The sequence below is a fragment of the Catharus ustulatus genome, chromosome 20 (genome assembly GCF_009819885.2).
Source record: "Catharus ustulatus isolate bCatUst1 chromosome 20, bCatUst1.pri.v2, whole genome shotgun sequence".
Classification (NCBI taxonomy): Eukaryota; Metazoa; Chordata; class Aves; order Passeriformes; family Turdidae; genus Catharus; species Catharus ustulatus.
In genome coordinates, this window is record NC_046240.1 from 7455041 (window position 1) to 7743398 (window position 288358).

General features: G+C 41.9%; 4 protein-coding genes across 9 annotated transcripts; 3 read left to right on the forward strand and 1 right to left on the reverse strand.

Annotated features, from left to right (window-relative positions):
• Positions 1–36558: 36558 nt before the first annotated feature.
• On the reverse strand, positions 36559–44537 carry TMEM100 (transmembrane protein 100). 3 transcript variants are annotated; one of them, XM_033077095.1, is made up of 3 exons: positions 44385–44537; positions 40957–41126; positions 36559–37778 (listed from the first exon to the last, which is right to left on the reverse strand). In XM_033077095.1, exon 3 carries the CDS (start codon positions 37720–37722, stop codon positions 37318–37320), a length of 405 nt encoding a protein of 134 aa, XP_032932986.1. In that variant the 5' UTR covers positions 37723–37778; positions 40957–41126; positions 44385–44537; the 3' UTR covers positions 36559–37317. The 3 variants fall into 3 exon arrangements, with proteins under 3 accessions (XP_032932986.1, XP_032932984.1, XP_032932985.1); XM_033077093.2 differs by having other exon boundaries at positions 36559–37783; XM_033077094.1 differs by lacking the exon at positions 44385–44537 and adding an exon at positions 43088–43107 and having other exon boundaries at positions 36559–37783.
• An 8539-nt stretch (positions 44538–53076) lies between these two features.
• On the forward strand, positions 53077–64618 carry LOC117005360 (phosphatidylcholine transfer protein). 2 transcript variants are annotated; one of them, XM_033076934.2, is made up of 7 exons: positions 53077–53277; positions 55777–55894; positions 59366–59445; positions 59779–59950; positions 60600–60667; positions 61148–61213; positions 62421–64618. In XM_033076934.2, the coding sequence occupies exons 1-6, from the start codon at positions 53077–53079 to the stop codon at positions 61211–61213; spliced, it is 705 nt and encodes a 234-aa protein (XP_032932825.1). In that variant the 3' UTR covers positions 62421–64618. The 2 variants fall into 2 exon arrangements, with proteins under 2 accessions (XP_032932825.1, XP_032932824.1); XM_033076933.1 differs by lacking the exon at positions 62421–64618 and adding an exon at positions 61616–62394.
• Positions 64619–121155: 56537 nt separating this feature from the next.
• Positions 121156–220527, forward strand: ANKFN1 (ankyrin repeat and fibronectin type III domain containing 1). 3 transcript variants are annotated; one of them, XM_033076813.1, is made up of 20 exons: positions 121156–121180; positions 150368–150451; positions 150601–150735; positions 155740–155941; positions 163344–163554; positions 166737–166931; positions 168919–169032; positions 182535–182632; positions 183226–183316; positions 186534–186641; positions 192313–192412; positions 193549–193681; positions 194216–194332; positions 197492–197707; positions 199769–199935; positions 201302–201452; positions 203238–203406; positions 206805–206971; positions 210167–210386; positions 212524–220527. In XM_033076813.1, exons 4-20 carry the CDS (start codon positions 155756–155758, stop codon positions 213318–213320), a joined length of 3240 nt encoding a protein of 1079 aa, XP_032932704.1. In that variant the 5' UTR covers positions 121156–121180; positions 150368–150451; positions 150601–150735; positions 155740–155755; the 3' UTR covers positions 213321–220527. The 3 variants fall into 3 exon arrangements, with proteins under 3 accessions (XP_032932704.1, XP_032932705.1, XP_032932703.1); XM_033076814.1 differs by lacking the exons at positions 121156–121180; positions 150368–150451 and adding an exon at positions 141415–141473; XM_033076812.1 differs by lacking the exon at positions 121156–121180 and having other exon boundaries at positions 150123–150451.
• Positions 220528–239131: 18604 nt separating this feature from the next.
• Positions 239132–241074, forward strand: NOG (noggin). Its single transcript, XM_033076741.2, has one exon. It carries the CDS (start codon positions 239787–239789, stop codon positions 240456–240458), a length of 672 nt encoding a protein of 223 aa, XP_032932632.1. The 5' UTR covers positions 239132–239786; the 3' UTR covers positions 240459–241074.
• The last annotated feature ends 47284 nt before the right edge of the window (positions 241075–288358 follow it).

Genomic DNA, 288358 nt, shown 5'->3' on the forward strand with positions numbered 1-288358 from the left:
TTGTTTTCTTTCTTATTCTGACAAATCAGCTAATTAGAGTACAAAATAATATTCTCAGGCTTGGCAAATCCTTTTGACTTTGAAAGATTTTAAAATTTATTTTGGTTCTTCTTGCTCAGACAACATGGAGACTCAGTGCTAAACTACACAAAACAAATTAAATATCCAGTTACAAACAGTTGGCTCTGGTCTGGAAGCACTTCAGTTGACTGCCATGATTATAAGGAGAAAAATTATTTCATTTTGAATACCGTAATGCTTTTTAAACACAGCACATTGGCTGACCCATCCTGGATCACGACCTCAAGGACTTCACATACTTGTTTTTAAAAATGAGGTTTGTGCCTTGTCCTGCCAAATGGATGTTCAAGCTGCAGTGAGGGGAAAGGAGCTGCCCATCTGCTCTTGATGTCTCAAGGGAGACACACAAAGTGACCCACCTGTGTTATCCCAGACCTAACACCAGTCCTGGCTCCCTGCCCTGGACCACAAAGGTGTGCACCAGAAACCCCAGAGCACACACAGGCAGCCCCTCACCTGTGTGAGTGTGCCTGGCAGTGCAAGGATTTAAAGGGTGCTGCTCCCTGAGTCTTCCATGGCAATATTCACAGGTCTGCCACCAGGGATTGACAGAACAAAGCCATCCTTTTGGGCTGGAACCACACCAAAGTGTGTTTTTCAGAGCCAACCCTGACATTTCCTAAGAAAACACCAATTCTTATGGCTCAGGTAGACACTGGCACTCATCCTCCAGTACTTGTCCTTCAGCTTCACCAAGGGCAGAGTTTTAAAGCAATACTACATGGCTTTAAAAAATCTGGGAGTGTAACAGGAGGTAAATGAGGTGCTTGATCCTGCAGAGAATATATTTGTGCTTAGAGGTGTGTTAAGCTTCACAAGACTCAGTGCAATCCCCAAGTTCCTTGTGGACCACCCAGCTGCATGGCAAGAAACCCTTTTTTTCCTCATAGTTTTGTCCATACTGTAGCTGTTTTGCAGCTCTTACAGCTCTTTTGTTTTCCCAGCTGGTTTGCCTGAGATCAGGTCACAGAAAGCAAAGGGCTTGGTCAGAAATTAAACAAAAGCTCTTTCAAGTTTGAAAAGAAGAAAGAAGAAAAAAAAACCCACTTGCAGGGAGACCCTTTCTCCAATGAGGAAGAGTTTGGTTTGGAGGCTTTTCTGCAAGAAATTCAGGGCTAACTTGACCCATGACTAGCACTGCCAAGGTGTGTGAGATTTGACTATCTCTGTAAGGAAAGAGAATTTCAGGAAATGTGAATATTTTAGGTCATAGTTGGACTAGATGATCTTGAAGGTCTTTTCCAACCTAGTTAATTCTGTGATACTGTGAAAAGACTTCAGCAACAGAAATCCATACCCAGGATTTAAGGGACAAATTCTCCTTCCTGATAGAAAAACCAAGGAAGATATAAGGGACTGGCTAGAAAAAGATCAAAAACATGGAATGGATGGATGGATGGATGGATGGATGGATGGATGGATGGATGGATGGATGGATGGAGGATGGATGATGGATGGATGATGGATGGATGGATGGATGGATGGATGGATGGATGGATGATGGATGGATGGATGATGGATGGATGGATGGATGATGGATGGATGCATGGATGGATGGATGGATGATGGATGATGGATGATGGATGGATGGATGGATGGATGGATGATGGATGGATGATGGATGATGGATGATGGATGATGGATGGATGGATGGATGGATGGATGGATGATGGATGGATGGATGGATGGATGGATGGGTGCAGCAGAGCCATGAACTGATGGGTGATTGAACACAGTCCCTGTGAGGGTGCAATCCCAGCCTGGCTGCAGGGTACCAACACAGCCCAAAACACAGCACAGCAGGGCTGCAGGGCAGTGCTGAGGAGCTGACAGGGGCAGCTTTCCCTGGGCACAAATGCTGCCACTTTTACCCTTGGTAAGATTTCGAAGAACTGTCATAAAATAATTCCATGGCAACTTCTTTTTGTTATTGGAGAACAGAGATCAAGATTTCTACTTGCCTGGCAGGAACTGAACAGGCTTTGAATGAACCAGAATTACTGGAGAAAAACATGAACTCTTTCATTTTATTAACATAGACCCCACAACTCCAAGTGTCCTGTGGGCACATTGGGGTGTCATACATCAATCCCTGACATTTTATGCCCATGCAGACAGAGTATCCTGCCTTTTAAAAACTACAAGAACAGAAATTTTGTTCCCATGGAAGCTATTTTTTTATTACACTCCTAAACCTCATCTTAATACTTCCAAGTGTACTTTGGGCAGTGGCCAAGCTGTGCACATGTGGTAGGAAGCTGCCTTGCACAGCTCCATCCAGACAAGGGACAGTGGCTGCACAGGCTCCTGTGACATCTGAGCCCAGGACAAGCAGGAGGCAGCAGCAGCAGCTTGGCTGGTGAGGAGATGGTGAATGTCACCCCACAGGGGCCAGGCAAGAGGCTGCTCTTACTGTAACAGGGTGGAAAAGCAACATGTAGAGATTAAAAATAAAAAAGGGAGAGTGAGCTCCTTTGATAGCCTCAATATCACAATCAGGAGAGACTTCCTGGCCTCATATTTTCCATATAAACACTCTCACTGGATAAAGTTAATGGTTCCCTAACTGCAAGGCAGAAGGGCTTGATCAGTTGAATTGACGTCACAGATTGGGTATTTTAATGAAATGTGCTGTGCTTCCCCCATTTATATGTTTGACCCTAACCTTTCCCAGATGTTCAATTCCTGCTCCCTCGCAGACACTGCAGCTCTGTGTTTGGGAGGCTCTCAGAAAGCTGAAATAAAATCCTCTGACACGAACCCTTTTGTGTGAGCTGCTCCCAGCCACGGTCAGGGGCTGCACGGAGGGCTCTGTTCAGCAGGAGTGTGCCCAGGAGAGAACAGGGACAGCAGCCAGCAGGATCACACTGTGCTCTATAGCCTGTGTGGGAGGGTAAAGGAATCAGTGCTGCTCCCCTGCCACTGGACAGGGATGAAATCACAGCCTTCCCTTCCAGCCCTGAGACAAAAAAAAAGAGCCAGAAAGGCTGAACTGGAGATTTGGCTCTGCCATGTCCCCTTGGGCACTCTGTTCCTGCCTCTCAGCCTCGTTTCCCAGGCATAAAACAGGACAATGTCCCTTTGGCCAATTACATCCTGTGTTTATCAGGGTTGGGCTGGGCTGGGGAGAGGCTGCAGGGCTTGGATTAGGAGGGCTTGGATTAGGAGAGTCCCTCCTGTCCCCTGGCACAGCCCAGGCTCTTCCTTGGGCAAGAAAACAACAGTACCAGCACCCTGTGCTCCTCTGGATGCAAATCTGCTCCAGGCTGAGACTCCTCAGAAGTTTTAACTCCCTGAGCTCTGCAAGAGTGAAGCCAGCTGGAAATAAATCATCAGGAAAAGGGCATGTCATCAAAAAAGGTGCCATCAAAAGTTTTCTGGTCAATTAGAATGTCTCCTGCTTATTCTTTTTTCAAAGAGAAGATAAAATGATGGAGCAAGAGAGGGTTAAAAGAAGATCCACGTTCCCAAACCTCAGCTTTGGTTTTCAGTCATTTCAGATAAATTACAAGCTGGAGCCCAGCCACCCTTTAGTTCTGGGTTTGGATTAGCAAATTGGAAGTCACAGATGAGGTTTTGCAAAACCAAACCATATACTCCTTGGCCTGCTCCTGGCTGAAACTGAGCTTGCCCTGAGCAAAAATGAGTGACTCACTCTTTAAAACATATACACCAAAAATGCTGAACTCAACAACCACAAACTGAGTGAGGGAGAGTGTGAATGGCTGTGCAAGGCACTCATTCCTTTTAACCCCAGAGAGACCAAAATTACAGCACCAGCACTTTGCAGCAAATTAGACAGCAAGACTTTTGGAAATCTCAAAAAAAACCCAGAAAAATTGATGGTTTTGATTTTGGTAATTCCATGCACACATAAAAACTATATATTCTGTGGCCACACATTTGTTCCTGAGCAGATGACAGTGGCTGTTAGCATGGCAACCTCAGACCTGCTCGTGCTTCACTTTGACATCGATCCTGCAACAAGGTTCAGTGGATTTAATGGAAGTGGGTCCAGGGTTCTCCTGAGCCCAGGATAAAATCCAGCCCAGCTGCCCTGCCTCAAGCACACACCTCTAACCCCAAACAATACCCATGTGCAGGCTGATCTAAAGTGTTGGTTATGTTCTTGAGAGTCACATCTGCTTCTCAGCCCATCTCCCTGCAAAGGATATTTTCCTCCTGCCTGGTGTAGCCAGAGGATGAAGAGATGTTCATGAAGTTCAAGCCCTTCAAGGAGCACAGGACAAAGCATGATGTCCCTGCAGCACTGCCCCTGTCAGCAGTGACTGCCCCACAGCACCACCAGCCTGGGGCTGTGTGCCCAGAACAGGCAAAAGAGCTGGGAAATACACAGTAAATCAGATCCCATCTCCTGATCACCAACCCATTAACATCACCACACTTCTATTAGCAGGAAATCCTAAATCCAGCCAGCAAGACGTTCATGTAATTGCAATCTGACAAAAACAGCAGCCCCAAGGTGGGTGGAGGGGCTCTGGGAATTCCCAGACTCACACAGAAAATAGAGCCTGAGCACCAGCAGTATTGTATTGTACCAGTGGCAACGAGAGGGATTCCAGCAGACTAGAAAATAACATCATTTTCTTTTTAATCAGGGCTGAGAATGAGAGCAGGCTGTCTTCCCTGCCATAATTTACACATCCCCACAGACAGACATTTTGGGAGTGACTTTTCCAGCCAGCCTGGAGACAGCCACACAGCCCACACCAGCTCTGGCAGGACTCACATGCCAGTGTCCTACAATGTGTCTGTCTCTCTGCAAGAAGCATGTGGAGAGTTGTTTTTCTGCTTAAGCCCATTTGATTTTATTTTCCTTCACTTACTGGCAGTGAAATGTTCCACTTTTCTTGCTCACCAAAGACTTTATGTTGTGGGGTTTTTTGTTTGCTCATTTGTTGCAGTAGTAGTGGCAAAAGATTATCTGGGCTCTCAAAGCTGACAGGGAGCAAGCAGCTTCTCTAGAGACACTTCTTAAACCCCACATTCCAGATGGTGCAAAATAAACCATCACCCAAACCAAAGAATCACCGAGTCAAGAGTCTGAGAGGGAAGGAGTGCAGGTTCTTCTCAATGAAACTAATAATTGATAATTCAATATCCAAAAGAACAATGTTCTTTTAATCTCACTGAGAGTGTCACTCCCTGTTTTCATTCATGAGTGCATTCATTCAATAGCATGGATAAAAGCAGGGGACAGGGCCAGGCTGGCAGGGAGGTGCCACCAGCACCAGCATGGCAGTGACAGTGCAGCAAATTTGGTGGCTCTGTCTCCCTGGCTCACATAGGAGGGGAAGGAAGAGCAGGAATTTGAAGATGGCTGTTGACTTGGACGTGCTGAAATCGCTGTTGATTTTAGGCCAGGGAAGGATGATCTGATCTGCTGTGTTCCCTCCTTGTCTTGGCTCCCACTCATAAAGGCACTTAACGAGCTGTCTAGCTTCAAGTATGAGCTTAAGTGCTGAATTAGTGAATTAGCATATTTACTTGTCTGCAATCCCTTCAAAAGCCAATTGGAAGCCCTGGGGCTTTGATGAATGCCTTCAGTGGTCCCTGGGACAGAGCACAGCTCCCAATTCCCCTCCCTGAGCACACCTCTGTGACTGTGGCAGCCCTGTCCTGAGGAGCAGCTGAGCTTGGATGCTCCTCTGTGCTCATCTCTAGGCCATACTGATGTCATTTTAGGGATCATTTCCTCCTGTCACTTGCCACACTCAGTGCCATTTGGGAACTCCTGGTTGCATGGAGCAGAGCTCACTGTCCCCCTCCAGTTGGCATTCTTATGCTCAGTCTGCTTTTCCTGCTGATGGAGGCTGTGAAGTGCAGTGATGCCTTTCCTTTGGTTTAATTAGGGGAAGCTGTTTCCAAGGGATCACACAGAGCTCACATCAAAGGCTGCTCGGGCAGGGGTGCACCCCGAGATGCAGCGGATGTGACTCACGGTGACTCACAGCCAATGAGTCAGCACTCACAGCAACCTCATCCCAGGCCTGAGCCTGTGGTGCCCTGTCCATGCCAGGTGGTGGGAGATGAGCCCCACACATCCCCTTGCTCCTCAGACCATCCCCATCCCCACGGGACCTACAAAAAACTCCCAACAGGGAACTTAAACTCTTGCCTTGTTCACGTATTTCATTTATTTGTGGATGCTTACAGCAAGTATGAGCTGTGCTTCTGGTGAATATCAAGCCTGGGTGCAGAAGACTTCAAGTCTTTTCAGATCATTAAAAGCCAGAGAAGCCAATTTCAAAGGAACTTACAGCTAAATGAAGTGTTGAAACCAGCCATTTCTTTTAAAACTTCTGCAGGAGCAAATCCTTGCTGCTGCAGCCCCAGGGGAAGATCACAGCCCTGGCCCGGGTACCCCTTCCTCTCTCACTTTTGCCAAACTGCAGCAAATAATGGATTTTTTTCCCCTTCTGTGGAAAGTCTAAGCTAAACCCTTGATGATTCTTGTAAAATCTGGAAGCTGGACAAGCCTGAGTTCCCCACTCACACCCCTGTAATTTGTGTGGCTCTGCAGGCGCAGGGGAGGACTGTGACCATCTGTTTGTCTGCATGGGAGAGGGAAGGAGCTGCAAGGAAAGTTCTGGTGGGGCAGCTCAGCTCTGGGCTGTGATTTATAACTGTAAACACAACAAATCCTCTCCAACTGCCCTGGTTGCTCAGGAGCAGAGTCCAGCTCACAGAGCAGGCTCAGGTCACTCGGGTTTAATGACCACTGGTTTGGGAAGGTGTGGAAAGGCAGATGAATTGCTGCCCTTGTGTCTTGGTTTGAAAGACAGGTTCCTGTCCTGCCCCATCCCAACCATCACCTCCAAAGTGGGAGCCCCCAGATCCCCTCATGCACAGCTCTGCTGCAGCACCAGAGCCAAAGGGATGAGTTAGGGGATCAGCAAGGAGCTAAACTGCCCAGAGTCTCACCAGCTGCTCTCTCTGAGGACCACACTGGCTCACAGCAGAGCACATCCTTGAAACCACTGCTGGAAGCAGCCAGCAGGAGGAAAACCATCCTGTCTTTGATGAATTCCATGTCCAAAACAACTGGGTGTGTTATTTATGTTAAACGATACATTAAATATTCTGGGTTTTATCAAATCCAGCAAAGCAGACTAGGTAAGTCAGAGTTATTCACAAGTCAGTTCCATTGGAATAAGCAGTTTTTCCCACAGCATTTTCCAGTTTGCACCAGAACACAGGGAGACCCTGGGGTTCCTGGCTGCTGCAGCTGGGTGCTTCCCTGTGGCTGTGTCCCCACAGGAGACATGGGGATGAACACTGACATTGAAACCTCCTTGCACACACACATGGCACTCTGTAGGGAGAGGGATAATGGGCACACTGATAACAACCCAGCCAGAGGAGGCTTGCTCACTTCACTGCAGATAAATCACTGCTTTTACAAGGCACTGCTGAATTCTTTCCAGGCTGTCCATCCAGCCCCTCCACTGCCATGGAGCAGACTGGCACAGGGCTGTCCAGACAGGATATCCTCCAGGGAACAGCCTCTGCACAGCACAGAACAATAGAGCCCTGCCTGTGGGGCTGTGGATACACAACGTGCCCAGCCCCTTGTCCCCCAGCCCTCAGCTATCTGCTCCCAGCACAGCACCAGCTATCAGATCTGCATCAGCATCTCTTTCCTGTTTGTCAGAGTCCCCCAGTGCTGAGGGAGCACAGCAGGCTCTGTCCTGCACCTCTCCCACCCTCTGGTGCTGCAGGTTTTGAGAGTTTGGGTGTCCCCACGTTTGCACTCCGAGTTCCCAGTGCTGAATGTCCCAGCAAAGCCACCAGCCAGCCCTACCCATGGCTACAGGGCCCTCTGCAGCTTCCACAGGTTCCCATCCCTGTTTTGGGATCAAGGACACGTAGATACCATCATAGCAAAGTCCAAAGTCTGCCATGAGGGCTTTGAAGAAACCACAGGACTGAAGCATCTTCCAGTCACCTTGTGGAGAGATGTGCAGCGATGGTGAAACACCCAGCCAGTCACTCACAGTGTCCTTGGTTAACATGCACTGAGACAATGCTGCCAGCCAAGCTGCCAGCCCTACTCTGCTCCCAATTACATCAATTTGGCAAATTTGGAACAACTATACTTTCACAGCATAACCTGATTTAATGGAGAGCAGCATCTGGTGTGCTTTCTAGGTTCTGCTCTGTAATAGGGAACAGACCTGAACCTCTGACTTATTAGCAAGGGAACATATATTGAAATTAAGCTCCCAACAGGTAAACATCTCTTGAGCACAGTTTTTTCTTGCCCTGGTTGTGGAAACAGTGTGACTTAGCACTGAACTGCAGCCTGATACCCACTGTGTGCAAAGGGCAATTCTGTAGCACTGAAAAGTTTGTCTTCTGCTTGAAAGTGAAATAGAGAAAGTCTTTAAAAGCCGTTTCAGACTTAATGCAAAGCCCTGAGATCCTGCCCCTGGAAGCAGGAGCACCCTGATGGGCCCAAAGAGATGGCACAGCACTTCTACTGCTCTTTATGTCCAATCTTTTAAAAAATATCTGAGTTTTGAAAATGATTCTTCTCCTACAAACTGATTTTTTTCCACGTGCTGAGTACCCAGGGTATCACAAATAAGAAGCAGATCACAAAAAGAACCTTAAACCCCCCATAACAGTCCCTGGTGTCACTCCATGACAAACAGACTCCCAGCTTGTGCTGCTGGGCACGTTTCACTGCAAGAAGAGCATTTTGCTTCGCTCCAAGAAGGAAACACCCATTCCAACATTTGCTTTCTTTTCTGGGTACTTGTCTTTCATTCTGCATCCCTGAGCTAGTGCAGGACTTGCAAACATTTTGTAATTCCAAGAACAAGCACATTAAAGGCTCAGAGAAAGGGGAAAGCCCTTTTCCTGCCAACGAGGCACGTTATTGTCAATACCCCATTGTTGTACTCGAACTCACCACCCCTTAAAGCAATTAATGGATAAATCAGGGATTTTTCTGTGGCATTTCTGTGGGTGGAGTTTATTCCCATCCTTATCTGAGCAGTGGATCTTTCTCACCACTAACCTGGTGCCAGGGTGTCCCACAGCCCGTGACGCCAGTGTGGGCTGCAGAACAAACAAACTGGATGAGGGGAGGATATTTACAACTGCTGACCAAACTCTCGATTTCCTTGGTAAGCTCCTGCAGACAATGTGCTCCAGCCCCCAATTGTACTGTCAGAAATTCATACGGGCTCAAGAATGAGAAAATATTGTGTTTAGATTTGTGATAGGCGAAGCAAAACAAGGGAGAGATGTTTTTGGAGGGTTCTCCCCCAAGCCCATGTGTTTGTTTATTGTTACAGGCACAGAATGGAGCAGGATGAGTGCAGATCCCCCCTTGCCCACTGTCCTGCTCCCACCCAGAGCCAGCCCTCAGTGCTGGCAGCAGCAGGGCAAATTCTGGGAGAGCAGAGCTGCACCCTGTGCATGAGGCTTGGTGTGGCCCCAGACCCTACACTGGGCTCATTAAAGCATCTTCTGCCAGATCTGCCAGGATTCAAACAGGAAAATGTGGTGCCAACACGCTGGCATTTGCAATGGAGGGTAAAAGAAACCTTCTCCTCTTATCACAGATAATTCCTGCTCTTTCAAGGGGTGCCTGCAGGCTGCAGCTCCCAGCCCCATCCCACACAGCACTTACAAGCTGAGATAAATTAAAATAAATTAAAATAATCCCCATTTACAGGGAATTTTCCCTCCTCTGGGAAGCCAGGCTTTGCTCCTTTTTAGCCTTGGTTTGTGGCAGGACACGCTCACCTCAGCTGCTCTCAGGTGTCACACTCCTAAATCCCCTGAACTGAGAAGTCCCTCCTGAGTCTGAGCTGTCCTGGGAAAGCAAAGTGTCCCTCCTGGAGAGGTGTGAGAGGTGCAGAGCCTGGCCCTGAGCTGCTGCTGGCACTCAGCCCTGCAGAGGATGATGCATCCCTGGTTTATTCCTGGGCTGGAGCTGTGCTTCCCACAGGATGCTCAAAGCTCCCACATCAGGGGCAACATCTTTGGAGTTTTTGACACAGAGGAGATCATGTTCAGCCCTTGGTTTTGCCCCAAGCAAAAATCAGGCTTATACCTTCATTAATACAGACTAAAAGCAGAGCTTAACTCTGTGTGGGCTGATGGTTTAATGTTGGAACCGATTCTGTTTCTTGTTACATAAATCCTGAGTGATGGCACTGCAAGCACTGTTTTCCATATTTTCACCAGTTTCATGAAAACCACAATTTGGCTCTACATCTTAAGAGATAACACTCTCTGTACTCCTGGCCAATATATTAATGTCTTCCAGAATTGTGTGTCTCCCTCCAAAACCCCTGTAAGCCTTCCTTTATGGGTTAGCCAGGGATCAAGGTCTGAAAATCCATAAAATACACGGGCTGTGCAAGATTTGCATTTAATTTAACATGCCTTTTCTTATCACTAGGCAGTCTTGTTTCACTGAAAACCTCCATTTGTTATTTAGGGGATTAGGAACATTCAACAAGAGAGGAGGAGAAGGGGCTGAGGGACTTGAATCCAGCAAAACACAGAATTATAGTTGTTCCTCCAGATTTACAGCAGACTAACATCAACCTCTGGTTCAGAGAAGGAATATAAATTAGTTGGTTAATAAGAACTAGATTCCAACCAGCTGGATTAGGATCCTGTGACACTCATGCATTCCACTTCTCTCCCCTTGCCCTGTTAGCTGACTGCAGGCCACCCAGGGTAACAAAGACATATGACAGAAATATAGTGTATATTTATGTTGGCTCATCTTGCTGTAATCTCCTTCAGGGTATGACCTGATTTTAATAACTCAGACTTACTCTATCACTTTCTGGCTCATTTCCTTATGTGCTTATAGGTTATATAGTGCTTTTTGGTTTATTCTTTTAGTACATTTGGAAAAAAAAATTAAAAAGACACAAGAAAGTAAAAGGACAGAGGAAGAGGGAACCTGGCTACAAAAATTCATTAAAATCCATCTCCATCCTAAAAAAAAATTATTAGCACAGATTACCTCCTGACAATGTTCCCCACAGCCAGCAAGAGCATTTTCAGAACAACTGGAAGATGTGAGTGCTGCCATCTGTTCCACCCTCAGTGAACTGAGAACTATAAACATGTCCAAGGCTGGGTCATTTATCATTACAGGAAAGTACACAAAGAGGCAGGAGCTGAAGTAAAATCAGATCCATCGTGGGAAGAAATCTGATTGTAAAGGCACACCAAAATATCTTCCAATGTATCAGCCTTCCTAAAAGCTTGCAATGGCTTGTACATTCAGTTCTCTGGAGCAGGGACTGCTTAAATGAATTTAAACGTGCCTGTTTACAATCTTTGTGTACTTCTGATATTATTAGTTTAGATTAATATGTGGCATTGATATAGTTATGCTGCCAGAGACATTCAGAGAAATTATGAGCTTTAATGGGAATTTCAAATATGTTACTGAGATAAAGAGGAAGAAAACTCACTGAGCCTCAGTTGTTTAGGATGGAGCAGAGAGGAATTTGGGGTGGAAGTCTGCAATCAGTGATTTTACCTCAAGATCTTTTTGTTTCCACATCCTCTGTTTCACACTACTTGTTCTTAAAGCAGGTACTTCCTAAAGATGAGATTAGAAGAATGAGAGTATGAAGAAAATTTCAGACAAAGGGAAGCTCATCCCAATAAGAGGAATGAGAAAGAGAAAAAGCAGCTGGGAGAAGATTGAAGGAGATCCTCAGGCACAGTTGTGCCTCCACGATGCAACAAAGGCTTCAAAGGAGCCAAACATCTTGAGGAAAGAAAACAAAAGAACTGGCCTCACGTGAACTTTAATTTTGTCCAGAAATTCCACTCTGAATCAAAGAGCTGCAGTGAAAGTTAGTTGGAACCAGCACTTTCCTGCACAGAAGTTCAGCCTCAGCAAGTGGAAAACTTCTCCCCTCCTCGTGAAAAGCTGGTTTTGTCAAAGTCCCAGCTTGTTCTAGCCTCAGTCCAAAGGCATCTTTTGAGGAAAAAACAAGTGCAAGCCATGTTTGGACTGTTGTCTGGGCAGGCAGGGAAGGCACAGAGGGGACAATGGGAGAACCTTTCAGCAACTGCTCTGCCCAAGGTCTGCAAGCCAACTGTGGGCTGCAAAGAGCTGGGAAAGAAAGTGGCCACAGGGAGATGTGGATGAGTCCCTGGGGCTCAACTGGGAGGTTGTGAAGCACAAGGGCACCTAGAGACAGAGCAATGAACTTCTGAGATGTGTCTACTGAGTTTGGTGCTGTTCCTGTGAGGAAAGGAGCTCCTGGATGATGCTGAGGGAAGAGGTTCTGCAAACACTGAGAGCAGCAAGCAGAGACAGCTGTCCCTTGTGTGCCTCCTGTTGAGTCATTCCAGTACAACAGGAGCACCTGGACACACCTGGGAGTTGTGTCCTGTTGTGGGAAGAAATCTCACATTTCAAACAGCAAGAGCCATACCAGCACTGAGTGTTAACCACCCATGCTGCCCTCTGATGAGGATTTAATAATTTGGTTTATGAAGATGAGACAGGATAGATTTATTACCTTCTCCCCACAGTTTATTATCTATTGGCATGTTTTTCTTTGTAAATTTGAGTTTCCAATGACTTGCTAGTGTTAGCCCTGGAAAAGCAAAGTGCTTTTGGGATGATGTCAGTGAGCTCTGCTCGATGTGCTGTGCATCACTCTCTGGCTGCTGCTCTCACTTCTTCTGAAGAGACTCAAAAAGTTATTGGAAATCTAAAGACTTTTGTCCAAAACTGGAATCACTATCACTTGGGTTTTCAAGGAGCTGCACAGGGGGCTCTTTACAAAAATGAACTGACAAAAATCTGCCTTTATACTTTGAAATAGGACACAGAGCCCAGGACACAGCACAGCTCAGGAAGGGACCCTCAGCACTGCAGGCATGTAATTGTTCATATGCACCTACTAAACTTCATCTTAGGGGGCAAAAACCCAACCAACAGCTTATTTCCCACATCCCTTGAATGAAAGAAATACTCTCTGATGGCTAGAGAGACCTTCTTCCAAGAACATTCCACCAAGAATGCTTAAGGCCAGTCTGCACTTATTTGTTCTTGTGCCAGTGTTGTCCTTTTAAATAGCTCTTTGTCCCTGGTGCTTTACCCCTCCAAAGCATTTATTACCTTCCTGATAGAACCCAGCAAGGATGGTTTGTACTCAGAAAGCTTTTACATCTTTCCCATTGGTTTCTCTCCTGGTGTCAGAGACTGTGAGTGCCTGTCCCAGGGGTCACTGCTCCTGCTGGCTCACCCCAAGGTGACAGCTGGCAACAACTGGATCAACTCACAGATTACAGAGTCATTGAACATCTTCCTATAACATCCGTTGGTTCACTGTTAACTGGATACAGGAAGAGGAATCTGACTTTTAATCACAAGGTTAATCATTTAGTGACACCTCAGCTGCTGCAAGTCAGAGCAGTGAGACAAGCACAGAAAGAGTCCATGGAGATATAAACACACATTTTAATCCAAACATCATTAAAAGTTAATTTATACCTTCACAACAGTGACCAAGACTAGAAACAGGACCTGATGGATCCCCAAGGTGCTGCAGGAACTCAGTGCTCAGACAGCTCAGGGCTCTGGCAGATGTGCCATGGCACTCCAGGATCCCAGAAAGTCATCCTTGCAAAAATTAGGTTACAAACATAAAGAAACACCAAAAAAAAGTCACACCACACAGATCTGAATACTGGTTCTGCCCACCTCAGGATCTGTGGATGTTTGCTCCTGGATGTTTTTGCTCAAGCTGAGGTTGGAAAGGAATCAGCTTGGCACGTTCACACTTGGTGTCTTTCTTTTGCAGTGATCCCATTGTTCTGAAACATAATGGGGCAGAGTTTTCTATAGTCCCACTGGGACTGTATCAAAATTGAAATCAGCACTGAAAAGTGTGCTGTGTAATGCTGCTGCCTGCTCTTAACACCATGATTTCAGCCAAGACACAGTAAGTTATTCACATTTACACCCAGGGAACTGGAAGGTCTTTTATCCAGGCTCCACATTAAATTTCAGCTGCCAAAAATGGTCTCATTCTTATTCAGGTCAATACTTTTGACTTCTTAGGCTTGTACAGTTCCCAGGGCAGCTCAGGCCTGCAGCAGCTCTGAGGAGCTCTGTTCTCATGGTTGTTACTTGACAGCATGTTGATTTTAGGGTACTGCTTTCCTTCAGACTCCTTCAATCAATACTCAGCAAAGAAGTATGGAAAACAAGCTAGTCAGAGGCATTGTATTCTCCCCAAAATTCTGAATTCTTTTCACCTCTAACATTAAATCTTGAGGTCTGAGGCTAGACCTGATGTCCAAGTATTCTGAACTTTTTTTCCTTACCCCAAACCCCTGTGTACAGCTGAGGTGAAACCTCAGCAAGTCAGACATTAACAGCCAGTCTTTAGTACCACATGTTGAGCATAAACCCTCTATTAGCATCCTCACAGAGCCTCCTTTTACAGATTGCACCTCTTTAGAAAAGCCACTGAGGAACCTTTTCCCTGCCATTTAACTAGTGACATTCCCTCAGGGACTGAATTCATGCCAGGTGCTGAGGGACAGAAGAGCACCAGGGGAGGATGCTGGGGAAAAGATGCCATTCAGGGCTCCTACCCTGATGAGAAAGGATTCACAAACCAGAAGAGGCTGAAGGTGCTCTGGATCTATAGGGACTTAGAATTAAAAAAAAGAGGGTACATGGCAACCATGATAAAAGACAAAAAATATCAGACTGCTGTGATTTGAGATGAAGTTCAGGGATATCCAAGAAGCCCAACTGGCTCTTCTCTAAGCTGGTAGGTACTGAAAGCACTGGCATAGAATTAGTGGGGAAAAAACCCTAAGTTAAACTGTGACCATGCAGTAAATGCTGTCAGATCCCATCAGCAGTGATGCTGATGCTGTGAGCAGCATGGGACAGCACTGTGGTCTGCACAAAGCCCTATGAAAAGAAGCTCTGTTTGGTTTTCATTTTCCCTTTCCACAGAAGTTGTGCCAGCACAAAGCTGGGGAAATAGAGTATTTTCTTTGGAAATGACTCAGAGATAACCAGAAAGGGCTGCAGATGTGGCATCTTCCACACATACACCTCAGATGGCAAAATCCATTTCACCACACCAAGCTTCCCCCCAGCTTACCCAGGCTGTATCAAGGGTCATTTTCTCTGTGGCCAGCACAATTCCCTGCTGGGCCAAGCCTAGGGTACATTTGGACCTTGACATAAAGCACCAGGCCAAAACTGAGCAAAACCCACAGCTCACACCAGCTAAGGGCAGAAGGTGCTTTGCTTCCTTCTAAAGGCCAGCCAAGGTACATTTAAAACCACAGCAGATGATATGTGATGGAACACCAACACACCTGAGCTCACTGCTCTGCCCTCCACAGGTTTGGGTGCTGGCAACCCCAAAGGTGCACACTGAGGAATTTTGGGACCTGTGGATGGTTCTGCACCTGTTTGTAAATGCAGCTAACCCAAAATTAGCCAGGAGGAGTGGAAGAATCATTTGTCAGCTCCTGGTCTCCTCAGCCATCTTGAAAAAAATGTCACAGCTACATTGACACTTCTGCTGCTGATTTAAATAGCAGCCACGGGCCAGGATCCGCTGCTGGGCGAGGGGCAATGAGGAGCTGTGTCTCAGGCTCCTCCTGTATCAGATGACTCAACATGCCTGAGAACCTCCCTTGGACCACAGACTCCAGTAGCAACCCCACAACAAACACTGTCCAGGGCTTGCAGCCACCCCTCAGGGTTCAGGACAGGTCCTGGCAGCGCTCAGGAGCAGAAGGGAGGTGGCAGAGCTTTGCTGCCTCCTGGTCACGGTGCTGGCACTCAGGTGACATGGAAACCACCACTTTGTCACCTCTAGCAAGTTGTTTGGTCTCTCAGTCCTGTTTTTCCATGAGTGACAGTAAAATCTCCTCCCCAGCCTTTCCAGCCTTTGCTCTGAGCTCCTGGAACAAAAGGAGGCTGATGCTCACATTATTGCTCACTGCGGTGGCTGGACCCTCGTGCTGCCCCATCTCTGGGTTGTGGCTGATTTTGGGGGGCTCCACTGAAGTGTCCTGATGCCCAAAAGCATCCTCAGAGCGCTGGGTTTGTGAAGCACAAAAAGTCACACCCCAGAGCAGCTCCTGCAGCCACCCAGTCCCCCTGTGTGCCAAGCAGGCTGAGGAGGGGTTTCTGCTCCAGCCCACGCTCTGGCAGCTCTGCCAAGCCTGCTTTTCTCACATGGAAACACAGAGTGACTTGGAAAATCATTTCCCCTCCGCCTCTCCTATCGTGCTGAGGGCAGGAGTCCTGATTGCAGTGCTCCCAGCCCTACCCCAGGAGAGCTGCAGCTCTGCCTCCAAAATGCAAGTTAAGCGTTCTGCTCCCACAGCTCCCCAGCCCTGGGAGGACACTCCTAAAAAAACACTTCTCATGTGCACCAGGAGAAACCACAGAGCTTCCTATTAGCTCATTGTGATCCACACCATGACCCTCTGCAGCTGCAGCAGGCACACCTTCAGCCTCCTCTGAAAGCAGCTCCTGTGCCCAGCTCCAGATTCACTCTCAGGAGTAATTTCTGCTCATTCTGTTGCTCCAGAATTATTGGGGCTGCACCCAGGGAAGGGCAGACCTTTAATATGGGTTAACAGCAACAGGAACTTCGTGGTTTAAGCTATCCCAGCAAGATCTTAGCCAAATATTTTCTCTTCATCTGTCAAGAGAACTTGACCAATATCCAGGGATTTCCCCAGAAACACTTGGAAAAAAACCCTGGAATACAGATGATGTATAATTTTCAATACAAGAGTGAAACTATTACATAAAACACTTCAGAGCCAATACAAGTCAACATCCTATAACATTCTCATATATCTTCCAAATTATACTCTGCTCTGGCCACACCGGTTCCAGTTTTGGGTTTTTTTGGTTTAAATGTTGGGATTTTTTTTTCCTTTTAAGTTACTAGCTAAAGTAAGGGATTACCTACATTTTAAAGAGAAACAAATAATTTTGGTAGAAAAGCAGTTGCTGAAATAAACATCTTCTAGTCCTAGAACATAACCACTAAACTAAGTACGATGATCCTTCTTAACAAGACAAAAAAGGGCAATCTTTTGTTGAAAACATTATATGCAATTTTAATATTGAACTTTTCCTGTTGTGCAACTTGTGCCATCTTGCCTCCACTGATTATTAATTCTCTAAACACACACAGTAACTCAAGCTATTAGAGTGAGAAATTTACTTTGTGGGAGCTTTTAATGCTCTGAAGATAAAGCGTGTTTATATGTGAAATCATGTCTTTATTTGGAACTCAACTCTTCAAGCACATAATTATGGAAATAGTTCTTGGCCAGGAGAAAAAAAAAAAATAAAAATAAAAAAAACCCTTGTCTTCAGGGTTTGTCAGCTGCCAGTGAAGATCCCCAGTCTGCTGTGGCTGTGTGAGAGGAGCCTGCACAGGCAGCAGGGCAAGAAACACACACCCAGCTTGGGCTGGGGGTCAATATTTGGCTGTATTTATTCCACTTCAATGCCCTTTTTCCACACAGTTAGTGAGTCTGGGGGACAGCCAGCCCCAGCATCACTGAGTGCCTCCCCTGCCACCCCTGCTGCCCCAGGTCACAGGTCCTGCCAGCCCAGAACCCATCCCCAGCTGGTACCAGTGCTGGGGATTTGATGTCAGCAGCCCAGCAGCCAGCCCTGGAGCATGTGATGTATATAATTCATTGTTCTCACAGACCCAGGAGAGGCCCAGGGCTGTGTGTACATCCAGATGGAACCACAACCCTTCCCCACTGCTATCTACTGCACAACGTTTATCAGGGCTTACAGACCACTTCCTTTGCAAAACCCTTATTGAAATTTGCACAATAAACAATTTGCCCCATTTGGTTTAGGAAGCCCTCAGCCCTTTTCCTTTTGAGGCAAAAGAAAAGAGATTTATTTATTATATAGAAGCAGGCTGGACTCTGGAGGGGCTGGGGGGAGTCAGGCAAGAAGGTTTGAGGCTCTAATGTGAGCACAGACTTTAAGAGGGGACATTCCTGCCCCAGGAGATTTCAGACCTCAAGAGACAAGAATATACAGTACCTGCCCCAATCTAGACAGTAAAAGTCACCCAGATCTCAGGTTAAATCCATGCTGCTGAAGTGTGGCAGCAGCACATGTTTCCTGCAGTCAGGAGTCACTCACAGTGTGGCCTCAGCCACTCCCTTCCCACAGGAGCCTGCCCAGCAGGAAAATCTGAGCTCCTGGGAACCCCATGGCCCATGTTTGCTGCAGCCAGACACAGCTCTGACCTCAGTTTGGGTTTTGGTCCCTGGGTTTTAATTTTGTTCCCAAGGAAGCTGTGGAAGGCATCCCCAGGGACACAGGAACTGCTGAGAAATCATCTCTTACCACGTGTAGGTGGCACAGCAAGGAGCACAGACACTTTCCCCCTACTGGGTTTGACTTTCAAGTGTCCTCCACATCTTCCAGGTGCAAAACTTAGTGTGGATGCTGCATCCCACAAGAGTTTGACTGCCCAGTGCATTAAGGATTTGAAGCCCAGGCACTGCATGCCAAGCACACTGCTGCATTCAGGGCATCACAGGAGAGGCTGAGAAAGGAAGGAAGAAGGAAAAGTTTTCCTGAACAGAAAAGGTGCATTTTTAACACCATTCCTCCAAGGAGAGGGGCCAAGAGAAGCAAGGCAGTGCTTGCTCCTTGGGAGAAGATGCCCATTCAAATTAAGTTTTCTGAAAGCCACAGATATGAGGAGGACTGAGGGAATCTGCTCCCAGCTGAGAGCTGCTGAGACCAAACTCCTGCCCGAGGGGAGCTGTTATGGGCAGTGATGCAAACGCAGGAGCAGGGGAAGCTTTGAGCCTGCAGCAATTCCCAGGTACAGAGGACTCTCAAAGGGGAGCAACAGCTTCTCTTATTCTTTTGATAAACAAAGGATTTATACCAGCCTGAAGCCTGGAGCTGCCTCTCCATTTTCTAACATGAAAACCCCTCTGAAAATCCTCTGTTGGATTTTGGGTGGGATTTTTAGATTTCCTATCTGAAACTGCTTGTATTACAGTGTACAAGACACAGTTATCACCTGGGAACAGTAGCTATGATTCCAAATAGAAATAATTAATTTTCCTCTTTGAACTGTCATCATCTGCAAGGGGCAGAAGAGCCAGGATGCCCTTCCCACCCTGGGGAGGGCAGGCAGCTGGTTTGGGCAGGAGCTCCCACCCTGCCTGGAGATTTTGAGTCTTTGCCCAGCCAAGCAGGGGAATACTTGTGCTGGGGAAATGCTGACCTTTCTGCAGGGCAGGAATTCAAGGCAATGCTGTGAATATGAGAAGTGCAGCAGCACTTGGTATGAGATGCCACATTAATGATCCACATAACCCCGACAGAGGGGCTTCCATGTTAAAGAGCTCCACACTTCTTTTAATGAACTTTACACCACTGGCAGATCTGGCAGGAAAGGCAGCCACACCTGGAGGGGAAGGAGTTAACCAGCCAGCATCACTCTGCAGACAGAAAGAAGTCAGGGGTGGGCACAGTGGCACCAGGCTTGCATCAAGTGCAAAATCATTAGTGCTTCCAAAAAAGAAAAAAAAATAATAAGAGAGGGTAGAGCACAGATTTCTGCTGGAGTCTGGGTAGGAAGTATCACAGCTGGAGCTGGGATAGTCCAGTCTTGCAAAATTCTGTTTGTATTCTCTCAATGCAATGAATACTCACTGGGCAAGCCAAATGCAATTAATTCATGGTAAGAGCTGGCAAGTACAATTCCAGGACCAGATTTCCACCCTTCCCCTGCATCCTGACACACACATTCTGCCTCCAAGAAATATACTCTGATCAGGAAAGAAAGTGAGGAGGAGTTCTGTGTCCTGGGCTCCAGCTCTGCCTCCCAGCACTGAGCTCCAATATCCCAGGGCCATCATTTTGTCTCTCTGCTCTGGCTGTGGTTAGCTTCCTTTGGGGAGGGGACAGCAATTAAATTCACAATTAATCACAATTTTAAAGCACTTCTCTACTTTTCAGAAGAGAGATGGTGCAGATGGGGCAGTGTTAGAAGGCAGCAGTGAAAGGCTGTGATTGAGCACCTGGAGGTCAGGGATGGCCTCAGCACGGAGGAGGAAAACTTCCTCCCACTACCCCCATCCCTTCTTGATAGCACAAATTAAAAACAAAGACAGCTGTTCAGTGGGGAGTGACTTTAGTTTAAATCTTTCTGTTTCTTGCTCAACAACTCTTTCATTATAAGCTTCCTGCTGGGGAAGTTTGTGAGCCAAGGCTTGCTACTGAACACACAGCACTCCAGGGCTGCAGAGCACAAATGGCCAGTGCCTCCCTGTCCTCACCTTTCTCTGGGTCTGATGGGGCAAATCCACTATTAAAAAATAAAACTATTTGGATACAAGCTGTTCTCTGAGCAGCTAATCCCACGCTGGAAAGTTCTCTAGCAGCTTGAGTCAAGAAAACAGAAGTGGCCCAGGGATTTGTGTACAGCAAGTTGTTCCTAGCCCTGCACGGATTACATTCATAAAATAACTTTTCTAATTGAAACAGTTTGATCATTTATGAGCTAATTCCAAAGTCCTTTGAATTTTGTAGGAAATTCCCAGGATCTTGGATGGGCTTTTGCTCAAGTTCTCCATTGTTTGCATGAAAATATTAATATTGATGTAAGCTTGGAGGCCTTGCTAACAAACACTGGATCTGAACAAGGGAGGATGAAGACAAATTAAACACAGAAAACTGACTTGCCCCATCAACAGAATGTTTAGAGCTGCTGTTAATGGCTTTGGAACACTTAAACCATTTATATTTGGTATGCAGATGCAAATCAAAGAGCATCCCACAGTGCCTCCAAAAAGCTCTCTCTGAAGCACTGCCCTCAGTGACTTTATCGAGATCCCCCCTGAGTGTTTGGGTGCTGTCACTGTGAGCTCACTGAGCAATGCTATTTTCTGTTACCTGCCCACAGAGCTGCAGGGCAGTGCCCAGAGCTCAGCCCCTCGGTGTGGGCTGGGACCTGATGGACCCTGCAGGCAGGGAAAGCTGCTCTGAAACCCCACAGAGCCCAAATATCCCCCCAGGCTGGGAGCATCAGCTGTCAACTTTGTGAGCACCCCCAGCTCCGATTTTTCTTCTGCTGAACCATAATTAAAGTCAATGACCTCTTGTAAGCTTCAGACCTGTCCACACAAACTTTGTTTATTCAGACTTGTCAGCAGTTTTAGCAAACCACACTTAACTGGGCTGCCTGCATTCCCACAAGAACACTGTGGTCATTCTTTTCTCTTCAAACACCTCTCAGGCTGCACATTTGTGACACAGAGAGCCCCCACCAGCCCTCCTCCCCCAGCACTGCAGTGTGTGTTCCATTCCAGCAGGTTCACCACCTCCATCCCCAAAGCTGCCACTTTCTCTCCCTGGGTTATTCATTTGGGGTATATTTATTTGCCCAAGGCTGGAGTATCCCGTGGCTGCTGACATAAGTGATTGCACAGCAGCAGGGGCTCCTTTCCCACACACAGAGTGTGCTCAGGCTCTTTTGGGGTTTGCTCAGACCTCACAGGCAGCTGGGTCTGTGAGACATCCATCAATCTTTCAGAGCAGTGGCTGACAAATTTGTTTTAATACAAGCTTCAAAACAAAAAATCCTACTGCAAAAGTTAAAGGGGAGAAAAAAAATCTTCCCCCCCAACCCTGTCTACAGTGAAACCTGAATACCAGGCCTGTTTCAAGTGATAGAAAACATGAATGTTATGATTACAGAATTTAGCATGCACTACCTTCTACCTCAGAGTGAGATTCCACTGTGCAGCTACAAAAACACCCAGGAGAAGGTAAAGGCAGTGCCAAACCCTAATGAGCTGCAGTAGCCCTGCAGTAGAGGCAGATTGTTATTCCTACAGCAATGATCCCCTGGGAGGGTAACACACCCCCTAAACTGGGCCTGAGCACAGCACCATTCCCAGGGATTCATCCTCTAATTTCTTCCATTTTCCAAAGGCCAGAATGTAACTTTGAAGAGAATCAAACCTATAAAAGTTTCAGAGCAACAGCCCAGTCAGTTTAATCTCTCATCTGAGAGCAGAACATTCATTAAATGAGCTCGTAATGTGCTAATTCAGGGAATATCTTTTTTCCGAAAGGCTAGCGTTACAAAATAGTGTCACTAGGCACTACCAGGAAAACAATCCAGTCCTCTCTAAAGTTCAGCAGCGCTCATGACGACATTCCTGTCCCCAGACTGCCACCAAGATGTTCTCAGACAGCCCAGGCATATGGAAATCATAGCTCCCACAGAACAGCTGTGTTTTTTGGAAGTGACTTCGTGTTTTTGGATTTTGTCTGCCACATGGAATCTAACATCTTCTACAGCAAATAAAGCTCTTCCTTTCATCCCCTGCCATGTTTCCTTCATGTATTAAAGGTGGTAGATGATTTTTTAACTCCACAATCACTTTATTTCCCAGCCTTTCCTTAGAGCACAGGAACTGAATCACTCTAAGTGCCTTTGCAAGTTTTTGGTATTTCTAACAGGAATTGCATGATGAAGTTTTACCCAAGACTGGAAGGGTTCTTCTTCCCACTGGCCTCATATCTGGGCTGATCTACTGACTCACCCCCAAACAGTCACTCTGGCTAGTAAGTTCCTTTCCCAAAACTGTGTTTCATAATGACAGTTCCACCACACGTTCCTGGCAAGCCCCACACATTGTTTGCTACCATCTTCAGGAGAGCTCCAGACTCTGTGGGACATGCTGAACCCCCCCTGGGCCCTGCCATGCAAACCTGCAGCTCAGAAGGCTCAGGGGGTGCTGTTGGCCAACACTTCTGGTGGTTAAAGGGGTGGTCACAGGTCCTGGAGGAAGGGCAGTGAGAGAAGATGCCAGGCTGCAGCAACAGGAAGGGATGAAGGGATGAAGGGATGAAGGGATGAAGAGATGAAGGGATGAAGAGATGAAGGGATGAAGGGATAAAGGGCTGGGTTAATTTTCTTTATGGGTGGAAAATAGGAAAAAACTTTCACTTTTGCTTGGCATCTGCCCTTCCCCAGCCCTGCAGGTACCATCCTTGTAAGAGGAGGCAAAGCATCCTGGAGATGACATTTGTCCCCCCACACTGGGGCAGACAAGCACAGGTACCACAGCAGCCTGTGGGTCACACAACAGCCCCCACAACCATCAGCCAAAACAAAACACTCTGCCCATCCCTCCTACCCTGCTTTGAGTGATAACCAAGCCCCTCCTCAGCCTTCCCTTCTCCAGTAAACAGTGCTCAAGCCTCACTACAAACAACGAGAGCTTTCCTTTTGTCTGCTCAGGAACACACCAGATAAATAAACCCCAAACATTTCCAGTTGCAGTAAGAACCATCTGCACACGCTGCTGCAGTGGGTCTGCCATTCCATCTCACCAGGCAGCTGCTTGCCCCTGGAAAGCAGCTGGAGCTCCTCAGGAGCCAAATGGACGAGCACCAAAGGCAGCTAATGAAGCACAGGGAATGCAGCTCTTCAGAGTTGAGAAGCTATGCCAGTGACTCCCAGATCCATTGGCATACCACTCCTATTAATTCAGTTCCTGTAGGTGACCATATTTACTCCCTGGTGTGCCAGGAATTGATAAAAAAGCATCTGGCTTAAGCATTTTGGAAAAAAACTCCAGGCATACATCAGGATGTTCAGCTGTTCAGGCTCAGCTCATTTTTCCACTTCACCCAGATCCCTCAGGCAAACTGCAAATTGCAGATTTCACAGAAGGGTTTGAGGATCCAGATGCTCAAAACAGCACCAGGTTCCTAAGGGGCTTTAGCAAAAAAATCTTTTAATTTTTAAATCCTTAAAGGCCTTATATGTACTTTAAAGTACCTTTGAAAGTGGGAGATATGTTGGTGTAAGCAATTAACACACTAAAGGCCTTCAATTCAAATGGACAGACCTAATTAACATTTTCCCTCAAGATCTCTGCTAGCTGACTCTGCTTTCCAGTTTCCTTACACTGAGAGCACTGCTCACAAACTGGTTAATAAATCTAGGTTTACAGTGAAGTTCTGTATATAATGCTGGAAAGGCCCAAAAGTGATTATATATATGTATATTTAAAAAAAAATACATATAAAACATGTTTTCTATCTAGCTTAAAATTAAAGGTAGCAAGAGAGTGTCTTACCAAAAGATAATAACTCAGGTAAATAAAAGTATCTAACAGAGCCCAGGTGAGGAGTCTCAGCCAGGGATTTGGAAGAGCTACAGACTGGTTTGTTTTCTTGGGTAAGCTCTGTCTGGCACTGAATATTTGCACATATATATCAATATATATGCAGGCTGCTGCTAGCCAGGAGGGAAACAAACAAGGAAGTAGTCAGGAATTGGGAATAGCAGGGTGTCTTTTAGTTATTTAAGGTATTAGTTGAACCAATGGCACGCTTTTCCTGTTTTAAATAGACACAATAAGATAAAGGTCAGCAGGGGAATTGGTTACATTTCTCTTTCCCACGTATAGGTATGGCTGTGGAGGATATAATCCTACCAGAACACTTTAAAGATATAAAATAATTTGGAGATTTCGGAAGCATCACATTGATACTGAGCTCAGCCAGAGCACAGGTACCAATTCCCTGGGAAAGCCGGAATAATTTGGGCTTTCTGATACTAAACAGCAAAACTAAATCCTGTTATACAGATAAGGGATCCCATAGGAAAAATGACTTAGCATTAAAACTAAATACCCTGTATACTTATCTTTATAAAAGAAAACATCACCTTATAGGTAAAGAATATTTTCTAATCAGCTTTTCTGTGCTTCAGTAGATAATTGAAACAGAAATCAAGCTCCATGTGCAATGAAGAGGCTTAATAAATACCAACAAAACAATAATTGCTTAGGCCAGGCAACAAGATACTCAGAGACATTCTTCCAGATCTATGAACATGCAAACTTGGTACAGACACCACCCAGCCACAGAACCCACCTTCATTTTGGTGACTTGCCTTCTCAATCTCTAATGAAACCTGTATTTCTTTTCAGTTCAATGAACAATTATAGAAACAGCTCTTTCAGACAATGAGAAATAAAAGATATCACAGTCCTACAAATCTGCATATCCCTCTGGGATTAGTAAGAGCCTGCAGCTTATTAGGAGTTCAGGCTGACTTGAAATTATGTTTATAATGCACTTGGGTTCATTAGAAACCAATTAAGGACCCTGGCAGCTCAAAGCAAGTCAGCTAATCACTAAGGTGCAAAAAAAGTAATGCTTCTTATTACAAATTACTTCTAAAGATTGTATTACTTCTTAAAGGAAGAATATGAAAGGTTGAGATTTGTGTATAGGAAACACACACACAGGTACACATTAACAATGTGTGCAAATAAAACCCCAAGAGAATTTGTCCCCTGGTGAATTGGGCACAATGGGCATTCTTAGTGCTGCTTCTGTAGACTTCAACATGAAATCTAAGACAAATATCTGGCTGAGGTCTCAAGCATGCTGTGTCTTGTACCCAGGTTCCCTTTTACAGATTCCTTGCAGCCTCCAGAATCAATACCCTAAAGAACTCGTTGTTAACTCAGCAAAAGTCAGAGCTCTGCTGTCAGGAGCTCAGAGAAAAGCTATTACAGAAGCCAAACATAAGGTGGGATGTTATTGGAATGTTCCTGAATAAGCAGTTTTAAGCAATCAATTTGTTCCACTTTTGTTTTGGAAAGAGAATAATGAAATATTACTCTTAGGGCCCAAAATGAACAAGAGATCCATTCCCTCCTGTTGTTGTAAAAAGCCCTGCCTCTTGCAAGATCTGCTTCAATGGCTTAATTCTGGTCCAGGGATTTCAAAATGCACATGGCTTTCCTCCAAACCTTCCTTGAAATAAGAGTGTATTTTGGTTTAACTTAGAAAAAATATTCTCATTGTGTGCAAATCCCTTCCCCAGCCTGCAGCAAAAATACGTCAAGAGAGACCAAGAGCTGTGAAACCCTCATTGCACAAACCACAGTGGTTGGGAAGACACCTCACTGCATTTTTACTGCTTGTCCCCTGGAGCTGGCCCTGAAGGGCACAGGAATCTGCACAGGGATCAGGAACCAGCATTAGCTCAACTTTGGTCCAGCAGAGCATCAGCACCCCAGTTCAGCCTCACCCATCTCTGGATTCCTTGCTAATCCACAACAACAGCACAAAGGCCCCAAGTGCAGCCCTTTCTGTGAACAAATCAAATACATAAGGCAGGGAATAAGGGGATTTGATACTGAGCTTAACTGCTGTTCTTTGGATGCACTCAGATTCTAGTTTTTGGAAAGGCAGCTTTTGCAGTTCATTGTGATGCTACCAAGAACCTCTGGCATGGGAACAAACAGAAGGGCTGTGGAAGGCTGGCTCTGTGAGAGGGCAGTTTAAAGAATAATGGACCTCCAGTGACAAAGTCTCCATGCTGTGCTTTTCTGCTGGCAAATATTGAGGAAGTTTGTTTAGGATTTAGGCCCAAGATCCCCTAAGAGAGGCTTGTAAACAGCATGGAAGTTTCCTGCTGGTGATAGGAAGATTGACAGCTCACAGCAACCTTTTGTGTGGCAATGACAACTGTGATTACTGTGCAGTTCCCTGCAATGTGATTAGATTGCAATCAGACTGGGGCTCTGCTGGATTTTTTGATGCCTTAATTGATGCCCCCAAACCAAATGATTTTCACCAGAAAGAAGAAACCCTGAAACTTGAATTCCTTGACACTGGGTAGGTTTAACACACCCCAGTGCCATTTCATGCTTGTGGTAAATGAGCCTTTTCTCTTATGTACTTTGTGTGAAACTTCTAGAAAACATGGAAAGATCCAGTGACAGATTCTGTTTTCTATTTTGATTTTGAGAATAGGTATAAATTTCTTTTCTCAGTTCTGTATAGTTGTTATGAAGATGAAACTCCTTTTAGAATTGAAAAGCAGTTGGGCACTTTTTTTGAAAACTGTGGGTACAGTGTTGGATTTATGGAAATCTGAAGGTTGGGTTATTATCACCAGTGAGACAAAGATATCATTTGGTGCATTAAGAATAAACTAAGCACTGTAGTTTCTTTATATTATATAATTTTATAGGTGTGTTGCTCAGAGCACATTTTTAAATTTGGAGAATTAATGTTTACAGATCATCTACTTTAGTGAAGAGTAAGGCATAACAGGATAATTGGTTATATGCACAAAGATAATATGTTTAATTAAACAGATGTGAAAGAAAAACAATAAAACAAATATTGTCTGTAAAAATAACTCTGACAAAACTAAATTAGAATTAATTTAATCAATTAGGAAAAAAGTATCTCATGGAAAGTGTAGCTAATAAGCCCATCTTGAAAATGTTTAAATTATCCAGAAACTTGAGCCACAAACTTGTATTTGGCAAGAATGTTCCAACATCATATGGTAACACTGTGTTATATAAACACAGCCCATGCATGAGAAAGTTGCCTATTTATGCTTCATAGATCAAAAAAGATGATGGAAATACTCCACTATTTAAGAGATGCTATTAAAACATAAAGACTTTTTCTACAATTCTCCACAAGAAAGAGCAAACGCAGAGATGGGAGCTGGGTCCCTTCCTGGGCCCATAATCACAATTTCCCTTCAAAAGAAAACAACACAACTTTTTTTTTTTTTCCCTTTGTGGCATCAAGGCTGCTCAGTGATCACAGGGGAGGAGGCCACTATGTGGCTGTACATGTTCATTTACAAATAGAAGTATAAACCCTCTAAATGAGCTGATTTTTTAGCACGTGTCCCTCCTCTGTGGGGAGCCTGAGGTGTCTCTCTGCACTTCAAGCCTTCCTTCAGCAGCTGCCAGCTCTGCTACAGGCCCCTCTCTAATTCCCTAATCTCTCATTCCATCATCACTTCAGGACATTTGTAATGCTTGATGGGACTTTAATATAAAACTTCCCAAGGCAGTTGTCAGATGGCCGTGGGTCCTGACTGTGACATAATTCACATGTTCAGCAGTGGAATGTCATGCTATGTGTGCAGCTGAGCTGCAAGCTTTTGGTTCTGACTTCACGGTGCTTAATCACTTCCATGCCAAAAAATTGCTTAATAGCATCTCTTATGTTCAGCTGAACACTAGCCCAAAGGGAAAACTTCGTTACAAGGTGGATTTAAACTTAGCTGGAAAAAAAAGAAAAAGACAAATTAATTAGACTGCTTAATATAGTATACACTCTTGTTCCTTGTGGCAGTGATGTGCAGGAGATGCAGAAGGGCTGTGCCCAGGGCTCACCAGCAAGGCAGATCAAAAATCCCCATCTGGGCTGTGCTCCACACACCCTGCAAAGACTGGAAGATCTAGAAACTAAATACAAATCCCCAAGCACTGCCATACCCCAGAACAACCCTTCCACTGCCACTTTGGAGCACAAAGCCCATCCAGAAGCAGTTATAAAGTGTGGTGAATGAGCTGGAAACAGCAGCCATCCCCCCCAGGTGGTGTGCCAGCATCGGGGCTGGAGGCTGAAGAGCAGCTCCAGCTCCTGGGCAAAACTGGCCCCTGTTTGTGAGTTATTTGGAGAGCAAGCTGTGAGTGCAGCTCCTCCCCAAGCACCTCTCTGCTTCAGGCTCCCCAAATCATTCCCCAGCCCAGCTGGATGTCTGCTGCCCTGTGACCACACTGCAGCCTTCTGCAGCAGAGGCTGGCTCCCCAAAACCTGGCGCTCACTGAGGACACAGAGCTGGGGAGCATTTCCTTCTTTCAAAGACAAATCTACACAGATGAGAACTCTCCCAGCACTCTGCAAAGCTGATGCCAGTCGCATTTTCAGAGTTCCAGCCTTTAACAAAGACTTCACTCTGGGGATAAGAGCATTGTGCAGCAGAGGAGGCGACAGAGACGTCAAATCTATCTGCCAGATGTCGGTGTTGTAACTTGTACCGAGCTCCTCTCTCTTTGTACACTTGGCCCTGCCGCCTGCAACGTGCATTTCCCAGCTGGAAAGGCCTCGCACACTCCTGTTACTGGGAAAAAAAGAGAACTGCCCAAAGGGAGAAAGTACAAAAGGTTTGCCTCTGCTACAGGAAACTGGAACTGCCAACAGTCTTGCTGAACTGAGTGCGTCGGCAGAATTAGGGTTTAGCGAGGTATCAGCAGTGGGACAGAAATGGAGAGAAAGAATTTCCCAAGTCAGGCTATTTTCTCTCAAAACAAAGCAGAGTAGAGAAATAAAATTCAGGGATCAGAGCTCTTCACAGTCTGGAATTTCATTGCATGAAAAACTTCAGGTTTGTTCTCATTTTGTTACCTTCCCAAATAAGGATGCAAATCTCAGCCTTGGGAGTTTATCTGTGCATGGATTTAGTTACAGAGCTTTCATACTTGTGCATATTTCAGCCAGATGAAAATATTTTGTGTTATCCTGCTCTTTCTGATTTTTTAAAATACAATGCAGCTGAAAATTAAATGTGGTAATCCGATGATTACAACTTCCTGTAAAAATGAATAAACAATAAAATTTACATTTCTGTGAAGTGTTTTGACTTTGTGAGATGGTAGTTTTCCAGTGGAAGACTATTCCCTTGGGAGTTTCTGACCAGCTGTAACTGCAACATTTAGAATACATCTGTCACCTTAGGAAATTAAGGATTATTAGAACCATAGGAGCACAGCTAAGTGCTTGTTGTGAGGGATGCTCTCAGTGGTGGGTGCTGAAATAATCCTTTCTCATTCTTCACAATTTTAAATCCTTCCTACATCTAAACACCGAGTATGGAATTATTGAATGGACGTGTGAACACTAAAACTGTGTAATTAGAAAACAGGTAAAACTCCAGTAGATGGCGCTCAGAAATATCCCAAATTTGTGCTCGGCTGTCAGGACCTCGGTGCTGTGCAGAGGGCTTGGGGAGCAGCTCTGCCAGCCCTGAGCAGCCCCAGCACCATCACTCTGAGACAGGGGATGCTCGGAGCTGCGGTGCCTGGAGCAAAGGTGGGCTCAGCAGCGGCTGGGAACACAGAACATGCACCAAAAACAAGTGGAGTAAGAGATCTGGGTCCTGTGAAAACACAGCAAAGCTTTGCAGAAGTGCTGGGAGCCAGGGCAGTTGTAGAACATGAATCTCCAGGCAGAGGAATGTCTGTCTGTCAGTTCCTCTGCAGTCCTGCTGCTCAGTAATGACCAGTTCTGGGGTCACTTTTAAAGTTTTTAACACTGACTGGGAGGAACCCGTTGTATTTCAAAGACTGTTGAGTAGTAATTCTTCCACAGAAGCACAGTTGGTTTTATCACCACCAGGGCAATGGTTTGTATTGACCATTCTGACCAAAGACCAGAGTGAAAGTTGATACCAGCTGATGGAGTCCTGGTTGGTGGCCATGGAAGTGATCCGATGGCAGCACAAGTGCAGCAGCCCCTGCACGCTGTGATGCTCTGGGCTGTGTGGACACACTGGGTGCAGAACCCAGAGCTCCTGCCTGTCCTCTGCCTTGTGCAGAGGAAAACAAAGCCCTTCACACAGCCAGGGAAGAGAAACCTCCCCAGGCTGGTTACCAACACACTACAGTCCTCCTCTGCAGTACCTGCCTCTGCTTTAGCATTAGTGGGAGCAAAGCACACATGGACACATGGATACTCCCTGAATTTTCTGTGCCAGCCTGAGCTCCTGGCATTATGCTTTCCCTTCTGGTCACTTTACAGACCAACTGCACTTTTCTGTGTCTGTAGCTCTAGTCCTGCTGGGCATGGAGCAGCCCAGGTTGCAGTGAGGAGGAGGCAGCTGCTCAGAAAAGCCACATTAGCCCCACTGATGTCAGCACACAGAGGGGCAGGACACAGCAAAGCAGGGACTGTGATGTGAGTGCTTCTGACTGTGATGGTTCATGTCTGACTGTGATGGTTCATGTCTTTCACAATACTTGGAGCTGGTGGCAGTTGAGGCTGCAGCACCTATCATGGCCCAGCTGCTGTGATGGAGGAGCTGAATGGTTTTGCTAAGGGAGGAACAGCTTGTTCTCTAAGTTGTTGGTGCTTTTCTTAGAAAAGACTAATGAGGTGTTGGTCCTATACACATTTACTCTCTCATTTTTAAGAGGTTAAACATCAGCAATAACTTTACCATCTTTATGATCTTTCACATGAGTAATATTATTCCCAGCAGCAGTTTGCCTTTAGGGAAAAAAAAGGGAAAGGGGTGACAGGATGCTTTGCTTCAAGCCAGCAATTCATTAAACTTCTGCTGTACTTTTGCTCCAGATTGGGAAACTATTTTCTTCCAGACCCAGCCATTAGACTTTCTTGAGAAAACTGTTTATAGAGAAATGGTTAAGAGATCAGGATGTTTCTTTACAAGTTCATTTTGCAATCCAGTGTGAAAAGTCCTTTGCTTGTATGCTAGCAGAGGTCGTTCTTTGAAGCCTCATCAGTTGATAAACAAAGAATGAAATTATCTAGATAGAAGCAAGGCAGAAGTGGCAACAGATATAATCATATAATGACATACCCCATGAATTCCAGGGAAATAAGACTGTTCATGGGAATCTCAGCTAATTCACATGGAGCTAATTCACAAAGCTTTGTGCTTTTTTGCTGTGTGAAGCAGCAGATTCCCCTCTGCAGCGCAGCGAGGGCACAGGGGAGAGAACAAAGAGCAGCAGGCAGTGAGAATGTGACACCATCCCTTCCCACAGCCCTCTGGGCTGCAGCTCTGCTGGCTGGATGTTATTTTAGTGGCTGTGCCTCCCACCCATGCATGTCCCAGGGCCCAGGAGCTGTGTGGTTCTGACGCCTGGTGAGCCTGAGGCTTATTCATGCTCAGGAATGGGAGGGTCAGGGCCATCGACACACACCAGCATCCTGCTGCCTATTATTTCCTGCCAGCCCTGGCGTTGCACCAAGCCCTAACATGACAGGTGGATGGAGTTCACAAGGAAATAAAGTCATGGGCCAGTTTTCCAGGAAAGCTGTTAACTCTATTCACAAACTTGGGCCTTTGGATGGAAAGGGAACGTGGCTCAGAAGAGGCAGTGAAAGGCTGCTCTGCTGTTATTTAGGTTTTTGTCACAGATTATTCACTGACACCTCTTGCTGCAGCAAGAAAAGGTAAATAAATCTTTACCTCTGCACAGAGCAGACTGTGGCTGAATGCCTTTTAACTTAGAAAGCCATGGGGGCAGTGCCTCTGCAAATCCCATGTGGCCATTTGATGTCAGTCAGGCTGCAAAAGATGGGAAAAGAATCTGAATTTTGCTGAGCTAAATGGTTCCTGGGAAACAGAAAATAAATATGAGGTGAGGATCTAAGATCAGTGTTAACCTGGGGACTTCAGGCATTTTGTAAGAATGAAACTCAGGATAAAGTCCAGCATGTATCAGAAACAAAACATATTTTTAAAAGTCTCCATCAACAAGGCACATTTATTATCCTTCCATTACTCTATGCAGTGTGCAACATCTGCAGTTGTATGTTCTTCTCTTTCTTTCCTCTTCTTCTGTTTTTGAAAGTTTAATAATTTTTCTATTAGTATAGAAAGCACAGAAGAAGAGTTAAGAGGAAAAGCAGTCAATCCAAAAGAAGTGTTTTTCAAAATTGCCATGTTTGTTACAAATGCAAATTTTAGGATGCACAGAGTCAGGACAAAAGGACTCCAACTGGCTGCTCACAAGAGGAAGGATTAGGTCCTGTGTCATGTTAATAGTGACATCATCAGCCTGAATAACAGCCAAAAATTCAAGTTGATTTTGCAGTTTAAGACCATTGTTCTCCCACATGGTTTAGCCTGTAAGAATTCTGCCAGAATTTATATTTTTCACATCATAAAGTGCAATTCTTGATATGTAACATACTTCAATATATAAAAGCCCTTCATGACTGGCAAATATTTATATTGCTATAGCTAAAATGTCATACAAACTACAGGCATCAAAACAATTAGAAATACAAAAGCAAAATGATTGTCAATGCTCAGAGGTACTGGTAATATCTGTGCAAAATGATGGCTGCCAATATTGTTCTGCTTTTCTTATTTTGCAGACCATTGTAAAAACAAATTAGGTGAAACCTGCTAACAATATGCAACAACTTCCATCTCAGATATCAAAGGAGCAGTAACCCTGGGTTTGACTCTGGATAAGCAAAGCTGAGGCAGGAACAGGGGATATTCCAGAGGGCTTGTTCCTGGCCTGACTCTTCCGGATGCTGATGAGACTCTCAGGCCTCTCCTCGTTCCACTCTGAGCTGGTTCCTGTTCCGTGGAGCTGCAGTAATACTGTACATTTGGTGTTGGGTAACAGGAGCTCTCCCAAGTGTCCATGGCAGAGAAACTTAATTCTTGACACAAGTCCATGAAACTAACCTTTCTCTCTTTCTCTCTCTCTTTTTTTTTTTTTTCTTTTTTAAACCTGGAAAATCATGGTGTTAGAGCCAGAGTCACGTACAAAACACAACACGTGAAATGACTGGGGAATTGTAAATTGGGCGTTTTGACTTCAACAAAATCTAAGCATTGTCATACCAATCTGATTATTATTTTAGAATGCTGTCCCAGGCTATAACTGTCCTTGTGTACAATAGCAATGCAGGGTGTAGTTACAGACACAATTTCCTGTGCTTAGGTTTTGAAATTATTATTTAAGATCGCTGTAACATTTGCCCAGAGCACCAGCGCAATTCCTCCATTAGATAATTTTCTATCCTTGTGAGGGCAGTTTTGCTTGTGCAGTGCTGCCAGGGCTTTCAGGAAGGGACAGACAAGCAATTGTGACAATAAAATTTGCATCAGCTCCCACCCAGCCTCTCCCAGAACTGAAACACCATTTGTGGCATTCAAAGCCTTTTCACACCAGAAGGGAAGGTCACTTTGATCTCCACAGGGTTGCATCCTTCTGCTTCTCAGATTCCCATGGGAAACACCAAACAGCAATCATGGAGTTCCAGATGGCTTTGTATCAAAGACTTGGTGCACTGCAGCACCCAGCACTCAGGCATGAAACTCCAAATCGATCCAGATTAGATCATGGGGTTCAGAATTTGAAGCAGAAATTTTGGTTGGGCTTTAAGGGCTGAAAAGGATGAGTTGTTCCTGGGCGTGCAGAGAGAGAGAAAGGATAATGATGAAAATATCTGAAATATATGGATTTGCAAGAAGAAAAAAGCGTAGACATGGGGCAGATGCCATTGCTGGTCAGTCAGAAAAGATGCTTCAGACTGGCCCAAAATCAATGCAAACAAATCATGGGGGAAAGTCAGTTTCTAAGGCCATGTCACCACTAGTGATGAAACCTTTGAAAACATCTTCAACAGCACAAAATCTCTGCCTGAACTGCTCACAACCTCTGCTTTGCTGCTGCAGTACACCAGGATCAGGTGCTGGGATTCTCCCCCATAAAATTACCATTTTGCTCCTCTGAATAAAGGACAAATAAGCCTGATTTCCTGCACAGCCTTTGGTGTGAAGATGCTTGTGCACGTACCTCACCTCTAAAGGAGACCAACGATGCTGCTGAGCTCAGCAGCCCCTCTCACCCAGAGCCTGTCCAGTCGGGTGGTGCTGCAGGGACCACGGTGTGCCTGAAGCTTTGCTGTGCCAGGGCATCACATCCAGGGTCACTGCACTGTGCCTGTCACTGCTCACAGGCTGGGGAATGCCCAGCTAGCAAGGCAGAGAGTGCTCCAGGAGCTCTGCTGTGTCCTTGTCTATGCACTGCAAAAGTCAAAGAGAGCAGCAATAAGGAAAAAGAAATCATCTCTAGTAGCAGAGCAATTCTTACTCGCCCTTACTTACCCTCCCTGAAGAAAAACTGCTGCAAAATCCCCATTGTCTCCATTCCAGTGAGTCTGGCTTTTCTGTTTTGACTTTGAGCTGAGCCTCAGCTTGCACCTCCCACAGCAAGCTCAGCTGTATCAGTGATGGCCAAAGGAGGACCCATGTGTGGGAAAGAAAGACTTCTGGAGAGGGCAGTGGGCAGGTCCTGCTCTGGGCTCAGCCTAGGAACCATGGACCAAACTGCCACACACGCAGTGAAAATCACTGCATCTCTACAGCCCCTGCAGTTCTCTCCTCAGCAGCCCCCAAAATTCCACTGATGAAAGAAGAAATGGGGAGGGTGAAGAAGGAGTCAGAAAAACTATTGTGCTCCCAGGGAGGGAAAAAGATGAACAGCTCTATTTAGCTTATCCAGCTTTGCTGATGTCAATCACTTTTCTCATTTTAAACAGGAAAGACACCACTTTAGTCCACCTGTTCCATTATTTATCATGCTATGCATTTCCCATGAATTGTCACTCATGCAAAACCTGTACATCGTAAGGGGACACCCTAATATTTTTAATGACCTTAAGCAAAGTGATTGACACTAGACACCGGTGTCAGATGTTCTGGTGACGCAACATGTTCTCCTAGCAGCAGGAAAGCTTCCTGCCGTGATTAAGTGAGGGCTATGGAAGTGCTAAAATGTGTTGTCAGCTTTCCTCTGATGCAAGTGATTTTATTATAGCGTCTGGTAACCACGGAGTGTGGCAACGCAAATACTGACCCCAAACATCCCCTCCTGCACATATAGCTCACTCTATTTAAAACACGAGGTGCAGCTTGCAAATCCAGGGATAAGTTATGGATGTAACAAGCTTAAACCATGGAGGGCAGAGGAAATGGTGGCAAGCCAGAATTGCTGGGTGGTTTCAGCAGGAGAAGGGTGGGGATCCAGGATGAGCTGCAGAAGGAAGCCCCTGCAGCGCCTCTTTGGAAGGTGGACTCTGCAGCAGCATCTCCAAAACTGTCCTGGCTGCCAGAGGCTCTGAGGGCAGAGAGAACACACAGGCCTGTCTCATCTTGGTAGCGGAAAGCAAAAATCTCACCCAGCCCTTTCGAGTCTGGAGAAAGTAAGGGGGAAATGAAAGAGAGGGAAAATAGAAAGAGGGCTCCATGCAGCCTCTCTGCCTTGTCATACACACCAGGGTGCAAACCTGTGACTCAGCTCAGCACCACTTGTCCTTCAAGGAGAAATCATGTTCTGGCTTGCTTCAATCTGGGACAAGCCCCCCAATAATCCATTAAGTGAGAAAAGCTGGAAGACCTCTACAACACAAGAGTTACAGAATCAACACCTCAGCCACAAGTGGGGGACACCTGGCACCTGCTTTTCATGAAGATTTGTAATCCCAAAGCTCAGTCAGCAAACACTACACATAGCTTTGCTTCCACAGGTTATTATTAATAGTTATGTCTCAAACTGCCTGGGACAGTGAGTGTCTGCAGGGCTGTCTGCTATGAATTTTCAATAACAGAGCTGTTAATCGAGCTGCAGAGGGCTGGGCTATCAAACCCAAGTCCACAGGCTGCAGAGGTTTTTGTAAGAGATCAGCAGTACATGTGATCACAGTTATTGTCACAGGGGTTGTTCTACAAAAATAGAAATATAATGCAGTCAGAGTTGAAGATACAAGCTATCTTGATTGCAATAAAGAAATATTTTCTAAAGGTCTAGCAGCACTGGATATTATTTTAATGAAATTTATTTTTTAGTTTTATAGCAAAATAATCAAAAGTGCTAAACCTGACCACTTTAATTTACAAAAAAGTCTCATATTTTTAGCTATGATCATACCTCATTATTTAGGTTAAACAACATAATTACACATTTTTACTGATTTCTATTCAATAGTGAAACAAAATCAATATTAGTTGGTTTAAAAAAGGGAGACAGTACCACAGATATTGAGAGGGGGAAGTTACATAAAATATAAGAATCAGCTTATTGAGCTATTTGCAATGTGTTCATACTGCTTTTTTTTTTTTTTGCTTTTTTTTTTTTTAAACTACAGTTTAAGTCTCAAATACTCTGGCCATAAGCCTGTAGTCACTTCAAATGCTATGACTTCTCCCTTGGTCAAATGTCAGTGTTTTAAGGAGACCTCTTGCACTTCAAGACAGTTCAAATTATTTTCTCAGTTCCCACAAGTTCCCTTTCCAACACGATCAGCATGTTGGAGAATGCACTTAGGATGGCTGCAGTTATGTGACACAGTTTTCTGTGAAGGAAAAATGAGTTTTCCTCTGTCTTGGAAAGAGTCACTACCAAGTCTGCAGTAAGAAATACATTGAGAGCACTTGCAGAGTTTTACAAGTATTTCTTAATCCATTCCATTTTCACTTCAGTTCGTTTCCACAGTTAAATTAAAATCTGCAATGTCTCCAATAAATATCCAAGTTGACTTACAAAGGTTCTGCCTTCTGTCCAGCCTTCTCTGGGCTGCCTTTAGCCAAACAAGGTTCTCTGGTTTGCCACCAGCGCCGTCTGGCTCTCCCTCCTCTTTGCCTTCTTCCTCTGCTGCCTGATCTTCCAGCACACAACGCTGGAAGCCAGCAGGACGAGTCCTGAGGACAAGAGGACCAGCCCAAAGACGGAGATGATGGATCCATGGGAGTTGAAGCTGTAGGCCACGGCAGTGACCACGACGCCGGCGATCAGGATGACCACGCCGAAGGGGACGGTGCAGCGGTAGCAGGAGAGCTCAGCTCCCCCCGTGGCTGCTGTCAGCTGGCACTCGCTGACCAGAGGGACTGTGGTTATCACACAGTCATTGTTGTTGCTCTTCTCTGTGCCTGCAGAGTCAGGGTGCTTCGGGGTGCCCAGGATCTCTTTGATAGGATCGTTTGTCATCTTGGTTGTCTTGGCTCGCCCGTCCTTAGGCTAGAGCAGGCTCTGCTGAGCACATGCTGCACTGGGGAGACAAGAGCATGAATTATCACCTATTATTTATAAGACAAATGGGGACACAGGAGTATCCCCTTGTGATCACAAACAACCAGGCATTCAGACCCCACAGGGATTTATGCACAAGATCAAGAGTGACACGACTGATTGTGAAGGATCTGGATCACTCCTTATAGTAGTCAACAATATGTTATGGAAATGCCAGAAAGAGCAGAGTCACAGACCAAGACACACACCAACAGTAAAGTGTTGTGGGCCAAATCCTACATTAAGTTACATCCTAAAGTCAATATTTCTGGGCATAATTTAGATTTCAATGGCATTACATTTTCTCACAAAGAGGTGAAGTTCACACACGGTTTTGATTTTTGTTCATACTTTTTCCACACAGTTTGTTTATACACCTACACACAATACATTACTCAGATTTTCTCCACTGCACATCACAATAGCATGGTCTAGCCCAGAAAAAACTAGGATGACCAGCGAACCTCTCTCAGTGCAAGTGCTACTAGGGAAAAATTCAAATGGTCATGAGAAGGTGTAGATGTGGGGGGAGTGGGGATGCAGATTCCTGCACTCAGCTCAGCTCAAGGCTGGTGAAACTCCAGTTACAGCAACATCAGTGCCAGACTGACAGCTTGCCATTCACACTGGCTTCATGCAAAAAGCAATGGGTCTCTTGTAAATCCATGAAATTATATCCATGGAATTACTGTGTGGGAGGGAGATTTACCATCATATTCACTCATCTCAGATACAGCAGGTTGTTTTTCTCCTGTCTCCAGACTGTAAACACACTCTCAGTCCTGACAGCATGCACAGTTTGAGTGCATCTGCACAGGAGGCAAATGCCTTTTGGCTCTGGGAACCCAGGGAATAATCAGAGTCCACCTGATCAGGGCAAGAGGAGCCCATGGCCCTCCAGCATTCCAGGCTGCCATGGCAGGGCTCAGCCTTGTCTCCAGGGCTCTGCTGATGTGGGCTCACTCTGGGCCTGCTGTGAGCTCTGCCAACCCCCAGGCTGTCACAGATGTGCTGTCCTGGACCCAGCTCAGTGCACCCCAACACAGGCTCCAGAGACTGGGACACTGGGGAGACACTGGGGATCCACTGGGGAACCATTGGGGAACCACTGGGGATCCACTGGGGATCCACCAGGGAACCATTGGGGAAACACTGGGGAACCATTGGGGATCCACTGGGGAACCATTGGGGAAACACTGGGGATCCACTGGGGATCCACCAGGGAACCATTGGGGATCCACTGGGGATCCACTGGGGAACCATTGGGGATCCACTGGGGATCCACTGGGGAGCCACTGGAGGATCACTGGGGATCCACTGGGAAGCCACTGTTTTTCCTGCTGTGAGCAGCTCCCAGGACTCCTCCACCACTCCAGCGTGGGCTGTGCCACTTTTGCTTTTGTGAGCAGCATGATAATGCAGCTCACAGAACAAGGAAGAGTGTTGGCAATGCAGTAATGCTTTTATCACTTTTATCACCTTCACATCTGTGAGTAGGAAGTTAATTGCCAGATACTTGTATTCTCCTTTTCCTTTCCCACCACTCCACCCTTGTTGCTAAGATATATTTGCACATTGTGGAGAGCCTTTGGTTTTATATCTCAGTACCTCCTATAACTGACTGTGGGTTTTCCAAGAAAGAGGATTTCACTCTTTTTAAAAAAACACAGGCACAAACAGGCTAAATGCTGGATATGGAGTGTTTGTATACAAAATCTTCTTGAACCCTTGAGAAGGAAAGCCCAGATCAGGTTTGCCAAAGCTTTTTTCTGCTGCTCTGGAGAAGAGTGCTCACTCCCTGTTGTACCTGCTGTGCAGAGCTGCCTGTGGCTCAGCCCTGCCAGAGCAGCCTGTCCCTGCTGAGAACACACAACACAGCCAAGCACTCACACTGACAGCCCAAGAGACAGCAGGCACACACTGAAACACTCTGATCATCAGGGAAAACTGTTTACTGTGGGGGTAACAGCACTGGAACCTAGTGAAGTTTTGGAGTGCCTACCCTCAGAGACAATCAAAAGCCATCTGCACAGTAGCTTTATTCTTTGGATCATAATGCATGATTAAATGCCTTTTAAATCAGACAGAAAGAGCCCAGGAAAGCCATGGCTTTGCTCTTGGGTGTCATTGATCTGTTCCCATGTGAACTGAGCCCAAGTTCTGTATTTTCAGTAATGACTGACACAGCAGAGACACTGGTGCCATTTTGTTGTTGCATTACTTACCCATAAAATGTTACAGAAGTTCAGTACAACGTAGCAATGTGGCCCCCAAATGTCACCTTTTTTTGATCTTACCATCCAATTAGTACAACATTTTATTATCAAATTTGAGGGAGAAAAAAAATTAACTATTTTGCACATAAAAGGTCTCTTGGCTCAAATACGCTGTAATAACTATTCAAAAATCCAAGTACTCCAACAGTCACTGAAATAGGGAAACTTCCAAATAACATGCAAAAGCCCATAATAGCATTATTATTCCGAAAAAAAACCCCCAACTTTTAATCAAAATGTATTTCCTCCTGTCTCTAAAGTCCTTGTCCCTCTGCTTCAGATACATCTTCAATGAGCATTAAAACCTCCTAGACCTCTTGTACAGAGATTTATGAAGAAAGGAGACATATTTATACAGTCAAACCTAATAGGAATAAAAAAAAAATAAATTCCAATCTCTAATAATTAAGTCATTGTCAAAATACCCACTGATTTCTGAGGAGCACAGTTTTTGTCTGGAATAGGATGTAAGAAGGCAGGCATTCATATAAAACAAATAAACAACCCTCTATTGAAATGCTATTAAATAAAATAAACAACAGAACCTATCTGAAGTGTGAGCAAAGGTATCCAGCCCTAGAAAAAAGGGCGCTGGATCCTCATTGCCAGCAAAGTCATTTTTGACTTAAGCCAACAGGTGATTTGGTTCAAATTTCAGGGTAAGAAATTTAGGCAAAGATACCCAGCAACACCAGCATCCTCTCTGATCACACCACAAGGACTATCTTAAGGAGCTACTTTGAGTTGGAGGAAGAATGTGCTTCTGTGGCAATCTGTGGCCAACCCTGGATAAAGGGGAGCGAAAAATTTTAGCCACTAATAAAGGTAAGTTTAGATTTATCAAAAAGACATGAAATCCATCAGCATGCATACCTACCAGATCCAGGAGAAACCCATGGTAACAGATCCTTGACTCAGAAAGCAGAGGGAGAGTTCTGAAGATGTCTTGTATGAAATTCAAGGCACAAGGAGCTGCTCGAGTCTTTGAAGTGCCAGATGTTGCTGGATGATGAACTGGAGGTGACAATATTCTAGCATGGAAGATTCCTACAAGAAAAGTTGTTGGATATTTATCAGCTTCTAAAGAATAAAAGTCATGAGTGTAAAGCTCCTGCTGTGGGTTGACTCCTGGTCCTAACCTAACCAAAGCAGGAGATGTTCTCCCTCTGGCTCTCCTGGTGGCTTCTGCCTCTTCTTGGAAGCAGCCACCCATTTCTGGTCCAATGTAATATTCTCATTTGATGATGTGACGTCTCAGTAGTGAGTATCACAACCTAGTCAAGTCCCTCAGAAAGAGCCAGGCAGGAAAAGGCAATTCACAAGAAATACTGCTGATAAAAATCTTATTTAACTTAATTTCTATTGTTCATTTCACCTGTATGAATAATGATTCAGAATATATGGGAGTTTTTTCTCTTCTATTTGTCCAATTTCTTTAAGCAAATCACTCCATCTCCCTGTTCCCAGATTTCCTAGCTGTGAACTGTGGCAACACACTTACCAGTAAAAAAACCTGTTAAATCTCTTCCACTATAAGAAAACCCAAGTAATATAATCCCAAAAGCTCTTCTCAGAATAAAAAAAAAGGCAGATTTACACAGTCCAAGAACTCTCTGTAATAAACACAAGTCCATTATATTTACTGTTGTTCATTTCTGTTACTGGATTTTTAAAACAAAGATTTGTAACTCCAAGAGGGACGAGGCAGACCCTGCAGCAGGGCAGTGATGACTGCAGAAAGCAGAGTGATGGAAATTGTTATCAACTGCAGAAACAGCTGTGAAATCACCAAGCAGCTGGGTAAAACTCATGAAGCAGCAGAGATTTATGTTGCTAATCTTATTTGACAATCCCTTTCTAGAAGTGCATGATCATGGAAGTTCATTTCAGCACAGAAGCAGGAGTCCTAAGAGGGGATGAGAGTAAATTCATGAGGGTAAGTTTGTATAATGATAAACTTCAAGGGTTTTTCTGTTTTTAAGTTATTTAGACCCTGCTAACACCTCACAGACACAAATATTTGCATGCACAAACTGCTGCTGTTCTCCAGAAGATCCTTGGAATAAGCCTGTGACATTGCCAAAGTATATTTAGCTGATTATTGAAGTTAGCTAATAATAAGGAAGTCTACTTGCTTATCTCCTTGACTATATTCTTTTCCACAAGAGTTAGCAATTAGTTCAACTTTTTGAAAAGTTTGGAGGGAAATGCAGGGGAAAAAATCCTGACTTCAGATAAATAACCTAGATTTCATTAAAACAAACACAGACCTCTGAAATGTGTTCTCAGTCAACTTCACTTGGATTTCAGCAAGGTTACATTTGTTTGAAAGCTCTTCCCAGCACAACTGTGCCCCCTAAGCCACTCTGCCAGCATCTTGCTTGGAAAAGATTAATTGCTCTGTCAGTTATTTATTTGTATTTATCCCTGGCTGCACACAGTTTAGGTATTTTTATTTTAAATCAACGTCTTCATCAAAAATTCTGGCAGAGCAACTTTGTAGAGGTGGAATTTCTTCCCTTCTCCTTCCCTCCCTCGCTACAAAACTGAGAAGCAGAAACACATGAAATCTGTACATGAAGCTTCCAGCATTTTAACTCGGAATCATTTCAATGTGGTGCTCTCTCAGGAGGCTTCCCACATATGGAATATCTCTGTGCAAGGGCAAAGAGCCACTACAGCCCTTTCCTCTTTTCACGTTTTACTCACAACCAGTGGGACACATTTGAGTTTTCCACTTTCAAGCTCTGGATTCTCTCTATTTTACACAATATTTCAGGCACCCTTTTTTGCTTAGGTAAAATCCCAAAAAATCATAATGCTCACACTTTCACACTATGGCTATGCATTAAAGTGACTATGGAAAATACCCTAAGGAGTCCTCCTGTCCCGAGAGGAGAGCCTGAGTTCATTCAGAATTCAACCGACTATAGTAATCCTCAACACAATCCCGCAGCTCTGCCCCAGGTGAACACTGCTGGAAATACAAAACCAGAATTTGTACTTACAAGATTTACCATGCCCTGAGCTACAGAGGCAGGAGAAGAACACATTGCCTCCATACCAGCTGCCTCAGGATGCAGTAAGTTTCTCTCACCAAGTTTTTAAGTAAAATCAAGAACAGATTTAAACTCCCGCACCTTTTTCGTTTTCCCGACATTAGCCGGGCTGTAGGATGGGAGCCAACCCAGCCCCTCCACGAGCCAACTCCGTTATGTGCCAACTGCAAAACTTCCAAACGCGACCGCTACACTCCACAAACACACCTGGGCTAAAACTCTCCTTGCCACGCCTGTCCCCGAGCAGCTCTGCAGGAGAGCAGAGAAGGGAAAGCCTTGCACAGCCCTTCGGTACCGGAGAGCAGAGAGGGGAAAGCCTTGTACACCTCCGGTACCGGGGAGCAGAGAGGGGAAAGCCTTGCACACCTCCGGTACCGGAGAGCAGAGAGGGGAAAGCCTTGCACACCTCCGGTACCGGAGAGCAGAGAGGGGAAAGCCTTGCACACCTCCGGTACCGGGGAGCAGAGAGGGGAAAGCCTTGTACACCTCCGGTACCGGAGAGCAGAGAGGGGAAAGCCTTGTACAGCCCTCCGGTACCGGGGAGCAGAGAGGGGAAAGCCTTGTACACCTCCGGTACCGGGGAGCAGAGAGGGGAAAGCCTTGCACAGCCCTCCGGTACCGGAGAGCAGACAAGGGAAAGCCTTGTACAGCCCCTCCGGTACCGGGGAGCAGAGAGGGGAAAGCCTTGCACAGCCCTCCGGTACCGGGGAGCAGAGAGGGGAAAGCCTTGTACACCTCCGGTACCGGAGAGCAGAGAGGGGAAAGCCTTGTGCACCCCCGGTACCGGGGAGCAGAGAGGGAAAAGCCTTGTGCACCTTCGGTACCGGGGAGCAGAGAGGGAAAAGCCTTGCACAGCCCTCCGGTACCGGAGAGCAGAGAGGGGAAAGCCTTGCACAGCTCCGGTACCGGAGAGCGCTCCGCGGGACACCCGACCTGCCCTGGGGGAGCGACTCCGGCGATTGCTGTGAGCGGGGAGAGAGATCCCTGTGCCGGGCAGGAGGGAGCAGCGATCCCCGGTGTGCCGAGCAGCCCCGGGGAGCTGGGCACCGGGCACCGGGCACCGGGAGCCGGAGCTCTGCAGGCACCGGGATCCGGCGGAGGCGCGGCCGCGGGGCGTGCGGCACCGGGGCTGCCAGCGAGCGGAGCCGTGCCGAGCTGAGCCGTGCTAGTCCATGCCACAGCATGGGCTAGTGTGAGGTAGCGAGCCGTGCCTAGCGAAGCCGAGCCGAGCCGAGCCGTGCCTTACCTCCCGGCCGCCGGGCGGGACTGCGGCGGCCACCAGCCCGCAGCCAGCATAAGAGGGGATGCAGCTCGCCCGCACAAGGGACTGTAAACAAAGTTCTCGGTGAGAGCGAAACAATTAAGGGACCGGAGCAAATTCAGCGGCGGGCGGGGCGGCGGCGGGACGGTCCCGCTGGGCGGGGGGGCCGGGGAGGGTGTCCGGGACTGCCGGGCTGGGCTGGGCTGGGCTGGCCACGGGGCCGGGCTCTGCCTCCGCCCCGCACTGCCGCAGCCCGGCAAGGGACACTGCCACAGCCCGGCAAGGGACACTGCCCACTGCCCACTGCCACAGCCCGGCAAGGGACACTGCCCACTGCCCACTGCCACAGCCCGGCAAGGGACACTGCCCACTGACCACTGCCACAGCCCGGCAAGGGACACTGCCCACTGCCCACAGCCCGGCAAGGGACACTGCCACAGCCCGGCAAGGGACACTGCCCACTGACCACTGCCACAGCCCGGCAAGGGACACTGCCCACTGACCACTGCCACAGCCCGGCAAGGGACACTGCCACAGCCCGGCAAGGGACACTGCCCACTGACCACTGCCACAGCCCGGCAAGGGACACTGCCCACTGACCACTGCCACAGCCCGGCAAGGGACACTGCCACAGCCCGGCAAGGGACACTGCCCACAGCCCACAGCCCGGCAAGGGACACTGCCCACTGTCCGGCACAGGGATGCGCACGGCGGGGACAGCAAGAGGGGAGGCTCCGCATCGCATCCTGCCCACGGCAGTCACACACACGGGGTGGGGGCACGTCCGCAGCCCCCTCTGCCCTGCTACTGCCGCCTCTGCCCTGCTACAGCCCCTTTTGCGTCAGGCGTGCTGGGGTCATTGAAATCACAGTCCCTGTCAAAATCCAGATGAACCCCTAGCTCAACTGCTCAGATATTAAAAGAGGAACATAGCTTCAGTTGGCATTCTTAGAGGATAAAGTTTTATAAATCATTTAGAAATATTTTAACTGGCTTTTCTAAGCTTTAATTGCACATTTCTGCAGCACATCAAATACTACAGGGGTTTGGAGTGGATGGGTGTGGGTGTGTGTTAATTTTTTAACATGATTTCTGTTATTTCAGACAAAAAGCAGACAAATTATGCTTTTAAGTCTTGTAAAAGGACATGTTTGAATTTTGTGGTTAAGCTCACCCAAAGTTTATATTTAAAAGACACAATTTTATCAATGATTGATAAAAGAGCAGTGCACCAGATGTATTTAATCAGCCACTCTGTCTCCGAAAGCATGCATGTACTTTTGCCTCCCTTTCCAGGGTGAAATCCTGGCCTTACAGAAATTAATGGCAAAACTTCCATCAGCTCCACAGGGGCCAGGATTTCATCCTGTGCATCATTAAGAACTGCCCAGTGATGGACACCCTGCCAAGGGTTCATCTCCTCCAGACCAATCAGCCAGGTTCTGAAAAAGCTCCACAGCTTTATGCAAGAAACTGTCAATTTTTCCCCCCCACTCGCTGGTGCTCCCATCAAATACATCAGCATTTGAGCAAAAATGACAAACAAACTGGATCAGAGGGGAATTTCATTAGGCAGGATCTCTTGGACATTGTCTGGTCCTTCCCAAGGCAGGCAGCTGTGTCTGTAATATCTTTATTAGACTTGACAAGTTCCATCTCAAAAAAATCAGGTTTCCTACTCCTCCTGTTGGAGACTACAAGCCTTATTCTGTTGATATCTAGGAACCTTGTTTTTAGCTGCATGGATTCATAACAATTACACATGGACGAGTAACTATTTGGCTGAAGCAGCTATTCTTTCTTTTGGCAATTAACCCTCTAATGCCCTAAGAGGGGAAATTAAACTCTCTCAGGTTTATTTTCAATCATTGTTTTCAATGTCTTACCAGCTTCTTCCATGGAAGTGCAAGCATTTTCCTGGACTACTAGAAATACTAACATTTCATCATTTTCTTCTGATTGTTCAGGATGTCTGGCTTTTTCTCCAGTATCAGTTTCATTTTTCACTTTATATCAGAAATTCTTGCTGTTAGCACATGTGTGCATGACCTAAACTTCACCCCATTCCTATTACATCAGTTCCTCTCTAGTCCTTCCAGTCTAGTGTTTGGTCCTCCTATGTTGACAGAGAACCTCCCTCCCAGGCTTACACCATCCACAGCTCCACATTCTTATTTTTCCATGCCAACTTCATTGCTGAATTACATAAAATACTGAAAGTTTTACATAAGATATCTCATGAAACTGACTTTTCAGGAGCTATTCTAATACACATAAACAGTCACCAAAGCTGGGCTTAAAATTCATGTTTCTATACAAATAAATGCTCTAACAACAGGCTAAAAGAAGTCACTCTCCTAGACCTCATCCAATTCTTATTTCTTGCTGTGAAGCATAAAAGCTGCAATGAAAAGTGATGGGAATGACATCTTCTTGCTGTGAAGCACAAAAGCTGCAATGAGAAGTGATGGGAATGACATCTCTAGTGCTGAGAGATCAGTGGGCTCTCCCCTACAAGGATGGGTTTGTAGCACTTGGGCAATGAAGGGTTTAAAACACCTTGGACACCATCCCTCTGGCCTTTTAAAAAAAGGGATGACTGATTACTTCTGCTTTTTCAGGTCCTGCTGTGCTCTGACCACAGCTCTCCGAGGATGTAGAAAAGAAGGAGCAGACACACCCGGAGCAGCACGTTCAGCACCTGTAGAAATTCAGTGCAGACAGCTGAGGAAACTTCAGGGCTGAGCAACAGCTGCAGTGAGGGGTTACAGGTTCACAGCTTCGGACTGCCAGGCTTCAGTGATGCATAGCTCCCCTTTAGGACTTGCCCTGGATGACAAAACCTCCTCCCTGGGGTCTAAACACAGCTGCTTAGAGGGAAGTGCAGCCCCAAAGCTGGGCTGATAAGCAAGAGGCGTGTGTGATTCTGGAACCCACGGCGCCTACTGAGAGAGCAGTTTGCTCCTAAATTGAGCAATAACTGTTGCTCTGCCGACTGAAACGCACTTGCAATACCTCATGGCTTCCTTTGAGTTTCTAACAGTCTCCTGGGCCTTAGCACAGCAAACAGTGACTCACTAATCTGGCAAAGTACAGCCATTGTAGGCTCCCTATTCAATTAGGTTTTCTTGCCTTTTCCTTAACCCTCCATTGACTTTTCCTTTTATTTTATCCCCAAGCCCACACACGGACACAACACGTCAGTTTACTGCACTTTGTGAAATTTGCAGAAAGCACCCTTTCAATGTGTTTAATATGTTATAAATTTTCCTTACCATGCCATGCAGTGTATGTGTTTTGTGATGAGGAATGGAGTCCAAAAGGAGCCCAAAGCCAGTCAAGCCAGAGAAGCAAACAATTTCACATAAATGCTGTAGCTCCCCTCTCATTAACACAGTTTACAGCCCAGTTGGTTGACAGCCATGCAAACCTGCCACTCTGTGGGCAGTCAGGCTCATGAAATGGATGTGCTTATAACGACTGTGAGAAACCTCTTTGGGGGCTGAGAATATGGAAAGGAATTTTCTTTGAACTCCATTAGATCCTACCAGTACTTTGGTCAACATCAGTTATCCTGCTGTGCATGTGAACTTTGTTATTGCCTTCCTTGACTTTCACTTAATCTTCCTGCAGTGCTGAAGAAGACAGGATATCTGGAACTGAAAACAATTATTCTTATCTCCTACTGCTTTCATAATTACATGAAATTCCCATTTGAAGAGCTGCATTCCTTCTGTGGACATGTGCTTTTAATTAGCAGAAGGATGCATCACACCACAAGAAGCCAATTCCTCAACCTTGCATAAGTTGCTTACAGAATCTCTGAATCTTTGGCCACCGTGGCAGCTTTCTGGCCAAGCTGGGGGAAGCCTGGGAACAAACTCCAGTCACAGTAATTTCACCATAACCAGGACTTTTGTTAGAGACTATTACAGTAGGATGCAGCAGATTCAGATGAGATTTACCTTCAAAATAGGAATGATGTATTTTCTTGGTTTTTCACCTGCACTGGGCAACCCAAAGAATTTGCAGGGCTCAGAGACATGAAGGGAAATGCAGACAAAAAGCTGGAAAAGTGACTTGTCCAAGCTAATGGATAGTGTCAAAGAGACATTTTAATTTCATTTGCTTCCCTTCTCAGTGGGTAGGGTATAAAGAGCATACACTGCTCCCTCTGCCAATGGTCTGTCTAATAAACATGGAGCATTTCAGCCAGGTGTTATTGACTCTCCAACAGTAGAAAGAAAATGATGAGTTTTAAACTAAGCCATTGGCTGAATTACTTCCTGTCTGATGAGTCTTTCTTTGTCCTACTTCTCTACAATCCTTACAGCTAAATTTGTACACAAGATCTATCTAAAATACTGCACAAGGTTAAAATACACAGCTTTTCTCCCACATAATAGATGGCTTCTGTGAAATTCATTGTAAATCAGGAATCTGATCTAAAGGGTAGTTAAAAAAATAAATTATTGTGGTAAGACCAGTTCTTACTGTTCCCACAAAAGACAGCTTTTCATATATATCATCTACTCTAGCATCAGCTGCTAAAGGAAATGTTCAGAAATATTCCTACATCCATGTAAACAAGTTAAGAAAGTAGAGGGTGTGGTTGTGATAACCATTTACCAAACCAAGCCAAGATCTAAAGGCTGTCTCAGCTTTTGATTGAGGCATTTTGGGTCATGCAGGTAGTGGTGAAATCCCTTCTTTCCTACAGTGAAGTTTAAAATTACCCCTCTTTCCTAGGGGCCAGGTAGAAGGATTGCACCCCTTTATCTCCAGTTTATTTCCACTGGGAGTGTGCTACTTCCAGAAAAACTGTAGCTAAAAGACGTAAATCAAAAGTAAACATGGCAAAATGAAACAGACGGGTTCTGACACCAGGAGTCCAGCATCATAAACTATGTACCAAAGGTAGAGAATACTTAGTATCAGAAGGCAGAAAAACAGCAGAACTCCAGCTACTCTGAATCCTCTCCTGTTTGGGTAAACTCTGTTGCAACTAGATACTCGTTACAGTAACATGGTTTGTGGTTAAATTCAGCTTTGTGAAGAAGGCAACTATAAACAGTATTTAATGCCCACCTGACAGTTAGTTCTTTGCAAAAATCACCCTAGGTGACCCTTCCTGCCTAAATAGTTAGGAATATAAATATATTTTATATATAAAATATGTAAAGGTTTTGATATAGCAGACAGGCTATATTTTCTGTGTATTCTAAAAATGTTGGAAAAACAGATTTCCCTTTGACTCATACAAGAGAGGAGAATATAGACTGCCTTACACATGCAGGGCTGTGATGGGAGATGCTGTTTTTATTTCTCAACTTTTTGGATGAAGAAGCTTCTTGCAAACTGCAAAAGTCATGGAACAATTTGTGAGAAAGGCTTTTACATGATGTAGTCAATAAAGCAACAGCAGCAGAAGCTTATAATTGCTTTGGCTGTGTATACTAGAAATAAAAATGTACATATTGTAGAAATGGTAGGTCAAGACTGTTCAGCAGTTTTGCAACGTTTTTGGAACGCACTGAGTAAAATAGAATTACAATAGTTTATAAATGTCTGCACAGCAGTTGAATCCATCAAAATTCCACATCTTTAGTTCATCTTCAAGAATTTCTCAAAGTGCACCAGTGCCACACAGAGACAGACAGAGGAAAACACAATATAGCTGGGAACAGTCTCCCACATATGGATGCCCATATCCAAAACAAACACTGAAAATCACCTGGGGCCTGGAAACATCAATGTAATATTTATTACTGGTTTCACTTCTGGCCACATACAATTTTCTGATGCAGGAATTGTCCAGTTTCCTGGTTTTCTGCCACAGAATTCATTGGATTACCAGTGACAGTGATTTCAGTGACAGAAGGGTTAGGTGTTAGGTGGGAATTCATGCAGATTATTCCCCTTCTAAAAAACAGGTGGAAGATTCAGGTATGTTATTGCCACTGATAGCCCAAATCAGCAAGTTGCTTTGAGGTATATTTCCCACTCAGAGCAGCAGCAGCTGAAAGGAATCATAAAATCACAGAATGGTTTGGATTGGAAGGATCCTTAAAGACCATCCCATCTCATTCCAATCCTCTGCCATGGGCAGGGACACCTTCCACTAGACCAGATGCTCAGAGCCCAGTTCAACCTGTCCTTAAACACCAGTATGGATAAAAGCTGAACCCTCCCACACCAGAAATCTGGCTGAAACCAGGTATCCAACTGCTACACTATAGGGTAACTAACCTGAAGCCTGAGATCCACTGTGACTCAAGTCATGGGTCCTTTTGAAACTCCCCCTCACTGCCCCAGAATAGTAACCTTCTGTTTTCACTCAGATGTTATTCAGGTCCCTGATTCCTGTGTGGGACTGGATTTTGCTGGATCCAGGCTGCCTTTGGGTTCTTGTTCCCAGACCCAGCTGCCCCAGTGCTGTTGCTGTCCCACAGTGTTGGGGCAGAGCAGTAGAAAATCAATTCTGAATTCATCCCAGCCCACAGCCACTACCCAGCAGGGAAGATTCTAAAGGACTTGGGTTCAAACTTCAGATGCTATCCCTAAGCTAAAGGCAATACATGGAAATACAAGTGATAAATAGTAACACTTGCATAAACACACACGAAAACAGAAAATAAACTCTAAGAACAACTTGTGCTTTCTTAGTAATCACCACTCCTTATTTACCAAGAAAAAAGGTCACACAGCAATGTCTTTTTTGAAAGCTTTTGTCCCTAGAGTGGCCTTGTGAGATAAATCCATTAAAGTACAGGGAAAGAGGGAGTGGTCAGGCAGCTGAAGCCAATTTACTGATGCCATGTAGACAATCACATAATCCAAAACATTGACCCTAAAATAATAGCCAACATGGAGCTGTGATCACTTCAGTCCTTTTGCATAAACAAGGAGACCATGTAATCTCACAGGCATGTGTCCTTGCTGCATGTTTAAAAATCAGTTCTTGACTCACCACTCCTCCTTTTTCATACTGGGTCAAAGTCACCTTTGTGCAAACAAGAGCCACAAGCTCTTTCAGTTTCACTGAGCCCTAATTCAGTGAAAGAATGGGACTTAAAAGTGAGACAGCAATCTGATAAAATCTTTGCAAAAATAAAGAAATATTTCTGCAAAAAAACCCTAAATTAGTCTCACCTCCAGGCCATTGCCTCATATTCCATTTTAAAGACCAGTTCCTCAGCTGGGTGGGCAGCACTGCTTCACTCAAGGAAACTTAGCCAAGAAATTACTCATAGAGGATCAGCCATAAGAAATGTATTGCCTTGATATTTGGAGAACCAACTGGGTTGAGAGCATGCTATTTTAAATAATGTTAAAAGAAAGAACAAAAGTAGCCCAAAATATTTATACCTATTGTATAAATATTAGTAATAGTAATGATGATGATAATAATACACTCAAGATTACTACCAAAAAAAAAAAAAAAAAAAGCACCAACAAAAACAAAAAACCACCAAAACCCTGAAATGTTTGCCTAGCAGTCTCAGTGGGGAGGTGAGAGCTGGTAAGATATGAGCAGATATTTATTATCATTACTGACATTATTTTATGAAGATGGTAAAGGTCAAATTCTGGCATCAAATTTACATACTGGGAGGAAGTCTGTGAGATACAATCTTGCCCTCTGCCAAAATGCTCTCCCCAGAAGTTTTCTGGACTGTGCAAGGATGAGGGTCAGCCTGTATGTCCAACCCAGTCAGCCAGAAATCCTCATGCTCTGCTTGCAAACCAATTGACTGGAACTGGAAAGGACAGCTGACATAAGTGAACTCTTTGTCAAAGAGCTCAGCCACTTGGCAGGGAAGCTGGAAACACTACATTATTCCAGCCTTGCACAGAGGTTACCACCAAATACATTGGGTGGTGCTGCCAGTCAGTAGGTTTGATGATGTCCCACTGCTCAGAGCCGCTTGTTTCATTCTGAAGACACAGTGTTCAGCAGGAAAATCTCACAGGAATTAGAAGACTAAAGCTGTGATGAAAACAGATTTACAGCTCTAGGGAGAGAACCTGCTGTATCACATTTTGAAGGCCTTAATGCTTAGGCTGAGTGTGATAGGTGATGTCACTGCAGAGCCTGAGGAGGATGCAAAATGTCCTTGCCACTGGATTTCTCTTGCCAGTGGATTTCTCCTGCCACTGGATTCTTCCTACCACTGGATTCTTCCTGCCACTGGATTCTTCCTTCCAGGGAGCTCATCCCAGTGAAAGTTTTACCGTCCCCTTCCATCCTGTCCACCCCGGTGCCAGGGCCACACTCACCTGCCAGCTGTGTAGCAGTTATGGGTTCTTTATATAATACTATCATACGTACAGTCCCTAAGGAAAACTGCCTTTCTGAACGTGCAGACATACAAAAATACACGAAAATACACAAAAATACACAAAAATACACAAAAATACATATGTTCAACCTGTGTTCTTGGGGCACACCCCATAGGGAAGGCCCTGACCATCGCACCACCAGGCTGTCCCCGTTCTGGCAGTAGTCTGATGTCACACACACCGAGCCCCGGGGTTGCACCTGCAGGGCAGGGATGTGCCGTGCCCCGCTGCCAGCCCCAGCCCCAGCCCCGGCCCGCAGGCTCGGCAGGGCCCGGCCACGGGGCGGAGCGGGGCGGGCCGGGCCGAACGGGGCTGAGCCCGGCCCGGGCCGGGCATGGCGGAGCCGCCGCGGCTGCAGGGAGCGCCGGGGATGGCCGGGCCCCCGGGGCTGGAGGAGTGCTCATCGCGGGGATTCTCGGAGGAGCAGTTCCGGGCCGCCTGCCGGGAGCTGGACCAGCCGGCGCCGGCCGCGGAGTGCCCCTGGCAGCTCCTGGTGGAGACCATGGGAGTGCGGATCTACCGGCTGTACCACGAGGTGGGCGGGCTGGGGGCGGCGGTGGCGGGGATGGGGGCGATGGTGACAGGGTTGCTGCCGGGGATGGGGGTTATAGAGGCTCTGGTGTTCGGGTTGGTGCCGGGGATGGGGGTGATAGAGGCTCTGGTGTTCGGGCTGGTGCCTCCCGGCCCTGCCCGCAGCCGCCGGTTCCCCGCACAGCCTGGGCTCGGTGTCCCCGGGCTCGCAGAAAGCCGCTTTCCTGCTAATGCCATTAAGTGCTGATGGGAAAGCTGCTGTGCCGCAGTGACCCTGCTCCGTGCCGGGGGTGCAGCTGGATGGGAATTCCGGGGTGTTCCGTGTGTCACCCTCCTGAGCCTCGGGAATTCCCGGGTGTTCCCTGTATCACCCCCTCAGCCTTGCAGGGGATTTGTGCTGAAGGCAACGTGTCCCTAAACATCTGCTCCCTTGCACTCTGTGTCACAGCATCCTGCTCTCCTGGAGTCCTCCCCCCTTCCTGCCACTCTCCAGAACCCCTTTCACTTTTATTTTCCACCGTTCGCCCTCTAAAATCCGGAGGTGGTTCAGAAAGGGTTGGGATGAAATTTTCTCCCTTTTTGCAGGGACTAACTTCTTCAAAGAACTTCAGTAGTTTAGGAACTGACTTGTGATTGACAGTGTTTCTATCCTGACATAGATTTGTTATTCAGTACTGACTTCTAAATCCGTACATAAATAAATATATATTTTTACATATATATATAAATATCCATCATAGTTTCCTCTCAACTCCTTCTGGACCTCATGCTGTTCTTTGCATGACAATTTTGTATTTGTATTCTGAAAAATCATTTCAGACACGGTTAGTTGGAAAAACCAGCCAGCATACAGGGCTGTGCTAGAGGCACAACGGGGTGGAGAAAGCCTCTTTAAAAAAATCATCATTTCATATACCTTGGAATTTTCTTCAGTGATAAATAGTCCCTGTTTACAGTGTGGTGCACACAGCAGAGACTGGGGTGCTGCCATGCAGGAATTGGTGTGGTGATGGAGTACAGGGTGCTCGGGGTGTTCCTGCTGCATCATCTTCTCATGCTTTTGTACAGAAGGACTGTAGAGCTAAAAGGACTGCTGGAAACTAAAAAAGCCCATTTATAGGTGTCTGTCTTTTTTTAAATGCTCCTAGTTTAGGCAGGATGGACAGACTGCATAGGATGCAAGGGACCTTTTCGAGTCCAATCCTCTGGTTCTCCTGGGAAATAAATCTCCTGTTTTGTCTTTCATTTGCGTCAGAATACTACAAGAGAAGATGAATGAAGTCTAGAAGGAGGGTCTTAGATTAAAGTTTTACTGAAAAATTAGCTTTTAGCACTTACTGAACTGCAATTCCCCTGTAGCAACAGTAGTCCAGGAAGCTGAAAGCAGCAATTATTCTTCCTGTTGTCTTCTCTTTTGTCTTTCCACCTTCTCTTCAGGCTGCAGAAACAGATCTGGGCCTTCCTGCTCAGTGCTATATTCCAGCCAAGCTGATTGACTCTCCTGATGATAGGCCTCAGAAAAACTGAAACATTTCACTCTTGTTTTAACTTTCTTACTGTAAATTGCTGTTTTTCTTGTGAGAATAAAAATGTTGATGTCTCTTACAAAGATGATAAGTGCCTGAGGTTACACAGGTGTTGAATAGTTCAGGTTTGAAGCTGGTGAATGGTGCACAGTGAAGATGAGTAGCTCAAGCTTCTTGCTCACATTATTATTTTCTGGTACTTCAAATCTTCATCTTCTAAAGTTAATTTGTGAAGGTGAGGAAAAGAAGAAAATTCATCTATTCACTAACAGGATGTTATAACCCTTCTCTTCCTTTCCTTGGGAATGCTTACATTTGATTTCTGTATATTTGAAATGCTCTCACTAAATGCAATTTAGTCTTGAACTCGTGCTAACAATGGTACAAACATTGCTCTATAGGCACAGATGGAATTACCATATGTTGAAAGTGAAACAGGAGATATCCTGCACCCCACCCCTTCAGTGCATACAGCTTTCTGAAAGAAAATAGCTGATAAGTATTCAAGGCAGATACAAGAGTGTGTTGTATGTGAGCATGGACATTGTAAAGCATTCTTGTATCCCAGCCTGATGTATAAACATAACTAACTTGCCACAAGAATTTAATGCTTCTGGTAAACCTCAGTGTGGGCAGGATTTAGTCCACACTGACCACTGGAGATGAAATGGGGACTGTGTTTGTGAAGAAACATGTTCCCTCTGGAACTCCTGATGAAGTAAAAGGGTCCTGGTGTAAGGGAAGGAACAGCCATTGTGCAGGGCAGGTCAGCCTGGCTGGATTGAAACTTTCATGTATAGATCAAAAAGTCGAGAGGTTAAAGACTGAGTCTTGCATTGTTTTTTGAACACTTGCTTTCGCAGCTCTTGAGCATATTTGTAATTTGTGCCCCACCTAACTTCCTTCAGCTGTTCTCCCTAATGTGGAGTACTTCCCTTTCCTGTGTGACTTTTCCTCTCTTCATTCCGTTTCCACAGCAATCAGGACTTTATGAATATAAAATCTTTGGTGGTCTTGCTGACATTCCCCCAAAATTGTGTGCAGATGTCTACATGGACTTGGATTTCAGAAAAAAGTGGGATCAGTATGTTAAAGGTAAGCTCATCTAGGCACTGTAAAAGCAAACTGGAGTCCACATTGATTGTTCCTACTAAAACTTTCCTCAAAAATATTTTGAAGTAACTGCCTCCAAAGACTTTGGGTCAGACTTAAATATCTTTTGGGGTAAGGTTGCACTCTGCAAACACACAAGTAAACACTGATTTGAATCACTGATGTCTCAACAGCATTTATCTTTCCTCTGGAATGAATTCTTTCCATGTTGGCTAAAGCACATGATTAGCATCACTGGTTATGCTGGAGCACCTTGTAACTTCTGGCTGTAATGCTTATGTTAAATTTTAGTAGATGTCTTGGGAAGAAATTGAGGTGCATCTCTGCATATGGCAGTGGAGCAGTGCTTCCTAGAATAGCAGGTTGGAAGGGACTTCTAGGATCTTCTGGTCCAGACTTCCTTGGTGAGAGCACAGTCAAGACAACATAGCCCAGCACCCTGTTCAGCTGAATCTTAAAATTTGTCCTTGAGAAGATTATTTCTAAGGCTGATTGTTCTCATTGTGAAAATTTTTCCTCAGGTTTCCACCAGTTTGATGCATGATGGAATATCTTTTCCTGAAAACAAGGTTGTTCTTGGCACCTTTTACAGTCAGGAATGGGTGTATTGAGAGAATACACGGTAACTTCAGGCTTTTACAGAGAAAGGAATAACTAATTTAGTTAAGTTTATTTAATGTGGGCTTTGTAAAAGGGCGTGGAACCTGGATATCCATATGGTTTTAAAATCTCTTAAGTCAGCAGTAACAAGGTAAGGGTTCAGCTGATGTAGATATCCAGTAATCCATTTATTTTAAAGATGGAGAGCCTTTTCTTTTTAAGCCTGTGCTTGAAGTCAGAGCAGGCTAGTAAAACTGAAAAGGGTCAAAGTGTTTTGCTGAGCAAAGAGCAGTGTTAAAAACCAAAGAATTGTTAAATGTTGTGCTTGTTAGGTTTAGGACAGCTCCACGGTGAATGACTGCTGATAATTTCAGTGGCTGTGTTGATACAGAAACCCATAAATTTAACTCATGCCAGTCTTGGTCAAATTTAAGGAGTAGTGTCTTCATTAAGAAGTGCAAATTGTCCAAATGGTCAGTAACTTTCTTGTGACAAGAGCCATTTATGCCAGAGTGGGACTCAGCATTATCGTATTGGATGTAAAAATATTCTCTTGAGTTACTTCAGTAGTCTTTAAGTGCATTTAGGACAAATGAATGCTTCTTAAATAAACACTTTTTTTTTTTTTTAATTCCTTCATAGAGAAAAGAAAGGAAGCTGCTGGGGGAAGCTACACCCTTAAACTAAAAACTAGATAATGTTGCAGAGCTGACATTTATATCCTTGCTGACCATGGTTTGTTAGTCTGTTAATTTATATTTGTGCTGGTGCTTTAAGTCCAGCATTTTAGAGAAATTAACTCTTGAAGGGCATAAATACAATGAAATGCTTTCCCTCCTACTTAAAAATTGACATAAGCCCACCCATTTTTTAGGACAGTACATATGATGAAATAGTGCTAGCAGTGTTTTAAATGTAACCCCAGTTCAGCCTGGGCTTTTCCTTTCACATTTAGGAAGAAACCTTCTATACTGAGAGCCTTCTTGCTCTTGGAGCTGCTGTTTCTATTCCTTGGTGCTCCTACAGCCATGCAAGTGGCAGTGCAAAGGAGAGTTCTCTGCTGAACTGCTGGCTGGCATTGAAATAAAAACCTGACCAGAAGTAGCTGCTGCCTTTTTATCTGAAAAGGCAACTGCTCCTGAATATTTCTGAATATCCATGAGATGTGGACATCCTGAGGCCTGGACTGTGCTGCAGCTGCCAATTCAGCAGGGAAGTTGTGACTAAACTGTGGAGTAGTGGCTGAGGTACCTCATGCTTCTGTGGCACAATGCAAAGGGTTGGGCTGAGCAGTACTGAAATTGCCACTCCTGACTGCAGCACCTTCCTGACTGAGATCAGACTTCCCAACAATTTAACAGGAATAACTGACTGTTGAAGCAGTAAGTACTGCTATGCCTATTATGGATGGAATGGACTTGTGATCTCTTCTAGTGATGCTAAATGAAATCAGATTATTGATTAAAATGCACTTTATTCTGGTTTGAAATGAATGCAGCTGGGATGTGGTTTATCTATTGTGTGTTTCTCCTGTGTTTGCAAAGACAGGTAAATGAGGTAGCTAATAACAGTTGTGTCATGCTGCCTTTGAAAAAGGAAATCTCTGTGGTTAGAAGCGAAAGTAAAGTGAATAATCCAATGCTCCAGTGACCTCTGGTGGAAAACATAAATGTTGTGGGTTATTACAACACCAGGTGCATCCAGTACTGCTCAGCTGGAGAAGAGGAGAAGCTGTTTCTGTGGGTGACAGCTGATCTGCAGGGCATACTAACAGCAGCCTGGTTTGGAATATATTAAATATATTATATAGGGAAAGAATCTCCCATCTGAGGCACTGTTCTTGCTTTGTCAATGAGATTATCAGTTTATTCTGGCCTCGCTTTCAAAAACCTGCCTCTGGAGGAAACAGAGCACCTCAGGCACAATCTGCTCTAAAGGGAGACCCCTCTCACTGTTAAGGTGAGCCTTTCTGGATCACTCTTCTTTACTCCAGGCCCTGAGCAGGAGCTCACCCTGGCTCACCCCATGGCTTGGCAGGTCCATTGCCCTCATAGTGGCACTTGCTGCCTCAGGGAAAGAAGCTGGACTGTAGATAGGTTTTCAAACTCAATTATGTGGATTGATTAGAACTAATTTTTCTCCTTCATGCCAGACTACTCTCTGACTGAGTCACTGCCATGTTTTAGGCACTATTCTTAGGTTATTTTTTTTCCACGTTCTGCTGCCTTCGATTTGAGTTTCCAGGCAGACTGAAGGTGGTGCAATGAAGGCTCATAAACTGCTCAAGATTCTAGTTTGGTGTTGCATGTATATACTGTGAAAATCCTGACAGCTTTTCCAAAATTCATTAATCCCTCATGTAAGAGGTCTTCAGGTGTTAAAAAGCTGCACTCATCCTAGTTCCATGCCTTGACATGCCTGTGTAAAAGCATATTGTACTTGTGACTTAGAATTGTGCAGAACATGCACAGGGGAGGAAAAAGCTTTGAGATGGAAAGGCTTTGAATGAGCAAACTGTTGGAATGGCAAGGAATTTGACTCTGCTTCCCCCAGAATTGTTCTGATTTTATGTTCTGGGTTTTTGGGGGGATTTTCTGGGGTTTTTTTTCCTCTCAGTTAATTTAATAACCACAGAAAACCAGGCCACTTATTTATGTCTATTTGATTCCTGAACAGTCTTGGTAACTTCATAATGTCTCTTACTGCTACAATTCTACATACTTATTAATTTTGACATCAGGGTTGCATGTAAACTGTGTTCATGTCAGAAATCTGAGCAGTTCTTGATGCCATCTAGATTTCTGTTGCAGTAGAAATTAAAAATATCTAACAGTCTTCTTCCTTCAACTGTAGAACTGTATGAGAAAACATATGATGGTGAAAAAGTAATCTACTGGGAAGTGAAGTACCCTTTTCCTCTCTCAAACAGAGATGTATCCTTTCAAGCTTTTGCTCCTCTTGCAGTTTTTGCCAGCTGGTCATCCAGGAATCCCAACAATGATCTGATTCCATCACTCTACTGCTCTGATCTAAGATTTTGCAGTCCTCCTGTTCCATGAATATACACAGCCTGAGGAGGAGTGTGTGTGCCTCTTCCCACACAGAGCTAGAGCTCACATAGCTGAATTACTGCTCTGCAGCACTGAATCCTGTAGGGACATGAGAAATAACTTGAAGGAGCTGCTGTTTGTGATGGAGTTCACTTGTCAACTGCTCATCCTTCAAGCTGACATTGTTTTGACATGCCTCCTCAACTCGCCATGCAGTATGTCTATATTCGGGAACGCCGGGAGATGGATGTGGATGGGAGGAAGATCTGGGTTGTGTTAGCAAAAAGTGTGGCTGTTCCTCAGTGCCCTGAAAAGCCTGGTATTATCAGAGTTAAAAGCTATAAACAAAGCCTGGTAATTGAAAGTGATGGCAAGGCTGGATGTAAAGGTAAGAGGTCAAGAAAACGTGACACGTCATGCAGCCAGGGAATGCATGGATTGGCAAAACACACAAAGGGGGGGGCTGGAAGTTTTAAACCAGGGGTTACTTTAAAATGAATGAAACCTTTGGAAGTGTCTGGTGCAGTGCGCTGCTGTGAAGAATCTTTTTATTTAGCAGTTGGGCTGGTGGTTAGGAATAGTTATTGACCACTTTCTTCTGCCCTCCCATCCCACACCCAGTCTGTAATTTCTTTTCCTGCCAGACAGTTCAGCTGGGGAGGCTCTGCTGCAATTTTCTTAACTCAGCAAAGATTCTAGTATTGTGTTTGACAGATGTATAGATTAAAGGGTTTGCCTAGAGCTTGACTTCTGTCTGAGATTAGTCTGTTAAAGACAGTCTTACTTTATAAGACAGGGTGCCAAAAACGGTTTGCAATAATCTAAATTTCTGTTGTGGCTCTGTCAGCTTCCTAGAGGTTAACAGGGAATGCCTTTATTTACTTCACATTTCACTTCAGGACAAGTTGACTTTTTTGTGCAGAATTTAGAGTAGAACTGTTGTAGTTGGTGCTTCAGTGATGCACATGGACAGTTTCTGTCACAGTGTGTTAGAGTGAATCTGCAGTAACTGTCTGTAACTTCTCTCTCCTCTCTAGTCTATATGTACTATTTTGATAATCCTGGTGGCATGATTCCATCCTGGCTGGTCAACTGGGCTGCCAAGGTAAGGAAAGGTTACAGGCAATGATCTTTGGTTAATCTGTTTCAAACAACAAATTCACTGCAGTCATACCCATCTTCTGTGTGTTGGGCAGAATTAATTTTTTCTGAAACAGATATATTTGCCTTCCTAGATTTTACACAGTCTTATATTTACAGTCTCACTGTTGTATGCTCTCATGACAATTGTCTTAATTAATTCACTTATTTTAACTCCTGTCAAATTCCTTTGGTTTATCAACTAGGCAGGTAAACTTCTGCAGCAAACCCCAAATAATCTGTTTCAGAGCATATATGATGAATAACCTCAAGACAAGCAAACTTCAATAATGCAGTTTGTTCCTGAAGTGTTCAAGGAGTATATTAGATCTTAGAATTGTATCTGTTTGAAGGCCCTGATCTATGTAATGGGAATTCTCATCTTGCTTATAGTTTTTATTGATTTCATCATGCAGGAATAACTTTTCTGCCTTTCTCTTTACAGAGTGGTGTGCCTGCTTTCTTGAAGGATATACAAAAAGCTTGCCTTAATTACTCTAAGAGCACATAGGTATTGAAATTGATCTTAATTATTTAATTCCTAGATCCCTGCTCTTACGGGAGCAGCTGTTATGTATTACACTGGATAAAATCTACCTCTAATATTGGAAAAAAATTTATTTTAGTTGAGTTATGCATTGAGTTTTATTAGATTTTTTTTCCATCTCCAACTGAAGAGCTGGCCACTGGCAAGGTAATACCTACATCAGCTGCAGCTTTTGAAAGTATTCAAGTTTAGCCTTGCTCCCCATGCTTTGCTAATGCTGGTTGTCAGGTGTCAAATAGAGGAGTTTTGTGATGGATGTGTTACATCCTTGCACAAGAGACAACAATCTTACTAGGAAAATGTCTGAACTTGGACTGCAAATTGTCTGCATGTGTAATGCCTGGATCTGCCTTTGTTACCTTGCAGAGTGGCTTCCTCCTGTAACCCAGTAATGGAAGAGGAAATTGCAGAAGAGGAAATGCTTTTGCTGCCCAAGTTTGTCATTCCTAAACTCTCTGCCTGATATAAACCTAAAACATGCTGAGGGATGAGGTGAATTGCCAGAAATGTGCAGTAGGAACTGGAAGTCTGTGATGCTAAGCTCTCTTAAATCCAGATGTAAAAAGATCAAGCTTAAAGCCTTGCACTCACAGCTCCATACTTCTGTATGAAAAGTAAAAACCCTTAGCTGTGTCCAGCTAGAAGAAGAAGGAGGAGGTGACTTCTTGCATGTCTGATTTAGAGGAACAAGTTTTATCTTCAGAGTCAGTAGCCTTACCTGTAAAGCAGCTTGGATACCAGCTTGAAACTGGAAGTAATTTTAAACTGAGTGCCTGCCACTGAATGTGGATGAGCTTGATGTGGCAATTGGACTTGCTTGCATTTTTAAATTCCATGCTGATATAAAGAATGGATGGTGATGCACTGAGAACTTAATTGAGCAGGAAATTAAATTTCCAACACCTTTTTTTTTTGGGGGGGGGGGGGGCGGGGTGGGTACAGGGAGTGCATAAAAGAATGAGAGGACATAATTCTCAGGGATTTAAAATATTCTCATTGTTTCATAGTAATGTCATTCCTAAATCTAATCCTATGTCTGCATGTCTGGTAATGGAGTAGCTTTGTCTTAAAAAAATAAACAATTGAAATAATTGCTTTTATACCTTGCATGAATATTTGCTTCCAATAAATCATTATTTTGTCCATGTAGTGTTCTTGTTCTCTCTCCTAGGTTTAAGAGTGCCATGCTGGGCAGGTCACAAATGACAGGCTGATACTGTGAGCTGCCTTACTTTTAAAGGATTTTGAAAGAATAAGTTGGATTAGAACTAAACAGGCTTCTTGTGTTCTGCCAGCAGTTCAGGCATTTTTCAATGTCTTTGACTTGGAGGCTGTCACTGGATTGAATATTACAGTGTTACACAACATGATATAACAAAATTTTATAAAGAGACTATCTGAGGATGAATCTTCCTGGAACAATGATGCAAACTAAATAATTTGCAGTTCTTTCTGAACAAAACTGACCTCTGTGCCACAACAGTCCAAACCTTACCTATAATTGTACACCTACCTTAAAATTTGAGTTGAAATGTTTACAAGCAACATGTACCTAGTGAGCTGAGTATGTGCACAGAGATGAATCATGTACAAAAGAGGTCATTTTTTCATTATTTTTCTCCAGACAATCTGTAATTCTGTTTAGTCTTTAAGGAAATGAAAGCAGGAGAAAGACTGAAAGCATTTTATAATTATGAATTCACTTTGTCTTAGTTGTCACCAAGGCAGAGTATCCATGTGTATGCAGTGTGCTGAGGTACTGAGGCTGGGAGTTCAGGAAGGTGAATGGCTCCTCTGTCAATCCAGCTGGAATTTGATTTCCTACAGACCCACACTGAGCGTGTAGAACACACAGCCTTTGCTCACATCCATGCTGAACCCATTGCACAGGCACTGCTTGTGCTGTACACAACTTTCTGAATTAAAACACATTTGATTAAACAGCAGATACTAACACCGGCTTTTCCACTGGTTACAAGCAACTAAGCAATGATGTGAGATGAAAGCAACATCAGATCTTGTCTTTAATTCCCTGTGGGCTTTTAAAGTAACATAAATATGCAGAGACACTCCAGTTTAAGTCTGGGTTACTACACCCATTTGTATTACTAGGGAAGGAAAGTTTGTGTGATGTGGCTTCATCTCTAAATGGAAGATTGTGACTAGAAAAAGTTCAGTATGTTCAGTCTTTGGATGTAAAGACGTTCTTAAACCATTGTAGAGCATTATTAATGACTGATTAAATATTGATCTCCCATAAATTATGCATGTATCATGTGAGCCTTTCTGGATAGCTTGAGCAGGAATTTACCTGCAGTGAAAGCTGTTAAGTCACCATGCATTATGAATTGTGGTGCACAGGGTTATAAAACACAAACCCCCTTCCCATGCTATTTGCTCATGTAGACCTTGAGGTTGGTTTTGTTTCACCCACCTGCCCAAAACTGGAGTGCAAAGTCACTTCTTTTAGTGATGTGTTGTAAGAAAAGGATTGTCTGAATAAAACAAGAATGAACATTTCTGTTAGGTGATGGCTGAGCCTCTATCTTTTGTATCCTACCTCAGTTAACAGATTGGTAGGTATCACACTACTGATTAACAGGGACTAATGAAGTTTTCCCAGCAGCCAAACAGAACTAGAAAATGCTGTAGTTTCAGTCAACAAACAGGCTTCTGCTCCAAAGTGCAATATCAGAGTTTGCATAAACTTAATAAGCTTTGGATCTATTCTCATACAGAAATTCTGTTCTAAATTTAGCAGCTCTTACTGAAGCATGTTTTGGCATGTTCTTCACAAAAAGAAGTGGTGGTTTTTTCAGAGTGACTGGTTCCCCACTCCCTGTTTCCATAAGGAATGATGCTGTAACAAAATGAATATAAACCATTCTTCCACGATGAGTTCCAGCCATTCAAATCCATTATTTCCATGCAATCTCTGTGTACAATGAATGTATTTGAGTTGGAAGGTAGAGTTAAGGGAAAGATTCTCATTTTCAGAAGGGATCTAATGATACTTAAATGTCACTTAGCCAACTGTTATTTCTCCCTGAGCACAGATTTACCTTCCTCTATTGAGATAATTCACAACCAAATTTACTGTCTCACTATAGTTCCCTGATCAAATGACTACACTTTCAGACAAAAAACTTTGTCTTCACTCATCTCAGTTTCAAGACTCTGAAAACTTTCATACAAAAATAGAAAAGAAGATGTATGGCAGGAGCAAAGTTGTTATAAATTCAGATGGACTGCATGAAAGATAAATACTTTTTGATGAGCAGTAAAGAACAAATCTCTACAGCAGAATTGGTTTTGCTGGTTCTTTTCATGCCACTCTTATTTACCACTGTAGACTTCGGAGTCCTGATCAATAAGCTAAATAAAACTGGTGTTAAAGCATCCTACTAATTCTCTGTAACTGCCAAGGAACGTATTACAGTAATTTCATGATTATAAGCCGCACCATTTTGACTAAAATTTTGGTCCGAACCCAAAGTGCGGCTTATAATCTGGTGCAGCTTATATATGGACAAAGAACGAAAAGTTGCTGTTTTAGTTTGGAGGACAGGTGTCTGCTGAGAAAGGCAGGAACTTCTCTTTGAAATGGAGAATGTAAACCCCTCCCTCCAAATTATTATGATTTTGAAATCAAGGGGCTTTCAGGCAAAGATATGGGAATTAGGAATAACAGTTCTTTACTAGGGAAATTAAAATAGAAATACAGTACTACAAAGAACAAACCCCAAACCCTGACACAGTCAGAGTACAACCTGACACCCGTCAGGCAGGGTGTTGGCAGCAGTCCCATTCCATGGTGGCTGCATCCTCCTGCAGTGACAGATGTGGCTCAGTTGGAGTAGTGCTCCTGTACAAGGTGCAGTTTCCCTCCGGAGCTCCAGTGGTGATGTGGAGAAATCCGGTTTTCCTCTGGAGTCCAGTGGAGAAAGGGGCTCCCTTAGTGTCCCAAAACCTCTGTTTTTATCTTGGTAAGGAATGTTGGGCTCTTCCCCCTGTCTGGAGCAACTCCCAATGGGATGCAGTAATTTTATCAGTGCCACAGTGGGACTCAATGGCCATGAGCAGAAAATGACTGGCTGGAGGAAGGATGGGTTGTGAAAAGATAAAGAACAATGCCCTGCCTGGTTTCAGTGGATGCCCATTAGCAGAATATCTGCCATTGAGATCAGGATCACTGCCCCCACCCTCAACAGATGGTGATAGAACAGATACATTTTATCACACTCTGTATTGTAATGTGCGGCTTATAATCAGGTGTGGTTTATGTATGGACAAAGAACACCCGGAGTCCGGAATGGAGTCGGTAATTTGGAAAACCCGGACTGGATTCCTCCCGGAGTCCGGAATGGACTCGGTAATTTGGAAAACCCGGACTGGATTTCTCCTGGAGTCCGGAATGGAGTCGGCCGGTGATTTGGAAAACCCGGACCGGATTCCTCCCGGAGTCCGGAATGGAGTCGGTAATTTGGAAAACCCGGACTGGATTCCTCCCGGAGTCCGGAATGGAGTCGGTAATTTGGAAAACCTGGACTGGATTCCGCCCGGAGTCCGGAATGGAGTCTGCCGGTAATTTGGAAAACCCGGACTGGATTCCTCCCGGAGTCCGGAATGGACGCGGTAATTTGGAAAACCCGGACCGGATTCCTCCCGGAGTCCGGAATGGAGTCTGCCGGTAATTTGGAAAACCCGGACCGGATTCTGCCCGGAGTCCGGAATGGACTCGGTAATTTGGAAAACCCGGACCGGATTCCTCCCGGAGTTCGGAATGGAGTCTGCCGGTAATTTGGAAAACCCGGACCGGATTCTGCCCGGAGTCCGGAATGGAGTCGGTAATTTGGAAAACCCGGACTGGATTCCTCCCGGAGTCCGGAATGGAGTCGGTAATTTGGAAAACCCGGACTGGATTCCGCCTGGAGTCCGGAATGGAGTCGGTAATTTGGAAAACCCGGACTGGATTCCTCCCGGAGTCCGGAATGGAGTCGGCCGGTAATTTGGAAAACCCTGACATAACGGAGAGAAGAAATATCTTTACAACATCAAGCAATGCAATCTGATCCATGTTCAGGGTATTTAGCGACTCATCAAATATCTGTGCAACAGGCAGGAATTGATTTTCCACTCATTTCCATTCAATTTTCCAATTGATTTTGCCCAGCTGCTGTGGATGTGTGTGTGCATCACTGAGCAGCATTCATGCACACTGCTGGCTGCTGGGAAGATTTTACTAAAACATACTGCAGTTCATGGTTTTTGTTTTTATTTTTATTTTTTACAGCTTGCTGATCATGAATGATTTAGGAATTTAAACCTTCACCTTTAGAAATCACCACCTGTTACTGATGCCTCCTTTAGCGACTCAACTCAGTATACTTCAAATTGCAGGTACCTCTGACCTAGGAGCTTTGTGCTGCTACACCAGCAGTATCCTTAAAAAGCCTTGTGTGTTATTTTCTGTTGGGAATATGAGCATGAGGCATTGCTGGAGTGAGAAATTAGTTTTAGAGGTCTGGAGTGCCTGGGAGTGGGAGGTCAAAGGTGCAGCTTTCTGTTGGCTCCAAACAAAGATGAGATCAACATCTGTGCTCACTGAAGCCTATTTGGCAGCATGGTTTTAGGGGTTTAATAAAGAAAACACACAGTTTACTCCATCATAATGGAGCACATTTTATACCAGATGTTGTTGGATATCATGTAACACTTGTTTATATAAACAAAATATATATTAATGGAAAAATATGCTTTCACACTTTTGAAAGCTAGTGTGTACCTGGATGCTAAAGCTTAGATTGCTCCTAATACGTATGGAATTACTGCAAGTTGTATGAAACAGCTGTAAATTGTGTAAAAGAGATAGATTCAAAAGAGCAGAATGATAAACAGAATTCCAAGACTTTTTCTGTTTTTGTTTTTCACTTGGACACCTTTGAGTAGGGACATTGTGGTAGGTTTTTTGTTTTGGACATGATACTTCCTAAACTGAAATTCAGATGCAGAGAGCTTGCCTGTTGGAAGTACTTGATTTGATTTGTCAACTATTAATAGTGTATCTTGGAATCTATTTAATTCTATTTAGTGAGTGCTCACATGAATTGGAATTAGTTTAGTGATATTTAAATTTTCCAAGATATCCTTGACCCTGCTAGTGCAGGCACAAATAGAGCTGAATGGGCAGGTGTTCAGCAGATGGAATAAGCAGCACTCCAATGCTCTCACCATCTCCAGACAGAGTTCCCTGAAGTAGTGCAGATTAAAATGATAATAGAATCCAAATTTGCTGTACACAAAGCAGTGTCATACACAAACCTTTCTGCAGGGATCTCTGGTGTTTATATTGGTGATGCCACCTCTGTAACCTTTTACCAGTTCAGAGAAATATTCATGTGATAAATGGGAACTTCTCCCTCCCTGGCCCCACCCAGCAGTTTTTTGTGACCCAGACAACTCCTTTACAGGATGAGATTTCTGGAAAATATGAACTACGTCTGACCCACAGGTTCATACTAATATTTCAGGAAACATCCAGAATTAACAGCTTCATTTGTATAAAGATCTGACGGGAAAAATTTTATTTTTTGTGTAGAAAATGTCTTTTGTGGCCTTGTTTCTGAATATACATATAAAATCTTTCTATTCCAGTGTTTTGATTGCTTTGAGCAATGTGAGTACACTAGATTTTTACAGATCAAACAATGGCTTTTACAATATTTAGAGGGATGGGGTGAGAAATGTGCAAGTCAAACCTATCTGCCTTGGACAACAGGGAATAAATAGATATTGCAGAAGTACAGTAATTTCACGATTACAAGCCGCACCGTTTTGACTAAAATTTTTCTCCCACCCCGGAAATGCGGCTTACACTCAGGAGCACCTAATATGTGAATAATTTTCTGACATTTCCAACCGTGGAAGTGCAAACCGAGGTGCTGAGTCGACCAACCTGCCAGTAAAACCCGGGTTTACGCGATTGTTACAAATTGATTACTCTGTTGGGCGGCAGGTGGAGCCCGGCTCTGTGCAGGCAGCGTGGGGCGGGGCAGGGAAGGCGGGGGAGCTCCCTCCTTCAGGCAACGCAGCCCAGGGGGATGTGGGGGAGCTCCCTCCTGCTGGCTCCGCGGCTTGGGGAGAGACAGGGGGCTCCCGTCCCCTGTCCCCCACCTGCCACCGCTGACAGTGGGTGCCAGCGGGCTCCATCCTCACCTCCCACCACCACCGCAGGTGCTGGTGGACTCCGTGCCCCGCTGCCACCGCGGCACAGCGCTGGACCAGGGCGAGTGAGCCCAGCGGCGGCAGCACCTGGCCCTGTTGGCAACCCCGAGCCCTCACGACCCGAGCCGAGCCAGTAAACCCCGCCATGCTGCAGTTCTGTTACTATTTGGCAACTTTGTTGCACGCAGGTCCTTGCTGTGAACGAAAGTGCGGCTAATAATTGGGTGCGGCTTGTGTATTGACAAAGACATGAACTTGGCCGACACACCGGAAATGCGGCTTATAGTCGGTGCGGTTTGTAATCGTGAAATTACTGTAATTAGGATTACACGTGCACACATAATGTCATTTTTCTGTTAGCTCAGTATTCCCCGTTCTTTGAGAACTTGACCGTAAACAACTATTTTCATTTGGAATCTGAATGATAAATATATCCTGGAGTCCTACTGTGAGACAGGAACATTTGCAATGGGAGCAACTCTCCACTGGAAACCTTCATTTCCAAAGTAAGGACTGCATCCTGTGAGTAAGTGTTTCAATGGAGCCTGCTGTAATAATCATGTTGAAAAGCCTTGAACATACCTATTCATTTTAGTTTGTGAAAAATTTCCTGCCTCCCAGCTGTGAAACAGGTTGAATTGAAGGCTGTTCCTGCAGTGTAAACACAAGTACCTGTAAATTCAGATTTGAGTTTGCCTTTATCTGTACTCTAGATTTCCTGCAAATTCTAATATTTTTCTAAAGTTGTTTCAGCAGTGGAGGCAAAAGAGATTCTGTGATGACCGGTAAGAATCAGGTTTTGCTCCAAACTTAATTACCTTCTTATTCTTCATCCATGGAAAAAAAACCTGATGAGAATTAATCATGTTATTCCTAGAATGACAAGTTTGGGATTGAAGCAGTCCTACAGCACATAAGGCCAAGGGCTCCCTCTGTGCTGGATGTGCTGTGACCAGAGTCCTACTGCGGAGTCACAAAGCTCACTGCATTTCTGCCTGAGCATATCTTGGAAGGTTTTGAGTCTTTCCCTGTTTCAGTCTCTCAGAGTCATGGGGAGTTTGGCTTTTACTATTCCTGGTGCATATAGATGTCTTCCAAAACATGATAGAAATTGTGTGTAATTGCCTGGAAATGGATATTTCATTTTCAGCTGCAACTTGGAGTTATAGTTTAAGAGTGGATTTTAAATATTATTTTTATTGAGACCAGGCTGCTGTGCATTTTAAAGTTAATGTGTTTTCTCAGCATGGAAGCCATATAATCGATTTGTACATTTGAGTGGATCTCCCAAGAAGCCAAAATTGCCTGGCCAACTATTTACCCTGTGAAAAGCTCATGATGCTGTTCAGCTATTCAAATTAAAACAAACAGTAAGAATGTGCCTTCAGCAGGAAATTACTGTGTCACTAGAAGTGCCTATTATCTCAGAGCGTGAGGTGGGTATGTGAAAGAGTACATTGCCTTCCACTCATTTTTTTTCTTGTAACATGGGAATAAACTGACCCTTGATAACATTTGAGGCGTGGTTGTGGGAACCATGAAATTGAGAGCATTACCACTGAATAATGACCTTGATTAATTCACTACAATGACGGTCAGGCATTTAGAGAACCACTTTTAAATCCATCTGAAACAAGTTAGAGAATAAGAACAAAAAAGTAATCTGAGGGTCTTTTAAGGTCTTTCAGCAAGGACAGGCCTAGAAGTGCCTGCCAGGTCGCCAAATGCAATTATAGAGATCACATAAATACTTCCCTTGCATAAAGAATGTTTCACAATTTTATGTTTAACCCATCCTCTCTTTCAGATTTGTAATTCTGTATGCTCAATATCTTTGTCAGCAAGTTTGTTGTGAAAATATGACTTGTGTAGAGAACTTGTATTTTATTCTTCATCCTTTTTATTTGTTTGTTTGGTTTTGTTTGTTTTTGGTTTTGTTTTTTCTAATGGTCAGTAGATATCAGAAAAAATAAAGTTGTTTTTTTCTTTCTCAGTGATGATAATCAGCAATGAAACCAGTTGCTTTGAGAGACTCTGAAATCTCTGGGTTTGGAGATACTCAAAGCTGAGCTGGACAAGGCCCTGGGCAATTTATCTGACCTTGAAATTAGAGCCAGCTTCAAATTTGGTGCTGCTCCGGTCTGTGGGTTTGCCTGGATGACGAGATGATCCCATATGTCCCTTCCAAGCTGAGTTATTACAAGATTTTCAATATTAATAAATCTAGGAGATTACAGTGTGAATCCTTCTGAGAATGCAGCATTATTTTCTTTCCAAATGCTGTTATTTAACAGACCGACTTTAACCGAGATACAATGAGATGCACAAGTGAATGAAAAACCTACAAAAAAGATCTGTATTAGAAACAGGTACACAGACATTTTTGACAAGATGCTTGCTGTAGGCTGCTTTTTTGCTCTAGTTTCTTACTTCAACAGAAATTATCGGTATGAGGTTGGTGAGAAATCTGGGAAATTTAAACTGAATTAAATGAACATTCAGAAATTACGTTCTGAATCTTTGTTAGTGAAACAATATTATAACAAGCATTAGGTTACATTACATAAGAAATAGCATCGAGTGTGAGCGTGGTGACTAAGTTTGGGAAAGGACAGCAAGAGCAGACAAACCGAGGCTGAGCTGCACACCCCCAGAAATGTTTCTGGTGCCATTTGTTATTGCTCATTTCCTGTTGCATCCAGCAGCTGCAGATCATATCTGAAAGGTTAAAAGCTGGGAAAGGGCCAACTAGGCAAGGTTGAGATGCAATCAAAAGAGAAGATGAAATGCAGATTTAGAAAATCTAAGCATTCCATGATGATCCTGTAGCTTTATTTTAACTATCAAGGCAGTATTTTTAAAGACAGTGTGCTAAGCCAAAAAGCACTCACCAAATTTTAGGCTTATATACATGGTGAGACTTTTTATTCAGATAGGAATATATATTCAATTACATTTAATGAAAATTAAATTCATATTAAAGGATATTTACTGTTACTAAGTAGACTCTTCCAGATCCAGTGCTTATTACCATATTAATGTTCAATATTCAATATTTAGCAACACAAGAAGAACAAATCTTTGTGTTGCTCCCATTTCCAATCGACATTTACTGCTGAATACAATGTCCTTTACTGTCACATGTCTTCCCCTTTCCCTTCCCCTTTCAATACTGTGTCAACATTTGGGATGAGCCCAAATCCCTGTGTGTGATCTGACCTTCTGACATCATAGCCCACTGAGCTGCCAGCCTGGGCTGCTTCCTGCTGCAGAGTGAGCACAAACATCTCTCTCAAGGATCATCTTCTGCCCATCTATTATTTTTATGTCTGTTGCTGCTTGTGCATTTTAATGTATTATAAAAATCTTGCATGGGTTCTTGGTTGCCTTCCCAAAATACATATTTGGATCTGTGGATGGGTATTTATGTGGGAATAGGAATTGTGTCTTTTGGAATTTGTAACTGTTGAAATTAAGAAGAATGAGGGGGAAGAATAAAAACCAGACTGAAAAGACAGTAGTAAATATGAAATTATGTTGGTTAGTGTTAAGCAGGGCAAGAGCATTCTGAAAACAGACTGTTTTTTGTTTAAAATTATGTAATAAAGTAAATTCAGTATATTTTATTATAAAATCTTCAATTTAAACAACAGGGCAGTTTTTCAGGCTAATTAGTCTCTTTTTTCATTTGGCAGAGACATATTTTGAAATATGCAAATTGCATATTTTGATTTTCTGGACCAAATAATGAAGGAACACAAATGTTTGCCACAGTCCCAGGAAATGGGAGTATCTTCTGATTTGTGAAGCTGCAGAATTGTGTCAGTTTAGCACAGTGGCACTAATGGGAACATGAAGTTCCTAGGGCATTTTAGATAACATAGCTTTGATTTTTGCTGTTTCCTGTTTTCTCCTGATATTTCGAAAGTTTAAAAAAATGTATATAACAATCTGCATTGCTCCACCCTTGCCTTGCACAGAGGCTCCAACTCATATATTATTTTGTTTGGGAGTAAGTTTGTTGCTTACAGCTGCAAATAGGCAGGAAAACAAAAAAGATTCATTTGAAACTCCTCAGAATGGCAGTTTCAGTAAAACACCTTCAGTGGTTTCCCAGCAGAGATCAAAGGAATGAAATCCCCAGTGGGTTTGAACAGTGGGGTCTATTTTTGGTAGTGAAACATCCACACAGTTCCTCTGCTTTACTGAGGCTATCAGAGGAAATTGCAAATGCTGTAGAAGCTTATTCTGATGTCACAGGTTTTGGGTGGGTTCAAAGGACAAATACTGAGCCTTTCACTTTGGATTCATCTCTGTTAGTTGCTGTTTATCAAGCAAAATTGTGGTTTTGTCTGCCTCACCTACATTGTCCCACAAACAGCAATTAGTTGTCTTCAAGTATTGGGGAAATCTGTAATATGATAGACTACATGAATAAATAAGTTCTAATTTTTCACTTGGTTTTAAAACATACATTAAGAAATAGTTACTTGGTTTGTTTCAAATACAAATACAAAATATTTTAATTTTTCCCACCTCATTTTCCTCCCACTTTTCATTTATTAATCACAAAAAATAAAGTGGAGCTAGAGAAAGATGCTAAGAAAAGTATAGCAGTGAGGAAAACAAATCTTACAATTTGGACAGAAAATGGGCATAACACTACAATTGTCACTGAAAAATGAGGAAAATAGTATGTTTATTTTTGTGAAATAATTCAATATTTTTCAACTACTTTCAGCATTTTCCACTGCTGCAGAGCAGATAATGCTCTGGACAAAACAGAAGCAAAGTATTAAACTAGCAGAAGCAAATAACCCGCTCCTCTCACAGCTGCGTGGCATGGGCAGCACTCTCACACTGCTTAGGAGTTATAACAGTGGCTTTACTCCATATTTCTACTTCCCTCTCAGCAGATCCTTCAGAAGGATCCTGCCTCTTTTCCCCTGGATAAATTCTGCCTTGTTGAAGAGTGGTTGTAGGGCAGCAGAGTTCAGGTACAGAAATATCCACCTCTTCAAAGTGCTGATGATGCTGCTTCATGAGGGAGAAAACTCAGAGTGAGCTGGAACACCACAGTTTGGGAACCAAATAAATATATATATATAAATAAATATATTTAGTATTATTCTAAATTTGGCTTCAGTAGTTACCCAGAGACCCAACCATGTCTGCACAAGGAATGCAATCATTACTTAGTGGACTGTAGACAGCAGACACTGATAATTTGAGGATGCTGACAAACAAAACTGCTGTGTTCTGATCCAGTGGGTGATGTTCTAAATTGGCAGCCTCGTTGTCTTACAGCATGACCTTACATCCGCCGCTGGTGAGTCAGCTGGCAGCAGGATCACTGACTGGAATGTGGCAGAGGGGAAGGAAAGCAAAAATACTCCAGCACTGAAAGGCATGCATGGGAAGTAACTGAGGGCACAGCAGCACCTGGAAAAGGGCAGTAAATAGAGCTTAGTAGTGAGGAAAGACTACAGGAAACTGGGTACCCAAACACAGGAGAGCCAGGAAGAAATATCAAAGCATTTGCAAAAGGCCACAGGTACCATGTGACAAACAAGGGCACCACCGGGCACTCAGTGCTCACTGGTTGTGCAGGGATAACAGCAGCAATGTAGACACAGTATCTTTTTTTTTTTTAATCTGAGAAGTCACATCAGCATTTGGTTTCCTTTTTCCTGATACTTTCCTGATGTTTCACGAAGCTTTGGAAAAACACCGGAAAAAAAAATTTTAAAAACTAAATTTTATTTAACTATAAAAAATAAGTGTTTTCCTAATTCATGCTATTCAGAGACTAAAGCATTACATGAGGTGGTTGGTTGGAGACAGACAAACTACAGGGCTCATCCAGGGTCAGCTACAGACAACTTGTTTTATTGTTCAGAACTTCTTTTTATAGGGGGTTTGAATTTCCTGGGCTCAGACAGCCATGGGTTGGGATCTCAGAGTGCCCAGCTCTCTGACCAGTGATGTGTCTGCAGCTTGCCATCAGATGGAATTGGCTGGGTCAAACCTGTTTAGGTTTGAATCCAACCTATCCTTGCCTTATCCAGGGACATGTTTTACCTCCAGGCTGGTTGAGTTTGGGGCTCTGATATGGTCAAATTTATCTGAAAGCTCCAGGCCTGCTGCAGCTGTGACACTAAAATACATCTCTAATACTTTTGTGTATGAAAAAAACATAGATCTGACCATCACTGAAGGAAACACTGAGGCAGACTCTGAGTAGGGACTATCAGCTCTTAGGAAGGACCTCACTCAGGTTTATGTGAGAATCATACACAGAAGGAAATTCTGGTGTGACATTATACAGACTTTTTACCCTGCAGTTTTGCTGTCTCAGTGATTTGAATTTGAAACCTCAGTGCAATAGCTTTAAAATCTCATTAAATCCCTCCTTACTCCAACACATATGTGTGTACACAAAACACATCCCACCTGGCCATAGGCATCTTTGAATATTTGTTTACTGGCTCCCTAGCTGGGAGAACTGTAGAAATGCTTGAAAACCAAGCACACCCTGAGATCTGCCAGCTGGAACTTTGAAGTCTTCCCCAAATAATGAAACTCAGCAAAATGATGAACTGCCAGCCTTGCTCTTAGATTATTAATTACAGTGTGCAACTGCCTGCACAGGGTGAAGTCCTGCACCAAAACAGTGGAAGCTTTGCTTTGCCTTTCACCTACCCAGGCTTTTTCAGTTCTTGTTCATTTCCAATGTGATAAAAAAATATTAATTTTTTTCTATCTTCTGAACTTTTCCTGGTCCCCATGAGAACAGGGAAGCACTCAGTTTCATGCTTTTGTTTACTAATAAACACAGAATGCGTAAAAATGCCATTTTGTCTTTTGAACATCTACCTAGTAACATCTTCTGGATTATTAGTCAAAACTGCCTAGATAAATGTAAAATATTCCTTATGCTCCTCCCAAATTCAAAATTAGACAGTTCCAGAGAGACCCATTCTAGCACAAATAAAGAAAATGCAAAATCCCCAACATTATATCTGCAATTTGCTGCCCTCTATTTTCTTTTGTAAAGACAGGTTTTAAAGTACATTTAATTTGTATATAATTCATTGTGATCTAATGTTTTGAAATTAAAATGTTTCATTAAAATTAAGGTCCAGACCAAATCTGCTTAAGCTGTGGACTTTTAATGACATAAATCATTCAAAGTTTGTACTTTTACAGGCAAATTTTTAAAAGAATAGAACTAGACAGATTAAAAGCTTGGAAATTTTGCTAATCCCATTTATGATTGGAAATCCAGACTTTAGATTCAGCAGGGCAGAATGGGATTATTCACTCAATTCTATTATTACTTTACGATGTCCCTCTAAAGGTTAACTTAATGTTTGTGTGCTTCTCTTTAACCATCTTTCATATGGGTCTAATTACTGTGCAGAAGATTGATAATTTCAAGGAACAAGCATTGTCCAAAATATCATTCATGGAAGTTTCTAACGGTTTGCTGCTTCTCACTGAGACTTACCAAGGCATAATATCACCAATATCTCACATTGAAGCCTTTTCTCATCAATTATTTGGCTCAAAAGATGGATTCTGGCATTAATGCCTTCATTTGAGTAGAATAGGGTTTCTCTCTCTCTCAAATATATATAAACATAACATTATATGTCACCACATAGCTCATGGCAACAGCACATAAAGGTTTGCCTCTGAAGAGATTTATGCTCTGAGGACCCTATCTGTGAAAAGTTAGAGGAAAAAAAGAACCCGTGTAAAATTGTAGGGGGTTACTGGTTCTGTTGATAAAATATTGGTTCTGCTTGAAGGAGTGTGGGGTAATGAAGTGCAAAGAACAGGATAGAACCCTCATTAAGGCTGAAATGAAATGAGAGAGCAATCAGCAGTAATTGCAATGAAGATTTCCTTCCATTAGTTTATCTCAATGTGCTTTCATCAACATGTGCATTATTTACACACTGAAGACAGAATATGAGAGAAAGTGCTTCACTCAGCCAAAGGCAGAAGAAGTGAAAGTCAAGTTTTGTGAATCAGCCACGACAAAACCATGCAAGACACTTTGACTTTCTCATGAAATAAACAGCATATGGCCAACTCTACAACACTCCTTTGGGTTAAACTTCACTGGAGACCATCCAAGTTTAGTCACACAAACCTTTATTAGTCAAAACTTTGCCCCAGCAAAGAAGTCTGCTCAGTCCACAATCAAGAGGTGTTTTGGGGAAAGCAAAGATAAAAGTTTCTCTTTGATAAAATGGTTTGGATATTCCTGAAATCATAGCTCCATCTTCCATCTATCATCTCAGCATCAGCAGATTACCAGCAGGAGCTTCTGCAAGCAAACCAGGCAAGTGTTTGACAGTTCACAGAGTCCACATCTGTTTTGGACAATAAGAACAGAGCTTCTTGTACAGTTACCTCAAATCACACCCAAGGAAAAACCCCAGTGTATGACCAACTGAAACTACATTTTTGTACACTGTCCTTGACATAATTCACATTTATCTTATATTCAGTGCAATTTCGTGATGGCAGATTTGTCTAAATGTGACAGGCATAAAGCACTTTGCTGGTGTCTGAACTAACAGTGTCTCCAGTTTTCTTGCAGACACAAAAAGAGCTGAATCAGGTGGGGAGGGGGCTGTGTGCAGCCTGAGGAATGGGGTGTGTGGGGAGCTCAGATCAGCTCCAGACCGAAGAGAAGCTCAGAGAAGGAACGTGGCTGTATTTCTCACTTGCCATTTGCCGTTTCCATTTGCAGTGCCGGGAGGGGATGGTTTCCCTGGAAGCACAATAAGGCACTGCCCTCTAGTGCTGCGTTCAGCATCGGCCAAACAACTCAAACCAGAATTGAGGTACAGCACAAGGAAGACTAAAAGATTACATTTCCTATCACTGCTCTCTGTATTTTAGGATTCTGCAGAGTGACGTGATGATTTTTGGGCAGGCCCTGTGATCTGCTTGCTGCTTATATGGAGAGAAGTACATGAAAAGCTCCAATATCAGGCAAGTGGCATGAAAAAAACTATGCTAAAATAGTGAGACAACATCAGAGGAGACAGGTTGTTCAATGAGCCCATAATTGCCAGGCAGGGTAGGGTTGTCTTTCCCTCCACTAAATAAAACCCCCAGAACTCTCAGGTGGCTTACAGATGGTTTCCCATCAAGGTTTTCCTGAGATCATATGGGAAAAATTTGTTAACTTTCAAGACTAAAGGCAATTTCTTGGTCAATATTTAGTCCCTCGACTCATCATGAAAAGAATTATAATTAAAGTTTTGCTTTATGAGACCAGCTTCTGGATGCTGATAAAACACTTGGTGGGAAATTATTCTGAACCACAAAAAAAAGGATACCAAAGGAAAAAAACATTGGAACTGCACAGAATCTGAGTACAGTTAGGTAGGATGTGACTAAAATAACCTTGGCTTTCAGCACTGAGTATCTCATGTTTATTGATGGCTGTAATTGTTACTGCTGCAGTAGGAGGAAAATTGAAATAAAAAAAAAATCGTGCTGAAATAGTTAAAACTTGATTGGAAACTTATCAGAGTCCACAAGACCTTTGATTTGAATTTTGGGCCAGTACTTCACAATGTGTAAGGAGAACTTCAAGCATGGTCATAACTGACATGAACAGTGTAGAGTTAAAATATCTGCAGAAGACGCATGAAAAAGTCTTTTCTTAATTTCTCTTATTTAAAATCTATTTCTTTTTCTCCAGATAGAGATACTGACCGGGAACTGGAACGGTTAGGATAATTATTCACTCAATTTGGACAGTATTGGGAAAATTACCTCAACTATAGTATATTTAAAGTATATTCTATATGATTTAGGTGATAAACTGAATGTGAGCAGAGTAAACATCATTCAACATCTGCTGAAATCTTTAAGAGCTCTCTTTTTACTTCAGTAGTCATCTGACTAAGCCCTAAAGGCAAAATTATAAGTTTAAATTAGAATGTAAAGTTTTTGAAGGATTTAAAATTGGGGTTTTTTTGTTTTTGTTTTGAAACGTGACTCCAAGTAAAAATGAAACAAATTAAATTTTCTCTCATCTCTTCATTTTGGATCAAACCTATGAGTTCTTATTTATGCTTTCCTTTTTACTGAAGCAACTGAATAGTTACTTCATGGTTTGTCCCACTGAGATGAAGTAGTTTGATAAATTCCATATCATACCAAGACATGATCTTGTAAAACTGCTTTCCTTTATTGACAAAGGATGAAATGTCACACCAGCTGCTGCCAAATGCAGTCACTCAAGTACACCACAAGAAGTCATAATTTTTGTCATTTTTTTCCAGGTAATTGAATTATACAGCTTGGCACTAGGGTAGGAATAATAGTTCAGAGTTATTTCTAGGAGAGCACAGAGGAAAGCAACACATTGTTATAGTTCAAAGCAAATCTTTTTCTATTTTTAGACTCTTCTACCTTTCAACATGCAAGAACCCTACAGTAACATCAAGCCAAGTACACTTCAGCCCAACTTCACCCTATAGCAAATGGAATGCTAAAAATAGTAAAATCCAAGTCAAATTTGTAACATTTGTTTCTTGAATTTAATAAAGATACCGAACAGGAGTGCTGGTGAGATCTGCAACAGCCCTCTGGTGTTACAAGAAGCAGATTACAGATCAAATCTTCATTTCCTTTTGCCCTGCATTGGGCTAACATTTTATGACCTTTATAAAACAACGGAACCAGCAGAATGCTGTCATTTTGCGCTGTTGTGTGTAAGAAAAGCCCAGAATCAATCCTGTCTTGGATTTACTGTTCAACCTGCAAGTCATCCTCACTGCTGCAGTGATTGCAGGAACAAATCATTTACCATCATGGGATATAGCAGGGATGTACCTGAAAATGATCTCCTTGAGCAAAGGCTGGCCTGCAAGTTTGGCTGCTCCCTCCCCTTTCTGCTCCCTGTCCCATCTCTGTGTATATTCAAATCATCATCCAGGCTCTCCTGATACATTTTCCAGCATCAGTGTCAGTTCCTGTCGCCCAGCATCTGGCTGAGATGGATGATCAATAACCTCTGCTGGGAATGAGCTTTTTATTACAGGAATTCCTTGTGCAGTGCAGCCCCTTTCAGTCACTAACTCAAACCAGGCATACAAATCACCTGACTTGGCAAAGAACTGAAGAGAGCACCTTAAATCCTGGCCATTAGCTGGTTCTTTTCTTTGCAATGTACAGAAGGCCAAAGCAATGGTAAATTGAGTTATTTCCCACTGAAGAGAAATTGTTTTTTCTAATCTGCAATCAAAACAGGCTTGATAGGCATTAGTACAAAAATATTGCTTTCAAGTCAAGCATTTTCCTATTGTTGCAACCATAGCAATGGAATAAGAAACTGAGTGACAGTTAGGGAGCTGCTAATGATGGATCTGAAGCTGTTTCTTTTCTGTGACCTTAATGAGAGGTGTGATCCAAGTAGGGAGGCTGCTGAAGCATATAGGAAACAGCCCCCTCCACAAATCAGACTTAGTTAAAATCAGCTTCTATAAAAGATTGAGTCGGACAAATTCGCAAAGTTAAGGTCATTCCACCAAGATCAAGGAAATAGAAAACAAATATTCAATTCCTGAATAAGCAGCACTACTCTACTGATCCATCCTATGTCATCTTTGGAAGGACCAACATCTTTCTTCTACAGTAATTGATGTCATATGAACCTGGCAACACGATGGTAACTGCAGAAACTGATCAAAAAAAGAACATAACCAGAAATGGATTAAGTTTGAGCAATCAATTAAGCAAGGACTTAAATACAAAAATGAAATTGCTGGTCTAAAGTGTAAAAACCAGTCAGAAAGATCATAATTGTGGATTGTAAGCTCAGTAAGACTTACCAAACAAATATGCAAATACTTCCCTATCCGAACCTGGAAAAAAAATGGGGCACATTGCCACAATAGGATGAGTTTCCTTCAGATTATATCAAAATTATGGACAGGAATGATTTGTGGCATGGGAAAGTTTTCTCTTGTCACAAGGGAAAGAGCTGCTAAAAAAGCAGCCTTAGGTTGTCTCAGGGGTAAAGGTTTTCCTGATTGTGATTATTTATAGAGAATTAGTTTTTATGGTGGGTGTTTTATTATTTTCTTTTTCTCTTGAAAATTCCATCCGTTCCTAGTGATTCATTTCAGATGTTCCAGATGAATGAAGCCTATCAAGGTGTCCTTTGTAGAAAAACTCCAGCAGCAACTCAGTAAACTCACCATCACTGTAAGTAAATCCAACAATCAGAAAATCACTAGTGTTTGTCAAAAATCTTCTGTCTTTTCCCTCCTAATCAGTTAAACACTGGAATAAATGGCACACTTTGAAGTGAATCCTCCACTTTCCAGAGTGTATATATATGTTATGTGTGGTGTCATGAATTTCTGTCCAGGCAGATGAGAACACTCCTGAGCAGTCTGCATATTTAAAATATTTCCTGAGCCATATCTGCCAGGAAGGACACTTTGCATGGGAAGATGATTGCTGCTTCTGCTTTATTGTACTTGAAGAACAGGCTCATTGCCATGGCTGTGCTGTGCCAGGGTTAGTGCACCACACTGTCTGTTATATCTCAGAGGTTCTATTATATTAGAATGATTATCATCTGAGTGTCCCCTCTCTGCAACATTTATTCTTCTAAATTTCTCATCAGTGATTCTAAGGAAAATAACACTTGTTTTTTTTTCCTTTAAAATATCCCATGTTTGTGCTTTCATTGATGGAAAAGGCTCTTCTAAATCAACCTTTAAAACCATATCTAATGTCTGTTTAAATCCTAAAGGCACTTTAGGATGATGATTATATGATTTAAAGTTCAGATTAAAAAGATAAAATCAAATGCCATTAGAATTTCAGGACAATGCTTAGAGGGCTATATTGATAGATATGTTCTTGTCTGTCTTCCAAACTGTTATTCAGATCATTCTGACTCCTCTCTGGAACTTTGATATTCTCCTCCCCAGAGAGACTGCTGGAGGCAAACCATATCCCACAAAAAGCTTTATATCTCCAGCCTCACATTGTCCCATGTCCATTTTATGAATACAGAGGTTTTTAAGAGTTGTCAGGAGGCATAAGAGCTGTGGTCAAAGTGTTTTCTGTGCACAGATCATATGGATGCCGCTCCTATTGCAGTGGGAATGTGGCAGTGTTGGCTTTCAAGATGTTTCTCAGCCAAGCCTACAAAATGAAGATGAAATGATAACATACTCAGTAGTCACAGAAAAACTGTTCTGTTGTTCTTAGAATTTGTGCTGGGTATAAAGCAGAGGTTTGTTTGACTATTTTACACCTATGAATGCTGCTTCTGCAGAACCACCCACGCCACCTTTGCAATACTTTCTGTTATTTCATTTCTCTGTGGCATTCAGCACCAGACAAAAAGGGAATTCTCTCTCTCTCTCCATTCCTGGTCAATTTTAATCATTTGTGTGGACCCTTGGCCACTATGCAGTAACAGATGCTGTGAGTCATGAAACTGGGCTGCACAGCACTGAGATTCTAAAATATAATCCTGATGAGTACTGAAACAGCTAAATCCCCACAAAGCAAAACAATAAAACCAAACAGACTAAACCCCAACATTATGGTCTTCTAGACAATCTTAAGGCTAAAATCACCACTGCCTGGTCTGACTCCCATGGAATTCTGACAGTGTCAGTCATCTGAGACTGGCCCTCCTCATGCAGTAATGTGGAGAGCATTATGCTTTAACACAGTTTTTAAAAAGGGTAATTCTCATTTTGACTGCCCTTCTCCATTTTTAACAGGACAATGAGGAAGGAATGGACTGTTTCCTTTCTTTTAAATATTTTTCTTCAATCCCCTCTTCTTGAAAAGATAGGAATTGTAAAGGCAGTTTTAATTTCCACTCTTCTTTTTTCTTTTCTTTTTTCTATTGAAAGATAATTCTCTTTTTCAATGAAAGTAGAAATAAACAGTTGAAGATGGATCTTCCTTCTGAGAAAAAATCATTAGAAAGCAGTTTCTTCAAGGAGGAGTGATTCAGTAAATGACATTCATCTGTCTGAAGACACAGGATCTTTTAGCACAATTAGAATGGGCTCATTTTACAGCTGAGTACTTTGTGTCTCTGCCCTCCCACCTTTGGGTATTGTATTTCACCATGCTGTCCAACGGCTGCCTAGGAAACACTGAGGCCCAGTTGGAGACCTTGCATGTCTCAGTCCTTCCCTTTTGAACCATTTGTAGTTCTGGACCATTCCAAAGAACGTGCTTTAGATAAGCAAATTTATTTATGAATCAAATGGGCAAATCCTTGCTTAATCAGTTAACGTTCTTCCTACTTCACACCTCCTCCAGATCTGAATTACTGAATAATTTCTTGCTTCAAATTCTAAATAGTAAAGTCTATAGTTCCTTGTAGAAAAATGTTTGTATATTTTCTTCCAGAAATTACTGGAAGTATGAGTTTGGTCTTTGTATATTGCACATAGGTATCCCTTTGGTGTGTTTTAAATTGCACGATACCATACAAGTACAAATTCTTTCTATATAACTCCAGTCAGAAACTGCAGACATTGCAATAAACTGTTGGAGGTGGAAGAAATCTCTTCTTGCAAGGAACAGTTAATTTGAATCTGCCCCAGAGGAAATGGAAGGATCTACATGCTTAGCATTAAAGAAATTATCACAGTGATTATGGACTTCTTAGTTATAGAACTCAAAAAACAAAAGTGCCTCACAGTGTGTTTATTCCTGTATTTGCCTGTTAATTTTACTGTATTTAAGACCTTTTCAAATGACAGTGTGTTTGTAATGCAAGGGATTGGAAGGAGTGAATTAAAATTGAAACACTTCTACTATTTTTAATAGACCAAGAAATTATTATTTCAACTGCAAGTCTGAATAATTAATTCTAACCTTTTCCAAATTAGAGAGTCCATCGAATTCTTTTAAATCATTTGCCCATCTAAAGATCTTTCTAAAACAAAATGACTTTCAGTCAAAACAGACCAACTGATTTTTCACTACATCTTTATTGTGCAACTGAACAGAAATGGCTGCCAGGGGATTTGAATCTGTTCTGGTGAAGTTTACACTTTTCAAATATATATGAGCAGCAGTTCCAAGAATCTACTTGTCCCATAGAAATATTAATGGTTTGTTTTCCATTTTAATACCAGAAATCAAGCCTATTCAGTGTCAAGAAGTTTTTCTACACTGAAAGTGTAGAGCTGTAAGACTTCACCAAGGGCACACACAACTCACAGAGTACGAATTGGTCAGGGGTGAATCCCTGATATCAAAGGCACCACAGCTAAGGATACCAGAGTTTAAGTTCCTTCCTTTCAATATGAGTACAGACAGATACTCCAGATCTTGATTCCCCACCTGGGAAATGAAAAGCCATCTTTTGTTCCCTCAGATGGAGTCAGTGTATGAGCCAGAAAGTCTGCTCCCAATTTCAGTAATATGAAGCACTAAATAACTACTAACTGTGCTGCAAAAAGATGAGTATTTCTGTGTCATGACTAGCCTGGAAGCTCTTCAGCTCTACTTCATTAATAACAATAATGATGTACTGTGTTAAAATCTGAAATGTTTACAAATCTGCCCTCTGCCCCACGAAACCTCAAGATTAGGTCTGGCACAAACAAAAGGCTGCTGCTACAATGCACGGAGAGGTGCAGAAGCCCCAGCTGGTGAACATTTCATTTATCAGCATTCACCAGTTAAAGGCCCTTTTTGTCTGCAGTACATTAGAGCAAGTAGGAAAAACTAATAGCTTTGACTTCAGGAGGCCAGACAGTCTGTAGACAAGGACTGTGCAGATCTCCAGACCGCCCCGCCAAGGCTCCGCAGTTCTTGCCCTCAACACTCCCATTATTCCCTGGCAAATGCTGCCAGTTGGCTTGGCAACCATGGACATATTTGAACAGCTGAATTCTTCCCTCAGTTACACTTGGCACCGCCACGGACTTCAGGGGAGCTGCAGGGAAGGAACTGAGGGCAGAACTTGGCTCCCAGCACCCACTACAAACCAGGCCAAGGCCACCAGTTGCATTTTTACCCTTAATACTTTAATCCATAGCATTAGTGAAAGGAACCTAAAGCATGCTCTGCATCACCTGGCCTCAGAAAGCCCTCGGTGCAGGCATAAGAAAATTTTGTACAAAGAGCTGTGTCCATGTGCTGGCCCATTTCTGTGGCACAAGCCCATTTCTATGGCACAAGTCCATTTGTGTGGCACAAGCCCATTTCTGTGACAGGAGCCCATTTCTGTGGCACAAGCCCATTTCTGTGATAGAAGCCCATTTCTGTGGCACATGCCCATTTGTGTGACACAAGCCCATTTCTGTGGCACAAGCCCATTTCTGTGACACAAGCCCATTTCTGTGACAGGAGCCCATTTCTGTGGCACAAACCCATTTCTGTGACACAAGCCCATTTCTGTGGCACAAACCCATTTGTGTGGCACCAGCCCATTTGTGTGACACAAGCCCATTTCTGTGACACAAGCCCATTTCTGTGACACAAGCCCATTTGTGTGGCACAAGCCCATTTATGTGACACAAGCCCATGTCTCATCCCTGCAGTGTGGGCTCGGTGTCACTCACACTGCACCGGCCACACCGAGCTCAGCCAGCGGCCGGAGCTGCCCTTGAAACGCTGCTTTGTTTTAATCACATGTTTTTATTTCATGAAACAGACCTAAGTATCCTGAAACTAAAGGAGTGTTTTTTCATGCTGCTATAATTTGTGAAATAATGAGACATTTTGGTCTGTTAACTCCTCTTAAGTCTCACCACAATGTTATGCTTTGACTTCATTTGTGGTTGCAAAATATTTACTTTTCTCTTTAGCAGATTATATGAAGCTGTGTATTTTGTCTTGGGAGATATATACATATATTTATATATATTTAATCTCAGTAGAAGCTGTTAGTAAAGCTACTTTTGTGCTCTGATCTGGTTTTGCATCCTCTTTAAAAATATTTACCAGGATAATGTGGATTTATTTGCTGATGTGATCTTTTCTCAAAAAGCCAAAAAGGTTGACATACTAATAATATGGGGTTTTTTTCACCATGCAGGTAATATGTACACAAATAATTTCTCACTTGCATGGGAACAAATTCCCCAAACAATTATTTAGTAATATTAAACCTTCTCTCATTGGACATTATAAATGGAAGGTGGTATTTTTAAAATTGCCAGAGGGAGTGAGGATCTTAAAAGAAGATCTTCTAAAAAGTCAGAGTGAGTTTTTACTAGGTCAAACTCCAGAATAAAGGAGGCTGTACTGTCTGCTAAGGATTTAAACAGCAGAACACCTGAGCTTACTTCCTTTCCTTTTCCATCCACATCCAGTCATCAAAAACCTGATTATCACTCACTTACCAACTGAGCTGCTATCCAAGTAGAATTCAGACAGTGAAGATCTGATGGTCAAATCTGAACAGGTCCAGCATTCAGGACACTTCTGATTCCTCATTTGAGCCACCTGTAGTTACACGGCTGCTTATACAGTAAGACTGTGAAATAATTGACAATTTAATTAAATGTTTGCAAGAGGTTATGATGCCCTTTTCTAGTCATAATTCTCTGCCCTGACACCTCCAGGGACAATTCAAATCTGACTCCCTCAGTGTCTGGGAATGCCCCTTTATGTGGGTTTTCCATGGTAATTAGAGACCATCCCAGCCAGTTCCTGTCTCTCTTCATGCCCTATCAGCTCAATGCCTTGATGTCTCCATCAGTGTCTTTATCTTGGGGACTTTGGTTTCCCTACAAAGTCCCTGCATTTTCACAGGTAGCTTTTCCCATAGATGGTATTTTTACTCAAAGGTAATTTAATGTTCTCACCATACTGAATGCTGCAGACTCCTGTCAGGATCCTAATTTTTCATGGCTTGTCAGTCTGTAGGTGATCTGCAATTCCTGTCACTTAGTTTACATTTTCTTTCTGCCTGACCTGAAACCCTAGAGTTAAGAAAAACTAGATTTTCAGAAGTCTTAAGGCACCTAAAGAAAGGCACCTTTTTACATTAAAAAGGGGCTTAAATAAATAAGGTCTCTAATTCCTGTTGACTACCAATGGAAAAGTACTTAAAATAATTAATAACTTCTAACAGTTAAATTAGCTACTCCCGAGTGTCATAAAGTCCCTAAAACCACTTTTGGAGATAACAACCTTTTCTTTTAACTTGTGCATTTTTTCCAGTTGGGGAAGCAGAGAAAGGACCCAGAAATAAATGAATTATGCACACTTTTAAGTCTCTCTGTATTGGAAAAGCAGAATAAAGGAGGGGTTTGCTGTACTTTCTGTTTATGGACCTTTGCTGTCTTTGAACCCCAATTCCAGCTACTGACAATCTGCAACTGGGAATCTTTATATTAAATATCTATATTAAGGAAAGGACTACTAAGAAGATAATAAATTCAAACTGGGCCTAAACTCCACTTTTTTTTTGGTATTTTGGTTTGAGTTTTTTCCCCAGAACTCAGAGATAACATAAATGCCTGACCTTTGTTTTCATTCTGATATGGTTTTAGGGAAATTTGGGGAAGGGAGAGAGAAGAAGGAGGAGTGAAAGGTAATTTTTAGTTTTTTCACAAGATACATGTTGGAGAAAGATTAATAATTCAGGAAACAACAGATGCATATGTCTTCCAAATGTCTCTGGGTTTTTTGAGTTTGTGAAGGAAAATGTGTTTTATTGTTGTCTCTGATACCTACTACATTCTCCTAGTAGAGTCCCAGGATTTCTGAGACTTATTTTACATAGGAGCCACAAAGGTTGGATTCAATGGGACCATCTGACACTGCTCTTGCACCTCCAGATGACAAAGTCAGTTTTATTGAGAAACCTCAATCTGGTGATTCTAAAGCAAAAATTAAAATCTACACTAAAGAACTTGAGTACCAGCACTGAGGTGATCCCACAATAATCACATTTTTACCTAAGGCTTTGGGGTCTAGCCAGGGATGAAATCCTTCATAGTAATACACATCTCGTGAAAACATGCCCAAAAACTTCTGGGCTAAATGAAGCAAAACATTACATATTCATCCTGCTTTTCAAAGAGTTTAGCCAAGGCTTCCTTTTCTCCAGGGATAATTCTCTTGGATGCTAAGAAGAACAGCAGATGCCTCCAAAACTTTTCCCATGCAGTGCTTTGTCAATGTACTCCAGAGGGCAGCATGGTAATACTGCTGGAATGGTCTATACAAGATTTCTCTGATTTTTCACATTTAAAATAAAGCTTAAATTATTTACCAAGATTTTCACACAGAGAAACCACCAAATATATGAAAGCAACATTGAAAGAAATGCTATTTTGACTTCTTAGGTAACTATATAAAGGGATTTATAAGGAGATGAAGTTTAAATTAAAAATATTAAAATAATATTGAATAAAAATGGCTTCTATTCTCTTTTAAAAATGTTTATTTTTTGATTATTTTTCTAGTCAGCCTCAGTTTTGGATGAAAAAATGTTACTATACTAACTGCAAGTATAATAAATTCTGTATTAACTGTTCTCTTCAAAGTCAAAGATAAAAATATATAACCTCTGCTTCATAGTAAATTCCCTAATTTTTAATATCCAAGTATGGTAATTAAAAAAAAAAAGTCAAGCTTCTTAAGAAGTTTTACTTCACAAAATGTTCTCTGTGCTCTTGGTGCTTCTAGATACTGCAACCCAAGAAATTATTTGTTTTGGTGATTTATATTTAAGATAGATCTTAATGGAAATCACACATTTTTCACGTCTTATCCTTCCATGGGCATCTACAATAATCATAATGGACATGTAGACATAAAAAAATGGCAGAGACAAATTGTGAAAAAGCAATATGGTAAATATGTGCCTAACTGACCCCTTCAGTTAAACAGCAATAAAAAAATTCCGTCATACAATAAAAGTAACAGTGTGGGTTGTCACAAGGAGTGCCAAGAAAGAATGGTCTTGAAAGAATAATATTCTCTTCAGACATGAGATCTCCTCTCATGAATATTTTTTGTTTCACAGAGGAATAACCACCTTTTCTATGCATTATTTCTCCATGTGTAAAACTCACCCTCTGTCTGTTACACTAAATCAAGATTGTTTGGGACACAGACTGTGTAATTGCACTTTTTGTAGAACCTTGTAGCAGTACTGGCTGATGGCAGCTGGGGCTGCTAAGAGCTGTGTGTAAAACAAACATTCTTGGGTTTGGTTTGATTTCACTGCCAACACTTCAGGTCAGCCCCTAAGCTACTTTAATTTTTAATTAAAGCACATCAATAACGCCCTTTGAATGCTTGCTTCTCTGTTGTTTCCAGCTACATGCTACTTGTTTTTTATCCCCATTTACACAAAATTTAATTTTCTGGTTGTTATCTAGAGAATTTCCATAGTAATTTTAAGACCTTTTTTTCCTTGCTGCTGTGGGTATGTTGTCTTTCTCCAAAAGGTACCTGCTCTGAAGTTAAAACAGACTCCTTGCCACTTCCCCCATGATTTCCACAGAATAAAAGCATTTGTCATTGACCTGTAATTATCTTTAATTCCCTGGTACTTTGCTTGGACCAGCTGCATGAGGACTGGAAATGGAGCAATGAGAAGACTGAAGCAGACACAGCACCAGAAGAGTGAGCTACACACACTTATACACAACTGCACGTGCATCAGTACAGTTAGCCACAATATAATTTACACTCTTGCCCCAAAGAAATGATGATCCAAGGCATTCTGCAAACTTTAAACAAGTGCTGTGTTGTCTGTGCCAACTCTCTCAGTTCCTACCAAGAATCCTACAATGTAGGACATCTGTCTCAAACCCCATCTCTGAAAGTCGTAAGTCTGCATGAGAACATCCAGATTCATTTTAGGGAAAATAAGAGTTTCTGTCATTGCAAAGAAAAAGACTGGAAAACATGACACAAATGTTTCCTTAAGGCTCAGTAAACAGAAAGCAGAGTAAAAAAAAAAAAAAAAAAGCCTTTTTGAAAAAGTTCTTTCCTTTAAAAATCAGTTTTTTAAAACTTTCGGGCCAGCCTGATGATGTTTTAGTACTTCAGGTTGACAGAATGATCAGTGGGACTATTCACAGAGCATAAAGATAAAAATGTGCAAAAGATCTTTGTCAGATCTGGGCCTACAGCCAGCCTCTCACTCCCCAAGAGCATGTCATATGGCACTACTTCTAAATTTGGCTCAAATTTGTTTTGGTGACTGCAAAATTTGTCTAGATCCAAAGCGAGTTCTGCATCTACCATTTAAAGCTTTTCCATCACATGTAGAAACCTCCAAATAAATAAAATTTACAAAGAAGCTTTTATCTGGATGTAGATGTGTTTATAAGTAAGAGTGAAAGCAAAACAACACTGGGCAGGGATCCAGAGGCTGATACCTGAGCTATAAACTGCCACTGATCACAGTATTTAGTAAATTAACTAAAAATACCTGCCTGAATTTCAGTGCCTGAAGTCAGATAACATGCTCTTCTTCTTGTCTTGGCTACGATTTTCCCCCATAAAGCCCCAGGGAATCAAGATAAATGCAATGGCAGAAACTGAAAGGGATCATTTCCTTCCTCTCCAACATTTTCCATGTAACGTTGGCAGCTCGATCAGCAAAGTAACAGTCAGCAGAAGAAATCCTTGACAATGCATGTCTCACATTGCAGCCCCATCCTCTCCCTTTACAACTGTCTTTTTGCTAAATCACTTTTTATTTGTTGACTGGAAAAAACCAATGCTCAAGATGTGGATACACCGAGCATGCATTGCCGCCCTTCACCCCTTCCAAACTCCAGAAAACTCAGAAAAAAAGGGTGGAGTTTGCTCATCTCTCAATAAAAGCACAAAATGTAAAGACCAAAAGAAAATAACAGCCAAGCAGAAAAGGTTTCTTTCCCTTAACCTGCTAAAACACAGAAAATCCCATAAATAATCCCCTCCTCCATCCTTTCCTGAGGGATTCTCCCTTCTGTGAGCACATTTTGTTCTTAGCAAAATGTCACCTGAGGGAAGGCTCCTGTCACCTGGGGAAAAAAATGCTGTCACTGAGAGAAAAAATGGTGTAATCTGAGGGAAAACTGCTGTCACTGAGGGAAAACTGCTGTCACACAAGGGAAAACTCTCCTGAGGCGTGTGGTGGATGCAGGGCAGAGAAATGCAGGCCACACTCCCAGCAAGTTTCTGAAACATTTGTACGATTTAGTGTCTCCTCTAGATGACAGGGTAAAGCAGAGCCATGCAGGATTAGGAAAAGGATGTATTGTCAAAAATAAAATGTCATTCTGGAGGTGAGATAGCTTGGAAAGCAGAGGTGGAGCTGTAGGGTCAGGGATGCAGCGCGTTCTCCTGGACATTAACTCGGCAGCCCAGGGGATTTGTTTGGGACAGAAACGAGTCTTTGGAGAGTTAATGGTGACAGAGGCGATTTCAGACGTATTTACTCCTTGCTGCACTCCTTCCCCAGGCTGTAGTCATGGTGTGTGCCCAGGACTGGGGGTGCTGGTGGAGCCATGAGGGCTCCTGGGGGAGCTGAGCCTCCTCAGCCTCCACAAAAACCTCTGCTCCAATTTTCAGACACAGTTTTGAACTTCTGATTTTCAAAAATATGAGTATTGGTCTAATACCGACACTCAGCTGTGATGGACAAAAGACTCTCTAGCAATTTAAAGTTACAAAGTGAATGTTTATTCAGTGCTGGGCAGCAGCGTGGGGTAGCCCCCTAATACACACTGCAAAATTCCAGGTGGTCACAGAGTCTATTTATTGACAAAAGGTTCAAACAAATTCATATTCATAACACCAGCCCCTCCCATCCCTGCTTCCCATGGTAATTAGCTGGAATGGCCATTAAGCAGCGTGGTTGCTTCTTGAATTAAGTCTGGGGTCGTTTTTGTGGGGAGGGGTCTCAAAAGGAGGAAGTAAGGTGAGTCTTCCTCACCCTGACCTTTTCTATCAATGACAATACAAATGGCTTTGGGGCAGCTCCAGTTTAGCAAAGAATGAGTTTCTGGTTGCAATTGTTTGTGTTCTTTGGACCTACCTACCAGTTTCATCCTTTCCTATTGCAAGCACAGCTAAGCAAAATCAAATTGACAGGCAATCAATTATTTAAGTTTCAGGTAACTATCTCAAGCCCAGTTTCTTCTAACTTTTAACTAAAATCCTAGTTTCTTTAAGATTAGTGTTTCACTTCAGCCATGGCCACACTTAAAAATTCAATTCCTGATGGTGCTGGTGGTGTAGTGGCCGAGATAATGAGAGTAAAATGTATGTGGTCAGAAAACACTCCAGCAGCCCCAGTCAGGAGGATGTTTGTGTATGGGGCTATTTTGATTGTGTAAATATTTATTTCAATACCTCTCTGGAGCAACTGTATAATGTAACATGGAGAAGAAGTAAAGGTTTTGTAGTTGAGGTGGTATTTTGAGTTTCATTCTCTGGTCCCATGGCCTGGGGTTTGGTGGCTCTTTGGCACCCTCAGTTCTCATGGCAGTTGGGCCATGACCCCTCAGAGGCTTGGAATAAATAACTTGCCCTGTATATACTTGTACACAACATAATGATATAAAAATAGAAATACTATAATAACATTATAGGAATATAAGAATAGAAATATTATTTCACACAGTTTGTGAAAGACCTAGCCATGGTGTGGGGCAGTGGTTAGCCAACCACCTCCTAATTTCAATATTGAAAGAAAACACACCAGAATATATTTTGAAATTTGCTAAGTTTTTAGATTTATAAAGAAATATGGAAGTCTAATGATGTTTCAAATAGAAAACAGTAAGACACTCCATGTGGAAAGTGGGTGCAAAATTGGCATTCTGAAATGTTTCAGATTTAATTTCTTATTAAATAAACATTAGATAAATCCAAACCATTTTCTTGCCCGTTGGAAATTTATGTTTTGAGCCTTTGATTGAACCTGAAATCACTCTGGCTGAATGCCTCCTGATCTGAAGCTTTTACCTGAGAAATGCAGACCTGTAGAGCTTTTGGCCTTTTATTTATTTTGAAAGTATTAACCGTAAATGATTCAAGAATATAATCTTAATGGATGCAATTTCCTCTTGCAATTTTCTTCTGACATGGCACATTCAAATGTTATGGGACTGACTGTCATTGTACTAAAGTTCTTTTGCTCCTACCATAACTTCAGGATTACAAGGGCTCATTAGCAGGATAATGGCAGTGTTACTTCAAACAGCATGGTTCCTTTTAATTGTCTTGAGACAATCTGACCTTTTTTTAAAAGGAAATCAAATAAGTTTATTGTGGCCAAAAGATCTTGGGAAATAAAAGGAAAAGAGGCTGCAATAGTACTGAATTTTTAAAAAATCAAACCAAACCCAACACAAATGTTACAGCTAAAATTTGGTAAGATCTGGGCAATTAAAAATCCATTCCTCTTTGGATTAATTTAAAGTTTCTTGGTGATATTTTTAAACACTGGAATATTCTTTTAAACCTAATACAAAAAGTCTGTTTATTATTTTTTTCATCAGAAGGTTCTTTATCAAAGACTTTGACATAGTCTCTTGAAAATTCACAAGGATCTAAAAAATTAAAAACTTAAAGGAAAGCTACAACTTAATTGGTAGTGTTTCAGAAGTTTGGGGTAGGAATTTGGTTTTATGAAAAGCTGGTTCATTTGGCTGACTTCTTCTGTTCAACTCCATGTGTATGTGAAATGATGGAAGAGTTATTTATTCTTCATTCCTAAATTTTAATCTCTTTGAATCTTCGATCAATGAAATTGAAAATTACCTGTCTTCACTTTGGTCACTATGAGTTCTAGTAGTTGTTCATACTTAATAATGAAGAAAAAGAAAATGTGCTGCTATTATCACTAACCTTTGCTTTCTTCTTTCACTCCTTTTTCCCCTTTCCTCACCCTCCAGTGTGACTGTGGCATTGACTACAGCTGAGACAGAGCTAGTTCCAAACTCTGGTACTTATTTTTGGTTCATTAATTTTTGGCAAAGAAGGGACACTTAATAGGTCTGACATTCCCAGCTAGGTGGTGATTGATCAAAAGTCAGCACAGCCAATGTTGTTATTTTTTCCAAATTTGTAAGTATGTTATTCCCTAGGAGCCCACAAAAACAAAGCAATTAGTCAGGCTTGACAGGAATGATGGTGGCTAAACCAGCATCAGAAGTGAAGGCATTCCATGGGATTACCTTTTCCCTATCTGAAGTCTGCTGCTGCCTAGTTTACAAAATGACAAGGCAGTGTGTGTTGTATTTCAAGTGCATTATCTGCATCATGCCAACTGCACTCTTCAGGAATGTGACGTTGTTAAATGAGATTTCCACACACCTACAGGAATGAGCAGACACTGTATTTATTAGCCTAGTAAAAATACAATCTTATATCAATAACACCCAGTCTCTCTCTCTCATTTCTTCCTGTTTGTGCTGTGTGTCTGTGTCAGCCTTGTTCTGAGCCAGTGCTGCCAGGTGTCCTCTCCAAAGTCTGCTCACTTGGAGCTGGGAATACCAGCCAGAAATAGCCAGCCCTGCTCAGATGCCCCTGCAGTCAGTAAGTGCCTGCAGAAGGTACACACAGCTTTTGGCTGCTGGGGTTGAGCTTCTCCACTGGAGATGAAGTTGTAACTGGCAGTGGGAGGCTGGCAGCTCTCTGGGGAGGCTGGCTAGTGAGGATCTGGGTGGTAAATTCAAATATTCAGGTGCTAATCCAGCCTTAAACCACTGAGCTACTGGGTCGTTTTACGTAGCCAGTACCTTTCATGTGACTTGATTTCCCTTTCTCTGAAGCAGAATCATGCTGCTCATGAATCGGAAAGATTAGATATGCTAAACAAAAAACATTATTGCTCTTACCGACAGGGAAAATATCCCAGTTGGATTGATTTGGGATTTCATAGTGTTGGTAATACACTCCTGAATAAGGTGGTGCTGCAGGTATTCAGTGGGTGACATTCACCTTGTCACAAGCTAGGCTTATGTGGGACTGGTGAAATTGGTAAGATAAATTTGCTTCATACACATTTCAGTAATTCCACTTTGAATCCGCGGAAGATTCTATGTGGGTGTTATTCAGGTCTAGAGTACTGGACACCTGCCAAAACTCTGGCAAAAATTATTTTCCTTCATTTGGACATGTACGACAACTCAGAAAATTGAGAATGTTTTGGTCTTATCTCAGAAGGTTTAGTGTCTCCCTAATTCTGATAACTGTATTTGGAGAAGATGAGGTGTGGAATGAGCTCTGAGAAACTGTCTCCAGGGTCCATGAAAACAGTAAATGGACCTGGTCTGGTACCCAGCAAAGCAGATCTGGTAGACTTCCAGGAGGACCCAGAAAAGGGAAAACTCAACTTTGTTTAGGAATACAGCTGGATGTCAAAGCATGGGAGCCTGGAATTTCTGTCCGAGTTTTCCTGCATAGTGATAGACACAGCAGGACATTGCTTTCTTTGGCTGTCAGTGTCTGACTCATTCTTGTCTGAGCCTTAGTAAAGCTGAATAATTGGTGCTTCAGAGAAGTGGGGAGATGAAAGTTGTCTGCTTGGGTTTGATCTTGAAAGGAGTGAAAGACTTTGTATTATTTGAACTTCAGGAAGAAATGAAAAAAATGAAAAAAATGTTATCTAACTGTAGTACTGAGTCATCTTAGCCTGGTGAGTGTTAGGAACTGCTTAGGTCAGCTGGAAGATTGGGAAGGAAAATACTGACTCAAGAATGTTCTTGTGTTAGCAGAGGGTCTCTGCTGCACTAGGGGTTGGGATTCAGAAGTGGAGATCTGAAGGGGAACATCATAAACAGCAGCTGCTTTAAAAATAGCCTCATTCCTTTGCTTCTGACAACTGCATAAAGTTGTAAGAAATCCTGCCATAGCCATCCCTTCTAATTTTTCAACAAGCACAATTCACATCTCTGTTACTTTCTAGCCTAGTTACACTACTTAGTGCTTGTTTAAGAAAAGCTTGGTTATATATTCTTTCCTTAAATTGCTTTGTTCTCAATCACAAATTTCAGATGCATCCAAGTGATTTATAAACCTAATCTGACTGAATCACTCCTGAAAGGTAGACCTGACATTTTCGCAAGTTTTATTTGCGGCTTATTGCTAAAATGAATCAGAATGTAATTTTTCAACTTCTTCAGCTGAAGGTCTCAAGAACCTTGTGAACTTCTTAATAAATAATTTTATTCTAACGGTGAAAATATTTATTGACCCTCCCCTCATATGGTTACATCAGTATGGCTTGTCTTTGGTGATGGGAAAAGTTTGGGACTGTTTTGACATAAAATTTGAAAAAGGCTTCAGCAGGGGCTCACAAGGCTTCACTTACTGCACGTTCTACTGTAATTCCTATGAGATCCACTGACCAAGACTTTGCCCTGGGCCTTGAGCACAATTTGGAGTGTGCCTTAACACCTTGCATTCTAAAAGGGTGTCCAAGTGGCAACTACTTCAGTCTCCTCTTTGCTTTCTGCCTTCCCTGTGAAACAGAGGACACTCCATGTTCCACTGCTTCTTCCAGCTCTCCATGCTGCATCTCCAGCATGCTGACATCTACTCTAGTAATAGCTGTAAACAGCTCGACTGTGGGAGGTTTTTCTTTACCTGAGTTAGGAAATAGTGTCTTTTTTATCAGTTCTTTGCATGAAGCATAAGAAACAAAGATTTACAGCAAAATAGGTTATCTTTGAATTGCACCAGAAAATCTCTCATTCTAACAAGGGATACAATGAAATTTCCACCAGGTTTCTTTCTCTTCTCTTCCTCTTTAGCTTATTACATATCAGGGGATGAAAAAAGCCTTTCACTGGCAAGACTCGTCCATAGAAGGTCACACTTAAACCCTTGTGACTGTAATTATTTTGTCCCCTTGCTCTCCAACACTGCCATGTGAATGAGCTATTAAGTGATTCTAGCTGCTTAATATCTTCACTTAATGTCCTAAAGGACTTCTGGCACTTAAGCACTGTGTTTGGGGACTACTAGATAGGAATATTTTCTTGAGAATTTACTGACATTGTTGAATTTATGTGCTTATTGTTTTCTGTCTTTAAGTTATTATTTCTTCTCAATAAAACAAATGATCCAAATATTAAGATTCTGATACTGTGTATTCTACAACGAGAGTGGGGGGCAGGAATCTCAACTCATTGATTTCATTTTGAAAAGGTAACACCCTCTTATAAAAACTGCATCATCTCAGTCAGATTTCCGATGCAGAAAAATTAATCAAGGCACTTAAACTTTTCTTCTGCCACTGTGTTTAACATTTCTTTCTTTTTTCTCTAAAGTGTCAGGAAGTGGTGCTGAGTTGGCAGCAGTATATACCATCCCAGAGGAGGCTGTAAAGTAAGTGTTAGAAATGTTTAGTCCTGTCTATAAAAATGAGTTTTACTGAACTCTAAAAAAGTAGTAACAGAACTGCCTCTTCTAGCAGTTTTTGTGGTTATTAATAGATGTTAGTGCATTAATTATGTTCCAATGGAGATTTAAATTCTAATCTGAATTCTCCATCCAAATTGAATGCTTTCTTAACCTTAGCACTATCTGATAAAATTTCTGTGAACTCCTGTGAACTCCTGTATGTAGAATGAGATTTACCACCACATAAGTAAGTGGGCTTGTGGGAATGATTATTGATTCATACAACTGAATTTTGAGGAGGAGATTTGTTTCTGATGGAGAGCTGAAGATTCATGGTACAATTCATCTGTTCACTTGTTTCCTCATAGAAGTTATTGTAATTAAGGTATCTCATACTAGAATAAATTTAGGAGACTGTGTTAAAAAGATGGTCCTTTATCAGAATATCAGAATTATTTTTTGGTATTCCTTCAAAACAGAAATTTTATTATTTAAATAGTTACACTGCTTCTAATCCTCATGCAACATAATTGTCCACATGATGGTGCTAATATTAACAGTAATTTAACTTATTGAAGGGAACATTCTATCTGTCAGGAGTATTTCAGCCTTTGCTGCTCTCCCAGTAAAGAGAAATTGAGAATTTTTCTTTTTATTAAGACATAATTTAATTTTAAAAGAGCATGTTTTTTAATATCATATATTCGTGAGAATGGAATCCTTTTCCAGCATTGTTGTGCCCTCCCAAGTTTAGTGTCAGTATTTTAAAGTTTTTCTGAGGGTTCAAAATGCCACTGGAGGACAGATGACACACTTCAGTGTACCCTTACCATCTAATGTGTTACTTTCTGGTCTCAGGTTGCTTTTCCCTGAGCAGTTGGGCACTATCAGTTGTCGTTTCCCCTCTATTGTTTCTTTGCTGCAGAAGCTCAGCAAGTGGGAGATGACAGAGAGGCCGTGCTGCCTCTGCTCGGGGAACAGGAGAACTCGGATAGGGATATAAATTATTGGGAGAGTGTTCATCTCGGCAATTGCAGACTGACAGAGCAGCTCTGAGGAAATGCAAACTGTCAAAGATGCTTTGTTTCAGCTGAGGCTTGAATAGCAGGAGTGAAAAGGGGCAAAGCACACTGCAGTCACTGTATGTAAGTATTCTCAAATAATTTCTTAGTTCACTTACCTGATGAGCAGATTTCTACATGCATTTCTAGACACTACTTTCCATCTTTGAAGAATAAAAATTGCATTTAGTTTAATGTGATGCATGAGCAGATTATTTCTTTGCTGTTCTCTAAATATGTAAAATATTTTATATGAAGAATGGAATTTGAAATATTTGTTGGGGAGGGAACACTTTTGTTATGTTTTCCAAGTAAATGCTACTATTTTAAACCAAGTATATACTGATACTATGATGTGTGGTTAATACCTTTTAATGGACATACTTATAAACAAGTAACCATCATATTTAAACTGGATGTTCATAATTTCTATTTATGGATCTGTTTATATTTCTACTGTTTTCTTCAAGAGTCAGTTTATGGGAAGGTGTTAATAGAATCACTTACCTGCATTTACACATCAGCAAACCCAGCACTAAAAACTGGCAACCTGGAATGAGTATGCACAGAGTTTATGGCAGTCCAAGACAAACTGGGGTTTTATTTTTAAGGAAAAGTTTTTATTTCCAGTGATGGTAGGGGGGTGGGTGTGTGAGTGTGTGTATGTGATGTGTGTTTGTGGTAACTAAAGAATAAGTAATTTTGGGAGTTATCAAAAAGTGTAGAGGACTAGTTTTGAATAGAACCAATCAACACCAACCAAGGGAAGATGAAGGGAGCTAATTAAGATTAGGTTGCATTGTACTGCACACTCAGACTGCTATGACACATGGAATAAAAGAGGATCCTTTGGATTTTCTGAAACCTGGTTATTAACCTGCAATTATTTCTCAATATGTTTTCCAAGCACTGTTTATTAGCAGCAGATTCAAAGCTCATGTGCCTCCTATAGCAACAGCACTTCAGGTTTTCAGAACATTTATGTGGCACTGCAGCAGGCTCGATTTTTTTCACATTTCATAAACTGATTAAGATGCCTTTTGGAAGTGAGAAAGAAGGACATAAGTTTGCATGGATCTGTCTTCTCTGAAAGAATTCTATTTGACTGTATCTTGTCAGAAGCTCTAGATAAATAGTGATTCATGTAACTAAATAGTCTTGTGGAGACTGCTCCTTCTGATGGAAGAAGCTTGGCCTGCACATGCATGTTGCAATTTAACTGACTGGCTTGGAAGCAGCATGACATTCTTGTCTGTACTCTTTCCACATACTAGATGAAGTTTTACTGGTTTCTTTTTTTTTTTTTTTTTTTTTAAAGACAGTTTGATGATTTTAAGATGATGATAAGGAAAGTTTCCACGGAACTTAGCTAACACTTTGTAGTGAGCTCAATACAAGCAATGACAGAAGGGTAGCCAGTAATTCCCAGAGGAATTAATACCCACTTCCTTTGTTTTCAGTGTGATGGCATGTCCAATTACAATGTCTTTACTGCTAATCTCAACAGGTCCTCTCTTGCATTTCTTGCCTTTATTGTTCCTGCAGTTTTCCAAGTATAGACTTAGTGGATGATGCTATTAGGTGTTGTAAATATAGGTTCTTACAAGTACTTTCTGCATTTATAGGATAAATTGAGGACTCCTTGTTCAGCCAAACTGAATGATGACTGAATGAGAATTTTCCCTATTATTAGGGCTGACTAGAAATCCTTTCCTCTAAAAATCAACTCAGTTTTGGTATTTTTACTGTGAAATCCAAAAACTACAGCTCTTTTTAGGTTTTAGGGAGAAACTTGGTCTCCCCCTAAAATAAGACAGATTTTTTGGTTTAGTGACAACAAATTTCCCCACAGATTTATGACTGAAAAATTTCCTATAAAAATAGTATTAAACTTCATCTGTTAGCTATATTTCGGATATTTTGCAGAGTTTAGTCCATGCAAAATTCATGTTGCACTCTTAACTGTTTTTTTAGTTTATACCTATAGAAGAAATCAATGCACTCAGTGAAACTGTAGAACACATATAAAAGCTTTTTACAACAGCTGTGTTAATTTTGTGTTAATCATAAACTCAGTAATACTTGATGTAGAAAACTAATTACTCTGTAAGGTGAAGCAATTGGGAATTGCTAAAGTTTTGATTGCAAGTTCTACCATTATCATTGCAATAGTATTCTTGTGGACTCTACATTTATAAAAAAAAATATCAGTAATGATGGTCAGATAGGGTTAAACTCACAGTTGAATAGATTAACTAAGCTCTGTCCAAAATTTAAACCCATTCTTTCCCTGTCTCTGCTCTTTCCAATGTTTATCAATGCCCTTTCAGCACCTCTGTTAGGGAGGGAAAATCCTTGGGGATGTGTTTGCCTGCAATTCCAGTGTTCCACGTGCAGCTGAATGTACCTTGTAGAAACACTTCAGAGACTTTAAAGCTTTGTTTGTTACAGAACTGAAGCTATCAAAACTAGGAAATTATTTTTCATTGAGTTTTCCCTCATAATTTTGAGGCTTGTTCTTTTTTTTAAGGTTTATTGTCATCTGAGGCAAACATATAATACAGGGAAAAATCCATATCCTCAATGAAAGCAAAGATTAGATTAGATATCTACACCACAAAGCCTTTGTGGAATATTTTTATTGAAATCACACAGCTAATTAATTTCTCCATTTTAACATTAAAATCTATGCATCTGGATTATGATGTCTCTCTAAGATCTAGGGGGGACCCAGGTTTCAATCTCTTTGAAAATATCCATTTATTATAAAAAGTATTATATTTTCCAGGCATTATTTTTGAAACAGGATTTGGATCTGCAGGGTCATTCAAATTGCCAGGATAATATTCCTAAATGTGTTTGTGTGTGATTCTGGCATAAATGACAGACTGTCACTAAACTTGGAGGAACATTCTTTACCTTATGACTGTTTCAGCAGCCAGTGCTTGTGTGTCTCAGTGTTAACCAGTACTGGTTTGATGTGTGGCTGGACAAGGGTGAGAAGAGGAAAAGGGCAACCATAAAGCACTCATTGTAAATTTTTTTTTTTTTTCATATAGTTCAAGCTACATTTTAGTTTATTTTATTTTTAGGTGAAAAACATTTTATCGACTGGAAACCATTGGTGAATCAATGTGAAACTTCCTTATAATTTATCAAAAAAACTAAGCAGAAATGTTTTTCTACTATGTTCCCCACCCACTTATGCAGAATTTCTGCTTTGCAACCCAAATGTACTGCTTAAATGGCCCAGCTGATTACATGATTTGTTGCAAATACTATTAGACTTCTTTAAGTGGTATCGGAAAAATGAAAGGAATATTGGAAAAAATACAGGCAAGGCAGCTGTGTTGATATTTAATAGACACAAGAAAGTTTTACGTTTAAAACACAACTTTCAATCCTTTTATAATATCCCTTATAGCCACTCTCCAGCATTTGGATGCATTCATGAGTCCAGTAGTGGATCCTCTGTTTTCAACTTTGAAAAACCCTGGAAACTCAGCAGAAAGTCAGATGAAAACATTCTGCAGCCTACAGCAGATTCTGAGCTACATGGCCTTTAAGTTGCCTGAAGAACAATTGGGAAGTGTGGGAATTCTAGAGAAGTCATGAATTGTTTTGGGATTTACTCAACATATTCTAATTTTGGATGAAAGATGTGATTATGGAAGCACATAATAAGCATTCTCTCCTACACTGACAAAGTGTTTTCAAATCATTCTCTGTTGTACATGCTCAGATTCTGTGGCATTATATCAGCTCAGTCAGGTTCAGAATGGTTTCCTAATGAATGCAGTCTTTTTTTCTTTCTAAATGAGCAAACAAGTAGAATTCCTACCTGTCCTACAAGTGCCACTGTTCTTGTGACAAGGGCTGAGCAGTGAAACTGGGTTTGTTTCAGGTGCAATGCCTGCCACCCCTCCTTAGAGCACAGAAAAGGAGGGAAGAGCACAGTTTATTTATCAGGTGGAACCTGTTTCTCATGTTCTATGGAAGAATGAGCAGAGAAGACCTCATAGCAGCAGTAGGGGGGGATTTTTGGCCAACCTCTCACCCAAGAAGAATAACTGAATTAAGACCTTGTCTATGTGGAGTTCCCACTCCATGAAAAGGGACTTGGTGATACAATAGAATGAATCTAAATCAAAACATGGCAAAGATAAGAACATAGCCTAAAAAATTTCTGAGCCATGGTAAAACCCAGGGGCATTGTTTTCTTTGCCTAAGGGAGCAATTAAAAAGTTTATTGTATTAAACAATTTTTCAAGCACTTTTGCAAGCATGAGCAAAACTCTGTATCAGTTGGCATTGCTTCTTGGTGTCCTCCATTAAGGGCAAAGATGTAAAATAAAAGCACAGAATTAAGCTCAGCGATCCAGAGCATTGATTCATCTCCTTGTTATGTAAAAAATTATGCCTTCAGAAGTTCAAATTTATGTTTTCTGAAAGCATAAATGACTAATCTGCTTCTATCCTTATCCTTGTATTTTTCAGTGGCTATAAAATGTGGTTATTAAATCTACAGTGTGTCTTCTGTAGTGGTTTCATTGTCCTTATATAGATATCAAGACAGCTACAGACTACTTAATGACAACCTTTTGGTCCAATGAATGTGTCAGTAAAGGAAACCAAGCATTTCTCTTAATAAAATGGTTTTCAGCATCCTTGAGGACTCATTAAGTGATCTCTTTAGAAGTCATATTCACTGAGCTAATTAACATGATCAGAATGTGCATTCCTTCCTTATGATTAACTTCATAGCACTGAAAGGAAAGCTCTAAGTAAAAGTCTTACAGCGACACTAAATACATAGATCCTTATATTCTGTATTGGAATGCATGACACACTGGCTACAGTTTCAATAACTGTTTAAAGTATTTTGAAAGCAGCAACGACATAATTCAACTTAAGCTCTCACTTTGCCTCAACAGAAATACACAGGGCATTAAACAGCTTGGGCAAACAGTCTGGAAAGTTACATTGCGGTTCATCTTGTTACACTTGGTGCTTTATGTGTAATGGTGGTTTTTACTCTGAGTTCCACTCAGTAAACCTGGGATTTCAGCTTTTTTATGGAGACATAAAATTTGCAATGCCTGATCATCTTTATTGTGATAATCTACTCACTGTGAAGCAAAGATAAAATACATGTAAGGGATAAGGCTTGCTCTTCTCACTCTTAAAAGTTTGGTATCTCAGGGATTAAGAACATGAAAATATTAACCACAGGGAAAAAATGTTACTGATGGCTTTTAAAAACATTAAAAACGAAAATGAGTGACATGAGTTATTCCTGAGGCACTTGCATTGAAGTTTATTGGCACAGTGATGTTTTTATAGCATCTACATGAACACTGCTCTATAGTATTGTCCTGCAGGGTGTAAAACCAGTAGCGAAACACAACTATCCTGTTTCCTATGAACTAGTCTAATCTTGGTTTAGTTGGCTGAACTATACTTGAATTGCTGAATGACAATAACCTTTGGTGATGTAATTTGATTGTGATAGGAGGGAAAACTGAATGTTGTATTCCACAGTGTCTGTGACTGGAAGAGAGGAATGGGGTGGAGATGTGTAATACTGTCCACACAATTTGGGCAATGAGTTCTTGAGAGTATTGCACACCTTAAATACTCTATTTTCCTCATGTCTGATGTGGTGCACTGACTGCCTGCCCTTCTTACTTTGCTTGAGCAGATGTCTTATTTCAGCTATGATGAGATACATCAGTGTAGCTCCCACTAATACTCTGATTTCTATCTTATTGCTGTTTATGTCAGTCTATCAATCTGCCTCCATTTGGAGACCTCTCCATATTTGCAGAGTTAGCTGCTGAACCACTTCTAGTTGAAGCCAAACTAACATATTTCTTTAGATAAAACTCTTTACTAATTTGGAACCACCTGGTTCGTATGAGAAGGAATGGAATTTGGTAACTGAAAGAGCTTTAAAGGTATCGTCCCTGGGAGTTTTGAAACAAAAATGTGCAAATTAATGCAATTAATTGTGTATTATACAAAGATTAGCTTTCTAAAACTAGAAGATGATACAGGTCAAGTAACAGACTGATGATTGATGTTCATTTGCAAATAATACTAATTATTAACTACTTAGAAGGACTAAATGGCATTGTTTTCAGTAACACATTATTGATACATTTGGAATTATGGCACTGTAATAATAAAAATAAGATTTTAATGAAAATACAGACATCCATTCAGACTCCTGGTTATTGGGCACATTTACCTGTGGTCATGAAGATCTCTTTAAAGGACTAACACATGTTATTACTGATCCGGTGGTCGGGTTTTTTTTTTTTTTTTACTTTGTCAGCTTTAACACCTAAATGGGAGGTCATTAGTGTTAAAGGTGTTAAAGCTGACAAATTAAAAAAAATACCAAAAAACTCTCAACCACCAGATCAGTACACCAAGGGTGAGTTTGCTATTAAATTAAATCTGGGATCAGAAGAACTGTCCTGATTGTTTTCAGCACTTCAGTCATTCCATTTCTTATTTAGAATGCGATGCTCTCTGTGAATTTTATCAGAGAATGCTGCTTTATGGGACACTGCAGTCAGAAATTACTGTCTCTAAAGTTTGTCCTACAGAGCAGAGAAGGGGAGAATTCAGCTATATGTTCCATCTTTACTACTGCATTCCTTGGAATGTTCCATATGTTTACCTTTATCTGACTTCAGATTTTGTTCCTTTGTGGTTGCTGGCAAGAGCAGTTGAATTCTTTCATGCCTGTTGCTTTAATAAGGAATGTGAAGCCACATACACAGTAACATGAGAACACAACAGCATGAAGCAGAAATAATCCCTGATGAGATGCATATCTTGAGTAGGGATTAGGAATGCTTTGCACCCAATTCTTTATTTGGACTGTTACTCTGAAAAATTCCAAAAGGGGGCAATCTTATCCTCTGCCTGGAAGTCTATAAATATAATTCAACTGAGAAAATACAGCACACTACTTTCTAAGTTCTCATTTACCTTAGAGAACTGAAGGTTAATGCAATGGTAAAAACATTTAAGGGTTTGGGGTTTTTCTTGAAAAGCAGATTTTAAAAATGACACTGGATTTTCAAACTTTATTAACTGCAACAGTATGGACATGTGGTCACTTTCAAATGGAGATGGTTAAAATTATCTAATGCCCTTACTTGGAGTGAAAAATCATGTTGTTGAGAGGGAGATACATTAAAAAGTAATATACTTAAATTCCTTATGGACATAAGGCAAACATTCTTATGCTGGAGATCTAGGGGAAAACAGAATCTCAAACTCATCCTCCTTTACCAGATGATTGGTGCTTACAAACTTGAGACAGAATCTCTATGCTAGCTTGGAGGAATTAATTTTTTTTTTTAGAATTTCTTATCTTTCTGTAGAGAAGTAGAAGAAAAAAATTGTAGCCATATGTTTGCCATTAATTTGTAGTAACTTTATTACTATGTAGAGTGTTTTCTGTAAGAAGAATGCCTATTTTCTTTCTATATACTTCCTCAGCAATGTGTTCTTGATCCATCTGTTGCAATTTGATTTCAAAAATCATCTAATTCTACAAAAAGAAAATATTTCATGTACATGACGAATATGGATCCACTGGCCCCCAAAAATAGTTTATACAGATATTATAAAGCAAACACCAAACCAATATCCTTTGGCTGAACCAAATGGATGTTCAGACTGCAGGAAGCTGGTGAGGAGCATTCTGCTCCGGGCTGTGTGGCACAGGATGCTGCAGTCCTGCCTTGCAGTGTGATTATCCTGCCATGCTCAGGCTGAATGTCTGCTGCATGTTCACAGCTCTGGTAGCTCACTGAGAGCTCCCTGCCCCAGCAATCAGGGAGTTATTTCAGGCCTGGCATGCTGCAGGGACAGATCTGGCACTGGAGCGTGCGGTTTGTTACAGGGCAGGTGAGCAGGAATTGGACACATACAGCTCAGCAGTACAGCTGAGCTTGGCTTATCTTACACTTAGAGAACACTCCTGATGTTTTAAAGATATTCAACATTTTGAGAGACTACTGAATGCTGATCTTTATGAACTGTGCAATAACTTCTATTTTACCTGCAGTTCATCCCCACAGCTGGGATGGGAATCCACCCATCACACAGCCAGATCCTATAGAGAGTCATTACTGCATGGAGCCTGGCTAAAGCTGAGAGATCAACCTGTGCTTACATGAATTTCAGTTTGTGATGTTTGGAATCTTGGGCTCCAGCCCATCCAGTATGAATAAAGAGGCACAGACTGTCAATCTGCGTCTGCTGCAGTGGATCTGACCTCTGATTTGCAGCCAAGGGGGAGCTGGTACAGCCACAATTCCATGAAGCCTTAGGGTTAAATGTGTTTTCATAAGATGTATTTGAAGCTAAAATAAATTATATACCACTTTATTTTTATTGTGTTAAGCAATATACATAATCATCTTTTTTTTTTTTTTTTTTTTTGCCTTGCTTCATGTTCATATGATGTAGACTATTTTAAACCCAGCCACATTTTTTTCCCCTCTAGAGAAGATGACCATACCAATTGCCTCACTATCTGTTTACATTCTGGAAAGAGTCATTTGGGATTTTCTCTTTCTGAAATAAACGTTTGCTTATGGATTTTTTTTTTTTTATTGTCACATCCATGGCATTTTTAAAGTAAATATGAGTACAAGGTTTATATTATTTTAAATGTATATTGTATTTGTCTTCCCAACACTGTGGTTTTTAGTACTGTGAATAACGTAGTATGGAGCCAGCCTATTAAACAGCCTGTTTTTGTAAGGAAACTGTTAGTCCACCTACAATATTCTATTGCTTACTGTGTTCTTCCAATATGCTTAGCATTCCACAACCTAAATGATCATTTGTTGAACAAATTCATGCTTTTATTAGTCAAAATACAGAGAAAACAGAGCCCCCCTGTTTCAAGATATTTGCTAATGCACGGTTAATTATCACATATAGCTTACTATAATTCATTTTACAGGGAGACCTCCTGCAGGTAACATACTAGCAGTTTATGAAGCAAAATAACCTCACTATAGATTAGAACTGTTTCACTACTGGTCAGACAGTTGCTGCTTCTAGGCCTTCTCACTTCACATTGCTAATTTGAACAAGGCTTTATTTTTATATTTGTCAGCAGCAAGACTGTAGCATGGTTGTTAAACCTCTCCCAGGCCTAATTAGAGTAGCAATGCTAGCATTCATAATGAATCTCGTGTCCTGGGTTGGAGGAGGTAGCCGTGGTGCTGCAGTAGCTTCCTGGCAGACAGTTGCTGGCAGGTTTAAGGTAGCTTGTGGCTTGCAATATTAAGTGACTGTTGAAATTCATTGACTCCACTGCGGCTTATGTGTCTAGATGACAACAAGTTTACACGGTTCTTTTATAGTTACAGCAAATGGGTCCATTTAAATATTTATTAGGTGATTATGGTGATGTGAAATGGAAAAAAATTGCAAAGTACAGTATTGCATGTATAACTGTTTTAACTGTTTGTACAAAATAGGCCTGTGGTATCATTTGAAATTACAGCATCTTTTTTTCCTCATAAATATTTATAGCTTATCAGTAGCTAGGAATGCTAATTTATTTGCATTTTGTTTCTTATTTAATTTGACAGTCTTTTGGGTAGCCATTAAAGGCACTCACTCTGATTTGAATGAAGGATATTTCAATCAGCAGTTGAGTGGCATTTTGATTGGAGTGGATGAAGTTCAATTTTAGGAGTTCTTTTTGCTTTATGAGACACAGAAAGGAGCATTACCTGTGTGTGCTCGATGACGGGAGCACCCCCAGAAGGCCTGCTTCTCTGAAACTCTTACCTCTGAGCAATTTGCCATAGTTGCTGCATTAAATGTAGTCAATTTGGTTTATTTTGCTCATTTTTTTCTGACTTAATAAAGGTGAAAGTAACACAAGGGTCAGGTATTAATTTCTGAAAAAAATTGGGCGAGAGTTGTAAAATATGAATACGACTTGGATGATAGAACAAGCTATTTCAGGTATGTAGATAAAAGGATTAAAAGCAGACAGAAAAAGAAATCCAATTCTTCGACAGCACTGTAGCTACTGTTTACTTTGTCACAGCAACAGAAGACATGGAAGTGAGTCAACCTCACTCAAGGGCATGAGAGAACATGATGATGATACCTCGAGGTGTCAGAGCAAATATATATATTGGAAATGCTTTCAGTGATGGCACAGAAAATAGTTACAGTGCAAAGAAATCAAGCATAGTACAGTAAATTTAGTCTGAATATATTGTGTGTGTCTACCTCTGTGTAAACTTACACATAGTGTGAGAGACTTGCTCTTTGTAAAGAGAATAATTCTGCTTCAGCAGCTTCACTCACAGTGCTATCACTGAGCTTCACTCTTGTTTAGAAATTTAAATTTGCTGCAAGTGGGTGGCAGAACTTTCTGAATCTATTTTCTAAGGAAGAGAAATAAACAGCAGAGATAAATCTGAAGTCAGCTCTTGTCAGGGGAGGTGTAAAATGTGCATCATTGTCAAGTAGAGGCAGTGAATGCCAGCTGGAGTTGTTTGTTTTGGGATGCTGACCAACATGTAGGTCTGACTTTCACTTTGCTAATTCTGTGCACATACTTTCTTTGATAATTTCACAGCAATTTCTATTTTCTTCTGCAGAAAAATTAATTCATTATTGGGGCCAATTTAGTCCATTTCAATTGAAGAAAGTGGTTACACAGCCTGGAAATACTGACAGCAACTTGAAATGGAGATGAAGCATTTTCATATATTTGAAAAAAAGGGGGATTACTCTTCCAAGCAGAATAAGAAATTCTGGGAAGTAAAATGGGGACATGGAGCTGAATTAACTCTGTCACATGAAGCTTCCTTAAGACATGCTGTACTATGTCTAGCATTTGGGTATAGTCTACTTATAGAGCTGGAGCTCGTGCAACACTTTGTTACTGCATTAATGCTGATTTGATTAGCAGTAGGAAAAAGCAAGATAAAATCCTATAGGCACATGTTTAATGCTGGGTTTAGCTCAAATTTGGTGCCCATATTCAAAATGAAAACAGCTAGTGACCAAAGGATACTATTATAGTACCAGTATTAACAATTATGTATTAGAGCTCAGTTGAGAAATGGGTTTCTTTTCTGCTATGAGAACTCAAAAGATTAGGGAGCGAATTATTGCATTAATAAGCTTTTTATGTTTATAAAGTTATTTTTCAGGCTGAGGAATTCTGTGCTTATCTCTGCACTAGTTCACTAGGGTGAAGTCCTGTGATGCCCAAGGTGGGAAGTCAAACTTGCAGCTCAGAGTGAACATCTGTTGATGTGAGAGGAGAGCAGTGGAAATGCATCCTTGTGTGTCCACAGCAGCCCTGGTCCTTAGGGCTGTTGATCCAATGATTTTCACAAGGACTAAATTCATTTAAAAGAGGATGAAGTGGCAGTGGGGGAAAGAACATTCCTTAGCTTTTTGAGTGTGGAACTTCTGTCCTATGCTTTGCTCAGATTTTCCAGTGAGATCACTTCCTGAATGGGGTGTAATATGAATGAGTGTTCTGAGAGGCAGGTTCAAAACTGAGCACATGGAATTGGCCCAGTTTTGCCATATCCCATCAGTGACAAAGCTGAATTTGGTTCAAGTTTTCCAATAAGATCAGAACTGTCACACATGCAGCTTGAATGAGATGAGCTAAAATATATATATTTCATTTTTGTGTCAAAGAATCTGTGAAATCACGTTTGAAGTGTGCATGGGTGTGTTGTATTTGCATTCAATATTGAGTTGACTGTTCATCCAGTGTTGTATCCTTCTCTACCTCAGTTTTCTGCCACAACTTTGTGCCATCTGTACTCAATATACTGTTATATACTTTACTTTTCTGCAGTTTACTAGTTGAAACCACTACATTTTTTACATTTCTCAGAACTGTTACAGATTTATTGTTATAATGCACATTTATGAATTTCAATAACACTTTAAGATGGGGATGTGCTGTTCTCCCCACTGAACTAATATAGAAAGTAAGGCAGAAATCTTGTTCAGGAGATAGTTATTTAAATCTGTCTCTGAGTACAAAGTGGTGCTCTCACCACTGAGTCCCTCTCCTGCTGGCATTCCTTCTTGTGATCCATTTAGATGAAATAAAGAGGGGTGGGGAGATGGAAAAAAATCACAGAGTCATGAGACAGCAGCATTCTCTGCAGATGGCAAAATAAAGCTTCTTTTTCCAGTATCAGGAGAAATTATTTTAGACAATCAGTAGTACAGTAAACTACACTCTGTGCATGACACCAGGAAATAAAAATCTATTTTTCAGTTGAATGAAATATATGAGGTCCAAGCGTCAAGATCTTAGCACTAGGACAAACTGGAAACTTTCCAGTGGAACATTTTTCTCTCAGCTAATGCCGGTTCACCAAAATCTAACACGTTGCATGAAAATGTCTATTCCAATGAAATTTTTGATGGAGATGTTCTTGGTTTGCTGCCAGCTCACCCGCTTTTCCCAGCTCTCAGCTCCCCGGCATCTCACATGGAACAGTGCCAGAAAGTCAAGTTTCTTCACGTTCCTGGCCTGTTTGGCAGACTGCCACGAGGGATGGGAGTCTGGGCTCTCAAAAGTGGACAAGAAACCTTATACATGCACATACAACCGTGCACATACTCTCACAGGTCATTTAAATCCATGTCAGTTCATTCAAAGTAAAGGGGTTTTTTTACATAGAGGGTCTTTTAAATATGACCCTCCTATGGAAAATTTCTCATGTCGGAATTTTAATTCTAACTTGCGACTAGAAAAAAAAAATTGGGGAATATGAAAAATTCTCCTTATAAGGTGAATACTGGTTCCTGTGCAACTGCATGTTGCACTATTGTCACTGAGGCTATCAACAGCTCCATCTGCCTTCTCTCCTTCACTGCATAACAAGAGCTATTTTTGTAACGGGTACCATGCTTACACACTTAACCTTAACAAAACAAGATAATATTTTTAGAGCTTTGTAAATATTTGTTTTAAAAATTCCTCCTAAACCATTTTATTTAAGGCAGGCAATCTTTTCTTGCTTACTAAGTGGACTGAGGGGATAGAGTTTCGATGTTTTTGCCTGAATGATAAACAGAAAATAGGCACATATATTGAAATTCTTACAGAGAGGGCCCTGAAGCAGGAGCACTGTAATATACTTTTCCATAGCCTCACTTCATGCACTGCAAACTGCTCAGTTACTTATTGTATGTAAGTAAATAAGTAAGTTTCAATCACACTGTGTGGGTAATTTCTGACTGTGGGGATGTGTTCACATTTGGGACAAAAAGCAGTTGATTCAAGTAGCCACTAATGAATTCCTCTTCTGACTATTCTTAATACCTAGGATTAGCATAACAAAGTCAGGCTATTCAGGACATTAACACTTATTGCAGTTTATTTTTCATCTGAGATGATGGGATTTATTGTAACAGAGATAGTTCAAGATTTCACTGAAGAAAGGCTCCTGAGTAGTTTCATTTCTTGTAAATTCGCATTGTCATCATCAGACCTGAGCCTCACTGCCAGTCTGACAAAAATTTATTGCAAAATATTAAATGTCCTGTATAAGATGCTAAAATCTCTATTGAAATATCTATCTTTGTAAAAATATGGGGAAAAACATTGGTGTTTTGTTTTATTTTGGTTTTTGGGGAGTAACATTGTGTAGTAATGCAGGAACATTGGTTCTATCCCTGACTCTTTCAGAAATGTGATCTGAAGTTGCTCCCTATGTCTTCTTATCATAAAGGCCAGAATGGGAATGATCAGCAGAATGCTCTTGTATCAATGATAGTATTATATAACCAAACACTTGTAAAAGGCTTAGATAAAGTGCACTGATAGACACACTAAGCATTGATCTGTGGCACTGAGGAATTTTGTTATGGTGGGAATTAACTTTGAATGCTCTAAACGTGCATGGGTCTGCCCTTGTCATTGCAATTCCACTGAAGATGGTTCCGTGGGTTGCAAGTAGCAGAAGAAAGTGGATAAAGCATTTTTTGGCAGAAACTTGAATTCAGGCATAAAACCCCTTGTCTCCATTGCTGAGGCTGCAAAGAATCCCAAGATCTTTCATTGGCATTTGCCTTGATATCAGCCTATCCAGGGCAGGAAAAATGGGATAAGCATGTTTGTGTGTACACATACACAGCCAGATTGAGCAATTCAAATTAATTCTCTGAAAGCAAAATAGTACCTACAATCACAGACTTTTAAATTGCTTTCCAATTAAATGTTCCTTGATAAAAATGATGCAATGGAAACCTATTAACTGTTGCTTTCTAATGTCCCTAAACTGAAGTCTTGGTTGCACACTCTAATCTCCTAATCTGAAAAGAAGAGCAGAAAGACCTCTATACAAAGCAATTCTGACTGCTTTATTTGAATCATTGGGGTGAGAGGAAGACAGGGGGGTGTTGAAACTCATATGCTGGAAATACAATTCAACATGTGCAATGAAGTGACAACTGAATTCTTCATGTCAAAGAGTCAGTGCTGGACTGTGGTATTTGAGCAAAGACATCCTATTACTCTTATCTGACTCATGTTCTCTAAGAGTATTTCTGGTGTTTTCTAAGATTATACTCTAATCTGACTGGGGGGAAAAATGGTCAGCTCCCCAGAAAACAGAGCACTGGCACTGATTTTTGTCAGCAGCTACCATGCATTAAGTGAAGCTCAGCTCTTTACTGTAAGACTGAACTGACCCCCCTCCACTGTTCCAGGCACTCACAGCTGCTCTCTGGTGGAAAAAGAAAATTCTACTTTCCACACAGAAGCCTATCATCTAAGATTTTGAACTTTTGTCTGTCTATCCAAACATAATGTAACTAATTTCTTTGATTGTTCTCTGGATATGCTAAGAGCCTTAAATAAGTCTATGTTTGAAAACTTGTATCTGGATCTAAGTCTTTGACCATTTCTACCCCATAATATAACAGTATTGAAACAGGTAAATTCACAGAAAAAAAATTGCACTGACAGTATTTTGGGGTGCTGGCTGTGCCCTCAGATGAGAGAGCAGGATATGATTGTGCTGTGCAATGCATATTGTGCTGTGTATTTTCAGAAAGAGGCTGATTTTCTCAATGCAAACAAAATGTTTGAGGTTACACTCAGGGGATTCTGTTCCCATATAATAACTTCCTGACAATTTCTATCAGCCCTTCATATTTTAGGGCCTCAGACTCGCAGTGAAATCATCTTTATGTGATGTACACATCCTACTGTGTGCCTTAATACCATGGAGGGTGAGATAAGAACAGGGAGTCCTGACTCTGTGTGCTGAATTGGACTGAGCCCAATGGACCTGTAGAGAAGGTAGATTCTCAAATATTTGGGGCTCAGAAACATGGCCAGTGCTGGTTCTGGAGACAGAGAAGCAGCAGGGCAGAGCAGCTACAGAAATCAGAGTTAAGGATTTGGGCTTGGATTTTTATAGGAGCCCATGAAAGTAAAGGCACATCTCTCCTATAGCCCATCATGAATAACTGTTAAATGCTTATATTTGTTACTGCTGATCTCTCTCCTTTTGTTGTAGTAAACTGGACGTGATTTCTTGATCTATCTCTCTGTAATCAGCTATCCTCATCCCCAAAAGCTGATTACAATAACTAAATTAAACTGTGCAGCAGTGCATTGTCCCATCAGATGGCACAGAGGAGTTCTACAGTCTCCTTGGAGTCACCCAAATCAGCTATTAATAGATGCTTTTAATGTAAGAATTCCTAGGTGGTTCTGTTTTTCTACGGTTGCAAGACATTCTAGACTTTTTATTTTCTCTCTGAAATTGTTGTGCTGTTTTCAGTATTTAAGAGACAGACTCCAAATGAAGCAGCCATTCCTAACCTATGCAGACAAAGGGAGTGGTTCCCTTAGCAACAGGAACCATGTGGAGGTTCTCAGAGAGCTCTCTTTTCCCCCTACTCGTGTTTTCCTTTAACTCAACATTTTGCACAGCATCTTGCATGGAGACTCCAACAGCTGGGCTGGAGGCAAGCAGCACTCCCAGCTCTGCCTAACCCGTGCTCGAGGGGCAATTGTTCTACACTCATCAGACAGAAAAAATGATAATCATGGGTAAGTGAACTGGCACACAATCAGAGTTCACGCTGAGGAGGGGGAAAGTTTACTGGCTGGCAACCAGAAGTGTCCAGCACTTCCCAGTAGGCATGTATGCCTGGGGCAGGGGCTCTAGTGTGATGCTTGCCCGTTTTTCTGGTGGGATTGCATGTCTGCATTTAACATTTCAGAGGCTGGAAACATTAGTACAACTCGGTTCTATCCTTAGCATGCTACTGACTTCCTTTACAGTCCTGAACATTTTATCTGACCTCTCTGTTTTCCTTCCTCATCCATTAAAAGAGATTATATGCCACGAGGATCTCGGAAGGAATATAAAGTACTTATATTTCTTGTCAAAATTGTATTTGCTTTTGAAGTTGATGATAAGGTGTGCAGAACCTGAGATAAAGTATTGATCTTTTATTGTGGATTTAACTGAATAAACTTTCCTGTAAGCAGATCTAGCTGCTTTTCTTCCTGGTACAGAAGAAGAGATGTGTGCATGTAGTGCTTTTATATATATGTGCCTAGGTATAAAAATGTGTGTATGCTGGTGTGTAAGTAACAGAAATAGAGACGTTTCTTTCTCTCAAAAATAGCTACAGCATGGATAAAGTGATAGCTGTGATACAGTGAAATCCAGCAGACTGTAAAATAATGACATTTAAGCTTTGTATGTATTGAAGTTAACACTTGTTCAGCTGTCTCTAAAGTGCTGTGTATTACCAGAGCTCTACTCAATCTCAGTTGGAAAAGCCTAACTTTGTAGTAATTTTACCTAAAAGGAGACATCTGAATTTTTCCAAAGTTTATTTTGTGGGTGACTTGCATACCCTTATGAATTTGTCTCTGTTTTTCCTAATTTTTCCTAATCTTCCTCTGGTCACAATTTTTCATCACACTTGAACGACAATTCAAGCATCCAAGTTGATATTTTGACAAATGATGCAGCATACTGATCATTTGGATGCAGACTCCCTTTGATCCCACACTCCCAGAGTCTGAGTGTCGCAGTGAATGCATTCACCACTACAGGCAACTTAGTTCTTGTATTTCAGATGTGATTTGATTACTGCAGGCAAAAGCTGTAACTGTATGCGCAGAGCAGCTGCAGAAGTGTCACGCACCAGCTCCCCACAGTCCTGTCAGCAAGGAACTGTCATTGCTCTTCCTCTTCCTCGCTCAGCACAAACCCACAGATCCCTGCTCTGTGCTCCTGCAGCACCCAGCACCTCTGAGCTCTCCCTGCTGATCACGGGTGACAACAGTCACGACATCCCTTGTGTGCGGGGGCTGACAATTTGTCTCTCAGCTCCAAATAAAATGAAGAAAAATTGCCATGTTTGCACCTTTATGAATAATATTAGGTTTTGTGTCTGAATAAAGAGGAAGGCAATAATGAGTCACTGAAATTAATTGTTTCCTTTTTCTGTCTGGGATTATATTTCTATCCTTTTATACCCTACTTCAAACAATATTGCTGCTTGAATCAGTGATACTTGCTGAAGTACAGGATTAAAATATTGTGTATTTACTGTGAAATGTTTGTGTTCCTAATAACAATTTGGTTTTTTCGTGTTGCAGTATGTGAAGAAAATCCTGGGTTTAGGGTGTGGGGTATTTTTAGCAAAGACTTTAAGTCATTGCATATTTAAGTCTTAATTACTTTCCCCATCCGCATTTGGTATCTGTTCTGCAGTTTTTCCTTGTTCAACATTTTCATGTAGAGTTTATTTTCAATTTTCATTCAGATGAGCAAAAATGTCAGTCCTTTTGGCAGGCTTGCACTTAGAGATTTTGTATGAATAAGCCACTGAGAGCACTTTTGGTAACTTTACATTTACTAAGTTTGTCCTGTTACTAGTAGTTATACTGTAGTTTTGATCCCAGCATTGGAAGTGCACTGCACACTTAATGAAGCCTACCCAGAAATCTGAAGACAAGAAAGTAACACCAAGGGATCACTTTATCCAAAAACTAAGTAAATAACAAGAATTCTAATGATCTACAGAAGTGTTATATGTCTTAGAAAAGGAGGCAAAGATCTAATGTAGAATAAGCAGAACAAATTGATAACTTCTATTTCAGTTTCTTGATGCTTTACATATAGGACATCAATAGAGACTAAGCTGAAACAGGAGAAAAAGTGGATGTTAGTCTTAAAGACATGTATGATGACTGACCTATAGGAAGAGGTATGAGAAGCTGATTTATGTGTCTGGCAGCCAAGGAGTTTGCCAAGTTTCATGGTTTTAGCAAGAAGAATAATCTCACACAGATCAAATATCTGCATCTCACCATTTTTATATACTATATGATTTTTCAACACCAAGTAAAAGCCAAGACTTACAACATAAATCTTTGTTCAACCTGATTTACTCATTAAAAGATCAGCAGGTTAACTCCTCCAAGATACCTCTGGATACAAAGCAGATCATATATCAGGTTGTGTATGGCTTATGACTTTTTATGTTGTAGTCCTGAAAAGAGGACTGGTGTGATGGTCCAGGGTGGTGCTGCCCCTTGCAGCTCCTCTGATCTTCACAAAAATCCATCACTACTGCACCAATAGGGCAGGGGGCATCTGCTGTAAAAACTTCTCAGTTTTTCTGGGAAAAGCCAGAAAACCGAGGGGTTGTGAATGGTTCTTACACAGGTGTTTCCAGTCCTGGAACTGGGCTGGCTTTCTCAGAGAGACTTAAAGAATCTAAGAAGCCAGGACCAGTGACCATACACAGTCTGTGGCTGCAGCTGCAGTCTGAATACTTGAGTCATGTAAGTCCTGACCCTGGGTATTGTCTCATTTGCAGACTTTGTATTGTGGCTAGAGAGATACATGTGGATCAAATGGGACTAATGACCCACCTGCTTGCTTAAACAGATGAAAGGTTGGAAAAAAGACCCCCAAATCTTTCATTGCCCCCCACCCCATTTAATCATGTTGTATTGCTGAGCCATGCACAGTTCTTGCTGCAGCATTAGGTAAGAGCAGTGTGCTCTCACTGACAGAGGTAACAGCAGCTGTAAAAACACTGCAGCAATGAGCTTAGCTTGTTCCAGGCTCATGAGAGGGCAAACTCTTCAAAGACCCATGAGAACACTCTGGTTTCTAAGGTGTACTAAATCCAGTGCTTTTATGTCTTCATTCCTAGTGTTGCCATTGCTAACTCATTTATGACAAAATTTGCTATAATCCCATTATGTTAAATTGATGTGGAGGCTCATTGGACGTGGTATAAGCTACTGAATAAACAAGTAGAAATTTTAGAACCTAAAGATTTATTTCACTGAAAAATACATATTCCCCAGCAATTAAGATGTAAAACTAACAATGTGGTGATGTGCTGAAAATATAATGGCAATGAGTAGCACACATACATTTTCTAAAGTGCAAGAGTAGGTGGGACATCTGAAAGTGTTCAGGAAGGAGTTTGGATAAACAAAACTCATCTTAAAGTCTTTTCATATTTATAAACATTATGCATATGAGAAGATTCAGAATAATGTTTGATATCTCCTCTTGAATATTACCATGAGAGTTTTAATGGACAGCCCTATGGAGAACCAGTATTATTTCCTTATGTTCTGCCTCAATCAATTCTTTAGCCACGGGATTTAAGGAGCAAGCCAGTTTTCCCTTTCTATTTCTTTTACCAGGAGAATGTCCATCACTAATTCTGTAGCCTCCTCTTGTGTCATATTCCAGCCTGTGTTAAGGATCATCTCATGTGTGATTCAAATTGGGTTTGTTCTGTGCTAATAAACCTTGAGAGTTTGGAGTGCATTTTAGAGGAGTTCAAGATGAGCTTGAAGCTGATGTCTAAACTTGCTTTCCCCAGAAGCAAGTTGGAAATGCACACAGAACAGCTCCAAGGTCAGTGTTTGTGTCCTGCCTTACAGCAGGGGCTGAGCTAGGAAAGACAGAAATCTGCAGAGGGATCCTGAAACACTCCTTTCTAAATCTTTTAAGGCTAATGTCTCCTTTTCCTTTTGTATCCTGGCAATATTGAAATTAATGATCTTTGGATTTAAATTTCACATGGAGTCAAGCTGAGAAGATATACCTGACTCCAAGTTTCTTCTAAATGCAAAGTTGCTGCAGCTTTTGTTCCCAGCTAATCTCTGTGTGACTCATATGGCAACGCTCAGCAGGCCTGGGCTCCTGAAGATGTTCCTTTGAGGTCAGCAATTGTCTCAAGCAAATATTTGCCACTTCATAAATCTCTGCTTGTATAGGCTGGATTCTATAGCCTCTCTTTTGGGCAGTACAAGATTATACAACAGCCATCATGCATCACCAGGGGAGGAACAAATTCTTTTGGAAAAGGAGAGCAGATACTCAGACTGAAACACAATGTTTTTTGTAGCCAAACTAAGTTTTACATCAGTCAGATTGTCACTTGAAATAGATAGAAATTTCAGGTCCAACATTTTAATGACTAAAGTAACATATTGTGGAAGCTGACATATGCAACCAGTGCACATTTGAAAAGCGAAGGAGAAGTTTGAAAAATTTCACTGAATGTGTGATTACAGTGTGTGGGGACATTTGTGTAAGAATAGTTAAAATTATGACCATATTTCAAAAATTGTTATGATGAAGTGTATCAAATTTGTTCTGAAGCCAATATTGATTTAGAATTCCCATTTAGCCATTTGTACCTTTTAAATATATATAGATATATCACTAGGCATTTTGTATATGGAACATTTGATCTATGATCATTGCAAAAGAATATGGAAAAGAACTGGCCATTTTTATTGGATTCTGTCCAGTGTGACTTTTTGGCTCACAAGATGAAGTAATCATTCTGTTTTTATTTAATACATAGACATAAAGTTATTATTTAAAAATAATCAATATAGCCTTTTACTTGGAGTTGGAATTTCGAGCAGATGATGATTGTTAGGGGCTTTTGGAAACTGAAGGGCTGACATAGTATAAAATATACCACATCTAGCTAGTAAATGTTGATTTTAGAAGTGGCCTCCATTGTCTAATGCCTCCTGATTGTTTTTCACTGCTGTACTGTGTATAAAGAAACCCTGTGGCATCACTGGGCAGCTGAATGTCTCTATGAAGTTTATTTAAAGTGTTCTTCAGTTTTCTGGCACAACTTTGTATTGTAGACTGATGCTGCCTAAACTTGACCATGGTGGTCAATTTGGGATTGAAAGAGAATGCCATAATAATGGTATGTTCTTATATAAATTGCATTTTGTGTCATTATCTGTGTCTATTTTGAGCATTTAGGACAGCAAGTGTCTGTCTGAGTGTTCACAGGGGTAAGGACTGAGCCTCAGCTGTAACAAGTTTCAGCACTACTGAATTTAATTGAACTACTACAGGTCATATTAGCTAAAGAATGGTTTCTTGCAGCAGTAAATGAAAAATAACTTGATTTCATTCACACAATAAGGAGCTGAGAATTGCAAGACTTGATGCCTTATAGTGAGGATTTTTTTACATCCTAACGCACTACAGACACTTTTGAATTCCGTAAGTTGAGGGGAAGATGAAGTTTCAGAGAGCATACCAGATTCTGAGTAATGGAAGCAAAAAACAGAATGAAGGGAAAGAATGGTGTGAGGAGTTGAAATTTCTTTCATTTTGTGACTGCCTGTCTGCAGTTTAGGGATAACCATTCCTCTGGACAGCTCCTATCCCATCTCATTATTGTACTTACCAAACAAAACTAACTCCTTGCTATTTTCTATTTAAGGGAATGGTACAGAATGGCAAAAGCTTTCCCCAATTCATATCTACTGTAGTGTCCATAGGGCACTTTCCTTAAACCCACAGGATGCCACAGTTGAGCTGTGAATGTTTTTTACACTGACCATAGTCAGCCCTCACAGCCTGATTACAGTGCCAGTTCACATTTACATTCATCATTCAAGAGACAAAGAAAGAACTGGGATAGAGACAGGAGAGATGCTATAGGTGGGAAAAATAAAATATTTTAGCCTGTTACCCCCAGCCTCCCTGGCTGTCCAGTCACAGAGTCCAGGGTGCCTTTCCAGGGGAGGTGGCCAAGTGAGAGATAAACGTTTGATATGAACTTTATCACTTGCAGTTGAACATTATTTATAGATATCAATTAGTTCTCTGTATTTGTTATGTTGTTATGAACCTCTGTCCAGTTTCTGACATGTTTTTCATTAGGTTGATTAACAGGGAATTTTAAAATTATTTAAAAACTAGCTGCCCTGGAGGAACGTGTAGAGAGCAGAGAGGTGATAGTAAAGCACTGCTTTAGTGCTAGACAGAAACTGCACGTTGAGAATAACTGTGGTCATTGTAGCAGGGCACTTTTTTCCCTTTGAAAAGTTTTGTTGAGCTTAATATTGCCATTGAAAAAGGTGATGCTTTAGACTTCATATTTCAGCTGCTGATATAAAATGTGATTAGCTGTAAACTAAACTGAGCAAACTCTGTAAACCGTATGTCTCAGACCTCACTCTTGCAAACACCTCCTCATGAACCTTACCTCACCAAATTCAGCTCTTTATACATATAAATGTGCTGATTTGCTTTCTTGATTTAAATCAATGAGCTAGAAAGATGACTGCCTCCAGAACACTGATGGGTTTGTGCATGTGAGCAATAAAATGTGTAATGTACCAGTGTTCTTTCAAAGTGCCCAACCAGCTTTATTGGGACTTTTATCCTGCTCACAAAGTTTGCCTTACAGGCCCAGGTTTCAACACTGATAGACTTCCCAAAAAGTGGCTGGATTGTTTATTTCATGTTAGCTAGACCTCTAAATTTCTTAAAGAGGGTTTTTATCTTGGAATTTCAAATTAATGTTATAAAGGGTTTTTGTTGGGACAGAAAGGGAACATAATGCAAAAGTCTCTGAACTTTATGGAAGTTTTTAGCTGATTTCAATGAGCTTTGAGTTGAACTTTCAAGGGATGTTTTAAAGAATTAGTTTACTTAATTACATACCACATGTATAAAACTGATAATAATTTTTTCTGTCATGCTAAAAACTCCATGCTGTTTAGGATCAGAATTCTGAAATTTTCGGTACCCAGTAAAGGAGCGGGAATAGTAGCTCATACTTCATTTTAGCTTTGTTGTTGTTGTTGTTGTTCTTAAGGATCAAAATTACATATAAAACCCAAGGCACCCAGGTGGTGAGACACAGGAATGGGACTCAGCAGGATCAGCTGTTAATCATGTCTCCACCACAGGTAACTAAACCCACAGATAACTTTCATCTCTTCACCTGGCTGATTCCTCTGTGTCTTACTCATTTATATTGAATGCTTGAAAGGAAAAGTATTCTCTCTTGCTAACTGTTTGTAGAGGATATAGACCCAGTTTCAGCAGGGGCCTCTTGATACCATAGTAATAAAAATAAACCATTAAAGCCTAGAATAATTGCTTTAATTAGATGGTTTAGAGCTGACCAACTTCCGATTGCAGTGGAAATGTGCTGTGCTGGCAGCTCTACTAGGGACAGAGTAACTGATTTGTGACCTCAGCTTGCCAACAATTGTCTTTTCAACTGGAGTTATCTTTATTTCCCCCAATGCAATGGTAACAAACAGAACAAAAATGCAAGCTATGGCTCCATGTATTACTAAATCGTTCTGTTTTGAAAAACACCAAACTACTCTCCAGTGTATATTCCTTCTCCCATTCAAAATCGATTGCATTAAGGATCTCCACAGACCATAATTCAGTCTTTGCATTCAACACATTCTCTATCATTGCCTTAATATTTCTGTATTGCAAGAATAGGAGTAATTTTGTTCGCATCCAGAATTTTTCTGCTTTCTAGAAATTCTGGTTTCTGTCCATAGTTCTCTGCTTTGTAGAGCTGGGGGAAAAAAATAGCAATATTTTGTCATTTATAAAGTTACAATTAGGATGGATCTCTGAGCCACCTGGCCTATAAAAAGGTGCTCCTACCCATGACAGGGGGATGGAATGAGAGGAGCTTTAAGGTTCCTCCAAACCTAAGCCATTCTATGATCCTATGATTTTTGCTAAATTTGTGTTGTCAGTTTTTAATAGTTCAATGTTACAACACAGAGTGTGCATCATTTTTGGAAAGTGTGGGAAACTGGAGAGAGAGAGACTTGCTGGTTTTGTGCAAAGATTTATTGGATCTTCTGCTGTGCTTGTCTGTCTGGCAAGACCAGGGAAATTCTTGTAGACAATTGCTTCCCCCAAATGGGGAGCAACGTGGCCTGTGTGTGAGACAGCTCTGAGTGCTGAGAGATCAGTAGACATTTCACAAAATAAGAGATTGTTCTCCTGTACAAGGAGTATTTTAAAACAGTGGTTTTTAAAGATCTGGTTTTTTGGGGAGTCACTTCATTTCTTGATTTAAAGGTTGGACTGAGAGATTTTTACGGGAAGACTGGATTATTAACAGGCAAAATCAGGCACATAATATACCTGTCTGAAGGTATTTTTGAAATGTCACCTAAGATATGTAATAACTAATAGCTAGTAGAAAAATTCTGCAAAGGAAGCTAAGGTGTCAGATTCTTTGTGCTAGAGAATGGAGCAACTCTGTGTGGTCACTTAGAACACTTAGTAAGTACCAGGGAGTTTATTCCACTTTCTGAAGATCTGGGGCATGGTGAGCAGATTAACACAGGGAATTTCTGCTAAGGAATTGGTGTGTTGTAAATTTGTGTCCTGGAGTAATTTGCGGTAATTTCCCAGATAGACAAAAGCAATAGAAAACGAAAGGAAAATGAAGGAACAGAGGAAAGCCAAGCAAACCTCAGCTTGAAATCCAGACTGCAAAGCTGAAAAAAAACCCCTAATTTCTATGTGGCTGAACAGAAAGGAAATAAAATCCATAAAAGTGGATATTGAGATCTCCTACAAGTTCAAATGAGGACAGCTATGCATCCTTAGAGAAGCCATGACCAAGCTCCTGCATGGACAGAAATGCAAAAATAGCCTGTCAGCAACTCTGTGGGTTTGTTTTCATGCTCTGTAAGACAATCACTGGTGGCAGACAGACCACTCCTGTTTGCATCTGACTTATCTGCACAGGAGGAATGCGATTTTTGCCTGGTTTCTCCTTGTGAATGGTTTGTGGGGAGGGCTTATATTTGGTCAGACATGTTAGGAAAAAGTGGCAAAACTAAATTATTTGCTAACCACCATGAAAATGAAATGCAGCCCTAGTTATGAGATAGGTGGAGATTTTTGCATGTAATTCTGAAACAAGGCACTTGTCCCTCTCAAATTGCTGTTGGTGTAGGATTGGGACCATCTTTCCTGCCTCAGTTCAGAATGATTAGAAATGGCTCACATAAACCAGGCACCTGAACATGTCTTCATTTTGCAGTCTGATCTTTCCTTAAATTGTTCCCCAAAGGAATTCCATAGGGACGTGACTTTAACTGGAGCAGGGAAACAGTTCACTGTCCCTTCCTCACTACATCTTCCCACACAGCTATCATCAGCATTTTGATTGCAGGATTGATTACATCAGCATTTTGATTACAGGATTTTCTGCCTCTCAGGTAAGTGTTTACTGCACTTTAAACTTCTGTCATTAATGAGACTGCATGTATTTGAAATAAGTGCATAATTTAATATTTTACTGCTTGGGAGAAAAAAGATTTTTCCATACTGATTGAAAGAATTCTAGAAAAGAGACTAAAGCAATAGGAGACTCCAGTGTTGTCTTCCTGACTGCTCTAGTGATGCTTACCTACTTGATCCATGAAATCAGGGTCTGAGCCAAATTTTGTCAATGTTTGACAGCATAGATTTTCACAGTTTAGAAATAGTAGGAATCTGTTGTTCTGAAATTTCTCACTTGTTTTCAGGCTGTCAAAGATCAGAAAGAAACCAAAAACTAAAAAGCCAATAACCTGAAATTTTCAGGAAACTGGAAAATGGGTTGAGGTTCACTTGTCACAGTGTAGAACACTGAGATTGACATTTACAGCAGCAAATACTCCTTTCCTGGTTAGAATTGTAAAGCTTTTAAAGTAAGGTTCTTCAACTTAATTATGGTGACATCTGTGAACTTCTTCCAATTTTTAGCTGCAAAACCATTGGGTCATTGGAAGTAAACAGTACAGGTTTCTAAATAAATCACTTCAGGTTTCAGAAATGACCATCTTCCCAGTAGAGGATTCTTCAACTGGCAGAATGAATTCCCTGTATATTTAGGCTTTCTCTACACACAAATTCTGTTGACATCAGTGGATTCTGTAAATGAAACAGGACTAAAGTACAGTGGAGAAATGTCCTGAGCAGCAAGAGCAGCTTTTCAGTAATTGTGCTTGCATATAGAGCAGTGAAGAACTTGCATGGTTACAGATGTTGCTGAAGATTAAATATAAAGGCACTGTTACCTGCAGGAATGAAATCCATCTTGTCAGCTAGTTGGAAGACTCATGAGAAGGAATTTCCTGTTGTGGCCAATTCCATCCCTCCTTCCTCCGCCCCCATTACGTCTTTGCTGTGCCTCCCTCTCCAGCTCTATCTGAATATATTTTCACTACGGCACATTTAGTTATCAATCAACAGGAATCTCAGCTGCTGTTGTGCTTAGGGGACAAACTGTTCTTTCTTCATTCTAACAAGGAATGCCTGAAATAGCCAGACACACAGCACTGATTGATGCAGCTACAGTTTACACACCTAGATTCAGACAGTCTGAAACTGCCAGAATTAATGGCTTATTATTAGAAAAATACTTCTGCTAGACTTATAATTTAAAACCATTTAAATGCCTCAGGCATAATCACTGAAGTGAAAGTTTTCGTTTGGGAAGTGCTTGATGGTGTGGATTAGACACCTCTGCCTGTCTCAGGTGCATTTGCTCTTAAATGTTTTTTTGTGTTTCTCTGATGTGATATCTGGGATTATCAAGATTGAGGCACATCTTTTTATAGATTAATGTATTTAATTTGGGGAAACTTGGAAGAAAGATGATGCGATCCTAAATTTTAGGACATATAATATTTCTGCAAGAACAGAAAACGACCAAACATTTTCACTTGACAGCCTTGAGCTGTGTGGTTTGCTCAGCTTGTGGGTGCCACTGCTCAGGGAAAACACCAAAGAGAATCCTGAAAGAATCCTACATTTGCTGTAGTGTTGGCAAAAGCAACAACTGCTGCTTCTGCTGGATTTATTCCATGACATATACCAGAATTAAGGGCTCCAAAGAGAACCTGTTGGCAGTGAGGGGAAAGTACCAAGTGAGGTGTGACAGGAGTAAGACACTACACAAACAGGGTCTGTGGGACAAGCAGCTCAGTTTTGCCACACACGTTTTCTGCCTCTGCCTGGGACTCTTAACCTAATGGTGAGCCTTTCTAGTTTATACAGGGGAGTTTAGGTTTGTGACTGGCTTTCATCACAAAAATGAAGCATGATTTAAAAGCTATGGCAGCACAAAATGCAGAATGCTGAGCTGTGGGAAGCCTGCCCAAAGGCTGCATTAGCCTGAGTGCTCAGAAATTGGCCATGGGCTGCCCAGGAGGGGAAATCAGAAAACAGGAGGGACTGAAAGAGGTTTGTGACTCCAACTGACATTCAAGGCTGTGTGTTGTCAGAGCAACAGTCTGCGCTCAGAAAAAGCTGTCAAATGTCCAGAGCACCAGGATACCTGAGCAAGGACAGTCCCTTCCATGGTGTAGAGCTGAGGATGGCTGCAGCTTTGCCACCTGTGTTAATGCAGCACTCTGAGTTTGTGCTGCTGTGCAAAATTGTCAGAGAAAATTATCGCTGCACTTAAGGAAGCTTTTAACTGATGGAGTTCTATTAACGACAAGAACTTTTCTGGGAATACAGAACACTTCAAAATATTTATGAAGGCTGATGGAAACATTTATTTGTCACCTCATGGATATATTATTATCATCCCTATTCTGTTGCAGCCTTGTCAATCAGAGCATCTGCTTGAATCATGTAAAACTTGTGAATTGATAAACTAAAAAAAGGTGCTGTATGCTGAGCAGCAGATTTCTTTCATAAAAAGTTTATGTTTTAAAAAACCCTGGTTCTGTTATTTTAGCAGTCCTGTTTTAAAAGAGGATGTTTTTCATGGTCCGCTATCCCATTCTCTATGTCATCAATTAAAAAGAAATGTCTCTGCACTACTGTATTTTACTTTTGAACTGTGCTATTCACCAGCTTTCAAAGAGAGAGAGAGAACTTAGAGTTGATCCAGGAGGGAATCAGAGCCCCCAGAGATTGTGAGGGGCTGCACCCAGGGCTGGCTGTGCACTGAGGGACACAATGTCAGCCTTCCAATCAGTTGCAAAACCAGATTATTTTCCTGCTCTAACAAAGGGCATTTTTTTCCTCTGTTTTTACTCCTGGTAGGTGAGCTCAGTGTGGTCTGTAGGGCACAACAATGGTCACACTGTGGCTGTGCCAGCCCATTGTCCCCTGCTCTGCCAGAGCAGAGTCCCTGTGAGCAAACCTGAGTGCTCAGCACACCCCTGTGCTCTTCCTACAAGAACTGTTCCTGTAAGTCAGGCAGTGGCAGGAAAAACACAGTATTGATTTCACAGGTTATCTCAGGCAAAATCTTGTTTGGCCTTCTCTAGATAATTTGAGGCATCCTTTGCAACAAATACTTTCAGACACACCTCAGAAAAGAAAGAATTTCAGAAGCTTTTTTTAAAAGTTAATTCTGATAGAAGTCCTTTATATTTATCCTGTCTTGGTGATCTCAATACATGTGTTGTATTTAAATGAAACATAACTTTTTTCTCTATTTATTTACATTATATTTGTTTCAGAAATAAATTCCTACTTTAGTATGCAAGTCTTTGTGGGTTTTTTAAAAATCTGACTCTGAATAATTAATATACTTTTATATAAATTAGGGCTAAATTAATGACATGTTTACACTAGGAACACTAGGACTGTTTGCACTTGCAAAGCACTAGGAAGTTCATGCAAGGACATATTTCTTATTTTTATTTAACATCCCAAATTTTGTTGACTCAGAGTCTTAAGGTTAATAGGCATATTTATAAATATAACCACATCAATCTATATTGTGGCTCTCAGTAAGTGCTAGAGAGGAGTTGTTTGCACAGGAAGTTAAGACAAATTAACTAAAGATATGATTTTAAAGTATATTAGTTAAAGTGCATTAAAGCTTGGTGTGAATGTTCTCATTCAGAAATAAAGTGACTGTAGTTCACTTTACCTTAATGCACTTTAAATTCACACCTTTCAGCTAATTTAGCTTAACTTCCTGTGTGGACAAGCCTTAAGATTGTTCCCATTAAATGGCTCTGCTGAGCTTTATTTTCTACTCCTTAAATCCAAACACGTAAAATAGTCTTACATTCTAAAGGGACTATGTTTTAAAAAGAGAATTTGTTTTGAGTCTTCCAGTCATGAAATTTGCTTGAATGAAGTTGTAAGTGATAAATTTTAGGGTGAACTATATTTGGTAATTTTTATTTTTAATTTCAGGTATGACATTAAGGAAAGATAGGATGTATTTATCAAGCAAAAAACCATAAGACACTATGGGCAGCACACAAAACTATGACAAATCATACTCAATGAGTCTGGATTACTTTTACTTGGGAACCTATTGGAGCAGAATAAAGTGAGTTTAAACTATTTTTTCCCAGGATTTCTGAACTTTTAAAGCTCTGGAGAAAAGATTTTGCACATGAGAGAGGGACCCCCTTGCACATCCACAGTGACTTTGGTGCTGTGGGGATGTGAGATCTGCACACAGACCTCTGGTCTCTGACATGGCAGTGCACAGATATTTTCTATTTTAAAATGCTACTTCCTTGCTCTGTTATTTAGCAGTGATTTTGGTAGAGGTATCCATCTTCAAATAGATGTTTGATGATTATTTACTGCAGTACCTTTGTGCATTTTAGGGTGCTTAAAGTATAGAAACTGCTGGTCATATTAGTCAGAATAGATTTTTCATTAGTTTAAGTTTAGGTTTGTATCCTTTTGTTCTCATGTTTATTATCAGATAATAAACTGCTTCTGCACTTCTGCAGTAAGTTGTTGTCCCAAGCACTGCACAAGGCTGGGTGATTGAAATGGAACCAAAAACAAGGATGTGAATTAGTGGTTGGATCTACAAGGAGTGTTGGTTCTGGTTCAGCAGCCTACCTGAGCTTCCACTTAATTTTCAAGTACTTAAGTGGGCTCATTTTCAGTGGAATACTGAGACTTTTGAGGTGTTAAATAAAATTACGTGCTTAATAGTTTCCAGGGTTAGGGCCAGAAATGCTGAGCACATTTTAGGGTTTAGCACATTGGATTTGACTCTGCTGATGACATGAACTGTAACCTGGGAGTTTTGATCAGAGCTGGCATGTGGCTCAAAAGAAACTGTGTGGCAGCTGATAGCTAAGTATGTGTGTAATAAAAACTGTCATTCTGGTCTTCAGGCAATGGGGACAAAGCTCCAGTTTTCTTTTGCCATTTATTTACTGTTCAAATTGTTAGGAAGCTGAGATACAAACCTTAGAGCAGTCTTTATTAACTTTGAACTTCTATTCTCTCTTTGCATGGTTGATAAAAGTCACAAATGTTTGAGAAGATGAAACTATCAAGTACCAGTAATTCCTGACAGCCTTTTCCATAAAAATCAACCCCTATGTGAAATAGAAGAACAAGAGATGAAATTGGGATTTTAAAAAATGGGCAGACAACAGTAGGCAGATATGGTAGTGAGGTTCATTGCCAAAGACCAATTTTTTCACACACTTCAATAAGTAAGATAAAATATATTAATTGGTGCTTGAAAATGCATTAGTATCTGATATGTAGCAGATTTACAGACTATAAAGGGAAAAAAAAAGTCTTTAGCATCATTAATGGTTCACATATTTTGTGAACTGGCAATTAGGATTACAGTAATGTTTTCTGTGAGTCTGACAGTAATATGCTGCCATCACTTGAATCAACAATAGAATATAATGGAGGTAACATGGCTTAATAAAAACAGACAAGCAGCATTGTACAGATATTATTGGTGTTACAGGATCACCTCCAGACCCTGTCTCATTAGGGTTTGTCCATAGGAAGGCAGGTTTGCTGTGCAGGCAGGTGATGGATGAGGTCAGAGAAGCAGGAAGCGCCTTGGTCACAGCCATACACAGAACAGAAAAGGAGTCTCCTCACTCCCAGCCCAGGCTGTTTTCCTGTGTTCCACACTGCTGCTCCACCTCTGGGCTCACTCATTCCTTAAGCTGAGCCACTGCTGGAAATGGGACCCCCTGCACATGACAATGACACCACCAAAATTTTCAGTAGCAAGTTGAATGAGCACCTTTAGAATATTACTTAGTAAGTGTAATATCAGGTTTCTAGTTTGATCTGCAGAGACCATCATTCCAATTGTATTTTAACACCAAAATAGCACATCAGGCAAAATGAATTTGGCACGAATAGTGAGTTTATCATCTCTTTGTTTCCTCTGTACATATGATAGGTACAAAGTTGTATTTCTAGTTGCTTCCAGACAAAAGTGTAGTGTGTGGGAAGAACTGTAAATTTCTTAGGTTTCTGCTGCCAAGTGTTTAGATAACGGGATGACTGTCAAAGGAAACCTTTTTTCAAGCTGTTTTAGCTTCAAGATGAATAATTAACTTGTACCAGCTTTTAAGCTTAAGTCATAAGCTCTGTGAACTCTTTTCCCTGGTACCTTTTCATCTTACAGTAAGTTATTTTGTAAAAAAGTGAAAGGAAGTTAATTCTATCATTCTGAATCAAACATTCAATATTGTGTCAAGGTGTGGTGAAGAGGAGGAGCAGTGAGATTGATTCCTTTATGCTGCAGTGTGAGAGTGTGAGCATAGCAAAGGATACAGGGAGAGAAATGAATCCCACAGCTACAAGAAACATTGTCCATGTTTTACACACGGACATCAGCTCACAATTCCAGTACAGGAAAGTCTAGCTGTTGTACTTGGGTCACAACATGCTTTAATATTCTTGTCATTACAGTGACTCAGGAATTTCTATTTGGAAACAATTCTTCATGCTGGCATTTTTACTGTGAAGAAATACAGGATACCACACCTCTAGATTGTCCTTTCTGCATGAAAACTTTAGCTTCCAATATTTTGACACATTCAAACATTTATCCAGGTACCATGAGAGGCCAACTGGAGCATCAGCAACTGAATCCATTGGCAGTTTTAGTGTGACAGTTCCTACAAGAAACACTTGAGAGCAGTCACTACAGCTGCTGTCTGCCTGCAGAAGAGCTGGCACTCTCCAGAAGTTTTGGGCTGCCCTACCACATGTACTTTCCATTCCAGGCACACTCAGTAAGTCACATCCTTCAGGAAGGATCCAGCCCACTCCACAAGCTGTGTCTGTTTTTCCCTGCACGCCCAGATTTGCTCCATTCCTGTGCACAGCAGCAGGTCTGACACGGTGTTCCCATGGTGCTGAGCTGACAGCACAGGTGTTGCACACACACCTGTAAGCATTGCAGTCTGGATTTACTGCAGGAGCCCCCAAAGGCTGTGTCTCACATTTAGCTGCAGCAGTTGGAATCAGAAACTGCAGCTGTAGAAACAGAGCACTGAGCTGTTACAGGGTGGGTGAATGAGAGATGAGGAAGGAACACCTCGAACCAACTCTGCAGGCACAGAAAGCGCTCCTGCCTCTCCTTTATGTGCTCAGAGTAATTACAAACACAAGCAGCACTGCTCCCAGAGCAGGAGATGGGCTCAGGACTGTGCACAATGTTCATGTGGGTGCAGGGTCAGCTCTGCTCAGGGCAGTGCTGAGCAGGGGCTGCAGCCACACCGAGCACAGCCCTGCTCTGCAAACACTCCGAGTCCTTCACTCTGACTCTGGGCTCCACTTGCAGGATTATTTAAGGATTATTTTTCTTCTGAAATACAGAAGAGAATTCCTTCCTGAATTTCCATAGAAGAAGAAAGATGACCTTTTTAAGTGTGGCAGATTATTGAATAGCTGATGGAAATAGATTGCTTTGTGTAGTCACTCCTATGCATGGTTTATTTACACTGCCTGTCCTATAAACATATCAGCTTACTAAATTCTCTGTTCACTAAAAGAATGTGGCCAGTATGTTCAGATGTGCCTGGTTTTTACTTTTTAAAAACTTCTTTGTCTGCTCTTAAGAAAATTAATTTGCTTTAGAAAATTACACTTTCATGCAAATTGTTGTCAGATAATAAACACAACCTAAGTGTCAGCCAAGATACACCAGGGCTATGGCTCTCATATTTGCATCCTCTATTCCTTCAGTGTCCACTAAGGCAAATTAATTACCCTGTGTTTCTTTTGCAAGTCAGCAGGAGGTAAATTGGTGTGGTAGAAATGAAAGGGCAGAGTCTAATAGAAAATTATCAATCAATTTGTTAAGTTTTAATTTCTCTTTACTGCATTGTTTTGCAACATCAAAGCCTGAAAATTAAATGCCTGTCATTGCCCTGAGCATTGTCCTAGTGCTGCTGGCACAGGAACTGTTAGCAGTGAGAGAAAATGTCAGATGGCTTTTTGAATGGCAGCTAAAGGGCATAATGAGAACTTTAAAAATCTGTTTCCTTTAAGTTCTAAAAAATCATTCATTATTCTTAGAGCTATTGAATAATATGAATTTATTTTTTTTTTTTTTGCGAATTCTGGTTTCCTTGTCTTTTCATGTGGGAGGGATTCCATCTCAATTATTTCATGAAGATGATGTTGTGTCTTTTGCAAGTCTAGGTCATCTTCCATTGCATTCAATGGCCTTTAAATTGGGTATATATACATAAAAAAGTGAAGTGTTTTAGAGTGTGTGCCTTGCTCCTACTCTTTACACTTGGGTTTGGATTAAAGAACTGAAGGATGAGGCAGAAGCACCATGTGTGTATAGAAAGGGGAGACACTAGCATTGAAAGGAGCTGAAAATATTAGTAAAGCCTATTTTTTTCAAACTTTATTTTATACTTATATTTAGGGGCAAGTCTGGGGAGCTCACAAAAGTCAAGTGGGTTGGTTCCCTCAGTGAAAGGGTTAAAGATCTGACTGATCTGAACCTTCAACATAAGTGCAAATTGAAAGATGTAAACCTGATCTCACAAGTCTAGACATAACTGTCAACTACTTTTAGCCATTGTTCTGTATTGATTTTTATGTTCTTATTTTTATTTAATGAACAGGTTATTTTTCTCTTCCTCTGTAATTCTGATCTCATTCAATAGAATCTCAATCTGTAACTCCCCTTTAACTTTCAAAAAAATCTCTTCCTAAACAGGTTCAGAAAGCAGTTTCCTGTGAATTTTTATGAGGATGTTATGAAAATTAGGGTTGCATTTTTGACCCCATTTAATCTCCAAGCATCTGGCTTGCACTGTTCTGTTTGGTGATGTTTCTTTCCCCCAATATGACTTTGATAAATACTTTTGGTAGGCTGCTTACCCTTTGCAATTCAAAGCATTAGAGTTATTTACTACACTCCTGCAAACTTTCCTATTGTTTCCACTGTCCTTTGTATCAAATAAGTTGGAGAGCAGCACCAGCTTTGCAGGAGATTGATTATGTGGCTGTTGATGGCTGCTTCTTTGGTAGTTTTGAATTTCAGTGCAGAGTAAGAAGAACTGTGCAAGTACTATAAAATTATATCTTTCTTGCTTTTATTTTCCCTTTGCACATGATGCTTTTATTAAGATGATATACTATTTTTATTTGCCATGAAATCTTAGTTCTACAAAACTAATTTAGTTCAGATGGAAATACTTGACATATGAATTTTTAAGAACTTTGATGTCCTACAGGACAAAATTCTTTTCATGCACCTTTAGTCAATGAGCTGTATTTTTACCATCAGTAATATTTACTCTTTTTTTTTGTAGCATAGTGAGAAGATACCCATTGTAGTAGGCACTAAACCAGCATTGATTAACAGAATCCTTGCCTGGAAGAATTTACAGTCTGAAAATGAACATAGACAGGAGACAAAATGAAGAGTTTTTATCCTCCTTTTACAGAGGAAAAACTTGAATGGTATAAAGACATTTCACCGCTGTTGATTCAAAGTCCACAATTACTCTTTCTATAAGTAACAGGAGGGAAGACACTTAAACTGCATATACATGTCCAAACAAAAAAAAAAAAATTAGCAGAATATAAACTACCCCCAAAAACATAGGTTTGCATAAAGTAAATCAGGATGTGACCATCTGCTGGTGGAAAAGACTCTTCCACTGGGAGTATTGGCAGCAAAAAACCAAATTATATTCAAGGAGATGTATAGTTCAGTGCCTTGATGATCAGAGAAAATTAAGAGGTTGTTGTGTTCAGCCTTAGGAACTGATAGTAGAGCCTTCAGTGTTGACCCAGACTCGTGGTGTGGTGGTCTTGTTTGTTCTCCAGCAGGGTTATAAATACATAGTTCATAATGCTTTGGTTTACTGGGAAATACCCTTTGGAGGCACAGAAAATGTGACATGTGCAGTGTTTGCCTGCAACAAAACCTCTCATTTACCTGTGGGAGATCTTGGTTGTTGGATTTCTCCTTTCTGGATATCCCCCACACAGGAGATAACCTGATGAAAATAAAATCCTGAGGTTTTTCTAGGTACTTGTATAAAAAACCCTTTGGATTGAATAATCCTAGAAGATGGAGACAAGACTCATTAAAACTAAACACTCAAAATGAGAGGAATATTTGGGAAACTTGAAATGTGTCTGGTTATGTCTGCCAAAAAAAACAATGCTTGAAAACCAAAAATTATATATAATCTTTGTGTTTGCTCCACTGCTTTTACCAGCCAAACTGATGGAAGCCAGCTCATTCTGTGTAAAGCAACAAAATTCCAAATGGCATAATTTCATTGAGCTATCCAAATGAATTTTGTATTTTTGAAAAAAATCAAATATCTCATAATTCGTGAGAAGCCTCACTCTGGTTATTTTCCTTTCACAGATTATGGCATAGAATAATGAGATCATTTGAAGATCTGTGTAAAATCCCAGAAGTTCATTTTCCCTAAAATCACCTCACTTAAGCTGTATCTCTGAACTCACAGATCTCTGTCTTTCAAGCTCGGCAAGGAGCTGCTTTTCCATTATCTCACAGGATAACAGACAATGCCCAGTAATTAATGCCAGATCCTCAGCTCTGATACTTTCATGGAAACCATTAGGCCAATGCCAGTTTACATCATTTGAAGATCTGATCCAGCAGGTATAAAACTGAAAATGGCAAGGCAAAAAAAAATGAGCAATTTGATATCAATAAAAATGTGCATGAGGTCAGGGAGGACAGAGCCTTTTCAAGTTTTCCTTTGACTTTTTATCCTAAAGAAGAACGTTGTTTTTTTCCAGTCATTGAGCAAGATAATGCACAGCAAATGATAAATTACAAAAGAAAATAATCTGTTGCAATAAAACCTGGGCAGGGCCCCAAGTATTTGTTCCCAAAGTATTTATTTTTCCCCAGCTGTATTTATGCGTGAATTCAATGATGTTTGTAAAACAAGTATTAAAAATTGTAACATTTTGAATTATGCGCATTTCCAAAAAAAAGTTTCTCCTCTTTCAAAATTCAAACTTTGACCTTTCTGAAATCTCACTATCACAACTGACACGGTCCAACTGTTTTTTATTTTACAATGTTTTCAGAAAAAGAAATTTCAATTCAGAAGTAGGGATCAAATTTCTAACACAGAAAGTTACTCAATTGCCCAGAAAAGAAGCTGTAATCGATCAGAGAACAGAGAAGAAGTTATTGTCTCACTTTGAGTAGCAAATATATTTTGGCTTGTATTGAAATTGTTGTTGCTATAACTTATGCCCAGAAAATACATATATACTATACATTAATAATTATTTACAAAACAAAAATTGAGTTAGCAACAAATAGAGAATTAATTCAAAGAGGGGATGTTTTCTTTTTATTTCACTGTAGCACTTGTAGAAAACCTCAAATGCAAATTGTTTTAATGAAAATTACGGTTTCGATAGTGAGCTTAGTGGGGAAAAAAGAAAAGAAAAAAAGTCAGATGTGAGACCTGAATGTAGGAAATGAAAAATTACAATGAGTCCACCTGCTGTGGGGACAGCAGCACAAAGCCAGGGCAGGATTGGGCAGTTTCCCTTGTGGCTGAGCACAGAGCAGCACAGTGACACCGAGGGGGTCCCCCAAAACACGTGTGCCCCTAGGGGAAACTGAGGCAGGGCTGCTGGGAGAGGGAGCTGCTCTCTGCAGGGCAGGGAAACATTACTCAGTGCTGCTGAGCCCCTCCAGCCTGCCCTGCCTCTCTGCTGTGTCACTGCTGCTCCTGAGCCCCAGGGTGGGGGACAGAGCCAACCCTGGCTGCTGGGGGCTGCACAGGGAGCCTGGCAGCAGAGGCTGATCCGTGTTCTCCTTCCCAAAGCATCCTCCAGAGCAGCAGCTCCCTGTCTGCAATGCTTTGGGTGTATGCTGGGGCCTGGCCTCGTTATAGGAATGGAATATATGGAATCAAATGAAATTCTATATGGGACAAGAAATGGGGTGGTCTTTATAGCAGGGTGGTCTTAAACTGAGGTTTAATGTATGTACAATATACAAACATTTTTGACAGACCATTAACACCTATAATCTTGTAAATATTTGCAATTTTCTAGATCATAAATATAGCTGCATAAGCAGTTCTTTCAGGACATCATTTATACTCCATTAAAGGTTAATTTACAAGTTAGTACCTTATAGAAAGAAGATATGTGTACTTTTATGTTAACTTTCTGTAAAGGGAGACTGGTGTCTCCAGCAGCAATTTGTAATTCTCCTGTGACGCTCCCAGTGGTACTATTCAAAGCACTATTTGAATTCTTTTCATCAGCTCATGTTCACAGCAAACTTAATCTTCTGTTTTGAAGGTGGAGGGAGAAAGAAAAGAGAAGGAAAAAAAAAAAAAAAGCTAGATCTTAGCTCTTGTGTCTGTGTTCCCAAGCATCCAACTGTTTGTTTGAACAGCCTCCCCTGACACACATTCTCATTTGTCACAGTGCTGATGATACCTGCTGCTGTCTCTGAGCCCAACCAAGCCAGCCTGGCTGGCAAGGGGGGAGGTAAATAGTCGGGGATTGACTCTGTGGGCTATGACTTTATTCACTGTAATGGCATTTGTGCTTTCTAAAGATCAAAGGCTAGGGGGAAAAAAAGGTGGGGGCAGGGGAAGAGAAAGAAAATTGTTCACTGTAGACCTAGTCAGGAGCTTTCAGAAGTGCCTGTGAGAAATTAGGTGCCTCTCTTGCACATTTGATCATCTAACTTTGAAATCCTGGTGAGAGAGCTTAGAGAAGGATCTGAAGAGAAGGGAGAGTAACCACTCGTGAGTCAGGACTGCTGGGGAAGAACGAACAAGGATGGTGCCAGGTTTAACTGGATTTTGATTTATTTTCTTTCTCTAAATCCAACTTTCCTTGTTCAGCCTGGTAGTTAAACAAATGAGAGGCTTTAAAACTGCAGTTAGCTACAGATTAAAAGGGGAAAAAGAAATCTATTGTAAATGCATATATTTTGTTGCCAGCTATTGGGATAAAAGAAAGCTTTCTCAGATGGTAAGGTATGGGTTCCTACAATGGTCTCTATGGGTTTATTTGCCTTCCATAGGATTTCCCACGAAGAAAGATGAAAGCTTTATGCTCATTACTCACCATGTACTATATGTTTATGTTCGTTATTCATATCTTAATACTGTAAAGACTTCAGCAGCATTTTTTTTTCCTGTTTCAAACCACTGTGCACACTGCAGAATGTTCCAAGCTTCTGTATTTCATGTGTGGAGTTTCTTTCAGCTGGTTTCATGCACAAAACAGAGGGTGGTCATTATGGTGCATTCACATCACACTAAATTGGAGTTAATGATGTATTCTTACTATATTGTTTTCACTGAAAGATCTTTCTAAAAATCGAGGCTTTTCTCAAAACACAATGATATCATTGTGTAATTGAGTAATTTTCTTGGGCTCAGGGATGAATTTCTGACTAAAGGATGTGAGAATTGGAAACTTTGACCATTGCACATTGCTTTCATACTCACATTTCTCTGAAAAAGGCAGGTTGAGGAATAATAGAAACTCATGGGCTGCAGACTGGAGTGGAGAGGAGGGACTGAGCTTCTCTCTTCCCAGGTTAGTGATCCAACTGCAACACCAGAGTCAGTCCAGCCTGTCAGAACTACTCCCCTTGTTCCAAACAATTGTCAACTCAGAGAAAAACTTCCTGAGGTACCACTTGTAACCCCAAACTAGTTTTTGCCAATATTTGTAAAAACACATCCTTATAAATCCAGTAGCACCAGCAGTGTTGAATGAAGAGACTGCCTTCTCGAGGCCTGAATAAATGGGATTATATTTTGGTGTGAAATTCAGTGAAAAGGCTGCTACTGTGATTGTGGCTGGACTGTGAATCCTGGTGTCACAGCCATGCTCAGAAATCTCAGTATTTTGCATGACCAAGGGAGCATCTTTGATTATTTTGACAGAATCACTGATCCTGATACCAAGGAGCAGCTGTGAGGATGCTTCTGCTGTTTAATGTCACGCACTGTGTGACTCAAAAATCCCCAAAATAGGTTGAAGAAACACATATTAAAATGGCAGAACTGCCCTTCTCAGTCACACATCAGTCAGTGCCCTCCTGAGGCACAAAGGTTTTTGCTCTGTTAAGTGGAATCAGGTTTGTGTACGCAAATCACAAATGTGGGTTTAATTTATCTTGTAGTAGTTACCATAAATAGCCTTATTATAGCTGATGTTATAAGTGGGTGGGCAAAACAGGAGTAATCATCAAGGAAAGTCTAAAATTGTTCATTCACTAGGAAGGTCATCAAAGAACATTTCTTCTACAGTCACTGCTGAAGTGGCTCTGGGAAGGAAAGTGAGGTTTAATGGCTGTGTAGGTGCTTTAATATAATTTAGCCTGAGAAATCCATGAGCCACAATGTGTGCAAAGCCTCACACTATTTGGTAGTATTGGGCCTGTATGTCTATTTGCCATTGCAGGCTGAGAGCAGCTGAAAGAAATATTAAAAATGTAACTTAATTTAAAACCTGAAAATGTAGATTAAAGCAGGATTTGTTCTATTAATTTTTTAATTTTTTTTCCTAGGAAAAAATCTATCAGATTTGCTTGGAATTGCATTAAAAACTGTTTCATGTAAATTGGCTCCAAAATCTGTTCAATTACCTCATTTTGAAGCAGTTCTATGTCACACAGTTATTCAAGCTTCACAGAAGGTCACTTGAGGACACCATTCATGTGGAACATCTTTCTGCTGATAATTTGCTATATTTTATCATGAATGTGTCTCCTGCATTTATCAAGCAAATATCTTTTCCCTTTTAATTCACAGAGTGAGGAATGGAGGTAAGAGAACGGTTTTTCTTTGCTGCTGTGAGGGAAGTGCTTATGAAATTACTGCTTTATGGTTTGTTTCGGACATGATTAAGACATCAATCAGAAAGGGCTGATTCCTTCACTAGCAAAGTTAATGAGATATTAACCAACACTTTGAACCTTGATCCAAGCTATCATTCCACTGTTTCACAAGTCCTCCAAATTCCTGCCTTTATAGTCAGTGGTAGTGTGAAAGAAGATTTTTTTAATGTTTTGCTATATATATTTTTTTTTAATTCCAAGTGCAAGAATTTTGATCATTGCAATATATTTCTGGTTATAAGTTATCACCAAACTGTTTTGTCTTAACCTGCTTGCAAATTGACAGTGCAGTGGTTTTCTGGGTGACAGCAGCTTGGCTGAATAATAGTTTGCACATGTTGAAGGCACTGACAGCCCTTGCTGAATGCACCACACTTCTGATCTTTCAATAGGAAGCATAAATAAAAGGAAGAGCTCCAGAGCAGTTTATCCGACTGTATTTCACAGGAATATTGTCACAAAGATGACCATCAAAGCAGGGAGAAAATCAACATCCTGATTTTCTGAGAGAGTGACACAATCTAACGGTTATCTAAATATTTGCTTTAGGAAACTTGATGCAACTTTTTAAAAGGAATCTTCAATGACCTTATAACCAGACAGCACAGAGGTGATAATTGAAGCATCTTCAGACTGTAATGAACAACTGCTGAATTGCAGCAAAAACTGCAAGTTAAACAGTTGCACAGATTTCTTATTATAAAATACCTTTTTGTATTTGCAATCTCCTGGACAGTTCTTTACCATCTCTTCAATAAGCTTGTATTATTTATAATACTTCATTTCATTTAATAATAATTTATAATACTGGATAATACTTCATCCAAATTTCTGAGATTGTGGAGGCTTTCCAGAAATACAAAAAGCTTGAGATAAATGCATATATAGCCATACTCCAGCAGAGATCCTGGATTGTTTGCTCATATTTTCAAGATCCAATAAATTAGAGTGTTGCTTTCATTGTTACACAGAGTCCACGTAGTTCTGCTTCATTTAGCTTTTGGAAAACCAGATTCCTATTTCCTCTGGCACAGAATACACCTAACAGAGAGGGTGTCCTATTTTTTCAGCTGTTTATTAACTGCTGCTGTAATTAAAGAACTATGATCAGAAGTTGCTTTTAGAAGTCCCCTGTATGTTTTCCTTACCCAGACCCTGTCACAAATCTATTCTAAAGATAAATCTTGGCAGATCCTGCACCATTGGTATTAAAGTTTTATCACTGAATGATCCAGATACACATCTGTAGGGACTTTCAAAATTATTTACTAAACCTTGCTTTCTTGTACTGACTGAAATTGCATCAGTTTTAACTGGTGAGAATTATTTATCTAAAAATATGGCTACTCATAAGACAAGGAACTATTCCATCACTGAATTAAACTTCCATCTGTTTTGGTTTCTTGTATCCTTTGCCTGTCTTTTGGTGCTGATTCAATTTTCAGCAGCTCTTCCTGCCTTGAACTTTATTTTGAAGAAGTTGTGGATGCAAGAGTGATTTCCTTTAGGAAATCCCTATTGCTAAGCCTTTGCAATTTTTAAAGAAAATGTGTTTCAGGATTTTATTTTCAAAAAATCTGTCTCCAAACAAGTGATAAGTGGATGCTGCACATTTGGATTCCCTGGCAGTGATGGTATCAGAGCAGGTTAAAGAGACTCTACTTGGCTGTTCAGATTTTATACAAGGTGCCAATAAAGAGCAAAGGAATTAAGTAGTCAGTATTAGCAAAAAGCTGCAGAATGTTCAACCTATGGGTAAGAAAAGTCTTCCATGTCTTCTGTGCTGTCCAGCAAAAGAATTAAAGCAATGAAAATGTGATTCTGGAGCAATGGACTGCTGCAGTTAATGCTGCCCAGGAGCTTTGGATGGGAATTTCTGATCCTTGACTCATCATATTCATTTCTCATTTACTGAGGTTTTTTGACACCATTTTTCTATCATTTATTCTTAATACAGTAGCATTTTCAGAACAAGACAGATAATGCAAATGTCCTTTTCTGACCTTTTTTAATCACGACTCATCAATTGTAAAGAAACACAATTTGGGGTTTTTTATTTCCTTATCCATTTGGTCCTGGATTTTTAAAAACTGTAAAATCTGGTGTTATTTGAAATAGGTGATATTGTGTCACAGTGAGACAGAGGTGAAAATTAGTTTATATAGGACTAATACAAAATAATCCTTATAGAGAGAAAATGGGGGGAAAATCCATTGTAATTACTTTCAGATTTCCATTCCTTTTATACTTCACTCATAAGCTTAATTTTCTCACCCATCTGTGTATACTAATCAGCTGTATTAATTATTTCATGTCAAAAGAGACTACTTCATAATTAGTTGGTTGTATAATTTGAAGCAAATGCCACAGTGAATTGTACCTTTTTGTACTTGGAAATCATCTGCAATCAGTTTTCTGAAAAGTGCTATTTACAGAAAATTATTTACCTGGTAGTTATACTTCAGAAATTGCTCTCCAATAATGTATGAAAATTGATTTGGGGTATCTAATATTTCATTTTTTATTGTATTCTGTCAGTCATGTTTTTTAGATACTTATGGATGTATTAATTTTCAGTACAGTAATTCCTTAATTTTCTGCATTGCTTTTCAAGGAAAGGAAACTTTTCTGAGAAGTCACCTGGTTTTATATAATTGTTTGCTTGCAAACACAGTTCAGATGCTGCTTTGTGTAGACAGATGAAGGAAATTGAAAGGAACTGACTTTGCTTTGCAGCATGCACTAGAAAAAACATATCTTGCAGGAAGACAAATTTCTCTAAATTCAAAGTTTGCCACTGCAATCCTGTTGGATTTTCTTGTATAATCGCGATCACTCCTTTATTTCCCACTGCACGTTTCAGAAGCATTTCTGGTATGCAAGTGACATTTAATTCTTGCAGTGTCATCTACTGTGAGCACTGTGCACAGCTGGAAATCCTGTCTGAATCTAGAAACAGTTTTCTTTTCCATTCTGACAGCTGATTGACAACACAGAGCAGCAGCAGCTCCGTGCTGCCAAGGTTTGCTAGGGCTGCTGCTTGGGCTGGGATTTTCTGTCCTCAACAGCTGAATCTAGGGTTGAAGAAGGAGATGAAAGTGAGTATTTCTCATGTAAGGTTTCATATCTGTGACCCACTGGGAGGTTGCCCCTATCCAAACCTGAGATCTGAGCCAGCAGATCTGTAGGAGATAGGCAAAAGGCAGTAATTTAAAGGGGTTGTTATTATTTGCTAAATAAATAGGAGCCCCCAAAATGGATTAAAGATCATATTACATGGAGCTGTGGAATTTCACATAAAATTAGAGAAGATTCATTTCACTTTTAAGCCTGAACTCCTTATTTTTCATGAGGGCTCTATGAATCATTCTGGCTGAATGTACCAGTTGTATTCTCTGTATTATTTTCAAAAACCCACTGAATAAAATGCTGCATATTAAAACACCATTCAGTGGTTCATAGATAAGTTTGTGGAAAAACTCTGACCAACTTTTCTGTTTTCAATGGTTTCTTTACACTCATATTAAAATTATTTGGAATTCTATTAATCAGATTTTCCCACTACTTATATTTAAAAGCTAAATTCTGGTGTAAGTAAAGGGAATTCTATGCAATATTTGTGGTGGTAGACTGGTACTGTTAAGTTTGAATCTGTGCTTCTTTGAGTGGTAGAAAACACAACTGCTCCACTTGTCCTTTTGTGTGTCTCACAAAGTCTTATTCTCTGAGCACAGCTTGGGTGCTGATATATCAGAGCATTCAATTTTTATATTGCCTATTTTCAGGAGAGGCTGGTAGTTCAGCTTGGATTTCTCACCCTTCTAAAAAATCATTCTTTAAGGACTGCACCTCTTTGAACAGATTTTTTTTTTCAGTGTCTGGGTGTTCTTCAAAAAATCCAAAGAACTATATTATAAGAATATGATATCACAGTCTCACAGTTGTATTTAAACTGTGAGACTGTGATATAATAATGGGCTCAGTAATCAAACTTTTCTATGATATCAAAATACTAATACTCTAGCTTTTGCTGAAGTGCAGGCTCAGTGTTAAGTTGGTTTTTAATGTAGATTCATTTAGAGAAAAATGATGGAATCATTCACTGGCCACCAGCTTTATTCTGTTCTAACTTCATGTAATCTGTGTGCTTCTCAAACACAAGTATCAGTGTAGCAGTCAGTAATTTGAAAATTCAGTTCCATAGTAAATCCTTGAAGGGGGGAGGGTGTGAAATAAAAGTCAGATGAGCCAAAATTGGAGAAAATGTGCACATTTTTGTGGCTGTGCTTTGTGTCTGTGAGAGAGAGGGGCTGTCTTGGAAGGATGGTTGATGCTGAAACCAAGAAAAGCATCTGAAGTAAAACCCTGAGCGTTTTTCTGTGCCAAGGCTCAGATGTCACACTGATCAGTGCTATTTGAAGGGTAATTCTCTTGCCAGCACTGAACATCTCTAAGATTTCACTTGGGCTCGATGTTGCATGAGCAGAGACTGGCTGCATCACCATGTGAGAGAATTCTGTGCAGGTTTGTGGGAACTCATTACCAGTTTTCTATGACACACATTCATACAGACCATGTCCCTTAAAAAAATACAGAGAGAAGGTACTCAGTGAGAGGCCTCACATTGTGTGAATTCAGTTAATTTTTCCTTATAGCACCTCATAATTTTCCAGAACAGAGACCATTAATCATCCCAAAGTGTGTAGAAGTTTGGGCAATAGCTGCAAGACCACCAAATGCTGACCCTGAAGGAAATTAATTACTAAAGGTGAAAAGCAAGTGTTTTCTTAATTAAGCCACCTAAGCTGCCTGGTTTTGCAAATATTTATTAACACAATTCAGATGAAATCAGATCAGCACTTCTGGCTGCAGAGAGTGTTGTTTCATTGGACCAGGAGTCCTTGTTTCCAAATTCATATTCAATCTTTTAACACAGCAGCAAATTATATTGCCCATCTGTCTCCTGTGACAACACTAATGAATGTAATAACTGGATGGTGATGTACAAACACTTTTGAAGTACCTAATTTATAAAATATAGGAAGTAGTTATTTATAATAAGCTGTTGGGGAGTTGGGGTTTTATAGTTTTCAAAGTTAATTTTTAATATTTTCAATTTTCTGCATGTAACTAAAACATAAGTGAGCATGTGATAACCAGACATTCTTGATACAGGAAACTCTTGGGGCAGGTGAGCCTGATACCTCAAAGGTTTTCCCAGCCAGTGTCTCTGTTTTAGGACTAACAAGTGCTTTACCATGATTTGAAGAACAAAAGGCCCTGAGTCTGAAGCAGCTCTGGCACTGAGCTGTCCCACCCAGGGTGACTCTGGGCCAGTGTCTTGTTGTGTGCTCCTGCCCCCAGATTAACCAGCATTGTTCTTTCTGATTTGAGGATGAGTGAGAAGGAGTAAAGCACTCCCAGAGGGTTTATGAACAGGATGGAAGTTCACAGACTTTTGCCAACACATCAGGATTTGACCTTCACCACAACCCTTCCTGAAGAATTGGCCTGATAGTTGTTTTTCCAAGGACTCTGCTAAGTCAGAGCTGGAATATGGGAGATAAAGCCCACAGTTTTATAGTCTGAGTCAGGTTCTCTTTGGCCTGTTGGAAAACAGAGTAAGTCATGCTGCAATGAAACAGCATGAACAAACATTTCAGCCATGAAAAGCAGGAATTTGTTTCAGATAAATTTCTCACCTTTGGAGTTGGTTGATGCATTGAATGTGATGTAGAGAGAGAAATGGGAAGAGAGGCTGTGAACTAAATTAATCCAAAAAGTGTGTGCTCATCAGGGAGCAATTATCACTTTGTATTCTGATCTTGTTTGTCTGGTGGAGATGGGACTTGTGGCACACAGCAAGGCCAAGTACTGATGTTTATTGCTCAGTGAGAGGCTGGCACCACTAATTGAGAGGGAACAGATTCATCAGGCTTTGAGCTTAAGTGATGAGAAGATATTTTCATGAACTGCTATTCTCACTACTACAGTTTATAAAAGCCTCCTCTACAGTGGAAAAGGAATGATTTTTGGTAAAGTTACAGATCTTCTATGTTCTAAACAGACAAGATTTGATTGCACTTACCTTTCACCTTAATTGAAATGTTGCACTTGAGGAAAGAACAGTCCCATATTTTGAATTTTGCCACTCATTTTGCTGTGTCTCACCTCTTGTAAAGGATAAACAATCGTATGTCCTTGTCTGAAGCATAAAAAGATTTCAACAAAAACTTGTTATGTCCATGTGCATTGCCTCTGCAGTAAACCTTGGATCTATCAGAACTTCTTAGCAAAAAGTGAATGTTTAAATGTTCATTTGAACTCATTGTGAAAAGGAATGGTATTGTCAAATGTAGAATTTCTGTTTGGGTTTTTGCATTGCTCCTGTGATGCATTGGTTTGGAACTCCTCAGAGTTATTTTCATTTAAACTCAAATGTAAATGAACAGCAAGATCAGCCCAAATGACTGCAGTATGAATTCCACTTGTGGGAAATGTTAACAGCCAGGCAGGGGGATGCTCCCCCATTGCAAAGATAACCTGCAGGGCTAGTCACAAAAGCTGCTCCAGGGAGACAGATCTCCTTGTGGTTCTGCCTCTGATAGTGCAGACAAATGGGCTCTTGGTCTGAATTGTTGTTATCTAGAACAATCTGTCTCCATCAGAATCTGGAAAAATTATTCACTCCAGGTAAATATCACCCTTTGAATATTACCCTCTTCCTATTCTTTGTCCTCAGTAGCAAAGTTTTCCTGAAATGGTACCATGCACTGGGTTTTTTTGTGGCATGTTTGGTGGGAGATTTGTTGTTGCTGTTGGTTTTGTGTGTGTGTTTCTTTTAAAATGTCTGATTTTAATATGTTAATGTTGAAGTCACTGCCCATGAATAGATGTCTGGTTTTATCAGGGCAAACAAGCTGTTCTTTAAAGAATATCTGCTCAGTGAGATAAACAGTGCTTGGGGCTTGGGGTTCACAAAAGAGCAGGAAGTTGTTCTTCTGTTATTGAAGGTCTTTATTCAGTATGAAAAATAATGGCACTTGTGAAGTACTTTATAAAAGATGCTCTTATACAAGTTTTGAAGAAAAGAGAGATCAGTCTTCAGAAACAGGCCTTATATTAATAGGTATGCTGCTAATTACTGCAATCATACAAAAGTAGCAATAATACCTATCTATATATTTGTATGTTCTTTTTGATCTTTTTAAAGATTGTGTCATGAGCCTAAAAATGTCTCTAGCTTATAAAAGAAGATGCTTCTCTGGGATGATATATGTCCACCCATGTCCAGCTTTGTTCCACGCTCAACTTATCTAAATTCTCTTTTTTTCTTTATTCTTTCCTAATCTATAAATTGCCATCTATGAAAAGCCTGTTAATTTCTGTTTGTAAAATGTTCTGGTGTAACTTGAATTAAATGCAGTGCAGCTGGGAGTACTCATGGCTAAACAATACACGGCATAAATTATCTCTATCTGGAGTGTCTGACGAGATAACATAATCAACAGGATGCTGACAAAACATCACAGCCGCCTGTTGTTGCTGACAACTTCATTATTTCCATCATGTTCAGATGGGTAATTTGTTTCTGAGGAGCAGCAATATCTCCAGACACCTCCAATGGCCTCATGTGCTTTTACAGCCTTCCTGAAGCTGTTTGCACAGATTTAGGGGTTTTTCCCAATCTGGGGAACAACTGCAAGAACCATCATCCAAGAGCTCTGCTCTGGGTTGGTTTTGCCATAGAGCAGCATTGCCATCAATCAGAGTTGGTGCACACCTCTTGATAGGTAACAGCAGCTGCTCTTTGATTCCTTGCTTCAAACACGAAGGGCTTTGAGGCTCTCATGGACTTCTTATACTATTTTATTTCTGTTTACCTTACCTTACACTCTAAAAGATCCCCAAATGACTCAGTAGTTTTCTAGCTCTGACAGCCCAGGCTCGATTCTATTCCACTGCAGCCAGGAATTATTATTCTGAGGAATTTTCCAAGTAAAAAGATTAGCAGGGTTAAAAAAGCCACTGTGACTGCATGAAAAACATGCCATCTTTAAAGAATTCTAACCAAACAGTTCTGAGTTTCTTCTAGTTCATTTGAAACCACACTCTGAAATGCAAGCAGCAAGTCCACAGCTGCCACAAAGCTGAGAACTCCTCCCCTCTGCATCCTTCCCTGGCAGGGGGAGCCTGCAAGCCCCAGGCACTGGAGGATCTGCAGCTCCAGCCCTGCAGAGAGCCCTGGCTGTGCCAGATTCAGGTTGGGCTGATGGGACCAAGCCTGGGGGAGCCAAGCCCAGCTCCACTTGGTTGGTTACATCACATAGCCCCAAATATTTCAGAGTACTTGGGAAAATTCTTTTCTAAGCTTACTCCAAACACAATTATTTTTTCTCCACTCGCAATTTCAGAATTTTTCAGGTTTGATCCTGTTTGTGACTGGTCAACTGGGAAATATTTGTCTTTTTTATGAGCATACTGAGTACTTTTGTGTCTCTGTGGATAATAGGTTATTTGCTATGGATTTGGATCAAGAACACTGGCTAAAGTAACTGGCAAAACTGTAATACTCAAATCAATGGCCTTGAAGAAACAAGAAACTAGGGAATGGGACAGAGAATAAACAAATTAGCAAAGGGGTATGTGTGAAAGATGATAGGTAAACAAGGAGCCAGAGAGGCAGGAACTGCCAAAAGCAGAGCTGGAATTTGGTACAGCAGTACCTTATATGTATAAAAATGTGCAAGAAAGAATGAGTGTGGGGACAAAGAAACATTCACTTTCATGCATTTGTTTGAGGGTTTGTTTGGTTTTTATTTTACCTTTCCCACTGAATAATTTTGACTGTATAGGGGAAAAAAAAAACCAAACCAAGCCACATATTGTGTTTCAACAAGAGTTACTCTAACTGTGTTTCAAGTAATGGATTTTGAAGATGAGAGTGCACACAGGTGCCAGACAGAGCTGTTCCTTTGGGAGGGGGTGCAGATCCCATTCCCAGGTATTCAATCTGCCTGGCTCCATTGCTGTGACAGTGGATGGAGATCGAGATTTGGGCAATATTTGTTCTTTTAGTGGGATTATGAGCAATCCAAAATGCAGCTTTGCCTCTTATGATGGCAACAGCTTTGCCATTGACTGTGAAGCCAGGCTCCACGTGAGTTTCTTCACTCCAAACTTCCCACCCAGTTTCTAGTGGAATCCCCAGATGTTTTTCCCACTGACAGTGGATGTGATGTAAAACACGGGAACGCTGCGCTCTGGGGATGGAGGATGTGCTGCCTGCTGGACATCCCGTCCTGGGGACAAGGAGCCCTGTGTGGGATTCTAGGATTTTGGAGAACTGGGTGGACGCTGCCACCTATCGATGTATGGAGGACGCGAAACCCGAGACCTTACAGGGAGCTCCCATCCCAGAAATGTCCCAAACCTGCGAGGAACAAACAGAATTATTAGCTGAGTGCACTCAGTGGCCAACACGAGGCTAAAAACACCTGTGGTGTGTAAAGCTGAGAGCAGCACAGCGTGACACAGGTTTGGGGACCGTGTCACTGAGTCATCCTACTTGGGTGACCTCTTTAAACAAAATGTACCACTAAATATGCATCTTCACAAAAATGTGCAGCTTTAGCAGCAGCAAGAACAGCAGCAGCTTGTGGTGGGATCAGCTCTCCTCATGTGCTGCAGGTAGGGAACTCAGACCCATCGATCATGGAAAGAAAACCTGTCACAATAGGTTAAGTCAGCAGGGTAAGTACAGCCAGCAAAATGCTCTGTGCAGCTATGGAGAGTGGAATGCAATCATAACTGGACTCTGTCCTCTCAAGGAAACATCAAAGGCTGAGGATGGGCAGGTTTGTGCAGATCAGACTAAAGATCTGCTTCCATCACAAACCCAGGGGTTTGTTTCTGTAGGTGTTTTAAGTCTTCATTTCCAGAACTGCATGTAGGTGCCTCTCACAGTTATTTACAAACATTCAATAATAACTTTTAATAACACCATTTTTTATAATTTGCTAAATGTATGATTGCTTCTTTTACCTTACTGAGCATTGTTTTGTGTCTTCTGGCTTTTTAATTATGAATTTATATTCATAGGTCAAGAAGATTATAAATATATTTTCTTGATACAAAAAAGCTAATTGTATTTCACAAGAACTAGGCTTAGGGAAGAAAACATCTTGACTTTTACTATTGTACTAAATACAGTTTGGGTAGAAAAAGGACTAAGTATTTAAAAAATTGAAAAGGTAATTGGCAATTGTGAAAGGGCTGCTTTCCACCAAGCTAGAGAGAGAAAGCAGAAGATAGAAGTACTGAACCACAGTGAGAAAGTGCTGGAAAATGTTTAAGAATAGACTAATTTCTGAAAATTCACTTTATGTTTTTCCCCTGGAAATTGAGAATTCCTTTACAAGTGAGTTACATAAATAAGATCTGTACAGACCAAAAAAAAAAACTTAATTGGGGATTTTGACGCAGAAGAATCACCCCTATTTAGGACAGCACTAAAAATGGAGTTCTTAAACTTACATTTATTTTTAACTGATTTAGACATTTCAGATTTTCAGCATGCTTTTTTACAGATAGTATCTCAGTGTTAGAGAGGTATTTGGGGTTTTCGAAAGATTTCCAATTTCCTCCTGCTGGCTCAGTCAGCTCTCTGACTAATGATCCTTGGAAGGAGCAGAACAAAAGAGGGAATCCTGCACAGGGAGGGCCTGTGATTTTCATGGTACAGGAGAAGGAATAGAATATTGTACATAGAATATTGTAACAGCACTTTGCAATCCTCTGCTGCAGCAAAGCATGTAACTATTTGTATTTAATATCCTCACTATGCCCTGGAAATACATCTGTGAGCACATTTACACACACATGTACAGGCACACACATGTGCTGATAAAACCCCCCAAAGAATGGCTTGATCCAGATCCAGACTGGTTTAAAAAATCCAGATTAACTTCATGTGCCATGGCATGCAAACATCAGGCCCAGGATTACATTTTCGCTTCAGCTACTTGGGCAGAAGGATTCCCTTGGGTATGAGGCACAGCATCCTTAGCTGAGGTTTGAAGTGTGGGAGAATCAGGCTGATCAACAGATTTTGGGAGGTTTCCAACATTTTCCAAAAATCAAGCATCGTGTCTGAATAAAACCAGGGAATAAATTTCAGCAGATTGTGAGACTAGCTCTGGTATCTCCTTAAAAACAATCCAAAATACTTTTTCTGTAGATATTAATGGTCACTGGCTATGAGCTGGAATTGGTGTGTTTTGGTTCCTTTCTATTAACCAGTGTAGCACTGGAGTGTTCTGATTGTATGAATTTAACCCAGTGGACTGTCTAGAAAGATAACAATTTTCTCAGTTGTTGTTTATCTTTGATTGTCACCTTCAGTGTTTTTAGCATGCTGTATATGGGCATTTGAAATATTCCACATTTGACTTCGTAACATTTTTGTGGGTTTCTGTGGGTTCCAATTTTTGCAAATTTTTGCCCTATAGTAAAAAAAAAAAAAAAAAAGAGATTGTGAAATATCACTATTCCACTATTTTGGAAGCTCCTAATGCAGACATTACAGACTCTACTTTAGCTGAACCCTCCGTAGAGTGTGCTTTTGTTATCCATTTAATAATCTTTTTGAGGCGTAACCTGTTCAGGCTGGGAGCTTTCCAGTGATGCTGCAGATGTCCCACAGCTATGGCTCTGGCTGCTGCTTTTGTTGCTATGATTGCAGACAGCTGTAGTGGTAGCTTGCTTGGAGAAAGAAGAAACAATACATCACATGCAACAAGCACTACTGCACTGTGATTTTTTTCTCCCCTTCCTCTCACTGCTTTAGCATCAAACCAACTGCTTGAGGATGGCTGCATTAATGTCTTTTTGCTCATATTTCATGGCAAATGAATTACAATCACAGTTTTGTTTATTCTGGCAGTAATTATTTTTTCTACTTGCACACTGTGCTGCTGGATCAATTTTAAAGGCTACAAGAAGCTAAAAGCACACAGGAGTCATGGCATCTCTCCCATGGAGGCTTCATGTGTCACTCACTCCTGCAGCTGCACAGGTAACTGGGACAGAGTTAAGGCACCAGGCATTTACCTGTGATACAGTAATACTTGCTTTAAATGCTGTTCTGCTCTGAGGCTTCAGCAGCAATCTTGGACTTCAGTAATTGCTAGTAATAGGCTTTTTCATATCTGATCATTCATGCAGTGTAAGGAAGAGATTTACTCATTCTGCCCAGAGGCTGAGCCAGCAGAGACAGCAGAGCTAATGTGATTCATTGAAGGAAGAGAGTGGACAATTACCAGCAACTTGTTCACGTTTTACCTTGGAGAGCCTAAGCTGGTAAGTCAAATTTAACTCTTTAATGCACATATTCCTCATTGTTAGTTTCAACTATGATTGATTCATAAACATACAGTGTTGAGTGGTTTCTCAGCTGTTTTGTTTTCCTAAAATCCTAAGAGAATGCTTTTACAGCTATGCTGTGCCCTCCCACTGCACCTGTCTACAGAGTGTAGCATTTATGTGCCACAGACAACACAGTGATCTATAATTTCAGTATTTCTTTTTCTTTCTCTGCAATATGTTTTTGAGGGACAGGGATATTAGGTCAGTATTTGACAATTAAAAAGGGGAAAAAATAAATCTTTTATAAAGGTAACAATTTTCTATTCATTTGTATTTGAATTTGGCTTTTAAAGGATTGGTGGTGGGGAATAAAATGGTTCAGTGCTTAGGTACAAGTAGAAATCTGATCATAAAGAGGAAGCTGCAGGATGTGCAGCATGAAATGTGTTTTGAGAGACCTTGGTCCCTGGTTGGGTTCACAGCTAGCACAGTGACAGTCACCCAGACTGCCTTGATGAGTATTTCCAGGGCAGGGCAGTAACTGTTTCCCCAGAGATCTGCTGCAAGACTTTTGTGCTCTTTAATTCTTGGAAATGCAAACTGCTGTTAATTATGACTGGTTATAAGGAGAGCTGCTGTTACTTTAGCCCTGCCTTTCCCAGCCAAAGCTGGGCTGTGCTGCCTGGCAGTGCTCACCTTGCTCTGGGGTGCAAGGTGGATCACACAAGGCTGCCCCAACCATGTGGAGATGGCCTTGCCATCCTGACCCGTGTCAGCTTTGGGCAGAGACTTCCACAGGAGAAAATCTCAAATGGGGCTGCTCTGCACATCTTCTCTTTCTAAATTATTAGTCTTCCATGTGCTGTGACAATTTGAGTTCTGACAATGACACATCCCCAGGCTAAGGCATTTCAGCTGGGGGATTTGCTGTTTCAGTCAAGACAATGCACATTTCAGGTCTTCACCTGATTGTTGAGGCAGGGATAAGGTTGTAAAAGAAATCAAATTAATCACTTCTTAATTGAACCTAAAACTGCTCTCATGAAATTAAAAAATGCCAGCATCCAGGAAAGCCTGTACTTTCCATCACAGAATCATGTGAATCAAGCTGTCTCTTTTCCTTATTGCTTATTATGCTCTTCACCCACGATTTTGCCCGATCTCATTCTCATTGCTCGACTGTGAGTCATTTCTACAGCCTAATAAGGTCTTACTTCCAGAAAGTTTTACAGAATATGCAACTTGCCTTTTTCCCCATTTCATACCTTGTGTGTGACTAGGAAGAATGCTAAGTATGACAATCTGCAGTAGCATTTTGCACTGTTTCAGTACACTGGTGAAAGTATGCAGCTTATTTGCATAATGTCGTTCCAGCTCTTGCTTTATTGTTCCACATTTATTCCCTGCACTTGTTTGGGATATTGATGGTGAGTATATAGGGAACATATCTATGTTTCAAGTCATTTGTGATTCACCAATTCTGTGTGGATAGCAAAGATGCCATCTGTTTTATTGTTGAATAGCTGCAATTTCAAGAGTGTTTACTTCTCTATAGATTCACCTGCTCTTGACTTCACAGGAGCATTGATGAGATTATAAAAGATTCTATTTTATTCTTCCATCAGTGTCAGATTTGGGATCTGATCTGGCTTTTCACTGACAAATCTTCCATGTGAGGCAGGGGCACGCTGCAGTTCCTGTCCTCAGAGTCGTTGTTTAGGTGGTTACTAACACACTGTTGTTTTCTTCTGAATGGAGAAATCCTGGTTCATTGACCAGATCAAGGTGGGAAGGACTCCAGTAACCCCAAGGAACTGCAATATCTGGAGCCAAATTGTGTTTAGTCACAGTCCATGAGAACAGTAACCCATGCCATGGGAAACAGACTTGGTGGTTAACTCCTCTGAAACCTTTCTGGGTTGGTGACACTGATGAGCACCCCAGTGATGCCTCAATTTGTTTGGTTCAAAGCCTACACCAGCATTCTAGAATGCTGTAACAGAGACTCCAGTTTCTTTTTAGAGTGTACACATTGAAACAGAGAAAGCAGCCCTGCCAACTGTCTGAGTTTTGAATGTGTACTGGGAGAGTGTCACCAGAGCACCTCTCCCAAACACTCTGATTTCCTGGAAAACTGTCCAAAAACTGACAGGTGCTTCTCCTTAACTTGCTCAGGTTAGTATTTTCTCATAAAATAAAATGCTGCTGTCAAGCTGTTCTCTGTAGAAATTTGGGATTCTGGAAACAACTTCTTCCTTCTCAAGAAAGCTTGAACTTGATGAGTTTCAGGAGATTCTGGACAACTGAGTTTAAGAAGATGGAGAAAAATACACTTCCTGCACTAGTGAAGGCTGGAGATGAGATAGGGCTTTTTTGGAGTCAGGCTGGCAAAATCCCTTTTTTTTTTTTTTAATTATTTAAATCAGCTTCTGATCATCTCCACACTTTTTACATTAATTTCAGGGGTGCAGCTCACATAATTCCCTTCTGATTGCACACACTGGTGTTCTAATGTAACAAAGTCTTTTCACCCCAAATGACAATTGTGTTGACTCTGTGTCTCTTCCTTCAGAAACTTGGTCTCTCTTCAAAACCCCAGGAGCACGGAGAATATGTGAAATTATTTGTAATAAGATACTTTTATGCTCAGGGTGTCTGCTCACCACAGTGTACAGTGAGAATGGAAGATGTAGAAAGCTTAGGAGACCTGGCTGGTGTCTTTAATCTTAAGGACAAATACCTGCCAAAACCAGACTCAGGGTGAGTGTTTAGTAAAGAATGCTTTTACTGGAAATAGTCATTAAAGTCTGGTCCTGCCATCCAATTTGCTCAGAAGAATGCTGAGACTATGAGAACAAAAAAACAAAAAGAATTTGTATCATAGTACAAAAAAATACAGATTATTTCCAGAAAATATAGTCTGAGAGGGTAGCCAGGTTTACTATTGCAACTGTGAAGTCTCCTAGAAAGGCATTCTGCCTTACAAATGTGTACACACTCTTGTCAGGGGAAAAGGAAAATGTGAAGAAATGGTGCATTTTTGTCACCTTTTCATTAGAGATACATAGGCAGTTTCCTATGCCTGCAGTTGGGTCAAATCTGATTCTTAGTTTCCCTTCAGAAAGACAAAATTATTTTCACATAATGTACTTCGAGAGTTAAATATTAATTCAGTTTTTCTTAATACAGAAAAATTACTGTAATGATAGAGCACAGAAAGTATTGTTTAATTATGAGATAATATGTAAATCGAATTAGGTGAGGCAGTCAGAGACAGGCAGCAGTCCCTCTTGGAAGGGTTTGTACTCTACATGGACAGGGCAAACACAGTAATTTTAAACTAATACAAGTGATACAATACACAGATAAAGTAAAACAACATACAGACACATCCAGTGCCCACTACGTGAGGAAGAAACCACTCACTAGAAACCATCCATAGCAACATTTACTTTTGGGTGTCATTTTTTCCCACACTTGTACTACCAGAACTCACTCTGCAAAAACATTGTTTCCCTCATTAACTGAAACCCTTCCTCCTTATACAAATTAGCAAATAATTCTATGTCAGATTTTGCCCTTTTCTGACCCAGAGATGGGGCAACTGAGAGGCAATTTTTAAAAAACTTTTATTCAATTTTCAGTCTCATATGAAGGGTGAAACATTACAGATGTTATAATTTACACCATCACAATCAGAAGCCAACTATTTCCTGATTACAATACACTATGAGTGTTTCTTGGCCTATCAACTTTTGTCACATTACGCTGTAAAATGCTTTGAAGCAAATAAAATCACCCCTTGTGGGTTCCATGACAATGCATCTTTCACAGTTCTATTTTTCCAAAGTACCTAGTCTTATTTGCAAGGCCATCCTTTGAAACTTTTTTCTAGCTCCATTTCTCTCCCAACAATATCTGTCCTATTCCATGGCATTTCTTAGTCAGCACTTCTTATCTCCAGGTTTGGATACAGATGCACGGTGTGAGCCTTCTGTCAGAACTCTCTACAAATCCATTTCCCACAATTCTGGGGTGTTCTGGTTTATTTTTCCATCTTGAATTCTCTGTGTCCATAGATAACCATGGGTCTAATTCCATAAAGAACAATTTTATATTGAAAAAGCCCCAAACATGTCTAGAAAGTGATTTTGGCCCAGTAGCTTTGCACTGTGTGTCCTAGTTTGGAGGACAGGTGTCTGCTAAGAAAGGCAGGAGCCTCTCTTTGAAATGGAGAATGTAAACCCCCTCCCTCCAAATTATTATAATTTTGAAATCAAGGGGCTCTCAGGCAAAGATACGGGAATTAGGAATAACAGTTCTTTTCTAGGGAAATTAAAATAGAAATACAGCACTACAAAGAAACAAACCCCAAACCCTGACACAGTCAGAGTACAGCCTGACACCCGTCAGGCAGGGTGTTGGCAGCAGTCCCATTCCATGGTGGCTGCATCCTCCTGCAGTGACAGATGTGGCTCAGTTGGAGCAGTGCTCCTGTACAAGGTGCGGTTTCCCTCTGGAGCTCCAGTGGGGATGTGGAGAAATCCGGTTTTCCTCTGGAGTCCAGTGGAGAAAGGGGCTCCCTTAGTGTCCCAAAACCTCTGTTTTTATCTTGGTAAGGAATGTTGGGCTCTTCCCCCTGGCTGGGGCAACTCCCAATGGGATGCAGTAATTTTATCAGTCCCACAGTGGGACTCAATGGCCATGAGCAGAAAATGACTGGCTGGAGGAAGGATGGGTTGTGAAAAGATAAAGAACAATGCCCTGCCTGGTTTCAATGGATGGCCCATTAGCAGAATATATCCCACAGAGATCAGGATCACTGCCCCCACCCTCAATAGATGTTGATAGAACAGATACCTTTTATCACAGTCTGGATTGTAACCCAAAACACTGTGTGAAAGTGATTTCAGCGCACTTTCAGTTTCAGTGACACACTTCTGACCAATGATGTCGGTGTAGCACAACCTCCCTACATGGCTGCTCCTTTCCCTCTAGAAAGCCCTGGCTGAGGATGACGCAGCAGATGCACAGCCTGAGCCTGCTGCAGACCAAGAAGCACAGCATGCCTTCCTCGCCCAGCGCTGCCAAGCGGCTCTACCGCAACCTCTCGGAGAAGCTCAAGGGCAGCCACACGTCCTTCGACGAAGCGTATTTCCGAGCCCGCTCCGACCGCCTCAGCCTCCGCAAGGCCTCCATGGTGAGTGCCCCATCCCTGCTCTAACTCACCCCCTGCCAGCCTCTCCATCAGCTGGCTTTTCATCTGCACCGTTCTCATCAGCTCGCTTTGTTCCCTGATGAGCGCTGGGTGTTCTTCACAGCCCTTCCATTTATGATCCTTTGTCGAAACAGAGCTGCACCCTCTTGAAGGGTAGACAGGCTACCTACTCAAGTGGTGGTGCTTTGTTTTAGGAGTAAGGTTGTAACTTGGTGCTTGCATGACAAAACATGAATTAAATCTATAGATGCAAATGTTTCTCTTACCAGAAAAGAATAGAAAGTGTTTTGAGAAAAGTGAACGTGGCTTTAATAGAAGTTCCCATTTTTCCAAGCGACAGAGGAAATGGAGATTTCAGACATGGCAGATAAATGCCAGGCTATTCCCAGACTGTGGTGATGGTCATGAGATAAGACTGTGGAAGAAAGAGATCACATGTGAAGGAGTCTGGCCTTGGTACCCCAACCAAGTCCCAGACAAACACTCTGGTACCAGCACAGTAAAATATAGAAACTGCTGGAATTAACCCTCACAAGAGCTCCTGCTGCTGCCAGATCTGGTGAAGTCACACAACCCCCATTGCACACATTTTGGGGAATGGAATTTTTCTCTGAAATAACAGCCCAATGTAAATTCAGTGTACAACAGATTATTTTCTATTTGCTGGAGGAAGATGAACCTGCTTGTTGATATTGCCAAAACAGAATAAATCCCACTTTTTCCTAAGTAGGAAAAACAGACACATTCTTCAACTTCTCCTCTGAATTATTTTGTTCAAAGATCAAAGACTTATGACAGTGTCTGAATGCACAAGGAGATGCCCCTTGGAACCAGTACTCTGCAGCACTCAATCTGATGCTTAGTGCAATGCAGGACTAAACTCAGAGTATGGCTGGGCCAGATAACAAAAATATTACATTTTCTCAGAAGGAAAAAGGACACTCTAGATTCCTTTAATACTCACATGTTATGTAAGAGACATATTATACAAATCAGTGCAAGAACTGGAAATTATTTTTAATTCAATTTGCTGATGCTGTCCCCTAGAATCGTTCTTTCCTGAAGTCAGAGGACCCTTGCATGACCCATGGAGACTGTTGTCTCCCTCCTGTGAAGGAGGACCATGATCTGAAGGAAGCAGGGGACCATGGCTGCTTCCTCTCAGCTCTTCCAGAGCCAATAGATCCTTGTTTCATAAGAAAAGCCTGAAATTCAAACAAGGCTTGTGAGCTGGAGGGCAGCCTTTTCATGGTAGTCAACAAGCTGTGGGTTTCAAATGCTTTTCAGATTTGAATTGAGATCTCAAAGTACAAACTGTGGGGAGAGATTCTTTAGATGAATTTTTTTAGCCATTTTCTTATCTTGTCTTTTTTATTTTTTTCAACTGCAAGCCCAAGTGTGACAAGTGAAGGAGGAGGATAAAGCAGCACTGCGGACATGCCAGAGCAGACTGACATGCAGGCTGAATGAATGCCAGCCTGTGAGCATATCTTCTGACCAGTGTTTATCTAAAAACACCCTTCACATTACATATTCCTTCAAACATGGGCTCTTCTGTCATACTTCACCAATGAAAGAGAAATTGCCAATGAGCTGAGCCAAAGGAGGAGCAGGGCTCTGCTGCTGGGGGCTGAGTCCTCTGCCAACCCTGAGCCAATAACTCACAGCCTCAGCTCTGTCCCTTTTCACTCAGGACCTGTCAGCAGTGGGAGTGCCCATTCCATCAGTCACCACCACCAGGAGACTTGGTTTCATGTGGATGTGGATTTGATGGGACACAGACACCTGTGCTAACCCCACTGAGCTGCCATGGAGTGTCACAGCTGTTGTCACTGACAAACACCCAGCACAGCAACCTGCAGCTATCCCCAGCCTGGTGCCCACATCAGGGAATAGACTCCCACTGAACTCCAGGGGCCTTTGGATCCCATTCTATCCATTCTGCTTCTTGTTTTCCCAGTTTTCCCTAGAAATAAACAGCAAGAAAGCCATTAGTGAAGGGGTAGAAATATTCCAGGTCAAGTTGCTAGCTCACGTATTTTCTAATCATTGAGTTTCTGTGCTGCTGAGCTAAGTCAAGGAGTAAAATCATGTCTCCAGACAAGTGAACAACATTTGTTAGAATTTGTTTTCTTTCAGCTTTGGCTAGTGAAGAGTTTTCTTTCCACTCTCTCTTGCTGTGCAACACTTTCCATTCAGTAAATTGTTGTCTTGCTGCAGACATAGCAATGTCCCAAAATAGCTTTATTCTTGAGCCCATGTTTATCAAAACAAGTCTTTGCAGAAACTACTTTACCACTTTTTCCAACTCCAGTAGTACATAGTGGACTTTTTCAGTCAAACTTAGAGCAAATAGCTTGAAAGGGGCACTTCATTTTAATTAAGCTACATAAGATTGCATTTCTAAACACTCTGGCACTGAATCACTTACTGGAACATGGTTATTACTTACTGCAAAGCAATACTGTAGTTCTTTTCAGTATATACATTTGTGCATCACAGTAACACCTAAATAAATTAATCACATAGCACAGCTGTCCAGCTAATGATTAGAGGCTGCAGGACTGAGTCAAGGAAAAAGCAATGTAAAAACTGCTCTAAACTTCACCCAATCACTTTCAAATGTGATTCAGTTTTTCTTTGAATTTAATGCTTTTGTCCTTTCAGAGCAGAAGAAAGCTATCTTGTAAAGGTAAATGGTGGCTCTTGTTGGCATTTGTGACAATACCAGCTGGATTAAAATACAGCACTGGGATCTAAAGATATTACTCCTTATACCTGTTTGGATTTCTTATCCCTAGGCTGCAGATGTGTGAAAAATGCTGCAAAACTAGAGAATCTTCTACATGGAATGTGATAAGCTTTTGCAGCAAACTATGCCATTTTCAAATATATTTCTGTTTTCTGTGTGAAAGCAAATAGTTGAGGAAAGTTGGTCAGGTGTGTAGAGTTTTTCTGGACTTGGAGAGCTGGGGTGGATGCAGATTTACAAATGGGGCAGCTCACTAGCACAGGTGAAGATGTAATAGATACTGAGATACTGTGCTGCCTCTCCAGGATGTTTTTTGACTGTCTAGCAGAGTTTGATGTGCTCTGCTGTGGATGAGGGATGCACACATGACCAGTTAGAAAGGCCACATCACAGCTGCCATGATTTTACACTCTTTGAAGTTAGAAGAGCTGCCAATGCATTTCAGCCTATTGCTTGTGTCTGAATTGCTCATTTGGAAAACCTGATATTTGCAATTTGGTCTTGTAATTGTTTGGATTGGATGAAGTAGCTTATAATATTCATGCTCTGTTTCTCATTTAAATCAGTACAGCTTTTTCAATCAGATTTCTAATGAAATGAAGAGATAGAAATTTGCTTTTATTTTTTCCCTTTTGGCAAAACATTCTTGCCAACAGGTCAGTTGGCAAGAGTGTTTATGACAAATTTAACTTAAACACGTGCTTAGATTCTGCTCAGCAGCTTACTTAGGGCCAAAATTTCATAGATACTTCAGGTATTTCATTTGGCAAGCAAAAGTCCAAAGATGCATTTTCAAAGGCACACCAGCAGGTCTAAATTGTGATAACTGAATCAAAAAGTTCCAGTTTAAATCAAAGTTTTAAAATCAATTCTACAGCAATCTGACAGAGGTGTGTGTATGTATATTTTAAAAGGACCAAATGCTTTTGTCAGCCATAATTTGGCTTCATTTCAACCATAATAGTGAAGTTAGCCACCTCTCTTTTATTATCATGTAATAGGGAATTTTTGGTTTATATAATGGAAGAAACTTCTGAGATGTAGTACAAGATTTCCTGAGTTTCTCACAAAATTGGAATTAAAGCCAAATAATGATACTGAGCACTCAGAGTGGCACTCTACAAATGTTAACTCATTTAACTTTTGTGCACATATGCAAAGCAAATTAAAAGATAATTACTTATTCTGGTTTTTAAAAATAAGGAAAACCATGTATGTACACAGTGCCACTGATGCCTTAAGTTTTAGTTTTTATATTTTTCAGATTCTCTGCTGCCTGGTGTGTAACTCTGAAACTTCACGTTAGGTGTCAGTTCTCTTCACAGGGTGATTAGACAAAACAATCCCTTCCCAGCTAGAGAATCAAGGACAACCAAAAAACAGAAACAAGGGCAAGGGAAGGCCAGAGGGCTGAGACTTCATAGCCTGGGGCTGCAATTGGACAATTAACCCTAATATTTGCATGGACCAAAACTTGCAAAAGTGTAAAAACTCTGGACTGAGACCCATCTTGAATCTACCCTGGGTGTAACCCTGGCCAGGCTCTTGCACTGCCCAAAGTGTATCCTTTCAAGGCTTTTCAATAAATACCCATTTTATTCCTTTGACTATATAGTCTCTGTTCCAGATCAGCCTCTCTAGGCATCACCACAGAAGGGAAAATATGAAATAACTACCTTCTTATCCTGAGTGAGCATCACAGCCTTTCACTCACTAATATCATCAGCTTAACTTTTTTGTTCTGTTCCCAGACTGTTTCCAAAAATTAACTAAAAGAAATGCAGACCAATGCAGTCATTTCGTTTCCTTCAACCAATTCCCTTTGTAATATTCTCTTGATTAATTCACTGCTAAATAAGTAGTTTTTCATAGCTGTGATCAGTTACAAGAGTAATATGCTTTTGTTTGTTTTCTTATTGGATCAAAGTTCTGAAGCATAATTATCCTGTATTCCCATAAACAACACTGTTGAGAAAGTTCCAATAACAGTAGAAAAATAATTTGAAATGGACATTAACAGTGATGCAATTAATGCTGTTTAGAGTGCTGATACAGAAGAATTGGTGAATTTATTTCTAGTGGAAGGTGCCCCTGTCCGTGGCAGGTTGTTGGCACAAGTTGATCTTTAAGGTCCCTCCCAGCCCAAACCATTCTGTGATTTTCTGATTTTGCATTTCTAATAATTTCCATTAATAAAAGTCTATCAGTTCACAATTCTGCATCATAACAATGAAGTCTCATAGAGTGAAGAGCACAGCTTTCTTTTTCCTCTGTACTTCAAGCATCAGTGCTCTCTGCATGTTAATTTTGGGTGCACAATACAGTGACATACAGCTGTTAAATTAATATCACTGTTGAGTGGAGCTGAAGACATCAGTATCAGAATCATACCAATAATTAAAATATTTGTAATTATAATTACTTAAAATTCTTTTAATTTCTAAGAAGAGCACTTCATCCCTTCAGGGTACAGGCAAAACACCAGAATAAGCGTGAGGTCTCTGATATCAGGATTATAAAGGTGTTACATAAGCAATACAGCAGCTGTGTGGAGCTACTTGAGTGATAAGAAGTATTCCTGCATTGCAGTAAAAATTTCTGACATTTTAAAATTTTCTCTTATAATAAGAGAAATATGTGCTGCCTTCTTTTCTGGAATTTTCTGGACATGTGCCCTGCATAATGACAGTGTATGCCCTTACAAACAGTTTTTATCTTGAATAGAGGGATTTTAAAAGAATGAAAAATAGAGCAAATAGACCCCCTTTTCTGATATTTTTATCTTATACCTACCCTGGAGTGTGGTCTAAGTATTTGATTATAAAATTAAACCTGAATCTTATCACCTTGAGAAGAGTCTAAATCCTAAATATGACAGATCCCCATGATTAACACTGATGTTTAAATCACATCTTTTATTCTGCATGGAAACCTACAGAAAAAATATTTCACCAGTTCTGTCCTGTACTTCAGTGTCTACAAGGTAGATTCCCAAGTCAGCACTCCTGTCCCAGATTTGCTTTATTGCTGCATGGCTCATCTCACCCTTAGATTGTCATCCCAACATCTCATTCCTCTACCCTGGCAGTTTGGGGTACAGGGCACCTGCTGTACATTTGTCCTCCTGTCCTGCTGATTCCCAATATCCAGCACAGATGGGGTACATATTAAAACTTCTGGGTAACATCCCTTTGCAATTTCTTTGTGTGGTGGCAATACTTTACATGCAAAGAGTAGACCAGAAGATCCCTGTCTTCTGAAAATTTCAGAAGACACTTTTAACTTCAAGCACACTGAAAAAAAAAAAGAACTGATCAAATTCCAAGGTGGAGCTGCGGACTGCAGTTTCCAGAGCTGCTTGGAAACCTTTAGTCCATGTGTTTTACAAGGAGACAAAAGATGTTCCAGCAGGTTAATGTTGTTTCACTGAGAGCAAACTTGGAGACAGATACACCCAGTAAATCTATTGATAAATTGATATTTAAAAAAGAAAATTCAGTTTTAGTGTGGTTGAAGTACCAACTTCTAATCTCAGTAGAAGATGGTTTCAGTTCAATGTTTATTTCATAGAATAAGGAGTGCATTCTGTGATGAGAATTTTCTCAGTGCTCCCTCCCTGTGGTTTTGGGACACAGGGAGCTGGTTTGCTCTGTGCATCTGAATCTGTGCTCAGAGCCCTCCTTGCCTTTCTGGGCCTCTTGCTCCTGCTAATTCATTCCAAGTAGGGAAAAACCCTCTCAGGTAATTATGGCAATGGGACACTGGGAGAGAATTTAGAGAATCTTGGCAAATAACTTGTCATTACTGCGGGCTCCAGAAGGATGTTCTCATAAAAGAAACCTGCAGGCCCTGCTACTCTCCTGCACCTGCTTCTCCCCAGCTGAATTAGGAAACAACAGGGGCCTTTGTATTGTGCCATTCTTTTATCTCCTTGACACTGGTAAGGAAAAGGTTCAGTGGTTCTCCCTGCCTAGAGCTGCTGCCATCAAGTTCCCAGGTTTGGCTGCCTGCGCTCTCTGCTGCTCAGACATGCACAATGGACATTTTTTCAGTCCCATTTCTAGTTCTGCTTTTAAGGTCTACAATTTTTAAAGTTTCTTCTAGTTGCTACTTAAATGCAATAATACAGGCACCTAGAAATAACTGAGGTGGTAGAATCAACACACTGGGTCACGCTGGAATGGGGAAGGTTTTTCTGCAGAACTGCTTGTTTGATTTGGATTTTCATCATCTGATTGTAGTTTTCTACTTGAAATTCTGAGTTTCAAAAACTCATTAGTCCAAGGCTCTGCCAAAATTGTAGCGTATCATCCAGTTTCACACTGCAAACATAATGTTGCTCATGCAGTTTGATTACAGGACAGATGTCTAAATAAAAATGTGCTTATTTCATATGGGTTTGAATCTCACTTGAATCTTCCCACAGACCTGAAGCAATTTCAGGCACTCCAGGGGTAGACCAAGCTCAATTCTGCTGCAAACATTTGCCATCCTTCAAGCTGAGCCTAAGTCGGGGCTGGAGGAGCAATATTTTATTTTGAGGGGCAATCTCACCAAACACAAATTTTCTCTATTTTTAAAGCACTAACATATGATAAGTTTTACTGAATTTCTGTCTTTATTGACACACAGAATTTTCAGTGCAATGAAGCTATGTTTGAGGCTGTGGAGCAGCAGGACCTGGATGCTGTTCAGGTTCTTCTTTATCAATACACACTGGAGGAACTGGACCTGAACACCCCAAACAGCGAGGGACTCACTCCTTTGGACATTGCCATTCTGACAAACAACATCCCCATTGCCAGGACCCTTCTGCACGTTGGGGCAAAGGAAAGCCCACACTGTAAGTAAAGAACACAAATTGACTTCGATAATTGCTTGTAGGAGATCAATTCTGCTGTTGTTAGTGAAAATCAATTACACAACACACAAAAATTACCTGGTTCTATCATAAAAATGATTATTACAAGAGTGCTGGAGGATATTTGCAGCAATATCTGCTCGTTGAATATGTGCTCAGCAGATCTTTTTTGTTCTCTCAGATACACCAACTAATGAATCAGGTTGAGCTTCTAATGTGATTAACATTAGGGCAGCTGGGTTAATAGCAATTTTGAGAAAAAAATCTTTACAAATATGGCAACAGGAACTCAGTGATTCAAAGATTGTGGTCTGAAATGTAGCTTGTCATCAAAAATGAAAGGATGATGGGTTGTCTAGACTTTGCTTTATTTTGATTATCCTTTTGATTTTGTCTATGCTGCCTTCAGGAGGCCAGTTGTATTGAAATCTGTCACTTCTATTCCCCACAGATCCCTCACTACTGATCTTCAAGTGGCCTAAAATCCCACTTAAATGAGAATTTCAAAGTTCTACAGAACCAGAGAAAACCTAAAAACGAAACAGACCTTCTCCCTTTACTGGCATACCAATATTGCTTATAACTACATATTGTAGTTATAAAACTTCTTTGTATTCCTTCATGGGCCTTTTTATGCCCAGTTTGTGGGTTGGAGGGTGACTTACCAACCCAATTAATCAACCATATACCATGACACAAACTCTAACGCCTTACGTGCGTCTAAAAATACCCTGATGTAAGAGAATTTGTTTTAAACTGTCAATGCCTATATTTAGCAAGGCTATAATGAGACTGTGTTTGAGGGGTTCGGCCACTGCAGACTCTGCCATTAATTTGAAGTTAGTTAAATTAACAACATTTAGTGCTGGCATGTCAATCTCAGTGCTCCAGGAAATTGCACCTTGAGGCTACTAACATTGCCAGTTTTTTCACTGGAGAGTGTGTGTGCATGTGCATGTTGAGTTTTTTTGCCAGACCCTCAGTGTTGGTACACCTTTATTGCTTTTCTATATCCACAGCACTTATATTATCATTTATTCTGGCCTCCTTTAACCTTCCCTGGAGATTTTTGCATAGTGTAGCTGCTCAGTGAAAAGAGTTTTTTAGTTTTATATTTATTTGTTTATTTTTCTGTCATGGTTCATGACTGAGGCTTTAAAAAAAAGTGTGACAGCATTTAGAGTACATGATTGACTGCTGAAGCAACATTCATTAACCATGACAAATCTAGAGGAAAACACAGTCTTGAGTGTTCTAAACAGCAGTAAAAAAGACTAAACTAATTTTTCATTGACCTCATCTGTAAATAAATGCAGTCTGATGGCGAGCAGGGGCAATCATAAATTAGTATTCATTTCCTGTAATTAATGCAAACATGCCTATGAACACAGAGAATATGAATATATAACCACCTCATTTCCATTTCAAAATATACCCACCAAATTTCCACTTCACTTATCTTGATTTTTAGTTTTTCTGATTGAAATAATGGATGAAACATTCTCAGTAAAAGCAAACTATCATTTTGTTTGGATTTCTTACCTGAGGAGTTTGCAGTGGCTGTTTAAGAGTGAAATGCAAAAAGTTATTTTCAGCCCTCAAAACAAAGGTTCACAGCATCTTTGTGCATGGAACACTTTCTATTTTTTCCAGACTTTCAGCTCTGCTTTCTGTACTCAACCAACCCTTTTCGAATTAAATCCTGTTTGTATTATCTCAGGGATGCAGGAACACGATCCAGCACCCAGCATTTTCCTTTCTCTATGGTGGACAATTGAGCAAGACTTCCACAGGCTGAATGGGAGGGTAAAAATCTTGACTCACCCAGTTTTGGGACTGGACACAGTGATTAGAAGTGTACAAGAAGCACAGAGCTGGGAGAAGGCAGAATAGAGGAATTCCTCATTCTAAGTGCACACAAAAAGTTTCCTTCACAGAAAACCTTTGCTCTTCCACTGTATATATTAGCTGTAGTGATCCAGCTGAAATCTCATTATAGCCTCTAATCTAACTCTGTAGAAAAGAGGATCTGGAGGACAGATAGCTTCCATCTGTATCACCTGGATTTCTGCCTGGAACAGCAGCAGATAAAGCAATAGAAAGTAAAACTATGATCTTCATCTCCACATGGAACTCAGATTGTATAAATTTCAACAGGAACCCAACATCTTTTAAAAACAAAGTAACTAAGATCAGAGAGTACAGCATTTAAAATATTAATTTAGTTGGGGAGAAGACAAAGTGTTATCTTTTCAGTTACTATTATTCATCACATATTCATGGTTTGGCTTGTTCATGTGAACCCAAATAAAAATAAGATTAAAATTCCCACTGGCTGATTGGACACGTTTCCAAGACTCGACAAATGTGGATCTGAACCTTGATTAAACAGATAGAGCCAGATCCTTAGTGAGAACTTGAACCAGTGCCAATTCTCAACCACCTGAAGCTCTGGCACATAAAATCTCCTTCCTCAGTCCTGTTGTGCTATCAGATGTGTTGCATGTTTATTGCAGGCATGGATCCAGGAAACCCTATCACCTCTGGCCTCCCAGTAAACAACAGTTCTGAGGATACCAGCAGTTCCAGGGAGCCTGACCATATGTCCCTGATGTCCATATGAAGAATGATCAAACTTAAGAAGGATGGCTTCAAGCCAGCTTCTGAAAGCAAAGTATTAGAGACAAACATTCTTCAAAAACAACCCTTTGGATATCAGAGGTGTTGAGTAATTCTTTGCTCTCCTGTGGCTGTAAAGATGCCAGGGCACTTTTCACATCAGTAGGGTTATTCTTAGGCTCTGCTAAACTCTGGCTGTCATACTGTTATGAGAGACAGAGGCAGAAGTTAAAAAGAGGGGTTCAGACTGCATAAAACAAACATTGTAAGGACAGTGAAACAGTGGAGCAATCTCCACCCATCCTGGAAAGTTTTCAAGGCCAGTCTGGATAATGCCTTCAGTAACTCGATTTGACCTCTTGGCTGAGCGTGTTTTGAAGAGGATTGATCTAGAGAAGGTCCTTTCCAATCTAATTTGTCCCATAACGTGTTTTGAAGAGGATTGATCTAGAGAAGGTCCCTTCCAATCTAATTTGTCCCATAACGTGTTTTGAGCGTGGCCCAAATTTTGCCGAGCACTTCCTATTTCCCTCTTTTCCTGGCAGTTTCGAGCGTGGAGAGCAGGTCTGTGCACCTGAGCACGCTGGTGCAGGAGGCCCAGCAGAGAGTGATGGAATTGTCTGCACAAGCAGAGAGTGAAGGGCTGGGCACGGAGAGCTCCGAGAGGGAGAAGCAGCTCAAGGGCTGGGAGTGGAGGGCCAGGCTGTACCAGCGCATGAAGGACGGCTACGAGCACGCCCGTGAGTATCCTGCCTTCCCTCAGCCTGGAAATGGAATTCAGGGTCATTGCAACCAGGAGGGGATATAAAACATGATCCTTATTTGAAGGCATTCAGGGCAGTCAAGAAGAGATGTCCACACCCCTACAGGGATGAGTACATTTTTATAGGTTTTGGGGAATGAACATAATACATAAAAAACACCAATTAGGAGGACAAGTGGTGATGCAATTCTTCCCCCTCCACATCAAGTCCCTTCTCTGGAGCACCCCCTGAGCATTAGCTGTGCTCTGTCCATGAAATGGATCTCAAAGAGTTGTTCTCAACCTTGGTTCCCAGGAAGAGCTAAGACAGCACTGGGGCCCTGCACCTCCCGGGGCTTGGAGCTCTGGAATTTGTTTTGTCCTTCTGCTTTAAAAAGGCTATGGAAAAGTACTGGGAAAACTAGCTATTAGTACAGCAGGCTACAGAGCTCCAAATATATGTGTGGAGAATACAGAGGACATTTAAAAGGAAAAAAGGCAAAAACCAAATGGCATCAAGTACAGGGAAAACAGCAAAATTCCAGGCAGAAATCTGCAGCTGAGACCCCTCCCCAAAGATGCTGATCCTCACAGCACTGCACAGGTTGGGATGGGGAAACTGAGGCACAAAGGTAAAATGACCTTTCCAAGAGGGAGAAGGAAATGGGTGTTAGAACAAAGAACAAATATCTGAGAGCAGCAACCACATAGCTCCTTAGGCTACATAAAATTAATAATACATCCAACATCCTGACTCTTCATTTGGGATGCAATGGTTCTGCCCTGCTTATCTCTCTTCACATTTACTCCTGGATCTCATTTAACAGGTTCAGAATTTAAAACAGGATGCTCTAAAACATACAAATAAGCACAAAGAGGGATGAGGACATTGGCCTTATCTCTGTTGTAATTTGAGTATTTTTCAAAAGAACTGATACTGTTTTGGAATGAGATTGTTCTAAATATTTGATCAAGGAGTGAAATTTCATTTTGCACATAAGTATTGTGAAAGTTTAACCTTAATTTTGGTGAGCACTAATCTTAATCTTGGTATCCTTTTCATCACCACAGCCACAAATTCAGTCACTTTAAACTGTTGTACAAGTGAGTCTGTATCCAAATTAAATTGGAATTTGGACCCTAATGAAGGAGTAAACAGGCCTGAATTGTTTCTAGACACACAGATCTTTTAGCTGTATCCTAAGTGATGAAATACAATCATTGCCATTAACATTTTTTAAACCATTTTATATAAATACTCACAATTTTCTCAAATTCATTGTACGCTAAGGTTATTTCTTCAAGACAGATGTAGTGCTCTTCTCTTAGATACTAAATACAGAAAATACAGAAGTAGTGAAAGTTAATACACTGATTTTTTAAATCAATCCCAGCAGTAAGTCATGACATTTTGTGTTTGATTTCTGAATTGAGTCTGACTGATATTCTGCAAATTAAGCTTTTTTTTTCTTTTCTTTTTTTAAACAAAAATATTTGGCCTCAATTGAAACAGTATTTTGGAACTATTACACCAAAACTATTGTGGAATTTGAACCTTTAGAATCCAAATAACATAAGAATGTTGTTTTGGTTTTTGATAAATTTGAGTTTGTTAGTGAAAGCATCAAGGTTTCATTAGCTCTTTGTGGTTTTGTCCTTTCTCTCTCCTCCTATCCCCTCCAAGAGATTTATAGGGGCTTTTCATTGACATAATTAGCATGGATCTGTTTTATTGGGTTACATATATGCAGGAAGATATTTTTAACCAAAAAGGAGCCAAAAACCATGATAGAAACAAATGGTGTCTGCAGGACATTTTTAGCAGGGGCACTAATTAAAACGCTCAAAAGGAAGAAAACACAAACACCTACAACCCCAAGCTCACAATTGCAGGGTGATTTTCAGTGGGTTCTTTGAAGGCTCAGGAACATTGTTTGAACAGGATTTGTTGTGCTGAAGAGCTGATGTTTTCTCTTCTCTCCCAGGAGCCCCCGAGGCGCCAACCAATGTCTGTCTCATGGTAACGAGCAGTACATCACTCACTGTCACCTTCCAAGAACCCCTCAGTGTCAACTCAGCTGTGGTCACCAAGTATAAAGGTACTGCATTTAGACATCCTTCATTCCCCTTAACAATGTACAAAAAAAAATTTGAGGGCTAAGTGGCACTACAAGAGATTATATTATGGTGCAAGTAGTGTTTAAATGTCATTATCTTCCCAGTAAACAGACATAGAAGTGGAATTTTCTTGAAAGATTACCCAAGGACAGAATTTTTATTAAAAGAAAAAAAAATAAAAATAAATTAACCAAAAGCTTTCTCCATGAGTGCTTTGAAGGAGCTTGCTTGACTCACTGTGGTTAAGACATCAGCTCAATGACTGGGTTGAGATGAGCAGTTACAAAACACAAACTAACTTTTGGTGCCTGTGGGCTCCTGAAACCATGTCTATCCTTGTAAAATCCAAGCCCACACCACCATTCCTTAAAGGAATGCCTCTGGAAGCTGAAACTTCTGGCACAGGCATCATACAGCCCAATTAATTAGCTATTCCAGGGTTGCCACATCATTCTTGGAAGAGTGATACATTTGGGGTGGCACCAGTTAGTTGCAAAGTGGAATGAATAAGAAAATGCTTCCATCTGAATAACCCTGTTGAATAGAGATGGTTTTAAAACAGAATTTCTGTTCCACAGGAAATTCCAACATTGAGAAAAAAAAGCAAGTTTTATTGAAGATTAGAACAAAAATGAGAATTTTAAAAATTTCCTGTTTAAAGGAACTTTCAGGTTTTCTACAGTCTTTGGAACAGTAAGTTCTTCAGTGCTAAGCACAGCAACCCACAGCCTCCAGCGGGAGCATGAATCCTCCCTCAGGGCAGGGTCTGGGGGTCTGAAACCTCCTTGGCCCTGCCAGGGGAGTCCAGGAGTGGGAGCCTGAAATCCTCTTATTTCCCCCCAGTTTCTCCCTTCCTGCTTCCTGCTGTTTGCTTCTTTATATTAATCATTGAAAACTCCTTTCAGAGGTGCCTCAACCTAAAATTTCCATCCTCCCAGCCAGAGCCATGCTGGCTGTGTGGTGGGGAGTCTGTTTTGTGTTTCCATGGGTGGGTGTCCCAGGGGTGGTTCCAGCAGGAGAGGCTCAGGGTGATCCCATCCCTCGGGGGTCCAGCAGCTCCTGGAGCCCTCCCAAGGTGGGACATCCATGCACAGACCCCACTGGCACCAGCACAAGCTCCCAGAGCACTACAGGAGCTTATTTTGGAAAAGGCACATTCTCTCCCTCTTTCCTCCTCTGCTTCTGGTCACAGACTCCACTCACCACTGGCTGTGCCCAGCAAAATAATTTTTCACATTCTATGAAAAGAAAACAAACCCCAACCTCCCAGACACCACTGAGGCCATCAAAGTGATAATGCCCTGATAGCCTCAGCAGAAGGCAAATTGCAGTGCTACACCTAGTCAGCTGTGCAGTGCTGCAGGAAGTGTGATTTTCAAAAACATCAGAGCCCTCCAGAAGCCTAAATCTAATTTTCGGCAATGGCTTGTGTTGCCAGGAAACTAAATTTCATTTAAGAGCTTCCCACTGCCTGATTTACTTGTGAAAACAATACTTGGGCTCCTAAAACACCAAAGTTCTCTAGAAAATATCAGACCATTCTTCACAATGGTTGTATTTTAAATAATTCTGAAATATTGTCCACCCTCTAATTATAAGGATTCTTGGTTTTTTCACAGGAAACCAAATTCCCAAACAGAGGTAATTTTTAAAAATAATTTTGTGAGGGTTGCAGTACTTTTCTCTTGGGTAGTCATTTGGGTTGAACCTGGTTTGTACCACGTCAGTGGTGTCCTGTTTTTGATAAACACAGCATTCAGAGAAATTTAATCCAACCTGACCTAACTTTCTGATCAGACCAGGTAGCACTGCCCTGTATTTTGAATTACCCTCGTGATCATTTTGTGCTTTATCAAGTTGACAGTTAGTCTTGCCAGAATATTCTTTTTAAATCCTTTGTCCCAGGAGACTTGCATATTTATGGTTAGATAAAAAGAAAGATCATTAATAGCTCCTTTTGGTGACTTTCAGGAATTAATTAAGCACTGGTTGTAGAATTGTTTATTACATTATGGAGTGAGATTCTTTGTGCTACTTTGAGGGGTCATAAAATGAACCTTTCAAATGATCACTTGCAAGAATGATTAGAACCAGCTAGCAATTACTGAAAGGAGAGCTTGATAACAAAGTGTGAGGATCTTTTTGGGCAGATATATAAACCTCCTGTCCAGAAAACCATGGAAGCATTTTGCTAATTCAGTAACAACAACAACAACAAAAAAAGCCTGTTAAGGTGGGTTTTTTTCAATACTTTACCGTTTCTTTTTCTAAGCAAATTAAAATTCAGGAGCATTTGCAACAGTGTTTAGGGAATACCTGCTCATTAACAGGAGCTAATAATGTTCTTTTCTCTGGATCTGAACTATAGGGAATAAAAACTGACATCAATTCTGTTCGGTTTAGTTCAGTTCCCTAAAAACAGTGAAAAAATGCCAATTTAATTTTTCCCGTGTAAATTTTTTTCTTTTTTTCTTTTTTTTTTTCCTTTTTTTCTTTTTTTCCCTTTTTTTTTATTAAATATACTTTTTCCAAAGCTTTATTTGCCCAAATGTCTTTTAGAAACTGGGCTTGGAACATTATCTAACTCTGCCGTTTTCCTGTGTGTGATCTTTTCCCTTGTTGGCTGTATAACTTACAAATAATCATACAGGAGAATAATACTTTGCACTCACTCTCTAACCACTAAAACCATCTCACTTCATTAGGAGATTTAATTTTAACCACACACGGTGAATGGGTATTGACTTTGGTGTCCCAGCTGGATGGAAGCTCAGTGGCTGCATTCTGCTCAGCCATGGCTTTAAGGAGCCAGAGTATTCTTTACTTCCTCTCCTGGATTGTTGTTTAATGTTGCAGGCACCATCCTAATGGCTCCCTTCAGCTTCCCTCTGGAGAAGGCTGCAGCGTGGTGGTGGCTGACATGAAATGATTCCTAAGTATATTGTAACTTAGTAAAGTGTTTTGAGGCTGGAAGCAGACAGGCATGACATAAATCAATAATAAAAGTAATAATCTGCTCCATGCTAGAGAAAGACTCAAAGCCAGAGACACCTCACCCCAGCCAGTTTTAGGAAGGATGTGAAGCATCACTGTAATATTGATTTAAAAAAAAAAAAAACCTGCCCTTGCCTTGGCTAATTGTGCCCTAGAGCCAAACTTCACATCCCACCATGGAAGTCCTTAGGACCTGCTTTAGTTTTTTACATCTCTGAAAACACAATCACAGCGTTCACATGGACGTACAAAACAACTTGCCACAGTTTGAAGCCAGGGAGAGATTTTTGTTTACACCACCATGCTGGTACTGCAGGATGTTTTGTTATCCCAGAGCTGCACCAGTGCAACCATCTCAGTGAAAAACACCCCAGAGCAGCCCAACCCAGACAGACAGCATCCAGCTCCCAGCAGCATCCCACCAAGGATGAGCAGAAAGTGCTTGATGGGCTTTTAAGAGCTGCTATCTTTCACTAACCAGCCTTTCTAGGGTTCACATATTCCACACAACACATGCACATCAAGAAAGCAGGTTTTTTCCCAGGAAAAAAATTCAAAGTAATGTTAAGTAATTTTGTCGTACTTATTTTTCTGTGGATTTTAAACCCGTATATCATTTTGCTTTTACAGTGAATAAGTACAGAGAAACCTCCTCTTACTGCATGATTTTTTTTTCATCCATTTCCCATCAGAAGTAGTCCTAATAATGCTGTGATCCCAAAGTATAGGATAAGGAAGAAAAATGAACATAGTGCTGATCACTACCTACCGGAAAGGCTCAGCATGCAATGAAAAATCTCTGTTTATATTTTATTTACAATTTTTAAACAAACATCTATATTTTCTTTTGAAGAAAAAAAATGAAACAGCTTGTATAACCCAAGTTGAGCTAATTTATTTTAGAGCCTGGAACTATTTATGTTTGAAGGGAGAGGAAGAAAGACATGTTTGATGTAGCAAACAAAGCTAATCTTCTCTGTTTGCTTGTAGCTGTGGATGCCAAGTTATTTTCCAGATAGTGATGCTGAGCTGTCTAAGCCACTTTAGCCCTTGTTACCTTTTTGTTTAGTTTGGTATTTTAGCAGAGTATTTCATGTTTGTCAGATCTTCCCAGATCTTTATTTTCAGTCAGTGTATTCTTTAAAACACAAAACAAAACAGGTTGGCTTAGATCAGGGAAGAAGGAGTTACGTTTTGCTTAAATTTTGAGAAAAGGTCGTTCCCCCTCTCCTTTCTTCCAAAGCACTTTGTGACCCATTTCAGAGGTTTTTTTTGAATGAGAATAATTTTAATTGCCTTTGAGTCACTGTTTTAGTCCTGGTTGGATGTGCAGTAGCTCCAGGATGCTGCTGTCACTCGGCTGCATGGAATGGGTCAGTTCCAGTCCAGAGCAGACCAGAACAATTTGCTGTTGTCATTGGGAGTCTCAGCTAAAGGGTGGCAGGAGCTGCCTTTGCACTCAGGGTCAGCACCTCTGCTCAGGAATGAGGAGCCTGGGCCTGTTTCACATCTGCCCTGGAGCTCAAAAGAAACCTGGATCTGGGAATCTCAGCTGGCTTCTCTGCTGGCTTCTCTCCAGGGTCAATGGAAAATTTACATTGATAAAAAATTTCAGCATGAAAAGCCTCCAAGACTTTAGAGGAGTGATCTATAAATTCTGTGTGATTCTGCATGTTTTATTCTTGGGGGTAATCCTTTCACAACCACATAATCTCATCATTTTGTGTGGGCTTCTACCTGTCCCCATGAGCACATAAAAAAAGCAGATACCACATTTTTTATTCACGTATTTGATATGTTTATCAGAAGTTGGCCATCCATGTTTGACAAAGTTTGGATTTGTTCCATAGCAGGCTCCCTGCAGTGATCCTCAAAGACCTGATTATACAGATATATTGCTGTATCTCCATACATCTATATCCATATCTATATATATATATATATATCTCTTTCTCCACTTTGGTGGAAACTATCTTCTCACATAGCAGTGTCAGAGTGGAAAGCAGAAGCCTGTGCTTTCCTTGATGTCTAGAGGAACACTGGTTATGGAAATGAATGCTTGTGGAAGTGAATCTTATGAAAATAATAATAATAATAATAATAATAATAATAATAATAATAATAATAACAATAATAATAATAATAACAATAATAATAATAACAATAATAATAATAACACCTCTGTCTCTCTAAAGTGGATGCTGTGTCACTGCTTGATCCTGGTCTAGTCCCTAGTGGGATTGAGCAGCATTCTGCACTTGGTATTGAGATGTTTTCCACTTATTATTCAAAGTTTCTTTGTATATTTTGAAATGCGTTCTTTCTTTTCTCAATACAGTTCTTGCTCCATAAAAAGAAAAGAGAATACATTTCTTTGTAAGACATTTGAATTTATCCTGCTGAATAGGTGTGGTCTGATATTTTTTACAGTAGTTCATTTATGGCATTTTATTAGGTCTCCCGGGCACTTTATTTGCACGTTACATTTTGGTACCTAACAGGACTGTGCAATTTGACTTCTATTTTTATGCCTAGCCAGTACAGAAATGTGTAAATTTAAAACAAACCTTTCTATTTCTAGCTCCTGTCAATGTCTGTAGTATGTGCTGGACTTAACATAAAATTTAAGACCTTCTATTATTTAAATTTGTTACGTATTTAAAATTACCTTTGAACATGAATCACGTATTAAGTGATGGTGTAATTAATTAATGCAGCTAATCAAACACTGGTTACTCAGCTGAATCATTCTTTCCTCCTGCTTTGTGTTTTATAAGGATTTTGAACAGAAGCTCAGGATGAATAGCTCTGAGAAAACCCAGACATACAGGCTCTACTTTTGTCTGCCTTGGTTTCTAAGGAAAAAGGCTTGTATCACAATGTTGTTGAATTTTAGATGCTGCTTTGCCTTTTATATTTGCTTTGACTTACTAAAATTAATAAGTTTTGGGGTTTTTAAAAATTGTTTGCATGTGGCTGTTGCAGCTTCCAGTTCATAGGTAAAGCACAGAAGAGGTGAATTCCTTGTAGTCTGGGGCAGGACTGGGACCCAAGACCTTCAGCTTCTGTCTTGAAGGAGGTCCATGATTTAGCAGACATTTTGATTAATGGGTTTGGCAATGAAGACTCACTGAAGACTTAAACAAAACCAGAATGTCTTCAAAGGGTTTATGGCAAAGTCTCCCTGCTCACAGCCTCTGCCCATCATGGACTTTCCTGGACCATTGACAAACATCAAGGGTCTGGGTCTTATTTGCCTCCCCAGCCAAAGCTGATCCTGTTCTAGTAACCAGATCTGACCCCCAGAACTGATTCATGTCTGTAAATTTGGAATAAGGCCTTGGGATCTGCTGCAAGCTCCTACCTCATGTATTGAGCATAAACTGCATGGTTTCCTGCTGCCATGCCCAGTTAGTTCAGGCATGAACACCCATCAGTTTGTGCAGGAGCAACCAGTTAATTTATTAATGAACACCCAGCTGGCTCACCCATGATCTCCCTCTTAACCCCTACCTGAGCTCAGTCCCTTCACACCTGAGCACAGGGATGGGCATGGATGGCAGGTTCCAGCAGCCAGGGGCAGCTGAAGGAGAGGGAGGAGGTCAGGAGAGGCCGTGTGCTGCTCACAACTGGCCTGGCTGTGTCTCAGAGTGATGGAAAACCCAGCACGGAGTGAAAGCTGCAGCAGAGGGAAGGGAAGCTGGCATAGGAAAGGGGGAGGATAAGTGGATTAAGTTCAGTCTAGGAAGGGTGGTGGGAAGGTGTTCCCTTAGATGTTTTTTAAATTATATTTACTTCCTTCTCACTTCAAATGAATTACTAGAAATGTGTGTCAATTGGCAATAAATTAAATTAAGTTAAAGCTCCCCGAATCAAGACTGTTTCGCCTGCAACACCTGTCTCCATTGCTAGGGGAGGTGAAAGCTCTTTAAGTTACTGTAAGAATTAGTTTATAAAGAAATAAAAGCCTTAAATATGGTTAATCCACATCTATGCAGCAAAGTCCCTCTCTATACCACAGGAGAAGTGAGGACAAGCAGTGGAGCCCCATTAAACAGATTCATTGAATTAGCCTCTGAGTATTTCCTTCCTTTGTTCCCCACACTCTGCATGCTCTGCTTTGCCCCCTACATTGTGATAGATGACTTTTTTGTGTGCATTTTCCCAGCTGCTCGTTATTAATTAGATTTTAATGTCCTGTTTTGGGGCGAAGCTGAGCCTGCCCCGCGCGATCGCTCCTCGCACGCGGGAGCTTCCCCCGGCTCTGGCTGCACAGAGCGCAGCAGAGCGAGCTCCCACTGCCAGGGGAAGCTTGCAGAATCCAAGCCAAGCTTTTCTAGGATGTGAAGCCTCTGCATAAGAACCCCATTTATTCTCCAATCCCCTCTCACAGTTCTAACACATGCTCTATCCCACTTTTCTTTCCATGGCCACAGTGGGATATGTTTGTCATTTCAGGGCTGAGAAACAAATCCTGGCTGTTATTACAATCCATTGTAGCTTTCTAACCACTGGCCCACATTGGAAGGCTGAATGTGCACCCACATGGCACATTTTCTTAGTTATTTATAAAATGTTAGTAAGAGATGTCATTTTCACTAGCAGAGGAAAAAATTTCCTTCTTGTACTGGAATAGCTGGCCTTATTGCAAACAGATAAAGAATTGCTGGGATTTAGAAAACACTAACCAAATACTTGAGAAAAAAAGGTTTTTTATTTTTTTTTAATATTCCCTTGGTGAGAATTTTATTAAAATTCAGTAAAAATAGTATCTTATAAATCATTTATATAATGCAGATTTGCTTTAAGATGAACTAGTGAAACCATGATTAAGCAAAGATGTGTCTTTGGCACCCAGCCTGCTGTCATAATGGTTCCAGTAAATGTCAAGACATAAAATAGAGTATTCTGGCCTGGGTCAAAGGAACATCCAGAAACAGGGCCACAAGAAAGGTCCTTAAACATCATTGGTTATTATTAGTAAGGCATAAAATGCAAAGGAGCCCAGAGCTGTTGGGAAGAAGATTTACTGCAAATAAAGTATTTGATTATTAAAAAAAAATCTCTGAAATAAGTACTGTGAAGATTTATAGCCATGGAAGTTCCAAATGGAGATGTGCTCTCTAGGAATAGTCTAGAGATGCTTTTTTTGGTGCTCTGTCTTGCACTGATCTGTCTTGTTCTGCTGAGAGCCCCTTAAACCTCCCTGCAGCTCTTTCCCACCACACCACAGCAGTGCTTTGTTTGCCTCAGGTGGGCACAGAGCTGTTTGCTTGCATCTTTTTTCATTCCTCTTCAGCTTTACTGATGCTTCTACTAACCCAGTACAAAGCCTTGGATAACTTTACAGAAATAACTGAAATTGTAGATAGGATCCAAAATAATGAACAGTTTGGAGCTCAGGTTTTAATTTAAGCTGTACCTAGAAATCCAAGTCCCAGGCCATGGCTGTGTTTTAACTTCTGTGTTTGCACAAACTGCTCAGTGCCAAACATTTGTTTTTTCCTAATGGAAGCATTATGTTGTCAGTAGTCCCTACAGCTGGTATGACTTGTCTTTCTCCTATCATTTCTTGGAGGATTTCCAAACATGAGAAATGCATGAACAGAGCCTGAACTGAAAATCTGAAAAGATTGGGTTCCTTTCTTAAATCAGGCTGGAAAGAACAGCTGAAAACAGCAAGGAGGAGCTGACCAAATATTACCAACAATGTTCTCCATCAGAGCTGGTGACGCTCTACATGAACAGGTCCCTGCTTTTCCCTAGTGTTCAGGTCTCTTCACTTGTTTGATAAATATTTGTTTAGGGTCTTTCATCCTGATTTTATTCATATGAATGGCAGTGTTTAATGTCCTTAAATCCAGCTGCTAAGACATTATGAGAGTAAATGGTCAACATTTTTTTGTCAAGATCAGCAAGCAGAAAAAGACGGCGTGAAGTGGTTTCTGGTGGGGCTCTCTGTCAGTTTTCTATTTCAAAGGAAGCTAATAAATAACACAATTATTCATTTGGAGGCCCTTGGAAACACAAGATAAGACTACCATCAGCCCAGGCCCTGGACATGGGAGGAGGGGAAGGAGACAGAACCTTTGCTGCTCGAGCCTGCCTTAAAAGCTGGAGTGGCAGAATGCACTGCCCAAGGTCACTCAGCAAGTCAGTGGCAAATGCAGGAATAAAATCCAGAATTCCAGCTCCATACACTACTCTGCAGATCCCAACAAGCAGCAACAGAACTCCTGTCCCTTGGTCTAATTAATGTATTCAGCAATTCAGTTATTTAAGTGCAAGGAAAACAAATATCAAGACAAGAAATAAATTCTACTGTGGCTCAAGCTATTTACTTGACTCAGAAGAAGGTACTTTCCTGAATGAATCTACAATAGGGTCAGGAGGTGTTTTGTGTCTTCCCTTTGCCCTTTGTCTGTCCATCTCTCTGATAAGCTGTTAAAGGCATGCTCAGTATAACAGAAAGATTGTGAGTGGAAAAGAAACAGGTGAAAATAAACTTCTCCCTTTATTTTAAAGTGTGTGAATTGAATATTCAATTCAATTCAATTGAATATTTGAAAAAAAAAAAAAAAAAACAGAAAAAAAAACTTGGCCACAAGTAAGTTACATAACTTAAGCCAGTCTAAAATTATGTGCCAGCAATTTACATGAGTTTTATGTAACTGTTTATACTGCTGTTTATTTAAAAATTACTACTTATCTTGGCGACCGCAGCAACACATCGTGCATTTGCTAGCTCTGGAATACAGGGCACCTTCATTAAAACACATAGTCACCAATATATTAAACACACAAAAAAGCCCTGCTCTGACATAACATGAAGTGTCAGATGGAAAGCCGCAACAGCAAAGACATTCAGCGTTCACAACAAAGCAGCCCTTTGGGGTGTTCAGAACAGGACTGGAACATGCTCCATCCTTAATTCACCCAACAGCTTTCAGGTCCTTTACAGCACAGTTGGTGCAGTCTACAAGACCAGCTCCTGTTCCTGGGCTCTTATAAAGGACCCTCTTCATCCTCAGCTTTCTATACTTGAGCATGTTTATAATTCAGCATTTACGTGCTGAGGTGAGGCAGCCTTTTGTTCCTTCTTAAAGTCCCAAGGACTCCAAAGTGACACAAATGGGTGGCAATTTCTGTTTGCTCTCTCCTAGCACTCTCTCTCTCTCACAAAGGAGGCAAAGTTTTAGCTAAACCTTCATGAGGGGTTGCTCATGCACAGATTATATAATTTTTAGGTCCAGATCCATCACCAGGGTAGGGCTGGGGGTGAGTGGCTTTGTGTTGGTACCAGGCAGAGCATCCCACAGAGCCATCAGTGGGAGCAGCACTGGCCTAATCCATGGATTTTGCCCTTGTTTTGGGGCCTGTTGACTGAACAAGGTGCTCTACCCCTCCTTACTTCATTTTCACTCCTATTAAACAGGAAAAGTGCTATCCATGTCCTCCTAGGAGGTTTCTAGCACAAGAAATCAGCATAACAGAATATTATGCATTATTTTTAGGTGACCATTACAGTAGGGAGCTGAAAACTGGTAATGCAGAGCAGGAGACATAAACCCAAGTGATAAACTATTTCTGTCAATTTGCATTTCTTTAAAGCTGTATCATGTCATCTTCTTCTCACTTGAATCAATAAAATCATGGGAGGAAAGAAGTTTGTTAAAATTGTAAGTAAGCAAGAAAATTCTGAAACTTGTTATGAGTTTCTTTATGACAGATATACTTTGAAATGAGGGGGAAAAGAAGGCACTATTCCAACACAGCTGTTGAAAAAATATTTATTTTTCAGTTATGGAAATTTTTATTGAAACTGGGGGACGGGTTTTTTCCAAAAGTGAGGTTTTTAAATAAATATATTTGAAAATTAAGTTTTGAGTAACTTTGGATACACCATCTTGTTAGGTAAATATCCTTTAAAAGGAGGGTTCTCAACCATGATAACCATAACCTGATCCACAAGCTAATATCAAATTCCTGTGTTTCAATTCCATGGGGCTCAGCCACCACTGGCTAAGCTGAAAAAAATCAAAATGCTGGTTACATGAGGAGAGGCACAGCTGAGCTCAGCCTGGCAGGCAGTGAAGGGTGGGATGGTGGAGGAGCAGGGGGCACCCAGGGGTGCACCCCCAGCACCTCATGGCAGGACAAGCACTCAGATCACTGTGATTCACCATCACAAAACCTCTCACACTTCCCTGCTGCTCCTGAGATGGCTTTGAGGCCACACCAGCCTGTTCTCCCCTTGGAAACTCAGCGTCTCTCCCTGAACTTTGATTATTTCTGCCAGTCACAGCACCAGTACTGTGGTGTTCCTGCTGGTCACAGGGTTACAGACAGCCAGGATTGCAGTCCTGCTCAGATCAAGGCATTAACTGCTCTGCAGACATCCCTAAATATTGGGAGCACTCCTCTAAATGCCAAATGCAAGTGGAAGGGGACCCACATCAAGGACAGGGCTGCAATGTTTATTTGGGTGTAAGTACCCAAATTTAATTATGCTTCTCAAAATACCAGTTTATGTCTGGGCAGCCTCCAGTCCATAGAACAGTTAAAAATCTGGGAAGATCAAAAGCTGCTTGGAACTTCTCTTACCCTTGGCTTTTTCTTTGTGCTGCCCAAAGTGTGACACAACCACTGCCCCTCTGGTGGAGCAGGACACTCAGGCACGCCTGGGGATTCCAGTGCAGGCAGGGTTTGCTGGCAGAATCTGGCCTGAGTGACACTGTCTTGCCTGACATGAATCCTTGAATAGAAAAATGGTGTCTGAAGTGAATGCAAGCCTGTTGACAACACGTTCAGCAGTCTGAACAGGGCTTCTCCTTCTGGTTTCTCCTTCTGGAAAACAGAAAACATGTCTAAGTCTGCAGCATGCATACAGTGTCTGCCCTGATTTAATACAAGTGGAGTTAGAAACCTTGAAAATAATGGTTTACAATGGAAAATCTGACAGACCATCAAGTTCATGGTTTCTTTTAAGTACTCCTATAATTAAACTGTCAGCAAAACCCTACAATACGGTACTGAAACAGTCTCTACATTTTCCTACTAAGGTGCAGAGATAGCTTCCACTAAAGGAGGCAGTAATTAGGTATTTAAAACCCATGGAAAACTAGAAAAATACACAGTGAAAAAATTCAATGAGAATATAAAAAACCAATCTTCTTTTCATTGCAGCAAACACAAAAATGTTGCAGAGCATGTTGTGCATTCACAAACTGCAATCATAGAAAAGGAGCGATTAGAGAGGGGAAAAATGAGTTGTGCTATTGATACTTGGCTGTTTCAGAAAAATGTGTTGGCAGTTAAATGTTGTATATGCTGAACAAGAAATTCTCTGAAGCCGTTTTCTTTTAAAATACCAGTATGACACTGCCAGAAGATGAAAATTCCACATGTTGAAATTAGAATACCTATATCCTCTGATCTAGTCTAAATTATCAACTCCAATACTAAGGAATATACCAACAGAGTGTCTAAAAACTCTTCTGTGAATAGTTTTTAGGAAATAAAGGAAAGCTTTATATTGAATTCTTTGGTGTAAATCCAGGAAATTCATGAGTTTCTACAGTAGAATAATTCAAGAGATTAATTTCACTATGGTTTTGATAGGTTTTCCTGGAAGTTTGAATCTGAAGGTAGTCACTGAATCCCTGAGGTATGACTCCAGGATTAACCAGGATGGCATATCTCATTAATAATTAAGAAAAAAGGCTGATTTCCTGCCTGAAGTCATCCATCCCTCATTTGCACATATTCCCTTTTTTCAAACCATCCAGTAGTATTCCATGGTCGGCTTAATACTATTCTATATGCACAATAACTTTTGCAAGTACTGAGGAAGAGTGTGGACTGCAGGACTGCTGATTCCATAACCCCAGAGCTCAGCAGGACCTGGAGTGCCAGGAGCACTTTGGTGAAGGAAAGATGGGAGCAGCACTGAAACCCTTCCAGAAGTGGACACAGCTTAGCAGGTGACAGAGCAGCAGCAGGGCTGGCCAGGACAGCCAGAACCACTAAAACCAACCATGAGAGTCAGGTCCAAGGAGAACATTTCTGTACAAATTAGCCAAGGGTAGTTTATGGGTCTGAGGAGCCAAAAGGACTCTCTGCCCATGCTCCCCTGTGCAGATCCAATGGCATTAACAATTCCTTCATCTCCTCTTTTCCACTACTTCTCTGTCTTTAAAAGGAAATTGTTTAAATGAGTGGTGACTCAAAGTAATTTGTATTGCAGTCTATTTTTAAGCATTCTTTCCTGACATGCTTTTGAACAATATTTTGGTTTTGTCTCCCATACACAGAGATATAATTTAATTACTCTATATTTGCTATACATTACTGTAAGACATGACTTTTAGTATCCACATGGACTGGGAAACTGCTAGGGAGAAAAGTTAACCTACAAATTATTCGAGTCCTTTGACTTCTTTGCTTGGACTGGTACCTGACTTGATTTTCTCCTGCTATTTGTTTCTAGTGGAATGGAGCTCTTCAGAAGACTTTTCTCCTTTGGCTGGTGAAATAATTATGGATAATCTTCACTCTTTGAGGTGCTCCATCACAGGTCTCAGGACGGTGAGTTCCAGAGGACTCATTTAGACCTCGATGGCCTAATGCCCACAGTGATACAAAGACATGAGAATTTGCATCACCACCCCCTGGAAATCACTGCAGAGCCTTTCTTGTAGCAACATGTTCCAGTGACTGAGCACGGTATGTCTGGTAGCCATAATCCAAAAGTCACAAAGGAATAGAAGCATTTTTTGAGTTATCATTCTCAGGAGAAATTGGGAAAGACTGGAGCAAAAGCTGCTGTTTTCTGGATCATGGGATAATCAGTGCAGATCAAAGGATCTTGAGAAATCTAGACCTGGCTCTGATGATCAATACCTCAAATAACAATTCTTTCTTTTCTCCTTCTTCCAGAAATGCACATTTTGATGGCAATCATTCTCTTTTTTGTTATTTGCCTTTGTATATCTCTTTTAAACCAAAAAGAACTGGGTTGTCCTCAAATCTTTGTAGTATTTTTCAATCTATCATGGTGCATTTAAATTATTAAAGTTTCTCACTGGAAAACAAATCTTTGTGAAGCACTGCTTTGCAGCTGTTACAGCCAAGATTTTGGATCCAGTGATAGTTTTGACTCCAGTTGTTTCCATTTGCAGGGCCAGAGATATTATGTCCGTGTCTCAGCGTACAACATGAGAGGATGGGGACCTCCACGCAAATCTACTCCTGAATATGCTTCTCCTTCAAGTAGGTTGGGTTTGTCTGCCCTCCCAGTTTTCTTAGTGATCTTGGAGTTCACAAGGTAATTGTCATGTCATCTAGGAGTGAAATAGATAATAAAACTCAACTCCTTCCAACCCCCCAAAAAATAAGCAAAATAATAATTTATGTATATTTATGTCTCAGCTTTCATTCTTCTCCAGTTCTCCAACAGAAAATTGTTTTCTAGTCATTTGCACTTTAAAAAATTAGAAATATTTTAATCTTCATTTCTCTTAGGAGAGTTCTAATATATGGAACTTCATTTTTCAGTACATGAATGAATCAGAACTCGATTCTGAGCTGCTAGAAGCAAAATACTTACATGTATCTCATGTAGTTTTATGTTTTACCTTGTAGCACTCATTACAGATGCCATTCACTGGACCATTCTTACAGCATCCTGTACATAAAATACTCCAGTGTGGACACACATTGTGGTAGGATGTAAATGTTCCAGAAATGTCCAAAAGCCTTTCTTCCTTTTCCAGCCTCTGACAGGTCTTCTCAAACTCCATTAGGGCTATGATTTGTCATTTGTAATTTTTAATCTATTATAATCACATTGTATTGTTAGTTGCTTTTCCAGACTTAGTGTTCCCTGCCAAACTGGCTCAGTGTATTACAGCTCCCCTTGTATTGATTAATGCAGTAAAGTGGGACTTTTCTTTTTATTGCATTAACACTAGATTTTATTAGGCTAATGTAACAATTTAATAACCTTGCATGCTAATGTGAAGAAGTACAACAAGCTGTACCTACTCTCAGTAGTCATTATGGAGAGGGTTGGATGAATAAGGCTTTTGCATTATTACCATTGTCCCATTTTGCTTCAATTTTGCTCTTGTGTTTTCTCCAGAACAATACCAGAACTAGGCTAAGGAAATATTCTGCTTGAGAACAAAAATGGGCTACAGTCATGGGGAGAATCTACTGTGGATAACTGAATAACTTGGTGATATGCAATTACCTTGACTATAGCCAGGTGTAACTACACAGACCTGGCCCCAGAAACCCAACATTTACATCAGCTGGGGGACAAATTCTTTCACAGTAGCTGCCAGTTATTCAGCCAAATATCCCCAAAAAGGAGCACTCCTGGCAAGACAGGTGTTATTTAAGACTGCAGCTTTGTATGATGTGAATTTTGCTTTCAGCATATTGCATTGTCTCCCCCTTTAGCCCCCTGCTATTAATCTTCTGAAATCTGGCATTATGTGCCAGTTCCAAAGTTTTGGGGTGTGAAGGAAATCCTCCTGCAGATTTCAGTGGATCAGCACAAAAGCTATGGAGAGGATTCTGTTCATTCCCCTTGCACAGTGTCTCAGGGTGTTAAGAGCACAGTAAGTTCTGGAATTGCTGGGTTTAGGGAGACATGCTTAAGCTTTACTGTGAGACCAGCAGAGCCTAAATGCAAAGCTTTTCATTAAGTAATAGTCACATTAGGGAGACAAGATGTTATTTACCACTGCAGTTACTGGGGGCAGAACCTCCCCATTCACATGACTGCCTTCACCACTGGTTTTGAAAAGCAGCAGATCTGTGCTTGGCAAGGAAGCAGCAAGCTGACATTACACCAGTGCTGCATAACAAAATATGGCCCTGAGCTAAAATTTAAATGGGAATACATTAATGCTGTCTGTAAGAGCAGAATATGCAAGGGAAAGGAAAGCCTCAGGGCATGATGCTGATCCAATCCCAGAGCACCCAAGGTTGGGGACACTCTTGGAGATGTGTCTGTGTGTGGTGGCAGTGAGCTCTTGCCACTGTGCTCCTGTTTCCCCACACACAGCAGCAGCCTGGACAGTGGTGGCCAATGCTGTGCAGCTTCTCTGTGAAATCCCAGTAGACAGAAATATTTCTAGGTCTATTCACTAGCAGGTGAGTGATAGAAAATGAGGGGAAGCCAGTCTGGTTTCTGTGTCATTTTTAAGGTAGTGAGCAATCTGGAGGTTCAGAATGTTTGGAAACCACCAGGATAGAGAAATCATGAGGTTGTTTGAAACTCTCCCACTCTGATAACACCAAAGCACTTGGAGACTGGTGAGTTCCAGTTGGTCCCTCCTGGCTGCTCACAGGAGCTCTAAGGACCTTTCCCCACACAGAGCAGCAAATGCAGCTGGCCCTGGTGTCTGCAGGAGCACAGAGCACACAGGACAGCCCCTCTGCAGCTGTCACACTGCCCACAGGCTATCAGGATACCAGTGTCTTCTCTTTCCAGCCTTTCATGGGGCTCACTCTGGCTGCTACACTAAATGTAAATAAACAGGTATTTATATCCCTGGCATAGTGAGCCCATTGGAAGGAATGCTTGACTCCCAACTTGCACTAGAAACTGGATCTGTATATTTAGTGAGTGAGCAAACTGCTGGTGGCTACAAGAACGTACACAGCCTCTGTGCCAGCAAGATGGGAGCATGTCTCCTGTGCAGACAGATCTCTTAATACCTTGATCCACCATTCCTCTGGGCCAGGAAATGAGTGCAATGCGCTTTTCTCATTATAATCAAAGCATGAAAATAGCCAAGTCTGGAATTAAAGAGCTCCTTTCTGATACACGCAGTTTCTTCCTATTTGTTATGAGTTCATTTTTTTTTAATTGAAATTATCTTTAGCAGCAAGTGGATGAAAACAAAGCCTGTGGGAGGCTGAAGGTGTGCAGGACAAACACAGCAGGTTTTTGCCTCAGGAGTGCAGTGCTGAGCAGTGTGGGCTCCAGGGCAGGAACTGCAGGGTTTGTTCAGGCTCTGCCTGGGAGCAGATCTCCAGAAGTGATTTTACTCCCAGCACGTTTCTCTGGCTGCAGGGCAAGCTCTGGGTGTAGGAAGATGATCATTCTCTGCTTTGCAGAGCTGCAGGTGAGCTGTGGAGCCTCCTGGAGTGGGCAGGAGGGGCAGGAGGACACTGTGTGACCCTGGTGAGGGGCAGCACTGCCTGCAGCACCAGAGCCCATCCATGCAGAGACAGAGCCACGGTCCAGGCAGCTCAGGAGCTTCTCAGAGTGCTAATAATCATTATGACTAATTACCCAGCTGGCACAAGAAAGAAAACTCCATGTACAAGTAACAACAGACTTAAAAATGACTCTTGACTGCCGAGATGTGAAACTCCTCTAGAGCCAAGAAGTACCAGAGGCAAGAAAATATTTTTAGACCCTCTCCTGCACCTTTGTGTTTCATTTCTGTTTATTTCCTTTGTTCAATAGACTGGAAAGACTGCAGTGGGAGAGAGCCTCGGCACAGGGGACACACGGAGGCCCTGGAACGCCTCCTGCAGCAGGTCCGAGCAGCTCATCAGCACTATAACTGCAGAGGTAAGGAGAAATATCTATGTGGTAGGGCACCAGCTGAAGCCTCTGTGGCGCCTGTAATTTTAGCAGTTTTCTAACTAGGTCATACCTTCTCATTCATCAGGAAGAGAAAGATATTAATATTGGCCCATCTGGAATCACTTTAGCACACCATCTCGCTCTTAACCCTTGAAATTAGTTGGATGAAAGCATCTGAAGGCTGCAATGTGCACACACACAGGCACAGTCTTTCTTCCTCCTACCCTACACACCTATTGATTTGTTTTCCCCTACAAATTAGTTTCACACAGGATTCCACCAAAATGTTTCAAAGACAGCTTTTTTATTATTATTTTTTCATATAAAGAAATACTTCAGACAGTTAACAACTGGTTTGGATCTAAAGGGAGGAATTGGCTGCCTCCAAATGGAAGACACTAAGTGGATGTCATGCCAATCCATAATGAAAAATACTTGCACAATGCAATGGGAAGATAAGATTGCTACATTTCAAAACAGAATGGATCAAAACTAGGAGAGAGTTCAAATCTCAGCCAATCTTCATTCATGAGAAACAGACTGTGCCTTTAATAGCTCAAGAGCCAAGGCAACAGCTTGGCATTCTCTTTAGTGCCTATATAAAAACTCCTGTTCTATACAGGTTGTTGAAAAGTACTATTTATTTTCTTAAAATAAACTTCTAACTGGAATAATGCTTCATTGCAAAGAGACTTACTTTTAACAGAAAAGTTAAACTATCATGAAGTTTTCAGTTTTCTTCATCTGGTATGACTGCTATGTTGATTTTATTTTGATATAATTTTGATTTATATTGATATAATTAATTTAAAATCATAGAAACACTTTTAGCTAAAATCATCTGGCTGAAATAAAAAGATGCAGCCTTTGTTCTTTACATGCAAATTTGTAACCATCACACTGATCCACGGTCTGACACAACCCATTGTAACCATAGCAACTTAAACTATTCATCTATGATGCTTGGAAAGGGAAAGGAGATATTGCAAGAAAATGTTGTTTCTCTAATTAAAATTCATGCAAACATTATCACTTGCAGGTGGTCTTGGTACTGAAAATACAGATGATGTATTCTATCTCTTACATGGCTTTTTGTGGTATTAAAGAAGGCTTTTTTCCTCTCTGGAGGTAGTGCCTATCTCTGCTCTTTCAGGCCACCTTTCCTTCAACAGGGAGTGAGTGATGGAACATCTGAAAATATTATTAGTATAAATTGTTTTACTGCCATAGCAGCCCAGAACAGAAGCAGTTATAAACATCATGCAGAAAATCCCTCATTTTGACATTCTGACACCAGTGCCTGGTTCTTATAAAATTCCTGAAATTAACCCCAGTCTCAAAACTGAGCACAGACAACTCTGTTGTTGACTTTCTGACACCTTTTCCTTGAATAATAAATAACAATACAGAAAATGTGTTTAGCTCAGAACATTTTATTCTGTTCCTGAAAGGCTGTGGGACCTCACATGGAACAGAGTCAGCTTGAGCAACACCCTTGCCTCCAACCAAATAAAAATCTCATAATTGCTTGTAATGCTAGCATTACACAGTAGTATATTTTGGATTAATCAGCATGCCATCATCACAGGAGAACCTTTGGAACCTGACTTAAATACACTATGATGTCAGTCCCTTTTATTTCACTAATTCGGTAAGAAATCAAAACAAAGTTTGCAGGAAAAGTAAGAGTTATGATGTGACTTTGACTCAGAAGTTTTATTCTGATATTTATCAACCTCAGTGGAATCCGAGGAGTTTGATCAAGGATCTGAGATAAGCTGCTGTATATGAAAACCCCAAATGACAGCTCTCACTTCATGTAATACAGAGGCTTGATCTCTAATTAATGTAAATTAGCATGATTGACTGACAGGGTGGGAGTCAGCACAGCCCTGCTGTTTGCACACAGGCTGAGGACCTGCCCAGGCATTTTTCTGTTCTTTGCCATGATTCCCTTTGCCACATTCCAGTTACTGCCAATCTGCTGACCTCTGTTTGCTGTCAGTAAAGAGCTGGACATGGTTTGAGGAAGATCTGCATGAATTAGAGCTCAAAGCTGGCACAAACCTGGTGTCCAGGCTGCTCCCCAGTGATTGCTGGGTGGGATGTCCTGCTCACACTGCTCAGGCTGGCCCAGAGCACAGCACCAGTGACAGGAAGGTGGAAAATACCGAGAGGAATCAATGGAAATGCTCTGAGATTATGTGAACAACGCAGCAAAAGCCTCAGAAAGCTGCTGTCAGAGGAGAGGAGGAAGAGGCTGTGTGCTGCCCCTCCTGCAGGATCTGGGAGGGGACATTGCCCACATTCCAGGCAGATCCTTTGGCCAAGTCTGTTCATTCAGGCTCTGCCTTTTGCCCTGGGCTTTGCATTGCAGGGGCTGGAGAAAACAAGCTCACAGAAATACCAGGAGGAATACACTGGAATGTACAGTGAGTTTAAGAGCTTTTGGAATTAGATCAGCTGTTGCTTTTGAACCTGCTCTGTGATATGATGAAATCTCCTAGGGAATTACTTAGGAAGCTTTGCTTTCATATGTTTAATCTTCTGGAAAACCCTGATGATTACAAACTACAGTCATCCATTTGTCTTCATAATACCATGCTACAGACTATCATAACTGAGTTACTACAATTGTGTGTCCTGGCAACACTTCAAATATATTTTTTAAGTATTTTTTTTCTTGTAGATCTTTCTTTCTAAACAATTCAGAGTGGATTAAGTAATTGTGTGACACTTCATTAAGAAAGGAGCCCAACTCTTCAGCAGAATTCTTACCAGATATTTTCCTTCTGATATTCAGTTGAAATTTATTTTACTAGGCAAGTCAGAGGTGAAATAAAAATGTTCTCATTTTAATTTGATTCACAAGCAGAGCACATTGTTTTAATTGCATTTAGCAAAGAGAGGGATCTCTGATTCCGCGAGGCATTTAAAATGTTTAGATTATAATTCTTTGTGAGAATATGCAAAAGGAGACTTGAGAACCAAGCTATAAGAGTTAGGTTGGGAATTTAAGAAAAGACCCCAGATGCACACAAGCTTGAGGTGGTTCTTGTTCTTCCAAGAGGTTGCTTTTAAATATGGGTTGTATTTATGCTAAAAACTGCACAGAAATATTAATACACCCTCTACCTTTGAAGAGAAAGGCTGCCAATGCCATTTATTTGCCAATGTCATTGTATTTAATTGCTATTTCAGTCCAGGTTTGAATGCTTCTGATCTAAATCTCATCACTGGAAACTCTCCCATCTTGGATGCTATGTGCTCACTCCCAGGCTTCTATTAAAAGAGCTCACAGCTCAGTTGCTGTATCATTTGTAAATATAAACTTACTGTGTTGCTACTGGTGCTTTTCCATGAAGGTTATTCTATGTTATTTATTAGTTAATTAAGTAACAGACAAAGTTCCATTTCCTGCAGATCCAAATTATGCTCTAATCTCAGCTCCACGTTTTCTGGCTTCTAGACACACAATACTGTAAAATAAAAGTAAACAGCAATATAGAAAAGCTTACAGTCTCCATCTAGTTTTACAGTCATTCTTTTGCTGGCTTTTTTTTTTTTTTTTTTTTGTTGGCTTCTGCAAAGCTGTGGACTAAACCCAAACCACTGAATAGACCAATAACATATATTTCACTTGTAATGTGCCCTCTTATTTTAATGCTGCAGTCTCTGGGTGTTTTATACCAAATTATGTTGCTTTGCCTTCAGTAATTTCCTCCTCCATTCCCTCTGTATAGACAGAGGGAATACAGAAGAAAACAATTAGAATGAAATTTATATACCTAAATTGATCTGAACCTTGGAAGAAGGAAACAGTAAGACAGGAGTTTTCATGTAGCATTTGGTTTACATTACAGCAATAGACTGAAAAAGGTTCACAGTAAAATAACTGTTATCTGAGGAGATATGGATAGAAATACAAAAGAACATTTTTAGAAGGAGGAGAAAACAAAGGAGTAGTCATGGATTTGGATGAGTCTGTTTAAGCTGAAGAGTGCATTGGAGAATATGCCATGGAGAACAAGTTTGCACTGGAAAGACAATGGATTTGATGATTTAATAAGTCTCATACATCTGAACTGTATGATTTCACCCCCAACAGAACCTTGTTCTCTTTGTACTCGCTGTTCCACAGAGCAGTAATTATTGCTAACAATGTGTCTGCTTGCTGGGGCTTTCAATGTGCCAATCGTGGTGCAAATTTATTCATCATTTAAAATATGCCGAGCACTTCCACAGATGGGGTTGTGAAAACAGCAAATTTAGATGTTCTTCAAACATTCAAAATTAGATCTCACCAGGGAGACACAGACAGGGACCTCCTATTCTGCACCAGAGATGAGTGGGGAATACTCTGAGAACACCTAAGCAGACAGCAGCAGCTTTCAGCAAGTGACTCTTCATAATGTTTTTTTTCTCTCTGGAGAAGGGTGTCCCTCAAAATGTTTCACACTTCAGTCTGGATGAGGATCCATGCTTCATCCAAATAAACAGATCCTGGAAGAGTGAGATGTGCTTTCACAGTAGCAGTTTTTGTTTTGTCTTTCTTTTCATATCACAGCAAGTATCTGAAGAATTTTCTCTATTTTTTTCAAAGTATTTCTGCTGTTCCTCTTACAACAGCATTAAACAGCACAGACATTGCAAAAAACAAAACCAAACCCAAACAGTGTTAAATGCCCATTGCTTTCAAATCCAGATGTGAACAACTGGCACTACATCATAAAGTCCCTCCTGTCCCTGCTGCCACCTCTTGGTGTCCCCTCCAAACCTCCCACAGGTGTTCACAGCTGTCACACACAACTCATGGGAAGAGATTTCCTTGGCTTACAAGGCCATGCATGAGAGAAGGGAAGACATTAAGTCCAATTCATCCAAGTGAAAAAGAATGCAATGTATAAAAATTTAACAGTATTTTCTTAGAACATTGGGACAGTTTCATAAAATTCTTCTGTTGGAGAGCTGGCCCAGAGATGCTGGCAGCACCCAGCAGGTCTCAGCTTTGAACACAGGAGTTTAACACTGGACTCCAGGTTATTAGGGAGCAAAGGTAACTGTGGAAGCTCTGAGGCAATATATGAGTGGAAGTTCTTGTGATGGAGAAAAACAATCCAAGCAACAGCAGATGCATTTAATGTGGCATACAGAAAGATGAGGGTTAATCTTTCTCCTTAAAGCTTTTCCTTAGGTTACATTGGTGATGCTGGGATGTCAGAGTCAGCCAGGGCACCAATTATTCACTTCTTAGAAACTTAAGCAACATGTGGTAAGAAATTCAGAAATTACAACACCCTAAAATGTTGTAATGTTCAAATCCCTTCTTGGGTTTTTGAGACCACTTGCAAAATTCCCATCCTTTCTGAGCATTAAGAGTGTTTAGAGCTGGTTGAAGCTTGCCTCAGAGCAAAACAGCTTCATCTTTCTGAGTTTGCAGCAAGTAAGGAAATTGTCTGCTGCTGTGTATCACTAAGTCAATGAAAACACCATCAAAGGGTTGCATTTGAGCATCTTTCTAAATGTTGTCTTTTGAAAGGAATGTAATGGGCACTGACTGAAATTTAGTACTGTGGTTCAAGAAACAAAGAGTTTTTATGAGACACTAACTGAAATTTAAGAGCTGTGTTGGGTTTGCTTCTTTTTCCCATTTCAGAAAGTTCTAAATTACAAAATGCTGGTCGCAAGCAATCGGTTTCCAGAAGCCTGAAGCACCTTTTCCATTCATCAAACAAGTTTGTGAAGACTCTGAAACGGTTTGTCATTCCTTCTGTGTTCAAGACATTCTGAATTCTGGCACTTGTTCTGCATTAGAGAAAAGCACCTTAGAAATATGTGTGAATATGCCACTACTGATGAGACAGCAACTGGTCAGAATGAACTGATAAAATCACAGATGTGTAAGACTGGTGCAGCCAGGAAAATACTCCAGCTCCTACTGAAATCAATAGAATTTTTTCCTTGTTAGTTTTGGAAGTGGATTCAAATTGTTACAGAGTGAAATATTCTGTGCAAACCTGAAGTGCAGCTGCTGAGCTGTTTGAAAGCACTGCCTCTGCTGCTGCTCATTAATGGAACTATGACATTTATTCATTCATAATATAAAGCTCAGAGCTCAGATAACATTTGCAACAAGGACACAGATAGGAATCTCTGACATCCTCAGCTGGGTTTGCAGCCCCCTGTGACCCCACTCTCAGCCCTGATAATTTGTTTTAGCAAATGGAAGTTGCTTATTCTGGATAATTTCTTCTTTCATTGCCTGCAGTGTTCAATTTGCATTTTCTTCTTTGTATTTTGATAAGAGTTTGATTCTTTCAGAAGAGCCCTCCGGAGTCTTTAAATTCCCTGCAGTAAATACTTAAGATATGTAATTAATTGTGAGGGTAAATACTGAAAGGAATGGCCTCTATAAACAGGTTTGCAGATATGTTGGCCAAATTACACTCAGTTATACCAATGTAAATGCATAACAACCCACCTGATTTCAACTGGGTTACTTCAGTTTTGCTCTGAAGTACAGGAGGGCAGAACTAAGCAGGTTTATTTTAAGTTTTAGCAAAATTTCTGATTTCTAAAGGGCGTAAGCCTCCATTGTGTACTGTGAACTCCAGCAAAATTCTCACTGAAACTGATGTCAGTGGCTTGCACAGATCCATAATCTCTTCAGATGTGAGACTCTTGTAGCTCACATCATCTGAAGTGATAAACTTCCCAAATATTTTTTCAGAATTCACTGACTGAAGTTGCATGGCCTTATATTGCACAGAAGTTTCGACCAGATGATTCATTTGTCTCCTCAGAACTTAACACCTATGTTTTTTTTTACTAAATTTGGCATGGATGTGAATAGACATGGAAGGTGTTTGATAGTGTTTCCTTCTCTCTTTAGGGGACTCTACTTATCTGTTATACTTTTTTACAAAGACAATTTGTTAGTAACCAATGAAGATCAAATCCCAATTGTGGAAATCGATGACTCTCACAGTAGTTCAGTTATGCAGGATTTCCTGTGGTTCACAAAGGTAATGGGAGTCTAATTTCATCTATTGCTTCTGCAAATTTCCTGCTAGCAATGCATAGTCCTTAGCTCATCCCTGAATGTATGAAATGGTGTCATTAAAAAGCTGAATGATTAAATGCTTTATCACTCGTGTTAAAGGCAATTTTCACAAAGCAGTCACATGGATTAAATGATTGCTCTGTGGGAACTTTCAGATTTTATGGACGTTTAGAGCAAGAGCCTAAAGAAACAATCAGGAATTTTAAATCTGGTATTGTTGGTATTGTTGTGCTATCACACTACTTTTTTATACCATAAAGAACAGTAAATCGATTTTTGCAATAGTCCAAAATTAATTGAAACAGGTTCATGATGTTTAAGAACACCTTCTGTGTGAGTTTATCTGTCATTTATCCAGTCAACTGGTTGCTGTCTGCAGAAACACAAAATGTGCAATATCTACTGATTTTTCCAAGTCCAAAATGCATTTCAGTATCACTTCTGCTTTTGCAAATGCTGAGAACGAGGACTGGTTGAAGTGGATGTGTTTTTGCAGCTGTCTTGCATGTGGGATGACATCAGGTGGCTGAGGCAGAACATGGCTGTGTCTGTGTCCTCATCCACAGCCCTCCAGGCCAGGCAGAAGATGCTGTCAGCAGCAGCACAGCTACAGGTGGGTCCCATGGCACATTTCTGATCTTAGCTCAGTGACTTTCTGATCTTCAAGGGACAGAGCTGCCAGCTGTCCCCAGGACTGTTCTTTGGAGCAGCATTCTCATCCCCAGTGAAATGAGGCACTGAGCCTCTCCTGCCAGGAAGGAAGGAGTTACATTAGAAGTTAAGAGTAGGAATAATAATAGAAAGAAATAATAGAAAGAAAGAACAAAAAAAAAAAAAACAGATGAAGAAACAAACAGAATGGACCAGTAAATAATGACCACAGAGAAGCCTGTGAGTTTGCAGATTGGGAATTCAAAGTTATAATCCTAATATTTGCTACTCAGAAGCCTCTTATACACGTAATCATTATTAATTATTAATCTATTAATGAAGCATTTAAACTCTGTTCTATTCCAATGGCTGCTACAAATGCAACCTGAGTGGTACTGAACAGGTCACTTAAATCCTTCTGTGTCTCAGTTCACTATTTATTATGCAAACAGAAATTCCACTTTCTCCAGCAGAGCATTTATACTTTTATTGTAAAGCTTTCAAGTTTCACGACAACATGAAATCTCTAGATGGCAGGCAGACACTTTCATTAAAATGTTACTTTTGTGGGAAAATACATTTTAAAAAAGCTGTGTGCATAGTTGCTACAGAAAAAATATATCCAGGCCTCACTTTCTTCTTTTGTTGAAGTCAGCAAAGCTTCCCAGAGAGTCTGTGGCACAGACTGCAGATCCTCATTGCTGGGCACTGTGCTGGCCACACATCACCAGGGGCTGGGTCAGCACAGTGACCTGGCTGGCAGCAGCTGGGAGAGCCACACACTGTGGGGCCATCATTAACAACAAGCATGTGGGGTTTGTTTTACACCTTTTGAGCACGCTGTGCAGGAGAGCAGCCTTCCTGGGCAGCCACCTGTCTGGACTGATTTCCCAAAAGTGCCCCGAAAGGTATCAATGCCAGCCTGCTGCACTTTATTGGGGGACCACCTGTGTGAAGCAGCAGCTGCTTGTCAGTCCTTTGAGCTGTCAGCAGAGAAAATTTTAACTATATTTGCTGAATATTCTGCCAGTGGGGCTGGCTCAGCTCAGCTAGCACACATTTGGTTAGGTCCATCCCCTTTAGCAGAGAACTGCACTGGGACAAACCCAACATTCCCATCGTGGTTCTGTTTGCTACCAGAGATGCAGAGTGCAGAGCTTGAAACACAGAGACACAGCACAGGGTGCCCTGCTGAAGTTTTGCCAAATGTATTGCCCTGAATGTTTGTTGTGTTTGCTTGGTCCCTGAGGGACACGGGGATTGTCACCAGCTGCCACCCTCTAATGGTGTGTGGCCCAAAGGGATCTGCCAGGGGAAGGATCTCAATAAAGTTTGCATGGTTGAATACTTTTTATTGAGGCAGTTATAGCCTGACTCTGCAGGAATTTAGGACAGAATGGTGAAGATCAGTGATGACACAGCTGCTCAGGGACCAGATCAGTAGATTCAGACACAACAGGGACTGCAACTTTGCCTGCTGTTACCAGATAACTAAAGCAAACAAAGCACAAGTGATGGGGTAACAAGCTAAGCAGACACCAAACTTTTTTAGGATATGAATCAGCCTCATATTGGTATTAGTAGATCCCCCATTCCCTGTGCTGGAATGTCATTCACAACACAGTGACAGTAAAGAGCTGTTTGTTTTCATCTGGGCACATCGACTGCTGCAGTGATTCATGACAATTAGTGGCTAAGTACTACTGCCAGGGTCTGCCCCAGCTGGAGACACAGGGATCAGCACAAAATGTGCACTCAAGACACCCAGAATCAGTCAGAGAAGGAGACAAACCCCAAAAGGCAGAACAGTTTTGAAAGGCAGAGGAGAGGGGCTGTATTGACACCAAGTCTGCCCTGGAAGGAGATGCACAAAGGTAAAATAGACAACTTATGCCATCCAAATCCAGGCACTGTGCTGACTTCTGAGCATTTATAAACAATTTAATAACATTAAAGTTGATAAGTAAATATTGCCTGCTAAGTGCAGATAATTAATTTCAGTGAAATCTATCCGTTTACAATGTCATTAAGTTAATCTACAGCACTTCCCTGAAGATACAATGTGCTTCATTGTGAATTCAGGTTTTCATTTTACACTACCCTTCTCCCTACCCAGCAAACTGTAGATGCCTTGAAAAATCACGAAGTAATGAGCATATTTTAAATGTTAGGCATTTTTCTTTTAGACATCTGGGAATCTCTTCAGTGGCTGGTCACTGGATTGAGTGTTTGCACCTATAAGCAGATGCCTTACTGTGTGAAGAAAGGGATTTTAACCAAAATATGTATTTTATGTGGAGTCTTTTAAAATTACTTTTCTTTAATCCTCACATATTTTCCTGGAGAGCTATGCCTTGGTAGTTTTGTTAGTTCCTGCCTGTTTTGTCTAGCACATTCTTGGTATCTGAAGTAAAAGGGTTCGTGTCTCTTCAAATCCTGTGCTTCACAAACACTCTCCACAGTCTAGCTCCAGAATTATTTACAGTCAGCACAAACATGAGGGTTTCTTGCTTTTGTTGCTGAAAATAATCGGAATAATTTAAAAACTGAGAACAGAGAGTGGAGATTATAGTTAATGAAAATAGAAAAAAAATATTTAAAATTTCTGTTATGAGTGATTTGGGGAAAGAGGAAGAATTTTATATGATCTCTGACATTTGGTTCTGGGAAGGTTCAGATAAGCACCCAGTTCTTAAGTTCAAATCAAAGGAATCACCAGCAGAGCAACGAGTGCTTTCAAAAATTTCATCCTTCATCTTTACATGACTGGGCAAAACTAGGAAATTTGGCCTAAATAAGTGAATTTCTTTCCAGTAAATAGGTGAATTAATTTACCTTTTACAAAGGCATTGGGTCGTAATACTCTTTCTGAGGTTCTCCATTGAACACTGGTGTGAACACTGCTGGACCAAATGCATGAAAGGATCCACAATTCAATCCACAAACACACACTAAGGAAAAAATTTCCTTTTGTCACTAAATGATATGACTGGAAGGCAACACAGTGTGTCTCATTCTTAGTGAAGTCAACAGGACTGATGTCAATGAGCACAGAGTTATGTTGCAAACAATACTCACCTGATATGTGATATATAACTTTCATTTTATGTTTGTTTTCTAGAATTTGCTGGGAACTCACAATTTAGGCAGAGTTTTTTATGAGCCAATCAAGGATCGCCATGGCAATATGCTGATAGTTACTGTAAGAGAAGTGGAGAGTCTGTACTCATTTTTTAATGGCAAATGGATGCAGGTATCCAAACTACAAAGCCAGAGGAAATCCCTTTCAACTCCAGAGGAGCCAACAGCATTAGACATCTTGCTTATAACAATCCAGGTAGTGCTTTGCTTCTCTTACTGTGTGTTATTTGCTTTTGGAAAGCCTGTGCCAGAGCCCTGAGTTTTGGAAGCATTTTGTAGAATTTCAGGCCTTAGTCCAGTGCCCAATAAAATTAATGGCAAAGCTCCCATTGAGAGCAAAGACTTATATTACTTCCAGTGGGTCTGGGATCAGATCCTTAATATGCAAAATATCCATGACATTCTGAAGAAATTACTTCAAAGTCCTAGCAGAGAATAGTAGTTTCTATCGATTTCGGGAAACTGGGCTGTGGAATTCTGTACCAAGGGATATAAAAAAGCTTTAAACTTCTCTGGGATGTTCTTAAGCACCTAGACAGACACTTAGAATTTCTACACTCCGTGAGATTTTTCCATCCAACCTTGAAAACTAAATCTTGGTTTTAAACTTTACTGTTCTACTTAACAAACTTGTTCTGTGGGGTTCAGGGTTCCTTAGAACCTGGTTTAGCCACTAAAGAATCCTTCACTGACCATAGCCCTCCTTTAATTTCTGCATCACATGCTCATAGACTTGCAATTAGAAAAATACCAGGGTAAGGACTGATCTCAGAAGCTGCTTGGCAGGCTGAGCTCAGCTACCATCCCTGAGAGCCACGGGGGTTGAGCCCTTCAAGAATTATCTCTGAACTCACATTAAACAGAGACAGCTCATATTTAGTTTAATATATGTTTTCTGCAGGTAACAGCACCCAAACTCCCTAAAACTTGCACAGTTACCCAAAATACAAGACAAATCCTTAGTGCCTTCTTTAGCACTGTCCATGAGCTGATGCTGCTGTGGTTAATTTTTGAATTAGAGGCACTTTCCTGGGCACAGACTCTGCTTTTCATACCGGGAAGTGACAGGCAATCAAAATATATGTTACCAGGTTTTAGGAACGTTAAAAAGTTTCCAAAAGACAATAAAACTTACCTGATCTATGCTAGATTTAATGTATTACAATGTGTTAAAGGTGCAGAAAATTGTCAATCTGGGCAAAAGTTTTATATTAGGAAAAGCAAAATACAGGCCTGATCAGATTTCCACAGAGATCCTAGTGGAAAAAATGTTCCCCTAATGGTTTACACATTCCTATCTAATGCCCACCCTTTCTTCTATTACTTGTTTAATCATCAAGTGGGTATTTTGTTCATGAAGTGCTTGTGAAAATGAGGGTCTAATTGCACTGGTCAGAGCCAAGCATAGCACTGGCAGATAATCTGATGGTTCCAGGAGTGAAGGCACAGGGCCAGGTGTCTTAATCCTCACCCACTGCAGAAGCACACATTTCTCAGGATGGATGGCAGCAGACATCATTTTTCAGGTAGTTTTGGAGAGCTGCTATACATAGCTCTCAAAATGTCTCCTGGCCTCAGCAAATTCACCATCATTACTGATTTCTTCTAAGCTCTATTTGTTCATAAAGGTATTTGTTCAGAAAACGCTGCCACTAATTAAATTTTGCAAACTACCAAACCCCATGCTGACAGAGCTTTTCCTGTTGACAGCAGGTGATACAGAGCAGGTTTTGGAGAGATGTGGGAGGTTTGGAGAGGTTTTGGGATCTCCTTGGGGACAGTGCTGGCTCCTGCAGCTCCTTTCTCCCAGCTCTTCCCCAGCACTGCTCCACGAACCAAACCCGAACCAGGCAACTGCTGGGCTGAAAAACAACTGCTCCTTTTCCCAAGTTGTTTTTCAGAAGAATCAGCTCCCTGACCCAGCTCACCACTGCAATGATCAGACAGGAGGCAGGGCTGTGGGTTATTTAAGCCAGTTTAAACACCACATTTGCAGAAGACTGAAACCTCAGGCTGTCAGAGCCAATTCCTGCATGACATGGAGACCTCAGAGATCCTGTGTACGGCTTTGAGTGAGAAGTTGTCCAAGTGCACCCAAACTACCAGAGATTATTCATCTGCTTAAGCATGTGCTAAAATGCTTTTTGAATTGGGAACAACGGCTGTAAAAACATTTGTTGCTTTTTGCTCCGAAACTCTTCTACTTATGTGGAAAAAAATATGAGGTTTTTATGTAGGACTGTTTCCCCTAAAACAGGACATACTTTCCTATCACAAACGGAGTCAGCAGCGCCTCCCCTCCGGCTTGTATCTGGGTTACCTGAAACTCTGCAGCTCTGTGGATCAGATCAAAGTGCTTGTGCTGCAGAAGCTGCCCAATGTCCTGTGTCACGTCAAAATCCGCGACAACAGCAACGTCTCCAAGTAAGTGAATGTATAGATACACTGAGAACAGCTGGTTTGATTTGAAACGATCAAATGTTGGTGCCAAGGCAGTTCTGCCACTGTAGGTTGGCTGTGGTGAGTGGCAGCAGGATTTGGCTCCAGTGGGAGCCGTCCCAAGAGCCCTGCTGAGCTGAGCAGGTGCACCTGGGCCCGCCCAGCAGTCTGAGGACAAACCCAAAACTCATGGATAGGGGCCTGTTGGTTTCTAAGGATGGTGTTCCATGGTTTTCCCAGCTCTGCACAGTAATGAGCTGTTCAGAAGATTGTAGCCTGCAGCCCTGACTCAGCCTTCGGTGGGTTCAGTGCCACCCTTTCCATGGATTCTCATTGACTATGGGGCGTTGGTGTGGGGAATTTTTCTGTTGATTCTCTTGTGTGATATCTGGTTTTTTTCACCCTAAACCACAGCAAACACGCAGCAATTGAAAACCATATTTATAAATGCAAACACCCAGCACACTGCTGTGCTCTCTGAAATTTCCCTTTGCCCACTGCTTCCCTTATCCATGGCAAGGACCCCGTTTGTGCTGCCTGCTCCTTGCCTAGTGGGCAACACATTTTATTGAGCTTTTTCTGGAGCTTTTTAATCCCATCTCATTTCAGCAACCAGCTGAGAATTTTGCATGAGGAAAAAGGAATTGGATATTTACACAGACAACAAAGATATCCAGAATGTAGTACTGAATATTAACAACAATATTGGAAGGAATATAAAGACTAAGGCTTCAGAGTTTATAACAATCCCAACTCTTGAAGTTTAAGATCAGATCTTTATTTAGCAACAGATTATACCACAACTATTACTTGTCTTGTAGTGGGGTTTCCTGTACATTCTTTTTTTTTTTTTAATGTTTGATGCTGGCTGCTATTCAAGACTGAATACTGGGCAGGGTGAATTAGGGATTGGATCCAGAACTATGATTCCCATGTTTATCAGGTCTTAAATAGAGACATGTGGGGGAAAGCAGGAAGTTCTTTGGTGCAGTGAGTAGAAGACAGTTCTTCACAGAGATCAAACTTCCTGCTAATTGTAGCAATTCCCAATGCATGTTTTTTTAAAATATTGTGGCAGATAGGGAATGAAGAATGTCAAAGAGAAAAATTGAAGTGAGAAGTCTTACTGAAGTATTTCAAAGGCAGTTGGACTTCAGAGGAATGTTCAGCCTGATGTACATGTGTTAGAAAAATAAAACTTTTCAAAGTCCAATCAAGATTGCACAAGCTTAGAATGTTTTGGTATATGAGGATTAAACGATCAACAGATCCCAAATGCACATACACCAAATTCCTGCTTGTGCATTGAACTGTTGTTATATTTCTAATTTTAACTTGACTCAACATACAGAGATGAGTGGGAATGGATCCAAACACTTTCTGGCTCAGAATCTGTGGAAAGTATGGATCATACTTCAGACTGCCCTACTCAATTGTTCTTGTATGAGCTCCAGACGGCAGTGAAAGCTCTCCTCAAACAGATCAATCTACCTCTGCATCAGGTATTTGCCTTTGTGGGATTTATCACCTTTTTAAAACCCTGTTCCTAAGAAGCAACAAAAAACTACAAACTGTACTACTGAAAAGTAGGGATTTAAGAAAAGCAAAGCAGAGAAGTTTTGTATTCCATTATTCCAAGGGGGAACATCTTCAGTAAAACAGTTCTTGTCCTGGACATGCAAACATTCAAAGATTAAGAGACAAATCTCAACTACCTGCTATTTTTTTTCATCTTTTAGGTTATTTGTGCAACTTCAGGCAGGTGCAAATAAGCACTTTTGCCTGAAAGTAGTAGTTCTGAGCACCTTTACCAAGCTGACAAAGAAAAACAGGCACTTTTGCAGGCAAGCACAGCAAGTGACTTTTCTGGGAGTGTTTCTATTTCCAGTGAGGCTGTAGGAAAGGCCTGGTAAAGGTACAGCATTTTGCTGTTCTTTTGCACACAGATGAATGTACCCCTTCTGAAAAACAAAGTCCCAGACCTCCAGATTGCTGTGGGTGAGGAGAGGTGTCTGGCTTCTGGCTTTACATTTAGGTACCAGAAATGCATATGTGAATAAATAAAGTCAGGGAGAATAATCTATGATGTGAAAGATCCATGAAAAAATAAGCTAAGAAGTTTGTTTCTTGTTTACATGAATTCCATTTTATTTTGGTCTGCAAGGGTAAAGAGGTCTTTAAGTAGAAGTAAATCATCTTTATATTCACTTGAAGGTCTGTTTGTGCAGCTAGAAAGATGTGGTCTTAAAATAAATTAATCTGGTTCTACATTTCTTGATTTTGAAAGGTTTAGGCTTTACTTTAAAAAAGGAATCCATCAGTGCTTCACCTTCTAGCCTGGGAAGAGCCAAGTAAGACTCAAGTAAATCCAAAATTAAGACAGATGGTGTGCTGCCTTGTGGTCAGTCACTCTAATTCAATAGGGCTCTGTACAGGTCTCTATGTTATTGCATTTGCTTGGAGGTTATACCTTTTGTGCAAGTTTTTCTTTTTTTTCTTTTAGAGTTAGGGAATAAAATATTGAAATCACGGTGCAATATGTTCCTGAGGCTGCAGCTCAGCCAAGCATCTGAGCTCATCTATTGTGCCTGAGAGATAGACATCAACATGACCTTGCAGTTCAACACAGATGCAAATGGTCTGATGGCTCAGCACCAAATTTTTATGTTAATGAATTGCATTTTTAATTCCACGGATTTATTTATGTATTTTTATTATTTTTGTGGTAACCAGGAGCAGGGACAGTGGCACTGGGGCACAGCAAGGGCAGAAGGCAGTTCTGCACACAGCAGCTCTGAGCAGCCTCAGGCCACTTCTGCCTGGGCCATTTTCTCTTGCTGCAGCACTTGTTAAACCTTCTCAGTGCTGTGTTGAGGGAGAGCTGCATATTTCTCTTAACCAACCCTAAATTGAATCTTAAAGGTTTTTAATTGAATCCATTTTCATGTTTTCACATAATTATGCAATCATAATCTTGAAAAGCACATGGCATGTGATCATTTTCTGCCTAATAAGAAACATAAATGTTGTTTTCAGGGGGGTTGTGCCTGTGTGTGTTGTTTTAATGTGGAACATTGCAGCTTTAAATCTTTATTTTATGTAGTGACATGAACCCACATTTAGCCACCACCACCCCCCCCCGCCCCAAATATTTACGTTTTATAAAAATTCCGAGCTTGATGTTGTGCAAATTTTCTTTAATGTTTTATATCATTTGGGGTGTTGTTTATATAAGTGCCATGTTGTAATTCTCTCCTATTCCTTCCCCCGCGCGTGTCCCTGTACAGGCTAAGCACTTCCGTCTGTACACACAGGAGGTGTTGGAACTGGGTCACAATGTCTCCTTTCTTCTCCTGCTCCCCGCCTCAGACGACGTCTGCACTGCCCCAGGACAGAATAATCCTTACACCCCACACTCAGGATTTCTTAACCTCCCTCTTCAGATGTTTGAACTCGGTATAGTAGCTTGCTTCACCTAGAAATATTAACCCAGTCTCCTTATAATAAAATCACAAAGTTGTATCTGTTTTCCCCCTTGTCCCAGTGGAGAGTCAATAAATCACATGATGGCTTTGGCAACAACACTCCCTATAACGGTGTACAAGTTACAGAGGGAGCAGGGCGCTTAAAGCATTCACTGTAGCCATCGTTATTGAAATGCAAAGCAGAGAGCAAGGCCCACAGTTATCCACTATGTGTCTATAAGCCCCTTTGCAAGATGATGTTCTTTAAAACACAGAACCGAGAGAAATTACTCATGACACAGCAAGGCTGGAGCGTGACAGGAGATGCAAAAAAAACATCTCTCTGAACTGTCACCAGGATAATCGCTGGTTCTGGGATGGGGATTCATGCAGATCCTGATTGCAGATGGTCCTACTCAAGGTCTGACTCCTTCACAGCTTTGTGAAAGGTCTGAACAGATTTTCCCATGTGAGGGGCATCTTTTTCCTTTTGATACCTGGAAAAATGCAGGAGACTGTCCTATTGCTGTGGTGCAGAAAAAGCCTGTTGTGAAAAATGCCAAAGCATTGGACTTTGGACTCTGTCTTTGGAGAGCACATCTTGTGCCGTGGCAGACTCAGCTCTCTTCTTCCACTGCATTGCTGACTGGGCAAGAATTCCCCAAAACAGAGTTTTCCAGCTGTTTCACAGAAGGCATGAGATGCTTTAGCTTCAAGGTCCTCAATTTCTCATTTCTTCTTCTTTGGTCCACAGAGAAAAGAAAAGGTTCCACATAAAAGCAGCTCATAAAGACTTAACAGTTCTTTTTAGAAAGAATATTAAAATGTGGGGGCTGCTGAGTCTTACACATCAGTCTGCTCTGTTTCCTTCTGGCCTGTAAAAGTGGGGATCTTTCTTTTCTCTGCCTTGGAGAAGAGAGAAAGAGTCAGTACACCAGGAGCCACTGCAGAGAGGCCTTGGTGGTGACTGTGTCCCTAGGGATGTCCCTCTCAGGTGTTTATGGCACACCATTACCTTCCCATCTTCTGGGTATCAGTGCCAAGTGCTGCTCAAATCACTTTTGTAGGAGATTAGGTATTAATGGAGTGTCTTGCCTTGCCAGTGTTTCTGCAGTCACAACTCATCCATGACCTGCCATCCCCCAGCATCACAAATTTCATTTGGATCAGGCAGGAGTACAGCACTGGGTTCAAACCACACTGTGGTGCCTGTGGCAGCTCTGGGGGTTTCTGCTGCCCCTGGGAGGACAGATGCCAGCTGAGCTGCCACACAGTTATGAGTGGAACAGCCACACAATACATGGTGTAGCCTGCCAAGGAAAAGTTACCCCTTCAAAGGAAAGCTTATGTAATTGAATGAGAAGAGTTACTCAGTGCTTTGGGTCATATGGCCATGGCTGAAGTGCCCTAAAGCCAGACTTTTATCTTCTGATGTGCCTCTGAGTATGGAGCACATCATTTCTCCTGGTGACAGGGGCCTGCTGCCTTGCTATGCAAATCAATGCACAGAGCATATTAATCTCTGATGCAAATAATCTCCTCACTAGAGGTTGTGCAGACTATTTGATTCTCATTAGGTGGGACACAGGCCAGGGGCAGGAGTGCCTCTCATTTCAGGGACACAGCCTGCACGGGTCTGACAAATCAATAGAGCCTGCATGGGATGGTGTGGCACTGCAAATATGCAACAGAGCCATCTCCCAAAAGGCATTCCTGGTGCAGCCCTCTCTGTGCAGCAATGTTGCTGCAGTGGGAAAGCAGTTCATGGTGGAGAAAACAGTATGGAAAGCTGAATTTTACTTTTGAGTATTTTTTAAAGTAAGCAATCCTCTGGCCAAAGGCAGATGACATTTCAATACAACTTATTATATATGTATCCCTGATGTTCTATAAAGTGACTGTGATTCACATCTCAAATATTAGAAGCTTCCATTCCCCATTAGCTGGTGGCTACCAACTATATAATTGCATAACCACAAAAGACTACGTTGAAGTAACATTTGTTAAAGTAACATTAAAGGGTCTGACTTAAAACCACAAAGGCTCAAAACTTCAGCACTGGAGCCGAAACCGCAGCTGTAATTCACTCAGGAGTCCACCACATATGGCATATGTACTGGAAGACCACACACTATTCACACTGGATCCCTGCAATATCTAGGCATTGCTGAAACCAGAAGGTAGAATTCATTCTTACACTCTTTTTTGTGAGATTTCTATGTTCAGATTAGGCCTTTATTGTTAACACTGAAAATGTGATTGGATCTCTTAGTTCAACAAACTCTTCTCAATTATTGCAATTATGTTCTCAATCATTCTAACCATGTTGTTTGTAAGGGATAAGTAGACATAGGACACTGTTTTCTTTTTTTTTTTTTTTAATATATATATATATATTTGTGATGAGAAGAATCTATGCATTTTATACCTGGAACACCCTGAAAAATGCCCTGCCCCAGTCCAGGAGAGCAGCAGCAGTAAATCCGACTGGCACTCGCTGCTCTAACAAGATCATGCTGTATGTTTGCATTTACTGCAGCACCAATGAATGGGGAAGTATTTCTGAAAATTTGCTCTCCCTCAGCAAGTTTCAGTACGTCTGCACTGCCATTTGGAGAGGGAACTGCTCAGTTTTGCCTGAGCAGTGGCAGGTTCTGGAATAATGTAGCTTTAACACACCAGGAAAATTAATATTTGCAAAGCTCCATGGCACTGTAGCTGTTCTGTCTCTGCTACCTCTGGTACAGTTTGGATAGTTCTGTGCTGCTCCAAAGTCAAATCAGGAGGTCATGTTTGAACTTTCTGTGCTACCCTTCTGCAGAAGAGTTCAGAGGATGATGTGTGATAACACCTAAAAGAGTTTTAATTGTTTCCCACAAACTCTGATATCACTGCAATGCTTCTCCTGCTGAGTCATTTACATTGAAGTTCCTGATTTAAGCCAGCACAGCCCAAGAGAAAGCTATCAGCCTTCAAAATAATCCTTTCATTCTGAAACACTCAATTAAAAAAAATAAAATATGAGTTTCATTTTCCAGCCATGTCACTGCTTTCTTGATAAAAGAAATGATGAGCTATAAAAGCCTCAGAAATAGCCTTTCTGATTAAAGCTATCAAGGGAAAGATAGCCTCTGGAGCTGCATACTAAGGACCTGATTATCCCTTCACTTAGATATAATTAGAAATTACTCTTTTGAAATCAGTGAAATTACAGAGTAAATCCAGTGTAAATGAGAGGAGAACTGAAGCCTGGATTATTTATTTCTAGCTTAAAGAAACCCATCCAGAGTTAGCTACTATATTTAATAAATTTTGTGTTCTGCAAGCTAAGGATTTCATATTTCATAACCAGAATGTAACAATTTTCCTTTGCACTTGGTCTTTTCACAGTTCATTTTTGCTGTTACAAGGAAAAATTTATAAGCCTGTATTGCCGCCTTTCTGCTGTCATAGAGCTGGACTCTCTGAAAACCCAGCAGTCCCTGAGGGAAGCAATTTCAGACAGTGAAGTCGCTGCAGCCAAACAAAGACACCAGCAAGTTATAGACTACATACAGGTAATAGTCTGTTCCTGACTATTCCAAGGAGATTTTAAGGTGGCTTTCTTAAAAATTGCATGGGGCTGTAATTTGAAATCTAAATGGAGAATTATTCACAGACATCATAAAAAGAGCAGTTGTATCAAAAGTGCAATTCTGTTTTTATGAAATTCAAACCCAGAACATGCTTTCCTTAGTTGTTGCTTTTATAGAAGGATTTTTATGGGTAAAATCAAATGACAGTTATACTAGACTGTTATAAAGAAATGTGTCAGCCTGCTTGTAAAAACTCCCTCCCATCTAACGTGAGGTAAGCTAGCCCCATGTCTGGGCATTCATTTGTGTGAGAGTTTTTCTTTGTCTGTATGAAATGGGGACGTTTTTCACCGCGATTAAAAAAATTAACACGAAAATTCAGACTAGGTTGTGGACACAATCTCCACCATCAATATCACACTCAGCTCTGCATTTCAGATGTCAGGCTGGCCCCAAGAGCAGCTGTGAGCCTGGCCAGCACCATGCAGTGGCACTGCTCCAGGCCCCCAGTGCAGGAGGATCACCAGTGTTACCATACTTGTCCAATTTGTTTATTCTCTGTCCTTCATCCTGATTTTCCTCTACTGTTCCCAAATCAAGACTTTACCTACTCAACTCAGGGTCTTTGAACTACTCTCCATTGTGCAGCATAGCAAAGCCTGTCCTTTTGCAAACTATTTTGGCAATTGGTTATTTATAGATAAAGCTCATGACTTTTGCAGAGTATATCTAAGGGCATGGTTGATTGTCTTTCTACAAAGAGATGCAAATAACTTTATAGCTCTATATTCTTAATATTCAAGCTATCTTCTGTTGGAATAGGGGCCAAGACACCATTTATCCCATGGACAAGATGTTTGGCCCTCCATAGTTATGAACAAAAGGATAATATTTCTATTTCTCTTTGTTCTGCATTCAGACCCCTTTTGCTTTGTCCACTTTTGGCAAACTGCAGCAGGGCAGAGAGATCCACTTCACTTTCACTCTCAGTCACCTCCCATTCTCACATTCAGAAATCTAACTTTCTTGCAGTTTGCAGGAGAATTTGGAAAAATTTTATCCTTCACATCAAACCCAAGCATTTGCGTATTAATATGCAGGTACTGTATAAACAGTTCTGTGTTCCTCTTCTCCAAAGTGTCTGAATTACATATCTACACTGGGAAAATATGGGAGAACATTTTAAACTTCACTGTTTTGTGCTGAATTATTGTGACAGTGTATTAGGCTTGTCAGGTTTCCTCTCAAATGAAAACCAGCTGTATTCCACCTATTGGCAAAAATATCTCTGCCCACCACATACTGCAATCTTCAGTGGTGACCACGAAACCACAAGAGCATTTGTGTGATCCCAGATCTAAGACAGTGTTGAAGTCACTACACAAACCAAACATTGTAAAGAGCAAGGGAGTCTATATAAATGCAGTTCTGAAAAGGAGTCAGAGGGCAACTGAAAAGTAAAAATTATTGAAAAAAACTCCAACCAGAATGCAAGGTACTTGGAGTCTTTACCAGAATGTTACAGAGAAAGGAAAGAAATCTACAGGCACTGAAACTAAAACTGAAGTTAAGCTGTAATTTATATCATGTAATGCTTCAAATGTTCCTAAATTGTAGAAGAACCACAGTTCATTAAAATGTCCTGAAGAAGAGCACCAGGGGGGAAACCAACAGGATTTGCATTTGCATGCAGGATGGTTCTTGTTTGGGGTTGAGGGAGGATCACAGAAAGGATGTATAAAATCTCTAAAAGCAAATAGGTGAGATGTTTGCTAACTGGAATTCTCTTCGTGGAGCTACACTGAAGTCTTGAAATTATGCAGGATTATGAATTAATCTCTGAACCATTTGCTATTCTTATTGATGTATATTATTAGCTCAAATTAACTCAGTGGCAAGGCTTGCACTGACATCATTGGAGTCAGGATTTCACCTTTACATAAAAATGGCCATACTAGGTCAAAACCAAGATCCATCTGCCCAGCTATCCTGCCTCCAACACGGCTCATCAGCAACTACCCCAGCAAATCTGGCATCTACAGTGTCCCCTGGGAGAAAATTTCACACTGGATATGCATTTTGTGAAGTATCTCCAGCTAAGAGAAGACTTCAAATAGTCTGCAGGCTCAGTGATCCCTCTGTCACTGTCTGATCCCTCTGTCACTGTCTGATCCCTCTGTCACTCTCTGATCCCTCTGTCACTCTCTGATCCATCTGTCACCCCACTATCAGACAATTGCCACTCCACAGAGTACCCCTCACTTTTGCCCCTCCATTACTGACCTAGAACTCCCACTGCATTCTTGCAGAATGTAGCTTGTGTAACTGCAAAGCAGCTTCCCTCAAACACTGCAATATTAATAGGAAGGCTCACTTGAAATTCAGAAGCTTCTGTAGGAAAAGTGCAGGGAAGTTCTAGAAAGGACACTGCAGCAGGAGGGTATTTACTCACAGCTACTGTCATTTGATGGTTGCAACATTTGCTCAGCCATCAAAGATCTTGAATGGCTTGAAGATGATTTTAGAACATGTTGAAAGTGCTCCATTATCAAAAGACTCTTCAGACCCACTATCAACAGCATCCTTCCTCTCTGCAGAGATACTTAAACCTACATCCTGCTATTGATTTAGGCACTTGTCTCTTATTGCCATCAACAGGCATGTCTCAGAACTGCTTTTCTGTAGATTTATACTTTTAAAATGTATGCAGACTAAAATGGTAAGAGAGAAAGTGCAGTTTGGCTCATAGCTGTGCTTCTGCCCTCCATTTATGTACCCACACATGTGTAAGTTCTTTGTTAAAAACTAGGTCTGACCTGAGCAATTGCTTTGACCTGGGTTTGCAAAGATGCTCCAGAAGTCTCACTTTTAATCCAGTAGAGAATAAAACCAACTTCCAGGTGTGCTACAGACTGATCAAATTTTTATTCCATCAAAATACAATTTTCATGTTCTTTCCAGGTCTGGATTCACCCCTCCTAACGACACATTCTTAATTGAGGAACCTCTTAACCAAAACAATTCAGACCACCTCAACCTGAATGTTCTTTTAGGGGATCCTGCTGCTCTCTCTTGGCAGTGACTAGAGACTTACTTGAGCACTTGAAAAAAGTACAGACTTAGGTAAAATTAATACTCAGACTTAACTGTATTTTGTCACTATTGTTTTCTCCACAGCAAATCGATGAGATCTGGAGGGACATGAGATGGATCACAGAAGCACTGCAGTATGCGAGGTACAAGCAGCCAGCAGCAGGCCTGCCCATAAAGAGGCTTGTGGATCTTTCAGAAGAACACTCTCAAAAGAAAATGAGCTCCACCTCTTCACATCTAGATTGTCTTCCTTCACCTCCCTCTTCCCCTGAGCCTAGAATCCAGAGGAGAAAAGCTGTGAGTGGTAAGAGAACTTTTCTTTGTTCACCAAGCACTCTGAACACACTTCTAGTTATAACAGTTCTTGTACATCTTTTTATAAAAGGAATAAAATTTTTCCCATGACTGTCAGGGTATTTCAACACTCATTTTATCAATCATCTGCCACTCAGTATCTTGAGATCCTTCTATAATCTTTACAATCATTTTTTACTTTCAGCTACTCAGAATAACTGCTCATCCTTAGCCAACTTTGTCACCTCACTGTTCCAGATCACTTAATGAACAGGTTGGAAGGGGCAAGTGCTATCACTGGCTTCTCCATGATGTCCAGAATTCCAGTAAAATCCATCCATGATGAAAACTGCCTGCTTCATTTGTTGCCTACACCAACAATCTGCTATTTTATATGGAGGGAGCTTTCTCTTTATCCCAATTACAGCTGCAGAGCCTGTGGTAAAGAACATTATCAAAAGCTCTTCAGGGCTCTGACAATGGCTGTGTATTAATTGTGCACATGTTCATAGTTTTATCAGACTGATGAGACATGATTTGCTAGCAAAAGCTACTGACCCATTCTCATCACTCATGTATCTATTATTCTTTCCCACAGCTTTCATTAATTTTACAGCATCTAACTCAGATTTTTCAATGGTTTCCATTTGCCACCTTCTGTTTCTCTGGTTTTACACTCATTTTCTTTCCAGGCTTTGAATGTTCCTCTGCTTTGCAGCAATTATTTCTTATGCCTCTCTTTCTTTGTTTTGATGGAGCAAATTTGAGTGCCAATAGTCCAGTTTAACAGCTGTTTGCACACACCTCTCAGGGTTCTCAGTGCTTTAGAGGAGCATTTTAAATTACACAAATTACACAAATAAGTACCCACCTCGCTGACCATTATTACTTCTCTGCAGAAAATTAAACTGATGAAAGAAATGGACCACAACAAATGAAGCAAATGAAACAGTGACACCCATTTTGCTAACAGAATAAGGACTCTGGAGGAAAAAAATAAACCATCATTCTGCTGAGCTGTCTTTAAGCAACAAGTAGATGAAACAGTAGAAACAAAAGCAACAGATGCTGCATTAAACAACTGCCATGACCATTATAGCATTAATATTTTGAGGGTTTTTCAAATTGGCAGTTTTACACGGTTAAGGAAAATGAATAAATCTATTCTGATTAGATTTCATGAGGTTAAAAGAAAAGAAACCTGAAGAAGCTGGTGCTTTGCTGAGCTCCATTATACTGTGGTGTTCTTTCTCAGCACCCCTCCCTGAGCTCTTTCTCCTCTGTATCACAGACCACGAATGCAGAATAATCCTTGGCTCTGGCACAGTGGAAACTGCAGCATTATCTTGTCCTGCACACTCTGGATTCATTAGTGCTGGGCTCTGTGGCAATTTACACAAGCTCCAAGTGAACAGCCAGCACTGTATAAAATCAATGTTTAATTCCTGGAATCTAAGATAAACCAGCCAGGGCAATGGAGCATCAATCTGTTCTATCACACATGCCACTATTTATTATCTTATTGATCCTTCTGAAGCCAAAATTTCAGTGCCAGTGTGGGACTTGGTCCACAAATTCGCATTTGAATTAGTGTGTCTGTTCTGGATTTGAACACACAATGCACCTGACAGCCAAAAGGGCAGATTTTATTTATCAACCTCCATGTTGTGCCTTGAGCCTCTTATAGTTGTACCCTGATCACTGTTACAGAGATATAAATCTACGGTAACTTCACTGACATCTTTAATAAAAACAGAACCTGGATTAGAGATTTTCTCTCTCCCAAATCTCCATGTCTATGAAATTTAGTGAAAACAAGATACAAGAAAACATCCTCTCAGAACTTAATCCCAATTAACATTCTTTTTATTTTCCTGTCTTTAACATAATAAATTAATTCTTTCTAATTTTCCTAATTCTGCCACCACCTGTCTAACACATCTGTGACTCCTCCCTGATAAATCCTCCCTGATAAATCCTCCCTGACTGCCTTTGCTGTCACCTCGTCCCGTGGCAATTCCACAGAGGAAACACACACACATTTCCAGCACTGGGGATTTTAAATTAAGACAAAACCCACCTAAATGACAGTTAAGCCATTTCTCTGCTGAGCTTGTCTTGTGAGTGCTAACCAGTTCTCCTTGCAGACTCCCAGCCCTGCTCGGATGAAGAAGGCTGCTCCGAGGTTTTCCTCCCAACCGACAGCGACTACGACTCCAGCGATGCGCTGAGCCCAAGGGACTCAGACCTGATTTACTGCTCGTCCCAGGACATCTCCCAGCAGGCTGGCACTGGCCTGGGTGGCAGTGCACCCAACGTGCTCCAAGCCCATGATGTGAAGCCCTGCCTGGCTCTGAGGGAAAGCCTGACAGAGTGTGGTGCCTTGGACACCAGTGCTGAGTGCTGCACAGAGCAGATGAGCAGCCTGACAATGTCAGGGCTGACACCAAAAAGCACGGACAAGTCCTCCAGCTCCAAGCAGCCATTGGGCTTTTTAGGGAAAAAAAGGTTGGGGAAACACCAACATTACAACTACTTCAGCCGGCAGCACCGCTGGCTGCGCGTGCACAGCGAGACCCAGGTGGGCTCTCTGTCAGAAGGGGTGTACACCCAGCACCCCCTGAGATCCCCAGATCTGTCCCAAGAACCTACCTCCAGCGAGCAGGTGAAGATTCCCATCGATGGGTCTCACAGCACTTTTGTACCTCATGCACCCAGCCTTTCAGAGGATGGGAAGGGCAAGGATGAGGAGCCAAGGCAGGATGTCCACAGGATACGTGTGGAGCCCTATGAAACAACATTTCAGGATGAAGAGGGCAAGTGCTGGGCGATGAGCACGGAGTCTGTAGAACACACAGATGTGCACAGTGCTATGCAACAGACCATGGGTTCAGGGGAGCAGTCGGGCTCTGCTGTCCCAGAAGTTTTCAGCAGCACCCTTTAACCCCAGAATCCTGCACTGCTTCCCATCACTCCACATGAGATATGAGTGTTGTGATCACAAAGGCCATGCTTCCAAAACCACTGGTAAAAATCCAGCTCCTGAAATGGCAACTTGTGCCACTCTAAAGAATCCTAATCTTTTGACTTCATCGCCAGGTTTCTGGTCTCACAGATGTATCATGTGTCATGAAGTGAGCATTATTATTATTATTATTATTATTATTATTATTGGCATCTGCAGCTTTGCAGGTAGAGTCATAACAGTCACCACATAACAATGTAATTGAGTAATCAGGTTTTGCAGGTCTCTTCAATTCCATGTTTCTCTGAGCATGCAAAATTTTAAGCATGAGTGGTTCTGCCTGCAAGTTAGCAGAAGTTATAACATCCTTGGTGTCCTTATGTTAGGACTGTGTCCTAAAAGCTTATTAATCTGTTTCCCACCATCTCCTGCAATTTTTCTACTTTTCAGCTTTTCTTGAATGGATTTAGGTCGGATATAACTGAAATGCTAACTGGTCTAGTAACACAGATAACCCAGAGTTCCTACCCACTTAAAGAAATGAAAATTCTTTCAATATCTAGAAAATGTAATCAACACCATCTCTGAATGCTGTCAGAGCCTGACATAATTATCACAATTGTTTTGTCAGGAGCTTAGATTTCAAATTATTTAAGTAGCAAGTTATTTTAAAAGCTCAGGAGATGAACCTTTGAGGTCAAGAGCAGGCAGAATGAGGCCAGATTCTAGACTAATAATATGCAGGGTATGTGTGAGATTGAAGCAAAGTTTTTCTTCTCCCTTCCACACAAGAGCACATTTTGTTGTATCAGCATCACTCTCACAGACCCATTGGAAAGAAACATCCCCATTTTTATTTCTGAATATTCACCATAAACTCCAGGGGTACTTGATCACCATGTGTGAAGCTGAGATATTCTGGCAATTCAGATTACGGAAGTTTGGGGTGCAGTTTGAATCTAAGATTTTTTTCCTTTGGGCCCCAAATAAATACTAATGCGACAAGGAGTTTGGGATCTTGCTCTATTGTGTATAGACAAATTACAGTGAGTCAGGATTTTGTCCTTTGCAACCATAATCAACCTTGGAGCACTACAGAAGATGATCTCAAAAATGAAATCTATATTAATAAGAACTATAACACTGGAGTCACCAAGAAATGAACTAATGTGTAGAGAAACCCAAGCTGTTGCACAAGCTTTAATTTTCTTAAACAGTTCTTGAAGTTTAATTTTATAGGCCACATTCCTGCTGGTTAAATTCCCTCACTCCGTGTTTGTGTAGCCTTCTACCTTTCGGTTTTCCAGCCTCCAGGTGGATACATTCTAAGGCCCCCAATAAAGAGACTTGAGTTAAATAGTTGAGTTTACAAGTCCTTGAGGTAAAGGTAAGGATTTGGGCCCATGATCTGTGGTCCTTATTAAAATAGCACTTCCATAACCCCAGTGCTATTAAAATCCCTGTGAACTCAATCCATAAATTCAAAAATAAATGTTATTCACTATTTTCTGCTTGGTCAGTATGTGGAAGCCAAGAAGAGTCTTTGCGATGATAGGAAGGGCAAAAATTTTCTATAAGGGATTTACATTTGCAACTTCTCTTTTTGGGAGCAGGAAGTTAACTTTTTGCACCAAAAATACTCACTCATTACCTGATCCAAAGTGAGGATGGAAAGATTTCCATTCACTCCCACAGGGTTTGGATGGGACCCACACTGAAAATTCCTGTGGGTGAGAAGATGCAGGGGGAGCAGCAGTGTCAGTGCCCATTTAGAGCTAGAAGGGCACACATTGTATGGAACTGGGGATGGGGAAAGCCTGACTCACCACAGGGCCAAGCAGAGGTGTCTGTCTGTCACTGAGGGCACTCACAGCTGGTTACTTTAGATTCTGTTTATTAGCAGAAGGATTTTCACCAGGAACAGACAAACAATGTAAAGCTCCTGTGCAGAATCAAAATAATTGACACAGTTTTCCAGTGTCCAGCACCTCACCCAGGCTCCTCTAATCTGTTTTGCCTCTAGAGAAAACTGCCATAAAACTATTAAAGAATAAAACAACTGTACACTGAGGCCACATGCAGGAAATGTTGAGCTAAAACAAGATGCTTCTAAATGAAATCCATCTCACTTTGCTTTGGCTCATCAGGAACAATGAGGGCAAGAAGCAGCAAAATCTCCAGCAGAGAGGCACACACTGTTAGTGAGATAAGGATGTAAAAATCTCATATCTGCTCCTGCTGCTGCACCTTTCCAGAAGCAGTCATGTAGCTAATAAAGGAATGGATTATTTACTTGTAGGAAGGCCTTGACTTCATCATAATCTTCTGTGCTGAGATGAAATTTGACTCTAGGAGTGCAAATACCAGCCAAAATCTATCCTTCTCGATTTTAACCTTGCTATGGAAGTAGTGTTTAGGGGATGGCCAATGGGATGTGCTTCCTTGATCTACTGCCTCCAGATTGAGGTTCTTCCACAAACTTTAACAAAGTACTAATTGGTAGTTCTGGATTTAAATACTTCTGGCTATAAAGCACTGAGTTATCTTTAGGTAAAAATACATGTTCTTTGTTCAAAACTGCTATCTCTACCTCTTTTGGGTTTCCTTAAAAACACAGTAGTGAACACCCAGAGGTAAATAAATAGTAGAAGGCAGCACCTTTCAAGTACTGCTGTAAAACAAATCACAATTCTTCTGCAGTTCTCTTAGGAACATCACACATTTCACAAGCAACTTCAGCAATTGAAGAGAATCCTGGGAAATGCACAGCACTGTTAGCCCACTCCATAGATGACTCCATCAGTGACTCTTCTGAGTAGAGCTGAGTAAAGGTTCACAGTCCAGAATCAAATTAAAATTAGGAATCCAGACCTTTAATTACTGTAACCCTTCCTCCAGGCTGAGCTGAAGTCCTGCTCCAAGGATTCTTGCACAGGGCTGGGCAGTGCCATGGCTCAGAGCCTGCAGCACACCAGTTCCAGTGGCCAGCAGACAGTTCATTCAAAGGAGTCTGTGTCCTCTTTGCATCAGTTGAAGCTCTCCTCTCTAAAGGGTACCTGGGCTTTGCAGCTTCTGGGTCTCTCTTACTCATCCATCTTGCACCAGAACTTCTGTCCTGCATTTTTCAGGGGGTGTGTTTTCTCCTGGGCTGAAGTCAGTCCCTCCTATTTCTAGCCATGACTTGGACTGGCTAGAAAAGAATATAATCCTTCAATATTATGACTCCACAGAAAGAAAAAAAAATGTGGACCATATTTCCCTGTTTAGTAGTTTCAAACTTTCCTGTTTCTGCCAGTAGGAAGTGACATATAGGTATCCTCAAGGTTTACACTCAAAATTCCGAGTATCCACAGAAAGGCATCTGCACATGGACAGTTTGTCTCGACACCTGTGGCTCAAGCATTTATTTCCCATGCTTGTATTTTTTACTTTGTTTCAGAGACTAATTAACAATTGGATTTGTTTTTACGTAGTAAGACAAAGAAATCTATAAAATAATGCTTTTAAATATAGACATTAAAGGGGGAGAGGGGAGATGGAATATTTTATCCTGAATATTCATGTATTTTGGAAAGAGATGGTGCATCTTTAAATTCTCCATATTATAAAGAAATGCATTAAGTTGCTGGTCAACTCTTTTAAGGTGTTTAAATGCATGGCTCATGACTGTTATGTAAAATTTCAATACAGCCTTACAAACAACAAGGGTATAGTGTATTTGAAAATAGGGTACACATTGGAAACTTACTCTGAATTTCTCTAAGGTGTTGAACTTTGCCATCAGCAAAAAGTATTTTTAGTAAACAGGCCCTGAATTTTTAGACAATGGAGATTTCATCAGGTTGGCTCTCTGATTTTTCCACTAGAGAGAAACATAAAGTAACTAGAATGCTTTATTTGTATGTATAATTTATCTTTTGATTGCATGAAGTGGAATTCATAAGGCTGAATCATGTCCAGAAGTGAGAAGGGGAGCTGTTGGCCCCATATATTCTTTGCAGAAAGGCAATTCCCCACGTGGACCATGGCACACTGGAGCTGGCAGCAAGGAATGGCCAACAGAGCAGCCCCCAGAGCCCTCCCTGGCTCAGACAGTTCTGCACAGCCAGGAGGAGTCATCTCCATCTGATGGGGCTCTGGAGCAGCACATCCATCACTGCTAGATGCTGGAGAGATGCCACCAGCTCAGAGATCACCTCTCCTCAGTGCCAGTGCCTGTGAGCTCTGACCCAGCAGCTGGTTCTCAGTCTGGGTTTTGGGGTGAAAAGAGCCAGGCTGGAATGCCTTCCTCAGTCTTTTCATACCACAGCACCCTGGGCAAGGTTCAGCCTTTACACCAGTCAGCCCAAAGCAGGGGAATGTGTTACTGAGCTTGGCTGTCACTAGGCTACAGAAAACCACATATGTAGCTTTTCAGAAGACTAGGAACAAACTTTTAATGTTTATTGTTATTTTCATTTTCTTTCTTGGAAAAGCTATACAGAACTGATCTGACATTGGAGAAGTTGATGTGGCACTATTCTACCTTATTACTGTGAAATGTAGTAATTTATTAAGCAGATTTGAAGCAGAATGCACAGACTTTTTGTGGTTTACTTTATGTAAAGGTCCATTTGGGCACAGTCCTGTTGTTCACTCTCCAGGTTCTTTTGCACCAGTGCAAATCAGGAGTAGTTTCACTGAAGCTGGGTCAGGTACAGACCATGTACAGCCCAGCACACCCTGACACTGCTCTGTGTCACCTGAGACCTGGACCAGTGGAGTCATGATGAAAACAACACATTTATGCTGGTGTAAAAAACGATGTGTGTAAGGAAGACAAAAGGGGTTTGATCTCAGAATGTAACCCTGGAGGTGACAGGGATGGCTGGAGCTGGGCTCAGAGTGAGCCCTCCATGCTGTGTGACACCAGTTGTACTGGGGGAAGCCCTCACTGCGTAATCCACTACTGCTCCTTATAATAGGGACCAAATTTCTCTCCCATGTTATGCAAATTAATCCCCTTCTGAATGCAATTGGGAGTTCCAGCCATTTTGCTGATAAAAACAAAGACTTAATAGGGTTATTGGGGACTTGGGGGAGGGGAAGAGGGGTTGTTTGTTTTTTCCCCTCCGAGAAAAAGTAATTTAAGTGAAATGTGCGAGGCAGTGTTTAATTGCTTCCTGCCTTGTTTGTACATAGCAATTTGGCTGTTTATTGGTTGTCTTTGTTCAGATTTTTATTGTAACTTGTTTCTATATATGCAACCAAGCGTATGTTAAAGTTTAAATTTTGGTACAAAATAATGCACAATTTTATGTGCTCTAAAACTTTGTAAATATCTTGATGAACAATGTATGCTGTGCTAACTGTGAGCTTGGGACTTGACACAACAATATTTTCATGCATATGTACCTGTGAATGGCTTGAAAAAAAATCAAAATATATATTGAGGATGGCCAAGAGCCAAGAGTAAACGAGTGCCGTATGACTCATGCTTCTTTAATAATTCCTGAAAGAGGCATGAATAGTACATAAAATAGACAATGAAAATAATTTTCAGGACTACAAATATTTTTTATAACTTCAGATATTAAATACTATTTTAGAGAAAAAAAAAAAAGCCTGGTTGGTAAAAGAAATCTTACGTTTATTTGAGTGAATCGTTGTCATAAAAATGTTCTTAACATAAATTTTTTTGTTTGATCTACAATCATAGAAACTCAGCTCTTTCAAGATTTTCGAAGACTTGAATTGCTCTTGCATTCTTACCACTCCTGTGACCTTCTAAAATAACGCACTTCAAGTCTTCTCCCTCATTAAAAAGAAATGCTGGTGTGTACACTCACGTGATCTTAAATACCACATGCACTTGTGCAAAATCTTTAAACATATTTCTTGAAAAATATTCTGTTTGACCATCATCAAGTACCCCCATATGTGAACTTTACCATCCCTGGAAATCTGAACATATATGGTGTTTCTCCCTGAATTCCTTTATTTTTATTGGAAAATGACTTTTTCTAAGGCCAAGCTTTCAAATCTTTCTTTTAATTCAGAAACCTGAATGAAATAGGCATGGCTTCCAGGTTTGTGGGTGAAAATATTCTCCCATAAAAGACAACAGAAATGGATTTTTTTTTCACCTATTATTGTACACAAAAAAACCAAAGCAAGACACTTCTAATGCAGTGTGGAACTGTATTACTGTATGTTAAGGGCAACAAGAACAACTCTGTTTTGAATGCTGAAGTCAGACTGGAAGGGTTCTGCTCTGGGTCACAGTTTACCTGCTTTCACAATGGACAGGTTTGCTAAATGTGTTTTAACAATAAGATGATGCCACAACTGGAGTAAGTGACATGGCCAAGGTCCCACAGACAGCTTGTGGCAGGGCAGGGACTCAATTTGTGGTCAGCATCCAGAGCCTGTGCACAGATACATGTGGCAATGTCCACAGTGGCCATGGTCTGGATTTCAGCTGTGACATCCCAACTCAGTGCAAGCTTCAAAAATAACAGCTTGCCACTGGACTAATATTGGATATTTTCACCCATAAAAATATTTTAACCACAACACAGCCAAAGTGGAGTTAAGCAGAGCAAAGTAATAGTCAAAATGTAAGATAAAACGTCTGTCATTTCCACTACCTTGATTTTTAATTCCAAAACATTAATTTTGGTACTGTGTTTACTAAGTTAGTAAAAGAGAAATAAAAACAAATGCAAGTAATTAGTCATGTACAGTGACCTAAGAAATTAACTGGGGAAAGCCCTGCAGGACAACGCAGGATTTTTGTGTGCATGTGCTTCAGTTCCTCTGGTGCATTTTGCATGTACCACGCATTTTTGGAGCCTGGTTGTTTGTATGTTTTGCTTGCCCTGAGCTGAGATTTCTCCTTTCTCCCAGAAGATCAGTAAGTGAGCAGTGCAGTCCTCCCAGACATTCCCACCATGGCTGCCATGAAGGACAGCGCTGTTCTGTACCTGCCTCTGTGTTCTCTGCTGTTTTACTGAAAAGCTTTTAAACCAACTGCAAAGAATTTACAAACTTTTCTGGGCATGTTTCTGACTCGCTCTTCTGACAGCAAAAGATACCCATTTCACTGTTCCACTCCAGTGTATTGACCTATATAAACTCTCATCTCTCTGAGTAAACTATTAACTTATTTTTTCATTCTGTCTTTAAATAAAAGCTTTGGGTTTTATCTGGGGTTTTTGTTTGTTTTGAAAACACACAAAAAATTTTCATTTATAAGCCTCACTGTTTTCCTCCCCAGACTGCTCTTCTCCTCGCCAGACTGCTGTTTTCAATTTCTCTCTTCAAACAAATATATCTTTTAGCAAAAGGCTATAAAAATATTCCTATTTTCTTAAAGTTTTTAATTAATAAATATTAATTAATTGGTCCTAATTAATCAGTAGGACTTCTTTTTCTTACCTGTGAGAGCAACATCTTTTTATTCTGTCCAGTTCATCTTTATTATATCAAAAAAATCACGTAGAATCATCCACTCTCTCCTCATACACACACTCAATTACAGAAAAAAAAATAACAATAATAAATGGAGCATCAACTTTTAAGCCTTATAAACTAATATTAAATAAATTTAAAGAAAAACAGCCTTTAATACCAGTAAATATACACACTTTTTCTTGAAATATCAAAATCACTGAATTTGGGGATGTCAGCATATTTTTTACTGAATCAACGTGATATTTTCAAAATAGGGTTTTTCAAAATTTCAACCAAATTTTATTTCCCAGGGGGGGAAAGGCAATGCCAAAATGTTTTGTCTGGCACCCTTTGTTACCACTTTCTTAAAATCCTGAAGCAAAACATTGCAAGTATGGATGCCTTAAATGGTGATAAATAATTCTGTAAGAGTTGAAACACCCTCTGTAAGAAACACCAACATCTGCTACTGCTGCTGATTTTAGTGGTATTTGGGACAGCCCCTCACTTCTGAAAATTGGGCATTTTGTTGAAGCCCTTCATCACAGGAACGTGGCTACTGTTCCCCACGGTCGTGATCATTTCTGAACCACTGAAGATTTTTCCACCTATGTGGGGGTTCTTCACAAGAACCTGCAGGGCCTTTGTCTTTTCCCATACCGCTTTTTAAAATATTTGAGAAAGGAAAATATTGTTTTGTTTTGTTCACCTATCTTCTCTTTTCCTGAAATGGTCACAGAAAGGAGCTAAATCAGAACAGTGGAACACTCGATTTGCAGGGTTACGTGTGCTTTGAACCCAGACAGAGCAGAACAAGGATTTTTATTTTTTTTTTTCAGGTTTTCTTCTGGGGCACACTTGCTTCTTTACCCCTTCTGTGCCTTGTAGCTCGGTCCTGATCCCCTGCTCTCTCGTGGCTCCATCCTGATCCCTCTCTTCCTCGAGTCTGAGTCACAAGAGCAGCAGCCCTGCCTGCTCCGACCTACTCAGTGCCTCAGCTGTTAAGGTAAAGCCCACGCTCCCAAGGGACTCACGTTTGAGTACAACCCCAGGATTGTCAGGGCTCTGGCTGCCAGTGCTGCCGAGGGGACAGTCTAAGGCTCTATTTTAGTCTTCTGGAGCCCAGCCAAACACTGGAACGGAGCTGCCAGCACGAGGGGGGCCCTCCTGCTCACTGTGCCTGACCTCCCATCAGGAGAGGTGCTGGTGTGTTCCTTCTCAAACTACTAGGGCTCTTTCATTGCGCCTGACCTCCCATCACGAGTGCTACCAGGGATCCAGCTCCGACTACTGGGGCTTAACCCTGGCCCGGCTCCAGCACACGAGCCGCACGCTGCTTGTCTCCAGATGTAAGATGCACTGAGCGCAAATCCACACTCAGCTGCAAGCGCTGTTTCAGGTACGGGGTAAAGCAGCCACGGAGCGACGCCGATTGCTCGTCCTGCCTTAGAGAGCTGGATGCATCCCCGCACGCTTTTTCAGCTTGAGTTTGGGAGGATGCAAAGCGGCATCTCACGGGTGTTTGTGGTTGCAGCCTGAGTGTGTGCCCTGCAGTTGGCTTCAGACACAATCCTGTCCTGAGTCGCATCCCCGCGGGCAGTGACAGAGACCTGGCTGTGCCAAGAGCCAAAGCCCGTACACAACTGCAAAGCCGAGCATGTCTTACCCTCTCCTGGATACCTAGACAAGGGAGTTTTACAAAAACCCTGTCAGAGCGATGCCCAGTTTCGGTGCCCAGCACTGCAGAGCTCTCCTCCAGCACGAAGCACAGCAGCGCTGTCCGCCCCACTCACTCCTGGTTTGCCCGGAGTGCAGGACACCAGTCCACCCTGGCTTATCACAAATCACCACATCACCCTCTGTGCCAACGTGACACTACTCTTCATTGAAAGAGAAATGTAATTTTACCAGCTGAAGTCAGTGTGCCCTAATTCAGTTCAGTGACGCCCGCCGGGTCAGCTCTAGATCTGCACAGTTTACACCAGATTTACACCTCGGTACCAGCGATGCCGCTGCGGTGACCGAGCCTGCGGTGACCGACCCTGCGGTGACCGAGCCTGCGGCGGGGGGACAAAGCTTTGTCCTGAGGAGGCTCGGGTGGGGCTCGGTACCGGGCACGGGCTGAGCCCGCCCGTGCTGCCCCGATGTCCCGCCTGTGTCCGGTGTGGCACAGCCCGGGATGTGCCCTGTGACTGGCGTGGGACAGCCCGGGGGTCACTGCCTGAGCCGTGCCCGGCGCGGGGACAGCTCGAGGGTCGCTGCCCGACTGTCGCCGGTGCCGCCGGCCCGACCCCGGTGTCCCCTCAGGGCCGCCCAACATGGCGTCCCGCGGGCGCCGCCGCGCCCCCTCCTGGCGGGCGCTGGGCAGTGGCGGCCCCGCGGGAGCGGAGCCCCTCAGGGGAGCGCCTGAGGGGGGATCGGGATCCGCAGGAACCCCACGGGCGAGTGGGGTGCGGACCCTGCCGGCGCTCCCCGCAGCCCTGCCCGAGGCCCGGCACGCCTCTGCCCTCATGTGAGGCTCGTCCCGGGGGATCGCGGCCTCTTTCGCCATCGGCGGCCGCCACGTCGCAGGTGTTGGCGCTCGGGACTCAGAGATGAGCGGTGGCCGTGGCACGGTGGCATGGGGACAGCGGCCTTGGCTCCACACACTGCGGCAAACACAGCCCCGAACCCCCAGAACCCGCAGAACCCGCAGCCATCACCACCAGCCCTCAACTCGCTGTCCAGGACTCGGTTCCCTGCCCTGGGCTGGACAAGGTTTTCTGATAAAAAAGTCACAAAACACCACTGTAAGTCAGTGGGGAGCAACAGATGTGCACAAACTTGCAGGCGTTGTTCTTGGTGGATGAGTTTTTGGCAGCTGTGTGTCACCCGGGCTCGGGAAGTTGGTTAGCACAGGGATTCTTGGCACAGCTAAACTCATAAAGATCGCTCTGTTTGAGTGATTGCATCACTGCAGGTTCCTGAGTGACTCCAAACTCGAGATGCATATTTTAAATCTCCCCTGCTGTTGCTGATAATTTGTTCCATATTTACCATATTACTTAGGACTTGCAAATGGGGCGGGTTTTTTTAGAACGTAAATGTTAATTGAATTAGGTGGCCATAGCCACAGCAGGCCAAGCTCATCCCTGGCCCCAATGCCATGGCACTCCACGGGTTTAACATTCAGGGTGAATTTAGCATTATTGACTTTGCCTCAACATTAATTCATGGTACTTGAAAAGAGATGGAGCTGCGTAAACTCAGATGGTAACAATTTCTGATTGAGCTTTGTTCTGGCTTTGGATCCCAAGGTTTTCAAAGGATGAGGCTGCTGAAACTGTATTTCTTGTTCAAATTTATACTGGCATTGATACATACAGTTCCGGACTTACCCAAAGACCACAGTTCTTGTATCTGCATCTGTCAAGGTAGGACTTGGGTAACAATGTTGGTAAAATAAAAGGCTTAATGCAACAAGCTTTTAAAAGCACATTTCCTCAGCTGGGGTTTTTATGGTTTTGTTCTTCCTTAAAATCAATCTGCAAACTCCCATAACTTCATAAAAAGGGGCAGCTCAAAAGGAAATTGTCTCATGCTCTGGTGTCCTACATCCTGCAGAAATTGCATCCAATGTCGAGTATTGCATTGTTAAAATAATTGCATAAAATGACATTTAAGATGCCATAGTTACCATTTATGAACAGATTATAATTTACCATGTGGTGACAGCTTTCACTTTGGAGCAAATATAGAGTAAATAAAATCTGTGCTGTTGGGATGTGCAAGCTGATGGGAGAGCCATTGTTTCTGGGACAGCTTTTCATTTCACTTTCAACCTGCTCTGTAAATAAATTTACAGAAAAAATACAGTCAATCCATGTTGAGGAAAAGATATTTTCATTTTGGCAATTAATTTTTTTTAAAACCCCTGAAGATTCATTTCAGTGAGAGAGTACAGCTGTCATGAGCCTCAGCTACCTGATAACAGTCCAAGTGGACAATAATCTAGTTTTCAGCTTTCATGTTAAAAATCTCATTTGATGTCTGAAATTAATGTCTTTTCCTGGTATTTTTATTGCTAGATGTCTCCTCCATTTGTGGTTTAACCAATTATTTTAACTTTAATTCTTTGCCAAATGACCAGATTTACCACATACAGATCCCTATTAATGCATATTAATGCAAGTAATAAAGTATTTCATCCTGTTCTGGAAGTTAAGACTTCAGAAAGGTTCAGAAGGATCAGTAAGGATTCAGAAGAATGATTCAGGGGTTGGAAACCATACCTTAGAGCAAGATACTTAGGTAACTCTTTCTAGTTCACTTAATCAAAAGGTGACTAAGAGCTATCAGTTCACATCCTGTTCAGTTCATGAGGAGGGTTTGGATCACAGAGGTGTCCTAACATGAACCAGAAATTCCCTTCTGAACCCCAGTGCCAGGGTACTGGAGCACCTTGGAGTGAAATAGGGAGTACAGTTAACTTCTGGAGAAACTTGGTGAATACTATTTGCCCTTTGCACTCTTAAATGTGAAATTAATGTGGAAAGAACCAAGGGTACCCATCCCACTGTACCAACGGGTAAACATATTTTCAGCACAATTTAGCCAGTGCTGCTGGTGTGACAGTATCTCCTGTGCTTTAATCCATACAGGAATTATTTTGGTCTATATTGTTAACCAATCTGAATATCCAGCATGTTAGCAAACAAGTAAGGCATAGTTTTAGCCTCCATGTGATGCTTTGCAATTTATTATTAGCTTCCTATTCTGTGGACTTTCATAACACACAGTCTCTGCCCTTTTGTAATAAAAATCAACAGCTGTGGAAAAAAATGGTTTAGTTGGGCTGCAGCTCTTCCTTTGTGGATTTTGTGTCCCTGTCCTGATGACCACAGGCTCTGGAGGGTGCAGAGAGCCCAGAGCTGCAGTGCACCAATACCTTTCTGCTGCTGCCCCAGTTTGGGGCACAAGGGGCTTCTCTGCTCGGTCAGGTTGTCATCACTCAGCAGGGACAGCTGCCCAGATGGTGACCTTGCTGTCTGTGCAGTGCCCACCCAGGTGTGGGAGCATCTCCTCCAGCTCTCCATGCTAACTTTCCCCCAGTTTTTGATTTGTCAATCCACTGAGACCTCTGGAAAGGACAGTGGAAAACTATTGGAAGTGTGATAGCGACTTAAATCTTCCACCCTGACAAATACATAGCTCTACCCTGTGCCCTCCAGGCTGGCAAGAAGGCACAGATTGAAAGTGCAGGTTAACACACTGTGAAGGTTGTTTTGGTGTGAATTGATGGGGGCTGGCAAAAACACATGTAGGCTACAAAATAAATAAACTGGGACTTTTTGCATCTAGTTCTATTGAAAACTGGGACAGAAGGTCACTATTTGGAAGAAGTGACAGATACTGGAAGTCGAGTGGCTCCAATAGGAGTGTTGGTTCTGAGAGATGAGCAAAGGTAAGACCTGCCTTTTTGGATGCAGCTTGGCAGAAGTGAAAGTTGGCAGAGCTGAGCCAACAGTGAGCTCTTTAAAAACCCATCCTTGCCCTTTGAGTTCTCTGGGTACTGCATTCCCTGGGGCTGTGTGACTGTACACAGCAACACACCTTTAAGTACTTCCGTGCTGGGTTTGAGTATTGGCTCATGCTCTTCTTCAGTTGCCTGTGGGCAGGTTTATAAATTATGTGCTGAGGCTTATTTCATTTATGTGGTTTCTTGAAATATGCTTAAACTTAGGAGATATTTAGTCAGTATCTTTGCCTCTTTAAAAACATTCTGCTATAATGTTACTCATATATTAGTTTTTGGGTTTTACAGAACCTCTTAAAAACCTCTTGAGCAGCAGATCTGCAGTAAAGGTCTGCTGGCCACAAAGCCCACTGTCCTGCTGCCACCCTGTGTGGCTTGTCAAGGTGCCCCTTCTTCCCTGGTCCATCAACTGAACATTGTTGGCAACAGTGAGCAGCTAAGTAGCTAAATGTCTATTCAAAGAGTGGCCTGCCAAGTTATCAGTGCAGGCATATTTTTGTAAAGAAATATGCAGCTCAACTTGTGGTAGCCATTGAGAAGCTGAGCTGCAAAAACATCAACACCACAAGGACACAATATTTTTCTCCTGATTACAACACACTCATTTATTTTGGAATTCTTATGCCAGCTGAGGACTTCAGGGCAGTGACAGTAGAAGAGTTGTCCAGATGCCAAGGAAAAGAGAGAACTGTATATGTACTCCTGTCCTGAAATGGTAGAGGGCAAGGAGAAAGGCTGGGTAATGATTTGAAAGAATACATTCCTATAAATGTCCAGGGGAATCCACAGATTGCTCACACAACAGATACCTGCAATACTTTTGAAAATAAGTACAAAATCCAGATTATAGCTAAATTCCCTGGTCTTCCTGTACCCTTTGCAGATTCAGAACAACCCTTCTATTAAGATAAATGATTGCCTTTCAAATTAGCTGGGAAAGCCATCACATAATAAAGTGATTGTGATGGGAGCAATCCCAGTGCTTAGGGCCAGAGAGATAGTGGGCTCTGACATCTGACCAGGGTGGCCAAGCAGCAGACAAAGAGTAAACAAATAACTATAATAGAGACTTTGTGTGGGGTTATGTGGAAAACTCAAATCACTGTGTCTCTCTATAGTATGTGTAGACAGGTTTTTTTACCTCTGACTATGGTACCATTTCTGTGTGGAGACAGCCCCTCCAGATCTCAGCATTATTTAAAACTTTTAAATTCTCTGGCAGTTCACAGCACTAACTTTTTGAAAGAGACTGTGTTCATCACAATGTGGAGCACAGTCTGTATAGCCATGTGCAGAGGCTGTGCAGTAGTTTCTCCTGGGTCCTATCACAGAATCTGATGCTTTTAAGCCTTCTTTTAAAAGGCACTTTTTTTTCTGTTTTATCTGGAAAAAAATGAGCATAGGTTGAGGTACAGGTGTGCTGAGGCAAACCAGAAGATGGTTCTGTTTCATTCTCTACCTTCTGTCCTGCCATCTGTTACCTCAAAGGTTTAACTTATGCTATAAATTTTGCAGGGAGTAAAGATGCCTTTTTCTTACACATTTGCACAACAGCAGACATGGGTGGTCCACGTCCAAGCTTTTAGATACTACGATAAAATAAATAATAAATCTTTCAAAGGGTATCTTTTTTTTGTACTCCCATGATCATCATGGCTGTTGATGTTGTTTTATGGCTGGAGAACCAAGACATAGATGGTCTCCAGTCAAAGTTATCAAGTATCCCCTAATTGTGTCTGTGCTTATTCAAACCACCTAAGAGCTGGTATTTCATACCAGGACTTTATGTGTTCAAAGCCCAGTTCCAGTTGGTTTGCACTGCAGCTGTTGTGAATGCACACCCTGCTATGAATGGAGCCCAAGTGAGGCTGCATAGCTTAAGTGTTGTTGAAAATGAGACATAGACATTAAGTGGCCATCTGTGGAAAGTTTTCAGTTGCTTTCATGCTACTGTACTGGGATTTGTGGCAGAACCCAGGGAGAGAATTCATTTTTCTGTGATGATGTTCACTTCCTGCAAGTGCTGCCTTTATCTTCCTGCAATCTTCTGCTTGGGGCAGATAACCTAATTACTGTAACAAATCAGGGAATCCTGTTTCTGCAACAGTTTCCTTTCACTGTATATCCATTGTCAGGTGCACCCACACCAGCACAGAGGTGAAAAAGGAAGTCCACACACTGACTGTAGAAAGAAGTGTGGGGAACAAATGGCACTTGCTCAAATAATGTAAAGCTGCAGCCAGAAGTGTAAGAACAATTCAGGGCTGCTTCTCAAACAATAATGGCACATGACAGAACGTGGTCCAGTATCAAAAATGTGCTTCCTCAACACCAAGACAGTCCAGCTTCATTCCTTTGTGTATCACACTTCTGACTAAAGGCACTTGAAGGTCCTCTATCCCCAGGATGGGTATTTGCAAAGCAGAGATAAAATGGTGAGAAGTATTACAAAGGCAACAATTATATTTCTAATTGATGAATAACTTCCACTGTAATGAAATCAGAACATGCTATAAAATCCATAAGCCCTGTGGTCTACCCCTGCCAACATGATAGTTTACAAAAGATAGGAACTGGTCCTCTTCTTGGTTTTGCTGTTTTGTGGCCCTGGGCAAGCTGATTTGCTACTTTACTTCCTTCTATTCTTCATTCTCAAGTTTTGTGTGTGCTATCTGTCGAGATGGTCAAGAATGCACACCTTGACCTGCTGTTCAACACATGCCCCATGCTCACTGCAGAGGGATTCTGGTTACACTGCACTGACATTCACCTGATACATTTCACTGCAAGGTGGTAGAAGGACCTGAGGGAACTGAACTCAACAGAATAATCACTGAGCAAACACTGAGTACCCATAGCACAGTGCAGAAATCAGACTGGTTTGAAAGCTGTTGGATTATTTTACCAGTGGCTCTGATAATAAATCTCTTTACAGCACTACAGCTGTCCTTGTATACCACTGCATACATGTTCGTGATGTTTTGAAAATTTTCAAAGCAGCCTTTTCCAACATTCTAAGTCTATATTACAGCAGTCTTATCTCCTTCTTAAATAGCTTCTTTGTCTCATGAATGATTTAATTTAAACCAATCAAATCAAAGTCAGCCTTCATTATGAGCAGCGGCACATGGCACTGCAGGATTTTAAAGCACTGACGGATTTCAGAGCTCCGTTTTCAGTTCTATCATACACCATCTCTTCAGTTCAGGGGGTGACTGGCTGCACCTCTATCAGCAGTGAGCCATGCAGCCCAAATGGAGAACAGTCAGGTTGTCCTGGCCCTTGGGAGACAGGGTGAGATGGGCTCCTTTAGCCAACTAAATCTGCCTCCTCCCGCTGGTTTGAGCACATCAGGGTCCTACTGACTGGACAAACAGGACCTATGCCAGGACAGAGGTTTTCAGTGACAGGAAGCTGTTCTGAGGGGTTTGTTCCTCTTGGACATTCATTGGCAGCATCCCTGCTCAAGATACCTGTGTGTACAAGCATTCACACTCCCATCTGCTGCTTTTTCACCAGCTAGGCAAACAGGGATCTCAGGGAATCAAGAGGCTCGATGGCTCTTTGTTGCTGTCTTTTGGAAGGCTCTGTTGCCCATTAAAATGCATGTGAGGTTTTTCTGTCACTTCACAGGCTTCTTGAATTAACCCCCTTCCAATGTCAGGATCTAAGCTGCAGGTTCAGTCTCTTACCTTTAAAATCTGTGCATTAAGCACCTTGTATCTTATCTGGTATAGCTGTTGAACTAATCAATGAACATGCTACTATTTACATTTATCCTTCCAAGCTGAGAGATCATGCACCACTGGCATTGAAAAGACTGAATGATTTGCCCCGGTTCATGCTTCTGAATAAAATTGACAGCTATGAGATGGAAATGTTCAGCTTGTGTTTTAATTTGCTGCAGGAAAGATTTATCAGACAGAGGTGAAGTCTTTGACCCAGTTCTGTCCTACTGGGGTCTCTCTGTACAAGCGACAGAGGGAAAGGAGGGGTCCCAAGCACTGGTATTTTCAGGTTGCTTGCTCCCCCAGTTACAGCCAGTGGGATTTTAGGATAACTCATAGCTCGGTGCTGCAGCCTGAGCAGAGGTGTTGCAGGGCTGGTCAGGGATCGGTGCAGAGCAGGGCTCGGGGCAAGGAGAGGCCGGGCACCTCCCGGTACCACATCCACTCTCAGGGAGCGGTCCGGGAGCAGAGGATCCCTCCGGATGCTGCCGGCTGCAGCCCGAGTGGCTCCTCCGGTTCCCGGAGCTGCTCAGAGACACCGCGGCCGGGGAAGCGCAGGGTGGGTCGGGGCTGGCAGAGCCGGGGCTGGCAGAGCAGAGCGGGGGGCTGGCAGAGCTGGGGGCTGGCAGGGCTGAGCCGGGGCTGACAGGGCAGAGCCGAACCGGGGGCTGGCAGGGCAGAGCCGGGGCTGGCAGAGCTGGGTAGAGCCAGGGGCTGGCAGGGCTGAGCCGAGCCAGGGGCTGGCAGGGCTCAGCCGGGGGCTGGTAGAGCTGGGCAGAGCCAGGGGCTGGCAGAGTCGAACCGGGGGCTGGCAGGGCAGAGCCGGGGCTGACAGGGCAGAGATGGGGGCTGACAGAGCTGGGGGCTGGCAGGGCTGGGCAGAGCCAGGGGCTGAGCCGGGGGCTGGCAGGACAGAGCCAGGGGCTGGCAGGGCAGAGCCGGGGGCTGGCAGGGCAGAGCCGGGGGCTGGCAGGGCTGAGCTAGGGGCTGGCAGGGCAGAGCCAGGGGCTGGCAGAGCCGAACCGGGGGCTGACAGGGCAGAGCTGGGGGCTGGCAGAGCTGAGCCGGGGGCTGGCACAGCTGAGCCGAGCCAGGGGCTGAGCCGGCCCGGCCCGGGGCTGCGCTCCACGCAGGGAGCCGGCGGTCCGCGGGCCTGGGGGCAGGGCGGCTGTCTATTTTTAGTGAGGGTTTTATAGAGTGGATCCCTGCGGTCTGGCTCCACACTGAAATATTGTCCTAGTCTCAATGACATAAACACAGGGCCAGCCTGTGATCCTGGCGCCAGCTTCAGCTTAGGGAATGTGAATGAAAGTACCAGTGGGGTCCAGGCAAGGAGAAGAAAAAAATCCCGACTGTAATTACAAATAAATCCCAAACCCTTTCGCTCTCATGGCTCACTTAGTGCAGCAAATAGCCTCTGATTCTCTACAAATAAGTCCCAGCTTAGTTACTGACAGATCTACCAAGAGGCAGTTAATGGAATAATGACTAAGGGAAGCTTAGGGTAATTTACAAACAGTTCCTGGTGTTGGAGGGTGATTGCCCCCAGCTCGCCCCCCTCCCTGCTCCCTTCAGCTCCTGCAGCGGTAAGCACCAGGCAGGACCTAAGCCTAGCACACCAGGACCCTCCTCGGCTCCTCACGGAAGGCTGCTGTTTATTTATTTATTTATTTATTTATTCAAGAGATCTCACACAAGAATGATGACAGGCAAGCTCCAATATCTGTCTCCCTCGGGAGAGCAGTTTAGGTTACTTCTGTCAAGCAAGATAATTCCTGCCTTCTTTTTTTTGATGAGAAAAGTGGGGAGATCTTCAGTGAAAGTGGCATAAAAAGCCATCCCTGCCATGAGATGCTTTAGATGCAGTGTTCTTCCTTTTGCTTCTTTTTCTGTTACAAAGGCATCTCTCTTCTTTGACTCCCTTGCCTGAGCCTGTTTCAATACCTCGTACTTGAGCTGAAATGCTCATTTTGCTGACCAAAGTTAACCTTTATGTTCAAAGTGGCACTTCCAGAGTGGTCAGTGTAATGCTTCTTTTTGTTTGATTTTGATCTTTTTGTAGATCAGAACAGGATCATGTGTCTTTGGAACACTACTCTGTCAAGAATGGGAGAAATGGGAAGGCTGTTCCTACATGAGAACAATTGCACATGCATGTAAAGAGAACAAATAATAGTCAAAATATATGCCATTGTGTCTGGCATGTTATTGAACTGCTGATGTGTTTATTATGAAAACAAGTACTTCAAAAGGTGATGTGGCTTCAGGACACGTGCTAGGCAGCAAAGATCCTCAGTTGAAGTGTTATTATTTCAGTGATGCTTGAAAGAAAATGATCCTGACCCATGTCTGTGTGGAAAAGCCTAGCTGGCTGTTAGTCCTGTGATGGGTTGTTTTTTCTTCCTGTGCCATCCCAGGCTTTCTGAGTATCTGTGTTCAAAGGAGCAAGGTAAAAGTCACTTGGTGTTTCCTATTTGAAAGAAAAACACAAAGTCCTTATTCAGGCTTATCAGAGGAACTTCACTGAACATAGGCAAAGCTGTGCTGTGAGCAAAGCAGTAATTTGTGACTTCTCTGTGTGCTGTGGGGCTTTTTGTCTCATATTCCTGCAGTACCCTCCTATACCCCCTGTCAATTCTCTTTTAGAGACTGTGGCGTTGTGGGATGTTGCTCAGTACCCAAAAGCTTTTAACTCTTATCCTGTAATTAATGCTTTGTGTAAACTGCAATAAAGGAAGGATATTAAAAAAAAAAAAAAGGTGGGGGGGTATGGACGACCGACCAACATATTTAATGAGGATGAGTAAACACACCCAAGATGTAACTGTAGATATAAGAAAAATAAAAGCAGCTGGGGGGCTTCTGAGACATTGTTTGTCTTGAAAGTGATGAGAAGAGGCACCATCAAAAGACTTGTTTTACTACAGTCATGCTTCATTATAGGCAAGGAGAGTGTGGGGAAGGGGAGGGGTGGGGGTTCTCTACGTGACCAGGTTGCCAGAAGAGAGAACCTAACTCGTTTGCATGGCCTAATTAATCCCTGAACCCAGTCAAAGCCCGAGTCAGAGGGAGAGAGCAAATGTCAGACCTGTGTCTGGGAAGCCCAGATTCATTATTTTACTTGCCTGGGTCTCTTTGCCTTCAGAAGCAAAGACTTGAAACTCCCAAGCCAAAGAAACATCTCAGTGATTCCTACTGAACATTACCAGATTTGGAGTCAGTCTCAGATACAAATGCCTGTTTCTGTATCTGAATTAATCCCATAACCCCATGAGTGTGCCTGTTTCATCATTTGTGAGAGAAAGAGGCAATCATTCCATGTGCCACTAAAGGTACAAGTTTTTTGGAGAAGTCTCCTATTGAACATAGAGCTTTTCACAACCAGCCCAGCCACTGTGGATTTGTATCTTGGGACATTTTGTAGTGGCTGCAGAGATAATGCCATGCACACAACTCTGGCTGATCATTGTGATCTACTTCTTTTTGAAGAGATCAGATTCCCTGAAGGGATAAAGCACAAGAAGCTGGAAAAGAGTGATAATACAAAATGCTGGGGAATGACATCCAGTTTAATCTTTCTCTAGTTATTAAAGCTCCTTCATTCTTGCACATTTTCTAGCCAGAGCAAATTTAAAGAATTTCTAATAAAGCAGTGGTTCTGAATTTGTGGGACCTTCTGCTGCTGCACTTATTCTTGAGGCAAAACCCTAGTGAGGAGTTGTTTTATATAGAGGCTAAATTCTGTTCTTTTATTACACTGTAGCCAGGATACTTCTTGTGACCATAAAGTGCAGCCATTCTACATTTAGTCCAGGATTTCTGAGTCAGATATATTTGAGATCCTGTTCCCTCTGGCTCTCTGATCAGGATTAGATCCTGCCTCTTGGACTTTGTACTTCCACAAAACCCATGAGACTCTTGGAACATTTTACACCAGAATCTGAGGCAATGTGTACTGAGTGCAGGGGACCTGGGGGCTCAGGGCTGAGATGATAGAAGTACTTTTAAAAGAAGTTTCAGTTTTCCTTCATTCATAAGCAAAGGGCTAAATATGATGTAATTGGATTTATTTTTTCCTCTTCACCCCCACTGGAGCCAGAAAAATGAAGTAGTTGGGAGAAAAGGGGTTGTCATTTTCAGTCAAGCAGTCATTCATCACGTAGCATTAGACAATTAGCAATAAAACATTTGAAGGGCTCCATTGGTGCTAAAAGGGCGAGGGGGTCTTTTTAAATATCAGAGGTGAGAAATGTTATGTATCAGGGTTATTCAGTAGCTGGCATCAATGAATCACTCCCATGCACACAGCCTTGATTGGGGGGGTTGCTGTATTTTTCGCTTCATTGAATCTTTGTCCCTCAGTTGTCTTTAGTGTTTTATAAAAAAAGGAATAGTAAAAACTTGGTTTATCTCAATAGATGTTTATCTTAATGACCAGGCTGGCTAAAATGAATAAATACATTCCTACTTGCCATGTGTGTATATATGTAATATATGCTGCCACAGGGAGTTTGTTTGGATAAACAATGTTGCCTGTGTGGAAATTCAGATCCCCTTCAGGAGCCATTGCTTGTAAATATAAGTGTCATTTTTAACATTAAAAATGCCTTGGTTTCTGTTTCATCTTTTCCAGTTCTCCCACTGGCTTCCCTGTCCATAATGAATTGGCCTGCACACTGTGAGACACTGGTGTCTTCTCTTGACTGCTGAGATGTTAGGATTTGGCACAAAAAATAGGATATTTAGGTGGAGTAGAGGAGGGGGAGGATTTAGAAAAACTTTGTGTTTCTTCTGTTGCAAACCTTTTGCGTAAATAAATAAATAATTAGAACTAATTCCTCCAAGTGGGGCTGTAGCCAAGAAAACTCTGTTCTGAGAGATTCAGATTTACGGCAGAAGACACTGCTGAGAGAAAAAGCAAGAAACAGAGACAGTGGAGTTCCACCTCCCATGATATATAGAGCCAAGGGAGGTATAAATACCCATCACTTCCCGGACCCTCTTTAAAAAAAAAAAGACAAACACCCAGGATCCTGTCTCTGGCTGGCTTGCAGCAAGGCGCCCTCATAAAAGCTAAGATAAACAGTTTATCAGCAGATGAATGCACAAGCTCTGGTCTAAAGACAAAAGTCTATACCTTAGCAAAAATGCAGAAGCAAGAGGAGAGTGGGCTGAGAATCAAGGAGGCACACTATTTTAGGAGGAAGAATGACATGTAATGAGAAAAATACAGCAATTCTGTAAGGATTTTTTTTAAGGCAATGGGAACATCTATGTATATACCTAAAAGACTAAGAAATAACTTTTTATTTGTGGGGTCTTCTTTTTTTTTCTTGTTTTTTGATTAATTGTTTTAATGCATTAGTCATCTTACTCCGCTATAAAACATTCATCCCAGAGCTTAGTTTCAAAATATATTATTTATCACTGTAGATAGAGGTTCTTGGCCAAATGTATCCTTCCCTGTCTCCATTCTGTTGAGATTTCAACGTAGAGTTTTGCTCTCTCAAAAAATGTTTTAGCTTCCAAAGTTTTTGATTCAAAACTGTTTTCCTTCAAAGCAACTGATCACCTGCTAACATTGTCATCCTCATCACAGCCCTTATTCTGTGTGTCAGGAAAGGGAAAGGGAAATTGCTGAGGTACCTTCCTCGTGAGGGAAGAGAGACAGAGCACCACAAAGATCCAGCAGGATGTCCCTGAGTTTTCCACACTAAAGAAAGTAGTTTCAAAGCAGTGGAATGGTGGTACATGGATTCCTGGGAGGGTCATACATGACCCTTGATAGCTCATAATGCAGACTGGTCATCTGATATATTTGGACTATATAAAATGGCTGCAGGCTGTGCATCTCCTTTAGAATTTCTTAAGGGATTCAGTTTTTATAAAAAGGGCAGAAAAGGAGTTCCTTACAAAATTTAAAAGGCGTATAAAGGAAGAGGAAACTAGAAGCTTGCTAGGATCCAAGACTAAAATTGAAGTGATTTTAATTCAGTTATCTGCTCTTTTAAACACAGGTTTCCTCAACAGTTTTAGTAAAACAGGAGACTCTTCCCTCTGTATTGTTCCATTGATACTGGGAGCATCTAATCAAACTCTCCAACACTTCCATAAAAGAGGCAAGGATCAGCATTCCTGCTCTACAGATAAGGAAAGGCAGAGCTATGAACTGTGCTGCCATATGAGAAATTTGCATGACAGCTGAGCACAGGATTCATTTGGTGATGCTTTTGGTTTTCCCTTCCTTTCCTTAACAATCATTTCATTTCAATGGATTTTTTAAAACAAATCAAAAGGCAATGAGAGCATGATTTAGATGATCTTTAAGTGTAAAGGGAAGCAAGAATAGTTGTAAGGAAGCCTCCACTCCTAAGGAAGGCACAGCTTTGCCAATCACACCTGGCACAGTTCTTCTTCATCCCAGTTTTGCAGTGTTTTATTACTCTCTGTGAGATTCCCTCTGTGTTTTACAGTGGTGCATGCATCATGCCCGAGACCACTGCTTACAGACCAGGCTGACTTGACACCAGGCTGAATTCAGAGGGATGTCCCTGGGCTGGGTGAAGTAGGTCAGGCCGTTTTCTGTCAGTAGATTTACCAGGAAATGAATATATTCTGAATTGTTTCTGTGCATCCTCGCTGCTGTGGACTGAATTCAGCTGCTTACATAATGTGTTTTCAGAGCTGTGCCTCCAGAGCCATGCAGGCTGCATTCCTCTTCTCTCCTCATCAGCAATGTGACCCTGAAGAAGTGGCATCTTACTCTTGCTCACATTGGCTTCCTGTGTGCCTTGAAGGTTGTATTTGCTTTGTCTATGAAAAAACACATTTTTACTACTGACAGCACTCCAGAACCAATAAAGCTGAGGCAAAGGGAGTTGTTCTACTCTGATCTACTCAGTAGAGTGACCAGCTGAGGCCTCTTTGAGCTGCTGGCCTCTCTCCCTATTCCAGGAAAGGCTGGCATCATACGCAGACCCTGGATCATGCCCTTTACCTTCAGGTTTCATTTACTGCTGTTTTCAGCAAGCCTTGGAATAAACCAATTTCTTTTCCCTCTGACCCAGAGGCCTCTGGCAGAGTTACTGGCAGCTCTTTCCCAGTCCTGCTGTCAGCCATTCCACCAAGAAATTCTTGGGCCACAAGTGACTTCTGTCACTTCTGCATCCCTCGAGCTTTCCTGGCCTCTCCAGGAGCCCAGCGCACCTGAGGCAAGGCAGCATCCACACTTGAGGAATTACTGAGCCCAGCCTGCTCTGCTCAGAACAGATCTGGGGCTTAAAGAGGGACAGAGAGGCTTAAAGAGCCTCATTCCAGAAATATTTCATTGTACAGGTAACTCAGTTGAGGAGCAAAAGGTCTTGTCTTCCAGTCCTTGTTTAGGGTCACAGTTTTCAATGTAGAATCTTAAACATCTGGCATGGAATAGATGGGAACATAGGCCTTATCACCTTTCGTTTTTAGACTTAAGAGACTGGTAGTTAAAGAATTGGTTTCAAATACCAGCTGAGTAAAACTGAATTTATTATTAAAAAATAAATGCAAGTTATTAGATGTAACTTCTGAATTTTTGCTTCTGTTCTGTTTCTGAGGTGTGGCTTCTCACTTATATCCAGGGACAACTTTTTTGCCAAATTTCAGCAATTAAACTTTATTAGGGTCTGGGTGAAGGTAGAGAACTCAACTTGCAGGTGAAAAAAAGTGTAATAAAACTCCAGCAGATCTTTGACTGAGATTGTAGCAGCAAGTGTCACCATGAGGCTCTTTCAGAGTGTTGACCTTAGGTCAGTTTTCCATTTTTTTCATGTAATGTTTTTTAGTTATGTATTATTTATAAAATGCCTGATATGTTCTGGAATAAAGCAAAGCTAAGAGTTATATTAAATTGAAAAGTGGGAGTAAAAATAGTTTAAAAATATATTTTTTATAAAAAACACCCAATCTCGGTAATATGATCGATGTTATTACTTTCATAATGAACCTAAATTTGAAGGTTAAGATTTAAACAAATGCATAAATAGCTTACTTGAAATGGCTTAGCTTCAGTCCCATTAAACTTAGGCTCCTAAGTGCCTAAGTAGCCTGCCGGAATAGGATTCAAGCACTTCAGGAAATTTTACTCAAACCGTAATAAGCCTTCCAGCCATACTGCCTGCCACGCCGTGTAAGTGCTCTTTGCAAAACAGCAATTCTGCCGTGGAAGTGGCATTTAGTATCAAATTTTAAATTGTTTTATGTATTTGCCATTGAGGCACTCTCCATCTCTTCCGTACGGATTGAGAGCATAACTGGAAATTGCGTTTCTGATGAAGTCTTAGCGAACTCCCAGAAAATCGCTAAGCAAGTGCTCCGGAGAGAGCAGCGGGGCCGGGCAGTCTCCCGGAGCATCCGCCATGGGAGCCGAGCTGCCGGGCTCGTCCCGGGGGAGCGCAGGTCCGTGCGGGGTCCCACGCGGCCGCAGCCCCCGAGGTGCGTGCGGAATCCTCGGGAGCCGCCTCCCCCCACCCGCAGCTCCCCGGTGCTCTGCCCGCGCTCGCCCGCGCGGCGCGGGAGGCTCTGGCCGAGTTCCTCCGGCGCCGAGAGCATCCCGCGGCTCCGCGCTGTCCCGGTGCCCCCCGGCCCGCCCGCGGGCAGCCCCCGGCCCGGCGCGGCGCCGCCAGCAGAGGGCTCGCTCAGCCCGGGCAGGCGCCCGGCGGCGCCGGGGCCGCGGGCAGAGCGTCCGCAGCGGCCCCGCGGGCGGGCAGCGCGCCCCGCGCCCATGTGCGCACCCGGGCAGGCGGCCCCCGGCGGCCGCGCAGCGCAGGCCGGGCCGGGAGGGCGCGGGCAGCCCGCGGAGAGCCGGGACAGCCGGGACAGCCGGGACAGCCGCCGCCCTCCGCGGGCGGCCGGGCCGCGCTGCCGCGCCGGGCGGGCGGGAGAGGCCGCGCTCCGCGCTCACGGGGAGAGCGGCGCGGCGAGGCCGAGCCCGCAGCCGGCGGAGCCGCTCCGAGGAGCGGGCGCCCAGCCGGGCTCAGCCGCCGGCTGCCCCGGGCACGGCAGCATCTCCCGGGGCGCGGCGGCTCGCGTGAGCGGCGGCGTGCGGAGGGCGGGGGGAGGCGGCGGCTCCCGCCTCAGCCTTCCCCAGCAGAGGGTGCCTGCCGGTGGGAAGGGGGAAGCCGCGCTCTCCTGGACTTTTGTGGGAGTGGGGGTTGTGTTGTGTGTGTGGGTTTTTTTTAAGGGGGGTGGGGTGGGTTAGGAGAGAGTCTGTGGTTTCCATGGAGATGAAGCTGAAAGTGCAGGAAATTTAAAGGCTTTGGGTCCTTGCAAAGCAGACAAACTGGTGCCAACGTGCGTGGCTGCTGTTACTGCTGAGGAGGCTGCTTTGCAAACGGCGGAGAGGAGCGGGGAGGAAGAATCGGCAGCAACTTCTTCCACACGCACGGGCGGACAACGAGGAGCGGCAGCAGCAAGCAGAATTCGTAACAAAAAGAGGCATCTCCCGTTCCCGGGAAGGGCGAGAAGCAGCAGCAGAATTTTGGAGCGGCTCCACCAGGAGAAATTTTATAGAGAAGCCTGCAAGAGAGAGTGTTTGCAGGGGGCTTGTTCTCCGGGCTTATCAGGGGGCTGTCTTTGCTGGTGGTGCGGCGAGTGGAGGTGATTCCCCTCAAAGACGAGTTATTTTGGATATCCCCGTACAAGTTTTCTGATGTATTCGCGTGCACCTTCTTCCCTTGGTGTTTGGTGAATCCAGCCCCCCTTTCCCCCCCCACCCCCACCGGTCTCCCAAGGATGGATCATTCCCAGTGCCTTGTGACTATATACGCCTTGGTGGTTCTGCTGGGTCTCCGGCTAGAGCAGGGCGCCTGCCAGCACTATCTGCACATCCGACCGGCTCCCAGCGACAACTTGCCCTTGGTGGATCTAATCGAGCACCCGGACCCTATCTTTGACCCCAAGGAGAAGGATCTTAACGAGACCTTGCTAAGGAACCTCATGGGCGGACACTTCGACCCCAACTTTATGGCTGTTTCCTTGCCCGAGGACCGGCTCGGAGTGGACGATCTAGCTGAGCTGGACTTGCTGCTCAGGCAGAGACCCTCGGGAGCGATGCCCAGCGAAATCAAAGGGCTGGAGTTCTACGACGGGCTGCAGCCGGGCAAGAAGCACAGGCTGAGCAAGAAGCTGCGCAGGAAGCTGCAGATGTGGCTTTGGTCCCAAACCTTCTGCCCGGTCCTATACACGTGGAACGATCTCGGCAGCCGCTTTTGGCCCCGGTATGTCAAAGTGGGCAGCTGCTACAGTAAAAGGTCTTGTTCAGTCCCCGAAGGCATGGTTTGCAAACCTGCCAAGTCCGTGCATTTAACGATCCTGAGGTGGCGGTGCCAGCGCCGGGGCGGGCAGAGATGCACATGGATACCCATCCAGTACCCCATCATTTCGGAGTGTAAGTGCTCCTGCTAGGGCTGGCACTTCCCTCCGCTCCCCTTCTCCAGCGGACTCACGTGGACCTTTGCTGCAACAAAAATAAAAGACATTTGCTTTCTGGTTAACGTTGTTATGCACTGTAACGTGTAGGAGAATGTATATTGTGTGTATATATGGCACCGGTTTAATATACTATTAAAAGGTCAGTATTATACGTGAAATAATCAGCGTCTACTGTATTTTCAAGACTATTACCCTGATCGTTGCTAATGTATCTTTTTTTTTTTTTTAATTTATATTCCAGAGAGAAGTTGCTTCGCTTTGGCGAAGTAGGTTTTTTGTTGGGTGTTTTTTTTTTTTTTAATAAAAGGATTAAAAAATACAAACCAAACTTTTTGATAAGAAAACGTTTAAAGCTATTTTCCATTATTCGGAAAGAGTATGTGTGAGGGTTTTTTTTTTTTTTCTTTTTCCTTACGGACTTTAGATTTAAAGTAAAAATGAATAAACGCCTAGAGCACAATGTTAGTGTAAATAGAGAGAACAGTTTGAATGACTTAATCCTATGTAAATGAAGAGTATCTGCTATTTATTCTTTATATCCTTGTAGTAAAAGTGCAGTGCAGAATTAAAGTCAACCACTAAAACACGAGCCGTTTGGATTCTGTTTGCTTTTTGGTTTGGCCGCCGTCGGGGGGGCTTTCTTCTCTCTCCTCCTCGTTCTCCACGCTCAGCAGGACGTTTGGTGGTGGCAGGGGGAGGTGGGAACCTGCTCACGACTCTGTTAGAGGGGCTCAGCGGCACCTACACGGCCGCAGTGTCGGAGCTGGGGGTGGCCGCAGGGCTGGGGCTGTGCCCCGCGGAGCCGCTCCCGCGGCCGCGCAGCCCTGCCCAGCTCGGTGGCAGCTGCTCGGGGATTTTTCTTTTAACCGCTTGACATTTCATTTACAACGGGACACGTGTCTTTCACACCTACCATTGTGGTGGGACACTGCTGAAACTTGACCCCTGGTCTTTGGGGGGTTTCAGCGCAGACACGTTATTAGCCTGATCCTGTGACAGCCCCGCACAGCGCCCGGCCCGGCCCGGCCCGGTTAACTCCTTGGGGTCTCGCCGGCTCCGGACCATCGCCACCCTGCCGGGCTGCCCGGGGCTCGGGAGTGCACCCCTGCCTTGGGGAGTGAACCCCCTGTCTGAACCCCCTGCCTGAACCCCTTGCCTCTGGGAGTGCACCCCTGACTCAGGGAGTGAACCCCTGCCTGAACCGCCTGCCTGAACCCCTTGCCTCGGGGAGCTCACCCTCTGCCTGAACTCCCTGTCTGGGGGAGTGCACCCCTGCCCCGAGCCCCCTCCCTGCAGGCACCCGGGGAGCACGGAGCTCTGCAGCCGGTGCCGCCCGCTCCCGGCCCGCCCCCCGGGGCCGCCCCCGCCCGCTCCCCGCTCTCCTCGGGGCTGCGGGACAGCCCGGCCCGGTCCCGGTCCCTGTCCCCGTCCCCCGGAACCCGCAGCCGGCCCGCGGCTCCGCTGGGACCCGGCCCAATTAGCGACGTGTTGGACTTTTACGTGCTGGGCGAGCCGACTGTTCCTATCTCATAGATACCAACTGCGAAAACAAACTCTCCACGTGTTCTTCAAAGGTTCCCTGACAGTGCAGAAAGCCTTTTCCTTATTTATCTTGGAGCCAAAAAAAACTTTTTTTTTTTTTTTTTTTAAATTTCTCCTCCAAAACTCGGAGGGAATCTATGCTAATCATTTTAAACCCATGAGACTTTCATTGAGCCGAGGCAGCCCTGCTTTCTCTGACGCTCAGTTCGGTGTCTCCGAATGCATATTCATTCCCTCGCTCAGTCTCTCGGTGCGTTTTACCGCCCGTCTCTTTGCTCTAATTTCAATAGTTTTGGGAGGGGGGAAGAAAATCAGATCTTGGGACATTTAGGGTATTCATTAACCTAGTGAAGAGGAACAGAGGCATTATTACTCACATAGAAGGCACCCTGCCCCCATGTCTATCTAAGGGTTCATTGTAAAAGGATTAAAAGTTAAAGACCTTCATCTTATGATTCTTTCATTTAATCTTCGTGGCGCCTGAAAGACATGCTGGATGGATGATCACATTTAAAATATTCCTAATGTCGGCTACCTTAGGACTCCAGGCAGGGCAAACAAACGTAATTTATTTCCAGAAGAAAGGGTATATTGAGATGTTTAAGTTTATGAACCACCATTACCATGTATATTTGTTAGGTTCTGACAAATACCCAAATAACATTAAAATCAGCCATTCATCACATATGAATTTATGCAAAACCTTGTATGCCTGGGGCCAATATTTTTTTAGACAGAGTTTCACTTGCAAAAAAAAAAAAAAGTTTATTTAAAAAAAAAAGGCAAGATTTTTTCATGACTGGTAAACACGAGAATTATGTGAACAGAAACTATTTCATGCTGGGATGGCAGCCAGGGACTCGGGAATGTCAACAAAAGTTCTCAGAAGGTTGAAAATGTCACTGGATTACAATACAAGGTCCTTTGCCCCATTAGCAAACTTTGCTAAAGTAATATTCCCACTACTTAGCAAGGGGGCTCACCTAGTGATTTATCTGTCTGTGATCCCAGCAATGGGGCAAACAGGGACTTCATCTGGAAACCACTTCTGACTGCTGGCTTCAAGATTTAAAAAATTTTATGTGTGCAGAGCTGAGTGTATATTGGTGACTGTTAGGTGAGTGCAAAAGAAGTGTGCTGTTAATGTAGTCTAAATGCCTGTCACCTTATCTGTCTTAATTTTAATCTGAGGGTCATTGTCATCAGAGAGTCATGTGCACATACATGCTTTCTCAAGCAATAAAACCCTGTTAATAAATTTATGAGAATATTTTGTGTTTTAAAAAATCAAGTTTCACCATCCATGAGACCCATGTTGTTCTGTTTTTTCTAATAAATAGCTAAATTTTGTCAGCTGGTAGATCAAAAATAAACTAGTAGCTTTCACTGTTTTTTCTGGTCAGGTCTACTTTCTGGTCCTCTTAGCCTGGTGTTGAAATGCTTGGCTTGTAGTGGAAGTGTTTCAAGCCAAACAAATAAAATATCTTTCTGATGAATGTTTGTATGCAAATCTATTTAATATTAGATTTTGTAATATGTTTTTGTAGCAAAATTGAGTTATAGCCCTTTTAAATAGAAATCAATTCATAACACAGCCAGTTTTTCTTTGCTGATCTTTGTAGTGGCATCATAAGGCTGCACAAAGACCACTGTGGGGAGGAAATAAGGGAAAAGTTTAAAGTTTGCTTTTAATTACTCTGCAGTTTTGTCTTCTGCAATTTTAGTCTCTTAAAGCATAATAATGGGAATTTCAATTTATTTCTGTGTCCGCCATAGGCTCAGCTGAGTCATTCAACCTGTGTGCTGCAATTCCACGTGAGGAGCACAGGACTTCATCTTTGCCACTGCAGTCAGTCTTTATTGGAATAATCTGTTCTCTCACACCACGTCTTTATTCAAAATCTAATAAAGTTAAGGCCCAGTGTTCAAGGGAGGTTCCTCTATGACATTGCATTTAGCATCCAAGCCATTGTTTTTGTCAGCTCAGAGCAGGATTCCATGTATCATTCTCCAATGCCTTGTACTTCTGATTATCAGGGAAAAACATGTTTTAACCAAAGTTGTGATGATGGCTAATTTGAAAGTGCTAAGAGGAACACAGTTGATAAAAGCACACAAAAGTAAACCAAATTAACTTGTCTAAATGAACTAATTCAAACTTAGTTCAGATAGTGTGAAGAAAATGAACCAACTAGGAAACATTACACATTAAAGTGTTGTGTCCTCACATATGTACTTAATTGAAAAATATATTTGATTCCTTTTATCATTTTCAAAATATCATCACAGAAATGAGTTCCTGAAATTGCACAAGGGCACTATGGAGTCATCACCAAAATAACTACAGCTAGAAATTAAAGTGGTAGTATTTGGGTAAATACTGGACAAGTTTTTCCTCTTCCATAGTTCTAGCAGAGAAATAATCTTAATTTAGCAACATCAACACCTTGAAAAAAATTCCCAGCAGTTCACCTCACTGGGCTGTGTTATATAAATGTAATCTGCACCACATTGGCTAGATCTTGGACACATTAAAGAGAAGATATTCCAGCTTGGAGATTCGCCAAGAATCTTCATTGAAAGCTGAAATAAATATAATGACGTCATCATATAATATAACATCATAGCTTTCAAGGTGAGCCAAACCAAAGGTATGCTGGCAGGGGAATGTTGCCACCTGGTAGATCCATGCTAGGAATAGATACCATACTCTCATCCAGCAGGAGGAGAACAGCCACACTCTTCCTGGAGTGCCCACAAGGATCCTGCAGTCTCTCTGTGCCTGCAGGTCCTGTGGGAGCCTTGCTGCACGTGGGAGCTGCAGGATCTGTGTCAATGCTCTCTTTTAAGAGAGCAGCTCCAGCAAATTTGAAGAGACCTTTTCATTCCCTCTTCCCTGCTCCCAGACCAAGCAAGAAGCTCCAATGGTTAAAAGGAAGGGAATGAATACATTCACTTGAAACAACTGTTGGAATGGTTCAGATGGGAACAGAAATATTCAGCAATCAACATTAAAGACTCTAAATCCTTGGAGGTGTTATTGCAGGATCAGCAGCTTACAGCCCTCTTCGTGAAGCTTGGGTACCAGTGTATTACTGTTAAGTCCCCTGCAGCTTGTTCCCTGTGGGGAAAGCAGCTGCTGTGTGTGATGTGCTTCTGCAGAGTCCGGGAGCAAAGCTGGTGCAGAGCAATCTGCACGGGTGTAATGTCACAGTGAGTCGCTTTTCCCTGCTCAACTGTGGGACAGGAGTGCAGAGATGCCACAATTTAGCCTCTCTGTTGGTGGATGCTTAGAGGGAAACCAGCTGAGAGAAGATGCTCTGGGAGCTCCCTGGTTGTAGTTCTGCCCTCTCTGGGGGTATATTTATTCTGCCTTCGAGCATCCTTCTGAGTCAGCACTCAGTGCCAGACCAGCCTGTGTGTGCACTGAGCCCCTGTCAGCCTGTAGATGTCCTGGAAAGCTTTGGATCCATCCCTCTGGCTGTGTGTGCGTGCTCCTGTCCCAGAGCCTGGCTGAAGGCAGACAGATCCTGGCACGGACTGGTCTGGACTCTGCTCTTCACTCAGGACAGGCATTGCCCAGCACTCAGCTCTCTCCCGAGGAGAATCCCAGAGCGGTCACTGCATCAGATAATGTAACAGAGTTTGAAAATAGGTTTCACACTCCCTCCTCGTTGTTTTTTTTCCCTCGTGAGAGGGGGAGTGGCAAGGCTCCCATCACAAAGAACGTTACTCAGAACTAGAACAGATCTTAAGGCACAACACTAAAAACCTGTATGCAATGGAGAAGGACTGGGTGGCTCGAGGGATTGGTAATGGTATAAAGAGCTTTTCACCACTAGGCTTCTGGCTCTGATCCAGAGGTAGTAACTGAAAGCCACAGTCATCTGATGCCTGCAGAGTGGGCTCTGTAGAATGAGTTGTTGGTCTCTGCATAGATCCTACCAAGCAGGATCCAGATCACAAAGCCACCACCAGAGCTGTCATGCTTGCAGAGCTTCTCAATCCAAAGTGCAAAATGAAACAGAATGATGATGTTTGATCTGTGTTTGTGGCTAGTAGCTTAGGAGTTTGTGATTGTGATTGTGAATGTGAAGAGTATGTTGCTGTTGGGTATTTTTTGTTTTATGGGGGAGGGATTCAATTAGGAGAATATAACCAGTTTAGCCCCTTGTATTGATACAACCCTCATAGCATTTTCCTTCTGGCACAGTAATATCTTTATTTTTGGCCTATACCTGGCAGCTTACCTGGCTTGGATGCAAAACCATGATCTAGAGGAAGGTGGAGCAAACAGAAGGGCCAGGCACTGCTGCATTAATTGAAGTGCCTCCTGCACTGAGTGGTGCAAATAACTTCATATCAAGTACATCTTACACCTACCAGTGCAAATGCCTTATTTACAGCAGTGCAACTTCCAGGGCTCAGGTTAGAGGTTACCCCTCCATAGGATTCCCAATTAAGCAGCTCCAAGCACACATTTTTCTGCACAATTTCAGAATATCCTCGCCAGGCTGCTGTGTTGTACCTGTGCAATAAAAAACAAAAATCCACTACCTTTCTCAAGAAATAAACTGAATTTAACTTGAAGTATTAGGAAAAAGAAGTACATAAAACCAATGCATATTTATATAAGGGCCCGTGTAAACATCAGCCCTCTGTTTTAAAATGAACCTTCTGGTATTCCAGGCACTTCATAATATTGTCTGGGAGTGAAAAAATGGACAGAAAATAATTTTCCCTCACTCCCTCTCCTGGTTTGCTTTGGACATTTAGACACTGCATATCTAGCCAGGTTTATTTTGCCTTTTGCGTGGATTTGTTCCTCCAAGGGCATTCCATTTCTTTCACACAGCAACAGAATGTTGAATAATATTGCACAGATATTATTGTAAACATGCATAAATTCCTAGAAAGATTTTATAGCCCGGTGAGATGAGCTGAAATACCACCTTTTAAAATCGGGTGGACTTCCATGTTCATCATGTCCTTTTGGAATAAGTGGGTAAATTTTTGTTTTGTAGGTAATACTTGCACAATAAATGAGGTCATTGACCTGAACCTTGAAGCTCTTGTAAATAAGCCTCAGTTAGAGCCAATGCCTAAATTAAGAGTGAATGCTACATCTCCTGGCCGCAGAAACACCCAGGTATATCTCCTCTCTCTCATTGTATCTGCTGCTGCCTTCAGGAGGGTGTGAAAAGCCCTTTTCACCCAGCAGTTTACTGGGTCTGTGGGGGGTTGACCCTGGCAGGACTCCAGGTGCCCACCAACGCTGCTCTATCACTCCTCGGCTGGATGAGGGGGAGAAAATACAACAAGAGGTTCTTGGGTCAAAAAAAAGGCAGGGAGAAATCACTCACCAATTACCATAACAAGCAAAACAGACTTAGCTTGGGGAAATTTATTTAAAACCAATCAACTCAGAGTACTGAGAAACAAAACCAATTCTTAAAACACCTCCCCTCCACCCCTCCCTTCTTTCCAGGCTTAAATGCACTCCTGATTTTCTCTACTTCTTCCCCATCAGCAGCACAGAGGCTTGGAAATGGGGGCTGGGGTCCGATCATCATTCTGCTGTTCCTCCCTGCAGAGCGAGAATTCCTCCCACCCTTCCCTGCTGCAGGGTGGGCACCTCTCTCCTTGGCACCGCAGGTCCTGCCAGCTCCAGCATGAGTCTGTGGAGCAGCTGGGCTCCTGCAGGTGATGTGTGCTCCTCGGGGACCAGGGACAGCCCTCCTGACCATGGTCTGACCACCCAGGGCAGTGCCTGCTCCCCTCCTGTTGCACTGACCTGCCTGTCTGCAGTTGTTTCACTCCAATATTCTCAGTCTTCTCTCTGGCTGAAGTAGCTGGATTTTTTGTTTCTATTTCTAAATAGCTTAGCCCAGAGGCTCTCCCGTCAGGGCTGATGGGCTCAGCCTTGGTGCACCTTGGAGCTGGCTGGAATTGGCTCTGTGGGACAGGGGGGAAGATTTCCATCCCTGTATCCCCCACTGCCCAAACCGGCCACACAAAGCCAGCGCCGCTGTGTGTGTGCACAGGGCAGTTCCTGGGGAGCTGCGAACTCCCATAAAGCTCCCTGAGCACTACATGAAGAAGGCATTAAGGCTGGACCACCAGGTTGGGAATAGTTCCACTGCACTTAAGCTGTCCTCAGAAGTGAACAGCATTGTGCTCTGAGCCAGCTAAACCCTGAGCACAACTCAGCCAAGGTTTCACCAGCACATCCTCAGAAGGTCTGACTGTTCTTCCACATGTCCTGAAGTTCTCTTTTGGACCAGCTGAAAGCGTCAGCACCCTGTACTGGAGTCCCGAGGGAACCAGGAGCAGCTTGGGTGTTCAGGGGAGGGCTGCTCTACCTAACCAGGAACAGCTGAGTGTTGTGGTTTGTATAAACCGTTTGCCATGTATGTGTGGCATGTGGCAGTAAATGAAACACTTACTTTAAAACTTATTGAAGTTCTTTCAGCAAAAAAATTAATGTGGGGTTGGCTTTTATGCGTTGTTTCAAATGAAGCAGAGATTTATACACCTTATTATCCTAATTTTTTTCCAGACACTGCCCTGAATATCTCTCATATCTTATGGGAAATCAAGTATCAGCGATCGCTTTTAATTTCCCATCTATGGTAAGAACAAAAAAAATGAGTAAGCCTAATGAAGTGGCATGTAGTCAAATGTTCAGACTGTAATCATCCACAAAATATTTAAAGCAATCTGAAAGAAACTTTTCAGACTAGGCAGGCTAGGTTCCTCCTACTCATAAGCTTACATCTCTAAGAGAGATGCCAACAAGCTTTAAGGTTAAGGTTTTCAGTCCTGAGTGCCTGACATCAGGCATCTTGTTCAATAAGATGACATCTATGGCAGGAAAAACCTTTGGTTTGAGATTTTGGGTGCAGAAATTCACCACTTTCCATGGATAATACACCACACTGTGAAAAACAGCAGCTTTACTGCTACGTACACGATTCTGTCTGATATGGTGAATTTTGTAATTGGTTATAGTAAGGGGTTTTGGTTTGTTTTGTTGGGTTTTTTTAAAGGGCTAATTGAGGTACATTTCTAAAAATGGGACATTTAGGTATATAACATTCCTAGGAGCTGCAGAAAACCCCATCTCCAAATCATCTCACTCTAAAGTAATGAGAAAAAGAGGAGAACTTGGAGTTTCTCACAGACAAGAGAAATCCTAAAGCAAAACAATTGGGTTCTAAGCCAGGGTGGATTTGTAGGGCCAAAGGGAGGATGGGAGAGGAAGAGCTAAGGCAGCTTTACTCTCTTTTCACTTTTTTCCCTCCTCCTGCCTTCCACCAGCGTGGGTGATGCTGTCACATGCTGAAGGAGTGGTTGATTCCCCTCACTCCTTCATTTCAGCTCCACATCAGCCCCTGCAGATGTGATGGATAAACATATTGACTTCAATACAGTTATTTTATGCCAATCAAAGATCTTCATCTGCTTTTAAAAATACAAAGTATTTTCAGAGATCTCTTTCTGTTTCTTATTGCCTAGAATCTTTCTGTCTTTGGTACAGTAATTACTTGGCACTGAAGTTTCTCTTTGTTGTATTTTCCCACAAGGATGTCCTAATATTGTGATTAAAATACTTTTTTACCAAATAGTAGGTGTACTGTGAAATTGCACATTTTCTCTTGTAAGTTTAGCTTTGTGGGATTTCTTTCACTTTTTGTAGTAACAGAGCAAAGCATGGACTTTAATGTTCATAAGTGGGAGAGCACAGAGATTAATAGAGTCCATCATATAGACAGCCTGGTCCAACCCCCTAATTTCAATTGAAAACAAAATATGTTTTTAAAATTGCTGTAGCACTGAATGATAGATCTGAATCATGAGTAACTCTGCTGTATTAAATAGCCCCATTGCAAATCGTCCCCAAATCTCCTCCTTCCTCAGATGCTCTTGAGCATCATTTCTGTGATGCCACTTGAAATGTTGAGTCAAATATGTTATTTATTTCAAAGTATGCCTTCCAGCCTCACTGTAGTTTATTCTGTAACCCTTGTCCCTCTTATAAGTATTTTGGATTCATATGAGTGTTTCTGCTGTAAATTGCTCAAAATAGTTTAGCAGTAAATGCTCCTGGCCCTACCTGTGCAAATTGTCTTACTAAGGTCAATAAATGTATCTACTGGTATAGCTGAGGAAAATATTTTAGCAGTTTTTCTGGAGCAAAAATGGTGACTCATTGGCAGCATAACACTTTATAGATTCCCATCAGCTGAAAAGTCTGGCTGCTTTGAGCTTTGAAAATAATAAACTATTTTTTTAATAAAATATTTTGTTTGAATCCTTTCAGAACCTGTTGATTTTTTAACTTAGTGGGTTTTTTCATTTTAGAAGTCCTCATTCAAATCTGTTACAAAAATCCATTCGTTTTTAGCCTGCATAAACTCAAATCCCATTTCCATAAAAATTATACTTAGTAAGATGGAACAGAGCATTTCATGGGATTCTGAGCCAATATTTCTTATTTTTCAGCTCACCAGAAATTTCAAAAATGTATTATTTTTTGTGAGCTCAGAGCATATATTTAAATTATTCACCAGAGCTGTGAGGAATGGTGTCTCAGAGCTCAAATCAGATGCCAGATCCGTGGCTGCAGTAAATCAGCGTAGCTGTGCTGATGTCAGGTGAACTGGGTGGTTTTATGCCAACAAGGAATCCATCTTCTTTTAAATATTGGCTCAGTAGGAATGTGTAGATGGACTCTTCAGGTGACTGTGGCTTGGAGCTGAGATCTTGAGAGGAAAGACTTGCAAGACAAAAGTATTATCTGACTTATGTATGAGGGCTGTGTTTGAGTACTAAGTGTTGGTATAAATTCTGTGTGCATGGCCAGTATTACATGAATTCCCTTCCACACTCCCTCACAGGGAATATTAAAAGTTGCATAATTTCCAAGTCTTTCTATGTGCTGTTGATTAGCATTCCAACAGGATCACTAACCTCTTGGAGTGTCTGTCACTATTGGTGGAAAAGAGTCTTTTATTTCCTTCTCAAATGATTTTGCTTTTCTTCAATGGTGTCCATAGCAACCCATACTGGTAGTGATGAGTCTCTGATTCTGTTGCAGGCTTTCCACAGCAGTGTCTTGCCAGGAACAGCAGCTGACCTGGCATTGTGAGGCTGCTGGGGGACACGAAGCCACACTGGTTCTCCTGAGCAATGGGAGGTGTCTTTCCACACGTGGCAGGTCACTCCTGGTACATGGCATGGCTGATTTCTGGTCACATCTTCCCTTATTCAGTGATGGGAATCTTACCCTGGAAGGTCTTTTGCCTGAAATGTCTTTTATGAATGTGTCAGTGCACAGATGTTTCTCTGCACATCTGTAACTATTTCCATGAGTATGAGTTTGCTTCTGTTAGTTCTGGTAGCAAAGAGTCTTTGGAAGAGGGTCAAGATAACGGGGACAAGGGGACAAGAAAACAGTTTGTCCCTTAATCTTCTCAGTCATCTCTCCTTGTTTTAACCTTTTTGCCTAACCTTTTGCCTATCTCTGCTGCAGACTTCAGATCAGAACCAACAATCTAATGTCATGCTCAAATAAGAATGACTTCATCACCTAGACTGAAGCTGGCAAGGAACACAAAATGCTCTGTTGTGGTCTCTTGTGCCTTACCCTAACAAGAATTGGCTTTATATCACAACATGCATAAAGCAGGGACCAGATCCAGTGACCTTTCTTCATGTGAGCAATTCTTGCTCACATATGTAATCAATGGGATGCTTTGCTTAGGTAGAGTTTCTCTGCATGTGTAAAAGTGGAAAAGACCTGGACAAAATTCCACAGTTTTTTCTTTCTCTGACTCATACTTGTCTCTGGATTTGCTTTGTGTGTGTATTGGCACTGCCATTGCATCCAAGCCCCAAGTACATCTCTGCAGCTCTTTAGGTTGGATTTGGAGTGCCAGACAGACATCCTGCATTTCTCATGCACCCATCGAAGGATCTGCCTTCTGGAAGCAAGAAATCAGACCAAATGTCTGTGGCATGAAAGGAAAATGATTTGTGCTGTCTGAAATGCCCCTGCCACCTTCATTTGTGCTGTTGCTGTGTCAGTTGTGGTGTTCAGTGTCATTTCTTCCAGGACAGCTTTGCCCTGAAGCTCTGGAGTGAGGGTCCCAAGTGAGCTGGGGCCAAGCACAGGGAAGGTTGTGTGAACAGATGGACAGGCCTGCAGTCAATAGAGCGTGCCTGAGTGTGAGAGCAGAGCTCACAGGTGGGAATGCCAAATGTCTGTCTGTACTGTGGTTAGGGGGACATACCATTGCTAATTCTGCTCTGGGCTGACTTAACTGAAAAAAGGAATTCTTCCCTCACCACATAAGGAGAGGTTTTGGCCTGTTGAAATTGCCTGGGTGGTGCAAAGGAAGGTGGGGTGTAGAGAGACATTCTAATTAAGTCTCTATCCCCTTTTGTTCATATCTTTTTAGGAAAGCCCCCATGGAATAGACCAAAATAAGCTCCTACCCCTAGCTGAATAAGTTGTCAGGGTGCAGAACTATATTCTGCAGACTTATGCATGTGTAAGGGGTGTGTAACATTTTTGTCTGAATGGAGCCCTATGTTCTCATAATTTATAGTAAGTAATCTTATTTGCAAAGCATGCCCTTACAGTTTTGAAAAACAGGTTAATTGACTTGCATAAAAATCAAACATGTCAAAGTTTTCCATCTCGACACAAACACCACATTGAGCAGCACATTGCTACAATAGCCATGATGCAGTCTGAGTTACCTATTGAGATATTTCATAAACCAAAATGGAATCTTAAAAAGTTTGTCAGTTTTGCATACCTCTGAGTTTCTGAATTTAGGAGTCCATTACTCAACTAATTATACAATGTTTTATTTTTTTCCTTGTGTAAATAAACAAACTCGTGTCTGAATTTTGGCAAGGGGCACTAGAAGCCAATTAGAAGGTGTTCCCAATGTATTACAGTATTACAAACAAGATGCCTTTTCTTAGAAAGGCGAACACACCATGTTTCTTTTAATGAGTGTGAAAATATACCAGTTGCTTAATCACTAGCAACTTATAGTTATAAGCATAAGTGAGTCCTTTCTCAGGAATGAAAAACATAGTTTAGTTTCTTTACTAACAGATGACATTTTAATTTAAGGCTCCAGTTTTTGTCTGGAAGGGCTGAAACATCTGAATTATTTGAGAGAGAAATAGGGGGTAGAGGGGAGGAATGAGAGAACAGGCAGGATTTTCTTTGAGTAGACTTCACCCCATGCTCCTCTGAGGGGTGAGAGGAGTGTGTGTCCCCTCAGACTGTGTCTGCAATGCCATCTGAGGTACTGTGCCATGTCTAGCATGAAAATGGATCCAAAACTAAAGCACTGGGATTTACTTAAGAGTAAAATATTATTTCTGCATGTTTTAGGTCTGGGTTGGAGCAGCATCCTGAGCCCAGGGAAGGATGGTGGCTCAGCTGTAGTTTCTTCCCATGGTCCTCCTCTGGGTGAGAAACAGGAACACAGCCTGGAGTTACTTTGAAAGGATAAAGCATCCTCCTGTGCAGCCCAGGCAAATCACAATGTGCTCGTTGTGAAGCAACAAAAATATTAAGCTGGATAAGAGGCTGGATAGAACAAATAGCTCCATATAGAGGCCCTTTATCCTTGTTTTCCTTGAAATGTTTGTCTAGAAACATAAAGATCGCTTGATTTACGACTTGTTCAACACGCTCCAGATCAGATGGTGTTGCATTCAGAGCAGTGAATCTGTCAGCCTGGCACTGCTCCACTGCAGCCAGTGGAGTGCTGCAAATTCCACACCACACATCCCCAGCTGCTGCTCGCTGGGGTTGTGGCAGGAGCGTGGTGCTTGTCAGCAGATAGAAGTGTGGAAGGGTCTGGACCATCATGATTTTTAATCCTTCTCATAAAAATAAAATAAGCCTTGGGAAAGCTCTCTAGTGTTGCTTAAAAATAGAAGAAAGAGTGTTAGTGGTTTTATATGGATTATATAAATTGCTAGTTTATTAGAAAAAGGGATAATTTGAAAAGAGAAAATTTCCCTCGAAGGGAACGTTTAACTTCTTTGCGTTACTTTATGGATATTTTATTTTACATTTAAAAATAATTAAATCTTTTAAAGCAGATTTTTTTTTCTTTTTTTTTTTTTTTTGGTCAAATAATGCTGTCTCTGCTTCAGAGCTCCCCAGCTTCTTGTGAACCATCCTCAGTGTTGCTCAGCCCTGGAGGTCAGTGAGTTACTGTGCCTGGCTTCGCCCAGGTACTCTTAATTCAAGGCAGGGCAATGCTGACTTAGCCAGAAAACCAAGCACAGGAGGTTTAATCCAAAGCCAGCTCCACTGCCCAGCTTTAGTTGTGCCAGGTACATGAGTTAGATTCCTAAGTTAGCAGTTTGTGTCCCGGGTTCCAGTGGAGCATTCAGAGAGGCAGAGCAGTTCTCAACCTATTTACTGCCTTGTTTGCTCTAAAGCATCGTCAGAATTTTCACACAGGCATTATAATAACACCTAAAGCAGCTCAGGAGTCCCTGAAAGATAAGGGAAAAGAAGAGGAAGAAAATGTAGAAAATTGCCCCTTGTCTTGTGATTTTTTTAATGGAAAGTTGGTCTTGTCAAAAAACTGGGTTATTTTTTTGCTTTTGCTAATGCATCTCAAAATGTTCAGATTCTGAAAAAAATATGAACTTTGATTGGGTATAAAACATTCTGTTAAAACCAGGAAAAAATCAGGTTTGCTTGTAAAAATTCTACAGATTTCAGTACCCTAAAGTGGAGGGGAAGAACTTTGTTCAAAACTAAAACATTTCAGCTTTCTGTCACTGAAAACCAAAAAGTTGTCATTGAATTTTTTGTGGTGAAAGCAATAGTTTCTAATCTAGTTCTGAGATTTTCCAGGACATTTAGGGAATAGCAAGCTCTGCTCTGGATGGGGACACAAAGGCAGTGCTCAGCTTTGTCAGAGGTTTCTGACAATTCTTTGGGTATGTCCACATGCCCTGATAGAGGGGACCCAGGCTCTGCTGGAGTCAGTTGTGTCTAGTTTGGTAGAAATAGTCACTTAATGCTTTTCTGCCTCAGTTTTTCTTCTGGAAAGTGAGAATAATATCCTTGAACTCTTTCTTCAGTGTGTTGGTGCTCTCTGGTGGGGTCTGTGTCTCTTGGCAAATGAGGTCCCATGTGTAGCTGCAGACACTTGGCTGTTTCAGGCTCCTGGTAGTACTGCTAAGGAAAGACTATACCTCTAAATACTCCCTTTTATTCAGATTTTTATAAGAATTTTGCTTTACTAGGAAAGATCCTCAACAATTTTAAATTTGGAAGGTGTCCACCAAAGGGAGAGCAGCTCTACCAGTTTACACCAACTGAAGAGCTTGGCCCCAAAGTGTGCTTGGGGAGAAAAATGTAAACTTTTGGTGTAGGAATCCTTTTGTTAATACAATTAGCATATTTTGTGTTTACAGCATTTTTTTAAAGTTCTGTTAAAAATAAATTCCTGAAGTCCTGGATAAATAAATACTGTACAGAAGAGTCCCCTGTAGTCACAAAGGTGCCAAAAATTATCAGTAATCCTCAGTCAGATGGAATGTACAGTTGGCAAGGGGATGGCAGGAAAAACTCCTCACCAGTTCTGCCTCATACAATGAGAGATGCCAAGTTTTTCTGTTGGTGTCTGTGATGCAGTTGAAGATGGGAATGTTTGTCATTACAGAGACCTTGTTTTGGTTAAATAACCAGTGAAAGGCTCAGTTCAGTTGCATATTTTTCCATCATAGACGTCAACTTCACATGAGCTGCTTTATTTTGTTAATGAAATTTGACCTTCATTTCTTCTCCCTCTGCATTTAACTCAGTTTAGGTCAAAACATATACTATGCAAATGAAGAACCACAAGTCCAGCCCACTAGTGATGTGGTTTTAAAGTTATGAATAAAAATTAAAATTATTTACAATAATTTAAATTAGGCTAGTCTGGGGCAATATATGCCTTGAAAACTGACATCCAGGATCCTGGCAGCTGACGTTTGTATTTATTTAGGCTTTTACACAGCCAAGATTTATAATTGAGGGGGGTGGGGGTGATTTTTTGGAAAGTGACTGGTGATTTTAAAGGCCTTTATTCTGAGTGACAAAATTCAGACAAATGAAAGTGGCATGTGCTCCCTGCTGTCTGAAATACGGCTTTGTTTGAGCCCTGTATAGTAAAGCTTTGAGCTCTTGAGGAACCCCCAATCCTTGTCCTTGCTGTGTATCTTGGCCCCTGGGCACACTGCATGTAAGTGGATAATGGGCCAAGAGCTGTTTTTATTTAAAGCTGTGGAATTCCCGCTTGGTTCAACGGGAATCACACCTGTTCAGCCAAAGGCAAGCTTTGGCCCAGGCATTGAAATTTAAAGATGATTCTGCACCAGGGCACAGCCACCCCAAGCATTCACAGCCTCAGCACTGTCTTGTCTCAGCAGTACTGCCCCAACACCAGGCACACCGCAAAGATGAAATCACAGAGTAGTAAGAAAATGGGAAATCTGCTCAATCTGAGCTTCTCCAGCCAGTTTGACTGGATCCAGCCCTAATAAATACCCTCCCTAAATGTTCCACCATTAGATCTCTGTGATGGCATCGCTCTGTGCCAACAGAAAAGTTAGAAACACTTTGCTGCTTAGAAAAAACATCTGCTGAAAAGTTTAGTAGCTTAATTGCAAAGTGTGTAGAAATGTTTAATAGCCAGAAGAGTAGAGCTGTAGGAGTGACTGTGCTTGCATAGCACTTGAATCTTTTCAATTAGCCCTGAAGGTAGACGTCTGAGAACAGAAAAATTAAGAGACTGGAAAGATTTGCCATCAATGCCGTGATTAAACCCCATTCATACTCAATTTCCCAGTGTTTTCCAGACCCCAAAAACATAAAGGCAAAGTCTGAACTATTTAAGGACTGATGCAGCTCCAGATTAAATTAATATCTACATTATAGCAGCTACTACTGTGACTGTCAAAAATTAGTTTTACCCCAGAGAGAAGGTACAAAGGAAACAATGGAAGGTCTTCTGCATGAAACCCTGAAATCAGATCCTAACAGGCACACAGAGCTGTGCAGATGTAACACAATCTAACCTTTTCATGTTTAGACTAAAGCACTTTCATTTAACATTACACTTAACGGAACAGCTTTAAACCAGCCACAAAGAAGTGACCTGGCATGTTTTGACTATAATAAGCATTGATTCCATGCCTATAAATTTTATAGTTGAATCAATTATACTCTTTCTTTATAGGATTAAGGAAAACGTTCCATTTCAAATGGAATTTTTCTTTTTTATTCTCATGACAGAGAGGAATTGAAGAGAGAAAAAAGAAAAATGAGCGAGCAATGCTAAAATTATTAAGAAAATGCCTAGAGTATTTTCTGCTAGAATAAAAGCTGTCTAGATAGACTATCTCAGCTTGGAAAGTTCCACAAGCACTGAAAATATTTCTTATTTCCCATAAAATGAGAAAATCAGCAGCTGTGGTCTATCAGTTCCCAGAGCAGTTAGGAGCTGACACTCAGATCCCAGATGGGCTGTGCTATCAGACCAGCACTGATGAGAAGGGACACGATTTTCCAGCAGAAATGGGATACTGGATTTTGGGAAGAGCTCAGTAAAATTTTCATCTCTGCCACAAACTCCCTTGAGCAGTTCTTCTCTCACCTGAAATGGTCAGGTTGGTTCTGTGTTTTCATAGAGTGCCCAGTCAAATTGGAGTTGGAGTCTTTGGTTGGACTGAACACAGAACCTATTGATCACTAACTGATACAATTAAATCATCCCTAGGGAATGCAGGGTTCTCAAGACTTGTGGCATGTTGAGTGGTAAAGTTGTAAAGTCAGTAAGAGGGAAAAGCTCTGAAAATCTTTGAAGTTGTATGGAGGTTTTGAAGTACTTTTCAAATTCCTGATCATGTTACAATTATAAAGCAGACATAATTCTAGACATTTGCAGAGATTCACTGAGATACCAAAGCCTGTTGTTAGTCAGAGGTCACAGAGCAAGAAAAGGCCAGAATAGAAACTCTTCCCATTCTGGAGTGAAAATATCCACTTCACCATGCTGAAGCAGCTTGTGACAGATATCAACAACACAAACCAGAACTCTTCAGAGTCTCCAAAGCTCAGACAAACTTGTGTACTTGTGTAGTCTTTATTTACAAGGGCTCTGAGTGAGGTGCCAGTCCAGAAGTGCTAAAGACTACCTCATATGTAAGGATTGAAATCACATCCTTCATTTATTAAAAAGCAGCTAGGACACAATTTATACCCAGAAGTTTTGGGTACATGTTACATTATGTGTTCCTATGTATCCACACAGAACTTTGCTGCAAGCCAGTGAAATCTAATGTGTGATCAAAGAAAAAAGCAGCACAGTGAGCTGTAGATTTTCTGGTTAAATCCTGGTCTGGGTAGACACCTCAGAAAAGCTGTACCAAGACAGAGAAACCCTTGGCTTTGCCCTGTAGGATGCAGTGCAGTGCAGTGCAACATTTTCACAGTGGAAAACTGGAGTTGCACAGACCCTGCTGTCAGAGGGCAGCAAAGCCTTGGCACATGGTTCCAGCATGGGAGGGATTCTCTGGATCAGCAGTGATCACATCACACAGGAGAAGAGAAAAGGAGCCTCTGGCTGCTCCTCTGCACTCCCTGAAGGCCAAGGGGCACACACATTCTATTTAAATGAAGAAATGCACATCAAGATTCACTAATTGATGATATTTGATTCTGTAGCTCTAAATTACATCATTTTTTTTTCCATCACAATTACTCTAGTACCTGACAAAACAGTGTCCATAAAATGGGGATGGGGCAACCAGTTTCTATTGAAGGATACACCAGGACTTTTACATCGAAAACAGTAAAATATCCTTGAGGCTTCTACAAACACTGCTAATGTCTTTTCAGTCACTCGGATTGTGGTTTAAAGTAGATGAGATTTTTAATAATCTTCTGGCCTAAAAATCTGCAAAAAAAATTACAGATCACTCTTTGCTTCCTTTGTTGGAAACAGTATAGTGCAGACATTATTGTAAAAAAGTGGATATTCCATTTAGTCAGTGAAATTTTGTAAATGTATAACCTTTAAGACCTGTTGATGCAACCAGCATGTATTTAAATGTGCCCTTCAAAGATTTCCTGTGCTCAAGTAGGTAGTTCTGAGCATGGATGGTAAGGATGGATTCTTTTTGTAAAAGAGTTGTTATTTCTGAATGAATAGCCTGCCCTGGTTTGCCATCATTGGTAGCCTGATATGGGGAGTGATAATGTAACATTTCCCTGATTATTTGGGGGGTTATTTTTAGAATAGTAGCATTTATATAACAGTCTTGGTAGAGATTTAGGGTACAAAAACCCCTAACCCAGGCTACAGCTATTAACCTCATGTGTTGTGTTTATAAAAAGCCACTTTAATACAGTGCTGTATAAAGGATGTATAAAAACAAAAATCCATTACAACCAAGGGGATTTTCAATTAAGTATTAGGCTGGTAAGAGGGTTATTGGTGCTTTGCTTCCCTTCCTTTCGTTTGTTTTTTTTTTTTTTTTAATCAAGGCACAACTTATTATAAGCAGTTAATGTGCAATTTTGGTGCCACAGATTAAATTGTGCAGGCAAAAGTACTGCAGGGTTTTGTAAAGACATATATTCAGTACATTGATACATATAAATAAGATTATACCCTTTCCCCTGTATTTGCATTAGCCAAGACAAGTATTAGACATCATAATACAGAATGGTTATTCAAAGTTCACTAATTATGGCTTCGTATCTTTAAATGAGATTATAATATGGCCAGCTCAGGATCCTGGTACAGCCTGACTGAGTTATGCTGTGACACTTGGAGGCAGCAGAAAAACAGCCTGGAAAAAAAAGGAAAAAAAAACCAAAACTTCACAAAATATTTCATATCAAGTTGGTAAAAGTGTGTGTGTGTGCAGGGAGGAGAGAAAATGGACCTTCACCTCCAGGTTCCACAGGGCTGTTCCAGAGGATTCCTGGTGCTCCTGCTGGCTCTGCAGGTGCCTGGGGAAGTCTCAGCAGGCTGCACTGAACCTGTGCTGCCCATCAGGGGTGGCTGCCTCCCAAACACTCCCACGCTGCTCCCATAACAAGGAGCTTTCAAGGACTATCCCAGAGATTGCTGATCCAGCTGAGGATGGGGCTGTGCAGTTGTTGTGTTGGCTCTGGAGTCAGCAGACCTTTCCCAGTTCTGGCCTTCAGATGTTTGGAAAAGAGGATGCAGGCTGGGTGAATTTTTATTTTGTATGGGGCTTTCGTGGCACTGATATCTACATTCCATCCTTTTTTTTAAGGAGCCTGTTGAGTCACTGCTGCTCTCCCCCTCTTTCCACCTGTTACAGTTTTGTAGCACAGTCACATCCCTGGCTCTCAGGATGGCAAAGGGAGCAGGTGGCTGAGTTTTCCTTCTGTTCCCTATTGAGCTAGAGCCTAGAATGACTAACATCATGTGTAAATCACAAATAACAGCACAGAATTCCCAGTAACTGCAATAAGAGAGGGAAGAAGAGAATCAGGCTCTGCATGCTCCCTACTGGAAGCTGCTCTGTGGTGTTGCTCTGGGCTGCTGCTGCTGAACACTTCACCCCAGGGCTGGCTGCATTTCATGATGAATGAAGCCACCCTGTGTCCAACATGCCTGTTTTGTTTTAATTCTGCAGAGCTCTTTAGTATCTTCTAGGAAGAAAGGCACTATGTAAGTGTGAGATAGTTGTTTTTATTTGAATTGGGAAATAGCCTTTCTGAAAATAGTAAGTTGTAGATTAAATGCCAAACCAGGATGAGGCAATACTGCTTTGTACACAGAGAGGATTATTAGAAATATTTCTTTAGAATGATACCCAGAATGTGAATTACTCAACTTGCCAGCTTACTTATGAAACAGAAAAAGTTACAGAAGTGCTTATGTAACATGGTTTTTCGAGAAAAAACGGTGGTGATTTTTCTCAGCAGTTCCATTTGCTAAATGAACTAACATCTTGCAAAACCCCCTCAGTGCTTTCCCTCTCAGAGCTCCTGCAAGGGGACACACACAGAAGCAGATACATGGGTTACAAAGAGCAATGTCAGATGGTTTAAGTAGCAATTGGATACAAGAACAAGCTTGGACTATTTGATGGGTGAGAAAGGTCAGTTTGTTTTTAGCTTCTCTGCATATAAATCACCTATGAAAAAGTTTATTTGCAAACGTCTTGAGCAGTACAAACAAGCAATACAAAGTTCAGTGATTTGGGGGTGGGCAGCAAGTTGGCCAAAAAGGTTTCTTGATGTGCTTCATCCTTGTCACAGCAGCACTCAGTTACACCACCCTGACAGATCCCAAATGATTCCCTTTCTGCCAGCAGAGATTTGCAGAGGGTTGGCATCAATGCAGAGTGACTCTTGCAGCGCTCACCTCTGCTAAGTGCAGCAGTATTTATAGATTAACAACTGCTCCCTCTGCTTTTGGAAAGACTGACAGGAATGCTTCATGTTTGGGGCTGAATCCTTCTAGAAATGTAATTGTTGTTTAGCACAGAAGGAAAAAGGCTTAATCAATGCAGAGTATTCCCTTCAAATATATGGGAGGTCTCCAGTGATACAAGGTTAAGTAGTGCTACTGTTCTCTCTGCTAATAGCATGTGCAATTTTGGGTACTGAGCTGAGAGAGATCCTTTCCAGAGGGTGTATAATGCACCTCTTCAAAACAATGCTTCTTGATGCTTATTTTTTATTGTATTTTAAAACTTACTACAGAACAACAACAACAAAAAACCCTCCTCTGTGGCTCCCCAGTAAAGCACCAAGTGAGTGTTCATGTCACTCTAATGTCACTCTAATGGGCATTTCTATTTTATGCCGTATTTTTAAAATGCATTTACAGATTTCATTCTAATTAAATTTTCTAGATTAATTTCCTACTTATGAAAGTGAATGATTAATAATAGTGGCTTGGGTCAGACCTAGTGGGGTAGGCATTGTGCAAACTTCCCTGCATGGCTCTGCCAGAGCATCTCAGTCTGGACCCTTTTACCCTGGAGAGTGGGGCTGGCTGGGTGTGTGACAGCTGGGGCACGTGTTGTGACTTTTTCATCACGTGCCACCAAGGAAGGATTTCCCTCTGGAGTGTCAGGGCTTGGCATGGTCCTGTAGTTTCTCTGATGCCATTCCTGGTGCTGGCACAGGTAACTACAGGAGAAGCTGGCTGGGAGCTTTGTGCTTGGCTCCCATGGAAGCACAGAGGAGACCAAAATCCCTGTGTCTTGGAGAGGGGCTGAAACTTCAGGACCTGAATAATTTCAAGGATGTAAATACTTACTGTCCTTAAGAGAGACTCATCTTTTTGAAGTAAAGCACATGCTGAAGTCTTGCTTGTGAAGGTCTAAGACCAGCAGAAACTGTGAGACAGGGAAGGTCAGAATGACAAAGGCTTGAGATCAAGTCATTACGAACTAGAAGTCAGCATATCACTCATCTGCCTACATTAAAGCATAGCTGAGAAAGGCAGTATATATATGTTAGCCCTTACCTGCTATTCCATGAGAATCCCATATTTTTTGTGTATTCAGAGCAACTCAGGCAGGTACTAGGCATTTATGGCAACGTGACCTGAAGCAACTGTAGGAATAGCTCAATTTCCAAAAGCTTGTAATACCCCGTGGGTTTCCCAGAGAATCCTTACCAGGCCTGAAATGCACATTGATTTTCATGGCTGCAATACAATTCCGAGCTCACACTTTGGTGTCTTGACAAATCTTGTTGATACTGAAAACATGAAGTTATACCAGCTCTGACAGGTACAGGTCTGAGCTTTACTCAGCAGGATTTTTGAGAACATATTCTTGAGTGTAACTCATTCTTGAACACTTGCTGTCTCACAGAAATCCCTTTTATTCTTCTGGAAAAGGATTCTTATCTTTGCAATGACTGTCACAATAGAGCACTTCTAGAAAGCAGAATTCCCTGTGACAGCTGTTCCAGGCTTTCTCTTCCTATTTTTAGACAGTGGGCACATCCCTCAGCTGATATAATCCCAAGCAGCACTGTGAGTTAATGTAAATTTCCAGTAGCAAGAATTTAGTCCCAGTGCTTTAAACATTTCTTCCAAATACATTTTAACTCTGACAGTCTTTATCATATTCTCCTTACATTTTTATAGAATAGACCCTGTCTTCACCACGTACTTTCTATTAACAGTATTCCCAGCCCACTTAATACTTAGTGTTTATAATGCCTTGGCTTTGGGATTTGCATGAAGACATTAGAATAACAGTTTTCAAATTTTATACTTACACATATATCTCTCTCTTCTGTGGGTATGAAGTTTGGACAAGAAGACAAAAAGAGACCAATAAATATTTACAAACTGTCATAAGAGTTTATTTGTTTTCTAAAAAAAACCCATAATAATTCTGAGTCTGCTACATCATTTCTTCAGACACTTTGTAATGTTGTAATAGATATGAATTACCATCTGGAGGCAAAAAGGGCTCAGGACAGAATGAAATGATGCTACAGTTATATGAAGAGCAATTAACTGCAGTGTGTAAATAATGTGTGTACTGCTTGACCAGAATTAGGCAAGCCTCACACAACTCATCTGATAATGCTATTTGTGATTTTAATTTTTCTCCCAGAGGGACTTCTGGCAGTCCAGAAGAGTCTAATGAAAAGTCTAATGTAAGACTAATGAGAGTCAGTGGAGATTTAAAGTAATGCTGGTTAATTCTGTGTGGTGAGACCAAGGATGGCTGCTGAGAAGATTTTAGAAAACAGCAGTTGATCCAATAACTGGAATAATTGATAGATATTCCCTGGACACCAGAATCAATGCTGATACAGCTGCAGGTTGCACATGGAATCAGTTTCTGCAGGGTGATGATGGAATTTGAAGTATGGACTACACCCACACTCCTAAAACTGAGCAATCCCTAAATCTGGGATTGCAAGACCTGACCCTGGTACACTCTGGGATGTGCTTCCTGCATTATCTTCAGCACAGATTTTAGGCCATTTCATAGGGAAGTGGCTAGTTAGATATGGAAAATGGAACAGTAACTTCCTGACCATAAACAGGTAATGTTAGGCCAAGCAGGTCTCTACAGTAAGGAGCAAAGTGGATACCATAAGTGCATATTTTATAAATAAATAAATATGTGTACTTGCACCCACATTTTCTTTTCCCTCTCAAAAATTTAGCCTTAACAGGATTTTTATTTTTAGGACTTTATATAAATGATTTTTATATACTGCTTGAAATAACCTATCTCATTATGATGAAACTTTATTACACATTGTTTTTAATTTATTCTCACCACGTTCTACAAGGCTGTCATTATGGAAATTGCTTATGAAGAATGCTCCACTAGGCAAATAAAATGCTAGTTGAATCTGTTATATTAAAATCTGATTAAATTTTAACAATTAAAAAAAATTAAAATAAAAAAGAACCTTGATTGATCATAGAATGGGGTTTTTTCCTGGTTAAAATCCCACTGTTTGCACTGAATTGTAGGTACACTTGTTGCTCCATAAAGAACTTTCCATGGCTCCTCCTCCTGGCTTTCACTGCTGTAAATCCAGTCTAAAACCTGGTAAACGAAGAAGGATCTTCACAAAAGAATTTAACGCTTGCTCCTTGGGAAAGTATAAAGAGTGACCATCAGATAGGACTTTGCAGAGAAAATATTTACCTGCACTGATGTCTCAGTAACTGTGAAGAGCATTTTCCAATGAATAGTCAATGTTTGGCTTAAACTCAAGTGGCCCAACACCTAATTCAAGTCGTCAGGTTTTGTTGACCTGCAGACCTAATTATTTACACTCTCCAGGTATTGTGACCTTTAAGAAGCACATTTGAGATTGAAGTGAATGGATTTTTGCCAATTTGCACCAGCTGTGGAACCAGTCTTAGTTTTACACCCTGTTCTTAAACATTCTGAGTCAGAACCCAAGTACAAGGGTTCATTTAGCATAAGTAATTTCTGGATGTGCTTCTGGATCCATGTCCAAGATATCCTTGTTTTAGCCTTCCTTTCCATCATTATGAGCTCCAGAAGATGTGTTCAGTATGGTAATTCATGCATCAGAAAGGAGTCAGTGCTGTTTCAGTAATTCCTGTCTACATACAGCATTTTTTGTCAAGGCCCAGTCTGCTGCTGGTTAACACCAGGAAAAATCAGGAGCAATGTCACCTACCTGGCCACAAAAAAAAAAAAAAAAAAAGAGAATCTTTGCTGAAGTCCACACCTAAGGAAGAAAGAGGAGGGAGTAAGGCATAACCTGCACAGAGCAAGTGAACTCTAAAGCCAGAAATAGCATTTATGCTTTCCAATGTTCTCTTAGTGTCCTGTCCACAGGACTACGTGGGTGTGTAATTCAGAGCCTGAATTCAGTTGTAAACTAAATCCATGGAAACTCAGCACAGGAGAGCTAGCCAGAACATCAAGAGCAAAACTTTGTTGTTGGAATTGGAAGGGCTCTTTCACTGAGTTCACAGAGCACTTCTGGAGTCCTTCACATGTAGAGCACTTAACTTTGAAGTTAACTGGCTCCAGCCTCTAGACACAAACAGACAATTCCTTTTTATCTCTTGAGCAATTGTGCACCTACAGAAAAAAACTCTAGACAAATACGTGGCTATTAGTGCAAAGAACTGCAGCTGTCCAACACACAGCAACTGGAAGAATTAGAGAGTGTTGTGGTGACTTTGTTGGTGACTTTGTTGCTGAATGTCACCAGATTCTGGTCAGGAGAATTTAATCCATTTTCTTATGAGTAACTGCAGTGGGGCAGATGAGAGCATTCCAGATCTCCTTATTTTAAAACCAAATTTCGAGAGTTCAATTCATAACTTTGCCCAGGCATTGCTGTGATAAGGTTCTCTAGCTACACTTAAGGTGATTTAGCCAATAAAAAGGGGACACCACAGAGTGAGCTACAACCAGTGGGAGGATTTCAGGGTTCCTGGCTCAGTGTGTGACACTGGGGCTTTGAAAAATAGGCAATTACAAGTAACTGCAACTGTCCTATTATTTTTCCATAGAAAAAGACCAGTTTATCAAAACAGATTTTGAATTTTAATTCAACATTCTGATATTTAAGAAGAAATTTGAATAAAAATCAGAGAAAAAAAAAAGAGTGAAATGAACTGTTACTTCAACCCATTTCAAAATAGAGAGGAAGGTGGTAACTGGGACAGTTAGAACATGAGTTAACTGGCTTCTAGTCCCTCTGATTCAGAGATTTAAAGCTTATACAGCACCTAACTATTACTCTGGAATTGTCACCTTTTTGGCTTCTTCTCTGATTTTTGGGCATGAGAATTCAGACAGAGTTATTTTGTTCTTTGGGAAAGGATTGAGAACCAGTGCTAAAATTCAGCAATTCCTACAAATGACAGTTCTTATTTCCTAACCTGGATTTATCTCTGAAGCTCTCACTAGCTCTCAAGAAAAGTTTCTAAACTCTTCCATCCCAGTTTCAGCTTTGTGTCTGTGTTGAACCAGGGAACTCTACTGAGATTTCATAGCAAATACAGACCTTACCCTGTACAGAAAGGACTAGACAATATATAAACGTTCTTATTCTTTCAAAGTCTTATTTTATCAGTTGGCTTTAAACTCACAATCATGTGTATGAGGAATTGGGTGTGCCAATCCCATTAACAATAATGGGAGCAGAGGGCTTAATTCTCCACAGACTATGCTGAAAATGTGCCCCCTGAAGAATACTGAGTGTGTAATTGATTTGGGCTATTTGTTTGAACTTGCCAAGTGGATTTCTTGAATATTTGCAGATAGTTTTGAAAGCACTCCCATCCTCAACCAGACACACAGCTTATTAAAGGATTTGATTTGACATTTAACAATTCTGTATATTAATATTCCCCACTTTTTCCTAGATCAACATAATCCTTCCAAATCCCAGCATCAACAGTCATTACACTAAAAGAACAAGATGTTGCTGCTGTTGCTGTGTTTCAGTATTGAATTTTGTAGGAGCTTGGTTAATTTGGACAGATTTATATTCTGCCATTTCCTGGACTGTGAGCAGGACCTTGCAGGTTCAGCTCTTTGAAAACATTCACATAAACAATCTCACTTCATTACTTTGAAGGAAATAGATTCAGTGGCATCTGCTGAAGTGGTGATATTCTGTGGCATAGAAAGATGTCATTTTGCTCTCAGTCCTGGTTAAATAAGACTAAATCCTAGGTACCAAGAGACTGGTACCTGATGGAGACCTGATCTCGGATCTAGTGAGAATTCCTGTCATTTTGAGCTATTCTGGATTTCAGCTGTTTCAGGAGAGAATGACAGCAATTGATGTAATGATTGATAATTCTTTCTATAGCCAATGTGAGCTGCAAACCAAAGGATTCAAGGGTTTTTTTACCCAACTTTTCCTAGGACTGTTTCTATGATAGGCCTTCATTCTGTCTGGCAACACAAAGTGCTTTTCCTGTCATCTTATTCCATGATCTCAAGCTATAAACTGCGTTTTGCCAACCTGCCTCAGACTGGCTATTGCATCACTCAACATAATTCCATTGCAGTGAACTGGGCAACTCAGAAAATTTACCCTTCAGCTTCAGATCTGGGTGTGATGGGATGAAGAGGATTCACTCATCAAGTGATTTCCTTATTCCAGTAGGTAGAGCAAGGAAGGAATGTTGGCTCTGTTTGGAGAGTCAGTAGCCAAAACAGCAAGGTCAGCATAGCACAGAGATGTTGTAATTTGCTGCTGGTGTAAACCAACAGTAACTTTCTACCCCCAAGAGAAAGTAATAAGAGGAGTGACTCAGAGGTGTGTCTGTGAGTCACAGACAGCCTGGGGTTTATCTTCAAGACAGTGTGATTAACACTCAACTCCTTGTTGGAGGCTGTGCCTAAAGGTGCAGTATTCCCTACATGATGAACTTGGATCTGAGCTGGGATTGGTGCTGGATTGAGTAACCAACATCAGTGCTGATCCCAGAGTCTGAATGGTGAATGTGAGTAGTACGAGTCAGCCTTTAGCAGAGGACACTTTTGAGAAATAAGAATACTGAAACTTTTGGTGGAAGATGCTTAATTATTTATTTTTTTTTTAACTTCTGTCACTCATACTTCAAATCCAGGTTAAGGAGCAATTTAGGTACAGCTGAGTGTTAGTTATGGCAGAAACCCCCAGTGAGGGAATGAAGAACTATGTTCAGTGCCATCCATTCATCAGCAGATGTTTGTTCCCCTGTATCAGCCTGATCCTGACACTGTAGTGTTTTCCAGGCCTGACTGCACCTCTCCAGGCTCTGTCTATGGCAAATGGGAGAGAACAGCTCTCAGTCTAGAGAAAGCCCTGTCTAACAAACCCTTCCCTTGGTCCTACTGCTCCATACACCACGCTGAGCATCTCAGGAAATCTTTCTGACCCTTTTTGTCTTTAGGTATTAGTTCTGGATTGAGACACTGGGACCCTCTAAAGTTTATTAATCATATAAACCAGCAGTAACTAAAAAAAACCTCTTCTTTTATATACATCTTCTTTCCTTTTTTTTGTTTTTTGTTTTGTTTTGTTTTAATATGCTATCCCACTCTTTATATTTCTGTTGTGATTCATGGAAAGACCTTGAGCCTATGATTCATGTACTTTAAAAATCACCAGTGTTATTATCTTTATTTCCTAATGTGCTGACAGAAGTTGTGGTCTTGGTTGTATTTCGTAGTTTCCCCCTGGTAAAACATTTTGAGAGAAGTTGTGGTTGATGTTGTTATGCAAAAGAGGACTCTCACAAGGAGGATGATGAAGTGTAGCTTATTTGCTGGGCTCAGCAGGACTGAAGGGCAGCATTAGCAGCACAGGCATTGGCTTTTCTAAGCCTGCTTAGGACATGCAATCCAAGTCTCAGTAGCATCTCCTTAACCTTTTCTGCTTTCAAAGTAAATTAATTAAGTAGCAGAGAGAAATGGGGTGAGAGCTTAAAGTCTTCTCTAGCTGTTCAACAACGTGTTACACTTTGGTCAACAACACGTTGTACTTTTAACAAAACAGATATTTTTAAATTTTTTTTTTTTGTAAAAATACTGTGCCCTTCCTCGTAGTGTTGGCTGCTTGCTGTTAGTGTTGGAACCTCATGGATCTCTAAAAGAATGGGAGTGGTAAATCTGGCCATTGACTGTGAGCCCTGTGGGCATTGCCTTGCCCATGGTGGAGGGGTTGAAATGGTGCAGTGCCTCCAGCCTTCATCTTCATGGCACAGTTACCTAATCCATTTTCTGCCCTCAGCAGCATAAAAGCCACATTGCCAACTTGAGGAGGAGTCCAGAGAATGGCTCCAGTGTTGTGCTTAGGTAGGTCCCTGGCCCTGTTTCTGTTAGCTGCTGCTGGCTCAGTCACTGCTGTGGAGAAAAAGGATTTCCCCTGAAAGCTGCTTCTGCTGAGGCCAAAGCATTTTTGTGACACTGCTGGACTGTGAAAGACTGACACACAGCAAACAGTATTTGTGCATTGCTGAGAAGACCATTTGGGGGTTTCTGTACTGTTAATGTTGAAGAGACAGGACTTCTGGGGAAGTGCCATTCCATCATCTTGTCATATTCCACTCCACCCTCTCCAGGTTAAGATGCAGAATTGCAGTCTGAAAGGAAATTATTTCCCCTCCACAGTCTTAAACTCTTCATCTGGGCTTGCATGTTCAACTTACAAAAATCTTGAATTAGGGAGGAAAAGGGAAAACTCCGAAACAAGGGAGCTATAGCTCATCTTTATTGGAGCAAAGGGCCAGTCTTGGGCAGTAGCACTGCAGACCCATCCCAGCTGCTGGGAGAACAGGCACTCACCCACCCACCCAAACCCAGCTCATCCCGAGCACCCCTGCAGCAGTCCAGCCTGGACTCAGCTCCTGGAGCAGGAGCTGTGCACAGGAAGGGTCCAGCCCTCACATCTCTGCCTCCTGTCCCCACAGGGCTGCTCCTGGTGCCCCAAAACCTGACACAATCCCATCTCAGGAGGAGAGACACCTTGCTCAGAGAGCAGGAAGAGAAGCTGTCAGGGTCGGGCCCACTGTGTGAAAAGGTGAGTAGAACAGCAACATTGATGTTTGTGCTTTTGATCAGTGGGGTTATTTTAAAATTTTCATGTCCCTAAACCAGCATATATATTGACTGTTTATTGTAGGACAATAAATGGGCAACAGCCCACAACTTAGGTCTGTCAGCTCCCCTGAGTTCTATGCATGTTCCATAAATATAAATCATATAGTGAACTAAAAAAACAAGGGGGGAGTGATTTATGCTTATTTACTCTGTGCAACTAAAAGCAACTGTGTAGAAAACAAATATGGACACTGAAGTAAAAAAAAAAACAAAAAACACTTAATCCTTTTCCTTCCCCCCCCTTATTTTGAAGCCTTACAAAGACAAGCCATGTGGTCAACATCTGGAATGTATGTGGGAATTATTCAAATGAGCCTTAGTGGTATAGTCCTGTGCTAGGCTCCTGAAGTGGAAAGGAGTGGCAGCCACCACACTGTGCACATGCCACAGTCCTGTGCACCACATCCACATCCCAGTCATCTTCTGCCTGGGTTTCCCAGTGGAGGCCAACAGGCCTGGTGGAACGTGAGTCCACCAAGTCATGTCAAGTATATTCTGCATGTGTCTGTTCCAGGATCTGTGCTTCACAGTCTGATGGGGAGGGAGGGAGGGAATGGATGTTGTTGCTGGCTTTAGTTTGGTGGATAACCTGAATGCACCTGAGCAGGCAGAGGAAGGTCAGCCACATGCTCTGAGCTGGAGCATCCAAATCAGTGCTGCTCATGAATTGAATTCAGTGGATCAGCACCAGGAGAGAACACAGCCACAGCTGATGACACAGCCCAGTCACTGCTGCAGTGCCTGGGACACTCTGGCACTGGATGGCCACCAGGTAAAGTCTGTGGCCCTGGTGCTTGGGCTCAGGCTCTGCTTGCCTCAAGTGCACAGTCCAGGCTCCAGTTTGCCCTTTACCTGTGCAGGCAGGTTTGTAACAGCCCACCATGCTGTGATTTGCTTTGCTGAATTTGAATATGTATTTGTGAATATATGCATCTAAAATACTGCATTCAGTATCAGGTAGTTTGGGATTTATTTTTCTTTATCCTTGACTATCAGTGAAAAGTCACTGCCTATCCTCAGGCAAGACTTTGGCAAAATCTTTGTCTTCTTTGCCACTCTGTGAAGAATGGCAGAAACCACCCTGGAACCAAGCAGACTTTCTCTCCTGACCAGACAAATCTTGTTCCTTTTCTTCCCAAGTAGCCAAGCATCTTATAATTCGACGTTGAATCGTGAATGCCTTATTCACATTCCATCAGTCGCTCCGGCCCTTGGGCTGGTTCCGGGCTAACTCTCTGTTAATGTCGATGGGACAGGCGTGCGTGAGCAGGCGGGAGAGGCAGCGGGAGCAGCGATTCTGCCGTGAGCTCAGCGCTGACCGAAACACCGCCAGGACCGCGCGGTGTCCCGAGAGCCGAACCTGGGACAGCGCCCGGGCTGCACCTGCCCGGGACCCCGCCGGCGCGCACCCCTCCGCGGCAACCTGGGCTGAGCCGAGCCGTGCTGGGCCGTGCCAACTACCGCCAGGGCAGCCCGGTCCCACGCGAGTCGAGTCGATCCGAGTCGGACCGAGCCGGGCTGTGCCATCCCCTGCCCGTGCCATCCTGTGCTGAGCCGTGCCAGCCTGGTCCCACCCAAGCCGAGCCGGGCCAGGCCGGACTGTGCCATCCCCTGACGTGCCATACTGAGCCGTGCCAGCCCGGTCCCACCCAAGCCGAGCCGGGCCAGGCCGGACTGTGCCATCCCCTGCCGTGCCATGCTGAGCCATGCCGAGCCGTGCCAGCCCGGTCCCACCCGAACCGAGTCGAGCAGAGCCGGACCAGGCCGAGCCAACTAGAACCGGGGCACCCTGATCCCACGCGAGTCGAGCCGGGCCGGGCCAGGCTGGGCCGTGCCATCCCCTGGTGTGCCATGCTGAGCCGTGTCGAGCCGTGCCGGCCCGGTCCCATCCGAGCCGAGCCGGGCTAGGCCGGGCTGTGCCATCCCCTGCAGTGCCATGCTGAGCCGTGCCGAGCCGTGCCAGCCCGGTCCCACCCGAGCCGAGCCGGGCCAGGCCAGGCTGTGCCATCCCCTGCCGTGCCATACTGAGCCGTGCCGAGCCGTGCCAGCCCGGTGCCACCCGAGCCGAGCCGAGCTGAGCCGGACCAGGCCGGATTGTGCCATCCCCTGCCGTGCCATGCTGAGCCGTGCCGAGCCGTGCCGGCCCGGTCCCACCCGAGCCGAGTCAAGCAGAGCCGGATTGTGCCATCCCCTGCCGTGCCATGCTGAGCCGTGCCGAGCCGTGCCAGCCCGGTCCCACCCGAGCCGAGCCGAGCCGGGCCGGGCCGGGCCGGGCCGTGGCCGCTCCGCCGCTGCCCTCTAGCGGTGCCGGTCCCGCTCCGCCGCTGCCCCGCCCGCGGTCCCGGAGCTCGGCCCGCACCGGCCCCGTGTGCGGGGGTTCTGTCCAGGGTGTCCGTGGGCATCGCTGGGCGTGGGTGGGCACAACGCCAGGGTGTGTCACTGTTGGTAGGGCTGGCCACCAGTATTTTGCCCAAACTGTTTTTCAGTTGAAAATTGATTTTATAAAAATAAAAACAAAAACAAGAACAAAAAAAAACAACAACAAAAAAACCACACCAAACCAAACAGACCAAAAAAATAACCCACCCCAAACCATCTTTTTCACAATGGAGATCTGCTTTTGCAGAAGAAATGTGTTTCCCTCGAGAACAATTCAGGCAAAAGTTTAAACTTCTGTCTGCTCTTAGTTTCTGTTGAAATTACTCATATTTAATATTTTTTTAACACAAAGTTTGCATTTCTGCAGCAGAGGAGGAGTCATTTTCCATACAGGTCTATGAATTAACTCTCATAAAACCCCAGCCAGCAGCATGAGCATAGTTTTCTTTTTATGGATGAGAAGCTGAGAAGCAAAGAGGTTAAGTGATTTGGCTCCAATTCCTACAGGCACCATTAAAAGCTCCTGGCTCCCAGTTCTGTGCTCAGAATGTTAGATCGCATGAAATATCTTTGGGAGGCTGTTAAATGCTTTCAGACTCCCTTGGATTTCAGCGGGAGGATCAGCCAATCTATAGAGCACAAAAAGAGGGATGGTGCAGCCTCGGCTCGCACAGCGCTCCTGTGCAGGGCTGGAGCGAGCCCTGGGGACTCTCAGGGCTCTGCACGACACAGCACACACCGTGGGTATTGTACAGAGAGCTGGCACTTTCTTCTGGTCTGCCCTAAGATGGAGCAGTGGTGGCTGTTCCATGGACAGTGGTGTTTGTCCTGGGTTTGAAATCTTGGAGAGACCCAGAAGTGAAAACTGGAGCTATTGAATCTTCCTGAGTGGTGATAGCACAGCATTACAGCATCACCCCCAAAAGGTCATGGTCAGAAATAAAAGATTAATTAGCTGAAAGGGGACTGAAGGGGTCATGTCAGACTTTCCTTGGTTAGAGGCCTTGAGTAGAAGTGGCTAAGCTTATTTCCAGTTTGGGTATTTTCATTATGTCTAAAAATTTCAACTCAAGCCATTCTACAACTCTGTGTTTTCCTCATATCTCAGTTTTCATATATGCTTATAAAGGATTTCCAAGCCTTGTGAGGGAACAAGGTCTTACTAAAAGGAATGGTATTTAGCTGGGCAGAAGCTTTGGTCAGCCATGCTGGGGGTTTTGTGTGTTTTCCATAGTTGCAAGAGGCAAGCTAACCTCCTACCTGTGCTCTGAATGTGCACATGGATCTCCAGAGGTCACACCTAAAGTGAGGTTCCCACTGTGGTGAGGCATCAGAGTCTGGAGTGACCTGGTTTTAGTGACTTCCACTTGTGTGTCTCTTCTCAGATGTTCAGGATACTGAATCACTTTCTATATTGACTGAGTATCTCACTGAGAGCAGCCAAGATGGAAAATGTTACTTGGATTCTTTAGCACACTGGAAAACACAACATTTGTTCCAGCGTGGTTCAGATCTTCTCACTCTTCACACTCTGTGTGTGTCGGTGTTTTTACATTGAATCTTTATTATCTTCATTCACAATTTCTCTCTTTTGGGTCTTGTTATTCCTTCCCTTGATGTTCTTCTCTTATTCTGAACCAGTTTCTTGATGAACCAGGTTGAGGAACTGAACTATAAGTTCAGGACAATTCCCAATCTTGCAGGAGTGACACAAGAAGCCCCACACTGAGTTCAGAGGCCACTGACAAAAGCATGCCTTTTATCACAGGAGTCAGCACAATTCTTGTTCTTTCCCACTTTAGAAAAAGATTGTTTTAAAAACACAGTTTCAGGGATGTTAGCAATTTATTTTTAATTCACAATAATTGGTTATGGAGTCCTTACGACTTTAATACCAGGAAGTTTTTTATGAGCAACTTGAGATATTTTTTTTCTGTTCCTTAGCCACTTACGGAGTTGAATAGTATCACTGAATATTCTAAATTTTAAGGGGGAAAACCCCATACTTTTTTTCCCAACACAAAACTTCTAATCTTGTTTTTCTTTGCTCTGTTTCTTCCCCCACCAAAAAAAAATTACAGATGTTCCTTGTCTTAGGGCCCTGGGCATTAATGGCCTTAGCTGCCCTTCACCTGTGTCCTGCCCACACTGCACCCAGGGGTCCAGGAGCAAAATCTGAGCTCAGCTTTGGGCTCTCAGCTCTTGCTTGGTCCAAGCTGTTGAGGAGCCTCTTTGCAGCTCTGTTGTGGCTCTCTTTGGCTCCCACACTGTGCCCTTTCCTTGCAGACTGTTTTCTCTGCTTGGTCTTGGACTTACTGCCATGGGCAGCGCCTGGCCCTGGTTACTGTCACTGAGCTGATCCTGGTGTGACTTCGCAACTCCCTTGTCACCAGGGACTTCCTTGACGTGGATGCTTGGCTGAGGCTGGTGCTGCCTGGAGCCTGCCCTGCTCTCCTTGCTCAGGCAGGACAGGGGCAGTGCCTGCTGAGGTCACAGCCCATATTCCCTGTGGAGCAGCCAGCCCAGTTGTTTCAAACACATGGAAGCTGGGCCAGCATTCATCTGGCTCTTCCACTGCACAATTCTTTTTTCTTCATAGTGGGGAGATAGAAAGAGTGATCAACTAATGCTAATCTTGTTCTTTTCCTACTCAGTCTGAAACATAGGCAGTTGGAATGCTCAGAATTATATTTGTATCAGTGGGAGATTTGGAGACATACAGACAGAAGCTGCTTATGCAGTAGCCTGACAGGATGCCTAAAAATTAAACTCACTTACTGAAACAGTGATCTGCTACCCAGTTAACCAACTTTAAAATTTTTTTTCATGCTTATTCCCTTCATGTGGAAAAGGGTGCTTTCAGTAATTCAGTTTTTATGTCCTTCCTCTACTCTGTTAAGGAGTAGCCAGATAAATTGACTCCTCCTAGTCCCTGGTGTTTATGCAGTTTTGAATCACAGCATTCATGTCGTATGAGTAGGTGCCACCTACTTTGCCTCTCATGTGAGAGGTGAGATTTTATTGTACTGAAATCACTTTTATTATCAAGTCAGTTCAAATTCAGTAATTTCCAGTTCAGCTTTTTCTATTTTGCAACTCAGTCAGCAGGTGAACCTCTTGGCCTAAATACACCTGTGGATGAACCTGAGACTGGTACCTAACCATCCCCTTCAGTGATGTTTAGGCAGAGTAATATGTATCCTATACATTATGTAACAATTCCTGGAAAAGCCCATGCCGTTCCATTCATTAATTGTTAAAAATCAACATAATCAGCCAAGAAGCATAGGAACTGAAACTGGGGAAACACAGGCACCTGGAGTGACAGCAGTGTGAAGTGGTGAGTTGGTGGCTGTTAGTGGAAAGTCACACATCATGTACTGGTGTCCATCACTGAAATACTCCAGGAACATTAGTCCTCATAATCCCTCTTTCAAAGGCACACAGAGACAGAGCTGGTTTAAAATAGCCTGTGCTGTGCCTTGTCCAAGAGCCTGTATTAAGTCACTGGCAGATGCAGCATGAGGCCAGGCTCTTCAGTCCTGTTCCTGTGCACCCCCCTGGCATGGTGACCCTGTCCTGTGCTCCTTGTCCTGGGCAGCTTGAGCTGGAAACCTCCATGCTGGGAGGAACTGGGAAAAAAAAAACAACTAAATTGGGAATTGGTGACCTGGATTGTTCCCGTTCTTTGATACATGATTTCTTCAATCCCTGATAAAATGAGTCTTGCCGTCTCACACCAACACAAATGGAAGGAAAATTATGTTCAGTTTATCTGAGGGAGAGGGCAATGAGAAGCACTTCCCCAGAATATTGCTTCAGAAGTTTTGTGGAGGTTCAAGCTCTGGAGTCAGGAAAAGGTAATTAATTTAGGTTTTCAATTTCCCTTTTTTTCCCCAGCATGCTTTATCATAATTTATTATTGCTGACGTCTAAAAAGAAGTTGTATAAGTGGTCAGGACTTTTTCTGGTGAAAACTGCTAAAATTCCCTGTAATTTGAGCAGTGCCACATTGATTGGCATGGCCTGGGCATGGTCTCTCTGGAATTCAATGGACTTCCACTAGTACACAAAGCAATTTTGGTTGGAGATGCACTCTGATTTGTGTATGAGGTGCCTGGCAACGTGGTAATGAGCAGCTTTATAAATAACTCTGTATTATTATCTTTATGTCTTAGTGCTAGTATTGTTATTTTTATGGTACTGTAATGTTTATTATGGCTATTTTATGGTGTAATTTGATTATGGTGTTACTGTAATATCACATAGAAAAGGGGAGGGCATTCCTGTCATACTTCTGAACACTACCCCTTCTGTTTCCATCTGAGGAACCCAGAGCCCTTTGGTGATCATTAATTGTCCCACACCATATAAGCGAACTCAAGCACAGAGAACTTAAATAATTCCCCCAAGCCCACACAACAAGTCCATGGCAAAGCTGAGAGTCAGACCTCAAGAATCCCAACTCCCAGATGTCTGTGTTAACCACTAGAAAACGATCCCATCACAGGAACAGCAGGTATAATAGAAATGAAGATTGCCACGATGCAGGGTTTTTTAGGTCAGTTGTAATTAGAACACTCAAGGTTTTACAAACCCTTTAGGTTTCCTGTTTAGGACTTGATCAAACCATAAACTGCTCGTTTAAATAAGCTCCAAAAACAAAGTGTCCTAGGAAGTTGAGGAGCAAGGAGACAACATTTAACAGCAAACTTATGTTTATTGCTCATTTGCTTCCCTTGCTGGGATGATGCCGTGTACTCAGATTAAATATGCAGAGCCAAATTTATCCCTAGGGTGTAGTTTTTTTGGACTCTGAATGACACCAGGGTGAATTTGGCACATTTACACTTAAAATTATTATGGGTTTTACGAATATTTGGAATGGTGTCAAAATGTTGCGGGTTAAATTCTGTTCTCAGTTCCACCAGCGCTAACACAGGTTAACACCGTTCTGATCTGGCACTGGATTTACAGCAATGTAATTCCAACTGGCCCAGCCTTCAGCTGGTGTGAATTAGTTTATCTGCACTGGAATGCAAGCAGCTCAGCTGCTTTACACCAGCTAAGAATCTGACCCACATTTAAATAGAATTACTCCTAAAATACACAATAGCAAATGCAATGTGAATCAGGTCCCCTGTGCCCCTGATTTGCAGTGGGGAGGCACAGCTGAAGCTGGTTCTGCTGCTCTGGTGTGCAACAAGCCAAGCTGGTGTCACAAACCTGAACCTGACCCCCACTTGCTCTTGTGATGCTTTGTAAGTTTTAAAATAACACTGCAGCGTTACACATGCTGTGTGTGTGTAAATCATCCCAAACCGCTGCAAATCATCGTCCGTTCTCCTGTTTCAAAGCAGAGATTGGGAAGTGCTTGGTGATATTTGGGCTCAGTTCAGATATTCCAAAGCTTGGACGGATGGATTGTTTTGATTCTTTCTTTGAACTCCTTTTCCACCCCTGCTAAAAGAAACAGATCCACTCAGTTCAGCGACAGACGAGTTGGAGACAGCACCAGTGCCCTCCCAGTACCACCCCCACATGCCAGACTCGCAGACATCTGCGAGCTGGAGCACAGCAGCAGGAGAGAAGTGCTGGTATTCCTGGGATGTACTGCCTGTAGCAGTCACAAATGACTAAAATTAACCTCTCTTCCATGGGCCTGAACTCGCTTCATGGCTGGCAGCCTTTGGTTTTATACCACTCTACAGAGGTGCCTTTGCCATGCTAGAGATTTAACTAAATTATAATGAATGATCCTCACCAGCACTGCGCCCCTAATTAGAACAAGTCGCACAGACATATTGTCTCCTTGATTTCCTCTCTTACATTTCTCTCACTCTCTTTCTCTGCCTGAGACACATGGGTCCCATTAAACATTTAGCATTTAATGTGGTTCCCTTAAATGACTTCTCAAGTTTTCAAGTTCCATTTAGAATTGTATGTTACTCTCCTGACTGTGGTTTTGATTTTGTTATGTTTCATGCATTTAGCCAAAGCAACTGCTCTTCTCTCCCCTCTAGTGGGGAGCAGCTTGGGTGAGTGGAAGCTTGTGTTTTAGTACATTTTGTAGTCATCCATACAAATCTTTACGTTCATATATTAAATAAGGAGATTGGGGAAAATAGCTCCTCATGGTTGGTAAACACAAGTGTGGTGATTGTGTGATGTTCTTTCAGTACAGTGCAGTTGATTTGTCAATGAAAACAAAGCATCTTTTAGTTCACTGTCGTATTTCTGTCAAACTGTCTTCGTAAATAATTCTGTAATACACAGAGTTTCTTATATAATATTTATATATTTCCAATCTAAATAGAAACTACTGACAAAAAGCTTTTATAACACATGGTGAGATGTTCAATGTGTATTATCCCAGCTGAGTATCCCTGTTGTACATCTGGAGTGCTGAAGGACAGAGATTTTGCTGCTGACTGCATTGTCTCTAACATCCTTCCTCAGTAGCTGCTACAATGAGAATTCCAAATTGTCCTTTCCAAGAATACTGAGTCAAGTTCAAGGTCTGGACCCTAATCCTCAAGGTATTTTGTGGCCTGTGCCCAAGGTGTTTCATAAATCTTGTCTGTGCTTGTCTTAAAGCTTGTCTGTACCACTGTAGTTATCCCATTTCAGATCTGTGCCTGGATAATTATTTTGGAATAGGAATTCCTTATTTCCCCCACTCTTTCCCCATTTAGCCTATGTTCCTCTGAAAATGGGACATATTTATTTGAAGGAAAAGGGCATTCTTAATCCAAGATAAGCATCTCTTTCCAAATAGTGTCATTAACAGTAAAGAATACTATAATAGCATCACTTTGCAATAGATTTCTGTGCTTCTGGTTACATAAATGGTGCTGTGTGAAGGAGCCATGTCTGTAAAGCTGTTCACTTTCTCAGCACCAGATTAACCCTGGTTGCTGTGTCAGGATTGTGAATCCAGAATCATATTCCTTCTTGCTAAAGGCATTGATACCCTAGTCCTGATCACATTGTGCAGCGTTTTAATGGATTGTGACAAGCAGCAACAAAAACATAAGATATCATTTCAATGACAATGTCATGCTGCTTAGAGCCCTCAGATGTGAAATCAGCTAAAATTTAATTATGGTGACTTACCAACACTGCTTGTTCTTTAGCTAATTCTTGAAAGTTTCTGTGATGTATTGGCTTCCAGGGTTAAGCCACAAGAAGCTTGAAATTTATATCTGGTGCTGAGATTTAGCTTTCATTAACAGTTAAGCCTCTGTCTGGAGTGCTGATGTGTTCTGCAATGGGGGACTTGGCTTGTTAGTAACATTAGCAGATTTGTGACTCCTCCAACATGTCCATGGATAATTGTGTTTCAGCCCTGTGTTCTTTACTATAATCTGCTGTCTGATAATGGGTGACAGGGGAGATAAGAGGAGGAAACGTGCCAGGAAAATTTCATTCAGTCTTGCACACTCTACCTGCAGCTGCTGTTTCCTCTGAGGTGCTGGCTGGCTTGGCATCTTCTGCTTTAAAGCAGAGAAAGCCAGGACTGATGACAGGCTCTTTAAGGACTTTCTTACAGCCCCTCATGAAGACTTTGCTGCAAAGAGATATCACAGGTCTAGGAGCTGTTTCTGTTTCATTCTCCTTGCCATAATGCAAATGGGCGGCTTTTGTTTCTATTGCAGGAATGATCACTGTTTATATTAAATAGAACTCTTTGAAATTCTTTTTGACAGAGCAATTTTCTATTGGTAAATGCAGTTTTGCTAAAATTGAAATGTTTCTCCAGGGAAGGCATCAGTTTTGGAAAGTTAAAAAGAAGCATCTTGGCCTTTATCAGTGAAATCTTATGAAGTATTTTAGTTTGACTCCATAATTTTAATTTATGTCTAGATTTTCATTTTTTGTACTAAGGTTACAAAGATAGGTATTTAATACCATAAAGTTGCATTAGTAGATTTCATTGTTTCTACATGATTGTAATAAAAAGGTTTAGTTAATTCTGAAACTTGGAAAGTCTTAGAAATGCTGGGTTGTGGGGGAATACTGAAATTCTAAATGCTGAAATTATTAGAAGAAATACTGGTTTCTTAATAATTTGTGTAGTAAATGCAGACATTAATTTCTCTAGCTGATTTTTTAATTCTTCATAGCTCTGCAGCCTCTGAAAAAAGCCTTATATTACATGAGAGCAGTTCCTCAGAAAATATTATGCTAAATATAAAACTGTATAAAGCTATAGTGTCACATTTCTTCATCTTCCCAGGAAGGTAGCCCTGTTTCCTATAGGCCTTTTCTCACAATACTGATCCTTTAATTTTTATAAATACCTCATGACTGCTGCTACTGTCTTTGCAGTATATTATAATCACAGCTGTGATTATAAGCACTGATGTTGGGGTAAAGATCAATTTTCTTCTATGAATTAAAAAAGTGACATTTTAATTTATAAATTAAAAAAGATGAGAAGCCAATATCCAGACTCTTACACTGTTTTGGCTCTGACTTCCTTATCATGGTCCTCCTGAATGGTCACTGGTGAGGAATTAACAGTCCTGGTTTTCCTGAGCTCTTTGTGATGACTTTCTAGCAGAAGCTCTGTGCCTCTCACCAACAACAGCCAATAATGAAAAACCTTGACACACGTAATTTAAAGGGTTAAAAATCAAGGAGGCAAAGCACAACCAACAAAATGCCATGCCTTTGATTTAATAAAGAGATAATCCTCTTTCTATTAGCTATGATAATAATGACTCACCAGTAGTAAATGAAGGAATACACACAGAATGACATCATGTGAACAGCACAGTGTCTGTGGGACTTAAAACGAAGAGGATTATTCCAATATATCAGTTCTGAGCCTAAAACTGGCAAGGATGGATCTAGAGTAAAATTTAACATAAGAAATGTTTATTGAAGCACTAACATGAGAAAGGAATTATATAACTGAAGTTATTAAAAACAATAAGCTCCTATTTCAAAAGCTTTCATTTCGGTAGAATAATATACACCCAGCTCGACATAAGGCTGCAATTCTATTGAGTCATTCCAATGACATCAGGAACCACAAGAGGGGATGTGCTGTGGCTCATTGATGTCTGCAAACCACACCCCATCCCCCGGATGGAATTACAGCCTCCATCTTTCCATCTTGTGCTGGAGACTGGGATCTCATCTGGCTCTTGGTGCAGAAGAACTTGCCCTGGAGGCCGTGGAATTGTTCTGGACTGACAGTGCTGGAAGGAAGGGGAGTTACAGCACTGGTGGCTCACAGTTCTCAATTTCCAGGCCTCCTGCCTCCAGGCAGCCCAGTGATGTGCTTTATCACACAAGAGTTTCACACAGATCACAGATTATTCTAAACAAATTACAAACTGGAGCGAATTAATATTTTGTTTATAAGGCCTTCATCTGATTTTTACAGACAAATGTCTTGCTTAAGTTGATTTTGTTGGTCTGGATTGTCCTTGATCACCCCAAAGATTGCCTGGCTTGCATGGAAAGGGAGCTGGAGAGTGGCTGAAGTAACCACTTTGATTTAGGACTAAAATCGTTGTTTTTCTGTTCTCTGAGCAGAGAGAGGTTCCTAAAGAGAACAATATAGAGCAAAAACCAAGTAAAATGCAGATGAGATGTTCAAGCTATGAGTTGCACACCAGGAACATATTGAATATAGAAATATTTTGTTACCAAAAGAGCTAATTTCTTGGTTTGGATGTTGGTCTTTGATAACAAGTTTCTAAATGCCTGCTTAAATTTACTCTGCTGCAGATTGCAGGAGAAAGGCAGTTACTAGATGAAACCACATCAGTAAAAAGGTGGATAAATAAATGGACAGAGAAGACGATGTTTTGGAGCAGAGCTGTAAAACTTCTAAGTAGGGTCATTTTTCTAATTATAGGATGGTGAGACCGAAGACTGCAGTGCCCAGGCAAAGGATGAAAAAAACTATCCAACTGAATAAATAAATCTCTTAAAGAAAAAGATAGCTGTCTGCCAAGAAACCTAATATGAAATGTTGAGAGTGCAGTTCTGAAAAAGATTTAATTGGAGATATACTCCTAAGAATATGTAAATAGTCTTTCCATTTCTTTACTAAAAGGAGAAACAGATGCCAGTTCTAAGATCTGAGATCAAATATGAAAAGTACTAAGGCCTCTAAATGTCACTTTTAAAGTATATAATTAGATTCTTATCTTGCTGAGAGGTTGGCCAGTAGTTTTTCAGTGAAAGGTATAAATTCTTTGGATATATTTTGCAGCAAATGGTTCAGTCATCTACTCCAAGTGCAGTAAAATTCAAACGTCTAGATTTTAAAATGTAATTTAAAAATTTGAGTGGCCTTGCAACAAAACAGTGATGTGTCAGTTTTGTGTCCTGGTGCTCTTTAGTTGGGACTTGCTGATTGGGGATCCAGTGTCTTTTTAGTTTTTGGGTGCCCCAACAGTAAAAATTTCAGTGATGGTTTGTGGACTTGATTATGATGGCAGCTGCAGATAGATCAGTGAATTTGGGCAAAACAAGTAAATCCATTTTTATTCATTCAAGGGCCCTCTACTCAAGAGAATGTTAGCCTTACACACAATGGACAACAGTTCCATAGGACTGGGGGTCAGTCACTCAATTCCATCTGGTTTTCCCCTCCCTGACTTTGGTAGGGACCACCCAGGAAAACAATGAATCAGAGCAGGAATTAATGTGGACAAAGGGGATGGTTCAGTCACTGTGTGACATTGCAATTTTTCATTTCCATGAGGGTATTATATATAATTTTTTAAAACTAGTATAGTCCACTATGCCTTCATCAGCCAGCAGCAGACTGAGATACAGGGGTTTATTTTGTTTGTCTGGGGCAACCACTCTGACTGCAATTCTACTGAAAGCCAAGACATAAAATGATTGTGACATTTCTGATCCAGCAGGAATTTCTAAGTACCAGAAAATTCAAGCAACTTTCATTCCACAAGTCACAGGTTCAGGTAGGAGGCTTGGTCCTGGGCTGATTTTGTTCAGTTTTGATTACTGCAATAAATCTGAAATTAAACTGAGCTTTCCAACACTGAGTTTCCAGTGATGCCAGGCTAGATTTATGGTTCTGGGAACAAACCATACAGTTTTGCAGAGATTGTGGTGTTGCCATAGAATCATAGACCTAAAGAGTCTGGTTCAGTCTCTCTGCTTGCCCTAAACAAAATGAACTCCACCTAAATCCCTTCTAATCAGTTGCTAGTCTGGCCTGTTTTAGAGACCAGTAATGGTGATTTTCCCTCAGTGTTCATAGAAAAACACCTAGAAAATGGAAACTGCTCAGAGCAGCTCCTTTGGTACACCCAGATGTACCTCATGTTAAGTGTCTGTGGCCCATGCACAATGAAACCAGATCTTTCTTGGATTAAATGTTTCCATTCTGCTGTTCAAAAAAACTTAAATGGAACAGTTTATACAAAATGATGGGGGTAAAAAATGGTTTCAATAAGTTCATTTCCCTTATCTTGGGGAAAATCTCGGTTTAAAGCTTAGAAAAGTCAGGACTTTCTAGTTTTTCCAAAGAAATGTCCTGCTGTTATGAAATTGTGACAAAATGCAGAATTCCTCAAAACTGAAGTTTTCCAAGCATTCCTAGCAGGAGGTCAGCATGTGCTAGGAGGGGAATTTTATGCAGTTTCCTGTGCCCATCCCTGTTCTAGTGGATGTGCTTCTCTTTTGCTTCAAAGCTGCTTCAGAAGGACAAGGAAGGAGCTGGTGAGCAAATGTTGGTAAAGCCAACAGGAAACCTTCCCATTGCCTTCTGTTCACTCTGTAGCAGACATGGACAGAAAAATCTAAGGAGGGTTAGGGGTGCCTCATTCTCCTGGGCTCTCCTCTGTGTCCTTGGTACCCCAAAGCCTTGCCCAGAACCATTCCTGCCTCCTCTGTGCTAAACTCCTGTAAATCCTCACCATCATCCCAGCGTGTGCTCCACTGCTGACTGTCCTCTTTGGAATTCACAACAAACCTTTAGCCTGGCCAGGAGAATATCTGGGAGGGGGTTTTATTTCAGTGGGGACAGTAGCACTGGGCCAGCACAGACGGGTTGGCATCCCTGCAAAAGCATCACCTTTGCCTTTGCTGTCTGCCTCCACGCTCAGATCTCCCACACAGCCCTGGAATGTGCCTCTTGTCTGCTACCCGGCTGGCTCGGGAGGTTTTGAAAAGGTTTAATTTAGCTCTCATTTGAGTCCCTCTGCGCTGCCAAAAAATCTGAACTTTGCTTCCAAGCAGAGTTTAGGAATCCTGATTCCCAGGAGAAAAGAGGGAAGGACGTGGGGAAGCTGAGCGTTTTAAAGGAGAGAGAAAGAGATGGTACCAGATCATTTTTTCCCCTCCTGTTTAAAGGGACAGGTTTTTTGTGTTCCCATCCTCATCGCGCAGTGACAGGAGGTGAGTGCCCAGCTCCAAAGTTTGGCTAACAGCGACACTGCGTGGTCAGCGGAGCCCCGGCTGCCCTGGCCTCGGGGGCTTTGGTCCCGTGTAGGGGACAATTCTCTGGCTGTCCATTGTAGGTGACAATTCTCTGGTTTGTCCCGTGTAGGGGACAATTCTCCGGCTGTCCCTTGTAGGTGACAATTCTCTGGCTGTTCCTTGTAGGGGACAATTCTCCGGCTGTCCCTTGTAGGTGACAATTCTCTGGCTTGTCCCTTGTAGGTGACAATTCTTTGTTTGTCCCGTGCAGGTGACAATTCTCTGGCTGTCTCTTGTAGGTGACAATTCTCTGGCTTGTCCCGTGTACATGACAATTCTCTGGCTGTTCCTTGTAGGTGACAATTCTCTGGCTTGTCCCGTGTAGGTGACAATTCTCTGGCTGTCCCGTGTAGGTGACAATTCTCTGGCTTGTCCCTCTGCCGTACAGGGCTGTGCCAGGCTGTGCTTCGAGCAGCACCGCCTGTGTGAGGCTCACAGCATCCCCTGCTTGGTGCCATCCCCAGACCTGCAGCTGTGCCCAGGGATGGGGGATTCCCAGGTGGTTCCCATGTGATTCCCAAGAGCTGGAGTGTCTCTGTTACACTGAGGAGAGCTGGCACAGATGGGATGCCCAAGCAAAGGTCTGAGGACATCAGGAGTGTGAATCTCACTCTGCTGTGCCACAAGAGCTGTGAGCAGTGCCTGGGCTACACAACTGCAGAGCAAAACCAAATTTACAGCTCCATGGACAAAGCAGGGACCACTGTCTGGCCTGGTGTAAATCATCATCACTCAGCTGAAATCTGGGATATCTTGTGCTGTTATTGGAAGTCTGGCAATATTTGGTGCATTTTTTAGAGCCCCAAGTCCTGCCTCACGTGGAAGCATAAAAATCTCAGCTTTCCTCTCCAAAAGGCTTTGTACTTGCAGGGAAGAGATTGATAATGTGACCCAAGCACTCAGCGAGGACTTAAATATCTGGAGGCAGATGGAACAAAAAAAAAATAATATAAAAGGGGAAGAAATCCGCGTGAGTTCTCTGCTACACTTTCAAACTTTCAAAATAGCCTCATTATTCTGGAGGCCCTGGTGACTTCTCTATTAGCTGGGTTGAAATGAAATTTAACCATCTTCCAGTGTCTTAGGATTTGACCTAAATTTCCTTAATACAATAGCACAGATATGGCAATAAATTCTTCCCATTTCCTATTAATCATCCCTTTTTAGATCCCTTTTCCCCCTTTTCAGTGATGTGCATTTTCAGCTAAAACACAGCAGCTGTGATTTCACTAGCTCAGGAAGAGTCAAGGTTTTAAAGTTTGTAGCTATTGATAGTTTTTAATGCCATCCTAATAATTAGACAAACAGACAGTTCATGTGCATGTGTAAGGAACAATTACACAAAGTTGCAGTCACAGGAACCACATTTTTGGGAAGATATTTCTTTCCTGTCAGGTTATGGTGTCTGTGGCAGGTACTTCAGCAGCTGTCAGAGAGAACTCTGAGCATCTTCAGAAGATCAACAGTGGGACATTTCCAATGATCTTGTTGACCTCACATGTCAAACATAATCAGACTAACACAGCAGTGAGCTGCATGGAGCTGTCAGCTGGTTCCAAACAGGGTCAGGAGGATGCACAGGAGGATTTCTCCTCACACAGTTCTGGATTGCTGCTCATGAGTCTACTCATAGCATGATGGAAATTATGATGGAAAGAGTAAGAATAAAGGATTTGTGTTCTAGAGAGAAGTAGTTTCAGTGTGAAAGTTATTCATGCACTGTGGCACCACTGGGCAAGGACTGCCAGGTTTTCAAGCTGACTGCAGTGAAGGATGTGGAGGTGCCACTCATGCTTACACAGGAGAGGTCAAAAGATCTTGGGCAGCTGGGGACCTAAATGCCAGGCACATCTGAATGGTGGTTGGTAGAAAATGCAAAAATCTCAACAAAAATTAACACCCCAGAGAGGTGTTAATCATCATTAAATCTCTCCCACCATGGAGTGTAGATTGCAAGGATCCAATGAATATTACAGATGAATATTGGAATTGTACTTCATATTTTTAGACTATCTGATATAAACCATACTATGCAAAATTTAGGTTCATACTTTGCTGAGAATTGTATCCCTGTTACCACTTCCAGATGTGAGAAATGTTACTGATCTTTTGCAAGTGGTATAAGCTCAGACTATGTGACATACACTGTAGGAAGGTGAAGTGCTTTAAAAATCTGGATGAAAAAAGGAGCAGAACAAATATCTGGGGAGGAAGGGAAAAGGGATGGGTGTGTGGAATAACCATCCAAGGAAACACACCTCGTGTTGAAGCTAAAATTGAACTATCCTCAAAGATCTTTACTTGGAAATGAGGATACCTCAACCTGAATCTGTTCTATTACAACAATGTAAATAATTACTTTGGAGACTTGTAGTGACATAAGGTGGAAATAATTAAAAGGAGAATTGGACCTTCTTGATGGATAATGAAGAGCCCCAAAGTTTCAAAGGAGCAGGCAATAATACTTTGTGTTTCCATGTCACTCTTCATTTGACATTCTTGTTTGCTCACAAATAGTAATTAAGATTCAGAATAGCTACTTTACAGATTACCAGAATAAGGTGTAAAGAGATTAAATAATTTGTCTAGATTGACAGAGTGAGTGAAAGCAGAAGGAAAAGCAGGAAAACATCCTGCTTTCCTTTGCAGGAATGCAGTGACCAAAGTGCTGCCCAACACTGAAAATCCATTACTTATTGAAGCCACATCCCCATGGGATTGACAGACTGGTGCTATTTCTGGGTATATCTTATGCATTAAATTAGATATAGATTTCATTTTACAGGATTATATTAAGATTGGCAAATAGGCCATCAGAGACTTGAAATGCTTGTATTGGTACCCTCAGCTACTGCACATCCCCAGCAGTTCTCAACAGCACTCAGTGCCTCCAGCTGGGTGACCTCAATTCATGTTTTATGAAAAAGAGAGTAGGAAAAGAGTACTCTGAGAAGGGGGACAAGCTATCACAGTTTTAGCTCCATGCTGCATAAATACCACTCTCAGCTCATGCTTCATTAACTTCTTCTGTAGATCAATCTAGGTTTGCCTGGAATGTTTTAAACCTGTCTGCACTGATCCCATGGGTTCCCCATACACCATGCAATGAGGGCTGGATGATCCCACCCCAGCAGCACTTCTGGGAGCCACAGGATGGGAACTGTCCAGCTGGTACCTGCACATGGAAAAGGCACAGAGAGAGATCCATTTCTGCTAAGTTATTGTAAATCACCATCATTCTGCTCTGGTTTGATATCCCACTTCATTCCCACTGCCCTGAACACCCTGACTTGGAGAGCTGTCACACC

Bases quoted from the DNA above. Each gene is read 5' to 3' on its own strand.
- LOC117005360 (XM_033076934.2), top strand. From the start codon at position 53,077: ATGGCGGAGCCGCCGCGGCTGCAGGGAGCGCCGGGGATGGCCGGGCCC. The intron at 59,446-59,778 runs GTATCCTTTCAA...CTCGCCATGCAG, and splicing joins TTCCTCTCTCAAACAGAGAT to TATGTCTATATTCGGGAACG. The intron at 59,951-60,599 runs GTAAGAGGTCAA...TCTCCTCTCTAG, and splicing joins TGGCAAGGCTGGATGTAAAG to TCTATATGTACTATTTTGAT.
- ANKFN1 (XM_033076813.1), top strand. From the start codon at position 155,756: ATGACGCAGCAGATGCACAGCCTGAGCCTGCTGCAGACCAAGAAGCAC. The intron at 166,932-168,918 runs GTGAGTATCCTG...CTTCTCTCCCAG, and splicing joins GGACGGCTACGAGCACGCCC to GAGCCCCCGAGGCGCCAACC. The intron at 169,033-182,534 runs GTACTGCATTTA...ATTTGTTTCTAG, and splicing joins TGTGGTCACCAAGTATAAAG to TGGAATGGAGCTCTTCAGAA.
- TMEM100 (XM_033077095.1), bottom strand. From the start codon at position 37,722: ATGACAAACGATCCTATCAAAGAGATCCTGGGCACCCCGAAGCACCCT.
- NOG (XM_033076741.2), top strand. From the start codon at position 239,787: ATGGATCATTCCCAGTGCCTTGTGACTATATACGCCTTGGTGGTTCTG.